The 288,358-nt window shown below is 37.7% G+C and overlaps 1 protein-coding gene, 1 long non-coding RNA gene, 1 other non-coding gene and 2 pseudogenes across 6 annotated transcripts; 2 read left to right on the top strand and 3 right to left on the bottom strand.

Moving 5' to 3' along the window:
* Positions 1-16,594: 16,594 nt before the first annotated feature.
* On the bottom strand, positions 16,595-155,189 carry PIK3C3 (phosphatidylinositol 3-kinase catalytic subunit type 3). 2 transcript variants are annotated; one of them, XM_059139217.1, is made up of 25 exons: positions 155,029-155,189; positions 151,675-151,863; positions 150,698-150,841; positions 142,181-142,310; positions 115,710-115,796; positions 114,025-114,120; positions 111,448-111,519; positions 109,473-109,577; positions 108,711-108,803; positions 100,874-101,059; positions 94,570-94,724; positions 92,681-92,771; positions 86,393-86,460; positions 78,666-78,771; positions 77,058-77,174; positions 72,474-72,605; positions 70,188-70,316; positions 69,386-69,455; positions 67,055-67,119; positions 61,166-61,250; positions 54,438-54,512; positions 42,504-42,672; positions 34,803-34,893; positions 27,122-27,247; positions 16,595-16,944 (listed from the first exon to the last, which is right to left on the bottom strand). In XM_059139217.1, the coding sequence occupies exons 1-25, from the start codon at positions 155,094-155,096 to the stop codon at positions 16,930-16,932; spliced, it is 2,664 nt and encodes an 887-aa protein (XP_058995200.1). In that variant the 5' UTR covers positions 155,097-155,189; the 3' UTR covers positions 16,595-16,929. The 2 variants fall into 2 exon arrangements, with proteins under 2 accessions (XP_058995200.1, XP_058995201.1); XM_059139218.1 differs by lacking the exon at positions 114,025-114,120.
* Positions 32,925-48,878, top strand: LOC131811093 (uncharacterized). Of its 3 annotated transcripts, XR_009345796.1 has the most exons (4): positions 32,925-33,023; positions 36,625-36,698; positions 44,075-44,216; positions 47,353-48,878. It is a non-coding gene; the product is annotated as an uncharacterized LOC131811093 (long non-coding RNA). The 3 variants fall into 3 exon arrangements; XR_009345798.1 differs by lacking the exons at positions 44,075-44,216; positions 47,353-48,878 and adding an exon at positions 38,629-38,964; XR_009345797.1 differs by lacking the exons at positions 44,075-44,216; positions 47,353-48,878 and adding an exon at positions 38,633-38,964.
* On the bottom strand, positions 36,623-36,785 carry LOC131812005 (U1 spliceosomal RNA). Its single transcript, XR_009346236.1, has one exon. It is a non-coding gene; the product is annotated as a U1 spliceosomal RNA (small nuclear RNA).
* A 94,611-nt stretch (positions 155,190-249,800) lies between the features above and the next one.
* On the bottom strand, positions 249,801-250,562 carry LOC131810941 (cleavage and polyadenylation specificity factor subunit 5-like; annotated as a pseudogene).
* A 15,290-nt stretch (positions 250,563-265,852) lies between these two features.
* On the top strand, positions 265,853-266,536 carry LOC131810942 (pyridoxal phosphate phosphatase PHOSPHO2-like; annotated as a pseudogene).
* The last annotated feature ends 21,822 nt before the right edge of the window (positions 266,537-288,358 follow it).

Below are 288,358 nucleotides of genomic sequence, written 5' to 3' on the forward strand. Positions count from 1 at the left end.
CAATGCACTGCCTCTATCATTTCCACAATCTACTCCCTCTCCGTCTTCACATCTCTGTGTGGAGCATGGACATCAGGCCTCACCAACTCAAGCATCCCCTGAAAAAGTTGTAACATCTTCACATTTGTGGAGCCAAACCCAAGCTCTGGATACTTCCAATAATCTCACTTTTCCAAGCCTGAAAATGAAGACTGTCAGGAAAAAGAAATCACCCAACGCTTTTCACTTCATTTCATGATCACAATCTTGAAATGGGCCAACCATGCTGTCAATTATTTACTGGGGTAATCATCCTAGCCAGAGCGATCAAGCGAGAAAAAGAAATTAAAAGGATCTGAAATAGAAAGGAAAACGGTCTCTGTTTACAGATGACATAATCTTATATATAAACAAATCTTAAAAACTCCACCAAAAAGCCATTAGAGCTAGTAGGCAAATTCAGGGAAGCTGCAGGATATAAATGCAACATACCAAAATCAACTCTTTATACTCTTTATACTAACTCTTTATACTAACAACAAATTATCTGGAAAAAAAGAAAACACAATCTAATTTACAATAGCACCAAAATTACATTACAGAATTACAAATACAAAATTCACTAGCACCAAAAACAATAAAATACTGAAAAATAAATTCATCCAAAGAGGTAAAAAAAATCTATACACTGAGAACTATAAGAGATTCATAAGAAAAATTAAAGTAGACACAAATAAATAGAAAGACATTCTGTTTTCAAGAATTGGAAGAGTTAATATTGTTAAACTATCCATACTCTCCAAATCTACAGATTCAATGTAATCATGATCAAAAGTTGAAAGGCACTTTTTCTCAAAAATAGAAAAAAATACTAAAATTCATATGGAGGCCACAAAAGACCCTGAATAGCTAATAGCTTTTGATCTTGAGAAAGAACAAAGCTGGAGGCATTTTACTTCTTGATTTCACACTACAGTACAAAATTATGATGATCAAAATAGTACGGTACTTGAGTAAGAACACATGGAACAGAATCAGGGGCCCCGAAATAAACCCACAGAGATACGCTCAACAAATATTTGCCAAGCAATTAAGGAACACTCAATGGAGAAAAGGCAGTCTGTTCAATCAATGGTGCTGGGGAAACGAGACATTCACATGCAAAAGAATGAAACTGGACCCCTACCTATACCACTCCTACAAATTAACTTGGAATGGATTAAAGAATTAAATATAAAACCTGAAGCCATAAAACTCCAAGAAGAAAACACAGGGAAAAAGCTCCTTGACATTGGTCTTGGCACTGATTTTTTTGGATATGACCAAAAGTGTAAGCAAGCACAAATAAACAAATAAGCACAAATAAACAAAACGGACTAAAACAAACTGAAAACCTGCATAGAAAAAGAAATGATCAAAAAACTAAAAAGGCAACCTACAGAGTGGGAGAAAATATTGCAAATCAGATATCTGGTTAATCAGATCAATTAATAAAATTCTTAATGTATAAACTTATTAATTATTATATTTGTTATTATATTTGTTAATTATGGGATTAATATGCAAAATATATTAAAAGTTCACACATTAGCAAAATAACAAATAATCTGATTTTAAAAAGGACAAAAGACCTGAACATTTTCCCAAAAACATCCAGATGGCCAGGAGACACATGAAAAGATGCTCAACATCACTAATCATCAGGGAAATGCAAATCAAAGCCACAATGAGATATCTCCTCACATCTGTTACAAAGTCTATTCTCCAAAAGACAAGAGATAGTGTTGCTAAGGATGTGGAGAAAAGGAAATTCTTGTGTACACAGAAACCCTTATGTTGAGATTGTAAATTGGTGCCATCACTATGGAAAACAGTATGGAGGTTCCTCAGAAAGTTAAAAATAGAACTAATAATATAATCCAGCAAATTCCACTTCTTACAGTATACAGCCAAACCAAATGAGATCACTACCTTGTAGAGGTATCTTCACCTCCATGTTTACTGCAGCATTATTTACAACAGCCAAGACATGGAAAAATTTACATGACTGTGGATGGGTAAATGTATAAAGAGAACCCCTCTCTCTCTCTCTCTCTCTCTCTCTCTCACACACACACACACACACACACACACACACACACACATTGGAATGTAATTCAGCCATAGAAAGGAAATATTACCATTTGCAACAGCATGGATGGACCCTGACAGACATTATGCTAAGTAAAATAAGTCAGAAAAAGACAAATACCGTATGGTCTCATTTATATGTGGAATCTAAAAAAAAATAATAAAGAATTAAAAAAAAAAAAAGAACTAGAAATAGGGAGTAGATTTGTTATTGGCAGAGGTGAGGGAACCCATGAAGTTAGTCAAAAGATACAAACTTTCAGCTATAACATGACGAAGTTCTAGGAATGCAACATGAAGACTATAGTTAACAATATTGTATATTTGAAAGTTGCTAGGAGAGCATATGTTAAATGTTCTCAACACACACACATACAACACCATAATTAATTGAGGTGATGAATATATTAAGTAATCTATTGTAGTATTCATTTCTCAATATAATCTCTCCCACCCAACCTCCTACACTTTCCTCTTCTATCACTCTCAACTAATAACGTTTCCTACCGTTGCACTGTACAGTTGAAAACTCAAATTAAAACTCCCTCATATTTATCAACTTTCTTATATCTCCCCAGGTCCCACCACTGCCTCCCACCCTTTACAATGGGAAAATCACTCTCCTGCCATCTAAAACCAATTTCTCCACCTGCCTGTGGGATGACATGCCTCCTCACTTTCCTGGGAACGTCACTCTTTTACTTACAGCCCCCTTTCCATAATCAGCTTCCTTCCTCCGACTCATCACCATCTTCTTATGGCTCTATTATCTAGTTCTGTGCTTTTTTTTTTTTTTCTTTTTAAATCATCCCTTCCCCAATATCCTCTTCTATCTCTCTCCTCACCTACCTGCTCCGTCAGTAGTCTGGAAAGAAGAGTCTACAATTATTGCTTCCTGTCCTTCACCTGCCGTCCCTCTACATCCCACTCCAGCTGGCCCTGGCTCTGCTGTCCCATACAAATTGATGGTCTTATCAGCTTGCCTTCAAGGGACTTACAGTCTAATGAGACAAAGATGATGTTGCTTGGTCAAACATAATGGCCATTTCCTCATACTCAATTTGCTCGCCTCTCAGTAACATTCTAAGACACTCTTCTAACTGGCCTGTGTCACGCCACACACGCATTTCTCTTACTTCTTGGGCCATTCCGTCTCAGTTCCTCCTCCCCTCCCCAATCTCTGAACATGGAAGTTCCTCCCAAGTCAGGCTGTGTACGTTCTGTTACCCTTTTATATTTTTTTCAACATTTTCTCCCTAGGTAATCTCACCAAATTTTACAGCAGTTTTATTGAAATATAACTCACAGACTATAATACAGAGTTGTACAATCTTGACCACTTGTGAGTAGTTTCATCATCCACAAACGAAATGACATACCCACTAGCACTCACTCCCCATCCCCCTCCTCCACCCACCCCTTGTCAACCAGTAATCCGTTTTCTGTTTCTATAGATTTGCCTACGCTGAAGATTTCTCTTTTTTTTCCAATTTTTTTATTTACTTATTTGTCAGACAGAGATCACAAGTAGGCAGAGAGAGGGGGAAGCAGGCTCCCTACTGAGCAGAGAGCCTGATGTGGGGCTTGATCCCACGACCCTGGGATCATGACCTGAGCCGAACACAGAGGCTTTAACCCACTGAGCCACCCAGGTGCCCTGAATATTTCATATAAATGGAACCATACAATATGTGGTGTTTGTGGCTGGCATCTTTCATCTAGCACATTCTCAGGGTTTATCCATGTTGTAGCATGTATCAGAATTTCAATGTTTTTGATTGATAGATAATTTCCACTGTACTATATACCACAATGTTTTATCCATTTGTCAGTTCATGGGTTTTGGGGGTGCTCCTACTTTTTGGCTATCATCAATAATGCTGTTATGAACATGTGTGTACTAGCTTTTGTGTGGACGTATGTTTTCGTTTATCTTAGATATATCTAGGAGCAAAACTGCTAGGTCATATGGTACCTCTGTGCAACATTTTGAGGAAATGCTAAACTGCTTTCCAAAGTTGCCTGAACTATTTTACAATCCTACCACCAGTGCATGAGGGTTCCGCTCTTCCTACATCCTTATCCACAATTATTGTTATTATTACGCCTACCCTAGTGGGTTTGAAGTCTCCTGAGTGACTAATAAGGTTGAGCATCTTTTCATGTGCTTAGTGGCCATTTGTGTACATTCTCTGGAGAAATGTCTATTCAGATCCTTTCCCATTTTTCAATGGAGTTATCTGTCTTTTTATTGCTGAACTCTAAGTGTTCTTTATATTTATATTTATTTATATTCTAGATACAAGGCCATCATCAAATACATGATTTGCAAATATTTTCTACCATTAAGGGAGCTATGTTTTCACTTTTTCAATGGTATATTTATAAGCGCAAAAGTTTTTTCATTTTTATTTAGTCCAATTTATTTTTTTCGTTTGTTTATGGTTTTGGTGTCAGCTAAAAAGCCTTGGGCTACCCCAAGGTCACAAAGATTACCTCCTATGTCTTTTTCTAAGCATTTTAAATAGGTTTAGCTCTTCCATCAAGGTCTATATCTATTTTGAGTTGATTTTTGTGTGTAATGTGAGGGGACAGCTACAACTTCATCCTTTTACATAAGACTATCCAACTGTCACAGCAACATCTGTTGAAATGACTCTTCTCCCCAGTCCCCACTGCCAATTGGATTTTCTTGTCAAAAATCAATTGACCATACATTAATGATTAATTCCGTATCCTGAATTATATTCCATTGACCTGTATGTCTTTATGGCAATACTATATTGTCTTGATTACTAGAGCTTTGTGGTAAGTTTTGAAACCAGAAGCTTGAGTCCTCTAAATTTGCTCTTTTCCAAGACTGTTCTGGGCATCTTTGGTCACTTACACTTCATCAATTCTTATCCCTTAAATATCGTTTACTAATAGAAAACCCATGAGATTATACCCCTCCAAATCCTTCACTGCAGCTGTGGCTCGTAATGAAGCTGAGCCTTTGATGGGGAGCCCCAGCTGACTGTCTCACAGCTATCTCCAAGTGTGCAAACTACACTGAAAATTCACCCTCGTAACTCCCCCCCCCCCAATCCCACTTCTTCTTCTGTTCCCTATACTTAATCACTGCAGGTGTCCACATGATTCATCCCATGCTCAGGCCAGAAACAGTTCTTCATCCCTACCCCCTTCCCAGGCACTCTATCAGTAAGTCTCATCTGTTCTTCCTCCAAACCAAACTTCAAATCCATTCATTTGTCTCTCTATTCACTTTCAAAACCTTAATCCGAACCACAATAATTATCTCCTAGATGACCAACTGCTCTCTCTGATTTTTCCCCAAAGGTCCATTTTTTATACCAGAAACTAAGTATTAATTTAATAACTTCAAAGAGACCACTTTGGTCCCCTTCCTAAAAGTTTTAACTGATAGGCTTTACACTTCAAAGGAAATCTCCAATCCTCCCCATGGCTTATAAGGCACCGCAGGACTGGATTCCCACCTGCCTCATCTTTTGCTGTCTCCCCTTGCTTAAAGGTCCTAGACAAACCAACTTTCAGAATCTTGCACAAAGCAACTTTTTCTCCTGGCTTGAGGTCTTTGCACATGCTGTTCCCTCTGACTATAATGCTCCTCCTGCCACGCTGACACAACACTCTTCCACAGAGAGTTCCTTTGGTCCACCTTTTCTTGGCTTAAGTATCATCTGCTCAAAGAAACACTTCTTTGGTGCCTTTATCTAAATTAGGTCTTTCTCCTGTGTCCTCTTTCACTGCACACAGTTGTTCCTTTAAAAATATTTATTCCATTTTGGACATTCATTTAATAGCCTGTATGCTTGCTTATGGTTTGTCTCGAAGATCCATGCAGTAGGAACCCAATCTGCTCCGTCTAATACAGCATCTTCAGTGCTAAGCATACAATAAGTACTGGTCAAATAAATGGTCACTTGAGTAAATATCTCCTTTTTAGCCATTTTGGAGAAATTAAGAATACAGAAGAATTTTATAATGCTTAGTTTAAGCCAAGCAGTATTACACAAGCTTCACATAGAGAATTTATTTAAACCTAACAACGATTTAATGAGGTAATTCCATTCTTTTTTTTTAAGATTTTTTTTTTTTTTAATTTCACAGAGATCACAAGCAGGCAGGGAGGCAGGCAGAAAGAGGAAGAAGCAAGCTCCCCGCTGATCAGAGAGCCCTAAGCAGGTCTCAACCCCAGGACCCTGGGATCATGACCTAAGCTGAAGGCAGAGGCTTTAACACACTGAGCCACCCAGGTGCCCCGAGGTAATTCTATTCTTACCCCATTTTTTTTTCTTTTGGAAAAGGCAATTGTGGCACAGAGAAGATGAGCAACTTCCTCGGTGTCACACAGGAACACATAAGCAACTGTGGAATTAGAACCCAGGCACTCGGGCTCTGGCGCCTATGTTTGTAACTGCCGTGCTACGCTGATGTACATCGAGAAGGCACAAGACCTACAGAAAAGGGGGAAGTGGGCTTTTGGTTCGACTTAGGGAAGGTAGTGTCTTGTCCCTAGCCCTCACTGTGTGCAGACTTTGGAGACAGGATAGAACAGCTTGCTCGACAATCCCAAAGGCCTGTGAGGTAGGAAAAAAAAGCACCTGTTGCAACTCTGAAATTCTGAGATCATGGGAGCATCACAGGATGAAAGTAGGTGCCTCCTAAAAGCCGCATGGCAGGGAGGGTAGCAAGGACCTCAGAGTAAAGCAGACTTGAAGGAATCAGAAATCTAGGCTGGTAACCTAGGGTCAGTGCACAATACAGGACAGGTGGCTGAAACAGTGAGCTCTTTCAGGGGAAGCTGTTGGTCTTAGGAGAAAATGACTGAGCCCACCCATAAGTACGGGAAATTAAGAGTTGCAGGTGAATCAACACCACAATTAGCTATCACCTCACACTTGTTGGATGGCTTTTATCAAAAACACAAGATAACAAATGTTGATGTGGAGAAACAGGAACCATGGGAAAGTAAGTTCGTACAGCCATTATGGAAAACAGTACAACAGTTCCTCAAACAATTAAAAACTGAACTACCATATGATTCAATGATTCCATTTCTGGGTAAATGTCCAACGGAACTGAAATGAAGTATCACGAAGGGATACCTATACATTCATGTTCATCACAGCCAAGATACTGACAGAATCTAGAAACACATTATTCACGATAGCGCAGATAGGGAAACAATTTAAGTGTCCATCAGCTGATGAGTAGATAAAGAAAACATGGTATGTCTATATATTTATATATAATGGAACACTATTCAGCCTTAAAAAGAAGGAAATCCTGTCATTTGCAACAACATGAATCAACCTGGAGGGTATTAAGCTAAGTAAGGTAAGTCAAACAAAGAAGGATAAATACATCACTTTTTTGTGGAATCTTAAAAAAAAAGAAAGAATTTATACAAAACAGAGCAGAATGGTGATGACCAGAGGCTTGGGTATGGAGGAATTGGGAAGATGTTGTTTACTGATACAAATTGGTAACTGATAGACCCCTAAGATCTGGAGAGCTAATGCACAACAGAGTGATTAAGGTCAACAATACTATATTATAAATTTCAAAGTTACTAAGAGACTAACTGTTCTCAACAAAAAAAGATTGATGGAGACATGAAAAGAATGTTAGCTAATGTCACTGTGGTACTCACATTGCAAATAGATGAATGTACCAAACCAACACATTGTACACCTTAAGTTTACACAGTGTCATATGTCACTTTTATCTTAATTTAAAAATATTTTGGGGGCACCTGGGTGGCTCAGTGGTTTAAAGCCTCTGCCTTCTCAGGCCTTCCCAGGGTCCTGAGATCAAGCCCCACATTGGGCTCTCTGCTCCATGGGGAACCTGCTTCCTCCTCTCTCTCTGCCTGCCTCTCTGCCTACTTGTAATCTCTGTCTGTCAAATAGATAAAATATTTAAAAAATATATTTTTTCAAAAGAGTTGCAGATAGGGGTGCCTGGATGGTTTAGTCAGTTAAGCCTCTGACTCAGTTTTGGCTCAGGTCATGATCTCAGGGTCGTAAGACCAAGCCCCACGCTGGGCTCTGCACTAGGCATGGAGCTGCTTAAGACTGTCTCTCCCTCTCCCTCTGCCCTTCCACCCCCTCCCCAACATGCGCTCTCCCTTTTCCTCCAAAACAAAAAAGGGGGTGGGGTTGGAGAGGGAAGCCTCCTAACAGGTGCTGCTCTGCTGAGCCTTCACCTTCCCACTATCATCCTCACGTCCCACAGGGGGCACACACAGAGTTCCCTGACCTTTCAGGATGTGCATAGGGTTTCTTGGTTATTTGCATTCTTAGAACACCGCTGTTTTCTTTCTGCTTCCAAAGTAGGTTCTGGTTCAAATGAAAGAGTGGTCTCTTAAAGCTGTCAGTGTCCCCACTTTCAGTCACAGATGCCAACACAATGATCTTGTTCTCTCTTTGAGCTTCCCTGGACCCCCACCCACCCCCGTGGCCTGTGGGCCTCCCGGCGTTCTGTGCTCACCCCGCACTGTAAATGCTGATGGAGCAGCAAGGGCATGGGACAGTGACAGATGCACAGGTAACCCATCTCCTCTGCTCCTGCGCAGGCGCCCCTGTCTCAACTGACTTCAGTTAAACAACACCAGCTCCAAGACGAAAGTACTAAGGTTCTTACCACAGCAACAGCAGAGCATTCAACTAGCCCGGGGCCCTTCTGAATGTGGAATTTTGTGCAGCTGCAGAGCTGACCCACCCACCAAGCTGGCCCCAGGCATCAGCACATCACTCGTGTCTAACTCCACGGAACTGGATGGGAAGTGGAAGTGCGGACAGAAAGCACAAAGGGTCCCAGACATAAGCACTGTGGTGCTTCAACATCTAAAGGTTGTTCAGAGGAGAAAGTACCCACAATGGGTGCTGAGAAAGAGCAGACAGGAAGGTAAGGACATGACAGTTAGAAATATCTGGACTTGGTGCTGTTAAGTGTGTTTTCTGGGCCTTTTGTTCTGTGACAGACTAAATAGGATGACACTGATGTCTGAGGGGCTCACTACTGAGTTTCTGGTGTAAGGACCAGTACTGTGGGTGGGTGTGGCGGAAGTGAGTCATTGCCTTGCAGTGGGGCTGGCGTACAAATGCTCTCGCAGGAAAGTGCAGTGACATTGGAAAACAAGTTCTAAGCAGTTTTTGGATTCAGAGAGAGGCTCATAAGGAAATTTGAGTTAGGTGCCTGTACACATGCACCAGATATTTGAGGATTAATTTTGCTGACTCAGTGGCAGCAAGGTATATGTGGGGGGCTTTTTCCTAAGGAAAGACAAGCCAAACCCCTACCTGTCAGTGGATGTAGCTACTGCAGCAGCAACTCTAGGAAATGGATTCGGATGGCTGAAAATTCCCAGCATGTATTTTGGGAAGGGAGAGAAAATACCTCAGCTCCAGAATACCAACTTGGGGTTCTTGTCTCATTACTTAAGCATCAGTTTGTGGGGGTGCCCGGGGGGCTCAGTCTGTTAAGCATCTGACTCTTGGTTTTGGCTTAGGTCATGATTTCAGGGTTATGAGATTGAGCCCAATCATGAGATTGACCACGTCGCACACTCAGCAAGGAGTCGGCTTGAGATTATTTCCCTCTCCCTCTTCCCCTCCTCTCTCTCTCTCTCAAAAAAGATAAATTTATTAAAGAAGCAGCAGCCCCAATTTACAGAACTGAAGTTGCCACTCACCAGGAACTCACCACCCACACTTGCCCTCTATAAAAGGACTACCAGTGGGCACCTGGGTGGCTCAGTGGGTTAAGCCGCTGCCTTCAGCTCCGGTTGTGATCTCAGGGTCAAGGGCTTGAGTCCCGCATCGGGCTCTCTGCTCAGCGAGAAGCCTGCTTCCCTCTCTCTCTCTCTGCCTGCCTCTCAGTCTACTTGTGATTTCTGTCAAATAAATAAATAAAATCTTTAAAAAAAAAAAAAAAAAGGACTAACAGGGGTTACCTTTTATGAAGGGAGGGCAGTGCTCAAAGACAGGTTATTCTCCTCGTTGTGGCAAAAGAGGTGGTGCTTCCTCGCTCCAGACCAAGGCAGCAAGGCCCCCAGAGAACTGCGTGGACGTTTGGAGGTGTCTGCTTACATGGCGTGCTTGGCCTCTCAATTTGATGGTCTCCTACCCTATTCTCCAGTCTCCAGGGTTTTCTGAACCGAAGATTCTCCATATCAAATAACGTATAGACTTCAAGCACCCCACTGTGTTTCAAGATCTCAGTCTCCTTAGCAAAGCGAATGTGTCATCTTGCACGGGGTTGGGCCAGCTGGTCGGGATCCGGCGCCTGTGGGTGCCCGCGACCTCGGCGACCTCGCACCCAGGCCTCGGTTTCCTCCATCGCTTCCCCCGAGGCAGCCTGGGCTGCTGCTTCCCACCGGCCGTGCTGGAAAGCTGGAAATATGCAACCTGCCTGTTTCCGGGCCTCAGAGAGCGGAGCTGGAAGAGCTGGCGTCCGCCAGGGTCTTGGAGGCTTACGACCTGGAACGACAGCCTGGGCGAAATCAGAGACCCAGGCGAGGCGCGGGTAGACGCTTGCTGGGAACCACGGGCTGGGGAGGAGTCGCTGCGGAACAGCCTTCTCCCGACGCCCAGCGGGTGCGGAGGCGGAGCTTCCTACCCCACCCCACCCCCACTGCCGCCTCCTGGGAACTGGAAAGCCCGTGTCACCTTACCTTAGACCTTGAGTTGCCTTGGATCTCTTAAGGCAGGTTTCATTGAGGTGCCACTCAGCGTAATTCTGTGGTTTTTAGTAAACATAGTTGTGCAACCGTCACCGAAATGGTTTTAGAACATCGTTATTGCAGCAAGTTTCCCTCACTCTCCCTTTGTAGTTCATTCCCGTTTTTACCCCCAGTGCCTGGAAACCTCTGATCTGCGGCCTCTGAAGACTTATTGTTGGTGAAAATGGAAGCTTATACTAGGTAGTATTTCGTGTCTGGCTTCTTGCATTTAATGGAACATTTCTGAGGTTTGTCCATATTGTTGCCCTGGGAGTAGGGTTTTTGTTTGTTGCTTAATAGTATTCCCGCCCTTGTATGAATGTATCATGTTCTGTTTAGATAGTCATCAGTGGATGGACCTTTGAGTAGTTCTACTTTGGGAGTTATTATGAATCATACTAGGGACATGTATTTACTTGTATGTAAAAACAAGTCCTTGGGTGGACATGTTTTCAATTCTCTTGCATGTGTCTAAGGGTGGGATTACAGTTTTGTAAGCTAAGTTTATGTCCAGCTTTTTTTTTTTTTTTAATGCTAAGCTCCCATCTCTTTGTATTAGATTTAAATGAGAGATCAAGAATCTAAAAGTAATTAAAGTTGGTGTTGGAAGTTCTACTATCTTGTTAACTGAGAACCATTATTTTACTCACTTTTGAAACACAGAGCTAGATAGACATTGTACTAACCATTCAGTACTCAGTATAGTTAACTAAACACGACTGTTTTCTTTGATGACTTGTAATCTTATGAAAGATCATGATTATGAACGTAGCAGTCATGGTTCAGCGTCATTGAAGAGAGTGAAGCTGAAGGTACAGACACACTTGGATATGCTCAGATTTTTTTTACTTCTTACTGAATTCCTGAAATTTGGTTTTACTTTTTTTTTCTTCTAAAAAAAGAAAAAATATATACATCAGCAGTATCTAGTTATACAGCACATAGGTAAACTTTGAGCTCATAGATTAATTTTGTTGACGACGGACCAAGGAAGCCCAAAGGTCTGGGAGATGGGATTGTCTAAAGCTATATGGGAACGACAGACTCTGGTAGAAGGAAATGACTTTAGGGAGGTCTGAGTGTCTTGTGGTGACTAACATCATCAGAGATAAAGAGCATAATAATAAGACTAGTCCTCATGGTCTCAAGGCAGATGGTGATGATCTAAAGCTGAGAACTGAAAATACAGCTAAATTCAAGTTAAATTCTGTGGTTCATTCATATATGGATTACACTGTTCTGAGCTTATTTATATCCATATCACCCTATTCAAACTCGAGTTTTAGAATGGCAATACTGGGCTGCTAAATTAACTTCTATTTTAGAAAAAAATCAGATCTTTTATTTGGGGAGTTATCTGCTAAAATCAGACCAGGAAAGAACCAGGGCTCCTTGGAGAAGTGGCTGACTTCAGGGCTGAGGCAGAGAAGCTAGATGATGAGCCTGGAACATCTTGTGCAAAAAGTAAAAAGGGACTCAGAGAATATTGGGGCTATGTCAGGAGACACAGGCACCAGCTTGAAGACAAGTCAGTTCTGGGGGAACTTTACCATCAAAATAAATAATATAGGAATGCACTGTATAATAGATAAAAATCCATTTTAATATAAGCAAATGAATGCTTATTTTTTCTAATGCAGAAAGGAGAATTCTATCTTACAGCAGAACACTAACAAGTATAGAAGCACAAGAGAGTTTAAAAAAAAAACTATTTAGTTTTCACCATAATAATAATTAATTCAGGCAGGGATCATCAATCCATGCTAAACTTGGTGGGTAAAAGTGTGGTAAAGAACAGGATATTTACATAGTTTCAAAATGCTTCCTCATAGAATTTACAAATTACTTATTTTATGTGTCAAATACAAGTTAACTTCAGGATGGAGAAAGCTGGAAACTATCTTAACCAAGGGATAACAATTACCACCACCAGGAACCTCTTGTGCCTGCTGGTAAGATCCCTTGAGAACGTGGCACTAAAGTATCCTTACCAAAAATGAGTCAACCTTGAGGAAAATTAATATCACAAGTATCTGCTTTGTACTTTTAAAAAATGTCAAGGTCAGAAAAGATGAGAGGGCTGAGGAATCATTTCAGGTGGAAGATCACCTTCTGATGCAGTTCACTTTCTCTGGTGGTCACCCAGGTGGGACATTCACTACCCTCTGAGGCTACTCATTCCTTTTTTTTTAACTACTACTTTATTTATATTCTTTTAGTTTTTAGCTAATGTCCTTTCTCTTTTCCAGGATCCCATCCCAGTCCAGTGGTATGTATTTTTTTATGGTGAAATGTTAATAAATCAGATTATTCATTTTGGCAAACCAATATACTTTCTGTATTTAATTAAAGATAGTCCATGCTGTTTCTGCAATTTATTTTTTTAAAAAATCCTTTTAAGTCTCAATCTGGCTTTTTTTTTTAAATTGCAATGTTAGGTCTATGTGCAAAGATATAAAGTACATCATGATGGTAGGTTAACAGTTGCATGGTTAAGATTTATATAACCTTATGTTTTTACTGAATGATATATGCCAAGGCAAGTATGAATATGTGGTATGATGATACAACTCCATTTTTATAAATTTGAAATTCACTTCAATTTATTTTCTCAGGAATTTTTAATTTATTTTATTGATTACTGCCTATATCTTTGGCAACCCTGTTCATGAAAGTAAACAAAATCAATAAATGAATGAACAAACAAATAAATGGAATTTTGTTTGGGGGATCCCAGTCTAATGGGCCACATTCACACACGTGTACATACTAGAAGACAGGGCTGTCACTACTGACTCAGTGAGAAATGAAGGCCAAGAGAATTTGATGGTCAAAATGTGGTCACTGGAATCTAAGTAATTCAACTTCAGATCCCAATTCAGCTCTCAAGTACAGCCTAACTTTGGGTCGATGGTTCAGTTGTCTTAAAATTCTGGAAAACGGGGACACAATTCTATCTCATAGGACTGTTATATAGAATAATGGGATAAACACATGAAGCAATTGGCAGAGTCCTAATATGTAACCGTAAGGCCTTATAATGTCCACTTTTGTTAGTACATTACACACTCAACTGAAAACTCTGTAATATAAGTGAGCTGGGGAACATCAAACCCTGGTGTATAGAGACTGGCAGAAATCGGGTGCTATCAACACTTTAGCTTTAGGAATGTGAATCACACTTTACTTCCTTCTTCACCTTTGCAGCCCTACTCTCAGCAGCTGCCATTAACATTTTTTCTCCCCCATTCAGAACTGTCACTCTGAATACTTGAAGTACATGACTAGGGTACCCACAGTTTTGGATTAAAACACCATGTCCTCACACAGTTCTCAAAAGTCAAACACTGACAGAATGTGAAAGGCAATGACAATCAAGAGACCTAAAGACCACACGGTAAAGATCCCTGAACAAGAAAAACAATGGAGTTTGGGGAAAACAGTAGGAGCAAAGAGGTTGCTTTGAGCAATAGAAACTGGGACTGATAAATCACTTTTGTTTCTGATGTAGGCTCACCACCCACAGCCAAAATGCTCTCAGCAAAACGATGGCCACTGTCTGTCTTCAAAGATGGTCTTTCCTTACCCAATACTCATCTTCCTCCTTAGAAAACATTGTCTCCCATATAATTCTTATCTAGTTTGCACTGAATACAAGGTTATTCATGATCAACTCTCCTTAACAACTGTGTTGGCCCTTATAGAATTTTGTATTGGTCCAAAATAATTCATAGAGGCATACTATAAACATACTACTATCTATGCAAAGTGCAGTGGGGTTTATAAAGGGTAAGATGGTAAGTTTTTGCCTTATACTTAGTTCAAATGGATCAACAGATTAAGGCCCAAGTGTCAGATCTGACCAGGCCCATTTGCTTATAGGTTGTCTCTGGCTGCTTTTTCTTCTCTAACAGCAGAGTTGAATTGTTGTGATGAAGATTATATGCTTTCCAAAAGCTAACATATTTACTACCTTGTCCCTTTATAGAAGAAGTTTGCCAAACCTCTGAAATGGAAGATGCAAGTATAATAAAAACACACACCTTTACTAAATGCCAATTAAAAAACTGTAAACAATTATAAGACGGACGCCAGGCTGGCACAGTCAGTTGATCATTGGAGTCTTGGTTTTAGCTCAAGTTGTGATCTCAAGGTGCTGAAATCGAGCCCCAAGTCAGGCTCCACATTCAGCCGGAGCCTGCCTGGGACTCTCCCTCTCCCTCCACACGTCCCTCCTCGCAGCCATGTGTGCGTTGTTTCTCTCTTTCAAATAAAAAAATACATCTTAAAGAAAAAAAGGAATTTTAAGAGTTCAGAAGGTTGGCCACTTTCAACAGGGCCATTTCAGGAAAAGTTTTCAAAGCCAACAGAAATAGAGAAATAGAACTCAAAGAATGAGAATGCAGATGGGTTCAGAACTTCTTGGCAACAGAAAGTGATATAAACATGTCAAGCACAGAAAAATCAAGATAGAGAATGGAGCGTCCAGCTCATGTGGGCATCACTCTCTTATGATGCTTTGCAGAGATCTTTTCATCTTTTCTGGTTTTCAAATCAGCATGTATGTTTCCCACAAACCATACTCCATGAGCCTCTAGGTTGTCTCCTAATTATGTGCTTCCTATCCAGCTGGGAACCCCACTCTAAAAAGGGCCAAACTGGGCGCCTGGGTGGCTCAGTGGGTTAAGCCGCTTGCCTTCGGCTCAGGTCATGATCTCAGAGTCCTGGGATCGAGTCCCACATCGGGCTCCCTGCTCAGCAGGGAGCCTGCTTCCCTCTCTCTCTCTCTCTCTGCCTGCCTCTCCATCTACTTGTGATTTCTCTCTGTCAAATAAATAAATAAAATCTTTAAAAAAAAAAATAAAAAATAAATAAATTAAAAAAAAAATAAATAAAAAGGGCCAAACTCCCAGATACAAGGATGTGGTAACAAACAAACACTGTAATTAAGGGCATTCTTTGAAACCGTGCCTCCATTTAACTTTCTAATCTTTTCTGTTATTGGATATTAATATTCAGCACCAAAAGAATGAGATACTGTTTTTCTTCCAAAACAAAATCACATGACTATGCCACACATTAATATGCAAGGATTAGGATAGTGTTACTCTTCTATTTTTGTATGTGCTCTTTTCCTGAAGTTCCATGAGGCAAGGAGGCTAGATGAATTAGCAGGACTTTTAGTCTTAAAAGATAAGAAATCATATTGCTTAAATCAGAAAGGATGTATTACATTAAGGTCTAGTAAAGCTATTTCAAAAACCTTTTGAAAAGTAAGTTTGCATCAAAAATGTATTTATTGCAGAAAGACAATTTATGCTTACATGTATATGTAAAAATATCTTGGGCTCAACACTAAAAGCTGCTGTCATTATGACCTTTTGGCAAGTAATTCAGATTGCTACATTTACATATCCTGCTTGATGTACTTACAAGGTAGGAGAACTGTAAACTAACCATAGTTTTCAAATAAGATTTATATTTAAAAGTGAGAGAAAATGACTGTCTTATTTGACGTATATGTAGTAATTGTTGAACTGTAAAAGAATGAGCCACAATATGTAAAGCTTCAAGTATTACAACTTAAGCAAAAACAAACATGAGTGGGGAGAGAGAGGGAAATGGCGGAGGGAAAGACAAACCAAAAAAGTTTTCTTGACTGAGATAATCCAAACTCATAACTACTGTTCTGATGTGAAGAGATTATTTTTTTTTTAAAAAAAGGACATTCCAAACTCAAAGACTAAAATATTTTACTATTTCAACATAAAATTCTTCCAGAACTCTTATAATATGTACATGATCCTGGAATACATTTCTCACTTCTTAGCTTATTAACAATGTGTATATTTGAAAATAAATATATACAATATTTCAAAACAAACCCTTCAAGACCATATTTAAGCAATGACATCCAAAGAAATTGAATTCAGGCACCATGTAACATTTAGGATATATGGTATCTTGAATATCAAATGTTCTCTTGTTACTCAGAAGTCTTCCTTATACAGAGGTTGCTTCTAAAGTAGTTTTCTTACAGAGCCAAACATCCTGATGTGCCAAGTCCAATTTCATTTTCTCCAGTACTATAAAAAAAAGATAAACAAGTAGAAAGTAATTAGCTTCAATTTCACAAAGAAAGACAAACAACAGAGTCTATAGTTCTAAAAAATGCTTAGTTCTTGGCATGACATTTTTAGCTACTGAAAAGCTGTTAACTTATTCCACAGAGTGCACCCACTTCATCCCAGAACCGATCTGGAATCAAATCAAAGACAGCAGTCCTGAAAGAACAAGGAGGCCCAGTCATGGACTGTGTGGTGGCCAACACAATAACAGTGTTTGATATTAAAATATCAATTGGAAATGAAAGAAACCAATGTTTGTAGTACCTATTTTATGCTAGGCACCCCCACAGTTACCTCAGATATTGCTTATAAAGAGATGTGGAACACTGTACCTCTCTTCATTATTTCTCAAAATTAGCATTCAGTGAAATTCAGAGAATGCTACCCATTACTTCTGAGAACTGGCTAATATAAATTTAATCTGCAAGGGTTAATGGTTGTCTTTAACATGTACGGATGCTGCCAGTCACCACTCCCAGTACGGACAACTCTTTTTTTTTTTTTTTTTAAAGATTTTATTTGACAGATCATAAGTAGGCAGAGAGGCAGGCAGAGAGAGAAAGGCTCCCTGCTGAGCAGAGAGCCTAACGTGGGGCTCGATCCCAGGACCCTGAGATCACAACCTGAGCCGAAGGCAGAGGCTTTAACCCACTGAGCCACCCAGGCGCCCCAGTACGGACAACTCTTAATTGTTTGTGTGAACATAACTGAGTCATCCGTAACTCATGCGCCACCTTGTTCAGTAAAATATATGCTGGCAACATCTTGGAGGAAATAAGAATGCTGGACATGGGCAACATAATTTTGTTTCCATTAACTTTACCTCACTATTACTCTAAGAAAAAACAATGAAGGGGGAAAAAAAACCCTCACTGACAAATATTTGTGGGTATGTGTGCATATTCATGTATATGTGTAAAAATGTGACAGATGTTGACTGATTTTAATCTGATACAATTTAAAGTGATTCTAGCAATAATATGGTAAGATTCAGCTTTAATGCTTTTAAAAGGAATATAATTTCTGATTTAAGAAGTTGTTTAAATATCTTCTAGAAGACAATATCAGAGAAAATAAAAATAAACTTCTCAAATGGTTGTTGGCACGTATATAAAATCACATACATTTATTTGTTGCCTACTATGTGACAGGAACAGCTCAGGTTTTGTGAGAGTCCCTGTGATATTCAAGACAAAAAAAGCCTGAAGACCTATACGGCTCATACACAGGTCACCACTCATACACACACAACTATATCCAAACGTTGGGCAATGGGTGGGAAACTCATTCCAGGCAACAAGCAGAGGTGGATTGTTTGTGGGGGGTTGAGGGAATTATTGGGTATGAGAAAGAGCCATGGGGGTAAATCATCAGAGCTACAAAGAAGACTCTTTCTTTTTGAAGGGTGGTGGAAGATTACTGAAGTTGAAAATGCGGGTTAGAGCCACACTGTGGAGGGTTCTCACAGACATGCTACGAAGTCTAAATATCCTGGAAACAAGGAAATCCACACATGTGGATACGTATGTTTGTATGTGTGGGAGAAACACTACTACTGAACACTCTAACAGGTCACCTAAATACTTGTGAGCGTCTGTCTGCGGGGGGAAAAAAATTCAGTAATACTATGTAGCAGAGTCAGTCCCAAAACATTCAACTCCCTGATGAATTTATATAAAAGGGTTTGATACAACAGAGGGGCAGGGAAACAACAGCATGACAACTAACTTTCCTAAAAGCAGTTAATGAAGCAAACAGACAAATCTTACCATGGATTATACTCAAGTGTTTGAAAACTTGCCCCCCAGAAGACAAGGAAATTAAATCTCTACAGATAAAAAATAAACTGTAGGGCATTTTAGCCAAAAATTATGGGGCACTCTGCTGACTGCTGCTATTACAGTAATTATTCTTAAGACTTTAAAACATTTGTAATGTCACAAGTGCCTGTATGCTGTTTTTAAACATGGTGGGTTCTGATGACTACTCATGCAGCAGGGCTGATTACACAGCCATCCAAGAGCATGTGGGGGGCAATAAAATTCAGGACTGGCTTATGGTCAATGTGCAAAATAAATGTTACCCCACATTTATCATATTTATCTGGGATTAACTGGTTCCAATGACTCCTTTTTATAGCACACTCTCTTAGCTGTTTGCATAGCTGTTTTGTTTTGTTTTTTTTCCTTTTAAGGGGCAGATGAAACATTAAGGAGAGAAAAGTTAAAGATCATTTTCTTAAATTTACAAGTATATTTTTTAAAACTCACAACTCACAACAAAATCCACTCATCTCTAATAATTTAAAGCTTAAACATATGTATCAAGAAAAACATGATATAGAAACTACTATTTCTACAACCTATGGTCTGGGTTTGAATCTGTACTTTTGTCCCACATTAACCCTAAGACCATGAGTTACTTAATCTCAGCCTTGGTTTTTCTCTTCTGTAAAAAAGGCCCGGTAATTCACGCACAGGCGTGAGGATTAAAAAGGTGATACAGAGAAAGTTCTTTATGTAATTTCTCATACTTCTAAGTGTACAATAGGCTGTAATTATTACTATTACTATTGTTTCTTTGTTGTTAATTTTTATTCCTCCCAGGATAATTCAGATAAATGAGGAATAGATCTGGGACACAAAATGATACAAAATACTTTCATATGATATAATGGTATTGTGATAGTTATTTATTTAAGCCACTGGCCTGGGAATCATCTATGTCTTTAGAAAGTTATTAACTAAATTAAAAAGAAAAGTTTGGTTTTTGAGAAAAATTTCTCTTTGGCTAAAGAATTCAATACTTTTTGTTTTGTTCAATTAAATATTTTATACTTTTTTTTTATTCCTAATGATAAAATAAGGTACATAACATAAACTCAGAAAAATGCTCTATTCTCTTCTCGTAGGTTATTTTTTGCATCTATGCGCTCTCAAAGTAGATCAGAGAGGACAGCAGTTACAGACCAAACATCCTACATGGGGCTGAGGTGTTAGGGTCAGCACATAAAGGTAAAACAGGAACATAAACAAACAAAATTACTCAAATAAAACAAAACCAAAAAAACTCCTCAGAAGGCAACACATTACATATAGTCATCTCTCCAAAAGTTCAGAACAGGAAGCTTTTCCCTTAATACTAATGCAAAAAAAAAAAAACCCTAGGGTTTCTTTGAGCAGCAGAAGGGGCAGATGGATGGCCTGCACTTAGAAGCCCCCTTGTACAAAAAAAACGAGAATCCCCAGTAATTGGAGTCACACTCAGCATGGCAAGGTGTCATGTCATAGGAGACACCTGGGATCTGAAACATTCCTGAAGAAGCTCTTCTCACCTTTATTAGGACATATGCTGTTTAAAAAAAAACATGAGGCAGAATAACCACACTGTCTGTCTCCTTTCTCTGTTTGTTTGTCTTTGAAATCACCACAAATATATAAAGTTGAATTCTCTTCAGTTAAAGGCACATAATATATGACTGCATGTTCATGTGCCCCTCTGCTTGGATCTGAGCTTTTCTCCCCTTGAACACCACGGGGGTTAATTAAGGATTCTTACCAAATGTAAAGCAGTGCTCCCAGTAACTTGAGCTGGAACTTCGGTAAACTTTCTGAATGCCATCTGTTCTTACTGCTTTACTCTGTCTACAAAAAATACATCTCTAACCCTGGTTAATCTACCAAGATTCAATTAATTAGATCAGTATGTACTAAGATGAAAGGAAACCACACCTCGCTCTTCAGCCTTCTCTCATCAATCAGTGGAGAGACAGAGACAGGAGAAAGCAGAAACAGAGAAGAAACGGGCTGTCATGTGAGAGATTACCAACCAAAGGCTAGTTTTAGAGCAGTAAATGACACAAACTAAGTGACCTCTACCTTTCTGTGCGGACAAGAGTAGAAAGCCCTTTAAAGATCATTTCAGTGGGGACAAGAGTTCTGATGATGCAATCTCAAAGACAATGACCTAAATAAAAGTGTTTTTCAGTGGAAAATTTGTATCACTAATAGGTGGGTGTTGCTAGGCAACAAATATTGCAGTGTTTAATCTCTACCCTTCCTTCGGAATGGTGCGATGGAAGAAAATAAGTCTTTTCAGCATGCAATATAATAGTTGTATGTGGCAATTTTATAGTCTTCTTTTAGACTATAATTTCTTTTATGCTGAAACAACTATAATTTTTGTTAACATGTATCAATTACTTTACCTCCATTTTTAGAAAATTGTCCTAGAATCCACAGTGATTAACAGAAATGCAGTAAAATTAGCCTAAATCAATTAGCAGTATACATCCTTATTATAAATGTTATGAGTGACCAAAAAAATAGATGTTGATCATCCAGATTTGCACGTGCATGTCATTTATTCTAAGTATTACTTAGAAAATATATAGTCACTACTTAGAAAATATACAGCATCTAGAAGTGTCAGTTCAAAGAAAAAATAAACTGCAGAGATTAATTAAGAAATAGCTAAGGGGCGCCTGGGTGGCTCAGTGGGTTGATACCTCTGCCTTTGGCTCGGGTCATGGTCCCAGGGTCCTGGGATCGAGCCCCACGTCGGGCTCTCTGTTCAGCAGGGAGCCTGCTTCCCTTCCTCTCTCTCTGCCTGCCTCTCTGCCTACTTGTGATCTCTGTCTGTCAAATAAATAAGTAAAATCTTTAAGAAAAAAAAAAAAAGAAAGAAAGAAATAGCTAAGCTTCAGGGTGCCTGGAAGGCTCAGTCAGGTAATCAATTCTTGATTTTGACTCAGGTCATGATCACAGGATCCTGGGGGTCTCACTGGGCTCTGTGCTCTGGACAGAGTCTGCTTTTCCCTCTACCTCTGCCCTTCCCCTCATGCTCACTTGCTTGTTCACTATTTTTAAAATAAAATAATAAATAAAATCTTTAAAAAGAAATAGCTATGCTTCGTAATTTCTTAATTTGAAAAGATTTACATGAGGTTAAAATTGTATTTAGCACCTCTTGTAATCTTCAATGCCTAAGCAAATTCCAGTGAAATTAAACATCCTTGGGTTACTCTGATTTTGATATTGTTTCAGCTGCACAAGAATATAGGCACAGGTATTGAGTACAGGCAGTGGTGACTTATTTAACGAAACCCAAGCATTGTCAAGTTCATTTCTTAGGATGTAGAATATTATGGATATTCTGGTAAAGACTTGAATTTGGTAAGCTAGGAAACAACGTTTTATGTGGGTCAGCCCACCCATCTTTAAGTGGGGAAAATGTTAAAACTCACTTTTGTGGTTACAGTAGAGCTTATATAATGTTAAAAAATAGTGAAGTACTGTATGAAACACAGCTCAAATAAATAAAGGTATTGTCCCAGATATGATTATCTCTCACTGTAAAATGGAGCACTGAGATATGATGATGTAAAAAATTTTGTCTATATAAATACTCATGCTGTATTAAGTCTCCACTATTACCTATCTAGGATGACACTGGTGGTCTCTACATTGCTGGAATCATCTAGATAGTTGCTCTTAATTCATATTCATGCTGCTACGGCCTTGATTTTTTTTCTTTTTTTAAAGATTTTATTTATTTATTTGACAGAGAGAGAGAGAGCACAAGAGAGAGAGAGCACAAGGCAAGGGGAGAGGCAGAAGCAGGCTGCCTGTTGGGCAAGAAGCCCGATGCAGGACTCAACCCCAGGACCCTGGGATCATGACCTGAGCCAAAGGCAGATGCTTAACTAACTGAGCCACCCAGGCACCCCCTTATGGTCTTGATTTTAGATAAAAAGTACTATTTTGGGGGCGCCTGGGTGGCTCAGTGGGTTGGGCCGCTGCCTTCGGCTCGGGTCATGGTCTCAGGGTCCTGGGATCGAGTCCTGCATCGGGCTCTCTGCTCGGCGGGGAGCCTGCTTCCCTCTCTCTCTCTCTCTGCCTGCCTATCCATCTGCTTGTGATTTCTCTCTGTCAAATAAATAAATAAAATCTTTAAAAAAAAAAAAAAAGTACTATTTTGTTATTAAGAATCTAACCTAGTTTGAGAGAATTTGTAATGACGAAGGCCAAAGTAATTTAAAATAACTATTTATCCAGGATTACTACATCTTATCTACCATTTTAATGAAGAACTAAAAAATAGAAACCTAAGAAAGACTTAATATTTCTTTCCAGTAAATATAATCCTCTGTTAGTTCATGCTTATAAAATTATCTTTCCCAAGTCTAAGTTAAGAGTACATCCACCTCTATTACCAATTTATTAGCCATATTCTTATTTTCTCTATGAATAGAAAAGGTATATGCATTAACTCTTGGTTCTGAACAATCTTCGTAATTTAACCATCGGTGCTGAGGGTTTCATTTACTTTCAGTCTCGGCAATAGTTAAGATCAGGTTTATATGCGGAAAGCAATTAACCTTTGTGTCTATCTCTGACAAGAGATCAAATTTAGTTTCTATCTCAATGCCAATCACTTTACAGATGTGGAAACTGAGGCCCAGAGACATTGGTAAAGAAAGGTCCTTCTGTTACTACCTCCTTCAAATAAGAATGTGGTCCCTTTTTAATCTAGCTTTTTCTCTCCTGTATTTTTAATATAAGGAATTTTAAAAAGTAGTCCTTCTGGGGCACCTGGGTGGCTCCGTCAGTTAATCCATCGGACTCTTGATTATGGCTCAGGTCATGGTCTCAGGTCATGAGATCAAGCTCCACATCAGGCTCCCTTCTCAGCAGGGAGTCTGCTTTAGATTCTTTCTCTCCCTCTCCCCCTGGCCATCCCATCTCAGTCCCAGGCTCGCTCGCTCGCTCGCTCTCTCTCTCATAAATTGACAAAACAATTTCAAAACTAAACTAAAGTATACCACTAATTCAGGGGCACCTGGGTGTCTCAGTCAGTTAACCATCTGCCTTCAGCCTGGGTCATGACTTCAGGGTCCTGGCCTCAAGCTCCACGTCAGGCTCCCTACTCAGTGGTGAGTCTCCTCCTCCCATTCCTTCTCCCCCTACTCACACTCACTCTCTCTCTCGCTCGCTCGCTCACTTTCTCTCTCTGATTAGTAAATAAAATCTTAAAATAAATAAATAAATAAAGTATACCACAAGTTCATTCACAGACCTTGCATGAAAGCTCAAACTTTAAGCTAGAATGTATTAGATGAGTGGCAGTTGAGTTTTCAAGGATGCCATACTTAATCCCTCTCCAGAGTACACACTTCTCTTGTCCCTGAGAGCCAGGGCTGGCCTCCTGACTTGCTCTAAGAGGCCTGCTGCCCCGCTTTCACATTCCTTGGGGGGACAGCCATCATCATGCAGAATAGCAGCCCTGGCTAGAGTAGGGAACAGTGAGAGAAGCAGAGACAGACCATCTAGAGCAGCTCCAAAGTGAAGGTGTGTGAAACCTATTGGATCCTTCAGAAAAACCCAATCACCAGCTGAAAACCACTGAATGAGAGAACCTACCTGACGTAACAGGAAACAAAAGAGCCATATAGGTGGGATATGGCTGAAATCCTGACTGAAAAATCATAAATAATAAATCATTATTGTTTTTTGAGCTAGTGAGTCCAGGTTTGTTATACAGCTACAGATAATCTGAAATGAGGTGTCAGGCAGTAGTGTTAATTTTAAGTGTGGAGTTTTAGCTCTATTATACAGTAAATGCTGAGGAACTAAAGAAGAAAACTGAGAAACTTGAAGTATGCAAGAATAAAAACTCTTGAAGGAGAGAAATTTGTTCAGCTGTAATAAGGACAGAGCAAAAATGAAATATAAATGACCAACTCTAAAGGAAAAGGGAAGACAGAGAAATTAACTAACCTCAAGCATATTAAAACTATCTGAGTTTTAAAAAAGAAAAAAAAAAAGAGTGTACACACAAAAAGGGAGAGGGAAAGTAAGTGGATTATGAGGGCTATGCCTGGGAAAGTTTCAGTAACTCCTAACATAATATAGCAGTAAGCAAGACACTGACAAGAAAACAAGTTTCAAAAATACTAGATATGGGAGTCAAAAGATTTGGGTTCAAGTCTTGATTCTGTTCCTTGTTAGTCACATGACGTTAGCGAAGTCATTGTCCCATTCTTGGTTTCTATCCCTGATTGCTCCAAAATACCCTGCTGTGCTATATGGAGACTCAGATCTACCATTAGCTAGACAAATCACTGACCATCTGAATCAGCTTATTCCTTTGAGAGGTGACCGGTTAGGAGTAATAACCTGGGAAGCAATCCCTGACTGGTCCCTGTAATATGACAGGACCCAACTGGTGTTCTGGGAGAAGAAACTTTTGTTAAGACAGAAAAAGAGAATAAGCTAACATTTACAGGAAGAAACTCCTTTACATTCCTTGGATATTTTTTAAGTAGATAAAGCACTGTGCTAATATGTGAGTAACAGAGCCCCGTCTTCAAGAAGTTTGTATTTTAGGAGTTATAAAAAAAAGTATCCAAGTATCTATAATAGAAAGCAAAATATAAGTGCAACTCATAATAAAGATAAAAGTCCTATAAATATCCAGAGGAAGATCAAAGTGGCATTAAGAATAGATCTTAGACAACAGCTTAGATTTGGGAGGCAGAAGTTTACCAAAGATTCACTGAAGAAGATGGATATTCTATGCTGAATAAATGGCAGCTGCAAAGTAATCACAGAGACAGAAAAGAACAAAATATTCAGAGAGGTTATTAGGGAAACACCTTGGAGAGTAGCTTGGAATACAATATCCTAGAAAGCCTTGAGCTGCCAGAGAATGGACTTCACTGTTTTTTTTTTTTTTTTTTAAAGATTTTATTTATTTATTTATTTATTTGTCAGAGAGAAATCACAAGTAGATGGAGAGGCAGGCAGAAAGAGAGAGAGGGGGAAGCAGGTTCCCCGCTGAGCAGCGAGCCCGATGCAGGACTCGATCCCAGGACCCTGAGACCACGACCTGAGCCGAAGGCAGCGGCCCAACCCACTGAGCCACCCAGGCGCCCTGGACTTCACTGTTAAGCAATGAGGAAACACTGTACACCCTGAAATTTAAAAAGAAAAGAAAAAAAAAAAAGACATTATTTTGTGAAAATATATCTGACTGGGATATTTAGAAGGATAAAAAATGCTTGGAGAAAAAACTACTACAGAAGAATTATAAAGGGTTTTAGTTATCCAAGATATCTTAAAGAACAAAAAATGGATTAAGATGTTAGTTGGAGGGCTCCTGGGTGGCTCAGTGGGTTAAGCCTTTGCCTTCAGCTCAGGTCATAATCTCAGGGTCCTGGGATCAAGCCCTGCATTGGGCTCTCTGCTCAGCAGGGAGCCTGCTTCCTCCTGTCTCTCTGCCTGCTTCTCTGCCTACCTGTGATCTCTCTCTGTCAAATAAGTAAATAAAATCTTGAACAAAAAATTTTAGTAGTCAGAAAATGATAGAAAAGGATAATTAAAGAAATGGTTAAACTAAAAAGGAAATGGTTAAACTGAAAAGGCTTAGTGACTCAGTAGTACTGGGTGAGGAAGAAGGCAAAGTAGACAGGCAATTAGTAAAATTAGATGATTAGTAAAATTATAATAGAATAAGCAAAGTCAGGAAGGAGTGTGCAAGAAGAAGAGTGTGAGTGTGTAGAAGGGAAAGGAGCCTAATTTTTCTGTTTGCTTACCATTTTCATAATCATCCTCATTAGGAAACTCATAATAAAACCAGGTTTTAAACCTGGGGTTTACCATCACAGGCTAGTGTGAAAAGGTCTCCCTCAGACATCTGCATGCAAGATTCTACTAACAGTAAGTCTACAGATAGACTTTTTCAGTGTGTGGTATGCACTGCTTTTCTCAGCTTCTATACTCCTTTCCTAGCACTTCTCTGTTTGTCAAAACCCAACAAGAGTTCAAGTCTCACTTGCCAAGGCCTCTGCTAGACTCAAGATCATTCTCAAGAAAGATTTACAATCACCACTGACTACAAAAAACAAATACCTATGCTGATACTCCGCAGTCTGGTTAACAACCATAAAAATTTAAGTGGGATGATTCAGAGTTAATAATGTATGCAACACATTCATATCAGCTGGCTGATGTCAAAAAGTCTTGACAAAATGCAGAGAAGACATCACTAGCAGGAGAAAAGCATGACTCCCTGAGGACTCTGGGGTAGGACACAGAGAAGCTGAGATCAATTGCACTACCTTCAGAGAACTTACCTGGGCAAACTTGTGAATCTGCTCCACCACTGCAGCAAAGAGAGCATGGACACTTTCGTCGATCAAACTCTGCATGTAATGGACCGCCTCTTCATCAGACAGGTCCAGCCGGAATTTATCCTGAACCTATGAGGTCACAGTAGGTTAGTCTTTTGAATGAAAAATAAGGACTCAATTTAAAGAGACAGCATCAGATTGATATAGATGTTGTTACAATCTATTATGACCTATTTCCATGACAAAGAAGTAATCCATAAAGTACAAGAAGTTCTGAATATTATTATTCTTTTGAGTGAAGTTTATTGTTTTTGCTATATGCTCTTTAATCACCCTTTCTTTGTTGGTTGTTAGATATTTATTTAAGAAAAAATAAACAGTAAACATGATTCTGCCAGGTGCTGCAGATATAAGACAATAAACATAAATTGTTCTTTTAATTCAAAAGTGTGCTTTACTTTTTTGCATTTCTTTTTTTCTCAAGTTTTATTTATTTAAATAATCTCTATACCCCACATGGGGCTTGAAAATACCAAGGTGAGATTATAGTAATATTCTCTCACACCGTTTCAATTCCTCTACAAGAACAGGAATCACGTCAATCACTGGCAAAATTAAGATATTCCAGAATGTCTCCTTTCCTACAGCAATTCCTTATACTTCTGCCAAGAACTACTTCAATTGGTCTGCAATTTCCAGAGAAGAATTTTCCTTTATTTCATATTTAAAGTTACAGATGACTCCCAATAACAATAACTAGAATTTTTATAAGAATAACTAGAAAAATTAGTAGAGACATACATGAGAATGGTTCCTAAAAAATAAAAACCAATGTAATTGAATGACTTTTCTGTGCAAAAAACACTTCACATGCAGTATTTCACCTGACTCTCAGGTAGACAGAACCTCTACCTCTAAGATGCAGAAACAAAGGCAGAGCGAGTTTATGAAGCCAACCAACCCAGAGTCCCTTCACTGATGGCAAGGGTCTCATGCTGCCAGATAATCTCATGCCACTGCACATAACCATTATAACTCTACTCCTTTCTCCTCTTGTAAGTGACCCAAATATACTTTTGAAAAAGCAGGCAAGGAGAAAATGTCTCTATGCAATTAAAAAGTAGTCACATTTAGTACTTCCTTTTAAGTACAGAATTTAACTACTAGGAAACTAAGAAGGACACAGTAGAACAACCCACGGCCCTGATTTGCACTTACTTCTTCACTAGATTGGGAGTATGCCAGATGATCCAACAGCTCTGCAGCTTCAGGATGGGGAAGTAAAAAAGATGTGGATAAAAAAGATGTGTCCTTCACTAAAAAGTGAAGGACAGTTCAATGGAGGGATGTCTTAAGGAATATCTTGAATGAACTAGCTCTCCCACTTCTGAATCCCAATGGTGCATCAGTTCCTTGAGTTTAACCCTTTATTTTCTTTGATTTAAGATGTCTGACAATGGGGTGCCTGGGTGGCTCAGCAGCTTAAAGCCTCTGCCTTTGGCTCAGGTCATGATCCCAGGGTCCTGGGTTCGAGCCCCACATTGGGCTCTCTGCTCACCAGGGAGCCTGCTTCCTCCTCTCTCTCTGCCTGCCTCTCTGCCTACTTGAGATCTCTGTCTGTCAAATAAATAAATAAAATCTTAAAAAAAAAATAAAAAAAGATGTCTGATAAGTCTGGAACTAGTTTTAAGGACATGAAAAAACTATAGGGCAGGAAAATCAAAACTTTAGCTTAATTTATCAAAACTTACATGCTTCTATAAGTGCTACAACACAGACTATATGTATTTTGCATAGAATATTTATATTTATATTTCATATTTACCAAATATGAAAAAGCCACCCTTAACTGCATATAAATGGCTGATTTGGCATCATATATACTGACCAGGCTACTTGTTACTGTTCCATAGATCCTTAAGGTTCTAATCCTTTTCTTCAAGATACCTTCTCTCTGCTCTTCAGGTTATAGTTTAGGTCTATTCATGTGTGTGTGCACACATGCATACACACACATACACACAGTCTAACATTCCAATTAGTACTAAATATTAAATTTTGTCTTTAATAGCATTTTGATGTATATTCTTCTTGCATCCACACTCTCAGATGTGTATATGCCCCATACAAAAACCCTGCAACACATTTCTAGACTAAACTATACTGTCTTTCCTAAGGAACACAGAGATTTCATTTATATGTAATCTTTACCCTTTGTCTTTCAAAGCTCAAAATACATCATTACAAGACTAATTTAACATTCATTAATAAAAAAGACTCTTGCTTAAAATAATTTAGTATTTAGCATCTCTGAAATAAGAGTAACTTTTGTTAAAATAATAAAGCAGACATTCCTTATTAAATATTTTTAATTCCAATTAGAATTTTAAATTTTTTCCTTGTACTCATTTCCTAATAATTTAATCACAGAAGTGATTACAACAAAGGAAAAATTTTCACTCATCAGAGTAAAAGGAAGAGTTTTAATGTAAACATTATTTCCTTGCTGAGTTCATTTGATTATCTGAGCTGCAACAGAACAAAAAAATTCCATTACATGAATAAAAACCAGAATTTAAAATAAAGAATAAGGGGTGCCTGGGTGGCTCAGTTGGTTAAGGATCTGCCTTTGGCTCAGGTCACAATCCCCGGGTCCTGGGATCAAGCCTGGCATTGGGCTCCCTGCTCAGCAGGAAGCCTGCTTCTCCCTCTCCCACTCTACTTGCTCGTGTTGTCTCTCTCTGTCAAATAAATAAATTGAAATCTTTAAAAAAAAAAAAGAAAAGAAAAATTATAAAAATTGAACCCCTATCCAACTACTGCTAAAAGAGAATTAATGCTATAATTATTTGTAATAAGACACAGGACTAGTAGAGAAAAATAAAAGCTACGTTACAAAAATTCAATGTGCATGGATGTTACAGCTTGTATTTTTTTTAATTTTTAATTTAATTTTTTTAGAGTTTCTTAAAATTAACATATAATGTATTATTTGTTTCAGAGGCACAGGTCTGTGACTCATCAGTCTTACACAACACACAGTGCTCACAACAACATACACACTATCCAATGTCCATCTCCCAGCCACCCCTTCCCTCCAATGGATTGTATGTTTTAATAAACAAACTTTGTATGCACCAAAGGTAATTTAATTTTATAGTTCATTTGAAAGAGATCTTCACACAATTTGTAGCTGCTTGTAATATATATGTTTGTTTTAAAGTTTAGTCAAAAATCAATTAGAGAGGGGTGTTTGGGTGGCTCAGTCAGTTAAGCATCAGTCTTTGGATCAGGTCATGGTCCCAGGACATGGGGATCAAGCCCAGCATCTGGCTCCCTGCTCAGTGGGAAGTCTGCTTCTCTCACCCTCTTCCTCTGCCTCTTCCCGTGCTCATGCTCTCTCACTCTCAAATAAATAAATAAAATTTAAAAAAAAAAATCAGAGAAAGAACACATCCATTTATTCTTCAACACAAAATAGTATTACTCATTAAATTACTATGAATAAATTTATTACCAAAGTTTAAAAGATTTCCTTATTACTGATTTAAAGAAAACACAAATGAAAAAGCACTATCAAGTAGTTATGTTTATCCATTAAACTATTCTATTTCTCTCCCTCACCCCATTTTTTTAATAGAGATTCACCTATATCAGAAGCTAAGCAAATTTAAAACTCTCTGAATATAGGCAATTGTCTTATCAATACACTCTCCCTAGTAACAAAGTTAATAATATGCTAGAAAATACAAGTTTTCTTTTCTTTTTTTAACTGAAGTATAGTCAACATACAACGTTACATTAGTTTCTGAATATGTAGGTTTCTTATCTCAAATATTTTAACTTCCCTTTATTCACTAGGACAATCTACAGGAGTTGACTAAAATGTTTTATCCATACCACATGTTCATAAGATATCTCCTTTTCATTTATTCAGAAAAAACTGACACACCCTACTTCATGAGCCTTTCCTGGCCACAAATTTTAAAATTTCCAAAATCAATGTCAACTCAACATTTAATTTTCCTCTCTCATTTATTTTTTCTCTAAACACTAATCATGATTATTATGTTATATATTTTATTCATTTTACCTTGTTTCTTTTCTGTTTCCCTTATTAGAAGGTAAGCTCCATGAAGGCAGAAAATTTTGTTTTATTATTACTATAACTCAAGCACTAAGACAGTGCTTGACACTTAGTAAATAGCTAAATAAATACTAGTAAGTATTTATCAAAGTAAGTAAGTAAATCTTTAAAAAAAGAAAAAAACTAGTATGATCTATTTGCTCATTTTTGGAAATTAGTCTTCCACCTTGCTTTAATTATACTTGTACATACCACTTTGCTTTATATCAATATGCATTATTTTTATTAGACTACTTGGGGTAACTTTGTACTAAATTATTAAAAGGATTCAAGCAACTTTTGTGGAAGCTTCCTATGGCACAAAGCACAGAGCAGCACACTAACCTACTACTCCCAGGTACTTGATGTTTGTGATTCATGATCATATGTTTTAAATTGTGATTCCACCTCATATTTTTGGGCAATTGTGTTTTCTAAGAAATAAATAAATCTGATTTTAAAATATCATGTATTTCATATGTAAGTATGCAATTTTCAAAAAATTAAAACAAAACTGATATATACTAAATTAAGTTATGGAGACAAGAAAATATTGTTTTACTTCGTTATGATGACTCAAGTAATTTAAATAATCTGCACTTCTCTCAGCTTCAAATATGCTACCCTATTTCCGTAGTTAGTCTTCATTCATGAGGTCAACACAAAAATTTTCCAAGTGGTTAAGACTTTGAAGTAATGTTAGCAACTATGATTTCAACAAGGTATAAAAATCTGTACCTTATTTTTAAAGATTTTATTTATTTATTTGACAGACAGAGATCACAAGTAGGCAGAGAGGCAGGCAGAGAAAGTGGGGGAAGCAGGCTCCCTGTTGAGCAGAGAGCCCGATGCAGGGCTCAATCCCAGGACCCTAAGATCATGACCTGAACCGAAAGCAAAGGCTTTAACCCACTGAGCCACCCAGGTGCCCCTAAAATCAGTAATTTTCTAAAGAGAAACAGAAATAGAACAAAAGATCTAATAAGAACAACATAACTAGCAGAAGAAATTGGAAGTCTCAATTTAACAAATACCACTAGAGAACTTTCATAATTGACCTCTGAACTTGAGTGGAATCAGGAAAAAGTGACTATATGACCAAAGATAAATGGATTTAAAGTACACATCAAAAAACAAGTCCTGAATAAATCAATGCAAAAAAAAGGAGGGCCCAACAATATTTGGAAGCTAGTACACCTATTAATTAGTCCATCTGGGCTGCTATAACAAGGGAAATTTTCATCAACCAATTAGATTTCTCGATGAATGAGCTTTAGCCAATTATGACAAAAGGAAGTCATGCTAAAAACCAGTGTGATAACTAGTCTATTTCCTGTGGGGAGAAGAGAGTTTACTGAAACAGTGCTTGCTGGATAAAATAATTAGTGAAGTCTTAAAAAGAGCATAATTTTCTTAAATGGCTCAATAATGAAGTATTTCCATTAAAACCCCCTCTCAAAAAAAAAAAAAAAAACAACCCTCTCAATATTTGTGATAAACTTATAAAACTAGGTAAAAGAGTTTCTTATTTGTTGGCAATGGTATGAATACTTGTGCTCCTTTCCCCCAAAATACATGTTGAAATACTAATGCCCAATGTGAAAGATACTGGGGTAGAGCCTTGGGAGATGCTTAGGTCATAGAGTGGAACCCTTAAAGAAGAGATCCCATAGAGCTCCCTAGGACTTCTGCCAGCTGAAGATACAAGAAGTCTTCAACCCAAAGAGGGCTCTCATCTGACCACACTGGCACCCTGATCTTGAACTCCTAGAAATAACTGTAAGAAATAAATTTCTGTTTTTTATAGGTCATTCATTCTCTGGTACTTTCTTATAGCAGCCCAAACGGACTAAGACAATGTTCAATCTCCAGAGAAATCTTTTTTCTTTTTAAAAGATTTTATTTATTTATTTGACAGAGAGAGGGAGATCACAAGCAGGCAGTGAGGCAGGCAGAGAGAGAGGGAAAAGCAGGCTCCCCACTGAGCAGACAGCCCTATGCGGGGCTCGACCCTAGGATCTCAAGACCATGAACCAAGCTGAAGGCAGAGGCTTAACCCACTGAGCCACCCAGGCGCCCCAGATGAATTTTTAAAAAAATGTTCAGAGTCTACTATATCAGAAGTTAGAGCTTTTTGGTCCCAATTATTACTTTCATCCCCCATAGAGACTCTATCTCTGAGACTGCTACTGTCCTTTAGTAATTATATATTTCTGCAAGGCAAAAATCTATACTATCTTTCAAGTTCAATACTGATAATCACACCAATACTGAAGATCATCTTATGTTATCTTTGAATTTTAAAAAAGTCCTTACAGAGGGCAAGTACTATGATGAACACTGGGTGTGATATTCAATAATGAATAATAAACATCATATCAAAAACTAATGATGTAGTATACCTTGGTTAATTGACTTTAAATTAATAAATTAAAAAAATAAAATTTTTTTTTTTTTTAAAGATTTTATTTATTTATTTGCCATAGAGAGAGAAGCGAGAGCAAGCACAGGCAGACAGAGTGGCAGGCAGAGGCAGAGGGAGAAGGAGAAGCAGGCTCCCTGCCAAGCAAGGAGCCCGATGTGGGACTCGATCCCAGGACGCTGGGATCATGACCTGAGCCGAAGGCAGCCGCTTAACCAACTGAGCCACCCAGGCGTCCCAAAAAAATAAAAAATTTAAGAAGTACTTTCTACTTACCACCTCCTACCCCACCTCCCCCACCAAATCAGAGAATCAGAAGCTAATTCAGACAAAAATCTTCAAATCCGCTGCCCTTTCTCCCATCTCTTGTTAGAATTCATGATACAACAACTCTGAATCACTGTTCATCTACACGAAGACTACCCTTTTTTCTCTTCCTTGTAGGCCGAATTAAAACGCAGGTCTCTACTCTGCTGACACAGTAAGAAACCCCTGTAACCAAAGATATGGATGGGAAAGATAAAGAAAGGGATTTTTCTTCCTAGTTAGAACTATAATAGTTTGTCTTTGATCTTTAGCATGCATAGCGTAGGAGTGCCAGGAATCAAATATCCTATCAGGAGTATTAAAGAAGAGCTAGAAAAAAAGAGCAAGGGCAGTAGTAGTAAGCTTTCTTGTAGATACAATGACCTAGTCATGTGACTGTGGGTATGAACAGAACTGGCTTGACTGCCGGGACAGGAGAGGCTGGTACATTCTGAAAGGTGAAAAAATTATATAAAATGTTTCTTTCTTGGGCGCCTGGGTGGCTCAGTGGTTAAGCCGCTGCCTTCGGCTCAGGTCATGATCTCAGGGTCCTGGGATCGAGTCCTGCATCGGGCTCTCTGCTCAGCAGGGAGCCTGCTTCCTCCTCTCTCTCTATCTCTCTGCCTGCCTCTCTGCCTACTTGTGATTTCTCTCTGTCAAATAAATAAATAAAATCTTTAAAAAAAAATTAAAAAAAATGTTTCTTTCTTAATTTAATGTTACTTAAGAGTCTAGAGTCAGGGACATCAAGGGGAAATCTGTTATTAAAACCTTAACATCCTTTATATATGAAAAGAAGACTATGATACCTAACATTGTATAAAAATTACCTTTTTCACAGTTTTATCTGGTTCAAGAGCAATATCTGGAATGTTTGCATCCACCATCAGGGAAAACAAGTTCAAAATCAGGTTAGAATACCTATAGGAGAATGAGAAAGAAAAAAAAATAGTAATGCGTTAGTTCTGCAGTTCTTTCTTCTGCCAAGCATACTCCTAGAAGTAGTTGTACTTGGATCTTTATGATGACTCCTATAGATGTGCCATTGTCAGCTGTCTCACTGAAAAGCAAGCCTTAAAGAAATATCTTATTCTGGGATGTTGATATAATGTCCTTTCTAGGTTCTACACTATGGGATAAACTTTTGGAGTAGCCATCTAATGGCATTCTTTTCATTTTTACATTAAGGATATTCTTTTTAGGAGAAATCTAAGGAGAATCCACTTTATATCTAATTAGCATTTACTAAACACTGGAGATCTGTCTTTGCTAGATGATGTTAAGAATCTGCTACCTTAAGACTACCTCAGCGTGTCATGGCTAAAGGAAAGAAAGAGCTAAACAGTCATCCCACTAATCATTCAGGAATATTTCCCCAGGGATATTAATCACCATTTTGAACCACAGTGGCTTGTCTGGATATAAGCAATCCTAAATGAAGGAGAAAATAGCTAGTACTCTACTATACTAAGGATAGGCTAAGTATATAAATAATATCATCTCTGGACTATGCTGTTTCCTATAGAAACTAAAGTTTTATCCTCACCAGTCCTCAAACTCTTCCACTTCCTCTCCCTCTAGAAAGAATGGTGTTATTCCAAATGCTCATTTCCAGAAGTGAAGCCTTGTGAGGAAACGTTTAAGTGTATACTGGGGACAATTCACCTCCTCCTTCAAAATCCTCTCTCCTTAGAGAGTTATAATTTCTCTGGATGGCCCTTTCTTAGCACTGTAGTGATAAAAGACATTTAAGTTTGACTTTGGGGATGGAGGTGAGCAAACGAAACTTTGTTTTTAATGTAATAAAGCCTTTTCGCTGATCTCAGTAAAAGTTTCAACAAGTACCTTGCATGTCTCCTTTAGGGATGGAGGTTGGGCATTAGGTGATACAGCACCTTTACTCTAGCCATCTACTTATGCACTATATAAAAAGGTACAACTTTTTACCTGAAAACTGGTTACTACTGAACTATAATGATAATGGAACCTGAAGACAAAAATGATTATTCATATAAACTTCAAATTACCTATTTTATCAATATTTTTGAATTTTATATTGTCCATAAAAATCAAGAGGGACTGTAAGTGGGGGAAAAAAAAAAGAGGGACTATAATGAAAACTTATACCTTGAAGTCATCTTCTAATCAAATTAGGATAACTCATTTAGACTCATACAGTAATAGCTAAACAGCCTTAACTTAGCTTTAAGTTATTCATTTCCTTAAGGGAATTTATTTTTAAAAAGCATTATCCCAGATGTCATTCCATTTCTACTCATACAATAACTGTGTTTATTCAACCAACAAATATTTACTGAGTATTCATTCACTCTATACATTGTTTTAGGCACAAGGGATATAGTGGTGAACTGAACCAACAAGGTCCCTACATTCATGAAGTTTACGTTCTGGAAGAGAATGGGGACTCACAAAATAAAATGATAAACAACATAATTTCATATCTGACTGACTGATAAAAAGATTTTTTTAAAAAGGAAAACTGAGGGAAATAGGTCACAGATTGATAGGTTAGGGAGAAGAGCCATCTCAAGCTACCAGGTATGATTTTATTCTAAATGAGCTGGGAAGCAGCAAATGAAGGTAAAGTTCGGAGTGACATACTCATATACATTTTTGTTTTCTCTTTTTTAGGGGAAATATGAACACACTCCCCCACTACCACAAATTATGCGGTCAAGTTTCCCACATTTGGGGGAACTGCAGAGGTAAGCATATCCAGAGTGCAACTGAATAAGGCTTGCTGTAGGAAAATCATCTCCGTGATCATGGTATCTCCCCTGCCAGGTAAGTAGGAGGTGTATCAAAAGCTTGCACTGTCCATCTTGTGGGAATGGAGAATGGAGGTAGGGAAACTATTACACTGATATCTAGGTAGAAAAGAAACAATATAGATGTTCCCAGGCTGTACTTTGGAAATGGATTGGAAGACAGTTGTTGATGGTTTCAATGGAGCAGGGGAGAGAAGGCAGAGGAAATGAATATCACCAAGGATTCAGCCTAAGCAATGGGAAACTACTGTTGATCATCACAGTAAGAAAGAGAATGAAGAAAGAGCAGAATTTGGGACAGGGAATCAGTAATATTCTGTTTTAGACATACTGAGTTTGAAGTGCCTACCAGATTCTTAGTCAGGATGTCAAGTAGACAGAGAACTCAGAGGAGTTATGGGCTGATGGCATCAGTTCAAAACATTGGCATCTGGATCCTAATTAAAGTCACAGGTCTGGATGAAAATGCTCAAAGAGAGTTTGGGGGGAAAATGATCTAGAACAAAAAGGTTTATACTGACAATGGAACTTCTAGACAGTTGAATATGTAAAGGTCAGAGAGAAGAGGGAAGAAATCAGTAAAGCAGAAGTAGCCAGCAAGGCAAAAAAAAAAAAAAAAAAAAAAAAAAAAAAAGGAGAGGTTACACCAAATCTAAGAAAGGTTTTCAGGAACAAAGGAGTGCTCAACTGTGTCAAAGATGCTAGGAAGCAAAGTGGCCACTAGATTTGGTTTAGGTAACTGTTTACTTTGATAAAATTAGTTTTAATAGCAGAGTAAGGCTAGAAGTCTTCCTGGAGAAGGCTGAAGGAAGAAAAGGAGCCAAATCAGTGGAGACAGTGAGAACAGGTCTTTTTAAAGCAGATGGGCTGTGAACGAGAATAAAGAATTGGGCAGGAGTACAATGTCTAGTAATACTCCTGACTTACCCCACTAGACGCCAGTGGCGCTTACCTAGCTGTGACAACCAGAACTGTCTCCAGACATTGCAAAATGTGCTTTGGGGGGAAAGGAAGTGTAAATAAAAGAGCTCCGGTTGAGAACCACTATTTAAAACCAATGGTGATGGAGCGCCTGGGTGGCTCAGTCATTAAGCATCTGCCTTCTGCTCAGGTCATGGTCCCAGGGTACCAGGATGGAGCCCCACATTGGGCCACCTGCTCCATAGGGAAGCCTATTCTCCCTCTCCCACTCCCCCCACTTGTGTTCCCTCTTTCACTGTCTCTCTCTCTGTCAAATAAATAAGTGAAATCTTTTTAAAAAATGGTGAAAACACCATGAATGCTGACTTTTCTTTAGTGACATACAGCTGATGCACTGCAGGAAAAAGAAGACACACAGTTCTGATTAGAGATAAAGTATCAGCAGGTGAGGTTACAGGACTGGATAAAAATTGTGCAAGAAAGTTCAGAGAAGGGCAGTGATCATAGTTTGAGGCCATAAAATTCAATGGGGAAAGGAGAAAAATGAGACTGTAAGGCAGATTTTATATGGTGGAAGGGTGGCAAGACTTGGATGTAAGAGGCTGCAGAATTCCAGGAATGAGTATAATGCAAAAATAAGCTGTAAGAATAGAAGATGTTGGTAAAAGAGTGGAAAGCTTGTGACTGAAATTTTGGAGGGTTACGTTAATGGTACTGATGAGAAGGAGTTGACAAGTTTGGCTCTACATGAGGAGAAGGCCCCCAGAGGTCAGGTCGTGGCTGGAGCACACAACATATGAATGGTGAAGTCACAGCAGCAGTCACGAAGAAGATAATACAAGTTTTCAAGGAACACTGGGTGATGGGGAGATACATGATAGGTAGCAGTGGGGAGGATATCTATTGGTGTGAACTCACGGTGTATGTGCTATCGCTTTTCTTTAAGCAAGCAAGGAAAGACAAGGTTTGGAAGTTGCAAGAGGGAGCATGGAAGGCACCAAGCTTTGGGACATGTAGGATACGGAAACCAAGAAGAACCACTTGAAAGGACTGCAAGGACCATGGCATCAGCAAAGTACAGCCAGCTGCTATGTATTACATCAGGGAAAAAAATGTGTTTTCAATGAACCTTCAATTACTTGCATTCTACTCTGTTGACTATACAGGTTTTCCCAGTCTTGCCATAAGGGAATCCCAGAATATATCACAGGGTAGATTCACACAGTAACACAGGGAGGGGAAAACAAGGCTCAGTTTTGAAAGAGACATTTCAGACGTTCTAAAAACGGGTTGCCCATTAGACTTACCTGGGAGCTTCTTAAGAATATCAGTGCCATGGTGCCTGGGTGGCTCAGTGGGTTAAGCCACTGTCTGCACCTCAGGTCATGATCTCAGGGTCCTGGGATCAATCCCTGCATCCAGCTCTCTGCTCAGCAGGAAGCCTGCTTCCCTCCCCACTCTCTCTGCCTGCCTCTCTGCCTACTTGTTATCTCTATCTGTCAAATAAATAAATAAAATCTTTGGAAAGAAAAATATATCAATGCCCTAGCCCAATCCCAGACCAAGTAAATCTGACGGGTCTCGAAACTATTTTTCCCCCTAAAGTTCCCCCAGGTAATTCTAACGGGCAGCCAGGATCCATGATAAAATGTTTGCCTTCATGGAAGCATATGTGTGTTTCTTTTTTAAAAGGCAAACATTAATGTTTTCTGGAGTATCTGTTGGTTTTAATTAAGCCACCCACGCTGCTATTATTGTAGCAAAAGAAAACAAAATGTAAACAAATATAAAATGGATATTCCATAAGAAGTTTAAACATCCAATTATTTTGTAGAAAATCTGTCACTACCTTAACTGAATTAATCTTTTACATCTGTTGCTATGAAGCTGAATTTTCCATTTAAGATAGGAACATGACCCCCCTCAAAAGAAAGTATATGTATTAAATAGTACAGTAATTCAATATTCTACACAGAAAAATAGATTTAAAAGTTTACTAGACATCTTTAAAACCATTACCAAAAGAAAATATAAGGTCATCCAAAAATGGTCTAAATTGTTCACTGAAAACATTCAATACTAGAAAGAGAGATGCATTTAAGCACATCAAGTGAGGTTTCCTATAGTGTAGACCCTATAGGGTCTATTTCCCCTACAATATATCCACTTTGCATGCAACAAATATCAAGAATCCTACAACAAAGATGTTTACCGGAAAACTTGGGCTGTCTTTGTATCCTAAGTGTATTAAGGTTTGGTATATATGTGGGTTAAGAGAAGGAATTATGTTTTCCTTGGACACTTAAAATGTTTTAGCATTACTCTTGCCACAAAACAGTACTCAAAAACCAAATTTACCAATAATTGGTGTGTTAGGTATTGATTAACAAGAGATGACAATGTATTCTGTTACATGAAAATCAGACCACCATAAAATGTATTCTGACATCTATACAATTGTAATCATTCATAAGTTAGTTCAAAAGGAACTGCTCTGGTTACAAGGTCCAATGTTAGTGAACGATTTCCTGCTGCAGAAAATGATCAACCATCCACAAGAACCATGAAAAGAAGGTGGTTTGTCATACCTACAAATCCTAATTTTAAAAAATGCCAACTAACTTTAGCTCTAAACACACTTTTAAGTATCAGGTTAACTCTTATGGTATAAAGGCAAGTCTTTACTAACAGAACCATGTTCTAAAAAACAGTATTAAAAAATTAATGTTGGGGTGGGGCGCCTGGATGGCTCAGTGGGTTGAGGCTTCTGCCTTTGGCTCAGGTCATGATTCTAGGGTCCTGGGATCGAGCCCCGCACAGGGCTCTCTGCTCAGCATGAAGCCTGCTTCCTCTTCTCTCTGCCTGCTTGTGATCTCTGTTAAATAAATAAAATCTTAAAAAAAAAAAAAGTTGTTGGGGGCATAAGTGTACAACTCTTGATTTCTGCTTAGGTAGTGATCTCAGGGTCCTGAGATCTAAGCCCCACATCAGGCTCTGTGCTCAGCATGGAGTCTGCTTGAGATTCTCTCTCTCTCTCTCTCCTTTTGCCCCTCCCCACCACACTCTCTCCTTCTAAAATAAATAAGATCTTGTAAAAAATTCAAAGTACGAAAAATAAATGTAGATTAAAAAATTAGGGTCCCTTGATCTTAACAGAAGTACAGGGAAATCTAAAAAAAATTAAAAAGCAGTTTTCATGAAGATTTAACATAAAACTATTTAGATTAATCTCTGTGATTTTTCTTAGTAGTGATGAAAGTTAACTTTGGCTCCACATTAATAACCTGCCTGTTTTTTCATTCTACTGAATTGCTACTAATCCATTATCAATGACAGTTTATAAAGCACATTGTTTTCCTTCTGCTTTTAGTAAGATAGAGCATCTCTGACATTTCTCTAGTTTTCATATCATTCTGTCTGTCTTGTCATTGAGAATGCCATGGTCCCATCTAGTTTTCAGTAGGCTTTGACTATTTTATATTAAAAAATCCAGATATTAAAGTGGAACTCTGATCTCATTTCTCTGAAAGTGCTTCTGCATCAACAGACAAATCAAAGAGCACTGATCTCATTATTCTTTCAGCTTCTGTGGTAAGTAAAACTGAGTCACTCTGCCACCTAAAGGATAAATAGTGCGGCTGTTTGTAACATGCACGTCAGAGTTCTTGACACATGGTACAGACTGAGTTAACAATGAAGGCCTAATGAGTCACTGCGGAGATGAAATCTGATTATTTAATAGAGGACAGCCATTCTCCTAGGACAAGCAGCATCAATATCACCCAGGAACATAACCTCACCCCAGGTATGAGGCAGATATTCTGGGGGTTCTCATTTAATAAACTCACAGAGTGTCTATGTTCTAACCACTGCATGAGTAAGTGAGGTTACAAAGACAGAGCCGATGTGCACAGGCAACTTCCTGTCTACTAGCTATATATTTTCACTGGGAAGAAGTGAAAGAAGGTGTGCGTCCTGGGCTGGGAGTTTCCACATAGTTAAGTTGGGTAAAGTGATCCTGCCATTTTTGACTAATGACCAGAGCCATGTCCTAAATTTAACAAACATGACTTACTTTTTTTTTCCTGATGGTATATGTTAAGTGCTAAGTAAACTAGGATGAAGAAAGCAGAGATGGAGTGGCACTGGAGAAAGAAGAAAGGATAGAGAAAAATAAACTTTTTTCCTTTAGCAGGATGACTGATGAGGTGCTAAAAGACACAAAATCATATGTAACATTTATTCTTCCATCATTTAACAAACTTCTAAATGTTCCTTTAGAGCAACTGAAACTAAGGCTGATAAAGTTACTACAGAACAAAAATGAAATGATACTTTTATTTAAAGTATCACTTTAAATAAGCTTAATGCTTCATTCTGTGATAAAGAAGTAGGGAGAGAGCTTGGGAGAAGGAAAAGAACTCAACCTCGTGATTATAATCCTTCAAGACTGGCTTCAGGGAGATGTGAATGGTTATGAAGCTTCTTAATCTTTTCTCCATCCCAACAATGTCAAAGTATACAGAGTGTATTTTACTAAAATGATTTTAGCCCACTGATTTTGAAGCCTCCATGTGTGCCTAATCTTATGTAATGTTAGCTTCCTATTTGGTGGCATTTAGCAATCAAATAATTCGTGGGAAAGCAAGAAATTCTTTTTTCTTTTGCTATCAGTTTATCAAAATAGATACCATGCATTAAGAAATACTCTGCCTGTGTCATTCTGGAAAAGAGTGATGCTAAAGAATGTATGCATTTGAACAACTCCTTTTCTTGCTCTATGAAATGAATTTATTCTTTACGTCAAGCAAATCAACTTACCTTCGAAGGTGGAGAAAAGCTGTGTAACACTGTTTACGGAACTCTTGGTACTGCTCACTCTGGGTGCCCCCCATTCCTTCTACCATTTCTTTATTCAGCTTCATGGGAGGAGGAAGAGGCTTCGGATCCCGACCCAAAATATATCCGAAGTCTATGTGGAAGAGTTTGCCTGGATGTTGATAAGAAACTCATTTGTTTCCAGAAATATCTTTAAAAACTGAGAAGGGGATATGTCATATAACTGGTATAAACAGTATCTTTTGATAAAGAATATTAATTCATGATGAAGTCTATTAAATTGTTTAATCCTCTAAACCCAGGCTTAGGAGTGGTCTTCAGAACATTTTGCAGTTCATTTTAACTTACATTTATTTAGATGAAACTACAGTTAAAATAATCTCAGGGTAATATTAATTTATATTCCACTTTTAAATCTTCAGAACCAAAGACAGCCAAAGGCTAGATAACTTTTAAAGGTATTAGCAGAAATCAGTCTCCTGTAACAAATTTCTCATGCTGAAGTTTTACACAAATTCCATTCATAAGCAGAAGATCTCTTCTTTTAAATATTACTGAAATGAATCCTTTAACTTATTACTATTCCCCTTACCAAAACAAAACAAAATCCCCCAAATTTCAAAATTATATTCTTAGCTTCATCTGAACCATTTTTAACTAATCCATGTCACTTGGTAGCTGCAGACTAGGAAGCCACAGTATTTATGTCTGCCGAGAGCTGACAGATGCAGTGCCCATGATGACAAACCCTAGGACAGTTACCTAAACCCACAGACAAGATATATAATAAGAATGTGACCGATCATTCACTTTAGAGAATGACTCATCATTTGAATTCATAAAGCATCCTGTGACTTACAAGTAGGTAAAAAAGAGGCATATATTTTAACGCAAAAAGTAGCTCCCTGGATCCTATAACCCACGCTCTATCAAGGAAGGGATTTAGGCCTGTTTTGTGTATCCCCAGCCTCAGAATAGTTTCTGGCACACAGTAGGCACTCACTGTTGAATGAAGGAATGAATTCATTTAAAAAGCCAGCCAGGGGTGCCTGGGTGGCTCAGCCATTAGGCATCTGCCGGCCTGGGTCCTGCTCCCAGGGTCCTGGGATTGAGCCCCCAAGTCGGGCTCCCTGATCCATAGAGAGCCTGCTTCTCCCTCTCCCACTCCCCCTGCTTGTGTTCCCTCTCTTGGCATCTCTCTCTGTGTCAAATAAATAAATAAAATCTTAAAAAAATAAAAGCCAGACAAAAAATTTCCCTCATGCAATCTGCCCACTCTTATTTGTCTTGTAATACATTATATGACCTATTTTATGTGAAAACCTATCCTCCATCATGTATTTGGGAAGCTCAGGTATCCGCCTCCTGCCTCTTCAAGGGTAGCAGCCAAAAACTTTTCTTCTTCAAGTACATGTACTAAGTTTGGGTATACTTCTGGCATCTTGCAAAATATTTTTATATATCAATTCTACCATTAATATGTTAGCTAAACTCTCTACCTCTTGCTCTGAGCATTATTACTATTATCTGTGAATGTTACACTCCACCTTTAGGTCACTGTTGGAAACAGAAAACGATGAGGTGCACAAAATGACCTCAGGTGTGGCCACGAAGTCCCAGGTGAACAGTGATGCACTGAGATGTTGTGTAACTCCTCTTTAGTACAATGGACACTTTCATGTTTCACTTAATCAGGTATGTGACCCTGACAAAGCACCTTAATGTTTCCAAGCCTCACTTTCTAAACTGCAAAATAGGTGATTACTGTTAATTACCTTATAAGACAGAAGTAAGAGATAATACATTTAATATTTAGCACAGTACCAGGTACACAGTCTGGTACACAATGTCTGCTGTCATTGTAACTATTTCCAAATAAGCTATAGATGAGTGTGTCAAGCAAAATAACTAAAAAACCTCAATTAAATCAAGAATGATTACATCCATAGCCTTGTCCCATTTTGGAAGCTATGACCCCTGAGGAAAAAAATCATTTTAGTCTGAATGTAAAGCCAAAGCTATCTAATATCTATTTAATAAGATAAATTAAGCTACTTAATATTTAATAGCCAGGTCTTTTAAAGGTGTTTACAAATGTTTATCTTAAATACTTCAAATACCACTTAAAAAAAATTGTTAAATACTAAACTCTGTTCAAAAATAAATATTAACTGCCATCTTAAAGATGTTTAAAATATACTGAATTGGTATTTATATCCCTTATACCTGAGACCACAACTGCCAGGAATTAGTAAAATTAAATATTAAAGGGATAAGCAATCTTATTATTTGCAACTCTTCCCAAGCACTGTTCTTACAATGAAAAACTAAATAATACATTAAGTTGGAAATTCTATACAACTTTGAAAATGAGAAAGAACTTCAGGTCTGCCAAGGCCAAGTAATTAAAAAAAAGTCCAAATGTAAGGCAATACTGATACCAAATTTAAGTAAAATTCATAGACACTGGTGCTATTTTCACACAACGGTAAAGAAAACTAGGCTGAAAATGATCGGCAGTAGAGAGCAGACATTGTACTACATCTAGGACATGGAGTTCATAGATAAAGAAAAAGAACAGTTTATACATGAATATGCATATTAACAAGTTTCCCAAGTTTTAAATACTATCATCACCCAGTTATGGAATAAATGGCCATTATCAGTGCAACCACTGCACTGAAAACCAGTTTTCCATTTATCCATGTCATCTCCTTGTCTTTTTTTTTTTTTTTTTAAACTCATACCAGGTTTAAAATGTTCTGTTCAAATTGGGGGAACTGATGGAAGTCTCATAAGAACTTTTTAAACAAATGTTTATCTATCTAGTATAGTAAATGACAGCTAGGAGGTGAGGGGAGAAAATATTACAATTAGATATAGAGAGCAAGGGACCTGCAGAGAATTGAAAAAGGGTGTTGTTTCCCCAAAAATAACAAGTAGAAGCTAAATGAAATGGTTCCTCTAGCTCACACCGGGGCTACCTACAAGGCATCCATCTGGTACGCATCAGGTAAGAAGTTACTAGTGAGGCTCTTACCCCACCTATTCACATCAAAAGAGCTCAGCGAAGTGTGTAATGAAATTATTTGTTCACTTAGCTTTCTGCCCCAAACTAAACTCTTCCTGAACCTTTAAGAGTCTTACAATCAAGAACCTTGCTTTATTTATTTTTGCAGAGCACTGAAACCTAGGATAATGCTTACCAAGGAAAAGCACCCAGTGTGACTAGTTTGCATGTATTTAACCGATGATCTCTCAATTTCACATTTACAGCTTAGACAACTTTTATAAACATTGTTAATACAAGAAATTTCCTTCTAGAAACCAGAGAGTTCTTGCAGGAAGTTCTTTTGTTTTAAAATTTTTGTATCTTTGTTTCCATGAACACCTACAAAAATTAACAGAGGCTGAATCTGGATCACCTAGATCCTTGCTACTTAGTACTATACTGTAATTTCACTGTTTTTGATTGGGTTGGTATTAAACAGCAAGGCTACTTCAATTGTTTCAGGCTAATAGTAATAAAAGCAGAAGTGGTTGGTTATATCCTGAAAGTACATGACACCATCCTGAACAAAGGTTATAAAGTAGTTCACGGAGAGAAAAGCTGTATAAGCATATTCACATGGGACACAATATTAATAGCACCCTGACCTCAAACTCACACTATACTATCTGCACCATATTCACCCTCCAAATGACAATTTAGTTTCAGCATTACTTCATCCATCACAATAATGTTGCTGGATTACATCTTGCTAGTCTGTAACATGATTTAATTTATAAATCTGTTTTTACCTTATAGTTATAGAAGAATAGATGCATAAGAAGTTAATATCAGGTTTTATGTTGTATATAGTTTAAATTATAAAATGTAATTATCAACACAATGGGTTTTACTTCTATTTAAAACAGTTCTGTGTCTTACTCACGACTGAAAAACACCCTTTCTGAATTCCAAAATGTGCTTCAGAGGTTCCCAACCACAAATAAAATTGATTTTTGGAGAAATCCATAGACTTCACCAAATTCCCAAGGGAAGTCCATGATTCCAAAAAGATAAGAAACTACTTTTAGAGTAAGGAGTTTGATAATTGTAGGACTTACTGGGAAAGCTTCATCTCCTAATCCTTTAAAGTTCAAGGGAGTATGCTATCATTGAATTTTCCGTGATTTGGTAAAAAGTCCCTGATCAACTTCTGTTAAGGATTTCACTGCCTTCAACTACACATGTATCCTCTGTTCCGCTAATCTAAACTCTTCATTTTGTGCTTTACTGAGTTCCCATTTGTCTTCTACAATTTGTTGGACAAATACCATTCTACCCTTCAAGACTTAAAGAGATGAGAAGCTTATGATATTATAGGTACAGATAAAGTTTCCTTGGTTTTATTTAATTATTTAAATAATGTTTTGTTTTGGGGTAACTGAGTAGCTCAGTCAGTTAAGAGGCTGACTGCTGGTGTGGTCTCAGGTCTCAGGTCATGATCTCAGGGTCATGGGATCCGGCCCCCTGCTGGGCTCCTTGCTTAGAGGGGAGTCTGCTTGAGGGATTTCTCTGCCTCTGCCCCTCCCCCAATCTGCACATGCTCTCTCTCTGAAATAAATGAATCTTTAAAAAAAAAATGTTTTGTTACCAATATAATTTCTAATGATACTCAGCACTTGAGCAGATAACTTATCTGACCTAACTTTGATTCAAAACTGATTTTTTTAAAATAAATCATGCTATCCTAATATCAAACTGTATTAGCCATCACACAAGGCTTACTTAGTGGGATCCATCTCTTAATAGGAAACCTAACCACTTTTCTCCATTTCACTACAGGCATTACTGGAACGCCAATGTCAGCTCTGCGTCACTGCTTGCAAATGGAGAGTATCCTTCTTAGAAGAAAACTCTCAAAGAACAGGATTACTGCTTAATTATATAGCATAAAAGATTCAGTATCTAACAATGAAACCATTATTATGCTTTGCAAGTTCAAAGAGTCATGTATTCTGAGAAGAGGCTATTAATGTTTTAAGGAAATTCATCCTCGTTGGTACCAAAGGGAATGGCTCTTTCAAACTTAATGTCTAAAGTGAAACTTGTAATGATTTTAAAAACGCACTTCATGAAATTAAAAAAAAATGTTTAATTAAGAAGTTCAGAAAGTATGGATTTACTCAAATCTATTAACAGATCTATTAATCTTAAACAGTCAAGAGATAAAGTGTACATAAAACAAACTGAATGTTGATTGTAATTACCTCCTTTTGTCCCTGACTTGCAATACAAAGGGAGTAAGAGGTGCTAATTAAGTTTCCTTGTTATCTGAATAAGTGACATTAACTTATTTCTAAAATTGTGGTTCAAAGCGTTTGTAGTTCTTGGATTAAAGAGAACAGATGCTGCTGAAATGAACAGTATTTCATAGGAGAGCTTTTTTTAAATTTCCCTTTTGTCTATCCAATAATTACAAACAACCAATCTCAAAATTGTACTTATTTCATTTTTTTACACCTCTGCTTAATCCTTCTACCTGACTCTCTTCTTCTGTTCCCCATAATTCAAACTCTATTTTTGAAAACCCTACACAATACTCAAATTGAAATATTCTTCCCTGCCACTCTACTTTATATTAAGTTTCCCACTCTTCAGTTTCTTTGCATACGACCTGACATTTTACTATTTTTCCACAAAATGCCTTTATTTCTTACATGAATGTTGTATTTTTCTTATGTTAATGTCTTAGCATGAAACCCAGGAAAAAAAGAAGGTGGTAAACCACCAACCACTTACTGATGCAATGGAAGCTATATTTTTGGAATTAAAAATACTCCCTAAGCTACACTCCCAATACTCCTAATTAATAGTTAGTTAAGCCCTTATAATATTAGTTAGAGCTATTTTCACTTACAGTTAAAAGCACAGTAGTAATGAAATATTTTTCAGTTTTTCAGTTTTTGAATAATGAAGAACAATAAGACATACCTAAGTACAGATCAGTATAGACACTCCAATTATCTGCTAAGTATTTCCTATCATTTTTTTTGCATTCAACTGTTAAGATCTTAGGTTTCTTATGAATAGGGATGAAATTAAGCTAACTAATGAAAAGGGGGCAAACTATTCAAGAAAAAACAATTTTTAAATGTTATGTATTTTCATTTTCCCTGTAGTCATTAAAGTATTAAAGTCAATAAAGGTTTCTCAGACCCTACCATATGTACTGAATGAGAAACTGAGCCTAAGGCCCCAGCAATCTGTAATTTAACTTGCTCTCTAGCTCTCTAGGTGATACTGATACAAGCCAAAACTTGAGGACTTCTGACCTACTTTATACTGACTAATGCAACTCTCAACTGCAGGTAAGTCACTATAGAGGGGACACTGGCTAGGAGAATTACCTCAGTGAATTAAAATTCATATTCAATACTAATGGTTACAGTTTCCCTGTGTTGTATAACCCCATTACTTTAAAAATTGACACATTTTTATGTTCAAGGGGTTACTAAAAAATGTACTAACTTTTAATCTAGTTTATGGTTGCTAGTCTATGGTAGAATTTGAATGCTTTAAAGTACAATTTAACCCTGTCCAAAATCATTCATTACTTTGAACTACTGTGTTATGCCCCATGGTGAAGAAAGAAAAACAAAACACAGAATCAAACATGTTTCTTTTCAAAATCTCAAGGTTTACCTTAAAACACAGAAAGAATAAGATAAAATTAATGATCAAATTGGCTATTTCTCTTTTATAAACCTTCCAATACTGGGGCACCCAGGTTGTTCAGTCTCTTAAGTGTCCAACTCTTAATTTCGACTCAAGTCATAAACTCAGGGTCCCGAGATCAAGCCCCACATCAGGCTCCATGCTGGGCATGGAGTCTGCTTTCAAAGATTCTCTGTCCCTCCCTCCCTTTGCCCACACCCCTCTCAAAAGTAAACAAATAAAACAAGCAAATAAACTAATAAATAATAAACAAGTAAATAAACAAATAAACCTTCCTATACTACCAAAATAAAAAGCCAGTCAAAACATAATTTAAAAGGCAGTAACCTTAAAAGAGTTTGGATTTTATGATGGGGAAAAAGGAATTTTTGAAGTTTTTTTTTTTATGTCTAAATTTATGACTCCAAATAAAAGCTTCATAAGCCAAAAAGGAAAATATTCTTTTTTCCTGGTAGTGAAACAAACAAAACCATAACAGTTAGCCAGCCATGAAGGAATGTTTACTATAAGCTCCAGACACATAAAAACTCTACCACATTATCTTACTCAACCCTCACACTACCACCAAAGAGAGGTTATGTTATCTGCACATTGAGAAAAGTGACAGATGTAAGTAACTTACCCAAAGTAACCCAATGGTGGGTTTAAACCCGAAGACTTTTACTTTAGAGCCTGAATATTAACTCCTATGTGAGAATGTTCCTCAGAATTAAAAAAGAAAGTAAGTCAATTGCATATAAAATTAAAGAATGATAAAGAAGAAAAGTGCCCAATTAGGCTAACAACGACTTTCTTAACTTCAAGCTTTCCGACAAAAGATTCATAGTATTTATTACTCTGAAGTGCTGAGACAGACAAAAAGCCACCAACTCCTCTCACTACATAAAACGACAACTCCAGATTGGATGAGCCATCCTTGGGACCTACAAAGAACTTTTCCATTTACTACAGACACCAAGTTCCTTGTTCCACTTGTGAATGTTTTTCAGTTACTTAAATACTAATATTAAAAGTTAATCCTATTATAAAGTCTGTATATCATAAAGAACAAAGTTTTTCAGTTATACTGGTCTTGTTTTTTCCCCTCAAATTTTAGAAAATTAAAAAGCAAAAAACAAAACAAAACAAAACAAAACTTTCCCAAGAGTTGAGATAAACTCATATTATGTTCATTTGAGCCCTGCCACAATTGAATTACCCCGGATAAACTTCTGAAAGCTTCCTCAAAGGACACCAACTCTGAAAAAAACTTTTTAAATTCCATTGTAGAGCCTAAATTTTTAATTTCTTGCCCAGAAAATGCTATATCACTGGATTAATAAGTGAAACACCATTCACTCCAAATTTGCTTCAGGAAAACAATGTTGTAAGGGACCACAGGGCAATACACTGACAAAGGAATTTCCAGACTTTCACTTCTAGGATGGACACACATCGCCCTCTGCTGGACAAGCTAAGGATACTTCAACTATGCAAAAGTATCCACAGCCAATAAATACAGTAAAAACAAAACAAAACAAAAAAAACTTCTGGGAAATCTGGAATCGAGACTCACATTTTGCATTTTTGCACATATAAATTTTACAATTATTTCTATGTTGTGAAACACTTTCCTCCACACACTTCTAAAGTTACCAGTCTGACCTTTTTGTGTCTCATCTAAATTTATAGGTAGAACAGTGTGTTGGAGGTAAATCCCTAAGAGATCCCCAGTAAAATGAAATTTAGCAGTCTTCTTCCTCTCTGTTCCATCTCTCTTATTGGGGAACTAGAAATAGATCAATCAGTGGAACTGTGATTACCATTTCAAACCACTTTCATCCCGAAGAAGAGACATAGACACTGTATTTATTCAGGCTGGTAAATCAGAGGACAGAAGGTATTTTATTTTGAAGAATGAGAGAAATGTTATTTTTCATTAAAAAAAAATTTTTTTTCTCCTCCAAGACTGAGATTGGAGGGTTATAGAAGAGAATCTCAAATTTTAACATGTCATAGTCGGTGTTGAAGGCATAAGGGATCTAAAGCAAATGAGGGAAAGGCTTCATGATATTTGAGGCATTTTAAATACAAGTACTGAAGTGTATTTCCTGCAATGAACCACATTCAAAATTCATTTTCAACATATAATAGTTGTCTAAACTATACAAAGTCTAATTACAACATATATGTAATTAATACAACTTAATATCTCTTTGAAATACGGACTTTCAGTAAAAAAATGCATATAAACACCAAAAAAACTCAAAATAAATCATAAATTCTTAGAAGTCACAGAATGCATTTTATTTTCATTTGTCTTAACATATTTGGTGTTTCCTTACATATATCATTCAAACTGAACTTGAAAATTAAAAACATTTATGCTAGTAAGACTTAACATGATAACTGTATGATATAAATGGATGAAATAACTAAAGATGAGTTATGAAAAAATAACTGAAAAAACGCTATTTCTTAAGAGTGTGTGTCTCTCATCTAGCACGAGGTAAGGTTTGGATTTTTAAAGTCAAAGTTAGAGCACCCTCTAGTGGAAAACTGGTGACAAGATGCTTAAAAGCTGATTCTGAAATTTTTATACTTCTAATTCCATTAAAACAAGTAACCGTGATAAGTAACTGACCACAGAAGTATATTAAATGGACTCCGCTTTCCAAATCTTATTCCTAAAATATCCCTATCAAAATATACACACACACAACAGAAGAGTTCTCAAAGTTCAAAAGAAAGAGGTCTATTATTTAACAATTTCCAAATGAAGAGACAACATATGTGAAAATAACATTATAAACGTAATGCTACTCTATACAGCAGATAATTCCAACGTAATTACCAAATGATTACAACACAAAAACAAATGGAACCACTCTGGCACTCTGATTCTTTTTTTTTTTTTTTTTTTTTTTTTTTTATTTTTTTTTTTTAAAGATTTTATTTATTATTTATTTGACAGAGAGAGAGAAATCACAAGTAGGCAGAGAGTCAGGCAGAGAGAGAGAGAAGCAGGCTCCCGCTGAGCAAAGAGCCCGATGCGGGGCTCGATCCCAGGACACTGAGATCATGACCTGAGCCGAAGGCAGTGGCTTAATCCACTGAGCCACCCAGGCGCCCCTGGCACTCTGATTCTTATGATTAAAAGATTTAACTGAAAAAGGCAGTTAAGGGACAACACGACAACTTTTTCCAACTTACAGTTCTCTCCAAACACACTGCAATATCTTATAAATATCGTTTGCTAAATTGGCAAATTTGGCAAGAACCTCTATGGCATTCCTTAGTCCTGGTTAGTAAAACTGCCTGGCCTTGACAGAGACATGGTTTCCACATGCAATTTCTTTTTTCTTCTTTTTCTTTGTTTAAAATAATTTATTTGAGAGAGAGAGGATGAGAGAGACAGAGCATGAGGGGCAGAGGGGCAGAGGGAGAAGCAGACTCCCTGGTGAGCAGGGAGCCCGATGAGGAACTCAATCCTGGGGCTTAACCCACTGAGCCACCCAGATGCCCCCCCACATGCAGTCTCTACCATAGATAATTTTTCACACTAAGCAAAACGAAATATATGAAATTCCAGATGATGAAAATTAATAGGGTTAGTCGCATATAATAATTAGACTAATTTGATGTATGAAGATACATTTGATGTGTTAAATTCTTGGTATCACATTTTGAAGGAATACTAACAAAACGGAAAATGTTCTTACCTAAGAGACCATTTTAAGAGTAATTTAAAATCTATTTTCTGTGGAAGGTTTGAGGAACTTGAATTATTTAGCCCAGGAAGAAAAGACTACACAGAGAGTGCAATATTTACTCATTCATTAAGTCAACAGTGATTTATCAACCACTTTAGCTAGGTGTTGTTCAAGGCTCTGCAGGTACAGGAGCAAACCAGATGGACAAGGTCCCTGCGTCCTGAATAGGAGATGATGATAAGAAGTCAACAAGGCCCACAAAGACCTTGATTTATGCCTACTCCGTTCTTTTTGGTATCCCCAATACCTAGAACAATATCCGACACACAGGAGGTGCTCAGTAAATATTTGCTGAATTATACAAAAAGAAGGGCTTTGGCTAGTGGTTAAGTGCTTCAAAGAAAACAAAACTATAATAGAGTAATGGAGAAGGGCAGTGTGCAGGTATCCACCTTTTCAGATAAGACAGTTAAAATGGCTCTTCTTAGGAGATGCCCCAAGAATTTAGGCTTACTAACCAAAGATGGACTTGAAATGATTTGAGAGAAGAGCTTTCCAGAGAGAAAAACAACGGGGGCATTTGCCTGAGGCAGGAATAGTCTGACATTCACTCATTCAACCTGGTCAGTATGGGGAAGCCACAAATTTACCACAGTGAAGAGCTCAGATTCTATTCAGATAGTTTGGGCAAAAGGCATTGCTGTCTTCAACTGGGGTCAAGGCAGTGGAAATGAAGAGAGCGGGTAACTTAATGATCCATTTTGGAGAAAAGTAGACACGATCTGCTAATACGTTTAATAATGAGATGATGCCAAGAGTAAAATTAAAAATGATTCTCAAGCCTGGGGCTTAAACAACTGGGTGGATGATGCTACAATTTCCTGAGACAGAAAAAATGAAGTGAGGAGCAGGTATTATTATGCAGGTAATGGGAGGAAGGGAACAACTTTTACAACTGGCCACCTAACTGGGATGTCAAGTAAGTGGTTGTATATTTCAGGCTGAAGCTTCACGAAATGGACTAAAGTACAGAGCTGTAAGTTTGGAAGTTGTGTGCTTAGAGATGGTGTTAAAGCCATGGGCTCAAGAGTTAACAGAAAGAGAGGGATTAGAATGATTATTCCATGGAACTCCAAGGGGAAAAGCAAAAAATTAAAGATAAGGGTTAATGTGAGTTAAGTACAGTTTGTAAGTAAGAGAAAGAACATTTTGACACTCTAACTAGAGCTTTACAGTAAGAGACTCAACTGCATGCATACATTATGGGCCTTCTACCCAAGGAGGCATTTTTAGAAGTAAGGGTTAGATGACCACCTGTTATTACTAAGTGATTCTTAAAAGGGATGAGAGTTTCCTTCAAACGTTATCATATAAAGGAACTTTTAAGACATATATGATTTATTTCCACTTATGTAACTTGTTTTGTTACTAAGCAGATTCCACAGTAAAAATCACTGGCATATAAAATGTATGTATGTGCTAGTAGCCACTAGTTATTACCTGTTTTTGTTAGCAAAAGGTTATCCAGATGTCTGTCTCCAACTCCAAGTATGTATGTAATCACACAATATCCAGCTGCAAAGTAACAGTTCAAAACAAAAAATAGTGAAAAACACATGCAAACCAGGTTAAAACACACAAATGAATATAAAAGCAGTCTGTGTTACTTTAATTTCAATTTGAGGACTACTTTTAGATACCTCACCTAAATTCACAAATATGGCATCTTCTTTGATTCTATGAAGAGTTTATCACTTGAAACTCAATATAAATTACTATTTGCATGAGAAATAACATCCTGTAGAATTTTGTCAAATTACAAAAGTCACTTGTATCAAAAGTTAATTCAGGCTTCAGCAGCCTTAATTATAACATGATTCTCCCACTTCTCATTTCAAATTGGACACATGTTACAGTTGACAGCAAAAAAGAAGTATCTACAGAAATACACATAATGAAATCAATCATCCCACTACCCTATTATCTATAAGATAACAAAAGTAAATGCAGGGTTTAAAAGGAAAATCTTTAGAGAAACAATTGTGAAGTGTCAGCAGATAGAAAAACAACAGAATTCATGTGAGTGGTAACAGCACTTAAGAAGTTCAAAGCATAATCCTCTTAAGTACTCAGAAAAATTACATGAGCAGAGCCAGGGGCAAAGTCACTCACTGACTCTAGCTTTATTCTTTTATCTTTCTCTTCTAAAAAGTCTGGAAACCTGTCATGTGTTGAAAATGCTCAAACAAAATAAAGCAAATAACACCTTTTTGAAGGTTATTTTCTTCCATTCTATTGCCTGAGAAGATATACAACTGGCAAACATACAGATGACTATACCAGTATTTACAAAAACATATTTATCTCAGTTAGTATGTAGAAAAAAAGACTGGACCACCTGTTAAATGACTAAATTAATTTCACTGGGTTAATCTTTAATTATTAATTAACTAATCACAGTTACAACTTATGGAAGGTTACTTAGGTATGCACATTACATCCATTATCTCTAACCCTTATAATGATGCCAATGAAGTACTACACTACCATCCAAATGAAAACACCTGAGGCTCCAGAAGTTAACAAGACTGCGCAAGGTCACTGGGCTGGAATTTATTCTAAAGTTCTTGCTCAGGCCACTTCCACACTATAAAGCCCATGTTCCCCAAAATGGCTATTTAGATAGGTGTAATACTGCCCAAGATATTTAAACTCAAGTTTATTTGTTCAGAATAACTAAGCATGTTCTACAGATAAAATTCTATAGTATATGTATTTGAAACTATATCTATATGTACAGAATGTAGGAAAGCATACTATCATTCAAAAAAATGCTTCTACTAATACTTTTCACTTAACTGTAACAAAATCAGTTACTCTCAAAATAGAGCCTGCGGTGTGACAGGACCTAGTCATTCGCCCATGCACTGTCCTCTCTATGCTTCTTCCTTAACACAAAACCAGGATGTGGGGGGTGAGACTGTGCCTAGGTAACAGAATGTGTTTCCCAGCCTCGCCTGCACTTAGGCATGCCCAGGGAACTAAGTAAATGTAGCTCTGTGATGAGTGTTTTCAAAGACAAAGCAGACTGAGTCAAGGAGTGGGCCTTTTAGGCTTTTTCTCCAGGCTAGCTAGACCGCAAACCTGATGACTGTGTTGGCAAAAGTCATTTAGGACATAGGGAAAAGGCCAAGAGAATCACAAAAACCTTGGCTGGCCCTAACATCTATAAGCAGCTGAAACAACTACAGTGGCTGACATCTGGGATTCCTACAAAAGATAATGACCTGTGTGTATAAACCACTACAGGTTATGTGAACTTCAGCTGAATTCAACCACTGACACACTGAGTGATCCACTGAGGAACTTGAGGGTCACTGACTTAAAGGATGAGCAAATATAGCTTGATGGCCAAAGTTGGACCCCTTTTTTTATAGTTTGTAAATAAAGTTTACTGGAAGTCAGCCACACCCAGTCACATATTTCTTTCTTTCTTCCTTTTTTTTTTTCTAAGATTTTATTTATTTGACAGAAAGAGATCACAAGTGGACAGAGAGGCAAGCAGAAAGAGAGAGAAGGAAGCAGGCTCCTTGCGGAGCAGAGAGCCCGATGTGGGACTCAATCCCAGGACCCTGAGATCATGACCTCAGCTAAAGGCAGAAGCTTAACCCATTGGGCCACCCAGGTGCCCCGCATATTTCATGCACGTGGCCTGAATCTGGGCTACAGTATTTTCTACATGGAGGGCTTGTGAGAAAAAGTGGTCTGACTCTTGATCTGCAGAGCAGCTTATCAAAACATGAGACACAGACTGGAAGCATCACCCTCACCTAGAAGCTTGATAAAAACACAGATGCTTAGGACACACTTCAGTCTTGCTGCATCAGAATTTCTAGAAGCAGTGGCCATACACAAGAGAAGGTTGTTATACACAAGAGAAGGTTGGAAAGTCCTCTCTAGTGCTTTAATGTACATAAGAATCCCCTGGGAATCCTATTAAAATGAAGATTCCAATCAGAACATGAGGGGCCAAGCACTGGGATTCACCAACACGAACACGCTTCCAGACGAAGCCGAAGCTGCCGGTCTGTGGCTTGGACGTGCAGCAGCGGCACGCTCTAACACTGCTGCCAAATGTGCAATTCTGCAAGTGACTACTGGCTCCCCACAGAACACCCAGTAAGTGACTTACCCAGGGATGCTGAGTCTGATATTCACAAAGAGAACTTATAAGCACTGAGTACACTGAGCTCTCTAAGATGTGAGCCACTTGGAAATCTGGTTTGTCACTCAATACTTGTGAAGGATACAAACTCCTACTGATAATGTGCTTACAAGGACAACTGAACCGCAATTTTCAAAAAATACATCACTATGTACCAATGCACTTGAGCTACTGTTTGGTACAATGTCCTTTTTTGTTAATTATAAATTAGCTTTGCCACTACTTTGTTTCAAATTGTTTAGCTGTCCCTACAGAGTAGTAATGATTCATATGTGCAGCAACAGTACTTTTGACCTAATAAAAGTTTTTACGTAACTTCACATGCCATAAATTTTGCCTGTCTCTATTGATAGGGCAAGATGTTTTGATAAACTACTATCACTTCATTTGCTTTCACAATAACATTTCGTTGTTATTACTGGATTATTTTCTAGTGGAAACAGGAAATGTATGGAAAAGCACCTTATACCCTGCCTCAGTGGGCTGGGGCCATAAATGTTTTCAATGGATATTTTTTTAGGTCAAATGAGATACCATATGATCTTCCCTCTTTCACATTTATATACATGGTGGGGGTGTGAATTCAGAGTGTTCCAATAATTCAAACTGTCAATGCTTAAGAGAAAGAATACATACTGAAAAAGACATTTGAATTAAGAGTGGGATGATCTCCAGAAATTTTTAGGACACAGATAATAGATTCAGAACACCTAGGATGGCACAGTGTAGATCAAGGGATTTTTAGAGGAACTGAAGCTATTCTTTAACTTCAGTGGAAATACTATACCTGTCCAAGAGAATCTTGTCCAAAGGATGCTGTCCATTAATATTACGACCCCATGTGAAATGTATTCAAATTAGTTTTTAATACAACTTTGATTTAAAGTAAAATACAGAGAAATATTAGACAACTAAGCAATAATTTCCCTTTACTTAGTAAAGATATGTGTGTGAGAGTAAGTAGCATTCTCACATTTACTAGCATGATATAGACTTGACACCTTGCATAATCCGGAAATGTCACCCTAACTATTATTACTTTCTTCTTACACTCTGCCCACGACCCAAAACTTTACTTTCTAAAATGAAAGTTACACATACATCTATATGATAGTGTCCAATAACCAGATTCTAGTACAAAGTAGCTAACAACTTATTAATCACTAACTCCTCTAATGAAAAATTAAAGTAATGACTTTCAACCTCTGATATAACCCAGAATGCTACCAAACTCACTGAAACACAAATGATGATTTTGTAACACAGCAAGATATATATGAAACAGAAGGCTAATCAAAATAAGATGAAGAGAAGACCTACCATCAATCAATTATCAGGGAAGGAATAAATGTGTAACACTAGGGAAAAAAGAGAGGAACAAGATCCAATTTGAATTTAAGTGTCCAAGAGGTATAATTTAAATCACTATTTTTTTTTTTTTAATGAAAAAGCCAGTCATATTTTTATTAGGTCTTGGGAAAAAATAGAACACTATATAAAAGGTACAACACTCTGACATGTATCCGCAATATACTGTTCTAGTAATTTTATTAAAATTTTCAAATTTTAGTCAATATTTATAGATGACATGTGTGTATATATATTTCAACTAGAAAAAGTTAGCATTCTTTATCAAACAGATTTATGATGTAAAAAAGCTTACAGTAACTATCTAAAAGTTCAGTAAGAAGACACAAGGTAATTGTTGGAAAGCATGTGAAATATCTCATGTAACAAGATACTGAGAACTGGATAAAGATAAAGAGAGAGGGGCACCTGGATGGCTCAGTGGGTTAAAGCCTCTGCCTTTGGCTCAGGTCATGGTCTCAGGGTCCTGGGGTCGAGCCCTGCATCAGGCTCTCTGCTCAGCAGGAAGCCTCCTTACCACTCCCCCTCTGCCTGCCTCTCTGCCTGCTTGTTCTCTGCCAACTAAATAAATAAATAAAATCTTTCAAAAAAAAAAAAAAAGAGAGACACACATTCTTTTTTTTTTTTTTTTTTAAAGATTTTATTTATTCATTTGACAGACAGAGATCACAAGCAGGCAGAGAGGGAGGCAGAGAGAGAGGAAAGGAAGCAGGCTCCCCACCAAGCAGAGAGCCAGACATGGGGCTCGATCCCAGGACCCTGGGATCATGACCTGAGCCAAAGGCAGAGGCTTCAACCCACTGAGCCACCCAGGCGCCCCAAGCCACATATTCTTTAACATACTTTTCATTCAAGGTAGGAACTACAGCCCCTCCCTTTGGGTCCAGGCAGGCTCTGTGACTTTTCAGTCCAGGCCTTCAGAAACCAACAATTTCTACTTCCTGTCTCTTAGAGTTCCTCTTGGAACCCAGTTCTGAGAAGCCCAAGCCACAGAGAGGCCATGTACAGGAGATCTGATTGGCAAGCCTTGTTATAAAAGACAGTATGATCTGTCATGTGAGTAATCTTAGATGTCCAGCCTGTCTTTAAATAATATGTAATTTTTTCAGAAAACAGAAAACAGAACTGAAGGTCTGAAAAAACAGGAAAGAAAAGAAAGAGGAAAAGTAAAGAAAAGAATGAAAGCAGGGAAGGTAGGAGAGAAAGATAAGAAAAATCCAGAGTGGGAGAGCAAAGGTAAATAAAAAAGAAAGAATACATTTTCTCTGGAATGTTTTGATTTTTTTTAGTTCTTAAATCTATACTATATGTGGTCATTTTTACGGGTAAACACAGTTACATGTAACATGTTATATTCCTTCAGTAAAAGTAAGATCAAAACCGTAAAGGATTTTAATATACATACATATTTTATTTTGGTGCTTCTAAAGTTCCCAGGAATATTACATTTTCTTTATACTTCTAAGCCAAACCTACAACATCAAGTATAAATTTGGGGAGAAATTATGTTGTCTAAAATAATCTAGAGTACTACTTCACAGGAACATTGTGAAAAATATTTTTAAAATGCCATGTATAAGAAGCAGTTTACAAGACATAAAATGACATGAAAATTTAAATGTAATTGTTGCATGTCTAGTAAACCCCTTACTTGCTTCCCCCTAACTTAAGGATAGGTATAAACAGGAACATAACCATAAAATTTTAATAAAATAAGAATGACTTATTATATACCATATCCCGTCCAGGGCTCAAATCTAGTATCAACTCCTTTATTAACCCTCCCTTAAACAATCCAGTTACTAAAAACAAACAAAAAACAAAAAAAACTCTTCAGAAAATCTTGAAAAAATCCTCTAGAATATAAACTTCATGAGGATAGGTAGGCATAAATGATCAAAACATATGAATTAATCTCTATGGCATTCTACCACTTACTTATTTCCAGGAAGGCACCATAAAATAAAATATCTTGAGAGGCATCCTTCTAACACAGCTCTTGAGATTTATCTAAACCATAATTATTGCTGAGATTTTTCCCACAGTCTACTAACTGCAGTTAAGCAAACACAGGGAAAATCTAGGGGAAAATTAACAGCTTCCAGGAAGAGATAACTTGTAATTTTAGCACAGTTAACCCATTAAAGACTAAATAGACTTTACACCTTGTTACTACTATTATGTCAAAACATTAATGACTTCTTTTATCAGGATTTTGTATCTTTTAATCATCTTCTTATAGAGAATTTTAATCTGCCATGATCGAAATGTCTACATCCTCCCAAAATTCACACAATGAAATCCTAATGCCTCGTGTGATGGTATTAGGAGGTGCTGACCATCCTAAAAACTCAAAAACGAGAGCCCACAGAGCTCCCTATCCCATTCTGCCAGATGAAAATACAACAAAAAGTCTTCCATCCCAAAAAGGCCCTCTCCTGACCATGCTGGTATACCCTATCCTGGACTTCCAGCCTATAAGCCAACCTCTGGTATTTTGTTATAGCAGCCCACAAGGACTAAGATAAAATCCTACAAAGTGCTAAATGTAAATGTGTATGAAAACGGCAACATTGGGATAGCCTACTTCCTTGACTCCACCGTACCAATGGAAAGCAGAGTTTGAAAAACTTACCACAGCTTTTAACATATGTGTCCATAACTTCAGCACTAATGCCATTTGGCCCATTCTCACTTGGTGCATACTTTCTAAAGAAGTTCTGAAAAGATAAAATTTACATGTTTACAAATTCAGTATAATCCTTAAGCAAATCAGACATTTTGAAATTATAAGAAATGACTAAATGTGTAATCTAAAGCTTAGTCAGTAATTATAAAATGTGGACTTTAAAAAGTATACTCCAAGAATAAGTCTTATTAATATGCTTACAGACAGTTAAGATAAAAAAAAAGTATGCTGCTACTTTCATATCTTAGGGAAAACATTACATAAAATTAAATAAATTTACTGCTATTTCTTTATAGTCAATTTATCATTTTCTTTTACCTTTCTTCCGAATGTAAAAAATGAGGGTTTTCTGGTACCATATATTCCCCTTAAAATGAACATGAGTTATTAAAATTATCTTTTAAGTATAACTTCTGTTAGCATTAAAAAACCTCCAGTTTTAAAACAAATAAGGGGATGTAAAGTATATCACAGGAAATATGGTCAATAATATTGTTAATAACTTGGTGACAGATGGTGATTAGTCACATGGTGACCATTTCATAATTATATATTGCTAATCACTGTGCTGTACACCTCAAAGCAAGATGATATTGTTAATGTCAACTATATGCCAATAAAAAAAGCTCAGTAAAATTATACCCAAATTTGTTAATTAATTAGAATGCAAGTGCTAATTTGTAAATTAATTAGAATGCAAGTGCTAATTCTTACAGAAAATTAATGGAAAGATAAATATAAGAGAGATGTGAACTGAACAAAAGAATTTCGACACTGCACTAGAGTGTCGAAAGAGTCTGGAATCAATGTGGAAAACAGTGTTTTGCTTTGTTTCTGACTACCAACTGGAACTATTCCCTTACTTATTAAATGTTGAAGAAAAACAGTATATATTATTCAAAAATACAAGTAACATACTGCTAAAAAAAATTTATCCTATGTTTCAGCTTTTCTGAAAGTCCTTTCACAAAGGACTATGTTTTGAATATATAAAGAATTCCTATACATCAATAAAAACACAAATAACTGAACAGTAAAATGAACAAAAGATGTAAATAAGCATGTCACAGAAGAAATAAATGACCTATACATATATATATTAAGTGCTCAACCTTGTGAGTAATTAGGGAAATGCAAATGAAAACAAAAATAAAATACTAAAATTCAGAAGTCTGACAATACAAAAAAATTTACAAATTAAAAAAAATAATAAAAGTTTAACAATACCAAGATTAGGCAAAGATGTATAGCAACGAGAAATGGAACATTTTTTTCCAAAAACAACCATTTTGGAAAATAGCTTTTAATTATCTACTGAAGTTGAACATGAGAATAACCCATGACTTGGCAAAACTATTTACAGAGATCAGATATGAAAACCAAGAATCAATATGCAAACTACCACTGGCCTTATTTTATTAAATAATAATTGCACAAGGCAACATAATAACTGACAATTTTGTTAAACAATTACTTCAGTTAGAAACTATATTAAAGATCTACCTATACTTCACATCATCTTCAAAACAATCCTAGAGGTAGGTACTATTAATTATAACCCAAATTTTACAGATGAAGAAACTGAGACCTGAAGGGTATGTTAGGGGTTCAAGGCCTCCTACATGTGTTACATGGAGTCACAGACTCAACATATGGTTGGTACCACAACTGACATTTAGCACACACAGTAGATCCATCACAGGACAAGTACACATGCAAAGTCTGGAGAAACCCACGTGTAAGCCTCCTGACTCTCTTCTGTGAGGGGATACACTGATCATATTTATTACTTTTCTTCAACAATTAAAAAAAAGGCAGTAATATGGGTGCAATATTTCTCTCCAGGAAAGCCTACTGGAGATATTATTCAAGGTTTTTATTGGGAGCTGGTCATATAGGTACCCTCTGTCTAGCAACTGCCGAAATTCTAGAAGGAAAGCAAGTTGTTTGCTATAAATCACATATCACAAACAGTCTAGGCACACTGAACTACTCTTATCAGTTAGGGAACAGAGGAACAACACACTGAAACCAAGTTCACAGATACCAGGCAAAGGCTACCCTAGCAAGTGGGCTTTTCCAATGATAAGACCCTCAAATCGGTTATATTAACTCTTCTTTGCACAAAGGCTTAAGAAGCCACTCAAGGTTTACAGTTGAAAAGCTGCATGGCCAAACTCCAACCCCAGGCAGTTCCATGTTTTGAGCACAAACTTTTTTCCTTTTTTTTTTTTTTTTTTTTTTTCCCATTTCCTCCCCACCCTACCTCCTCTCCAGTAACCATCTATTTGTTCTCTATAGTTAGGAATATTTTTTTTGTCTTTTTTTTCCTTTGTTCATTTGTTTTGTCTCTTGAGTTTTACATATGAATGATATCATATGGTATTTGTCTTTATCTGACTGGCTTATTTTACCTATCATTATACCTTTTTTTTTCCATTATACTTTTCTAGATCCATCTATGTTGTTACAAATGGCAAGATGTCATTCTTTTTTACGGTGGAATAATATTCCATTGTGTATGGTGTGTGTGTGTGTGTGTCCCACCTCTTTTTTACCCATTCATCTATTGATAGACACTTGGGCTACTGCCATAAATTTAGCTACTGTAAATAAAGCTGCAATAAACAAAGGTGTATATATACCCCTTCCCTTCAATTTAGTGTTTTCATTTTTCAGTTAAACACCCAGTAGTGGGATTACTGGATCGTAGGATAGTTCTACTTTAAATTTTTTGAGTAACCTCCATACTGTCTGCCACAATAGCTCTACCACTCTGCAATCTCACCAACAGTGTTCCAGGGTTCTGTTTTCTCTAACTCCTTGCCAAGACTTGTTACTTGAGTCTGATTTTAGTCATTCTGATGGTGTGCAGTGGTATCTCACTGTGGTTTTGGTTTGTATTTTTCTGATGATGAATGATGTTGAGCATCTTTTCATGTGTCTATTGGCCATTTGGATGTTGTCTTTGGAGAAATGTCTGTTCATGTCTTCTTCCCATGTTTTAATTGCATTGTTTGATTTTGGGGGTATTGAGTTGTGTAAGTTCTTTATATATTTTGGATATTAATCCTTTATCAGATATGTCATTTGCAAAAATCTTCTGGTTGTCACTTAGTTTTGTTACTTCATAGCTGTTACTATGAAAAAGCTTTTTGTTTTGATGTAATCCCAACAGTTTATTTTTGCTTTTGTTTCCCTTGCCTCAGGAGATGGCTCTTAAAGAATGCTGCTATAGCTGATGTCAGAGAAATTAGTGCCTGTGCTTTCCTGTAGGATTTTTATGGTTTCAGGTCTCACATTTAAGTCCTTAAGCCATTTTGAGTTTATTTTTGTATGTGGTGTAAGGAGTGGCCCATTTTCATTCTTTTGCATGTAGCTGTCCAGTTCTCCCAACACCATTTGTTAAAGAGACTTTTCCCATTGCAAATTCTTGCCTCTTTTGTCAAAGATTAATTGACCACATAATCGTGGGTTTATTTCTTTGGTTTCTATTCTGTTCTATTAATCAATGTCTGTTTTTGTGCCAGTACCATACTGTTTTGATTACTACAGCTTTGTAAAATATAATCTAAGGTCTGGAATTAGGATACCTCTAGTTCTGTTTTTCTTCTTCAAGACTGCTTTGTCTATTTAAGATCTTTTTTGGTGCCACAGAAATTTTAGAATTGTTTGTTCTTGTTCTGTGAAAAATGCTGTTGGTATTTTGGTAGGGATTGCATTAAGTGTGCATACTGCTTGGATAGTAGACATGTTTACAATATTTGTTCTTTCAATCTGAACATGGATTATTGTCTTTCCATTCCTTGTGTCATCTTCAATTTACCAGTGTTTTATAGCTTCTAGGGTACAGGTCTTTTTTAACTCTTTTATTCCTAGGTCTTTTATTTTATTATTTCTGGTGCAATTTTAAGTGGAATTGTTTTCCTAATTTCTCTTTCTGCTGCTTCATTATCAGTGTATAGGAATGCAACAGATTTCTGCATATTGATTTTGCATCCTGTAACTTTACTGAATTCATTTATCAGTTCTAGGAAACTAGTATCTCTCATGAACATAGATGCAAAAATCCTCAAAAAATATTAGCAAACTGAATTCAAGAATACATTAGAGGGCACCTGGGTGGTTCAGTTGGTTAAGCAACTGCCTCCAGCTCAGGTCATGGTCCTGGAGTCCCGGGATCGAGTCCCACATCGGGCTCCCTGCTTTGCAGGGGTCTGCTTCTCCCTCTGACCCTCTCCCCTCCTATGCTCTCTCTCTCACTCTCTCTCTCTCAAATAAATAAATAAAATCTTAAACACACACACACACACACACACACACACACACACACACACACATTAGAAAAATCATGCGCCACAATCAAGTGGATTTATTCCTGGGATGTAAGGGTGGTTCAATATTCACAAACTGATCAACATGATATGTCACATCAGTAAGGGAAAGGATGAAAATCCTATGATCATTTCTGAAGATACACAAAAAGATTTGACAAAGTACAACATTCATTCATGATAAAAACCCTCAACAATGTGGGTTTAGAAGGAACAAATCTCAACATATAAAGACCATATGTGAAAAAAAACATAGCTCACATCATACTCAGTGGGGAAAAACTGACAGTCTTTTTCCTAAGGTCAGGAGTAAGACAAGGATGTCCACTCTCACCACCCTCGTTCAAATAGTACTGGGAGTCCTAGCCACGGCAGTTATACAACAAAAATAAATAAAAGGCATCTGAATTGGTAACAAAGAAGTAAAACTTTCACTATTTACTATATATTTGGGAGACCTTAAGGACTTCAGTAAGCCTGAGCTTTTAACCACTGCATGTGACTGTTCCCTAAACCAAAGAACAGAATAACTACTTGCTTTGCCAAGAAATCAGAGTAATGCTTTTCTGCAAATCTAAACTCCATACTGAATTACTGTGACATGTTAAACTAAGAAAGACAAAAACACACTGTAGCAAATATCCTGTCAAGTCCTTCTCATATTATCTTTCATCTCAGGTATATTGGGTTTTCTGTGCAAATTACATACTTTTTTCCCACTGGAAAAAAGAAAAATCGTATTTAAAAAACAACCAAAATAAACTATTGAGATGTGATAAGAAGTAATCCGTGTATTTAAAGTGTAAAAAATTTCAAAGACACACGTGTCATGATTCTAGAAACTGCTTACCTTTTCTTACATTAAAGGACAGCAATGAGGCTGGAGGGTCATTTTTTTTTAATTAATTATTTTTATTAACATATAATGTATTACTTGCCCCAGGGGTATATGTCCATGAATTGTCAGGCTTACACATTTCACAGCACTCACCATATCACATACCCTCCCCAATGTCCAGAACTCAACTCAACCCCTCTCCCCTCAGCAACCCTCAGTTTGTTTTGTAAGATTAAGAGTCTCTTATGGTTGAAGTCAGGGTCTTACAAACAAATGTTCGAACCATGTAGGAGCAATACTATGTAGTACTGTTCTGAATGACAACAAAAATTGGAAATAATCAAATGTTCAATTAGGATTAAAAAATTATAGAATTTTCCTAATTTGGAATATAACCATAAACTAATATATTTTTAATTTAATTAATTCCTGCTTCCCTATTACATGCCAGGCACCACTGAAGGAATTGAGTACCTGTATGTACTAACAAGAAAGAATTTCCACCTGTTAGCACTGTTTACGTCCAAGGAAAGGAAAACAATGTGAGGGGGAAATGGTGATAAAAGGAGACATTTAACTGTATTTATTTTTTATAAAGATTGCAATTTTTAGAAAAGTAATATATTCAAGAATTATATAACTCATTTAAAATTAGTTCTGTACCTGAATGCTTCCTTCTGTATCAAGAACTTCAGCAACAGGAACTGACTGGATAAACTGCATGAAGCCTGCACAGAAATATATGCACTGAATTAAGCACAACTATTGATTAAGCAATAAAAATAATGGTTCTACTAAGAATAACCCTCATTTTCAAATGCATACACTACATACCTGAACAACTTAAAGAGGTCTCTAAACAATATACTTAGACTGGCATTTAAGTCACAGGAACTGTAAGAAAACTTTTATTTCAATAAAGCTGATTTATCTGTATGTTTCTCCAGGACAGTTTCCATTACTGTATACAAGGAAGAGAAAATAATAGCTAAGCTTCCTAAATTGGGCACAAAAATTTCTTCTTTCTGTACTTTTGTAACATACACCAATTAAAAATATTCCTAATTTAAAATCACTTTAAGAAATCTTAAGTTATGTAATATCAATTGCCTAAGCCTAAAACTGAATTATGTAGTTTGGCTTTTTTAATCTAATATTCCATTTTCTAACATTTCCTAGAAATGATAGAAGAAGAAAGTATAAAACCCTTATAGTACCAAAAAGAAAGAGAAGAGGACATTACATGGGAGAACAAGAAGGAGAAAAGGTAAGTGTAGTAAGTCTAGAGACCACAACAGTAGTATAAAACAACAAATCTATGAAAATATCAAAGTTGAATGAAGGAAACTACTGTATACTCCTTTAGAGTAAGGAAAGTCTCATTCATTGCTGAATTACAAACAGGGAATAGTCTGCATTAATTCACTTGAAAGATATTTATTGTCTTTCTCCCATGTAGTAAATACTTGGCCACATAAAAAGCATAGCTTTGACCCTGCCTTTACAGACTGTATCAGCCTGCAAGTGTTACTGGGATAAATACTAGGAAGAAGAGGGTTCTATGAAAGAGAAAAGTATAGGGAGACATAAACCACCACAGAGATCAGAGGGCATCAGACATTTGGGCCATGTTTTGAAGGATAATGAAAGTTAATAGGTAAAGCTGTGGAGGAATGGATGCTAAAGATGATGACCAAATCATACATGAAAACCGTAGCCTGAAAAGAGCATGGTGTGTTTGAGAAAATGGAAGGTGGCCCGTGTGGCTAACGCCTGGGAAGCAAGGGGGAGACTGGCCAAAAGAGAGGCTTGAGAAACGGGCACATGAGCATGTCACAGCAAGCCAGAACTTGTGAACCAAGCTAAGGCTTTTGTGTTTGTCCAAAGAGCCAAAGGAAGTAAATAAATCAATTTATGCAGGATAGTCAAAGAATATAAGTACACTTTAAACAAGATTATTATATTTTTTTAATTTTTTCAAAATTTATTTGAGAGAGAGAGAAAAAATGAGAGGGAGAGAGGTCAGCAGGAGAAGCAGACTCCCTACTGAGCAGGGAGCCCGATGTGGGATTCGATCCTGGAACTCCATGATCATGACCTGAGCCAAAGGTAGATGCTTAACCACTCAGCCACCCAGACACCCAACAAGATCATTCTGAGAGAAAAATGAGAAGAGGAATTATCCCACCAAAAAGATTTGAGGGTGGCCCCGGGAAGACCAGGAAAACTAAAACAGATACTTTTGTTGTTCCCAGTTACCTAAGGTGGAAGCTCTGAGAGGAACAAGACTAGGGAATTTACAATGGGTTTTAGGTAAGCATTCCTAAGGTATCATCTATCAAAGTTCCAGAGGTTATTCCATCCTAGAAAGACTTAGATGCCATAAATCTATATTAAAAAAAAATTAGTTAGTAAGGCATCATCATTTGCTGAGTGGCTTTTTTTTTTTTTTTTAAAGATTTTATTTATTTATTTGTCAGAGACAGAGGGAGAGAGAGTGAGTGAGCACAGGTAGACAGAGAGGCAGGCAGAGGCAGAGGGAGAAGCAGGCTCCCTGCCGAGCAAGGAGCCCGATGCGGGACTCGATCCCAGAACCCTGGGATCATGACCTGAGCCGAAGGCAACTGCTTAACCAACTGAGCCACCCAGGCATCCCTGCTGAGTGGCTTTTTTAAGCAGAGCACAATACAAAGCCACTTTGCATCATAGTAACTCTCAAATGATGATTCAGGACAAAAATTACTATGTAAGAAACTACTGTGAACTCTAAGTGGCTTTGAAGGCAAATAAATACAGTACAAAAGGTGTTAATTTTTCCTTACAGATACGCTGTTTAATGTTTTTAAGAGGAAGCAAGGGAGAAAAGAAGAGGCACAATCAGTCTTCAGTGCTACAAATTAATTCAATCTCTAATGTTCTTCACTTTCAATTAAAAGAGGAAAAGCAGCCTCGTTGGATGTTGAAATAAAAAACCATGGTGTAACGTAAACTTACCATGTTTTGTACTGGTGGCTAATACCTTGTAGGGTGTTAACTTCAAATCCAGATTTTCTTTCCGTAGCAGCTTTTGATGAAAAGATAAAATATGTTAACCAAATATAAAGACTGTTCTAAAAAGTTTTGTAGGCAAGTATTGTAATAGCTTAACGTAAGAGATTTAGGCAATAAATCTAAATTGAAATTTAACTAAATTCATCAGTTAATTTTACTTAGATCATTGAAATAAACTTATTAAGTACTTACTTGATGGTATGCCAAATTTTTTTATCTTATTCTAAATCACTGCTGATAGATTTCAATGAACAGTAGGTTTCCTCCAACTCATTTAAGCAGTTCTCTCTAGTCACTAAGTATTTCAGAACTCACAAAAAGCATGCTCCAGTAGTGCAATCGGTTAGCGCGCGGTACTTATACAGAACTCACAAAAAGGAAAATGAGGGCAAGGATTTAAAGACGGGCAGGGATGCAATTTAAAGAATAAAAAGAAAAAAATAAAGAACAAAAATATCTAGCAAGAGAAAGGGAATTACTAAACATGACATCAAAAGAACTTAGCTGAGAAGAAAGTTTTAATAAAAAGAAATGCATGCAGTTTCATTTAATACTCATCATAAGAGTCACTCTGCAGTGTACAAAAACAACTACACTTGGTCAAGGTCAAGTAGAAACTGCTGAGCTTCCTAGGATTGTAACTGAATGTTAAAAATACTTCTGAGTCCATACACAGTGTATACACTAAACCACAGTTTTCCAAAATTAAAAAATGTTTCCTGCCAACATAAGGTTATATAGTCACCTTGTCCATGAGTGAAATGATTTGAAGAATAAGTTGATCTTGCCGTAAATCATCCCCATGCTTAAATATAACTGGGTATTTGCCTCCATCTTCCGTCTTAAAGAATAACTGTGCAGGCATAAGAGCACTCTGGAAATAAAAATATTGTTTTCAAATTTGGATATAAATCAATGCACAAGGATTTACTATACACAGGAGGAAATGGTGACCTGTAAGGTAAACAAGTAAGTTACCAGAACCTAAAGAAACCAGATGGGCTGGCAACAAGATGTAATCAGATACTTTGGAGAAAACAATCAGGGAGCTACCAGACAGAAGATTACATGGCTTAAAGAACAAGAGCTCTAGGGTCAGTGACAGAAATTCAAGTTCCACCAGATACTAGCTGGGTGACCTCTCACGTGTTCTTTAACCTGTCTCCTCACTTGTAAAATAAAGATAACTTTTCCTTTGCACAGTTCCTAAGACATGTGACAGAGCAAATACAGTAAAATGTTAAGAAAAGTCAAAACAATAGGTATCTATCTAGTTGTTCACCATGTAATTCTTTACTCTTTGCTGTATGCTTTAAAACTTTCCTATAAAATGGTGGGGTAAAGGTGTCAAAAAAATGCTTCAGTGAATTTATGTTCAGAACTTACAACCTCTTTTGAATTAAAACTCTGAATTTTAAATTATCTTCAATTTAGAGTATCCTTTTATCACCTCAAGCAAAAAATGTATTTTGTAAATTACCTCAAAAGCATTTGTGACCCCAAAATGATTAAGAATTACTATGACAAGAGTTATGTAGTAAATGACCTGGAACCATTAATCCTAAACTCTAACCCAGAATTTTTAAGAATGCTTACATACTTTAAGGATTGTATGAAAAACAAACAAAAAGACTGGCAATCAGGATCAAAAATATGTCTCATGATAGCTTACTGACCATCCACTTTGTGCATTTAAGACGTAATTATAATACTACATATTTAAGAAGAAAATGGGTCCAGAATCCACCTAACAATAGTGGCAGATGTACACTCCTATACCACACTCTTACAACTCCTATTCTGTCTTAAATATTTTTTCCCATCTTGTTTCCAAAAAATGGTATAAAACTACCTTTTTGATATACTGCTCTTGATTAGTCTTCAGGGAATGAGAATATTAGAAGATGGTCTTGTTTGAGACTTCCAGCCCAAAGGAATACCAGTTGTACACATGTATACCAGTTGTTACATGTCTGTGTGTACCTTTTAAAATCTCAGCTTCTGGTGGGTTTTAAGCACAAGCTAAGAAATATTTGCGTTTTATCTCCTGCTCCAGTGCTTTTCAAATTGCAGGTTATAATCTATGAATGAGTTTTAAAACCAAGTAAACAAGTTGCAAGTTATATTTAAAATGTAATACACCAGAATAATTCTTAAAAGAATAGAAACTATCAGAGTCTATAACATGCAGAAAGGTTCAGTGTTACTTTAAAAACTTATGTTTCAGTTGTGTGATCTGGGATGCCACAGGTTGCCTTTAAACACACCCTTGAAAAAAAATCCAAACTACTTCTTACTATAGTCACATCCCTTTTTATTAAAAAGTGTAAGTAGTTGTCCTATGAGCTCTTTCATTTCTGGTACAAAGTAGTATTACAGTGCAACATATGCCCTTCCCCTACTAGAATCACAAAACGTAAAACACCATGTCTCAGAGACCTTTCTTTATGATGCCCAACAGAAAACGATGCTTCACAGATAATGATGCCCACCAAGTACTTTGGCCCAACTGGAGAGAGTGGCTACCATCAGGTTTTTCTAAATATCCAAGCTGTGGCCAACCAAAAAAAGTCTGGCATGCTATCAAGAACTAAAGAGAATTACTACTTGAAAGCACAAGAAAAAAATTTAAGTCACAGTAATAAATATCAGAGCAAGAAATGTGAAAAGGCTAACCAAGACTATAACCATATGAACTTATGAACAGAATAGGTAATACAAGTTTTGCAAGTAAAAAATTTTTGTTAAAAGCTTACATTGAAAAAGTAGGTGTGGGTCTAATAAAACATTCAAAGAATTAAAGATTAAAAACAACCCACAGATAAAAAAAATATTTGACACATTTCATATAAAAGTATCTACAGGGAAATCAAAACACAATGATTAGAAAACGGTAATTTTTTATCTAGCACTACTATATCAAACAAAATTATAGATACTATCTGCACTGTAATCATTTTGGAAGGGAGTACCTCTGTTTTTGCTTTACAGAATTAGGTTCCAATCATATACATTAGAGATCCACAATTACCTTAAATAGTGTAGCTGTTTCTGGGATTATTCCTCTAATTTTCACCTGAGGTTCTAATGGCAATGGGATAAGTTCCACATCTGACAAGTTCATCTTTTCATTGTCTCCAAGCAATGCCTGTAGTCTCTCATTCTAAGAGAACAAATCAGAAAGAACTGATTACATTAAAATGAAAAAGGAGTTTATAAACACATGATAAAGACATAAAGACTACTCCTATTAACTTAAAATGTCTCCAAAGCACCATAAAAGTAACACAAAGCAGACAGTGCACCCCTAAGAGACAAGCACTCACACTCGGAATCTGCATGACGAGAGAGAGCAGTGGCCCACTTCAAGAGGAGCGACTTGACTGTGAAGAACCAGATTTACACAAGGTTAGGCAATACATTTCTCTTGCTGCAACTGAGAATAAGGAATACACTCATGCCAGATTTTAAAACTCCATTTCTGTTTTCAAAGGATGTGTGAAGCCACAAAGAGAAACTCGTTTCATTTGAAGCTTAATTTTATATGATGAAATATTAAGCAAAAATTTCAGTATGTTGCTCCAGGGCATATTTCAGGTTTAAAAAGTAAACAATTCACTTGGAGGAACTTGAACCCTACATTTTACTGTTCATTGGATCTGTCTGATCAACTTTTCCTAAGAATATCATCATTTATTTTCTTCAGCTCACATGCATACTGCCACTGAGTCAAGAATTCAGAAACTGAAAATTTCAAGTCACATGGCTTTGTCATGTAGCAGCATCTATACTGCATAGATCAAGTCCTTCCAGTCAATTTCAAAAGAACAATCCACTTGAAAGCTTCAAGAGTCTTGCATTCTTTTAACAGGTGTGTTTGTTCTTTAAAGGGGAAAACCTGACCTGCAGATCCTAGCAACATAAAGCATTTCAACTATAAAGCTACTGAGAGGATGCAGTGTCACAGGAGCAAACTCTGCAATCAGTAAGGTGGAAGTTCAGAAATATGCTCCCGGGACTACTAAGACAGAAAGATTCTTCACCTCCAGTAATATTCCAATTCTTCCTCTGAATTGCAGAAAGTCCAAGTTAAGGTCAACTGAAAACCGGTACAAACTTCTACAAAGCCCTTAAAAAAATCAGTAAATCTATTCCCTAACCCAATGTATGATCAGATATACAAATAAGAAGTAACGTCGATTAACCTGAATTTCAAGTTATCCTATTATGACCAATTTCTAATTGTTGTACTAATAAACAATAAAATAACCAGAAAACAGATCAAAGAAAGGTGAGAAATCCAGCCACTTCTTACCACGTCCACTGCTCTAAGCCCTGGGCTCCAAGCTGCCCTCACTTCTCAGCTTGACCACTGCAGTAGCCTCCTGACAGCTCTTCTTCAACTTTGCCTCTTACAATCTCTTATCAAAAACAACTAGAGTCGGGTTTTTTGCTGCTAAAACCAAAGTCTGGTCATGTCAACTCTCTTCTTCCAAAACCCCCAAAGCTTCTATGTGAACTCAATGTTTAAGGTAAAGTCCTCGTGATGGCTTACAAGGATATATTCTCCAATTCCCTCTTATCTCTGTCCTCAGTCCTCTTCTCCTACTTCTCACCCTGCCCATCCTTCCTCCACTCCACATACACTGGGCTTCCTCTAGTTCACAAATATGTCATGCACACAACACACATACGCTCTCACATCAGGCTTCTGTCCTTGCTATTCTTCTGGCTGGAATAGTCTTCTCTAGATATGCCCATGGCTTGTTCCCTCACCTACTTCAGGTCTTTGTCCAAATGTCAACTTCCCAGTGAGGCCTTCCTGACCACGCTACTGAGAGGTAAAACACTACCTTACTACCCAAACCCAGCACTTCCTGCTTCCTGTTTCTGCTTTATTTTTCTCCATAGTATACAACAGTATCTATTCTATATTTCACTAACTTATTCCATTTAATGTCTCCTCAAAAGCTCTGTTAAGAACAGAATTTTTTTTTTAAAGATTTTATTTATTTATTTGACAGAGAGAAATCACAAGTAGAGAGGCAGGCAGAGAGAGAGAGAGGGAAGCAGGCTCCCTGCTGAGCAGAGAGCCCAATGCAGGACTCGATCCCAAGACCCTGAGATCATAATCTGAGCCAAAGGCAGACACTTAACTTACTGAGCCACCTAGGTACCATAATTAAATTGTTAGAAAGTACTGACGGAAATGCATTTTTATTTAACTCCAATATCTAGACTCAGAGACCTCTTTCAACAGAATTCTTCTAAACTAGAGATCAACAAAGAAAAACAATACTGCAAAAACTTTATCATTTGTTTTACCCATGTTACTAATAACTCACAGATAACGTTCCTATGTATCTAATGCTGCTGCATTCAGCATGACATATTTCTCCCAAACTCATTATGGAAATGGGGGGATGGAAAAGTGCTACATGTAATTTCAAATTCTTAGCAGTAGTGAATTCATCATTACTAGTAATAACACAAATAATAGTAGTAGACAGCCATCTTGGCATTTCTGCATGGTGCCAGGGCTTGTTTCTAGTAAATCTACATTAACAAAATTGTCCTTTAACACATCATTTAAAAAAAAAAACAAGTCTGAAAAGATCTTTAGCCCAAAGATTAAGACTATATTTAGGACTGTCTGGTTTAAAACAGGATGTGTGGCAGAAACAAAATTTATTTTGGGAAGCTTTAAGTGATACCTTAAATGGGTATACAGCCAAAACTGAGGTGCAGCCAGATTCATGTGAGTGACAAATAGAAGAGCATGCCACACTAACACAAACTGGTTTAAACACGTGCCCACACTGACAGTTGTGGGGACCGCACTGCTGCTGGTGGGTGTGTGGGATCACTCTGCTTCCTCACATAGGCACCTAATGGGGAGAGGGGCTCCAGAATGAATAGCAATAGGGATTTAGTTATTTAACCATGGTTTCTGATTTTTTTCACAGCAATGACAAGAAAAGTCATCTCAATAAAAATGTGTTTCTCTTCAGCCTATTTTCTCCTTCTTAACTTTGTGAACATTATTTTTTGCACATTCATCTAGTAGTATTTCTCTTTAGACCTGATCCCTTGCCTTTGAGCTCCTGACTCCATTTTTCACTTTTTTTTCTCTCCACTTTCCTCTCACAAGTCTGGATAACAGTAAAATGTGTTGTGCTCTTTCACAAAGGTCACCAAGAAAGATCTGCCTATGGCGGGATTAGTTAAAGAGAAGGTATCAAGTGAATTCTTTATACCATTTGGGCTAATGATGAGGGAGAATGACATATGAAGAACAGATACTCGGCAAGCAGAAGCCTTATTTGAGAGAAAGATCCATGTCCTCGCCATTAGAACAGAAGCAAAACCAGTGCTGTTACTAACAATTAATTGTGCCACCCTGGGCAAGTCACATTGGACCTTTATTCTCTCAGAGTAGTTCCAGTCTCCATGATCTGCAGAGGTCTTTCCACATCAAACACATTATATACTAAGACGCTAAAATTTTAAAATGAGACCCAATAAAGCATTATAGATTAATAATACGGATTTAGAATGCCTGGGACCAAATCTCAACTGTAATACTTTCTAGCTGAGGACACTGAACAAATTACTTAAACCCTCGAACCCTCATACACTGTTGGTGAGAATGCAAAATGGTGCAGCCACTCTGGAAAACAGTATGGAAGTTCCTCAAAACCTTAAAAGTAGAACTACCTTATAACCCAATGACTGCCCTACTAGGTATTTATCTAAAGGATACAAATATAGTGATTCAGAGGTGCACAAGCATCCCAACGTTTATAGCAGCAATGTCCACAATAGCCAAAATATGGAAAGAGCCAGATGTCCATCAACAGATGAATGGATAAAGAAGATATGGTATATGTGTGTACACACACACACACACACACACACACACATTAAGTCATCAAAAAGAATGAAATCTTGCCATCTGCAACATGGATGAAACTAGAGGTTATTAGGCTCAGCAAAATAAGTCATTCAGAGAAAGACAAATACTGTATGATTTCACTCACATGTGGAATTTAAGAATCAAAACAGACGAACACAGGGAAGGGAAGGAAAAATAAGATGGAAATAGAGAGCGAGGCAAACCATAAAAGACTCTGAACTCTAGGAAACAAACTGAGGGTTGCTGGAGAGAAGGTGGGTCAAGGGATAGAGTAACTGGGTGATTGGCATTAAGGAGGGCACCTGATGTAATAAGCATTGGGTGTTACATGCAGCTGGTGAATTACTAAATTCTACCTCTGAAACTAATAATACAGTATATGTTCACTAAACTGAATTTAAATAAAGAATTTTCAAAACATTACTTAACCTCTTTCCCACTTTTTTTTTTTATAATTTATATAATAGCATCTAACTTACAGAGTTGTTGTGAGGATTAAATCAATATACATATATGTACATACACAAATTCATAAAACAGGATCCTGTATGTAATCAGTGCTTGTAAGTCTTCCTACTGCTATAATTACATAAGAATTTCATAAAATATATCAACCCAGAGAGACAGTACCAAAATTCAGTATTTTATGATACTGAAACATCATTAGTAATAAACAAAAAGCAAAGCCCATAGGTTTACCTTTTTCTTACGATTTCCGCTTTCACGCTGCACTGCCTTCATTAGATGCACCAACCGATCTACAAACGTCTGCTGTGCAGCCAGCAAAGAACGCATAACTCTGACAGACTTATCACCCTGAAGGGATTCAAAGGAAAGGAAAATTAGTTCTGTGTAGCATAATGATCAGGGTTTCTTTAATAGCATGGGTGATCTTTATTTATTCTTCTAATAGCTTACAAACTTCAGTACAAAGTGAAATTGAAAAAGATTAATTATCTTGATTCAGAGATAATGAGAAAGCTGCTGGCTTATTTAAACACTGCCAACTCTTCCACAGTTGAAAACTATCTGAGCCTTCAGCAAATACTGATCTATCAAAAACAGCACTTTTTTTCACATACAACCATGTGAGAAGAGAATTTGTTCACCCAAAATGCATTCAGTCATTCACTCAATAAATATCTGGAAGCCTGTGATGTCTTCAGAAATGCACTAGGCCTATGGCAGAAACAATATCATCTTCAAGGACTAAAAAATCTACTGGAAAAAAAAAAGAAAAGCATTCTCAAATAGTACCATAATGCATGCTTGCTTAGTAAAATATAAGTCATAAAAATTAAATGCCATAAAGTCTTATGCAGTGAATTCCCAGTTCATAAAATATTATAAAATACATTTTTTCACTTAATCTTCCCAATTACACTGATAAGGGTGGCTAGGCAACTGTTATTATCCTCATTTCAAAGGTGAGGAAATTTAAGCTCAGAGAAAATAAAATTTCTTCACAGTATAACAAAAACTGTAAATGCAGAATTGAAGTTAGAAGAGAAAACCAACTACTTTATCTGCCAATAGGTGAATGCAGAGAAACTCTGAGCTCTGAGAACTATAGAAAAGTTTAGTCTCCAAGATTTCAATAAAATGAGATTTAAAGTAGTAAAAACATGAAACATGTTTATCTGCAATTGCAGATAAAAGATGCTATGAAGTTAATTATTTCTGTAGCAAATCACAGATCAGTGCTGTGAGGGTCATCACTACCCATGCACCCTCTGCTGGCTGAACTGTGCCACAGCACTTTAAGAATCACAACACCAAAGAGGAAAAAATGGTTTTACATAGATTCTAAAAACTGTTTAAGAAGCAAAATATGTTACGTAGTAAGTACCTGCAATATGAGCATTGTCAGATTTCTGAAAATGTACCTAGTCTTGATAACAAATGAGAGGGAAGAAATAAAAGAGCAAATCTTTGGAATTTGTTCCATATATAGGTTTATTTCATTAAATAAGAGGTCAACAAACTTCCTATAAAGGGCCAAGGAACAAATACTTTAGGTCTTGTTGGCCATGCAGTTTCCATTTCAATTATTCAACCACTACCGCAGTACATAAGTGGCCATAAATATATGAAAACAAATGAATATAAAATTTTATGTAGGAATACTGATATTTGACTTTCATATAACTTTCATATGTCACAAGATATTCTTCTTCTTCTTTTTTTTTTTTTTAACCATTTAAAACATAAAAACCACTCTTAGCTCATGGGACATAACAAAACATGCAACAGACCAGATCTGGCCCATGCCTGGTGTTTTTGCCAACCACCATACGAAATGGTTACCTTCAACAATGCTTGGCTAAATCGTCTCATTACATTCAAGTACATCTCATGGGTCTTCGGGTCTCTTTGCTGAGTGTCTTGATCTTCACATTCCACAATCACGTACCTTAAAAATATGTTAAGTCATTCATAAGAGGTGAAATAAGAGTCGGATTCATTTTGTAAATATTTCTACTTTTCCACTCAATCAGGCTAGTTCACATTTGCAAAAATAAATAAATGGAAGTAATAAAACATATTTTTCATCACTCTTTTAAAAGTAAAAAATTAGGGCACACACACAATCATTTATAAAAGGTAAATTAATAATAATAATGCCTTAATTTGTATGATATCCTAGAGTCTCTAAAAAGTTTGGGATCAAAAGAAGCATTTTCTCCTAATCCGTTATAAGGTACATACAGCATTACCATATTCAGAAATCATCTAAGCTCACATATCTACCAAGTAACTCACAAATAATATTTTCAAAATCTATGTAGTCCTTCTGTACAGCTCTCTTATTATGAGAACTTCACTGAGCTACTTCTCATTAATATACCTCTGCAAAATGAATACAATTTTAAATTTAGTTTTTCCCATCCAATCTCCCCATTTCTCAAAAATCCATATATAATCCCCCATTTGTGTATTACAAAATTGTGGTTTTAGAGGGTTAAAGAAATTTTAAATATATTCTTAAACTTGGACTGCTTCTATAAGTACCAAATCTTATAGCCAAGGATTTGAATTAGATCATAGAGGCCAATGTTCTCTAACTGTTCTGATAGCATCAAGCCATACTAACAAACATATTTTATATTACAACTCAGGACACACAGCCCCATGTGCGACACAGATGCCCCAAAACAAAAAAGCTTCACAAGACAATATTCTATGTTAATATTTACTACTCTCTTCTATTTCATTTTTCTTTAAATAACAAATAGTAGATCATGAGCCTGTAAATTGATTTCAGTGGATCACGACACGTAGTTTGAAAAACACAGATCTATCTAGACCAACTTGCTTATTTCATCAATAGTGAAACTTAAGAGGGGTTGTGTCTTGGCCACAGCACAATGGCTGTGCTGAAATCAGAGCCCAGGACTTTGGGGCTCCTGTGCCAGAACTCTTTCTGTCTTGCTAAGCTTAACTTCACCCTGTTTTATCTTTAAAAATCACATGAAACTTTTCAACTACCTAATCTGATAATGCTTTTCAAATCTCAAGTCACAGCCACTTAATTATTTTCTTTTCTATTATTTCTGGGAAAAAGTATAGTGCGCCAGTAGAAGGTGATGTTTATAAGAGCAGAAAGCTTACCTGCCTTGTTTACACTATACCCTCAGCACCTCCAGGCCTGGCTCCTAACACTGAATAGGCTATTGCTGAATGAATGAATGACTCAAATCTCATAGATCTAGCCATTATCTCAACACTGATAATTCTCAAATATGAATATATATCCCTTTAATCATACCAAAAATCTGACTTTGCATTTCTTCACATGTCCTCTTACATTCAGCCATCCTAATTTTCAAGCAGCATAGTCCTTTTCCAAGACACTGTCATTTTAACCTGAACCTGTGTAATACTGAACTTAACACATTATATGAGTTACTTTTCAATCTCTATTGAATCTACCAATATTCCAGTCATTTGGACTGGGAATCCCACTGTTGCAGGGTTTGCAAACTCAAGTTTTCTCAGAAATCAGGTAGAAAACATAAATGTTTAAATCACCTGAATACACAAAAAAGAGGCGAGGCAGTAGCCAGACCAGAGAACATAAGCTCTACCCAAAATCAACACTAGCACTTTGTGTTTCATTTGCGGTCCATGCATGTAGAGCCAAGCCTAGCTCCCATTCCCTTGCTTCAAACATCTATACTCAATTAGTCACCAGACTGTGTTGACTTTTTCTTCCCTATAAAATGCCTCTTACCATGGTTCTATACTACTAGCCAGTCCCATCTAGAATCAAGCAGCAGATAACCTATTACCTGGCCTCTCCAACTATAAGAAACCTGTTATTGCTCAATAAAATCATCCTAAATTTTTTTTTCTTTAAACCATCTTCATAATGTCCCACCTCTATTAACACCAATGATTCTCTTATCTACCAGTTTAACATAGATTTCGTGGCCCCAGCATCGGATTCAATTTATGCACACACACTGCAGTCAGGTCAGGCCCCTAACCACTCCTAGTATATGCATCCACTTGGAACTTTTGCTCAGGTTGCAATGATGTTCAGAAATACCTCCCCATCTCCTATTCACTCTTCAAGTACAGGAGACATTTTATCTCTTCTAGGAAGTCCCTCCTTCTCTGACTTCTCATCTAGTCCTTCTCTGACTAGTCTCTACTAGGAAGTCCCTCCTTCTGTGACTTCCTAGAATAAGCCTAGCAGACAACTTGTGTTGAAGTTACCAAACTGTTTCACGTGTTTAACTCTTAGTTCCCCTCATATGTTATAAAGAAACTGAAGCCACAGGCCACATCTTAAAATTTTTCAATAGCCCCTGACATACCCATAACAGTCTTACACACAGAAATATTTTAAGGGCTCATAAAACTAAAACCCTTCTTCTTTTGACTTCCCACAACAAAGGTTTACCATGATACTAGCTGCTGTTTAAAGCCCTAGAGTTGTATAGCTTATAATTCTCTGTAAAGTAGAATGAAGAACTGAACCATGACACTATTTCTACCATATCATGTTCCCAACAGAAGTTCTAAGTCAAAATTTCAAGAAGGCATTCTTGAATCTTGAATCAAGAAAGTGTTCTAGAGGGGCACTTGGGTGACTCAGCTAGTTAAGCATCCAGCTCTTGATTTCGGCTCAGATCATGATCTCAGGGTTGTGAGATCAAGCCCTGTATCAGGCTCCACACAGGGCATGGAAACTGCTTAAGATTCTCTCTCTCCATTTTTCCCCACTCTCTGAAGGGAAGGAAAGGAGGAAGTATGGATTAAAGGAAGGAAGGAAAGAACATATGACTATTTAAAATAAAGTTAAGGGGTGCCTAGGTGGCTCAGTGGGTTAAGTCTCTGCCTTCAGTTCAGGTCATGATCCCAGGGTCCTGGGATCGAGCCCCATATCAGGCTCCCTGCTCAGTGGGGAACCTGCTTCCCCCTCTCTCTCTGCCTGTCTCTCTGCCTACTTGTGATCTCTTTCTCTCTGTCAAATAAATAGATAAAATCTTTAAAAATAAATAAATAAATAAATAAATAAATAAAATAAAGTTAATTAGGGGCGCCTGAGTGGCTCAGTGGGTTCAAGCCTCTGCCTTTGGCTCAGGTCATGATCCCAGGGTCCTGGGATCAAGCCGTGCATGGGGCTCTCTGCTCAGAGGGGAGCCTGCTTCTCCACCTCTCTCTGTACCTGCCTCTCTGCCTACTTGTGATCTCCATCTGTCAAATAAATAAATAAACACTTAAAAAAAAAAAAGGAAATAGAGGCACCTGGCTGGCTCAGTAGGTTAAAGCCTCTGCCTTTGGATCCGGTCATGGTCTCAGGGTCCTGGGATCGAGCCCCACATCGGGCTCTCTGCTCAGGGGGGAGCCTGCTTTCCTTCCTCTCTCTCTGCCTGCCTCTGCCTACTTGTGATCTCTGTCTGTCAAATAAATAAATAAAAATCTAAAAATAATAGTAATAATAATTTAATTAGTTAAAATTAAATAAAAATAAAAAAATTCAGTTTTTCAATCATACACTTTATATTTCAGGCACTTAGTAGCCATATGTGCAGCATTATGGATAATTTCCATCACTGCAGAAAGTTTCATCAGACAACTCTATTCTAGATGAATAAGCTAAGAACAGTTAAGAGAAACTCTTATTTCCTAGTTGCGGTATTCCAGAATATTTGGTCATTTCAGGATACCACCTAGGAATGTTAAATAGACAGTGATTCCAAACAATGAAACTGTCAATATACAGTCCTATTCAAATCCTATTCAGACCTTTCCATCCTTTAAAGTCCTTGACTATCTCCATTACCTTAGTATATTGTCCTTTTCTGTGTTTACACAGAAATTCAGTTCTAAATGGGTAATAGAGATGACCAGAACATACAGGCTCTACTGCTTTTGTTCAGGTCTCCCTGAATGACCATGAAGTTAACACAATGGTCACAGCTATTTCCTATGACTGAGGGTCTATACTGATGCTCATGGTAAAGGTCAAAAAATCTTCCAAGCCAAAGTTCTGCTGCATAAAGATAAGTCCATCTAAAAATACAAATGACAATGTCATCTCCAAATATGAAGGACAAATTTAGAACAAGACTAAAAGACCTAGATTTGAATCATTTCTGAATTCTCAGTTCACAGCAGTAAGTAGATTCTACAAAGCACTCTAAGATATTCCCTTGAAACCTATCATCTTCAAGTAGAAATGAGACAGAACTGTCCAGGTACCCATTGTAATATGACTGCAGTGGGCTACCTGCTTCCTGGCAATTCCATTTTGTGGGGTAAATAACCTTTATTACCTTGAAAGGTCTTAAAAGTTATAGAAAAACATGTCAAAGCACCCAAAGTTTACTTTCAATTTCAACATACTGGAACAGCTATAAAAATAAAAAACTGGAACGATTTATAGATCCTGATGCCCAACACTTTACAGATTGGAGACTATAACTCCCCTCTGTGGCTTAAAAGGTTGACACTCTTCATTTTAAAAGGATTGTCTGCACAACTATAGGCCCCTAAGGATTCAGCTATAGCAGGAATCCCATTTAAATCAATGGAAAGGGAACAAATGAAAAGGGAAATTCAAAGGTTCAGAAAGAAACAGCACAATCAATTAAAATGTTTATTTTAATGCATTTGTTATAATAAGAACACTCTTAGAATGAGAGCCCTTTAAATTGTTACACTTAATTAATATTTTTATACTACTCTGTCCATGTTCAAAGGAAGTGAATGATCATTTTAAGCCAACTACTGAAATTGTTTTCCATATTTTCACCGGATACTCACAAAAGCAATGTCTACCAATGTCAGAAGCCCATGCCAATAGCTTTTTTCTCCCCATGAGTATTTCTGAATATGTAATATGCAGACTGTAAATACAGGAAAAGCAATTATTCCTCAGAGAAGGAGCAGACATAGCACATGCTATTGCTTCAATGAATCAGAGATATAGTGGGAAAACACAAATCAAATCTAAGTTTGATGGAATGCTTATTAAGACTGGGAGTTGGAGCTGCTCTTTGTTTACTGTCTATGGAGAAAACAAAGCACTCTTTCTGAATGGAAACCTTTGCCTTGCTGGAAATTGCTCATCTAATAGGTTTCCTACTGTTTAGCTGCTTTCAAAATGGTTTTAAAACTCTTACCTACTTGAAATAAGAGATCAAAGGTTCTATCACAATTTCAGATTTTACAATGAAATCTCTTCTACAGTCAAATCTGGAAAATACATAATTTTTTTTTAAAGATTTTTTAATTTATTTATTTGACAGACAGATCACAAGAAGGCAGAGAGGCAGGCAAAGAGAGAGAGAGGAGGAAGCAGGCTCTCTGCGGAGCAGAGAGCCCGATGTGGGGCTCGATCCCAGGACCCTGGGATCATGACCTGAGCCGAAGGCAGAGGCTTTAACCCACTGAGCCACCCAGGTGCCCCTGGAAAATACATAATTTTAAAACACCACATAATCAGTATATGCACACAGAACTCCTATAGTAGTGACTACTCTAGACTATAAATTCTGAGCCAGAGAAAACTTTTCATGAATATTGCAAGAAAATAAAAATACCTATAAAGGAATTCTCAGAAAATGATTTTTAAAAATATAAAATCTTAATTTTAAAATACTAAGAAGCTCACCCCAAAACTTGGCAACATGCTTAGTGCTATATTTTTTTTAATTTCCTTTTAAATATTTACTTAAATGTTCATGAGTAAATATTCCATAACACCAGTGAATAGACACATACTTACGAATTCAGACTGGAATATGGAGAACATTAGGAAGCAAGAAATTACATTAAAAGGAAATAGTAGCTATGTGGTGCTATGAGAATTGCCAAGTAAACTTTTCAAAGTAAAAAGAGTGATTAACAACTAATCAAAACACTCTGTGGGTCTTTTTCAAGGATAGACTGACATTTACTGTGAGGGTAATGTAGTTTTATGAATATTATATTAAACTGCTAAAATAAAGAGATATTTTTCTTGCCATTACCAGGACCAATAGGAAAAAAAAAATTACAGATTCCAAAATGACAGATTTAGTTAAGACTGTTGATAGCAGTTTTCTTCACTATAGAGGGAACCATAAAGGTTGAAATGAAACAATTATTTATTGTGTATGTACAAAATAGACAGCTGTGTTTGTTAAAAGAACCCTCTGATTTAGTTACATATTTCTTGGCTACATGGGCAGTATTCAGAAAAATGTTGTTTGGAGAGTGGGAGAATGAAATTAATACCTGATTTGACCTGTAGGACAGTTTTCTAAAACTCAGTCTAAAACAAGATAGTTCTTTGATTAATTTCTTCATGAAAAGCAAAATGCCTCAAATGAGCTTTCAGAATGGGTATCTATCTATTCATTTCTATTGTTAAGTAAATCCAATAAATCAGGCAGTATTTTAGATCAGAAACAGTTTCCACAGTTAAACACTATCAAGTATGTTGTAAGTTTAAAAATGTTTCCAAATGTACAGAGGCTTCAGGTAGCGAATGACCAGCTGGCTCAGCTCTTCGCTTGCTCTACAAAACTAGAGGAGGCTCTCTTGTCTAGTGTTTAATCCTAGTACTTTCTCTTATTGAACCAAAAATATTGCTCATTGTGGCTTAAGCTAACTTGTCCTTTACCCTTAAATATTCTGTGACAGATAAAGGGAGCTGAGCCAGGCTTCGTACTACTTGTGTCTCAGGAAGTCAGTCAGCCTTTCTATGGTCTTAGTTGCTTTTCCCTTCGCCTCACTCAGGAAATCTTCTCATGTAAAACAGAGGCACTTCTACATGCCCCATTTAACTTCATGAGGACAAGGGAGAAGAGGTCACTGAAGTACTCTGAAAATAGCAAAGTAATAAACCATCTAATTCTTTTTTTTTTTAATTTTTTTTTCTTAAGATTTTATTTATTTATTTGACAGAGATCACAGGTAGGCAGAGAGGCAGCCAGAGAGAGAGGAAGGGAAGCAGGCTCCCTGCTGAGCAGAGAGCCCGATGTGGGGCTTGATCCCAGGACCCTGGGATCATGACCTGAGCCGAAGGCAGAGGCTTTAACACACTGAGCCACCCAGGTGCCCCAAAAGACCTAATTTTAATTGAGATTTCAAGCCCACCTACATTATGCCTCTGCCTCAGTTTCCTCATCCATGAGAGAAGGACCTTCAAATTCCAGTTTCCTGCTTTTGCATGATTCCAATACCATGGTAAACAATGTAAAACCACACACTGCTAAAGGATTGTGAGGAATCATACTTAAACTACTTAAATAGCATAAGAGGCAAATAGATATCAAACTGTAAAACCTATTACCTTACTCAGTTTTATCTTGGATCCTGGGAAGTCAGTGAAGGGAAGAGAAACCACAGTGCTAACAAGCATTTCCATGAACACAGTGGTAAAGAAATACAGCCAGATAGATGTAAATACTACATTCTGAGTTCTGATGACTTCTCATACCTTATTTTAAATTACCTTTATGTTTATAGTATGGGAAAAAATAGTCCTAACCAGTACAGAAAATTAAATACATACCAGTATAAATTTCACATACCAGTATAAATAATTAGCCAGTGTTGAGTTTTTGCAGGCCCTTGATATCAAGAAGGTGCAGAGATCTTGCTGAAAGAATTAAAAGAAAAGTGTATTTATTACCATCTGCTATTCACAAGGGGAAAAGAGTCTACATTTGTCTATCAGTTTTCATCTATATATCTCGTCACAGAGCAGATTTTTACACATCCATCTATCCCTCCATACTTACATCCAATATTTATTCTAAATTAGGCACTATATGAGAGGCTAACGACACCATGGTTCAAAGAGATACTTGCCCTACTGAAGTTTAACATTTAATGGGGAAGAGAGACATCAAAGAAATTCATGGAAATAATTTAGATCGGGAGGTCACAAAAGGCAGCGATGGGAATGTGATATTAGGCAAGACCAAAATGACACTATGGACAGAGGCCCTAAACTTGACAGTTCAAGAAATTTTAAAAAGGCCCACTGTAGCTAAAATGAGGTGAACATGAAAGTAAAGGAGGCTAAAAAGGTAGGCAAAGCCCAATTGTACAAGACCTTTAAGGTCACACTATTGAGTATGGATTTTGTTTGCAAAGCAATGGATACTGAACAAAAGACCTTAAGCAGGAGAGTGAAATGATCTGATTTCCATTTTATGAAAACGACTCCAGCAGCTCTGAGAAGTAGAGGCCGGAGATCAGTTAGAGGGCTATTACAGGAGTCTACAAAAGTGAACCCGGGGAACAGAGAAGGAGAGAAATAGACAGATTTTTAAAACATCTGGGAAGTGTAATTAGTAAGACTTGCTGATGTTAAAGGAGGGAGGAAGGAAAGAAAGGAATGGAGAGCAACTCCTAAATTTATGGCTTTAGCAAATGGGCTGATTTGCTATGTCATGGATGGAAAATTCCAACTGAGGAACAGGCTGGAGTGTGGGGAGAGAGTTGTATTTTGAAATATTAACTTCGAAATGCCTGTCAGTTATACAATGGAGATCAAGTAAGGGTTTTGGATATATGAATTTAGAACTCAGATGAGAGAAATTGCAAGACATATAAATTTGAGTTTATCAGTGCAGCCTTGGGCAAGAGTATAAATTGAGAATAGAAGAGGACCTTGAGGAACATTAAGATGTCAGGCCACAAAGAAAGTGCTGACAAAGGAAACTGAGAAGGCACAGCCAGAGAACTGGGGAGGAAGACACAGGCCTTACGGTAACTTCTTAACCATGAGAAGAGTCCTTCTAGAAGGGAGCCATTTACTTTGCTGAATACTGCAAAGAGGAACTGAGTATACATAATTGCAAACATTAAAGTCATTTCCTACTTTAGCAAAGTAAGTTTTCAGTTAACAATGGGAGGCAAAGACCCAAATGATGTGGCTTAAAGACTGGGGGGAAAAAAAAAGGAAGACAAATCAGTATGTACAAACAACTCCTTTTAGAAGATTGATCTTATTTAAAGGAAGTAAGAAAATAAGGTGCTATTTCAAAGGATGTGGTGTCAAGGGGGAATTTTTGTTTTGTTTTGTATGTTTCTGAATTTTATTTGAATATTTCTACCAGGAGAAGAGAGCATATCTTTGAGGACAGTTATATTTCTTCTGTATAAGAAAACGGATAGAAAGAATGAAAAAGGATTAGGTTCCCATCTGGTGATGGGAAACAGACCATTCTTACCTAGTGACTTCTATTTGTTTCCATTAGTATGAAGCAGGGCATGAAGGACAGAACAGAAAAAGGACGAGAGAGTCACTACAGAGCAGGGAGAGCAACCCACCCAGAGAAATGTAAGATGGCACACAGTGTTGAGTATCCCCCTGATGTCTACGATCATGAATTTACAGTGATGCCAACATGCTAGGCTATGTGCTTCCTGCAGCAATAGTCAGGCATAGAGCAATTAGGTAATTCATTAGGCTTATCAAGGGCTGAGATTTCACCAGGGGAACTGAAAGTGCTTATAAAAGAATGATAATAAAGCTGAGCTGTGGGATTAAAGCTATATTCAGAGGAAAGCAAATACTGAAGGGGGCTGATGAACAAAGAAAGGGGTAGAGATCAATGGATTAGAACTTTCTATGTGGTGGGGGTATTTCAGAAGTAAGCTAAAGTAATAAAAGGTTATTATCACAAAGCATATTTGCCAGTGCTTTCAGAAGTGGCAAGAATCTTATCTCTAATTTTAGAGCTAAAACCTTAGCACTAGATTTTAAATGTGAAACATTTAAAAGCCCAGTAGGGAGATGCCTCAATCAGAAAGCCATAGTAATGAATCCATGAATTTAACAGGTAGAATCTAAGCCTAAAGTTTATCTTTGACTTTATGAGAAGGATATTACACTTTTATATAATTGTATATATATTATATATATTTAAATAGAAAACACAGATAGCATTTGATACTATTTTTTATTAAATAACTATTTATAGAGCATAGACAGGGAAGAATTAAATGTAAAAACACTGGGACACCTGGGTGGCTCAGTCATTACGTCTGAGCATCTGCCTTCAGCACAGATCATGATCCCAGCGTTCTGGGATCAAGCCCCACGTCAGCAGGGAGTCTGCTTCTCCCTCTCCTACTCTCCCTGTTTATGGTCCCTCTCTCACTGTCAAATAAATAAAATCTTTAAAAATAGTAATAAAAAAAAAATGTAAAAACAACTGTGAAGGAAGCCTGGGTGGTTCAGTCGATTGAACATCTGACTTTACTTAGGGTCACGATCTCAGGGTCCTGGGACTTAATCCCATGTCAGGCTCCCCACACAGCAGGAAGTCTGTTTCTCCCTCTCCCTTTGCCTCTCCCCCTACTCATGCTCTCTCTTTCTCTCTAATAAATATATAAAATCTTAAAAAAATAAAAATAAAAACATATGTGAAACAAGAAACTTATAATATAAATTTTTAGATTCAATTTGTGTGAGCAATTTTTAAAACTTTAAAACAACCAGAAGAAAAAAAATATGTTATAGGAAAAAAGAAAATGATCTCATATTGAAGGTCAGAGATATAAAAAGAAATGGTAAAACCTCTAAATAGTTACTGATGGTATACAATAATATTATCTAATTAGGGAGTTAAATAAGCTAGAACTAAGTCACTGGGTAAAAGTGACATACAAGTAGAGAGGTATACTGTTTTGGTAAAGGGTAATACTTCTTACACCAAATTTAAAGGATGGATGTGAAAATATCTAGCACGGCCAATAAAAGAATTGATAGAGACAATATAACCTCCAAGCTGAGGAGAGAGACAAAGCATAGGGAGGGGATCCAGGCAAATATAGGCAGGAGAAAAATAGATAAGACTAGAAAGTACCACCATTTATGATGATGAAATCAATCCAAGTATAGCTCTAATCACAATAAAAATGGGGAAGAAGTTTGGTTAAAAGAGAACAGTGCTGGGGCACCTGGGTGATTCAGTTAGTAAGGGTCAGCCTTTGGCTCAGATCATGATCCAGGGTCCTGGGATGAGCCCCACATCAGGCTTCCTGCTCAGTAGGGAGACTGCTTCTCCTCTTCCCTCTGCCCCTTCCCCTTTCTGTGCCCACACTCTCATGCTGTCTCAAATAAATAAAATCTTAAAAAAAAAAAAAAAGACAACAGTGTTACACTGTATTAAAGATAAACCCAATATATAAGATTTTATATATATATATATATATATATATATATATATATATAGTAAGAGATAACCTACATATAAGGCCCTAGAAATATTGAAATGAAAGGACTAAAAAGTTGGGGCACCCAGATGGCTCAGTGGGTTAAGCCTCTGCCTTCAGCTCAGGTCAGGATCTCAGGATCCGGAGACTGAGCCCCACATCAGGCTCTCTGCTCAGCATGGAGTCCGCTTCTCCCTCTCTCTCTGCCTGCCTCTCTGCCTACTTGTGATAGCTCTGTCAAATAAATAAACAAAATCTTCAAAAAAATTTAAAAAGGACTAAAAAGTATATCAATGTATACTAACCAAGACAAAATTCTATTACTATCAGACAAAAGACTTTAATGCAAAAAAAAGAGTCAATATATTATACTAATAAACAGTGATAAAAGATTCAATTTACTTGAATGCACCTAATAAAATAGTTTCAAAATATTTAAAGCAAACATCAACAGAAAAAGGAGGAGAAACCGACAATTCCACCATCATACAGGGGGAATTTTACCCTAATTCTTAAGAGATCAAGCACAGAAAAACATCAGGAAAGGGTTCATTAACACAACGAATGAGCTTGCCCTAGTGACATATGTACAATGTTTTACCCAACAACTGGGGAATATATCTTCTGTTCAAGAATCCAAGGAATTTATGGAAAACGACCATATCTGAGCAATGAGACTTGAGTGTCTATCTTCTTTCTAATATTTGGCCACACATGAACAGTAGTTTCTTAAAACTCCAAGAACAGGGAAAGGAAAGGAGAAAGCAAGACAATCCTCAGATGTCAGAGAGGAGACAAGAATGTTGGTATTTGCAGTGATAAGCAGGGGAATTTCAGCTTGGTCAGATGCCACCTGATTATCTCCAGACACTGAATTGTTTACAGGTCTCTTAAAGGTGATGACTGCTTATACAATATTATTATTACTCTGCTGGGGGCAGTGGGGGAAAAAGTACTCAAAATGAATCCCAGTGCTTTCTCCAATAGCTTGAATTACTTAAACCCTTTATAGAACTATTCAGCTGAGAAAAGGCAAAATGGCTTAATCATTGAGTAATAACAGGTTCAACAGTCACAAGAGAAAAGTAAGAAATAAATAAAAACTTTTTATTTTTAGTCTAAAAGTTCTGAGTCACACTGTGTAAAACTGTATTCTAAATATAACACTCAGAATCCAATCACTTCAAACAATCTTCAATGTAAACTACCCTAGTTGAAGCCACCAATAAGTCTCACATAGATTATTTCAACAGCTTCCAAGTAAAAGCCATTTGATAACATGACCTCCAAGACTCTGCTTAACTCCTACTCTCTCTGACTCATTCTGTCACCATGCTCCCTTCTGCCACTCCCCAGAGCCAGGCATCCTCTGCTGTTTCTCACACTTAAGCTCTGGTCCTCAGTCCTCTATATTTGCTGTTCCCTCTACCTAATATACTCCGTTCCCCAGACCACTCACATGGTTATTCTCTCACCTGTATCACCTTTACAAAAGATGTCACTTTTCCAGGGAGGCCTTCCCTCACCACTTTTCAAAAATGCAACTGTCTAACTCCACCCAATACCCCCATCATCCTCTGGTTTATTTTTCTCCTTAGAAAGAAGATATCATTATGTCTCCTACTATATATAAATATTATTGACTACTATCAGCACAAACACTAGAATGTAAGCTCCAGAAGACAAAGATTCTGACCATTTTGTTCTCTACCTCCAGCACCTTGAATATTTCTGGCAAATAATAAGACCTCAAAACATATGTGCCAAAGAATGAATTACTGAATCAGTATATTCATACCTTAGACTTGAAAAGGTTAAACAATTAAACTTGAGCTGAATGTCTTAAAGAGTTCATTTAAGGATTCTATGACCCTGTAATTTAAAATTCTTTTTTCATTATTTTCTCCTGTATCAAGAGGTAGGCAGATATTAAACTCTGGTTAACAGTTAGTGATAAAAGCAAGAGTCATTCAGTCATTAACATTAACTTCTAAAATTTGACTAAAAGCAATACATATATATATTTTTTTTTAATCCACTTTACCTTCTAGTATCAAAGCATATATTATTTGTTTTCAACATCAGAGGTGAGAAAAGTTCTCAAATTAGAAGTCTTAGGGAGAAATTCAAGAACATACTCTATCAGCTTCTGCAAATGTACTTTCAAATGTATCTCTCAGAGTAGTAATAGCCTATTTGACCTGTACCCTCAAAAATCAGTCTAATTATTTAGAAAGCTTTCACTTAATTTTTCTCTATGAGTTAAAAACAGCTACTTAGTATATAATCCCTAGTATGAAAGTCATACATTTTCTACAGTGTAATCACAAACACCAACAATTACAGTAATGTTCATAAATTTGCTAACAATAAATATTCTGAGTTTCTTTAATAAAATATTTAAGCCCAGTTTATTTTCATATTGCATTTTAATCCATTTATATGCCCAAAGCACAAATAAAACGCTTTGAATGAAGATCATGGCACTTTTTGCTGAGAGGAGAAGTCATAAACATGTATCATAAAACAAGTTATTTAATAAAGTTGTAATATTTAGTTTATTAATCAAAATCAATTTTTAAAGACCAAGATAAAATGTTTATCTGTTAAGACAGCTCCCAAAGGAAACTTGAGAACTTTGTACTCACCTCTAGATTTTCGCCATCTGAACTGTCCTTTGTTTTAGCTGCAGGAGGAGGAGAAGACACTGGAGGAAGAGGGCTGGTTATAATTTGGGAGCTGAAAAGATAAAGGAGATATCATTGATATGTCAAAAATTCTGTGTGTAAGAGAAGATACACTTTTTTTTTTTTTTTTTAGCACAGTTCACCTCAGTTGTGTCTGATTAAAGCATCACTTCTAAAGCATGTTCTGTGCAACACTAGAGTCACATTATGTCCTAGAAAAAGCCTACAATCAAAATATACAGATAACAGCCTCTTGGAAGATTTTTGTGCAGCCTGGTATATTATAGGTTTTTGATAAGTACTGCAGTTTTTTAATTTAAACCAGCATCTCCCAAACATATCTGGCCACAAGACCATCCCATCTCTTTTATTTTTTTAAAAAACATAAACTAGTGACCAGCAGACCATAATTTGTGAAATACTGGGTTACATTTTACATGTTATCATAAAATCTTAAAAGACTTCTAGTAAAATATTCTTGATGGCATAAGGGAGGAGGAAGGTAAATAAGCAAGTATGACTAGAGAATGAAGACTTCCAATGTATGGTGGGAGACAAAGTAATGGGGTATCTTCTCTTAAAAACAGAAAAATATAGGGGAGCCTGGGTGGCTTAGTGGGTTAAGCCTCTGCCTTCGGCTCAGGTCATGATCTCAGGGTCCTGGAATCGAGCCCCGCATCAGGCTCTCTGCTCAACGGGGAGCCTGCTTCCCCCTCTGTCTCTCTGCCTGCCTCTCTGCCTCCTTGTGATCTCTGTCAAATAAATAAATAAATAATCTTTAAAAACAAAAAACAAAAAACAAAAAAAAAACAGAAAAATATAAAGCAACCTAGAGAAGAAAAAAATGGTATTTCCCATTTTTCAGTTCTTCATCAAATGAAATACAGATGATAAAAAACAGCAGCATCATAATAATAATGAAAAATTCAGAAATACAATCGAGCTCATGTGATAATTATAACAGTTGGAGTAATTTAGGAAACCTGAATTCTAGACCTCATCTGTCATTAACAAATCTCATGACCTTCACAACATAATTTATTATTGAGCCTCAGGTTTCTCACCTAAAGGTTCCTATTTATCTCTAATTTTAAGACTTCATGAAAAATAAAATGGCAATACATAAACAACATGAGCTTTGGAGTCAACTCTACCATTTGCAGGATAGAAGACTCTGGACAATTAACCTCTTGTTCAGTCCATCTCTAAATTAGGGATATGAACACCTACTTGAGAGGATTAGTAAAATGAGTTAATGTATGTGTACCACCTCACAGTGTTTGCTACAGAGGTGTGAGTTAATTGTTGTTATTATTGTTAACAGCTTTTAATCCACGTATCACGATATTTTTTCATTGTAACTACTAAAAGGTGAAAAGTAGCCAATAAAACATACAATAAAATATTTGAGCCCACTAACGTGCCCCATCCTCTTTATTTCTGCTTGAACAATAATAGTATCTAACCCTGAGCAGTATCCTAAAGGCTTCATGTATGTTAACTCATTTAATCTTCCAACAGTCCTCAAAGATCAATTACTGTTATTATATACCTATTTTTAAGATGAAACTGGGGCCACCCAGAAAATATGCACCTTCCACAAGTTTACACAGCTAGTAAGTGGCAGAGTGAAGATTTTCACTTAGGTATTCTGACTCCACAGCCTGCAAAACACTGCTGTGCAATATAGTAATCTGTGTTCTCTAAGTGCACACACTACACTCATTGGTAAAACTTTAAACTTAGTACCAACGAGGGTTTGGTACATCTGGGGAAAAAGGAAAGGAGAAGAAATCTGAAAAGGGGGGAGACTATTAGATTTTAAAATAAGTCCTCTTGGATATCCATACCTATCTATTTCTGCAGAATTTATTCCAGAATTTGACACACTCTCTGACACTGTACCCTGACTATCCTTCTTGGTAGGTTCTAATCCATTCTTTATGTCATCAAAATTTTCATATTTGAGAGCTTGGACCAGCTGTAATAGGTACATCAACAAATCCTGGAAAACAAACACAAAAAATAAGCTAATATTAGAAAAACAAATGCAATAGGATTATAGACATCATTTATTCCTAAATATCAAGAGAACAGTTTAGTTTCATCTACCACTTCTCAGCTGTGTTACCTTTGGCAAGTTATAGGTTATTTAAGCTCTTGGTGCCTCACTGGGTCCTCAACTATAAAATGGAAATAATTATATATACCTTAGAGGTCAGTTGTTAGTTCACAAAACTCAAAACATGTCTTATAAGTATCATTACTGTTACGTTTACGTTGTCACTCACTGAGTTAGTACCTCAAAACTCATAATTAGGGGCGCCTAGGTGGCTCAGTAGGTTAAAGCCTCTGCCTTCGGCTCAGGTCATGATCTCAGGGTCCTGGGGTTGTGCCCCACATCGGGCTCTCTGCTCAGTGGGAAGCCTGCTTCCCCCTCTGTCTCTCTGCCTGCCTCTCTGCCTACTTGTGATCTCTCTCTGTCAAATAAATAAAATCTTTAAAAACAAAACAAAACAAAAACCCCTCATAATTAGATAATTTTTGAGACTTGGTGACCACACCTCAATCTCAGTCTCCTCTTTAAGCCCACAAACCAAATAAAATCCCCTGTCAAAACTTGAGGGCCTACACTTTCCTTCACTATTTGTAACAAATACAGAATTTGTATTTATTTGCTATATTATTTACTCTTGGTCTTCTCCAGTTTATTAAAAATGTCATGAGGACAAAGACTACTTCCAACAACCCGTTTCCTTTACTTAATATCATATTATAAACTTTTAATAACTTTTTTCTTACATTAATATAGTCAACATTTTTATCACTTTCTAAACACTGACAAAGAATAACATGCAAGATTTCAGCATTAAATATGATTTTGTCACATGAAAGGTTAACAGATTTATTCATCCATATTCAAATATACTGATGTCGGTGGCCAGAAAAAACAAAATTACTCTGTATCAAAGCACCTCTATAGTGTTCTGCTTCTAAAAACCATTTTTTAATTGAAGCATAAACATCTGATTTCTTACAATTCCTCTGAGACTTATGACATCTAATAGCAATAGGCATGCTTTTTCTAAGAAAAAAAAATGAATTAAGTAACAGAAAATTGATTAATATATTTAATAACAAGTATCCTTCTCAGGAGATATAAGTAACTAAGTTTCACTGCTAGCCTTCCTTACCAAGGCATGCTTCCAAAATGCTGCTGAATATATTACCTGTTATGTTTTCTCCAGTGTAGAAGACTTAACCATATGAAATAAAAAGGTTGTATCATTATTAAATTCCCTAGGAAGGGGGAATTCAAAAGAAAACCTTCCTCTTTTTAAGTCACTCATTACTATCTGATTTGTTGGCATGGTATTCTATAGTCAAACTGCTCTTCGCTTCATTTGTATAAAGTCTGTTTGCTCATTATACAGTCACATCTTGAAAAACATCAAATTCTTCTGAGCATGAAGGACATAAGCATCCGAGTAAAACAAAAGAAAAAAAATCAGGTTTCCGACTGAGGCAATTCAGTAAAAATTTCCCAAGATATCTAGATAGTGATCACCATTCTTCTTGATAACATGTTAATTCTAATGCTTCAGAGTGCACAGGCAAAGTTCCATGTCAAAAATCGCTCACTTACTTCTCATTTCTTATTGAATTAAGAGTAATTCTTCATATAGGCATTTACAGTTAGAAGGACATGGGTTCTGATCTTACTTCCTGAACAGCTAGCTACATACAACCCACATTCCTGTTAAAGTAAAATACTTTCTATTTTTCTTCTACTTTTCATTCTCTTTGCCTTTGCTCATGCAGGTCTCTCCGCTTAAAATGTAAATTCATGTCCAATGGTGAAAATTTATTCTTCCTTCAATATCTATCTTAAATGCCACTTCCTCCTCAAATTCTATGGGGTATCTCTCTTTTTGAGCCACAAAGCAGTAAGAAATATGGCTTTTTAAAAATTCCTAAATAGAGTATCAGCAAATTAAATTCAGAAAAGTATTCAAATATTGGGTAAAATTTATTTTACAAACGTGTGGCTGTACAACATTAGGAAATTCACCAGCAGATTCCATATTTAGCATATATTGTATGCTGATGTTTTCCAGATAGCACAATGCCATACCCACAAAATATATTAAAACATCCAACATCTATAAAAACTAACAACAGAAATCAGTGAAGTGATTAGATAAAACATAAATATGAACACACAGTTTGGGGGTGCCTGGGTAGCTCAGTTGCTAAGTGTCTGCCTTTATCTCAGGTCATGGTCCTAGGGTTCTGGGATCAAGCCCCGAATTGGGCTCCCTTGCTCAGTGGGGAGCCTGCTTATCCCTCTCCCTCTGCCTGCTTTTCCCTCTCCTTGAACTCTCTCAGTCAAATAAATAAATAAAATATTTTTTTTAAAAAGCCCACAGTTTTTCATTTAACTAGGAAATAAAAGGGGTGAGGTAGTTCCTAACAGTAACAATAATTGTCAAGGAATAAACCTATTTTTTAAAATGTGTAAAATTTGAAAATTTCAAGACTTAAATGAATACAAAAATCATGTCTCCAAGAAGGAAGATTTAACATCATAAATTTGTCAATTTTTTGTAACATAATATATAAGTTAAATATAATCCCACCAAAGATTCTGGTGGAGTTTTGGGGCACCTGGGTGGCTCAGTCGTTAAGTGTCTGTCTTCAGCTCAGGTCATGATCCCAGGACCATGATCCCAGAGTCCTGGGATCAAGCTCTGCATCGGGCTTCCCTGCTTCTCCTTCTCCCACTTCCCCTGCTTTTATTCCCTCTCTTACTCTCTCTCAGTCAAATAAATAAATAAAACCTAAAAAAAAAAAAAAAAAAAAAAAAAGATTCTGGTGGAGTTTTAAGAAAATGAAAAAATTATTCTTAAATTCTTGAAAAGAATAAATGTATAAAAATTATAAAGAAAATTATAAAAAAGAAAAAAACAGGAAAAGGATTTGTCCAATCATACTTAATGTTATTATGAAAAACTGTAATTTTTTTAAAGTATGATACAAGTCCCAAAATAAAAGATTTATAGAGGATTATCAGGAAAACGTAAAAGGAATGTGTCTCTTGGCCTAATAACTCCAATATAAGCTACTTCTTCAACAATACAGAGAAATATATACATAAATCTGTTCACTAAAATACAGTAGAGCAAAAGAATACAAATAACATACAAATCAAAAGAAGCTGACTGGTTAAATAAATTATAAATTAAATTTGCAATAAAATACTATGTTGCTGTTTAAAAAAATAAGGTGAATCTTTAGGTGTCCATAAAATCTAGAAACATAGTGGTTTCGTTTTGTTTTTTTGCAGATTAAACAAGCCCTTGACATCATTTGCCTTGATATTTATTTGCCTATGTTTCCAGACTTCACGGAACCAAATACATTGTTGATAATGAAAAATGTCCAAGATTATACGGCTCAGTTAAGAAGGTGAGTTTTTAACAATATAAATGATTTTAGTATAAAATTTACATAATATCAATATCATGCAATCTTTCTGCATATGTGTATGAGTACAGTTTTCAAAACTATGACCCACATAATCTTTCCTCATAGCTGTCAAGTGACATAAGCAGCAATTATGATTATTTTCCTGGATAGGAAACAGAATAATATAAGATGTTCCCAAGGACATATATTTAGGTACACAGAGTCAGAGAAAAGACAAAATTCATCTTAATATACATCAGTAGTAACAGAATTAAAAGACCTTTATACAATTTATTACTGAACTAAGTTCAGAGAAAAGAAAATCAAGAGATAACTTAACCATCATACTATTTATGCTATCTAGATCTCTAAAACCTCAAAGGGCACCTGGGTGGCTCAGTCAGTTAAGCATCTGAGTCTTGATTTCAACTCAGGTCATGATCTTAGGGTCATGATGGCGAGGCTCTGGCCTAGTCCCTCAACCTGCTCCATTCAGCCAGGAGTCTGCTTCTCTCCTTCTCCTCCTCCCTCGCCCACGCCCCCGCCCCCGCCATGCTCTCGCATGCAAGCTCGCTCTCTCTCTCAAATAAATTAATAAATCTTAAAAAAAAAAAAAAAAAGACTTCAAAAAACTACCATATTCTGCAATTTAAAATGTACACAATGCTTCTACCATTATCCTCTATCTCATAACAAAAATTATAAAATGGTCTAGAAATAGTTCAGTACCTACAGGAATATGGCTATCACTAAAGACAATCAAATACTTAGTTTATAATCCTGTGAGGGAACTTAAGACAGACAATAAAAAATGAGGACTTAAATTTTTCTATTTAAATTCTGAAACCACATTGAGAAGCTGTCTTGACTATAGCCCAAAGGCTTTTAGCTAAACTCTATGACTCATGTCAAACATAGAGAATTAATGATTTTAGTTAAATTTTGAATGAATTTAAAAATAAATATTTCAGTATTTCCACATTTCAATTTTTACTTGTGATACGGTAAAGACAATGAGGAAGAAAGATAATATACTGAATCACAATGCTTAGGATTGCTCTTTAACAGGAAAGTGAAAAATATCCTATTCCAATAAAATTATACAATATCTGAGATTTGCCTCCAAATAATCCAGGGGAGGGTAGGGAATGGAGAAGAGAAAATAAGTGGTGTTAGAGTTGAAACAAGACCAGCTGTGAGTTGGCAAATGCTGAAGATGGGTAAATTATATGTGAACATTTACTGCACTATTAATTGTTTACATTTTACAATAATTAAATACAGACATACATCAACCTTACCGACCTTCATAAATGCTGTGTTTGCCACTATGAATTCAAAATAATTTTTTTAAAAAAAGATCTTTGATGGGGGCACCTAGGTGGCTCAGTGGGCTAAAGCCTCTGCCTTTAGCTCAGGTCATGATCCCAGGGTCCTGGGATTGAGCCCTACATTAGGCTCTCTGCTCTTTGGGGAGCCTGCTTTCTCTTCTCTCTCTCTGCCTGGCTCTCTGCCTACTTGTGATCTCTGTCTGTCAAATAAATAAATAAAAATCTTTAAAAAAAAAAAAGATCTTTGATGTTACTTGTTGTATGGGGTCAACATTCACATATTTTATATTATATATCATATAAATATATATATATAACATATGAGATATACATATAATATAACTTATGAGATATACACACACACATACACACATATATATCTTGAGGCTTGAAAAGAGTTATCTCATATCCATAAGTCCTGCAGCTAGCATAAACTATTAGGTTATGTTTGGAAAAGACATCCACCATATAAAAATTAATAAGTAAAAACAAAACTGCTGGATTACTCTATCTTATTAGCAATTACTAAAATTCAAAATCTAGCAATGCTTTGTGTCGACATAGTGTTCCTCCTTCCCTGGTGGCTTTATATATATATAAATAGCCAGCATAAAGTTTGCAGTCTTTGCTTTCCAGAGGATTCAAAAACCACCTTCAGGAAATCTACATATACATGTAATTGTCAGCAGCTGAAAGTTTAAAGGAGAAGTTTGAAGGAGAATAAGATGACCATGCATCTTTATGCTTTAAAGGCCCCAAGGGCTTTTCAAGGCTGCAATTAAATGTGGCTTGTTGTATACTGACTGATAGAGGGGATCTGAATTATTCCCTAGCTGATGCTGCATTAAACCATTTTTCATTAGAATTCTTTTTTCCAGACAGAGCAATACAAGCTCTGCTGCCAGGTAAATGTCCTGGGAGAGATTGTCCTATCATGTAACAGATCAGGAAGTAAATTTTCATTTCACAGAAGAGTCCTTGGAGGAATATTTTAATTTTACTTCTGAAAACACACCTAGTATATCCTCTTCCCTTCTAAAAATCTCTCTCCCTCCCTCCCCACACACCCCCACTCCTTCCTTACACACACACACACACACACATACACACACACACACACACACACAGAGGTGGCAGGGATATGCTATAAGAGTCTAAAATCAGGGTCTAGTTTAAAATGTACCCAGTCTGGGCCACCTGAGTGGCTCAGTTGGTGAATCGATCTTGACTCAGGTCTTGATCTCAGGGTCATGAATCAAGCCCTGCACTGGACTCCAACCTGGGCATAGAGCCTACTTTAAAAAAAAAAAAAAAAAAGTATCCAGTCAAAGAGGAGTAATGAATAATAATGTACCTCATCATCTGCTTGTCGCAACCGGGCAACAGCGTAACGCCTCACTGTTGGATTGGTGTAATGGGAGGATAACAGCTCCAAGGAGTCCTCTACATCCATTGGCTTCCATTTCCCTAGAAGTTCTAATGCCTGTTTGGCCTCCTGAGGTAGATCCCAATTAACACATTTCAAGAACTTTGTCAAAGCCTGAAATCAGAGAAGATTTCAAAATTAGAAACAACAGCTTATCACTTGGGGTAAGGAAGGTTAAGGGTGACTAGGCAGAGTTTCACTTAGTGCTGATGGCAGAGCCACGGAGTCGATGACAGACTACACATGGTTATACATATCCTAGAAAATGCTACAGGACAGAGAAAAAAAAGAAATACATTCCCTGTAAACTTTACATTTTTCAGGTTAAACCCCTTATAGAGCACTAAGAATTTTTAAATTTCTTTGGCTTTTCATTTTCCTTTTTTATTTTAAAATAGTGCAGGCCTTAAGACATGAAATAAAGAGATGAGGCACATTCTCGTGAAATGCCTTAAAGACAATCTTCATTTTAAAACATCAACATGTGACATAAAACACTGCAGCCAACAAATGAAGAGTCCAAAGTCAAGTGAGGGTAGAATCCCCAACATTAACCTTACTCTCAAACAACTCCCCAGATCACTGGTTTCCTAAACACTCACACATGAGGGCTCAAACAAAGTATGTATAGCTCTTACACAGAGAGCTAACTATTTGAAAAGACAGTCAATCAAAAAGCTCCACAGAAAGAAGCATATAGATAAATACAGAAGCAGCAGCAAGTATTCTATGATTCAGCTGCCCGTTCATAGTGCCTTTCTGGAACCTCACTTCTTTAGACAGGCAGCATATTTATCTAAAGTTTTCACAAGATCGTCCAGGTAAGTAAATGACCTTGGAGCATAACACTCATGGTTGCATACATAATAAATGCTCTTTTAAAAAGGCTGAATACTTGTTTTCCATAAGGAAAAAGAAAAAAAAAAAAGATTTCTATTGTCACATCTTCCTACTGAGAACACTTTTCAGGCTGATCCCATTTTCTTCTTTCCCATGACTTCATCTTTTGAACAAAGATAACTTTAAAATTTTAAATTCCTACTCTGCCCAACTAAATCCTTTCATTAGTAAACTATCAAGTTCTCAAAAAAATGTCTTTTTGGACAATAAAACACAATTACTGGTTAGTATGACATAAATGAACCTTGATGCCCATCACCTAATTTACTCTTAATTTAACTAAATTAAGCAAAAAAGCACAATGGAGATTATCTAGTTCACAGCTCAAAGTGTATATCATCTCAGTTAAGTGGCTTACCTATCACCTCAAAATGGTGGACCATCTACATGCAAAATCCACATTATCTTGAGTATGGCATAGCCTTCTAGCTAAGAGCCTTAATACCAGTTTCACTTCTAATCATTTCATACAAACTCTCAGACGCTCAAGTTAGAAGTGATGTTAGAATGACTCTTCAACTATCAACAGAAATTCATCTTCTAACATCCCTAACAAAAAGAGACTTAATATTTAAGTAATTTCAGTGACTAATTTCCAAAGCACTTTTTATGGACAGTGAAGCCATTTTTATTTTTTAACTGTAATGTACCAAAAGACAAATGTGTTTTCATATAACTTCTTCCCACTAATCAGTTTATTTTTTTTCCCACTAATCAGTTTAAATGGGAAGAATGAGAGTAAATTTAACCCCACCAAATGGACATCTTTTCTAACAGTTGATGATGACTGCCATATGGCTACAGTGTGGTGTCCTATTTATAAAAACAAATAAACAAAACCAATATACAAACATAACAACAAAACCTTGGCTTCTTTCCCAAAACCAATACTTTGCACCACAATCCTTTAACTCTCATTAAGCGACCTTTAATTCTCCTTCTATGTTTCAACCAAGCTAACCTATTTTTTACATGACTTTGTCTAACTCCCATCTATAAGCTCTTCACCCAAATAGTAATGTCATCTTCAAGGCCAGCTTGTCAAAACTCAATTTTTCCAGTAAGTTTTCAGCAACTCTGAGCTCTTCCTTTAGTAGCTGCCTTAATTTTACTCTCTTCATTCAAATGATGCTCTTCTAATTTGGCAGGCATTCTTATCTCTACAATTGGAGCCTGCATTGTGCAAGACTGGCTATCCATTTCTTCTGTACCTTCCGCGTGCCATTTAGCACAGTGCTCCCTTCTCCATGTAAGAACACAGACCACCCTTCTAACTTATTCCATGCATTTTTCACTTTTAAAATGTATTTCTATGTTGAATGTTAAAACAAAGCAATATTTCTTAAATAACTACAACGAAAAATTTTCCATTTCACAGCACATCAGCAGTCTTAATAGAAATGTGTGGACATGTACTTATAAGCAAATCTCATAGCATGCTGATGTACTCAATTCAATAATTGAAACAATCTCACCCCCATATTCTCAGATTTACAGATTTACTAGTAAGATTTATAGATCATGCTACTGCCAAGGAACTTAAGGCACTGTACAGAAAAATTCACAACTTTATAATGCTTAATGTCACAAATGTAAACAAAGAGGTAGTAGAATAAAGAAGGAAACAAGGAGAAGAGAAAAGAGAAAGGCAGGAAGTGCAAGAATTTGAGGCAATAATGATGATACTTAATCTCTGGCCCTTTAAAGATGCTGTACTGATGTAAAGGTGTAGGATTCAAATGATGCAATTTTATCCTTAGAGTTTCCACAGATAACTGGAGGGTACAGGCTTTAGAGCAGAGTGTTTGGGGTCAAATCCTAATTCCCAACTCCATCAATTAACTAAGTCATTAGAAGTACATTATTTAACTTTAAATAACATATCTTATAAGGCTGTGGCAATGATTAAATAAAGTTACTGAGTGTAAATGTTTAGAACAGTACTTTTTAATATAATAAATATAATTAATATTTGATGTTATTTTATCATCTGATATTACTGTTATTCTATTTGACATTGAGTCAACATCAAATGTTAATATTTACACATTTATTGCCATGTTTCATATTAATAGGAATATTATATTAACCTCCCTTCTGATCTTAGAACCTCCCCACTATTATCTCCAACTCTTAGAATCATGTTCACAATCACTTCAAAGATGAAAAAACTATGTTCACCATATATATATGTCTAGTTTTAACGTCTACTGAGTAAGTTATTGGAAATTTCTAATTTGTTGCTAAAGAGAAACCCATTCCTCTACTCAGAACACTTCTGACAACAAACGTGGTTTTCCACACCCAACAATTCCTTAATTTTCTGAGGACAGGAACTAGGTGTCCCACATTCTAACTCAGTTTGAAACTACCTGGAATTTCTGAAGATTCCAGAGATTAAAGATTTGGTCTCACAAAACTGCTTCCCATTTCGGATGTTAATTGCAAATTTGGGGTCCCCACGTTGCCCACACTGCTGTCTGACTTGGGTACAAATCAAAAGTTACCAACACATTCCTCAAGTTCAGGAATTTGCTCTAACAGCTCACAAAACTCAGAGAAATATTCTACTTATTATTGCCAATGCACTGTAAAGGATATAAAATGAATAACCAGATGAAAAGGTACATTGGGCAAGGTGTGGAAGGATCCCAAGCAAAGGAGCTTCTGTCCCTACAAAAGTCTTGGGTATGCCACTCTCCTGTCACATGCATGCATTCACCGACCCGGATGCTCTACAAACCCTGCCATTATAGGTTTTAATGAAGGTTCCATTATGTAGGTATAATTTCTCAAATTTCTGGCCAGTTGTGATTAAAGCAATTCCTAGTCCCTCTCCTAGAGGTAAAGGGGTAAGGGTGATAATTCCAACTCTCTAATCACTTGGTTGGTTCCTCTAGCAACCAGCCCCCTCAAGCAAGAGTCACCTTATTAGGAAAAACTCCAGTATGGTTGAAAGGGGCTTATCATGAGTAACAAAAGACACTCCACTCCTCTCATCCCTACCACTCAGGAAATTCTCAGGACTTTAGAAACTCTGTGCTAAAGACAAAAACCAAATATGTATTTCTTATAATATGACAATATCATACTGGTACTTCTAAAACTGAAAATATCTCCTCACCCTGCTCCTTCCATTTGCCCTATTTCCATATTTTAGGCACTCAAGCCAAACTCCTGGGAGGTGTCACCAAGTTATTTTATCCATTCTCCTCTCCTTCCTTTGCCCTCCAATATCACTCTTAAAATCATAAATGAGCCTCCTAATTAGGTCTCTTGTTTCATTCCCAGATCTCCTCCAATCCACTTTGGCTTGACTTCCTTAAAACAATTACTTCTTAAGACACATTCTGTTGCTGTAGTGGTTTGTTTCCTACGGCCAGTGAAATCCAACTCCCAGGTGTAGAATTCAAGGCTCAAATGGACTCCATCTTTTCTGTTTCTAAACCATTCATACAATTTTTTGTCTCTGAACCTAACACATTGCCTTACTCATGCTTTTCTTCCCCATGAAAAATTATCATCAAATAAAAATATCATCGAAGCTTATTCAAACTTCAAGACCAATCTTTGTGAAATTTCCTTCATACCACAGCGCACTGTTTGTTCTACTCCACATTTCTACTCTAGCAATTACCTAAATGTTTATTAAGAGTAACCTTTAATCAATTAAACGCTTATGCTTCTCCATTTTAACTGTGTAGAAATATTATTTCCCTAAAACAGTTTCAATTTATATGGAGACAGAGAAATGGTTTTTTGAAGCCCGAGTCTTGAACAATACTAGGCCAAGAGAGGTAAAAAACACTTTCTGAACTGAATTCATTACTGCTATGGTTCGTCATCAATTTCTTGACAGAAAGCACAAATATGATTATTGTCCTGATGCTACTGTCTCAGTAGCTACTTCAGAAACCGCTTCACAGAACAGTCAGTGCATCACTATTATCTTTACCACATGTGACTCTTCTTACTGCTTTTTCCCCCCAAAGATAATAAAAAGCCATTAAGAAAGTTATTTTCAATTAATATTTTTATAATCAGAAGACATTTACCACTGACTCGGTTCAAAAGTTACAATATTCACATTTTGAATTTCATAAAAATAGGTCACTTCCTACATAGTATGGACCACAAATTTAAAAATTCTTCCTAAATGTCATTGGTTTTGCTAGACAAAGTGGTTATTGTGAACTTTTTAGGCGCAATATCAAATCCAGACTAGATGGTTTTCATCTGAAGTACTTAAGACAGGTCACTTAGAAAAAAGTAGGTGGGAAGACGGAATTTAATTAAAAAGTAATAAGAAACGTAACTTTGTAAGAACTAATTTCTATCAATTTGTCTTCTGAGTACTGTTTTCTCTCCACTAAATCTTTTCAGCCCTGGGGCCCAAATGCCAAATAGCCTAAATCAGTTTCTGAGAAACTGACACTGAAAGAATTTCTTAGTATAAATAAATTAAGGGACAGGGATATCAGAGTATTTGTTTTCTACAAAACCCATTTTAAATTATTACAAAGATACAAATGCAGCTGTGTGAATAATTCCTCTGGTCACTTCAAGGCTAATATATATATTTGGTTTACTGAAAAGTGCTTCCCAAACATTAAAAAATATTGTTTGCTCTACTCTAGTGATCATAAGAATCCTATAATATGTCCTGAGAATTGAAGTTTCATCACCCACCTTTCGAAAACTTGAAATCAACTAGTTAAATGAAACTTGTCACACACTTTATATCACTTGAGCATTTTATTTCTTTTGCACATATCTAGAAGTAATTGAATTTCAGTGAGAAGTGACTACTTGTTTAAACAAACAATTTTTCTTGCAAGCCTTTCTATCTAAGGCAGTTCTGCTCTGTAAATCTTTTCTATGCTTCTTGAACCCATACATTCTAACAGGTTTAATTCAATATCTCACTGTGTATTTTAGAAAACACTGTGCTAAATTCAAGATGCAATTTCTGGGACCAAGGTTATTCTTCATTTAACTGAATATCATGTACTAACCCAAACTTTTTTATAAAACACAGAATCATTCCCTGAGTTTCTATTGATGAATATTTCCCTTTTTGCAGTGATGACGAAAATAACACTCAAAGTTATACTAAATTTAAAATTCTTCTCTCACTCTTGTTAAAGACGTAAAGAAGAGTTAATATGACTTATCTACAAAGAATTTCCCAAGGCATCAATAAAAGATAAAGAAGAAAAGCTGAAGAGTTAAGATGAACTGCAAATGAATTTTTATCTTTACTTCAGAAACTAAAAGAGATGCAAGTGTTTCAGAAAAGCAAGTTCAACAAAGTAGCTAAAGACTGTCTCATGAGATTGTAGAACATATTCATTCATTCTCATAGAATTATATAATAGCTTTCTGACAGATATTAATTTTCCTAACACTTCCATGTTTTGTCCCCAAAAAGTTGCAGAATACCTGCTCAGGCACATGCATGACGTTGCAAATATTTCCCGTACAATCCACTTTTCTACAGCTTCACTGACTGAGTTCGCTTCTAACTCAGAGATATGATCACATCAAGAGTTAGCATCTGTAAGTTCTGTGCTGGTGCACAGGTCTCCTCATTTGTAGAAGACTAACATTAAGACTGATATTCTGGGGTTGTTGTGGGACTGAAAAGATCCCTGGCACACCGTGGATGGTGAATCGATACTGGTTACTACTATCTTATCTTTAGAGTTAATCCTAGAACCTATGTTCTAAGAATTGACAGTTCTAAAAATTGACATACTTTAAGTATGAAAAGAGACCTAGAAGTTCCCAATTATTTAATAAACTCATATTAAATATGAAAACCACAACTCAGACAGGTGAAATGATTGACCAGCTGTCAAAAAGTTTCTTAGTAGCAATAGTAACACAAGGAACCAAGTCCCCAGACCCAAATCTAGTGCTAATTTATCATAATTCTCTCTCCAGAAACTTCATCAACTCCTTGGTTTCATTAAGAAAAGCAAATGTCTAGGGGCCCCTAAATGCCACAGTCAGTTAAGTGGCCAACTCCTGATATTCAACTCCTGATTTCGGCATAGGTCATGATCTCAGAGTTGTGAGATTGAGACCTGCATCAGGCTCCATACTCAATGCTGAGTCTGCCTGAGATTATCTCTCTCCCTCTCCCTCTCCCCCTGCCCCTCCTCTCTATTTACACACGCTCTCTCTCTCAAATAAATGAATATATCTTAAAAAAAAAAAAAAAAGGAAAGAAAAGAAAAGCAAATGTCTCATTCTAACCTTGCCTCCTGCATGCCAAGATGGATGCCACTCCACAAACTCAATTTACACATTTCAAATTATACTTCTCATATTCTTTCTCTAGCTACATCTCCTCCAAAATTCTATAGTCCCTTGAATAACATAAATAGTTGGCTAGTCATCTAGGCTGAAAGAGGTGAGAACAATGAAGACAGAAGTGAATCAACATTCACTGAGCATCTACTAAGTGCCAGGTACTTGGCCAGTTTATTCACCAGTATTACCTCACCTGTGAAGAAGGGCCGGCATCATTAGAAAATTGAGGAAACCAAGCTTCCAAAGAAATTCTCCTAATCTTACATAGTTAAGAATAAGTAGAAGTGCCAGAAACTGAACCCAAGTCTCTCTGACTTAACCCATTCAAACTATGCATGTATGCATAAACTATGCACCACATAACTGGTACCTGTGTCTCTGTGCATATACCCTTTGTAATATTTAAAAAATAATGTATCATACATATTCACCTATATCATATTTTTAATTTGACAGTAACACTCTATTTCCACGGGAATTTAACTTCATCTTATTAGCAAAAATCTTACAGATAAATCAGATATATGAAAATATTCAAGATACTTACCTTTTCTTGATTAGTAAGATAGTATCTAAACTTCCAAACAAGATCTTGTTCTTCATACGTAAGTTGCTTGGTTGGTGGATAACTCACAATAATCTACAACAAAGGAAAAAAACTACTTTTGTCAAATATATTCTTCCTATTTACTTCCATTTCATTAAAAATTTTTCATTTATTTAAATATTTCTATAGTAGAACTTGTATAGAAGTAGGGAGAATATAAATGCAACAGAGTAAAACTTAAACCTGCTGTACTTATTAGTCTAAAAAGATTATTGGAGTGTAGGGGGAGAAAAAGACGAAATTTAAAAATTAACACTCCATATAAAAATCTGTAACTACAGAGCTCATTTCATTCAACCAAAAATAAAAATAAACCAAATCAAAATAGCAAAAGTCCCCTTTTAGATAAGTGAGTTTGTAAACAATAAACATTTCCCCTATGAAGTTAACATACACAATGCATTTGTGCACACCAAGGTTTCTCTGAACCTTAGGGCCATTTTCTAAGACCACTATATCAAGAAAGTATATACTATTTGTAGATCTGCCTCCAGGGTTAATATATTTTCTTAAAGCCCCAAAATGATTTAAAACAAATACAAAAACTACAGAAAAAACAAATCTGTTGAAATTACACAGATTTTATTACCCTGGGGAAAAAATATGCATCTGAACCACTTTCAAATGAGTGGCTAACATATCAGCTGCAACAAAATTACACATTTCATTATTTTCATATTAATACTTTAAAAATTCTCTTACATTTAGTTGATCTCTTGTGGCAGCATTAGGTTTGAGATCATGGTCAGACGGTCCACTTCTTAAACTCCGGGCAAGCTTGTGGTGTTTGCTCTCAACTAAATTCTCCTATAAATTATTTATAAATACTTATCAATAATGTAAGTTTCATCAAAAGGAAGTTTTAACAGCCAATTAGAAATGCAAAAATAAGTAGTTGCTTACTCAAGACCACTTTATAACACTTAACATCTTATTCTTGTTACAACTTTTGTCCCCTATGTATTTTTTTTTTTTTTTTAAATACCTCATCTCAGGGTCATGATTTCATAGGTCCTGAGACTGAGCCTCAAATCAGGCTCCACCCCTCTCAGGAGTCTGCTTCAAGATTCTTTCCCTCTGTCCCTCCCCCTATTCTCTCTCTAAAATAAATAAATAAATCTTAAAAAAAAGAATGAAAATTAATTTGAAAAAAAAAATCACCATTTTGTGATAGGGAAACTAAACATGTCTTATGCTTCTCTAGTGCCATAATAAGCATTTGCTGTTCCAGCTTCTTAAAACATTTCATAACACCCCCTATTCTCCATACAGTCAAGGTTTTCACATCCTCTACACACACAGATAAAACCTTTACTCTATAATCTTCCCTGACAACCCAGGCTAAAGCATTCCCTCTTCCTATGAGCTACTAGTGACCTTGTAATATCACTGTACTATCATCTTAGCAGTTTAACTTGCCAGTAGTGACTGAGGGCAGGGAACTACACTGAAAGTAAAGTACTCATAAGGCCTTGTTTTTTTAATACTTAAATCCGATCCCTGATCTATTTGGAGTTTTTCTTTATGTATGATGTGAGGTATGGGTCTAATTTAATTTTTTTAAAGATTTTATTTATTTATTTGACAGGCAGAGATCACAAGCAGGCAAAGAGGCAGGCAGAGAGAAAGAGGGAGGAAGCAGGCTCCCCACTGAGCAGAGAGACTGATGCGGGGCTGGTTCCCAGGACCCTGAGATCATGACCCGAGCGGAAGGCAGAGGCTTTAACCCACTGAGCCACTCAGGTGTCCCGGGTCTAATTTAATTTTATCTTTTTCCAAATGGCTCATCATTAGTTCCCCAGCACTATTTTCCAGTGATGAAATGTCACCTTTATGATATTTAGGATGTTTGTTTCCAAAAGATTCCCAGGTTGCCTTTTTTTCTAGTTTTTTATACTCTTTCTCCCTATCTCTTCCTTTGATGTTGGAACATCAGTCATTACTTCTTGCTTTAATGACCTGTATTTACCTCCATCATCATACTTCTATCTTCTAATATACTACTTTAAATTCACTTTGGTCTGATTAAGAAGGTAACTAATCCAATCAGAAACATAAAAAATAAGAATAAAATGGTTCAGGGTGATGTCATGAGTTGTAAGTGTGAATACCATGGTATTATGCTACTAAAAGGATTTTTTGCTGAAACTTTCTAAATTTAAAGTCATCAAATTAAACCACTATTGCAAAGAATTCTTCCTGCTTCACATCCCCAAACTATCACCTCAAAAATTCCATAGATGGGTATCTCAAAATCATCCAAGTCACCAAGATCCAAATTAAACAGTTCTAGCAGCTACAATGATCTTCCAGATTTTTCAACAAAATTAATCTCCCTAAAATTCTCATCCATTGAACCTAGTGTTACATCCTGGAATAAAAAACTTTCAAATACCTGCTTCCCAAGTTCTCACTTCAAGACTACATCCCTTACTCTTCCAATAATTCAAATAAATGTTTCCCCAACAATATAATATTCTAACCGTATTTTTAGATGTTGATATTGTAAAGTTCCACCTGAACCTACTTCCAGTTAGCTAAAATGGACTTATAAGTCACTTTTGGAGAACTGACTTAGTTACAGATATACTTTTTTAAAAGAAAATGTATGCTGTAGATCCAAGTCATAATCACTCTGGAAAAAAGCACTTTTGGAAGAAATTTGGCAATAACTCACCATAGACATCTGAGGGTCAGGAACTTTTACTATCTCAAAGCTTGTTAAAATTGGAGATGACTCATCACCATCCTGGATTATAGTGTAGTAAGTTAAAAAAAAAAATAAACAAAATTTAACCAAATGGTAAGAAATAATACATGATAATGTACACTCCAAAGTATTTTTATTCTATTTAATGAGCACTATTCCTCCCTTTTAAAAACGCATCTTCTTTCAACTGCAATTTAAAATACATATCCAATTTTTACCTGTTATTGCTAATGAATATTTGGGGAAAAATAAAATCTAACAATAAAAAACTTGTTACAGTTTTTAGATATATGAGGTCTAAAAATCAGTAGATTGTTTTTGTCAGTTATTTTTAACTCTGCTTATAACCCTAGTGGGCCAAAGTAATAATATCCTAATTTTCAAACTTACAACTAGAAACCACAAAGTATGATTAAATTATGGCACAGGGATGTGTTGCATCATTTGCAAAAAATACTAAGTAGATGTTGGTAACTTTCAAATTAGCACAACTGAGTTCCATTCAAAGAAGTTGGATTTTAAGCAAGGTGTTAATGTTAGCTGAAATTTATACATAGCTAGAGACTCAGCAGCGTTGCTTCTACTCAATACAGTGGAAACTTGAATAAGAAGAATTAATCCATCAATTCTTAAGACACAAAGCTGCTTTACTTTCTTGGTATTATCATTTTTGGTAATTCAGCATAGTAAATGTCACTGCATACATACCAGAAAATGGTAAACTAATTAAGATCAAAATTCATTTCCTCACAACTGTATACCTCGCATCAAGCTTTTCTGTCAATTTCCAAATGCTAGCATTTCCAATGTAAGATATGTGCAGGCAAATCAGGAAAGAGTGAAAGAAGGGAAGTATTGGGACTTGACTTTAGTTCAGTAATTGAGTCTTACAGAAAACCACAAATTCCCACAGCCGTTGTTTAACAGGCTGGTTCTCAGTCACAACACCAGAAAACACATTTATCAGCCCAACTATGACAAGTAATCTTCACTAAGGCTATCTGTCACAAAAGACAGGTGACAAGAAAGTCTATTTCCATTAGATTCAATACACTAGCCCAGCAATCTTTACACTAAGTGGAAATATGACAGGGTAGGTAGACAGGCATTAATTTATGAGCAATTTTCAAGAAGCAGCAGAAAGGGGCCAAGAACCTTTTCAAAAACACTTGAAATTCTTCTAATTTTTATTGTTATTATTTCATCTATTATCAAAGCTGTCTTTCAAAGATTCTTCAAATCTCTTCTGCTTCAAAGCACCATTTCCATTAGCATGTTTTTGCAATACAAACCCTATATGGAGGAGAAATAATACTTTTTCATTACATAGTATAAGATGTAAAATGTTAGTTTATTAAAGTGACAAAACAATTTCACTCACCTATATTTCCCCTTTTTAATGTAGCTTTTCTAATGAATTAATAAGCTATGTTAGTTTATCTTCCTAACTTCTTTTTACCAAAGACTATCATTTATCAACTAAAAGTTAACTTTTTCTAACATTTTACTAAAGGGAAGGGATACAAGCTAAAGAGAAAAAAAATGTGTTAACTTGAAAGTTACCAGAAAAATGATCATAAATTAACTACACAAACTCAAAACTCCATTACAAAAACTTCTTTCAAGTAGTAACTTACATTTATGAAAAAATTTATATTTTAAAAAATCACTATGACAGCTTTAGTAAATAACACTAAAGCATAAATATAATTTAGAAGTGTTGCTTCTAATACACAAATATATTGCATATAAGCTTAGCTATATACTAGAAGAAATATTATTCCATTATGCCATGTATCAAAAGTCTGCCCTCACTCATACTGATTTAAGCACCTGTCTAAGGTTATTTCCACAATAATACCTGGTTTATGTGATTCTGAACTACGTGTGCAATTATTTCTATAGTGCTTAAATTAAGACCCTTCAACAAGCATTTAAGGCACAGATATTTTTCAAGTAGCAACATATCAAACACAAAACTACTTTATTTTGGATAATGAGCAGACCAGAGCCAATCCATTAAATGCATATTTGTTATCACTCAGCCTACTGAAAACATGTTTTTTTAAAAATTCTGCCTTTATTACATAAATACACATTTAGCAAGTCTTTGATAAGCATACATATGTTAGGCTCACACATTATATATACAAACTCAAATAGTAAATATACCCTTAATTTTCAACAGCTTATCACTTAAAAACTGACTCCCTTTTTATTTTTCAAATGAATACTAATTGTTAATAAAGTTATTACTTTAATGTCCGACTTGCCAATTTGCAGAACGATTAATCAAAAAGTTTTTAATCTGTTGCATATTTATTGAATTCTGGAACCCAGAACTGCATTACATGAATGATAGGCTTTTGTAATCTTGTTGTAGCTATATGATCTGATTTGTGTATATACAAACAGCTGCAGCTGACAGCTGTCTGCTGCTTTCCTGCAACCAAATAACTCATCTCAGCAGGTACAACAGTAATTTTTTTTAATGTTTCCCCTCCCCTCTACTTCAGAGACCATAAACAGTTCCAAGGCAAATACCTTTTCATAATAAACAATACCATATTCCTTATCATCACACTTGACACATCGAAACTCAACCATCAAGTACATGAAATTAGAACTTCGTTTCTCACTCTAAAAAAAAAAAAAAAAAAAAAAGATTTTTATGAAAAATCTTGATCTTCAACATTGTCTTAAAGGAGTATGTATCATTATTTCCAATTCACTAATACATGATCTCTCAAGTACAACTTAAAATATAACAAATATTTATTCCATTATTATAAACAACCTTCACAAGTTTTTCACAATTTACGAGTGGTCTTAAGATAACTCGCAATCATTTGTAAATTTTTCTCAATATACTTTAAACATATTGGGAAATAGTTCCTTTCTCTCCAACATAACAATGTGTCCCCTTTATTAAAGAAAAAAAAGGAAACATGTAACAAAGTGAAAATAAAATGAAGTCTAAAAGGGTGATAAAGGGTGATAAGTCTTAAACCAGTTTTTAAAATGGCTTTAAATCATTACGTGTAAAATCATAAAGGTCTAAAGAAATCACTTAAATTGTTCAGCTTTATGATACATATTACAGTCTAATTATGGTAATGGCAATGCTTTCCTACCTCTCAACGAGTGGGGGTAGAAAAGTTAAGTACGACTGGACAAAGTAAGCCCTAACACTGCCTTTTCTACACCATAGGCTATCTAAGTTAAAGAACAGAAAAACATAAGTAAACATTTTGATTTAACTAATTTAGGAATGTGACTATTATAAACATTTAAAAAAGTGAATTTTTCTTCTAATTTCAGTAAATGAGAGTGTATTATGAATAAATTTAGAAAAAACGCCCAGTTTATTCATTCTGAATATAAACAGCTAAACCAACTAATTTCTTTTTTTAAAAATGAACAATAGTGGAATTTAACTTTTATTAAGCGTTCATTATAAAATTAAAATTTTCTCTTTCAACCCAGTAAAAATCATTCAGAGAATATAAAATAAGTCAGTTATGCCCTGTGGTGATCACAATAAATTAGGCATATCACGAAAGTTGACATTCTTCTCTGCTAATGTGATTAAAATAATTGTTCTTTCTACTCTCTAGACACAGAATGTTAAGCCACACATCTAGTATTTCAGTGTAAATATATAAAAAAGAAAATTTTGTTCTAACTTTTTTTGGAAAGTTTCATGGAAGCCATCTTTTAATGAAACATATTCTAGACCAATAAACAAAATCAAGAAACAAATTACTTTGAACCATGTAAGTTGCAGAGTCCTATATGTAGTATAGCACATACTACACACAGTACCTTAACTGGGGACAGGGATTACTAAGAATGACTTAGGGTAAGTGAAGTAAACGGGCAGCACTGTTTCGGAAGAATCCAATACTGAACTGAACCTAAACATAAGCTGCCAAATGGAGAGAGAACATACAAGTGAGGCATCAAGCTTAACAGTGGCTTCACTTGTATAATACAAGTACACTTATGATGTCCACTGCCTTCTTCATGGTTCAATATAACATTAAAACAAGAAAAACAGATATTCTAAGTTTTCCACTTATTAACACAAAACTCACAATTACAGACTATCCTCAATGCTCTCACATTTGTGAGATAACCTGGCAACAAAAGTGCTTCTCAAAAAATCCTGACTTAGACATCCTGACAAGATATTTAGGGGAAGCAGGGGAAAGAGGGATACAACCCACCTCATTTATCATTTCTATTTCTCTAAATGTCAATCTGTCCAGCCAATCCACTTTCACCATGTGTCCTTGTCGATGAGCTTTGGTGAGCTGTGAATAAATTAAGAAAATTTTAACACAGATTTCATAGAAAGGAGGATAAAAATGGTAATGATCATCAACAGGATACTGCAAGTACTAACTAATGCAATAAGACAATATATTAAGAGAAAATTAATGATATACAAATGGTGAAGAAAGAAAACCGTATTTGCAGATGACATGATCATATATGTAGATTAAACAAAGAAAAGTCAAAAACTCCAGGAACTAATAAGCAATTACAGCAAAGTTGTATGATATAAGGTTAACACAGAAAGTCAATCTCTTTTCTATATAGCAACAATAAACAAGTCAAATTTGAAATTAAAATCCAACATCATTTACATTAGCAACCCCCCAAAATGAAACTGGCATGAATCTAACAAAACATGGTCTCTATGAAGAAAACTATAGGCACGCCTGGGTAGCTCAGTTGGTTAAGCAACTGCCTTCAGCTCAGGTCACAATCTGGAGTCTGGAGATCAAGTCCCACAATGGACTCCTTGCTCGGTGGGGAGCCTGCTTCTCTCTCTGCCTGCCATTCTGCCTGAGTGCGCTCTTTCTCTCTCTGACAAATAAATGATAAAATCTTTTAAAAAACGAAAACTAAAAATCTGTGGAATAAAATCAAAGAACTAAATAAATGGACAGATTTTCTGTTCATGGATAGAAAGACTCAAAACTGTCAAGATGTCAGTACTTCCCAGCTTCATCTATAGAGTCAGTACAATCTCAGTCAAAATCCCAGCAATACATTTTATAGAGATCAATAAGCTGATTCTAAAGCTAATATGGAGACACAAAAGACCAAGAATTGCCAACACAATACCAAAGAAGAACAAAATTGGAGGACTGACACTACCCAACTTCAAGACTTAATATAGAGCTACAATAATCAAAACAGTTTGGTTTTGGCAAAAGAATAAACAAATAGATCAATGGAGTAGAATATAAAATCCAGAAACAGATCCCATAAAAAGAGTCACCTGATCTTTGGCAAAGAAGCAGGGGCAATATAATGGGGCAAAGACTTTTCAACTAATGGTTTTGGAACAACTGGAGTTCCCATACAAAAAAATGCATCTAGACACAGAACTTATACACAAAAATTAAGTCAAATGGATCATCTAAATGTAAAATGCAAAATTATTAAACTAGAAGATAACAAAGGAGAAAATCTAGATGAACTTGGGTACAGGGATGACTTTTTAAATGCAACACAAAGGCATAATCCATGAAATAAATCACTGATGAGCTGGACTTCATCAGTATTAAAAACCTCTGCTCTGTGAAAGACACTATCAAGACACTAAACCACAGATTAGGAAAAAATATTTGCAAAAGACACACCTGATAAAAGACTGTTATCCAAAATACACAAGAACTCTTAAAATTCAATAAGAAAATAAGCAGTTTAAAAAAGAATGCCAAAGAATCTTAATGGATAGCTCATCAAAGACACATAGAGGGGTGCCTGGGTGGCTCAGTGGGTTAAGCCTCTGCCTTTGGATCGGGTCATGATCTCAGGGTCCTGGAATTGAGCCCTGCATCAGGCTCTCTGCTCAGCGAGGAGCCTGCTTCTCCCTCTCTCTCTGCCTGCCTCTCTGTGTACTTGTAATCTCTCTCTCTCTCTGTCAAATAAATAAATAAAATCTTAAAAAAAAAAAAAAGAAGAAGAAGAAGACACATAGATTGCATACGAACAATATGTCAAGGAAATGCAAATTAAAGATATAAATAAAATGGCCAAAATCTATAGATACCTACAACACCAAAGGCAGATGAGGATGTGGAGCAAAGGAAGTTTCGTGGATTGCTAGGAATTCATTGCTACACTGGGAATGCAAAATAGTACAGCCCCTTTGAAAGTCAGTGTAGCAGTTCCTTACAAATTAAATATGTTCTTTTACCATACAATCCAGGAACTGCATTCTTTGGTATTCACCCAAATGAGCTAAAAACATGTCCACACAAAAGCCTGCACGTGGATATTTATAGCAAATTTATTTAGAACTATAAATATTTGCAAGAATTAAGATGTCCTTCACAGGTGAATAGATAAATATGGTACATTTAGACAATGGACTATTATTCAGTGCTGAAAAGAAAGGTGCTATCAAACCATAAAACGACATGGAGGAACTTAAAGTGCGTATGACTAGGTAAGAGAAGCCAACCTGGAAAAACCATGTACTATATGATTCCACCTATATGACATTACGGAAAAGGTAAAACTATGGAGACAATAAAAACATAATCAGTTGCCTGGGATTAGGAGAAGAAGAAGAAGAAATAGGTAGAACAGAAAATTTTCAGGGCAGTGGAGCTACTCTGTATAATACTATAATGATGGCTAAGTGTCATTATATGTTTGTCCAAATCCAAAGAATGTACAACACCAAGAGCGAACCCTGGGGAAAACTGCAAACTTTGGGTGATTATGATGTGTCAATGAAGATTCATCTTTTACAACAAACGTACCACTCTGGTGGGTATTGCTGATAATGGGGTACACTATGCAGGTATGAGGACAGAGAACATATGAGAACTCTCTATGCCTTTCCCTTAATATTGCTGTGAACCTAAAACTGCTCTGTAAAAATAAAATCTTTACAAGTCTAAAAAAAAAAAAAATGGTAATGTCACCTTCACATTTGATATATTTTTATATGTAACAAACCACATACAACTATCAGTATAAGAAACAGAGTTGGCTAGAGACTAATCATTATATTTTTTAGGAAAAAACAACTTAAAAATTTTTGTTTAAAGGTCCACAATCAGTCATTTAAACATGTTAAAAAATAATCAAGGCCTTCCTAAAAGTATCTCCATTTCTCCATTTCTTATATTTTGATTATAAAGAGAGAGATTTATAATAAGAACAGTTTCCCAAATGGGAAATAAACTACTTTGTCTATTTCCTTCCTAGCTCTGAATCTTAAAAAAATTATAAAAAATAAGTTATATACAGTAAGGCATTTCTCTGAGGCCTATAATTTAATACTCTAAGATTTAAGGGCATAGGTGTACAAGTGTGTTTTATTTTTAAGAAGCAGTGATTAAAGGATTAACAATAAAAAAGAATTAGTAGTAAGGAAGTAATTTCTGGAGTTGCAGTTGGTACAGCTCTCCAAAGATCTTACATACCAATCTACCCTTGGTTTCAGAAATCAAGTAATATATTCGCTTCAAACCCACAGAGAATTCAAGACAATTTCCAAGGTGCTCAAACTGGAACAAGATTTTTGTCTTTGAAAGTGTAATTTAAACACAGCATTATTCTTTTTCAAGACCTCTTTTTCTTTTTAAATAAGCTCACAGAATAAAACAAAACTGGGCGACAAAGCCTACCATAATAGTTTGTATTTATCTGATGTCTTCCTTTCCATTATATATGTTATGATGGTATTCCTACAAAGATGTTAAACATTTCTATCAATTATTATCTCTCAAAGAACTAAAAATCTTCACCAGCAATATTCTTTATCTTCTTCAACTAAGGAACTCTCATCACAACTATGTGGTCATGCTATTTCAGAGGTGAAAACAGTAACTTCATACAAAAAAGTTTGATGATTACTATAATATAAAAATATCAGCTTAAATTTCTTCCAAATAACTAATTCCTTTTCACCTGAGGTAATTTCTTTTTTTTAATATTTTTAAAATATTTTATTTTATTTTTTTGACAGAGATCACAAGTAGGAAGAGAGTCAGGCAGAGAGAGAGGAGGAAGCAGGCTCCTGGCGGAGCAGAGAGCCCAACATGGGGCTTGATCCCAGGACCATGGGATCATGACCCAAGCCAAGAAGGCAGAGGCTTTAACCCACTGAGCCATCCAGGCACCCCAATAAATAAAATCTTTAAAAAAAATTATCCTGGGGGCGCCTGAGGGGCTCAGTGGGTTAAAGCCTCTGCCTTCGGCTCAGGTCATGATCCCGGGGTCCTGGGATCGAGCCCCACATCGGGCTCTCTGCTCAGCGGGGAGCCTGCTTCCTCCTCTCTCTCTGCCTGCCTCTCTGCCTACCTGTAATCTCTCCCTGTCAAATAAATAAATAAAATATTTAAAAAAAAATCCTGGATAAATGCACATTTGTGCTTCATTATTTGCATACAGAAAATTTAGTCATAAAGAAATGTATGGTACACATACACTATGGAATACCGTATACCTGTATAGGGGAAAAAAAAATCAAGGTTTCTGTTGAAAGCACAAGTGACTGCAAAAGAGGTACCACTTATACTACGACTGTTTGTCTCCTGAAAACCTGACCCTGAGATTGAGAGAATTTCTAGATAATTCTGCTTGAATTAGTTTTATAATTTCTGCAGAATTGGGAAGTTGTCACTCAAAATGTCCACTAGCCACCTGTACTATTTATCTATCATTATGTAACAAAGCACTCCAAAACTGAGTGCCTTAAAACAATAATCAGTTTCTTATTTCTCATGATTCCTGGAGAAGTCAAGAAGCCATCTTCTTGTGGGTATCTAGATTTTTTTTTCCTATTGGCCTAACGGTTTCTAATGAGACCCCTGTCATTTTGGTGGCTAGAGCTAGAATGTCCAAGATAGCTTCACTCACATTTCTAATACTTTTGTGGGAAAAGGTGGGTTTATCTGGGAAGCCAGGATGGTTGGACTCCTCTCTTTCTGCATGTATGTTCAGTACTGCTCCCTCTCCAGGTCGCCTTTCAACATAGGCAGTCTAACAGGATACCCAGACTTCTTACATATGGCTCACTGTTCCTACAAGTGCAAAACAGAAGCAATCAAACTGTCTTAAGGTTTAAGCCTGCAACAAGCACAGCATCACTTTAGATGGGCTGTATTAGTTAAAAAAAAGAAAAAGTCACAGAGCCCCTACGACCCAACAATTGCACTACTGGGTATTTACCCCAAAGACACAAATGCAGTGATCTGAAGGGGCACAGGCATCTCAATGTTTATAGCAGGAATGCCCACAATAGCCGAACTATAGAAAGAGCCCAGATGTTCATCAACAGATGACTGGATAAAGATGTGGTATATATATATATTTTTTATATGTATGGATAATAATATATATATACACATACATACAGATATACCTACAATGGAATATTAATCAGACATCAAAAAATGAAATCCTGCCATTTGTAACAATGTGGATGGAACTAGAGGTATTATGCTAAGCTAAATAAGCTAATCAGAGAAAGACAATTATCATATGATTTCACTCAATGTGTGGAATTTAACAAACAAATCTGTAAAACCCAAATAACAGCATGTCCAAGATACTGCTTCAAGTACCAACCATGTACTGACAGACTTAATGGGAAGACAGAAACAATGTATTGGCGTCTTGGATGTTCAATACAAGTGCTGTACTGTATATCGACTAACCATAACTGGGAAAACAAATGTCAAACCTGACAGTTATCTATGGGAATACAGACTTCCATGATCAATGCAACTCACAGATCATCTCTCCTTATCCGTCTTACTAGATAGAGTCATATTTGCCCTATTAGACTATTAGCTTCTTAAGCACTAGAGCTATAATGGATGACAGAACCCAGCACACATTCACTCAATGAGTATATTTACTAATGTAAAAGGGTGACAGATGGAAATCAAATGTTCCTATACTTCAGAATTTTGCTTAAGCTTTGGAGAAAGGATGGGAAACATGGGGAGAGGTGATACTCAGAAGGAAGCTGGAGAAAATGATTTATGCCCTTGGGTCACTTATCTTAGAATTTATAAACCTTCAATGTAATTACATATTACTTTATTGCTACTGTAAGCTGCAAACTTCCATTAGGCCCTCTGTGCTGGAAGTAAGCACAGAAATGTTGAAAAAGAGATGCAAGTTTCCTCCCCTCACAGAACTTAAAGGTAAGACCATAAATGACCATATGTATACCTATAAATTGAAGCCATAATATGAAAGCACTGAACAGAATGCTGTGACACAAAAGAATGGGGGATCTTGAGAAGGCCTCTCAAGAAGATAACATTTAAGCAGAGACCAGAAAGATAAAAGAATCAGGGAAACCAATAGAATATATCCCAGGCAAAGGAAAGAGTTTGTCTATAGGCACAACAGTGACATTCATGTGCCAAGGGATTAAAGACAGACCAGATGGTAGTCCTCAGTAAATATTTCATTAAATAAACCAAGTTCTCTTGAAAGTGGAGGATAGAAAGATCATATATATATGCTTACTTGGAATCACCATTCTTGAAGTTAATCATCATTTAGATTTTTCCTTATAATAGACACTACACTTAAAGCCTAAAGAAGAAAAGGGAGGAGTAATAAGAAGGACTGAAAAATAATGTTTATTTATTACAAGTCTGCACAGAAATCTGTAGTGAGGTAAATGGGGAGAGGAGGAGGGGAGGGGGAGGAAGAGACTCACTGACTCAAACAGAAACTGCAGAGAAATGATTTCTGCTTTACAAATATTCCTTGGCCGATTTCTTCCACATTTACATAGCTATTCTATCTTTACAAAAGACATCAATCAACATGTATTTATCAAACAATACCAGACACATGGCCCAAGTTCACAGATGCTATGAAAAGGGGTTACTCTTGTTTGTTAAGAGATGATATGATTGCACAAAAAGCTTAGTGTCTAGGTGTGAAAATGAGATGAACAAATGAGACAGAATATAACTGATAAAACAAAAGAACTCAAAGATGTGTACTGAACTTTAAATCCTGATTTTAAGCCCTTATGACTACATCTGATAACCTGGAAATAGAGTATATGAACAAATTAAATAAACCATTTAAAAACAACTTAAAAGAACAATGCTCCTCTTTTATTTTTAAGCCAATAGAAAATTTAAATTGAATAATGGCTTTACAATAGCACAGAATTGCAAACATTTTGAATATTCAACCATAGAGGATTGCTGAAATTCATTACAGCACAGCCATCGACACCATGCAAATTCCTGCAGTCTTTACAAATCATGTTGTAGAAGTATCTTAAATGACCTGGAACAATTTTTAAATGCCATTAAGTGTAAAATCACAATTCAATTAAACACATATACAATATGATTCCAATTTAAAAATAGATACATATACATTTATATGCCACATATACTAATTTGAATACTGAATACATTATCAACTAAAATAATAATGATGGCTATTTCTGGGAAGAGGGTTAGAAGAGATTTTTATAGTCTTTGTGCTTTACCAATCTTCTTTTTAAAATCTTCTACTTCAAAAATGTTATTTAAAAGTCATTTTAAAAACAATTAATTGTGAGATCTCAATGTTGAGAGAACCACTAAAGACTGGCATTTATCAAGATGATACAGAGGGAGGAGTCAAGATGGCAGGGGAGTAGCAGGCTGAGGTGACATCAGGTCACAGGAATTTAGCTCGATATTTATCAAACCATTCCAAACACCTACAAACCCAACAGGAGATTGAAGAGAAGAGGAGCAGCAATTCTAGAAACAGAAAATCAACCACTTTCTGAAAGGTAGGACATGTGGAGAAGTGAATCCAAAGCGAGGTGAAGATAAACCGCGGGGGGAGGGGCTGGCTCCTGACAAGTGGTGGAGCAACGGAGCACAAAATTTGAACTTTTAAAGTCTGCTCCACTGAGGGACATCGCTCCAGAGGCTAAGTAGAGCCCTCACGGGGACAGTGTGGTCTCAAGTCCCGTAGGGTCACAGAAGGATCAAGGGTGTCTGAGTGTAGCAGACCTCGCAAATATCAGAGTGGGGAAGCAGACTGCAGAGACAGAGCTGAGGAGTGAGCTCTCAGCTTGGAGTTACCTTAAACTGTGATCCACAGCACAGTGAGACCACTGCACTTTGAGCAGGGACCCCACAAGTGTCAGATCCGGGGAGACCCACCTTCATCTGCCGAAAAGGCAGAGCAGCAGCAATCTGCTGGGTTTGGAGAATCCAAATGGAACTGTCTGCCAGAGACAGAAACAATAGGTCACAGGCCAGGTGAGCCCAAGTGCAGCCAGAAACCAGGGAGACAGGAGTGACTGAGCACTTTTCTCCGAAGGTGCTCTGAGGAGTGGGGTCCAGAGCTCTTGGCTCCTCCAGGTTGGAGACTGGGAGGCCACCATTTTCGTTCCCACCTTCCAGAGCTCTACGGAAAGCGTGCAGGAAACAAAAGTTCCCAAGAGCGGAACCCGAGATTACTTGGCATTGCCCCTGGCAAGGGTGGCACAATTCTGCCTCAGGCAAAGACGTTTGAGAAACACTACAACAGATCCCTCCCCAAGAAGATCAGCAAGAACATCTAGCTAAGAACATCTAGCTAAGACTAAGCTCACTGATCAAGGAGAACAGTGGAATTCCAGAGGAGGGGAAAGCAAAACATGGAATTCATGGCTTTCTTCCCAAGATTCTTTAGTCTTGCAAAGTTAATTAAATTTTTTTACTTTTATACTTTTTATTGTAATTTTTTTAAAGTTTTCCTCTTTCCTCTTTTAACATTTTTAACTACTTTATCTTAACAACACCTTTCTAAAAAAAAAATCTTTTTAAACCATTATTACAGTCATACTTGATCCTTCATTGTATCTAACTTTATTTTTTGTATATATACAGGGGTTTTTCCTCTAAAACATTTTTGAATAGAATTTCTTGTGATATCCAAATATACCCTAAGTCTAGCACAGTCTCCAGCCTGGGCAAATTCTCTCCACTTTCTTATTCTTTCTTTTTCCAACCAATTTATCTCATCAATTCCTTTTTCAGAACTTTTTTTTACATTTTCATCTTTACAGTCATATTCTATCCCTTCATGTTTACCCTTAATTATGATTATATATGTTTTTCTTTCTTTAAAATCTTGGGACTTGATATCTTCTAAGAGACCAAAATACACCCAAAATCAAGTGGGTGGCTCTGTTCTATTCACCAGTCTAATATATATATATATGTGTGTGTGTGTGTGTGTGTGTGTGTGTATATTTTTTTAATTTAAAAAAATTTTTTTTAAACTTCTTTTTACTCCCTTTCTTCTCCCCCCGATTTGGGGTCTCTTCTGATTTGGTTAGCATACATTTTTCTGGGGTTTTTGCCACCCTGATAGTATTTTATTTTCTCATTCATATATTCTTATCTGGATGAAATGACATGGCAGAAAAACTCACCACAGAAAAAAGAACAAGAGGCAGTACCAAAGGCTAGGGGCATAATCAATATGGACATTAGTAAAATGTCAGATTCAGAGTTCAGAATGATGATTCTCAGGGTGCTAGCTGGGCTCGAAAAAGGCAAGGAAGATATGAGAGAAATTCTGTCTGGATAAATAAAAGCCCTTTCTGGAGAAATAGAAGAACTAAAATCTAACCAAGCTGAAATCAAAAAAGCTATTAACGAGGTGCAATAAAAAATGGAGGCTCTTACTGCTAGGATAAACGAGGCAGAAGAGAGAATTAGTGACATAGAAGACCAAATGATGAAGAATAAAGAAGCTGAAAAAAGAGAGACAAACAACTACTGGACCACGAGGAGAGAATTCAAAAGAAAAGTGATACCGTAAGATGAAACAATATTAGAATATACAGGATTCCAGAAGAAGAAAGAGAAGAGGGCAGAAGGTATATTGGAGAGAATTATTGTAGATAATCTCCCTAATATGGCAAAGGGAACAAGCATCAAAATCCAAGAGGCAGACAGAACTCCCCTCAAAAGAAATAAAAATAGGTCCACTCCCTATCATCAAATAGTAGAACTTATAAGTCTTAGTAATGAAGAGAAAATCCTAAAAGCAGGCCAGAACATGAAGTCTCTAACATACAATGGTAAAAATATTAGATTGGCAGCAGATTTATCAACAGAGACCTGGCAGGCCAGAGCACTAAATAAAAAAACATGCAGCCAAAAATACTATATCCAGCTAAGCTATCATTGAAAATAAAAGGAGAGATAAAAAGCTTCCAGGACAATCAAAAACTAAAAGAGGTTGTAAACCTCAAGCTAGCCCTACAAGAAATATTGAAAGGGGTCCTCTAAGAAAAGAGAGCATCTAAAACTAGTAGACCAGAAAGAAACAGAGACAATAAAAAGTAACAGTCACCTTACAGGCAATATAATGGCATTAAATTCATATCTTTCGATAGTTACCCTGAATGAAAAATGGGCTAAATGCCCCAATCAGAAGACAAAGGGTATCAGAATGGATAAAAAAACAAAATCCATCAATATGCTATCTACAAGGAACTCATTTTAGTCCCAAAGACACCTCCAGATTTGAAGTGAGGGAGTGGAAAACAATTTACCATGCTAATGGACATCAAAAGAAAGCTGGGGTGACAATCCTCATATCAGATAAATTAGATTTTAAGCCAAAGACTATAATAAGAGATAAGGAAGGACACTATATCATACTTAAAGGGTCGGTCCAACAAGAAGATCTGTTTTAAATATCTATGCAACATGGGAGCAGGCAACTATATAAACCAATTAATAACAAAATCAAAGAAACACATAGTCAATAATACAATAATAGTAGGAGACTTTAACACCCCCCTTACTGAAATGCACAGAAAATCCAAGCAAAAGATAACAAGGAAATAAAGACCTTAAATGACACACTGGACTAAACAGACATCAAAGAAATATTCAGAACATCCATCCCAAAGCAACAGAATACACATTCTCTAGTGCACATGGAACATTCTACAGGAGAGATCACATCCTGGGTCACAAATCAGGTCTCAAGCTGTATCAAAAGATTGGGATCGGGGTGCCTGGGTGGCTCAGTGGGTTAAGCCGCTGCCTTCAGCTCAGGTCATGATCTCAGGGTCCTGGGATCGAGTCCTGCATTGGGCTCTCTGCTCAGCAGGGAGTCTGCTTCCTCCTCTCTCTCTCTGCCTGCCTGTCTGCCTGCTTGTGATCTCTGTCTGTCAAATAAATAAATAAAATCTTTAAAAAAAAAAAAAAAAAAAGATTGGGATCATTACCTGCATATTTTCAGACCACAATGCTCTGAAGCTAGAACTCAATCACAAGAGGAAAGTTGGAAAGAACCCAAATACATGGAGGCCAAAGAGCGTCCTATTAAAGAATGAATGGGTCAACCAGGAAATTTGAGAAGAATTGAAAAAAATCATGTGAACAAATGACAATGAAAACACAATGGTTCAAAATCTTTGTGGCACAGCAAATGTAGTCCTGAGAGGAAAGTATATAGCAATACAAGCCTTTCTCAAGAAATAAGAAAGGTCTCAAGCACAGAACCTAACCCTATACCTAAAGGAGTTGGAGAAAGAACAGCAAAGAAAGCCTAAACCCAGCAGGAGAAGAGAAATAAGAAATAGCAGAGCAGAAATCAATGAAATAGAAACAAAAAAACAGTAGAACAAATCAACAAAAGTAGGAGATGGTTCTTTTGAAAGAATTAATAAGATCGATAAACCCCTGGCCAGACTTATCAAAAAGAAAATGGAAAGGACCCATATAAATAAATCCATGAATGAAAGAAGAGAGATCACAACCAACACAAAATACAAACAATTATAAGAACATATTATGAGCAACTACATGCCAGCAAATTTGACAATCTGGAAGAAACAGATGCATTCCTAGAGACTATAAACTACCAAAACTAAACTAGGAAGAAATAGAAATCCTGAACAGACCCATAACCAGTAAGGAGATTGAAGCAGTCATCAAAAATCTCCCAACAATCAAGAGCCCAAGGCCAGACAGCTTTCCAGGGGAATTCTACTAAGCATTTAAAGAAGAATTAATTCCCATTCTCCTGAAACTGTTCCAAAAATAAAAATAGAAGGAACACTTCCAAACTCATTTTATAAGGCCAACATGACCGTGATCCCAAAACCAGAAAAAGACACCATCAAAAAAGAGAATTACAGACCAATATCTCTAATGAACACAGATGCGAAAATTCTCACCAAAATACTAGCCAATAGGATTCAACAGTTCATTAAAAGGATTATTCACCATGACCAAAGGGATTATTCCAGAGCTGCAAGATTGATTTGACATCCACAAATAAATCAATGTGATACAATACTTCAATAAAAGAAAGAACAAGAACCATATGATACTCTCAACAGATGCTGAAAAAGCATTTGACAAAGTACAGCATCCTTTCCTGATCAAAACTCTTCAAAGTGTAGGGATAAAGGGTACATACCTCAATATCATCAAAGCCATCTATGAAAAACCCACCGCAAATATCATTCTCAACGGAGAAAAACTGAGAGCTTTTCCACTAAGGTAAGGAACATGGCAGGGATGTCCATTATCACCACTGCTATTCAATATAGTACTAGAAGTCATAGCCTCAGCAGTCAGACAGCAAAAAGAAATTAAAGGCATCCAAACAGGCACAGAAGTCAAACTATCACTCTTTGTAGACGATATAATAATTTATGTGGAAAACCCAAAAGACTCCACTCCAAATCTGCTAGAACTTATACAGGAATTCAGTAAAGTGTCAGGATATAAAATCAATGCACAGAAATCAGTTGCATTTCTATACACTAATAACAAGAGATAAAAAAGAGAAATTAAGTATCCCATTTATAATTACACCCAAAACTATAGGATACCTAGGAATAAACCTAACTAAAGAGGCAAAGTATCTGTACTCAGAAAGCTATAAAATACTCATGGAAGAAACTGAGGAGGACACAAAGAAATGGAAAACTGCTCATGGATTGGAAGAACAAATATTGTGAAAAGGTCTATGCTACCTAAAGCAATATACATGTTTAATGCAATCCCTATCAAAATCAGATCAATTTTTTTTTTCAAAGAAATGGAACAAATAATCCTAAAATTTATACTAAACCAGAAAAGACCTCGAATAGCCAGAGGAATCTTGAAAAAGAAAGCCAATGTTGGGGGCACCTGGGTGGCTCAGTGGGTTAAAGCCTCTGCCTTCAGCTCAGGTCATGATCTCAGGGTCCTGGGATGGAGCCCCGCATCGGGCTCTCTGCTCAGCAGAGAGCCTGCTTCCTCCTCTCTCTCTGCCTGCCTCTCTGCCTACTTGTGATCTCTGTCTGTCAAATAAATAAATAAAATCTCTAAAAAAAAAAAAAAAAGAAAGAAAAAGAAAAGAAAAGAAAGCCAAAGTTGGTGGCATCGCAATTCCAGACTTCAGGCTCTATTACAAAGCTGTCATCATCAAGACAGTATGGTACTGGCACAAAAACCATACACATGCATCAGTGGAACAGAACAGAGAGCCCAGAATTAGACCCTCAACTCTATGGTTGACAAAGCAGGAAAGAATATCCAATGGAAAAAAGACAGTCTCTCCAACCAATGGTGTTGGGAAAACTGGACAGGCACATGCAGAAAAATGAAACTGGACCATTTCCTTACACTGCACACAAAAATAGACTCAAAATAGATGAAAGACCTCAATGTGAGAAAGGAATCCATCAAAATCCTGGAGAACACAGGCAGCAACATCTTCGACCTCAGCCACAGCAATTTCTTCCTAAAAACATCGCCAAAGGTAAGACAAGCAAGGGCAAAATGAACTATTGGGACTTCATCAAAATAAAAAGCTTTTGCACAGCAAAGGAAAGAGCCAACAAAAACAAGAGACAACTGACAGAATGGGAGAAGGTATTTGCAAAGGATGCATCAGATAAAGAACTAGTATCCCGAATCTATAAAGAACTTATCAAACTCAACACCCAAAGTAGAAATAATCCAATCAAAAAACGGGCAGAGAACATGAACAGACATTTCTGCAAAGAAGACATCTAAATGGCCAAGACACATGAAAAAGTGCTCCACATCATTCGGCATCAGGGAAATACAAATCAAAACCACAATGAGATACCACCTCACACCAATCAGAATGGCTAAAATTAACAAGTCAGGAAATGACAGATGCTGGTGAGGATGCGGAGAAAGGGGAACCCTCCTACACTATTGGTGGGAATGCAAGCTGGTGCAGCCACTCTGGAAAACAGCATGAAGTTCCTCAAAAAGTTGAAAATAGAGCTACCCTAGGACCCAGCAATCGCACTACTGGATATTTACCCTAAAGATACAAATGCAGGGATCCAAAGGGGCACATGCACCCAAATGTTTATAGCAACAATGTCCACAATAGCCAAACTATGGAAGGAACCAAGATGTCCATCAACAGATGAATGGATAAAGAAGATGTGGTATAGGGGCGCCTGGGTGGCTCAGTGGATTAAGCCGCTGCCTTCGGCTCAGGTCATGATCTCAGGGTCCTGGGATCGAGTCCCGCATCGGGCTCTCTGCTCAGCAGGGAGCCTGCTTCCCTCTCTCTCTCTCTGCCTGCCTCTCCATCTACTTGTGATTTCTCTCTGTCAAATAAATAAATAAAATCTTTAAAAAAAAAAAAAAAAAAAAAAAAAAAAAAAAAAAGAAGATGTGGTATATATATACAATGGAATACTATGCAGCCATCAAAAGAAATGAAATCTTGCCATTTGCAACAACATGGATGGAACTAGAGGGTATTACACTGAGCAAAATAAGCCAATCAGAGAAAGAAAATTATCATATGATCTCTCTGATATAAGGAATTTGAGAAGCAGGGAGGGGGGTCATTGGGAGTAGGAAAGGAAAAAAAAATGAAACAAGATGGGATCAAGAGGGAGAAAAACCATAAGAGACTCGTAATCTCACAAAACAAATTGAGGGTTGCCGGGGGGAGGGGGGGAGGGAGAGGGTTTTGGGGTTATGGACATTGGGGAGGGTATGTGCTGTTGAGTGCTATGAAATGTGTAAGCCTGATGATTCACAGACCTGCACCCCTGGGGCTAATACATTATATGTTAATAAAAATAAAAATTAGGAAAAAAAAGATGCTATATGAAGTTATTTCACCTCATAATAAAAACTCAAAAAATACCTATCTGATTAATTTGAGCTACTAAAATGGAAACCAGGCACCAATATAATTTTCTCTCTCAAATTGTTTCTTCCAAAAGCCTTTCAACTAGGGCCAACTAAAAAACTGTATAAATTTAAAACTACCATTTTTTAATATGTGGTTACTAAAAGCTCTTATATAGAGGGATTTATAGGCTTTATGTATCAAACCTTACTCATGTCAAGAAACCTTAAGAGGAGAGTTACATGATAAATGGATTTTCCTTTCAAAAAAGTAGCTATAGAATACATGATGCTTGGGCCAGATATATATATACTCTCTTAGGGAAACTAAGGGGGGAAAAAATGGCAAAGTTGTATTTTTTTTTCCAGCTGCTGGAATATTAAATGAAAAAAACCAAGTCCACCTGTCACCAGAAAGAGAACTTTCAGATTCACAAAGCCTATGTGAAAGTCCAAAATTTCTCTCTTGAAACGTATGTGAGAATATTGACCAATAAAAGTACTTGCTACTACCACACACAAGACTATTTTTCTCCAGCATGACTATGTAAGTGCTGTTTAATTCAACTATTTCATTATCTTCTTCCTCTAAATTCCCTCAAGTTAAAGGCCAAAACATAACTCTTTCAAATATAACACTTCCCTGAGCCTAGACAGGAATTGAGCAAAATTAATAAATATTCATTGAACAGAATAGCATTATAGGTCAGCTAATGCATTCACATGATGCACTATGGCTCATAAATTTCTATTGTTAAAATGTATAATTCTTCAATAAATGTAAGACAATGAGTCCTATTTGTATCAAATTAAATACAAGCTATACAGTAATTTATAATTCAAGACCAAATATAGTTGTATTTAAAAATTCACTTAAACTACTAAGAAGAAAAAAGGAGCTGTGTGTGTGTGTGTGTTAGAGTCTTTGTTACATACGCATATGTATTTAATTCTTAGGAAGCACAGGAGTGTCTATCCTCCTGATTAATGAAGTCTTAGCTACAAATCTTCAATTTCACTTTGAAACTTTACATGTAAATCTTACTCAGGAAGAGTGGCTTTTGTATCATAAAAGTTTCATTCAGTTAAACTTCTCAGAGATTAATCCAGTCTTAAAAGCATGTTACTTCCTATTTTTCTGGAAGAAACTATAGCTGTAAAGACAGACAACAGATTTATAGAACATCAATCAATATTCTTTTAGGGCTCAATCTTAACACTGACAAAAACTAATTTAGTCTATTTGCTACCAATGCTTTCAAGACAAATCTAAAAGCTTTGACAGTATTAGACAACAGTAAGCAAACCAAAGTGATTGATAAAGAAGATTCTACCATGTATCATTAGGAATAAATGTATAAGAGATTCCCAAATCCTTCTTTTATGACAAAAAAGAATTGCAAGAGAGAATCAAATCAAATAAGCTATGTTTATAAAAGTTACACCTATTATTTATATAAAAACCTATAGCTAAGAGGAATTTTTGATGATGTCAGTGGTGCCACTGAACAAGTTTCATAGCCTTGAATAATTTCAGCAGCTGTCATCATAATTCTATTTATTACTGTCATTTACAAAAGATCTGAGGAAGGAATAAACCAAAGTGAGATGCTTCTGCCTAACTCAAATTTTATAGCAGGATTCTGTTCTTTCATTTTTTTTTTTTTTAAAGATTTTATTTATTTACTTGAGAGAGAGACAGTGAGAGAGAGCATGAACGAGGAGAAGGTCAGAGAGAGAAGCAGACTCCCCATGGAGCTGGGAGTCCGATGCGGGACTCGATCCCGGGACTCCAGGATCATGACCTGAGCCGAAGGCAGTCGTCCAACCAACTGAGCCACCCAGGCATCCCTGTTCTTTCATTTTTAAAGTAACAAATCTCTCCATTAACACTTTTGACCACTGTTTTCCTTCCCCAAAATGTAGATATTTAAAAAACAGGAGTTTTTTTTTTTGTTGTTGTTGTTCCTGGTTTCTTGTCACTAAAATGCATTATTACGGCAAACAAAAAATGTAAGTGGGTGTCTTATTTTTTGAGAGCATGACATCACTTCTACTATACTCATTAATTTGTTTTTCATTGTGATGATAATAATAATAGTAACAATAATTTCATTTTTATGATTCCTATAACAGAGTCCAACTAATCACTTTACCAATGAAAAATATCCACAAATACAGAAATAGCTGGTTATGCAATGAGCCACTGTGACAGCTATAATCTGGAGTTTTGATGGCCAGTCTTTCTACCCAGTTATAATATATCTCATTACTATTTAAATCTTCCACCAGTTTTGATAGTTCTATTAATTTTAAAAGTATAAAATAAAAGATAATGCCTTCATTTTTCAAAATACCTCTTTGGATAATTTCATGTTTCTCAGATGTCTAAAACCTAACCAGAAAATACCATTATGCAAAGTTCACATTTAAGTCACCAGTTTGATAACGGGTCCTAGAATTTATAACCAGAAATGATGTCCAGCGTATAATAAAACTCATTTCTTTAATCATATTTCTAAAAACCAAAACACTTGCCAATCTTAGTTTTCCAATATAGGTTCTCTATAGCTAACATCAAGAGCAGATAAGCAAGTAACACTGGGTTTGAGTTCCAATTTCAATAATGTGAAAGACTAAGATAAAGTGAAAATCCTCAATTTCACTCCTAAATTTCTACCCTAAAGAAATCACTTGTGGGCATAAGGTAGAATATGAAATAGCATTCACTTCAGCCCTGTAAGTAATACAAAAAACTGAAATTGCTGGGAGAACAAATAAACTAATCTACTTATCCAATGGAATACTATACAGTAGTTTAAATGAAAGCACTCAAGCAAAGCACTGCATATACTGACATGGATAAATCTCAAGAAAAACATTAAGTTTAAAATGTAAATTACAAAACAAAAAAAATGAGGGAAGTTTTAACAAATATCTATATTTTTTTAAATTTTTTAAGATTTTATTTGTTTATTTGAGAGAGAGCACAAGCTAGATGGGGAGAGGTGGAGGGAGAAGCAGACTCCGCACTGAGCAGGGACCCTGCCCCTAACGCAGGGCTCGACTCCAGGACCCTGGGTTCATGACCTGAGCTGAAGGCAGACACTTAACCAACTGAGCCATCCAGGTGCCCCTTAAATCTTTTCTAAAATAATGTGAAACAAGGCAAAATGTTAAATGTTCAATCTTAACAATGAATACATAGATGTCTATTACATTATTTTATGTGTTGAATTTATAAAAAAATTTAAAACTTGGAGCACCAAGTTTTCCCTGGTCAGTGGAAAGGCTGCTTTTCCCTCTCCCACTCCACCTGCTTGTGTTCCCTCTCTCGCTCTCTGTCAAATAAACAAATAAAATCTTTTTAAAAATGTAAAAACTTAACAGTACACATAATTTTAAAACCCAGGCATTTAACTTGCAAGGACTGGAAAAACTGAATGAGGCTACAGTCTGTGTGTACCTTCTCACTATCTCCTCTCACCAGTCTTGAGGTTCAACTACCGCTTAACTTATTTAGTTAACTCCCTTGGGCTGAAGAACACTCTGATGAGGAAGATAGAACAAATTCAATTGGGTTATCTCACATAGACCCCCTTCTTCCATATGATTTTAATGCTTCCAAAATCAAATAAAATTTATACTTAAAATATAAATATTCTGGGGCACCTGAGTGGCTTGCCTTTCTCCACTCTTGTTGAAACTGTTTTCTCAGAGTCCAAGACTAACCCCAAATTCAATCCATTATTCCATTCCTTGGCTATAACTGCAATCTTGATGTATAATGTGATATCCTTAGTTTTTTTCCCGAAGTTCCTATTTTCTCCCTTTCACCAACTGGTTCCTTCATACTGGCTATAATTTAGTGCTAGAGTAGCCATACTTTGTTTCCTTAACCTTCTAAAAAATTACCCTGTGATCAAGCAATTTGACAAAAGCCTGGGCTGAACAAATGAGACTTCATTGCCACTAATTTTCTAGCTGCATCATTTTTTGTGATCACACAAAGAAACTACCAACACCTTCCCTTCCACAGCTCTAAAATATTTCCACAATTTTATCAGCATCTGTTTTCCTCTTTTATCTTTAGCAAAGGATTCTCACATCCAGTTGTACCATGAAGTTCCTACCATATTGTTTCTTTGAATAACACATACCCTCTTTCACTGTTACATTTCTTTTCCTCCTAAACCCTAGTCATTTGACGTCTGTGGGTGAAAGAAATCTTAAGAGTGACTGTTATTTATTGCTTTTAACCTATGCATTGGTGACAACTAAAGCCACAAGTATTGTTTATAACTCGGGGTGCCCGGGTGGCTCAGTCAGTTAAGAATCAGACTCTTGATTTTGGCTCAGGTCACGATCTTGGGGACACAGGATTAAGCTCTACATGGGGCTCTGCACTCAGTGAAGTCTGCTTACCACCCTCCCTCTGCTCCTCCCCTCACTTACTCTTTCGAGTTCCAAAATAAATTTGTTTCTAACTTCATTCATAGCACATGTTTGCAAAGGTACTCACTGGCCATGGGCAAATCCTTATTTACTAAGTTGCCAGGCACCATTTATTATGCCCTACATGTGGACCTCAGGTATATACGTGTGGTTTCAAGCTCCCTCTGCCTTTTCCCCTACTTTCAATTTTTATCTCCCTGATAAGAAAACATATTCCCCATACAAACAAATCCTTCACAAGCCTTAAATCTTAAAAAAAAAAAAAAAAAGTCAGATACTTATCTTCAGAAAAACATTTACATGAAGAATTTAAAGACCTGAATTTAGGTCCTGGTTCAATTTACCAAGCATGATACCTTAAATGAATCATTTAGCTTCTCTAAGCTTCCATTTTCTCAGGAGTTTAAAAGCAATGTATGTTACAAGTCCAATCATTACACTCATAAAATCAAATGAAAGCACATAAGTAATAACAACAGCTAACATTTGTTAGTGCTCAGTGATGTCTAGCAATATCAAATCCTTTAAATAGTTTATCTCATTTATATTTAGTCTTCACAATAACTCAAAAAAGTAGATGTTAGCTATTCTTACTATTGTACAGATGAAAATTTCATGGCTTAGAAAAAGTTAAGTAGCTAATCTAAGATCACAACAAGAGACAACTGAAATCTAAATGAAAATCCATATTCAAAGTCATGATTTTAATTACTGCTCCATTTTAGTCCTCAATCTACACTAAAAGGCTTTATAGGTATTAAAACACTTTATACATGCAAGGTGATTATCATTATTAGTATTATTATTACTCATAATGGCATTAATAGTAACAACAGCATCGACTTAGTAATACCTTTTTTTTGTCTCCAACTTACAGAAGTATGCCTTCAATAGAGCAGGTGATGGTGGTGGAGACAAAGAGGGATAATAAACAGTGTTGGGTGACTACACTTATCACGGTGAGCATTTCATAAAGCATATAAATGTCAAATCACAATGTTGCACACCTGAAACCAATATAATATTGCATGTCAACTAAAATTTTTACTTATGAATGTTCCCGAATTTTATTTTGCCAAGTAAAGTCATTTTTTTAAGTGCTACTATCAAACGAGACATTTTAATACTCAAAAACACCAAAAGAACACAATCTTAGAATAAAGTCCTTTATATTGAATAAATTTTTATGAAAACATTAAAAAGAGGACTTTTGCACATATTTAACATAAAAACCCCCTCTAATTAATGTCTCTAGACTAGTACCCGTTCAATGTAATCCATTCAATGTAAAATATTTTCTTTCAAGGACAAATGTTTCAGCAGGTCAAAGAGTACTATAAATAGCCTCAATCCCACTTCACAAAATTATGTCATGAGAAAATTTCCTGTTACCTTAATCTCAATTTTAAAGGATCATTTTGTAACCATGATAGTATGTCAGTGTTTATTCATTCCATAGATAGAGTGTAGGCAGCATATTCAAGTAATCCTGTAACTAAAAAGATTCAAGAGAGAAGGTCCTTTTAAGATTCCCCCAAACTGAAATTACTCACGGCAGTTTCTAGTTCCTTTAGGCTAGCTCCTTCATGGCTCACTAAGAAATAACAATCTCCTGAAGACTAATTTAATTTTCAAGGTGCCTTAAAAAAACACATCCTGGGTAGCAGACACAAGTAATATAGTTACCAGAAAGATAATAATATGGTTACTAACCCATTACTAATTAGTAAATTGGCATTCTAGACCAGTGCTGTCCAACAGACCATTTGGCAATAATGGAAATACTCTGTATCTGTACTGACCAATAGCTGCTGGCCACATGTGGCAAAGGAGCATTTGAAATGTGATTACAGTAACAAAGCAACTGAATTTTTAACCTTATTTAATTCTAATTAACTTAAATTGCCACATGCGAATTATGGCTATTATTTTGGTCAGTACAGCTCTAGATTATAAATAACCCTTCAAATCGATTGGCATAAGCCTATTCTCAAGACACTAATTATTCCTCAATGAACTAAAAACACCCAGTTTCTATTGCTATAAACCTTAAGTCTGGACCCTGGACCCAGAGACCCAGATTGATCCCATGCAGACAATATGAGGGTCAGCCTGAAACTTCACCTCATCTTACCACAACTTCACTATCGCAGTGCTCACCTACATACTCAACTTGCCCCAACCTATCTGTGTCACACAGACCACAAAGCATTTTTCATCTAGTCGTTATTTTCTCTTTGCCTCCTCTTAATCAAATTGACAGAAACTAAAGCACATTCCAAAGGCATCAGGCAGAGCTGCTAAAATGAAAAGGAGACAGTGGAGAAGCATGCTTTTGCACTAACCTTTCATGTCTAAAGACATGGATTCAAATATAAATCAAACACTGAAGCTTGGTAGTCACATCCAAAACCCCAGGTGGATATGCATCCTAGTCATAAAACTCTTACAATATGACAAGCTGAAAAACGGAACAGATGGGAACAATGGGCAAATTTGCTCAAGTAAGGCCCACAATCATTAAAAGGCTGGGTCATGGACAATGAAAGGAGAGTAAATGCTCCAGAGGTCTGGCCTTTGATTATTGTCACAAATCAATTCAAACAGAAAGATACTATACTTGTAAATATTAATTAGGAAAATTTAGAGCTGGGTTAAAAAAAAGATAATGAGGAAGAACTGGGTGGGGGGGTGAGTCTATTTTAATGCACTCATTTCTTCCTATCCCCTACTAGTCTAAGAAATCTAACCTAGAAAAAATGAGAACCAAACTGAAGACTGCCCCATTTTGTTTCCTTTTCTCACATTCCTTTACTCGAATGAAAACTAGGTATAATGTAAAATCATCACAGAGGTTAATTCCACTAAAATCCTGCTGAAAGGATTTGACTTTTAAAAATATTCAATGTAGAAATCAGGCTTTTAAACTTCAGTTATTCATACTGCAGTTGTAATTCAAGCTTCATAGCTGAACAAGCAATAAGTCAGAGGAAGAACAGTTAGTCCAGCTTGAGTTTGAAGTTCTTTGCTTAATAATTATCTAACGCCATCTTTCCACAAGCCATTTAAATAGTTCATCTTCATTTCACAGTCCTCTTGTCCCATTATCCCCAGGCAGCCAAGACTAAAGCACTTCTGTAACTGAATAAACTTTCTTACACAGCAGTTTGAAAATTGTCACTATGCTATTTATTTTGGCTCATGGGTACAATGCATGGTAACTACGCTTTGCTATTATTAAGATTTATGTATACCTTTCCACTCTGAGTCCAACTGCCTTCTCAACAATTAGAAACAAGCATAGTAAATTCACTGGCTGGAAAATCAAAGTACAAGAAATAAACTATTCAGTTCTAACCACTTCAGCCTCTTCTCATTTATTTCCTTAAAATGGTAGTGTTAGAAATAAGAATATTGTTAATCTAAAATCTGTTCCTTGGGGCATCTGGGTGGCTTGGTCTTTAAGCGTCTGCCTTTGGCTCAGGTCATGATCCCATGATCCCAGAGTCCTGCATCAGGCTCCCTTCTCAGCGGGAAGCCTGCTTTTCCCTCTTACACTCCCACTGCTTGTGTTCCCTCTCTCACTGTGTCACTGTCAAATAAATAAATAAAATCTTTTTAAAAATATATAAATAGGGACGCCTGGATGGCTCAGTTGGTTAAGCAGTAGCCTTTGGCTCAGGTCATGATCCCAGCATCCTGGGATCGAGTCCCCCATCGGGCTCCTTGCTCAGCAGGGAGCCTGCTTCTCCCTCTGCCTCTGCCTGCCACTCTGTCTGCCTGTGCGCTCACGCGCTCTCTCTCTCTGACAAATAAATAAATAAATAATATTTTAAAAAATAAATAAATAAAATAGATAGAAAAAAATCTGTTTCTTTTGTATAAAAATGGAAACAAAAGGACACACATTCTTTCCTGGTTTTTTAAAAATGTATTGTACCAGAGACAATTTCAAAGTGTTTTGAGGAAAAGAATCACAATCTAACTGAACAAACTTTTTAATGTGGAACCAGAAAAATGAGAGTGGAAGGAAAATGAGAGGAAAAGAGAGCTACTATGGCACAATCTAGGAACAAAGCAAATATGGAGTATAATTTTAAGTTCAGACATAACAAGTATCAAAGTATACTTTTCCTGGTATAAGGCAAGGGAAACAGACTCAGGAAGCTAGTCTGAAAACCTAAACTAAAGAAGCAGGTACTAATCAAACAACAACAACAAAATCAGATTTAAGAGCAGAGCCACATCATTCACACTAGGTAGGTCCTGAGTAATGCTTTACTCTAAGCATACAGATTGCAGGAAAAAAGGAATGACGTGAATACAGCACATTCACAACTGCAAATATATAATTACATGTTTATTCTCTACTAAGGTGATTACTATAAAATCCTGGTAGATATATAAAACTGCTATTCCAGTACCTTTCTTTTCTTTAAGATTTATTTTTTTTAAAGATTTTATTCATTTATTTGACAGACAGAGATCACAAGTAGGCAGAAAGGCAGGCAGAGAGAGAGGAGGAAGCAGGCTCCCTGAGGAGCAGAGAGCCCAACGTGGGGCTCGATCCCAGGACCCTGGAATTATGACCTGAGCCAAAGGCAGAGGCTTTAACCCACTGAGCCACCCAGGCGCCTCAAGACTTATTTATTTGAGAGAGAAAAAAGAGAAAAGGTGTGCACATGAGCAGGGGGAGGACAGAGGGAGAGAAAGAAGCCTCAAGCAGACTCCCCAGTCAGTGCAAAGCCCAACACAGGGCTCCATCCCAGGACCCCAAGATCAAGACCTGACCAGAAATCGAGAGGCAGATGCCTAACCAACTGAGCCACCCTGCTGCCCACCATTTCAGTACTTTGAAAATAACTGAATATGAATAGCTACACAGGACCCAGAAATCATCCATTCTAAACTTCTGACTTTACAGGCTCAGAAATTATTTTCTGCGATTCAACAAGATGGCCAAGTCTCTGACTCATACTACAGTGCTCTTCTCACTGAAAAGTGCTTCCAAGTACCCAAACTTCCAATATCATTTTTTAAAACACATTCTTCCTCTACAGCAGCAGGGATAGAACAGGTTTTGAAACCTCACACAGCATGACCAACTGCTATACAGAAAAGAATGAGGCACATAGCCTCAAAAAAGCTGTTAAGATGCTCATTCTCATTAATTTTTATTCCCATTTCAAAGGCTTATAAACCAATGAATAAAGACTTATTTGAAAACTGTTAACATACTCTGAGAAATACAGACAACATATATATGTTAGTATCTCTTAAAAAATTAGGACCCAACTTGCCATATTCTTTAATATAAAGAACTGAGACTGCAGACGATTCCTACCAATTGACAAATATGTTAAGAAAGCTTCTTCCTGATACCTCATTTAGCTCTGCATATGCAGAGACATCATTCCTAGAGCTGCAAATGTGCACTAATGACTAATGACCAAATGTGCACTAATGAACCTTGATGAACACATGAAAAGCTTGAGAACTTTCCTATATCCCATGTAAGAACGTAAACAAAATCTCAGGAGTAACTATACTGAAAATAGATTTTATTTATGTAATTATGAAGGGGAAGTTGACAACAGTAATTTGTTTAGAAAGCTTATGAGGAAACTATGGCATCATTTTTCCATAAAAGAGCAATACGAAAAGACTGAGAATGAACTTGACAATAAAAAATTTGTGTTGAAAAAAAAAAGCCAAGCTAATGCAAGTAATTATTCTTTATAATTAAGATTTCTCCTATATGTAGGTTGAGGCAACAAGCTATAAAATACTTAGCATCAAAACTTTCTCCAGGGGCGCCTGGGTGGCTCAGTGGGTTAAGCCGCTGCCTTCGGCTCAGGTTATGATCTCAGGGTCCTGGGATCGAGCCCCGCGTCGGGCTCTTTGCTCAGCAGGGAGCCTGCTTCCCTATCTCTCTCTCTCTGCCTGCCTCTCCAACTACTTGTAATTTCTCTCTGTCAAATTAATAAATAAAATCTTTAAAAAAAAAAAAAAAAAAAAACTTTCTCCAGGCATTAAAGAGTCATCCATACAAATAAGACTGCAAAGGAAATTTACATCAAGAATTAAAAGAGTCTCTTAAAAGAATCATAAAAGGATCTTTACACAGTATCTGACATAGTGTTTTGTGAACAAATATTCACAAAATAAGTTATAGTGTTGTGATTTAAGCACAGAATTGAATCTAGTTTTTCTTTTCTCCTAAATGAAAACACTACAATAAAACAATTTTTAAATAAAAAGGTAACAATTCAGTCTGCTTAAAAAAAAAAAAAGTGAGGGAAGTATGAGAACAATTGAGATTGAAGAATAACATAAGCTGGTGATATATTGCTACTTCCAAGCAACATAAGAATGTCTAGCATGTAACACTTGCATCTTTAAGACTATGTCACCAAAAAAAGGAGGCAGTCATCTTGAAAGTATCACCAAAAACTCTATGTTCTCAAATCTGGCAGAATTATAAACACAAAAGGCCACATATTGTATAATTCCATCTGTATGAAATGTCCAGAATAGGAACATCCACAGAGACAGAAAGTAGATTAATAGTTGCCAGGCCAGGGGCCGGAGAGCAGAGGGAAAGGGGACTGACCACTAATAGGTAGAGTGTACAGTGACATTTTTGATGAAAATGTTCTAAAATTCAATAGCGGCATGACTACACAATTCAACATTTAGTGAATTTACTAAAAAACCACCGAACTGTACACTTTCCAAGAGTGAATTTTACGGTATGTGAATTATCATTCCAATTAAATTATTATTAAAAAATTAAATTTAGGATGGCTGGGTGGCTCAGATGGTTAAGCCTTCAGCTCAGGTCATGATCCCAGAGTTCCAGGATCGAGACCCGCATCAGGCCCCCAGCTCCATGAGGAGTCTGCTTCTCCCTCTGACCTTCTCCCCCCTCATGGTCACTCTCTCTCTCTCTCTCTCTCATAGAGAAATAAAATCTTAGAAAAAAATAAAAATTTAAGTCAAAAGAATGGTCTGACAATTCATAATGTCAATTTCTATTACAGCAGGCATCACTCAGAGCTTTCCACCTGTTTCAATAGTTTCTTTTTTACCTTGGCAAGGCGACTCATCTGATCTTCAGAAAGAGTACTGCTTGTTCTGCCAGGAGTTTTTGTGGGTTCTGATCCATCTGCTTCTACATTAGGCCAGACTTTCAAGTCATGCATCCCTTGGCGAAACATGCTAGGTGAAAAGAGAATGTTCAGGGTAGAAGTAAATTAATGCAGTTCATTATAGGACATTTCAGTTCCCAAACAGAGAGAATTCCACAAAGGAAAATACATATCTCTCTTGCCAACCTTGAAGCCTCCAGTGGGTTGTAAAGCAATTAATTAAGTAACTAAAATCCATGTAACACTTTTTTACAAGGTATTCTTTGCTCCTCCACATAGAACTGTTACAGAAATTCTAAAGGTAGAGTAGAAACAGAAAAAGTTCAGTGATGGACCACACTTCATTACTTCAGTGGAGATCCTAGAAAAAATGAGAGACTAAATTCCTACCCAATGAAAGAATGTCACATTTACAATGACTGAAACCAAAATTTAAGTAATTTCATAACTCTCTACTTTAAATGACAATTCAGCATCATAGATTGTAAAGTAAAAATGCTGAGATCTGAATCCCACCTGTGCCATCTATCATCTATTACCTATGCGACCTTGGGTAAACTATCTAATCTATGTGCCTCAGTTTTCTCATCTATAAAGTAAGATTATAAAGTGTATACCTTCATCTTGTTAGAAAAGTTAAACAGATGGGTAGAAGTAAAAGAACTTAGAATAGTGCCGGCATTAAATGTTAGCTAAATGTTAAAATGTTAGCTACTATTTTCTGTTCACTAAGTAGCTGATGTCTCTCCTATCTTCTCTTGCCCAGGAGGTACATCTTAAACAGAATACGATTACAGATTCACATGAGAAAAAGCTTCCATGTCTACAAATTAGAGATTTAACATAGTCAAAATTCAGTCTGAACATGGAGATCCTATTTTATTTTATTTTTTGTAAGATTTTATTTATTTATTTGAAATAGAGAGAGAGAGATCACAAGTAGGCAGAGAGGCAGGCAGAGAGAGTGAGAAGCAGACTCCCTGCTGAGCAGAGAGCCCGATGCGGGCCTCGATCCCAGGACCCTGAGATCATGACCTGAGCCGAAGGCAGAGGCTTAACCCACTGAGCCACCCAGGCGCCCTGGAGATCCTATTTTAAAGTGAAAAATTCTATGACTGTTGATTGTCAAATTTCCTTCAAAAAGCTACCCAGAAGATCTAGAGTAAAGGTTGAGCAAACCTGTAAAGGAGCTTTACATGAACTTTTGAAATACGCTACTGGTTAGTATCTGAGTGTTTTTTTAATTGGGGGGGGGGGGGTTACAGACGTTCTTCTGTTACTGTGTTCCTTTTTTTTTTTTTTTAAGTGCTTCTTCTTTTAAACAAGACCTTCCAAACAGTATAAATTCTATTCATATCCTCCCAAAATCAAAGAACAAGCTGCTGACTGCAATTGTAAGAATAAGACTTCAGATGTGCACAGGTAAGGAGGTAAGTCCATTTTGCACACTCTTGCATTTAATAATTTTTAAAATAAGGTATATGGTAGATATAGTAACCTATAAGTTTTAACTGTAAAAGGTTTACATAAAGTTTATAAACCATTACTATCATGTTCTAATGGAAAATTTCTTTAAAATTTTCCAAAGGTAATAAAGAGAATTTTCATTGATTGTGTAACGTATATAAGCTATGACGCCATGAACAATTAGAATGGGAGTGATGAAGTGATCGCTATAAGCTCACGAGCACAATAAGGTTAAGGTATAGCCGTACTTGTTGTAAGATCTCTAAGGCTGGCAATAATAGGTGCTACCCAGCAACTATATCTGCAGAAGCTTCCAATGGAGGCTCAATAAAAAATGCACTGACTAGCTGTAAAGAATCAAAATTCTTAATATTTATTTATCATATGAAAGATCAAAAAAAGTTACATTACAAAAAGCCATATGCAAGCCTTTTATAAAATCTTTCAACTCAGGGACAGATTCAACATCAAGTAGACCCACTTAGTATCCAGGAAACTCGGTACAGTGAAACAGTAATGCCACTTTTAGATGAATATCCTTAAATGTACCTGGAGAAGCAGAAGGCCTGCCTTCCTTCTCTCTACCTCTGTGTCCCCCAGTGGACACTGTGACTAACTGAATGTAACTAAATCAAAAATAAGTACATTTGGCAGGAAGTCAGTTTACTAAATGATTTAGGTGCCTTGGGATGGATCTGGAGAGAAGATTTAAGGATATGGGATGTGGAGGGTAGGGGTGATGCCAAGTGACTCAAATAATCAAGTGAACATATTACTTTCTTTTGACACTAATGGAACCTTTGCAGAGTTACACAGCCTCCAGGTGGCAAGCCAGAGGATACTCAGACCATCATGTCCACTTGGGAAATTAAGCCAAACAGGCAAGACAAAAGAAACAGCATAGGAGGATATCCTTCAGACTCCAGCAGAAGCCCCAGCAACAGCTGTGGCTGCTGCTCCCACTCCCGGTGCCAAGCCACAACAGCAGCCACTACCCTGACTTCCAAACTCATATTTGGAAAAACACCTGCAGGAGAAATCTGCGGCTTGCCTTTGGTTCTTTGCCAATTCAACCTACTGATCAATCCATTCTTTAGCTACTTAGAAATCTCACAAGCTAAACTTCCAAAATGAAGACAATTAGTTATTCTAGCTGTATCTTAAGAGATCAGTCTTTCAATTATTAATTATACTATAGTCCAAAAAGCACTGTTTCACACAGACTAAAGTATATCAAATAGACATTAGCAAATACAAAACTTGGTAGTAACAAGGTTCCCGGTATTATACTACAACTACTACACACTCTGAAGACCAGTTTTTTAAAAGCTACTAAGTCCATACCAGGACTATTTAGGGAAAAATAGACCCACCCGGGTGACATCATTGTTCAAGAAACATCTGAAGAAACTATAGTCTAAAGCACTATTTCCCTAAGTCACAAAAAAAACTGTGGTGGCCCATGACGTGATTTTTAACAACTGGCGGAAGAAAATTTGCACAGGCTTCCTGCTCCGGATACCGAGAAGACGTGTGCACCCTGCCGCAGTGCCGGGAACATCCTGACCAGGGGCACAGAGCACCAGTACCAGCAGCTGCACACAGAGTCCTGTTTCGTGTTAGGGAATTCCTGGGCTCGTAGCCACTGCAACCCACTTTGCACATTCAAGGAAAAGCCCCAGGATACACAGAGAAAAAGGAGTTCTTTCAAGATTTTACTTATTTGACAGAGAGAGAGAGAAATCACAAGTAGGCAGAGAGGCAGGCAGAGAGAGAGGGGGAAGAAGGCTCCCTACTAAGTAGAGTCCCATGCGGGACTCAGTCCCAGGACCCTGAGATCATTACCTGAGCCGAAGACAGAGACTTAACCCGCTGAGCCACCCAGGTGCCCCAAAAAGGAGTTATTTTAATTTCATCCAGTTTCTTATGCTTTTTGCTGAGGTGAAGGTCAGTATAAACATCAGGCTGAAGGGAAGAGGGGTAGGTGATGAAGCTTTTCTGCATTCCTTCGACACCGTTCAAAGTATCCAGAAATCTCTACTAAAATCTGATGTCATCATTCGGCTAACTGATGACATACAACCACACACAAGTTGGACTGATTAAAAAAGAAAATGTTGGTGCAAAAACCTTATCTTTACCTTCAATTAAGCGACAGTGAGCTAAATATCTGACTAGGCACAAAAAGAACCATTCTAATTAAAGAAAGACTTTCTCTGCAGATATTGCTTATGTATTTTGCAAATCAATACATTTACTATCAATTATATTTCACTGCAGTTTTCTTCCTTCAATTTCTAAAACCTATAACAGTTATTCTCATTGTATTTATTTTATTCTTACCCACCAATGTCAAATAATATTTGCTTCCCATGTGTATTAAGGATATTAAGCTTTTGCTTCAAACTAAATTAAAGTTAAAAAAAGAAGTGAGCTGGTTCAAATAAAAAACCAAGTATGTAAGAGTACACTTAGTACAGAAATAAGGCAGGAATTCTGAAAGTAGTAAGTCAACAACTCCTATCTGAGAAACCCTGCTCTAAGTGAAGGAATGTCACAGAATCAGTACTACTCTCCAAAATATTTCATGTTCATCTGACATCTCAGGTTTTCAAGACATGGAGGGACAACGTGACCTACTGTCCAGTTAAGAGGAAACAGATGACTCTCTAAGATTCAAAGTCTTAATTTACTTAATATCGGAAGAGAGAATTGAAATTTAAGTCCCACTTACTGTTACTACTACATTCATGGAAATATCTGGGGTTTAATTACTTCATAAAGTAGAACAAATACTACTGATTTATCTCCCAGGCACGTTTCCAGCATGGTTTGGGTGGGAGGTAAAGGAATTTGTCTTTTACTGGGATTCATACAGAAATACAAATAAAGCAAGCAATGGGATAAAGTCAAGAAAGAAACTGAAAACAACTGCAAGCCTACGTCCAACAAATACACTACTAAGAAAAGGTTAATGCAGTTTTTTGCAAACTGTGATCCACAGGTCTGCAGAACCACTCAGGATGCTTACTAAAAATGCTGAATCTCAGGCCCCATCACTTAACAAATTTAAAGAGAATGCAGGAAGACGCTTATCTAGTTAGCTTACCTGGTTTTTCCTAGTCATAGGTTGATTACTACTGACTTCATGTACTTTTCAAAACCTTGCCAAAAGTCAAGTCAAACTGCATCACAAATGTTAACCTAAGAGTTTGTTTGGCTCTAGGTAGTTCATTTCACTGCACTTCTGTGGAAATTCCGGCTGTCTCACACTTACCGGCTAGTCAAGGTGTCCTGAAACTATATCCTAAGGTCATCTAAAATGCTCAAGTGTCCTGAAGAGGTGCTTTTATGAGGGAACCTCTGGCTGATTATTCCAGAAGGTAAATCACTTATAAAAAAGCCAAGAGGAAAAACCAAGAGGTCTAGCTGGTAACTTCTCAAGAACATTTAACTACTAACTATATAGTAAGAGTAATAAACTGTTGCCCACTTTTCATCTTGTCCCAGGAGTCCTGACCGACTGACCCCAAGCCCGTCCGCAGCTGGGTGTCCAGCCCACTGCCCTTCTGTCCACAGACGATCCTGCCGGCAGGCATGTTGGGTCCCTGGCAGGCTTTCCTGTCCCGTTTCCTGCCATCTGTGTGGCAAGCAAAACCCACCCGAGTAAAGTAAAAAGGAACAGACACACTGGAAAAGGAACAATACCGGATTTAATATCATCTCCAATTTATTGTAACATGGTATTTTACTCAAATTCTATCTATTGTGTCAGACTATGTCTAAATTTGTTCTTCCATGTATCTCAATAATAAATATGTAATAGTTAAAACATTAAACAAAAATACCTTCATATACTAAGCAACCAAGGGATTCTAAAAGAAATTACACCTAGGTTTTATTCATGAGTTGAAGCCTTTCTGACACACCCTATTTCTGGATGGAAAAATTCAATATTACAAAGGTATCAATTTTCTCCTTAATTAACATATATATTTCAATATGATTTCCTAACAAAATAACAATGAGCTTTTCTATTTGAGTAAATAATAAAACTTATCTAACAAAACAGAATATCCAAGGAAATTATAAAAGGCAGGTAAATAAGGAAGATCATTGCCATCTAGTATTAAAACATTCTATAGTATAATAGTATTCAAAACTAACAGAATAGCACAGAAATAATAATAGCTAATATTTACTAAACATTCATTAAGTTAACTATGTGTCTTCAGTAATTTATCATCATAAACTACTCTATAAGGTAAATACTATTCTTACATCGTTTTACTGGAGGAAACTGAGGCATAAGGAGATTAAATAACCTGCCTAAAAATACAGACATTAAAGGAGTCAGGAGGTGAAGCCAGATAACCTAGTTAGACATCCTGTGTGCCTAACCACCACCATCTGATAGACTATGCTGTTTCTCTCAGACTTCAGTACTTGATGAATTGAACATATAAGGGTACCATTTCAAAATATTTGGAAACAATGGTGAATTTAATGGTGTTAAGACAAATAACTAGCCATTTGTTGGTTTTTTTTTTTTTAAGTTGATTCCCAATACATCACTCCTTTGACAGGGAGTGTCTTTCAGAAGATTTATTTATTTATTTATTTATCTGAGAGAGAGAGAGAGAGAGAACATGAGTGGGAGGGGTGGAGGGGGAATCTCAGCAGAAGCACAGAGCAAGATGCAGGGTTCTATCTCAGGACCCCAAGATCATGACCTGAGACAAAACCAAGAGTCGGATGCTTAATTGATTGCGCCACCCAAGCAGTCACAAAAGTGATTTTACATGAATCAAATATTTAAAGGTAGAAGACTGAAATCATAAAATCATACAAAGAAATATTTTTTTTAAATAGAAAAGGACTTTCTAAAACATGAAATTCACAGGCCATAAAAATAAAAGCTGATCAATTCAACATAATTGAAGATACATGAATAGCAAAGAAATATATACTAATTCAAAAAAAAGCCACAGGAAACAGTATTTGTAACATGTAACATGCAAAAGGTTAATTTCATTAATGTACAAAGACCCCCTACATATTGATGAGAGAAAATAACAACTCAAAAAAACAAAATAAAACAAAAATCAGAATTTTATGGTATGTGAATTATATTCCAATTTTTGAAAAAAATGGGAAAGAACATCAAAAAGCAATTCACAGAAATATATACACAAATAGTAAATGAACATATCAAAATATGGTCACATTCATTTACATTTAATAATGTGAAAATTAATTCAGGAGATAAAATTTTCCAACTTCAACATCGACAAACACTAATTAAGTTCAGTAATACCAGATTTAGTTCTCTACCATTTCACCCTGAAAAGAATTAGGGCTCCTTGGGCACAGTCATTAAGCATCTGCCCTTGGCTACAGGTCACGATCCCAGGGTCCTGGGATAGAGCCCCACATCATGCTCCCTGCTCCGCGGGAAGCCTGCTTCTCCCTCGCCTACTCCCCCTGCTTGTATTCCCCCTCTCACTGTCTCTCTCTCTCAAATAAATAAATAAAATCTTTAAAAAAAAAAAAAAGAAAGAAAAGAAAAAAAGAATTAGGACTTCTTTCAGAGATTCCAGTTCTGGGGTGGAAAATTGACAAATGAGCCTGAAATAGCTTGCCCACCAAAAAGCAAAGAAACTATGAATGTTTCTAGAGTACTATCAAAAAAACATGGAATCAGCTTGAAGGGACTCTTACCAACCAAAAATGGGAGTTTTTGAGCATTATAAAGACTAAAGACAGCAATTAATTGAAACATTCCAGAAATGTTTAAGACTAAAAGTTCATGACAAAATTTAAAAACAAAAAGAAAAAAAAAATCAAATATCCAAGTTACCAGGACACCAACTCATTCTTAAAACTGGTAAAGGGGAAAAAAATTAAACAGTCATTCGTCTTTCTTCCATGAACTGTATACCAAAGTAACTCGATACTTGATGAATGACCATGTTCTTTAGTGGAAAATTCGAGTTAATAAACACAGAAAAGAGTAATAGAATATCACCAATTCTCAGGGCTCCGGGGTGGCTCAGTCAGTTGGGTGTCTGCCTTTGTCTTGGGTCATGACCTGAGGGTCCTGGGTTCAAGCCCCAAGTCAGATTCCCTGCTCAGCAGGAAGTCTGCTTCTCCCTCTCCCTTTGCCCTTCTCCCACTTGTGCTCTCTCTCTCTTTTTCAAATAAATAAATAAAATCTTAAAAAAAAAAATAAAGGAAATCACCAACTCTCTTAAGGTAGTGATCCTTCTGTTCCAAGAGAAAAAAATACCCTCCAAGATTACACCTTTTTCCTTTCTTTTTTCTTACGATTAGCTCCTATTATCTGTAATTTTCTTTTTTAGATTTTATTTACTTATTTGACAGAGAGAGAGACAGTGAGAGAGGGAACACAAGCAGGGGGAGTGGGAGAGGGAGAGAGTGTTCCCTCTCTCACTGTGTCTCCCTCTGAGCAGGGAGCCCGACATGGGGCTTGATCCTAAGTCCCTTAGATCATGACTTGAGCTGAAGGCAGAAGCCTAATGACTGAGCCACCCAGGTGCCCCTATTACCTGTAAATTTTTAAAAACCGAGTTGACAACTCTTCTATTACAATCACTATTAGCAAATTTGTGCTTTTTAACACTGCTCATTGTCCTGTCACTATTTTGAGAAAGCAAAAACCTTCTATTAACAATGAAGGTACAGTATACACCAAATAGCCTCTTTTTCCTAGCAAGATTCTAGTTTCTAATGACTATATTCAAACGCAAATCACAATACCAAACACTAACAGGAGGTTTCTTAACTAATCTATCTGCGTATCCCACAGGAAAATGTGTCAAATTCAGTCTTGAGAACGAAGGAATCATATGTATCAAACAGGTTTTCATTTCCTACAACATAGAGAATCAGATTGGGTATAAACTATTCAAGCACTTGCAAAAAGAAAAGCTCTCCCAACACTCCTAAAGAGAAGACAAAAATGCTTACCCATATTTTCCAAAGAGTGAAACCGTTGTTCCTCCCACAGGCACTGCCTTCCCTGGTCCATACACATCCCATATTGTGAGGGCCACCTGGGCATTCCTGGGCAGGTCAGGGTACTTTACAGGCAGTTTCAGCCATTCATTCCAGCTATGGGAATAAAGTCAACGTAAATATAACACTAAGAAAATAAAATATAAATATGTGTGTGTGTGTGTGTGTGTGTGTGTGTGTGTGTATAAACTTCCTTTTAAATTAACAAACCAGGTCATGTATCCTGCATTAAGCCTCCCAAGGTACTGAATAACACACACTGAAGGAACAACAAAACTGTACCACATAATCTACCAAATAAGAAGAGACAAGACTTTAAATTCAGGACCCACAAGAGTGTTCTGGAAAAACGGGACCTTCATGTTCATTATTTATGTTGCATCTCAACAGGAGTTTGCTAACGTACCATGCTCAAAAAACCATGAACTTTAAAAAAGTTAGTTTCATATTTAAAATAATAATAAAAATCTGATCCGAATAGATGACAACAGGTGTGTTTTTCTTGTCTGAGAGATTTCATCAAATCTGAGCACCAAATATCAGGTTGGACAATTCATACTATCTATATAGAAATGTGCACATGTTTGGGCCATAGGGTGGCAGAAAATGTAAAGATGTTATATCTGTTTTTTGGTTTGGGTCATTTTGTGAATCAGTCTAGCTCCTACAAAAATATGTCAATATACTAAATACAAACATAATTCAAATATAAATCCACTTCTACTTAAACAGCATAATACTAGTATATATAAGACCTTATTCTATCTGAGTAGGTTACTGCTTTAAACTACTGGATCAATGCTTATAGGTCTTAAATCCAATTTTTTTTTTTAAATTTTCCTCTTGAATCCCTTTCAAATCATACTTGCAACATCTATAAAGAAATGGGAGAATAGTCTGGAACCCACCATATGCAAGACACAACTTACTTCCACCTTGTACTAAATGCTTTGTAGGATGTTCTCACTGGCAAGGCCAGAGGCTTCCCTTCTGCAAAAACTTGACAGGTAACATAAAGGTCAGAGCATGTCTCTTGATACAGTCCTGAAAACTTCAACATTGGGTCTTCTAGAACAGCTTTATAACTCTTCTGTTCTCTCTTCCCTTCCAAACTTCCTCTGGAGGCATAAGAACAATAATGATTAGATGTATTTTTTAAGCATTTTCACAACAAATACTAAGAACAGTTTATGGCTGTATCACAGTAACCATTGATACCTCAACATTTTCTTGCATATAAAATTAAAATAAACTTTACATAAAGGTAAAAATAAGTCCCAACATATCTAAGATCATTCCAATCTTCACCAACATATTTCTCTATTTTAGGCTTTTACTTTATTTTAAATCCTCTCACCAACTCTTGATCTACCTTCTAGACATCATCAGCTTTCCAGACCTTAGTTTCCCTTTATTAATTTCAAGCTGAGCACTTACTCATGTATTCATCCAACAAACACTCACTGTACTAGGCACAGAAGACCAAAAATGAAAGATGAGATAAATCAAGATAAAATATTAAAACTTCATTTCCACTTCTTTTTAACTGAATATTTTTCAATACCCTTTTAATTTTGTTACTGTGTAAGTATATTATCTGGTAAGTTCTTTAAATTAAAAAAATACAATGTTATAGATCATAAAAGATATGTACAAGACATTAAAAAAGAGGTAGGAACATTGCTTGGCTATCAAGATTATGTCAAATATTGTGCCAGAGATTTTATATATTCTCTCTTTTCACCCTTTTCTCATTTTATAAATAATGAAGCAGACACTCAGTGATCAAACTCATTATTCAAGTTAACAAAATAAGTAAGAGAGCTGGCAAAAGAGGCCTAAGTGGGGTGCCTGGGTGGCTCAGTCAGTTAGGAGTCTGCTTTTGGCTCAGGTCATGATCTGAGGGTCCTGGGATCAAGCCCCATGTCAGGCTCCCTGCTCAGTGGGGAGCCTGCTTCTCTCTCTGCCCCTTCCCCTGCTAGTGCTCTCTCTCTAAAATAAATAAATAAAATCTACTTAAAAAAAAAAAAAAAAAAAGAGGCCAAAGCCAATGTCCTTTCTACTACAGAAAGGCATACCAAAAAGTCTCAGGAGCAAGTCTCTTGCTTGGGAGCAAGAGCTTAGTATCCCAGATTGATGACTGAAATGAGCCCAAACAATTTATGAGAAATGAGAGCCAAAAAGACAGGGAGTCGTCCTAGAAGGAAAAAACACCATATACTGATGCAAAGAAGCAAGAAGGTATGTTTGGGAAACTACAAGTTGTTTGGCATAGCTAAAGCATAAAGCTCCCAGGGTAAAGATAAGAATGAAAAGTAGGTAGAAAATAAAGCGAGTAGCCACCATATTCCCTACAGTGCCTGACACAAAGTGAACATTCAAAAATATGATTAAAAAATTATTTGAACTGAGAGTAATGTAATCAGAGTTGTACTTTTGGCAGGAGTGTAAGAACATAATGGAGAGGAGGGACTGAAAGCGAGGAAATCAGTTAGAAGAATCTCAGCCGCATTAAAAGGAAAAAGGTAGACTAAGGCCAGGGTTGTGGGGTTAAAAAAAAAAAAAAAAAGGTGGCATCGATCAACGATATGAAGGTAGATTCAAGACAATTTGTGAATGATTAAACAGAGAAGGTAAGAGAGGGATGTATGCAGAACTCAAGTTTCCAGTCTTAACCAACTCAATTAATTATGCCAACAATTGCCAAAATAAATGAGACAATACAGGAAAAGCAGAATCAGAAGAGTAGGCTAATGATATGCTAGTCTCAGACAAGTTGCTTTCAAAGTGCTTTGGCACATCCTAAGTGACCATGTCTTGCAGGCAGTTTGATATCCAGTTACGGGGATAGGGAAAGAGACTTGCAACTTGTTAATTGCAACTAGTTAATTAAAACTGTCACAATAAACTAAAACCCTGGGGAGAATAAACTGAATTAAAGAATTCATTATTCTTTCATTATATGATTCTAAGTTGATACTCCTTGCCCCCAATGATCAACAACGGCAGTCTTAGAAGCTAAAAGATAGTATTAAATTTTGCCAAACTTCTAATTTATGCTTTAACTTTGCCTCAAAATACTGAATGTGTGTCTGTTTATGACAGACCAGTGTTTCTTACTTTTCTTCTTTCCTTCTAGGGTTCAAAAGTGTAAAAAAAAAAAAAAATCATTCCTATGTCCAAAAAAATACTGAGAGGAATGAGACTGAAGGAAAGGAAAGCCCTTTATCAAATGAGAGCAATGCAGTCCTGTATAAGCATGTAGTGCCACATGCTGCAGAAATTTCCTGAAATGGGTGTGTAAATTATTTTACAAAACTATAGTTTGGTTCTGGAAATATTATTTTTACTATCACCACAACATGGACAGTAAAAGATCTGTCAGAGTCTGAAGTAAGTAACTTCTGAAAATAAAAACAATCCTTAAAAGGTGCACCTGACAGCTGAAAAAAAATGTATTCACTGCATGTATGAACGTAAGATGAATACTGACTAAACATATAATGAATGATGATAGGATTAATAATTTGTGACAGATTTTACATAGGAAAACTCTTTTTCAAGACTGCCTTAAAATGACCTAATTTCCAACTCAGTCCTACCCACCCCCTATCTCGGTTTCATTAATCTCATCTCAAAAGATCATGCCCTTGGCCTTTACTTCAACTGTAATGCTCCAAGATCTTCCTGCAAAGCCTTTTCTCCTATCTTCTGGTCCCTCCGCAACTGACACTCTCTTCTTCGACTGACTCCTAACTTCCCTGGCTAAACAATGCCACCATGTCCCAAGATTCAACCTAAGTCTCTATCACCCCCCGTGATTCTAATACTGTATCCATGTACTCATGCTATTCTCAACTACCAGATCTGCCCGTGTCTAATTTCTGCACCCTCCATTCCACCTGCCAGCCCGGTTCTAAAGATCTTCCAACTATTAACGGCAGGAGGACGACTCTACTGAAACTTGATGTCTTAATCTGTAAAACGTAAAAACCCTCAAAAGGTTGCTGTCAGCAGCAAAATGCTTTGAAGAAAGTAAAACAGCGTGGAACTTGAGGGCATCTTCCGACGGCTACCCTTGTCCCACAGACCCAGGGCTCAATCCCTTCACAAGGCTCCCCTCTCTGCCTCCGGTTTTCCTCCGCCTCCCGGGCTACAGCCCTCCCAGCCGCCCCCAGGACGGTCTTCAGGCTAATAACCACCTTCTCCCCGCCAAACCCACAGGCCCCCATCTCAGCGTCCCGAAGCCCCAGCAATCCCAGTCACTGTCCCGATTCTCTTACATCTTAAGCTGCACGTTGATGTCCAGATCACAACTGTAAATGTAGTGAAACTTCTCCGCTTCCCCCATGGCACTCCCTGCAAAAGCAGAACCAACTGCTGGAAGCGAGGCGCTGGAAAGACGCCGGGAGACAACAGGCTAAGCCCCACAACACAGGCGCTTCCGGTTCCGCCTCTTCGCACCAGGCGCCACCAATCCCTGCCTGGAGCGCGACCCGGCGCAACGGAACTCCCGCCCAACTTTTCCTTCTGCGCATGTGCAAAAGGAGCCAAACTAATGCTTAAGGGTAAAATTCCGGAAATACTGCCTATCTAGTTACATTCCAGGCTTCCTGTGTTTTTCCTGTCTTAACAGAACTTTTTTTTTTTTTTTTTTTTTTTTTTTTTTTTAAAGTAGCGCTGTCGTTTGAGCTTTAACTGTTTCTAAAATCAAAAGAAAATTCGACCCCAAAAGAATGTTAACAGCCTTCACTGGCTGCGGGTTAAACAGAGAGCAATCACTAGAATTAGAATTTTGCCAAGTTTTCTTTCCAGTGGCCTTTCCAAAATTTGCAGATTTAATCACTTATTTGCTATCTCAAGCTAAGATTTCCTCTTTGTGCTGTAAAGAGTGGAGAAAGAACTAGACAAAGAGCAGTTTGGCACTACCGATATTTATGCACTTTGGGCAAAGCATTTGGTACTTGTTTACACTGGTAATATTCAGACCCAATGTAGTTTTCAAGCCAGCCCTAGTTAGAACTAGAAATATCCAATAAGATCTAGAACTCAGTTTTCTGAATCATCTGAACTCCTAAAATGCTTGTTTTTAATAATATTTAATATTATTTAAACTCATAATCTCCATTTCCAACTAGATTCAATATTCTTGGAAGGCAAGAATAGTGTGTCATTTATTCTATCCCCGTTAGTGCTTAATACATTTTTGAGTTTAATAATTCCTATTTTTATTTTTGGTGATACTGAATAAAATTCTCCATTCTGTATATGTTTCTTTTGAGGTGCACACTGTGACAAGGACGTGGCTAGAGTTTGTATAAATTATAGTAATTAAGGGGAAAACCTTTCAAGGAAAGGTTAGAAGGAGTGTAGCTGTTGAAGCTGGAAAGGCAAAACATAGCTCATGCCCAATGTTTTGGCCAAAGTAAGTTCTCAAAAATATTTGTGAAAGTTAAGACTATGGAAAAAACATGATAGTTATCCTCCTGTAACTTTAAAGTTCCCACAAAAAGAGAAGAGAATTGATAGGTTCTTAAGCATAACTACTACCAATGGTTGGAAATTATAGGAAAGGTAGTATCATCAAACAATAAAAATTAAACTTTCTAGTCATCAGAGGTGTCAACAGTAAAACAAATAGTTACAAATGCCCTGTCTATGGGATAATTCCAGCAATGAGTGTGAGGTTTGATGTGAAACGGATTTATCAAAATTGAATAAAATAGTGACAGTTATGAGAAATTAAACCAGGGTCTCTTATCTAAAAAAAAATTAAAATAAAATAAAATAGTGACAGTTTGTGAAGGACAAATTCTCTGAACCGGGTGTTAACTTAAATTACTTTTATTATTAGACCTAAGGAAAACTTAGTAAGAAGTAAAACTTAGGTAGGCACCTAGTGGCTCCATTGGTTAAACACCTGCCTTCGGCTCTCGCCATGATCTTGGGGTCCTGGGATTGAGCCCCATGTCAGGCTCCCTGTCCAGCAGGGAGTCTGCTTCTCCCTCCCTTCCTGCCCCTCCCCACTGTTCCTGCTCTCTCTTGCTCTATTTCTTTCAAATAGATACATAAAACCTTTAAAAAATAAAAATAAAATGATCATTAAAAAGAAGAAAGAAATGATTATATCATGAGGTTAAATTGACATAATTTATTCCTTTTCTTCAGTTTAAAAAAATGCTTTTACAAGTTTTCTATTTACTCAAGTGTTTTAGAACTTAATTATATGATAGAACAAATAATATCAGGAAACTTGAAAACTCCTACCTCATAAACCAAGACTCTTAGCCTCTTACCAAGTTACAATGTGGGAAATGATGGACTTCGAGAAAGCCTGCCCATGTCGAGCTCTGGATGAGGAGTCTGCTTGAGATTTTCTCTCTCCTTTCCTCTTCTTCTCCCCCCACTCATGCTCACTCATGGGGTCTCTCTCTCAAATAAGTAAATAAAATCTTTTTTAAAAACTTAGAGATTTATTTATTTGAGAGAGAGAGCATGCGCAAGCATGGCAGAAGCAGAGGGAGAAGCAGGCTTAGCAGGGAGCCTGAGGTGGGGCTGGATCGTGATGTGAGCCGAAGCCAGATGCTTAAGCAACTGAGCCACCCAGACGCCCTAAAAAGATTTTAACTCTGGGCTTTAATAAAATCATACTAGATCCTGGAAGAGTCTCTAACCCCCTCCCCCACCTCTGCCAGAGGAACTTCTGTTACATCTTTTCCCTGCAAGCCTAAGCTGGTTTCCTCAGAGAGAGACCTCCTCTGACATCACCTTTCTTCCCAGCACTGATTAAGTCATCTCACTCAAAAATTCATCCCTCTTCACATTCTTCACAAATTTTCAAGAGTTTCTGTCACAATAATTTGGTTAGTGGCTGTGTCCCCCAGTAGGCTACGAGCTCTGTAAGAGAAGAGTTATGTAGACTTTATTCAGCACGGCATCCTACTTCAGTTCCTAGCACAGGGCAGATGTTGTATAAACAAAGTAGGGAAGAAACTAGCATTTGAAAAACTACTATATGTCAGATAACAGGTTGGGCAATTTTACGCGTATTATTTAATTAGTTCAACAAATTAATGAAGTAGGTGTTCCCTATTTTACAGAAAAGTAACAATAAGGTAGATTAAGTGATTTGTATATCATGAATGACTTAATACATTGCAGAGCTAAGTGGGTCTGACTCCAAAAGTCATGACATTTTTACTGAACTACACAGGAAGATTCCAGAACAATTTCTGAACTTATTTTTTGCAACAGAAAATAAATTATTAATGGCAGTATCTTTAGCATCCTCCGTGTTCTTTAGCACTGCTGTTAATCCCTCTGCCTCTCTGTAGATTACCTTCTCAGGTAAGCATCTTGATTTATTACAGATTAACTCCAAGGAGGGGGTTCACTTAGCATCCTTGCAGATCATCCTTTTATGTAGCAAATATTTACTGAGTACTTAAAAGGTGCCATGAACCACACCAAGCATTATACTAGACCCCTCCAGTATCACCAGAGAGAAAATGGTATTCCCCATCTGTTTGTGATGCCACACTGGCATCCCTCAGTATGCAATGTTCCCTATGTAACCATACAGCATGTCCTGTCAGATATTAGGGCACAGTGAGCTTTAATTTGTTTTGTGGATATTGTGGGAAGACAATGACTTTAGATATTCCTGAGTATTCATTCTTGTTAGGAAACCCATTGCAATGAGTACATTGTCAGCTTGCATTATGTTTGATCTGCAATTTTGATCTGCGTTCATTCTTTACATGTGCTTCTACAAGCTCCACAGGACAGAGATGCTGCTCTTATTTTTGGCCCTTCTTATTGCCTTGCCTGTGTGCATTTGTGTTTGTGCATGAATATTTAATCACAGAGAGGTTGCTGACCCGACACTCAGACTTGCTTCTCTGAGACGGAAGAGGCACAATCAGGGTCGGAGTCCGTAGACAATAATTGGTGACACAAGTAATTCCTTGTGATCTCTTGAGTCATTTTAAGTCACTTTGCCACCTACCCAGATGCTGTAAATGCACAGGGAAAGAGTAACAGAAACTCTAAAAGAAAAAGACCCTCACTGTGTTGTAGGAATTTATCTTTTAATAAGAAACAAAACAAAAAGCTAATGTAAACACTAAAAGAAATCCTGGAATGAAAAAGAAACGGGGGGGGGGGGGGGTAGAAGGAGAATCGTTCACTTGAGAGTCTGCCTGGATTTAAGCCATGCATTAGTGTGAGAGCTCCAAAAGTTAATACTCTTTCCAGAACGAGAGGGATACTTGTCAGGCTGGAGGGGGTATTTAATAAGTGAAAAGGCTTAAGGCTCAAAGGGGAGAATGTGAGAAATAAAACACTGGGATTTCCTCTTCTCAGAGAAACCAAGTCTAGCCAAGGTGCAGAGGCAAAACATTTTCTCTTTTTCTATCTTAAAAACTGTAGGAGGATGTCATGGAGAGTACGTGACCACTGGCTGACCCTGGAGCTGGCTCTAGGCAGTCACAGGCTCCTTACCCCCCATCCCTTGTCCCATATTATACGTTGTACTCACCATTCCCATAGTGAGAACTGTTTGGAAGGATTCAGCCTTGTTGAGCAATGTGGTGTTGAGACCCTCTGGACAGTACATGTGACTGAGCCCTGTTAAGGCCTCAATATAAACCGTCAAGATTCTAACAGGCTGGTACAGAGATCCACTCATCTTGAGAGAGTCAGTTACCTGTTCATAATTCCTTTGCTTATGAGACCACAACTTCCCAAAACTGGAGGGGCCAGCCTCTTTCTTCCCATCTCTCCTGGGTCTCTGTTTTGGAAAGGGATGAAGTTTCAGATTTTCCCTGGGGACTCCCTGTTTGGGGAACCAACAAAGACAAAACAGCACAAAAGTGCTGTTCAATACTGGGGTTCTTCATGGCAGTTAAGAGGAAGCAGAGGCTTTCCAGACCTCAGAGACTATTTAGAATTGGAGCTAAGTTTTTGTTGTTTTGTGTAATGGTAATTTTTCTCTTTGTCTCTTATGTTCACTTAAAGACATCAGTCTCAAATAATATCTTTCCTATTATTCTATATTCAGATTGTACCTTTATCTTCACCCAGCAGGGGAACACCGATTCCTGTTATTTACAGTGGTTATGTTCTAGAAGGTCACAGAGCAGTTAGTGAATATTGAAATATTGCTCTTAGGGGAAATAAACGGTTGTGTTCCTACAAGCCGCCGACCATAGCATTTTCATCAAACAATGAATATATAAGCTGCTTTGGTGTATAGGTCTGCTTAAAGACACCTTATTTTATTTATTTATATAAGTGTGTGTGTGTGTGTGTATACATATATACATGTATGTATGTATGTATATGTGTATATATATGTATATGTATATATACACACATATACACGTGTGTGTGTATGTGTGTGTGTGTGTGTGTGTATCTCGTTGGTTTGTTAACATTGAACTCATGGCCAAAGCACTATAACTCACACCAGAATGAAGCTTACTACCACATGTATTTTCTCTAGGAGGCCCATTACATTCTTCTCGTGTTAGAAACACCAGAGGGCACTTCAACACTGCACTTGGGGGGCCATTTTAAACAAGGAAATCACCACCACAAAACACACAAACAAACAAACCACAGCATGGCACTAAAAGACTGCAAAAAAGACCATTTGTTCAAATTATGAGGAGTTAAGAAGACCCAGCATTGCCTTGTTTGATCTCAGTTAGGAATGTGTACATCAGGGGACTCAGACATTCCACTGCTCTTTGCCCGTCTGTAATGGCTGTGAATATTCATTTGGGGGTTACAGATAAGTCTTAATGAGCAAACAAATTCATAAATATGGAATCCATGAATAATGAGAATTGGCTGTATTTGTTCCCCCAAAGACAAGGAAAAGCCTCTCTAGATCAATGTGCATATGAAGTGCCAGGGTATCCTACTAATATGAGGATTCTGATTCAATGAGTGTGAGCTGCGGGGTCTGAGAGTCTTCACATACAATGAGTGATGTTCAATGAGTGATGTCTTGAGTAATACTAATCTGCACTGTCCATTTCTCTTCAGTTAGTGACACAGAAATTGAGTTCTGAAGGGATTAAAGCTAATTGCTGGGGTCAAAATTATAGAGTTGGAACTGGAGTAAAGTGTGCCTCTGTGCCCCTGGAGTACAGTAGACCCCTGGTGATGTTAACAGACACAAAATTAAATTTATGGTTCGGACTTCCTCTGGCTGCTCTCTACTTCTCCCCTCTCCATTCCCTTCCCAAATCTTTTTTGCATTTCCTGGAAGCCAACTCTATCTTATGGAGGGTCTTTTTGATACTTCTTAGGAAGAACTAAAGGTTTAGGGTACCTGGGTTGCTCAGTCAGTTAAACATCTGCCTCCAGCTCAGGTCATGATCACCAGACCCTGGGATGGAGCCCTGGGCTTCCCACTGAACAGAGAGTCTGCTTCACCCGCTCCCTTTGCCCTTCTCACCACTCGTGCTCTCTCTCATTTTCTCTCACTCTCAAACAAACAAATAAATTAATAATATCTTTTTAAAAGAAAAACAAAAGCTTTCTAATAGGATTTCCATAAGCCCAGCTAAGGGTCCTTCCATTTTCTTCTACCATGCCTACATTTTATTATATATCAAATTATTATATATCAAAAACCAAAAAGACCTACTCTTTGTGATCAAGGAAAATGGCTTACTACAAAGAACCACACTTCTCCCTATGACTTAGATAAAATTTGCTAATTAATCTTTGTATTACGGGACCAGACACAGACCCTCCAAATTTCCATTCTTTGTCTCATAATTAATTAAAATGTCTATTGTCCAAAAATTACCTAACACAGAGAGAAATATTATTTCCCATTTAAGTGCTAAGAATCCTTCTGATTATAGAAACAATCCCTACTGTAAAATCATCCTACCTATAACTTGTCTCCTTCTCCCTATGAAAGCCTAAGATGAAACCATCCTGCTAAGAAACTCTGATCTACTCATCTGGGGTGTTCTCCCTGTGGTAATTGCCTAAGTAAAAGTAATAACCCTCCTTGTTTGGTTTTTGTCTTTGACAGGGACCAATCTCAGATTCCAAGTGCCACCAAACCGCCTTGAAGTTGGAATTAAATCCAGAATTTAATAGACAACTTGTAGGTTCATTGAAATCATTATTTTCTCTTCAACCGGAGTTCCAATGTCAAGTCTATTCACCTTCCCTTCTCCCATTCCACAGCTGGAGTCACCTCCTGCAGTTTTTGCATCTATTGTTTGAACATCTTTCTATTGAGACCCTCTGTGAGAGGGCTGACTTTTCTCTACAAAATAACCCCTTAATAAAAATTAGAAAAATTTCTTATTGGATTTAATTACTTATAATTACACTAAAACAATTAAAATGTATACAAAGAAAGAGAAAGAAAAATTCTGAAGGTAAATTATACAATATGCTATTTTGTCTTTACTGATACTTAAAGCATTAAGTTATTTAGTACCACGCAAATTTGCTGATACACTTTTTTTTTTTTAAAGACTTTATTTACTTGAGAGAGAGACAGTGAGAGAGAGCATGAATGAGGAGAAGGTCAGAGAGAGAAGCAGACTCCCCACGGAGCTGGGAGCCCGATGCGGGACTCGATCCCGGGACTCCAGGATCATGACCTGAGCCGAAGGCAGTCTTCCAACCAACTGAGCCACCCAGGCGTCCCGCTGATACACTTTTTAGTGCTCACATTCCCAGCTGACTTGAGGATTATTTAAAGTGTTTTTCAGTGTAAGGCACAGAAGCTATGGACTCCCTTTTTCTTTAGAAGGCACCCTGTTAAAACATAAGTTTTTCTTATACTGAGTGTAAAAGTTCAGCCATGGGGCACTTGGGTGACTAAATCAGCTGAGTATCTGCCTTTGGCTCAGGTCATGATCTCAAGGTCCTGGGATTAAGCCCAGCGTTGGGCTCCCTGCTCAGCCAGGAGTCTGCTTCCTCCTCTCTCTCTCTGCCCCTCCCCAGGCCCCCCGTGCTCATGCTCTCTCTCTCTCTTAAATAAATGAAATCTTTAAAAAAAAAATTTAAAAATAAAATAAAAGTTCTGCTGTGACTTAGAATCTGTCAAGGAGTTGTGTTTTTTTATTGTTGTGATTAGCTTCACAAATGATCTGTGCTATAAAGGAAAAAGACCTCATCTTTTAAAATTTCATTTGAACCAGATGATTTGCATATTATGTGGCTGAGGTGGCCAGCATTACGAAATAGCATAGTGTATTTACAGGTCAGTATTACTATGGAGAAGATATAAGCTTTATTTCTACCTGTATGGAAAACCTAGAATGTGTAAGGTATATGCTACTGCCTGCTGGTACTTGTTTACTTAGTATGCTTTTTTTTTCCTGCTATTTTTTCACATGTTTGCTTTTTCACCCCACACTGACCAACATGGCATATGATCTTTTTTATCTTACACTCACAAAAGACCCCAGAACAGAGCCAGTCAGATATTGGCACTCAAAGAAAAAAAAAATTGATGTTAAATTGATTATCTTTTGAGTAATTGCTTCCAGGTGAGTGACAGTAAGCATTTGCAAATCCCTTTTCTATTAATACACTAAGCTTTTAAATACTGAGACAAATAGTAGACAGACAAATAGTAAACAAAGTAACCTTGGGGCATCCCCACTGGAAGTAACTTAAATAAAACTTTCTTTCAATGTGAACCAGTATGTTCAGTTTTCCTAAAGTCCCCAGAGAAGAGTAGCGATTAAAACAAGGACTCTCCATTTCTGTTTTGCTTTATAGAAGAAGAAGGAGGAGTGAGACTCTATTGTGCAAGTTCACTAGGTTGTTAAGTGAATAAATGCAGATGTAGAGAAAAGGGGGAGCAAGCGAGACATCAACACAGTTTGCTGATCTCTGCCTTGCCTGGTTTTCCGCCTAAGGAGACTGGCAGGGCCCCTGACGTGATTTGAATCTGAGAGTGAATTCATGAACTCTCTTTGGTCTTTTTCCTTCCCTCCCCACACCCCATCAATCAGAGAATATATCTGCACAGAGGCAGTCTCCATCATTAGGAAGCTAGGCTGTTTCCCAATGTAAATTTGTATTTTAACAAAGACAGAAAGAGAGAAAAAGGGAAGGAGAGAAAGATGCCCGGGGCAGGTTCATTCTCTGACCCTAGGCGATCGTCCTTCCAAACTGAGCAGTCCCCAGACCCAGCCCAGGCTAAAACAAACATACCTGCCCCATCAAATGCTTCCTTGCCTCCTGCCTTTTGAAGAGGAGGCTTCTCCCCATGCCTGCCTAATGAGTGCTGCCTGCCACTCTCAGGCTGGCTTTTACAGCATGAAGAGCCCTCTGCACACCCATTGAGACCTTCTCTCTACTTTGCACTTCAAGAACTTAGCAAGCTTCAGGGGATATAAGGATTCAGGATTTTTTTCTCCCTCCATTGTGATGAGCATTTGCTTTCCCTACAGGATGCACTGAAGGACCTTGAAAACTCAGCTGCGTTTTCAGGACAGGGGTACTCAGAGGCTGAATGTCATGTGGTCTGCAGAGTTAGGACTGGAGCAGCGCAGGGGATTCTTCACAACACTGGGCCATGAGCATCCCCACCTGGCATCCCACCCTTGGCTCACCCAGCCCTGCTGCATAAATGAGAGTGGCTGAGGCTACAAAAAGGGAAAGAATAATGGCTGAAAGACCTGAAATGGTTGTACCCTCTTCGGTCTCCATTAATTGCTAGTCCTCTCTCTGCCTTCCCCAGCTCTTTCCACCAAAACTGCCAAGGCGTTCTGCTTACAGATTCAATCACTTCCCAGTGTCTGAAATTATCTGGACCAAACAGGAAATATACACAGTGTTCCAGCCCTTAGCCCTGTCCTTTTCCTTAGTCTCCACCCCCAGGTACCCACCAAAATACACAGCTACTTTCCCCAGTCTATTGGGGAGGTCTGATCTAAAAGGGTGGCCTCTTGCATTAACGCCTCAGTATGTACTTTTTTTTTTTTTAAAGATTTTTTATTTATTTATTTGACAGAGAGAAATCACACATAGATGGAGAGGCAGGCAGAGAGAGAGAGAGAGAGGGAAGCAGGCTCCCTGCTGAGCAGAGAGCCCGATGCGGGACTCGATCCCAGGACTCTGAGATCATGACCTGAGCCGAAGGCAGTGGCTTAACCCACTGAGCCACCCAGGCACCCACACCTCAGTATGTACTTAAGCCAACTCTGGATATTAGAGTTTGGGTGGAGAGGAAAGTGGTCAGCTGGAGCTCAGGTCCTCAGTATGTAAGGACAGAACCCTGGTCCTTAGATGGATCGCAGTGGAGTAGAGGTGATGGACATTGACAGCAGGAGCTAGGGAAGAGCTAGGGGTTTAAAGCAGGCCCACATTATGACTTATCTGGGCCCTAGGCATATTAGCCCCTTCCTTCATAAAAAAACTAAAAAGTATATTCACAATTGTTTGAGTAAAAGATGAATACAATTCAGGTTGGATTATAGTCATTTTCTGCTTCAAATTTTAAAAGAAATGGAAATATTTTCCTAGTCCCCTAAAAGCAACACAGGCACTATGTCTACTGTATCCAGTATGCCAAATGGGTAAGTTAACCTTCGTGTAAAGGATGATGAAGGAGAAATGGCTAGAAGCAGCTGTGGGGATCAGGTGAGTATCTAATCTACTTCCTGGCCCTAAGGAGTTGGGCAGGAGAAGGAAAAAGAAACAACAGCCTTCATTTGAAAGGAGGCATGGAGTCCTCAAGAGACAGACACACTTCGCAAAAGCATGGAGGTGAAGGAGTTTTTCAGAAATGGAGCTGAGGCTGATCGCAAAAAGTTGTTCCAGAAGGTCCAGGGAAAGAATTCAGGGAGAAGAGATGGCATTGAGTCAGATTAGGAGTGGTATGTCCAAATAGGAATGATATTTCAGGTGATGATGGACGCCCTGGATGCTGGTGGAGAGGGTCAGCACACACGCAAGGCTTGATGTGGTCATAGTGGTCCTGAGTAGTTCAGAAGTGGGTGGACAGTTGGTCCATGAGAGCTCTGCTCAGGCAACTCAGCTCACTGACATGCATGCCAACTTTGACCTCAGAAGGATAGTTCCTCTGCTGTGATCATCTACAAAATGACTGACAGGCTGCAGACTCAAAGCACATTTTATGCTCTATCCAATTTAACCCTTATACCAACCCATTTTACAGAAGAGAGAATAGAGAAATAAAGAGGTAGATTCTTGCCTACGGATACTCCTCAATAATGATTCTCTGTGCCGTGTGTGTGTGTTATATGTACAAGTGTATTTGTATATGCTTATGTGTATATATGTATATCAGAGGTATATGTACAATTATAGAAGAATATATATATAGAAGTATGTATATAAATATATATGCAGAAGTATACATGTATATACATATACACACACAAATATATATATATACTGATATATATATCGCATGTTCCTGCTGTAGTTTTAAGTGTAAATTGAAAAGGGAGGCCCCTAAGCAATATCTTATGATCCATTAATGTATAGGATAATGTTTTTGTTCTGTAGGCTGTATGTCTTTTATGTATCTGTGCTCCCCATAATGTGATTGCCCTAGATTCTAACTTCCAAAAGGCAGGAACCATTTCTAAGGCAATCTCGGTATTCATAAGTGTATACATAAGTGCTAAATAGTGTTCTGATGATACTGAAAAGATAGATTTTTAAGTTTCTTATATTAAAATATTGGCTCGGGGCGCCTGGGTGGCTCAGTGGGTTAAGCCGCTGCCTTCGGCTCAGGTCATGATCCCAGGGACCTGGGATCGAGTCCCGCATCGGGCTCTCTGCTCAGCAGGGAGCCTGCTTCCTCCTCTCTCTCTGCCTGCCTCTCTGCCTACTTGTGATCTCTGTCTGTTAAATAAATAAATAAAATCTTAAAAAAAAAAAAATAAAATAAAATAAAATATTGGCTAAGTCACAGTTAGTTATCACAATGAGGTGAGAGAAAGAGAGATTCCTGTATTCATTTAACAAATGAGTGAGGCATTACTGCTTGTCAGAGGCCTAAATAATGGGGCTAGACTTGCCCCCACTAGCCGGTAACCCTGGACACTTACTTTAATTCCTTTTAATTTCTGTTTATCATCCATGTAAAATTACTTAGCATAATTCCTGGGAATCAGTACTTGCTCAATAAATAAAAATTATTACCATCAAATTACTACTACATGCTAGGTACTTTGTAAGGCTTTAGGGATTCAAAGGTACTCTCAAGGAACTCATAAACAAGTGGTGAGACTTTAACATTAAAACATTAACCCTCGCCTGGCACACACACATGAACACACAACACACACAAGGAGTTGTGCATGTTTATTAATAGAGATAGGCACAATGGATATTGAAATTAGAGTGGAACTAACTAATTACCAAAAAGAGCCAGAGAACTCAGGACAAAATGGTAGCATTTGGTTTCATTTGTGTGTTGGGTGGGGGACTGTCATAGTTATTGAGGGCATCTGCTTTTTTAACTTGAGCTGTTTAAGATTCCCTGCTCAGTCCCACACTGACAGGAAGACTTAGTGGAAAACTGATGTCTACCATGGGGCGCCTGGGTGGTTCGGTCAGTTGAGTAATGTGCCTTCAGCTCAGGTCCTGATCTCAGCATCCTGATCTCAGGGTCCTGGAATCAGCCCAGGATAGGGTTCCTTCTGCCCCTTTCGCCACTCATGAGAGTATCTGGCTCATTTTCTCTCAAATAAATAAATAAGGTCTTATTTAAAAAAATAAAATTGGTGCCTGCCATTTATATTCTTCTCTGGATGAGCAAAGCAGCATGGAGGAGGAAGGAAGCAATACCCCAGAAGCTTGAAGCTCCTGTCCCATACTTGCTTCTATCGGTGCCCTCCACACCCCAAACTTCTACCAGCATTCATCCTATGAGCCAGGTGCATAAACAGGCTCCTTGGTCATGCGATACCCAGGTAAACACAAGGAAGTTTTCTCTCTGTGGCTCCTTTTTCTCTTTTCTCTTTCTTTCTTCTTACTTTTGGTCACTTTATTTTTGCTAAATGAGCAGCAAGAATTCCAAACTTACTGTTTCTCAGAATCAACAGTCAAGAGCCCTGCACTGCTGATAATGTTTGGAGTTTTTCTCTCTCTGGGATTATAGGCCTTTTCACAATGCTGATGCACGGTTTTTAGCTATGTTAGTTCTGTAATGTTAGTTCTGAATGTTTTCATAATATTCCCCTGGTAGTTAGAAGCAGGGAAAGATTTATTTTAAAGGGAAAAAAAGAGATCATTATTTCAGCCCCAGAGTCACAAGTTAAGAAAGGAAACTTGGAATGTATGAATGCGGTACTCCCAGCTCAAACTCCAAACCACCTCGGGTTTTGCCCAGCTCCATTTTTTATCATGTCAATTACAGAAGCGATCTGTTGCTACAAAGAGCCAGCTTGTGTCTATTTTCTAAAGGAAGAAAAAGCAGTTTAAGGCAATTTAATCTTTAAACTCTTTATGTGAATATTTTTTCTCCTGTCAAGCATTTTAGGAAATGAAGAACTTTACCTATAACTAGTTTCCTTTCATCCTCAAATCATCTGAAGTCAATCTGGTTTTCATCTTTGGTGATACTCCTCATATTCCTTTCTACTGAAGGTTAATTACATGCTTTACAGTGATAAACAGATTTCATTTTTTTTTTTAAAAATCATATGATTCTTATAAGCCAAAGTTCTTTAATTAATTTAAAGAATTAATTTACATGCTACCTATGGTCATCCTCAAACTGTGTGTTCAACAATGTTTTTCCTAAAGAACATTCAAGAAAAATTAATACATTATATTTTTTCTCATGATACCATAAAGACCTTGTGTTCAGGTATATTTTAAAGATATTTTTACTATTTCAGAGTAAAATACGATCTTCACACTTCAGTGGGAAAATAAATGTCACGTAAAAACCACTCATCATTAACTCAGCGTAGTTAAGGAGACCATTGAAAATATCAAAAACTCTATTAAAGTATCTAATAACAAAGATGTAAATATGTGCTAGAAACATGGAGCTCTCATTTTCCATAGACATATATATATATGTATGTATATATATACTGTGTACATTTATACAAATGTAAGTACAGTTAGCATACAATGTTGCATTAGCTTTAAGTGTACAACATAGTGATTCAACAGCACTATGCATTATGCTGTGCTCACCACAAGTATAGTTACTCTCTGTCACTATACAACGATACTACAATACCATAGACTATATTCTTTATGTTCTGACTATCCTCCTTGTGACTTGCTCATTCCATAACTGGAAGACTGTACCTCCCACTATTGTTCACCCATTTTGCCCATCTCCCCACTCCCCCGCCTTCTGGCAAACACCAGTTTGTTCTCTGTATTTAAAGTTCTGTTTCTGCTTTTTTTGTTTGTTTGTTCACTTGTTTTTTTAGGTACCACATATAAGTAAAATCATATCGTATTTGTATTTTCTCTATCTGACTTATTTCACTTAGCAGAATACTCTCAAGGCCCATCCGGGTTGTCACAAATGTCAAGATCTCATCCTTTTTTTAAGGCTGAGCAATATTCTATCTTCCTTATCCTTTAATCTTTTGGGGGACACTTGGATTGCTTCCACATCTTGGCCATTGTAAATAATGCTGCAATTAACATAGGGGTGTATATGTCCTTTTGAATCACTGTTTTCATATTCTTTGGATAAATAGCCAGTAGTGGAGTTACTGGATCATATGGTATTTCTACTTTTAATGTTTTGAGGAACCTCCATACTGTTTTTCACAGTGGCTGCACCACTTTGCATTCCCACCAACAGTGTACAAGGGTTCCTTTTTTCTCTGTGCCCTAGCCACTTGTTGTAATATTCGTTATTTCTTGTCTTTTTGATACTGGCCATTTTGACTGGTATAAGGTGAGATCTTGTGTTTTTGGTTTGCATTTCCCTGACAATTAGTGATATTGAGCATTTTTAAAAAAGATTTTATTTGTTTATTTGAGAGAGAGCGAGAGAGCGTGCATAAGCAGGGAGGGGCAGAGGGAGAGGGAGAAGCAAACTCCCCACTGAGCAGGGAACACTACAAGGGCCTCAATCCCAGAACCCTGGGATCATGACTGGAGCTGAAGGCAGATGCTTAACCAACTGAGCCACCCAGATCCCCCTGTTGAGCATATTTTTAGGTTTCTATTGCCACCTTTACGTCTTCTTTGGAAAAATGTCTATTCAGATTCTCTATCCATTTTTTTTTTAAATGAGATCAGTTTTTTGGTGTTGAGTACTATGCATATTTTTATAGCATATCAAAAAGTCCAAAACTGGGATCTCAACTATTTCTCTACATTTATTAAACAGATCAAAATACTATTTTTAACCTTATGGGATGAATTTGCTCTTCAAAATAAAGATTGAAGGTAACAAATCTGTCTTAAGGAAATAATCACAATTATATAAAAATGGACATTTATTTAAAAAATGATTCTTTGCAGCATGATTTATAGTAGCAAAATATAAACCATTTTAATATTCAGCAAAAGGGGATTATCCAAATAAATTCAGATTTATCTCTAAGATGGTAAACTATGTTGCCATAAAAATAACCTTTCCCAATATTTTTAGTCTCATAGGAAAATGGTCAAGACAGTGTTAGATGAACAAAGGAGAATTTATGAATCTGGTTAATGCATCTCAATAAACACACAAAAAGACTGGAAAGAAATATTCCAAAATATTAAAAGTAGTAAGATTAAAAGTATTTTTAGCTTTTTCTTTAAACTTTTCTATACTTTGAGGTTTTCTGTAATAACCGTGTATTGCTTTTCTAATAAAAATAAAAATGAGCTTTTCAAAAGTTGAAGTAAAAAGACTTAAAAATCAGATTTGGAGACAAGCTCAGTATTAGATTAAAAATGCAGTATTTATTCTTTAAAAGCTTGAAATATAAACATTATAATTAGAGTGTTTTTATGTTAATTTGTCTAATTGTCTTAGTAAAATGTCTTTTTTGTGTATTAGAGTGAAAATAAAGGGTGGTTATATTAAATCACATGAAAACGGATGACAGCTGGACCTTCTTTTGAAACTACATAGCAATGGCTAAAATCTTAGAATATATGATATTCATCCATTCATTCATTGATTCCTCTAAAGTATTTTTGCTTAGGAAGATTTTTGGTTGGGCTGGCTCCTGCCTGAGATTCAAGAGACTGTCTCAATTGTCTGAACCAAAGTATCACATCCCAGATTTTTGTCCTGACCAAATTAGAGGTCAACTAAAAAACCCTGGACATAAGAGAACAAATAAACATAAGAAGACTCTGAAAGGTGGAAAGAAATTGACTGCTTAGGGACTTCAGGGCTTGAGAAGTCAGGGGAGTGTGTCCCCTAGGTTTCTTTATTATCTCTCATATAGTCCCAGATTGGATCCAGGGGGTAAAAGCTTCCAAACTGGAACTACTAATAGACATAGACTAAAAACCTCCAAGAAAGTCTTTTCTCCTAGCCAAAGAATACAGAAAAGGTGACCCAATGGGAAAACTAGCCCAGACCCCCAGTGTGGTTTCAGCAGCGCTGAATGGGGAACTGCTTTTCCATCCCCTCCTCGCCCAGTGCAGTGAGCTCCCTGGACAGGGCAGTGGCAGCAGGGCCCTATATGGAGCTGAGCCTCCACCCTCAGCAGGCAACAACAGACTTAAAGAGATGGTGCAAGGTAGGCTAGTGTAGGGGACTTCTGGGGGTTAGGGTGTCTCGGTGCCAGTATATTTCAGTCCTCTCCAGTCTAACCCACATCGAGGAGGTTTAATGGGGAGCTGAACCACTACGTACACCTGGCTGCAATGAGACTGAATGAGGCAATGCAAAGCAGGGCTAGTCTACACTCCAGTCCCCCTTTTCCCCTTAAGCTCTCCTCCACATCCCACCCTCTCTCTCCTCTCAAAAAGCAAGACCAGGCAGGGAACCAGTCTCTACCCACAACTGGCATCTAACAGGGCAGAGTGAGTTGCTAGGAGGCAGAGCTGGTTAACATGTTCTCTCCTCCCCTCTTCTGGTATCAGTGGAAAGCCCAGCTTGGAGCTGAGTTTATACTCCCACTAGAGGCAAGGATGAGATGTTAGTGTTATCTCACTTTCTTGGGAATGTGTCAGCCAGGCCAAAGCAGGAGATGAACTTCCACTGCATACATCTGCAAAGAGGCAATAGGAATCAGGCTCCACTTTTGCAAGACAGTATGGGAAGCAGAACATACACACCCAGTTGGCCTCTCACTATACTAATAGGTGTGCTGTCTAAAAAAAATAAATAAATAAGATTAAATAGGATCTAGAGGGTCCTTGTAGAATATCCGAAATATCCAGGATATATTTTTTAAAATCACTCACTATACAAGAACCAGGAAAAGCACAACCTGAATGAGAAAAGATTAACACATGCCAACACCAAGATGAATGATAGATTACAATTATATGGGATAAAGATTTTAGGGCACCTGGGTGGCTCAGTGGGTTAAAGCCTCTGTCTTCCACTCAGGTCATGATCCCAGGACTGGGGTAGAGCCCCACATCGAGCCCCGCATCAGGCTTTCTGCTCAGCGGGGAGCCTGCTTCCTCCTCCTTCTCTGACTGCCTCTCTGCCTACTTGTGATCTCTGTCTGTCAAATAAATAAATAAAAATTTTTTTAAAAGATTTTAAAGCAGCCCTCCCTGAATGCTTCAAAAAAAAATTAAAAATTCTCTTGAAACAAATGAAAAGCAGAAAATCTTGTCCAAAAAACAGAAGTATTTAAAAAAAAAAACCCACCTGATAGAGATTAGTAGTACAGGAAAAAACTAGCGTGATGGGCACAGTAGTAGAACAGAAATTACTTGAATGAGGTGAACTTGAATAAAGATTAATAGAATTTACCTCACCTGAACAATAAAGACAAAATGAACAGGAAAAATAAATAAATAAATGGTGTCTCAGGGAACTCAACTAATATTTGTGTCGTTAAAGTCCCCCAACAGGGAAGAGAATGGAACTTGAAACTTATTAAAAGAAATAACAGCCAAAATATTCCCAAATGTGGAGAAAGACATAAGCCTATAGATTAAAGAGCTGTGTAAATATCACAATAAATCCAAAGTATCACATATAAATGTCATCATTTATGACATGTTATCATTTATGACAAGGTCATTATCACATATAAATAAATCCAAAATATCACAATAAATCCGAAGTATCACATCCCCTCTGATCATAGGTATTAGTTAGGAAGGGCAAAAAACATTTGGGTTACAGAGAAAGGGCACATCTTATTGCTTAATGATTCCTACTGTTCTTTTTGAAAATGAAACAAAACAAAACAAAACAAAAAACCCCACTCCCTAGAGCAGGTGGAATTCTACTTGGAACTTTATTAAGGTCTCATTACTCATCTGCATCTTACTTTTCAAATTTTTACTTTTCTTCCTCCCTCCATTCCTTTTTTTTTTTTTTGATGGTATGTTCATTTTATAAAGAAACATTTGTGTTTTCTTTGTCCAAAATATTTATTGAACATCTACTGTGTTCTCTTCTATTCTGATCCTACAGACCGTTAAAGGTCCAGGTAACATGAAAGGTGAAAAGGCAAATTTTCTTCACCTTAGGGTTTAAGAGTTTGATGCAGGACACTAACATTGATACGACCATGTGGTAAGAGGGGCCAGTGGAAGTGCCAGTTGGAGTAATGCTTACACTAATGTAGGTTTAGATTTTATAGAATAATATATATTTATTTGAAAACATTAGTGCTAAACCTATTATCAAGTGATGGCAGCAAAGACTACTTAGATCACGTATGCCTTCTTATTTGCTGGCAGGTAGTAACATATGCTACTGGGAATAGGAAACTTAGATCAGTAAATAATTAAGGGTTGGCTTTATGAAAAGATCAACTTCCCACAAAGTGGCTTTGTGTAGAACTGCTAGTATTCAGCATTCCAGCTCTATCCAAGTTCAGGGTCTGATGTCTATGCTCAGACTCTGCCCCAACTTCCACAGTGCAAAGCATCACAGGAAGGGAACAGCAGCAGAAGGCAAGTCCTTATCCAGCCTCCTGGTGGGATCGGTGCTACTCAGCCCATTACCATTGCTCCACAGGATGGCATGAGAGCTGGGGAGACATATTTGTGCCAACCCCATCTTTGGTGTCCAGCTCGAACAAAATGATGCTTTCTAGTGTTGCTCAAAATGCTCTTTGTTAAATATGTTTAAAAATCAATACCCATATGAAGAAACAAAGACTCAGACTGCCTCAATTCCTTGTTCAAGGACTCCAATCCAAGAGAAGTGGAATTATGATTTCAGAGCAGGTATTCTAACAATCAGGCCCTTTCTACCTCATCAAACTGTCATTTCTTGTAGGATTGAATCAAAAGAGGGTATAAATTCTGAATGAAAAAATATATGAGAAAATATATTATTCATAGCTTGAAAAGTTAAACAGAAAACTCTTCTGACTTAAGTGTTTAAAGATAGGGGAGATGCCCATTATTGACCAGAAAGAAGGCATCAATGTTTCATTTATTAATGTTATGAGGTCTATGTATATTTATCTTTAAAATTTGAGGAACTGATTTGATTGGCTCCATTAAAAAACTTTTTTCATGTTACATATGCCTCTAACTGAATAAGAAATAGATTGTCCACACAGTATTCAAGTCCTATAATTTCAAACAAGAAGCAATCATTATTGTTGATATGATAGAATTAAATTTTCCTGCATATTTACTTTTATTTTAAAATGACAATAAATTTTACTAGGATACATGTTTACCTGCATGTTTCTTGATCTATTCTATCCCTGATCTATGCTGATCTTGATCTAGTCTGCTTAATATTACCAAGGCAATTTTTCTAAAATGGCTTTTATCCTATTATTTACATGTTTTTGTTGCATAATGTATCATATGTCAATTCATCTACGTTCTGTAACAAATAGGTGGGAGCCGAGTCCAGCCGCAAGGCCATGACCCTTCTGGAGACCCTTGATTCAGAGACTGAGCTTCCAGCATCCCTGAATGTATGATGTGACCCTCCTTCCTGGCTACAGTTGATTGGGTCCGTGGGGGACATCTGACTTGTACAGCACCCAAAGGTCATGTTTCCTGGGATGTGATATTGCAATCCCGACATGACCAGTCTGTGCCTGAAATTATAACATGTAAATAGAAGCTGACAAAGCCAGTCTGCAGAGTGAGTGAGAGAGGAGAATGAAAAAGACATGCTAAAAGAAAAAGTAGAGGGGAGATGGTCAGAGAAAGGATTTCTACCAGCTTTCCCGGATCTGGTTCTCAACCTTTTCTGAGCCTTGGAGCATTTGTCCATGTGGATTCCTTTCATCTCCACATCATTTTAGTGATTTCCTCTATTTGACTTAGGCTAGCTCAAATCAGTTTGTTTCTTGCAGTTAAAGTATCTCACGTAATGCTTTGGGTTCAAGGACTGTGATATCTTGTCTAATACCATATAGCTAACCATACTGTCTAATGTTTTCTAGACATTTGTCATTCTCCTCTTTTACTCAATTGGATTTCACACCTCTCCTTCTGCTCAAATTGCATATACTAGCCTAGATTTTTTTTTCCAAGTAACAACCTTTCTTGACAAAGAAGCTGAACACCCTTTTCATACAGATTTGCTCCATCAAAGCCTATATTACTCAGGATTGGTAGGTTATGTTGTGACAATGAATATTAGACTTGAAATATGTCATTTAAGAAAGCTTCATTTCTTGTTCATGCTGCATTTCTAATAAAGGTTATCAAGGATTTTTCTTCCACACAATCACTTAGAGAGCAATACCTGAAAAAAAAAGAAATAGCTGTAGCATCTGGAACACACAGTAATCTTAATTACCAAAATTAGATTTGTTCCTTCCAAATAATTTCTGGAATATAATATCCCATTTACTTAGAAATAAGACTTCAGATATACTCAACCCTGTAGCATTATCTGTGAACCAATAAGTAAATGAACAGGGACCCTGAGATTCCAAAATATCTCTTGTAATATTTTAGCATTCAACAATCTGATTATTTTCTATCCATGCAAATGCAAAGGCTATTAAAGTTTTGTTTGCAATTATGTAACACTGAAGTGTTGGGAAGACAAAAGAGGGAAAACAGGTGGCAGCCAGTTTGGGAGAAATTTTCTCCTGCAGATACTTTTTCCTTTCTCTAAGGGAAAAAAAAAAAAAAAAAAAAAACCAAAACCACAAAACAAAACAAAACCCAGAAGCCAAGACTATGTCAATACTCAGGGTTCAGTGATGAAAGATGGTACATAATAAAAAATAATCCTGTTTGGCTAACATCATGCAGCCAGAGAAATGCATTAATTTATTTAAGTTGTATCTTTAAGTAAGATTAAGAAGCTAATACTATGGCAATTAATTCCTATTCTTCTGCTTATGTCTTAGAAGAAAATAAGTCAATGTAAGAACCATGCTCTTGCTTCCTTTGTGCCCCCTCATCTTCTAAAATCTCCCCACATTCTCCTATCTTAACATCTTTAAGGAGGGAACATTAGTGAGAAGGGAAAGGAGATAGGAGTAGGGTTCCTTGTGACAAAATGGGGCTGCTGGGAGTGACATCATATCTATTTTATGGGGATGAAGGCCTGGTGCCCACTCTAACTCCTCTGGCTCTCCTTGGAACTGAAAGGTGGGGATCCATCCATCCTTTAACAGAGTTTACCATAACCCATCACTGCTTGAAGGAAGAAAGGCCGAACGCAAGAGCCTTCAAGTCTATCAGTTGAGCTGGGATCCGATTGAGTTATGAGAGTGCAGGCCAAGTGTCCTTCATTTTCATTTTCATTTTCTCTTTATAAAAAGGTCCCATTTTCCCCTTCAAAAGTGACCGATGTCGAAGACTTTGTTCAGTTGAAACATGAGGGAGGGTTTGGGAGAAATGAAATAATCCCTCTGTATGCCTATAAAAAAGCCTTCATGGAAGGCATTCTGCGATGACAGCAGAAGTGACTGTTGACAATCTGGGAGGGGAGGATACTCAAAATCAACGAAGAGCCAGGTGGTGTATAATAGTGTATTACAGGGAATGGACATTAATAATGCTGACCCTGATTCATGAAAGAAAGGTGGGTATAGTTGCTATTCTTTGCTTTAGAAGTCAGGGAAACAAAGCATTTTTTAGATATTTCTATCAAGTGTGATTAAGGAGAGCACAATATGGGACTTGGCTGTGGATAAATTTCAGTTATTGTGTTATATTTACCTATATGGAATCTTTTTTCCTTAATAATGACAGGTGAATATTATATCACTGAATTTTGATTTCCACAAAGGGTTTTCCTCAGATCTGATGAGAAAGAGAATACATTTTGTATTTAGAAATAAAACCTAAGAGAGAAACAGAAGAAAAATCAATATTTGGTAACAGGAGTCTTAGATTCATTATTGAATAATACTGAATGAAATCTCATAAAATTCTCTGAACCAACCTCATGTATTCAGATTAAAAAACGTCTAAAAACATCAAGATAGTTTATAACACATTATCTTCTGGGACCCCTCTCCAACAATGCCCACATATTATCTGGAAGATTTCTGAACAATTCTAATAGGTTTAATAACTATGATAAGACGTTCTTTAAAAATGTAACCCCAAATTTTCCCCCTTTTTACTATTTTTATTTCTCTCCTTAAACTTTTTAATAACAGCTTTACTGAGATGTAAATCACATACCGTGACATTTACCCTTTTAGAGTATATGTATAATTCAGTGGGTTTCAGTATATTCTGAGTTGTGCATCCTTCACCACTAATTTTAACACATTTTTATCACCTCAAAAAGAAACCTTGTACCCATCAGCTATCATTCCCCATTTTCCTTTCCCTTATCCTTTGGCAGTCACTAATCTACTCTCTGTTTCTATGAGTTTGCCTATTCTGGGCATTTTATAGAAATGGAATCATATAATATGTGACTTTTTAAGTTTGGCTCCTTTTACTCAACATAATGTTTTCAAGGTTTATCTGTGTTATAGCGTATATTATTACTTTATTCCTTCTTAGGGCCAAATAATATTCTACTGTGTGACTATACCACATTTGTTTATTCATTCATTAGTTTATAGACATGTGGATTAATTCTACTCTTGCACTATTATGGCTAATACTACTATGAATATTTGTGTCCAACTTTTTGTATGAACATATCCTTTAAATTCTTTTGTGTATAAATTTAGGAGAGGAATTATTAGATAATATGGATAATTCAATCTTTAACCCTTTCTATTAAAAATATTTATTTATTGGCGCCTAGGTGGTTCAGTGGGCTAAAGCCTCTGCCTTCGGCTCAGGTCATGTTCCCAGGGTCCTGGGCTCAAGCTCCACATCAGGCTTTCTGCTCAGCAGGGAGCCTGCTTTCTCCTCTCTCTCTGCCTGCCTCTCTGCCTACTTGTGATCTCTATCTGTCAAATAAATAAATAAATAAATAAATCTTTAAAAAATATATTTATTTATTTGAGAGAGAGCATGCATGCATGTGAGTGAGGAGAGGGGCAGAGGGAGAGAATCTTCAACCAGACTCCTTACTGAGCATAGAGCCCGAGGTGGGGCTTGATCTCACAACCCAATGAGATCATGACCTGAGCTGAAACAAGAGTCAGATGCTCAACTATCTGAGCCACCCAGGTGCCCCCCTATCTATAACTCTTTGGGGGAACTTTCACACTGTTTTCCAAAGTGGTTGTACCAATTTACATCCCCACTAGCAAAGAATGAGGGTTCCAGTTTCTCCACATTCTTGCCAGCACTTGGTATCATCTCTTTTTTAGATCATAGGTATCCTAGTGGGTATGAAGGGGTATGTCATTGTGGTTTTATTTTAATTTCTCTAATGGTGTTGAACATCTTTTCATATGTTTATTACTCCTTTGAATATTATTTGTATATTTGTGTCTGTTCAAATCCTTTGCTTATTTAAAAAAGAGGAACTGTCTTTTTATTGTTCATTTGTAAGAGTTCTTTATATATTCTTGACATAAATCTCTTATATATATAATTTGAGGATATTTTCTCTTTTTACTTTCTTGATGGTAGCCTTTGAAACACAAAAGTTATTAATTTTGATGAAATCCAATTTACCTATATTTCTTTCATCTCTTGTTCTTTTACAGTCATATCTAGGAAAGCATTGCCTAATTCAAAGTCACACAGATTCCTATTTTTTTTCTAAGAATTTTATAGTTTTCAGTGTCAATGAAATATTTTGAGTTAATTTTTGTGTATGGTGTGATGGTCCACTTGATTCTTTTCCATGCAAATATCTAATTGTTTTAGTACTATTTGTTGAAAAGACCATTCTTGCCTCATTGAATGGTCTTAGCACCCTTGTTCAAAACTGATGGACTATGAATATAAGGGTTTACTTCTGTTCTCTCAATTCTCTTCCATCGATCTATATATTTGGACTTACGCCAGAACCACTATGTTTTGATTACTCTAGTTTTCTAGTGTTTTTTCTTAAATTTAACACAATTTCCTTTTCCTATGCTAGAAAGAACTTGACTAGCCCACCCCATCATGATAGGTTCTTTTCAGTTATTAAATATTTTAGCTAGAAAGGAACTTGATGATTAGCTGGCCCAGCTATTTCATTTTATACTTGATAACTATAAGCCCCAAAGGTTTGTTTGCAGAAAGTTATTATGTGGGCCTTTCTGCATACATAGTACCAAGTTTAAGAAATCTCATCTATTTGTGTATTTGCTTCAGACTTTTTTTTTATAGACTTTGTTTATTTGTTTATAAATAAATGTGCGTGCACAGGAGAAGCAGAGGAAGAGGGACAAGCAGACTCCAAGCCCAGTATGGAGACCCTTGTGGGGCTCCATCTCACAACCCTAAGTTCATGAACTGAGTGGAAATTAAGAGTTGGATGCTTGGGGCGCCTGGGTGGCTCAGTGGGTTAAAGCCCCTGCCTTCGGCTCAGGTCATCGAGCCCACATCGGGCTCTCTGCTCCGTAGGGAGCCTGCTTCCTCCTCTCTGCCTGCCTCTCTGCCTACTTGTGATCTCTATCTGTCAAATAAATAAATAAAATCTTTAAAAAAAAAAAAAAAAGAGTTGGATGCTTAACCAACTGCACTAGCCAGGCACCCTTTGCTTCAGACTCTTTAAAAAGAAAAATCAAACATCACAGACTCCATTTCTGCCTGATTGTATTCTTCCAAATCTCATCCTTGGAAAAACCTCCACCCTAAATCCAGTGTGTATCATTTCATGATTCTGCACTTTTCCAGGACCAATACAGGTAGTATAATATTTTTTAACCATTCAACAACATTCTTTTCTCATTTAACCATTGTTTTGTTAGGTTTATCCAGGTTGATAGATGTAACTTTGACTCAGTCATCTTAAATGGTCTATCATATTCCATTTAACAAATAACTTTCATATATTCATTGTTCTGTTGAGAGACATTTATATTTTCTCTTTTCCCCCACTGAAAGCAATATTTGTGCATGTGGCTTCATGTTCAGACACATGGAGAGTGTCTCCAGTGGAGAAATCCCACAGGAGAGCAGTAGAGGACCTGCAGCTTTTTAACTGGATATTGCAAATTGCTTTCCCAAGTGCTTCTCATAGCTCCTGTTTCTCACATCCTCACTTGTGTTTGATATAGTCACACTTTTTAATTTTTGCCAATCTGATGTGTGCATAATAGTATCACATTATTTAATTTGCATTTCCCTGATCACTAGTAAAACTGAACTTTTTTTTATATGTTTATTGGCCATTTGTTTTTTCCCCTTCCATTAAATGCTTAAAAAATACATTTCAGGACATTGTTTTTTTTCCTTTCCAGTATGAAATTGCTGCTTTGTATTTAGCCTGTCGTTACATATGACTCCCCAAAGCCTAGTCTACTGCTCCTGTTCCTGCTGTCTTACTTCTGCTGCTGCCGCCGCTCCCGCCACTGCCATCACCAATACCTCACTACTGCTCTTCGCTGAGTGGCTATGCTGAGCCTGGAATATTTATTATTCTAATTCTCACATGACATTTGTAGACACATATTGTAATTTCCATTTTGAAGATAAGAAAACTGAGGTTTAAAAAGGCGAAGTATTGTCTATAAAGTTATCTAGCTAAGAAGTGGAGTTTTATTCACATTCAAATTCATTTTCTTGAAAGTCCCTTTTCTCCCCCAAAGATGTTTCTTCCAATCTAGTTCTTTCTTTTTATTTTCTTTACATATGCCTCCTTGTCCCATTGATTTTTGTCCTACTTAAAGACGATTTGCCCAATTTCTTGGGAATGCTTCAAATTTTCTTTGTCTTCCAACACTTACTTCATGATATGTTGAAATTTCTTAACTACTGTGTTAGATTTCTGAAAAGAACTAGTCATTGTTTTCCACAAATAGACTGAATGGAATGGGTGCTAAAGATGTGTCTTTTGGGCCACTGTCTGAAATTGCCAGATAAAAAGTGAGTCATTTCTTTAAAAAAAATTTTTTTTTTAAAGATTTATTTATTTGACACAGAGAAAGAGAAAGAGATCATAAGCAGGCAGAGGCAGGCAGAGAGAGAGGGGGAAGCAGGCTCCCCATTGAGCCAAGAGCCTGTGTGGGACTCGATCCCAGGACCTAAGATCATGACCCGAGCCAAAGGCAAACGTTTAACTCACTGAGCCCCCCAGGTGCCTCATGAGAGTGAGTCATTTCTAATTCCATGAAACATGTATCTTTTATTTGTGTGATCTATGCTTTATCATAGGAGGAAGCGAAACTAGTCCAAAATGTTATGTTCTTCTGGAGAACAAGTTGATGTTTGCATATTTTATGCACAAAATATCTGCTACATGATTGATGACTTGTTCTGATATTTCAGGCCTAATATGGCCTAATCTGTCTTTATTCATTCATTCCATTCAACAAACACATATCTAGTTCCAATTATGCGGCAGGTACTGCGCTTGGTTGTGGGGATAATAATCCTCTATCTAATACTATTAAGGCATAGGCGTAGGTGTTTTATATGAGCTCACCTCATTTAATTTCCCCCAGACCCTTACAGGGTTATTGACCCAATTTTACAAATGAGAAAACTGAGGCTTAAGATATGAAATGACATACCCACCAAACATGTAAATGGTGAACCCTCAATCAATCACACATAGTACTTAGTTGACTTATATGTTAGGCAATTGCCAATCAGGCCAAATCCTTGTGTCTGCTGACCTATGTCTCGAGAGAAAAAAATGAGACAAGTAAGTACTGACAGGGAGGAAGAAGGCAAATGCTAAGGTATAACTTGAAGCACCTGAGTGTGGGCTCCTGGGAAAGCCAAACATCATGAGGATGCTGGGAATTGGCAGTTAGGGAAGTAAAAGGTAAGCTCGTTTAAAATTTTGCTTGTGACAAGAGCTGCTATTACCTTTAGTTGTTGGAGGCAGGTGAAGTAGAGGACAAAGACCTGTCTCCTGGAATGAAATTGAGTAATATATACCTCTCTCTTTAGATATTTGTTTTTTTGTGGGGTTTTTTTGGCTATTAATTAACCAGAGGCTTTATTTACAATAACTGATTTTTCACAAAGAGCAGCGTCGTGGTCCATAAACAATTATTTTCAGACTCACTTGTTGGAAGCCATCCTCTGACCTACATTGCTCTGCAGTGTGCTCTGAATGTGGTACAAATGGATTTAATCATTATTAGCATCACTATTTTTATTAAAGGTGAAATATGACAAAGAAGATTCATGCTTGTCAACAAGGCTACTTAGCATTTCATGGTTTTCCTTTTCAAATGTGCTTTTGCAAATATTAAACAGACAAATGATTTTACTGTGATGTGAATAGAAGCCACACAGCTGTAACTCCACGGACCCTGTGAATATGTTCCCTGCAATGTCAATTAATTTTGCTTCCTGAAGCATATTCTTTCATGTATAGTTTCATCCATGCTGTGTGTTCTGCCTGGAATGATTAGAGGCCTGCTAAAGTGGATAAAAATAACAAATTAAAAACAGAAAAAAACAACAAAACATAATAGCTTTTCAGGAGTGAGGCCAGAACTCAGAGACTGTTTTCTTTCCATTTTCTATGTTTTAATTTATAGTGTAAATTAATCGCCTTTCTCCTACCCCTTGATAAGAATGGTCTTTTGCACTCTATTAACCCCAGGTTCTAGAGAGAGGCAATTTCCTAACAGGTGAATTAACACTAGATAACATTACCTCAAATGCCAAGTCATTTAATGTGTAATTGAAAAAAAAAATTTTTAGGAGGAAGTAAAGCAGTGTCTTAACTTAAAAAAAAAAAAAAGTTATAAAGAGTCTTTACAAACTAACTATAGATTCCCTACCTCCTGCGAGTGATTTGCCTATTAACAAAGCACAAGAACAACTCCCACTACCCGTACACGAAGAAATAGCCCCAATTTCCAATTACTTTTGCCGCTGACAGTTCACTGGACTGTTAAGGCGCATTCGGCACCATTGTGTGGATGTGGTGAAGCCAGGCAGCCGTGTGCGCCTCTCTTTTTGATTATGCAGTAATTAGACTGTTCCACTAATGGAAGGAGGGGAAAAAAAAGTTTCTAGAGAAAATGACATCTAGTGAAGCTCGCTTTGAAAAAATCACGGGCACAAAAGAATAAAGAGTAACCTTTTTGTCATAAACACTGTGAAAGGTTTTATGCGTTAACTAAGCTGCATTAAAAATGAAAAGTTGGAATCTCAAATTAGCTCAGGCATAATTGTATGTTTGCTTGCAAATAATAAAGCAAATAGGTGATTCAGACAAGCTCATTAGTCAATAATAAGGCCTTTCAGCGATGTACACAAGAGACTTTCTGGACGCAGACAAGCATCTCTAAGAATTCCGGATTCTGTGTCTCTGCTCCGTGAATTCATTGAAGATCCCTTGACACTGTTGGGAGAGTGGGAGCTTGCCCTTTTGTCCTTGAACTAGCTTCACCTGAGAACTCAGCTCTTCCTGTAGGTTATTAATGTATTAGTCACCCTATAAAAGTTCCCTTGATTTATTTTTCTAGTGAAGAATTTAATTCCTTCTCCTCTTGAAATTAAAAACTCAATTCAGTCCCTGCGTTTTCAGTCTGGCCCAACACCCACAGCCTTCTTCGCCTTTTCTCCTTTTCTTCCCACTCCCCCCCCCCCCACACTCAACTTTGTATTTTTAGTATTTGTGTGAATGTGACATTTTCCTTTTTACCTATAGAATTTCCCCCATTCTCTCTCCCCAGTGTGAATTGAAAACGGCAATTCTTTATTCAGTGCACTGCAAATGACTGGCAATCTCTTGCAGGTACGAATATAACCAAATGTCTCCCTTTTTGGTCTTATAAATTCTTAGAAGCTTGGATGCCCTTTGCAGTTTCTTCTCTCTCTTTTTCTTGTTAACAAACGTAGTAAAAAGAGTTTAGAGATGAAAAACGTTGAAATTATCAGTTAAATGCATTGCTCTGATGAAAGAGAATTTTTATTTATGTGGGTTTTCATGTATTACTGGTTTATACCTAATTAAATGTCTGTACAACAGTTTTCTGGTTCTGTTTCTCATTTATATGGCAATTAACAAACATTATATTTTTAGCTATTGCCATGGTGACCATATTTTTTAGACAAAAATTCAGGATTCAGAATTTGACAAAAGATTTTTGTGCCAATTCTGCCATCGAGAATCACATTGTTAGATTTAGATTGTGAGATTGCGACAGACTTGAACGCTGGGATATTTCCTTGTTTATGGGATGACAGGGCATTTAAAATGAGGATCTATGAAGGTTTTCAGCATGGGGCTTGGTATGGACAAAATAGAAGGGCTTTCGGTACAATTTTTAATGTACTCATTATATCATCATTTTTTCCTCTCTCAGGAGAGCATATTTGAAAGAAAATGTGTGAAAGTGACATCGTTCATGGAAGAACCTCAAAGATACTCTATTTTCTCAAAAACCACATTTTAAAGTATTTTGCCTATTAATATCTCATTACTTACATCATACACTAAGATTGATTTTGAAGTATTCTATCGTTGTTATGAACAAATGAGTATGTCATGACACCTTGGTTGAGAACTGGTGATTTAAGTTATGGTTCCCTGTGTCAAGGAATAGAATGTAGTTTGAAGTTATTTGTGATTCTCTACCTATTATTGCCAATGGAGAAAAGGGAAAAAATAAAAGGAAGAAATGACAATTTAAAAGGGCGCATTTCAAAGATGAGATTTTTCATTTTGGCAGTCTTGACTACCTTTCCCATCAACATTATTACTGTCACTAACATCATTAGTGTGATCACCGCCATCATCAGACCCTGCATATCTGGGAATAACAAAAAAGACACCCTGGGTCTCTGCTCTTGAACGCCTTTGTTGTTGCCCAGCATTAAAAAAATACCCCAAAGTTAAAAAAAAAAAATCTTTCAACTAGTACTTGGAAAATGAACTTTTAGATTAGTTAAATTACCTTGAAATAAATGTTCTCGGACTTCTCTAGTATGTATTTGATATTGCATGCTTCATTCATTATTAAGATATATAACATGTAAACTGAAGTCAGAAAAGCAGAGTTTCAACAACAACAACAAAAACAGAGCTGCTTCTCTTTATGAAATATTGGTGTGAGTTAAATTTTTATAAGTAGAAGAACATTTTAATTGAAACATGCTTTTACATGAACTGGACTGCTCACTTTTAAATTAACCTTGGAGCAAGCTATCTATTAAATAGGACACGTTTTTTTGGCAATAGAAATAATTGCTTCGGGGCGCCTGGGTGGCTCAGTGGGTTAAGCCGCTGCCTTCAGCTCAGGTCATGATCTCAGGGTCCTGGGATCGAGTCCCACATCAGGCTCTCTGCTCAGCAGGGAGCCTGTTTCCTCCTCTCTCTCTCTCTGCCTGCCTCTCTGCCTACTTGTGATCTCTCTCTGTCAAATAAATAAATAAAATATTAAAAAAAAACATTAAAAAAAAGAAATAATTGCTTCCCCATCTTTTTAATATATGTTTTAGAATTTTTTATCCATATTTCCTTATATTGGATTTTCTTAAAGTTTGATATCCACTTAATGTGCAATCTTTTTGCTTTATTGTATAAGCAAAGCATATGTAAGAAAATATATACATGGGTAGGGTTATGATATTAATTCCCAGAACTGTTAAAGGATATTATAATAATTGTTACCTAGAATATAAGTATATATTTATGAATATATTTAAGACCCCAGCTGAGGAAGGTTGACTTTTAAAATCTTCTTTAGTTTACCTCATACCATCTCTACTACTTCATGCAAAGCCTTTTCCAGGGGCGCCTGGGTGGCTCGGTGAATTAAGCCTCTGCCTTCGGCTTGGGTCATGATCCCAGGGTCCTGGGATCAAGGGGTCCTGGGATCAAGCCCCGCATTGGGCTCTCTGCTCAGCAGGGAGCCTGCTTCCACCCCCCCCCCACCCCCCACCCGCCTGCTGCTCTGCCTACTTGTGATCTCTGTCTGTCAAATAAAACAAACAAACAAACAAAGCCTTTTCCATCACTGTACCCTACTCCTATAATTATGTCCTTCTTCCACAGCTACTTTATTGAGTTTAATACATATCTTTTTGTTTATATAGATTTTTATAAGATGCATGTTTATTTGTCTCTGAGTATGTTTAATGTCCACAAATGGTGTTGGCATAACACTGTGTTTTTTTACTTTTCCACTAAGCACTCTCTATTAAAGACCCATTCATTTTGCTGTGAAAATGGATTGGGTTTAAAAGTTAGGAAGGAGCTAGAAAGCAAGCAGCCTTCACTCTGCTGTAGAGTAAGAGAAATGTGGCGACTGAAATATGGAAGCAGGTGCAAATTAGAAACCTAGATTGATACACAAAACATACAAAAGTCATTATATCATTAAGTACCCAAATATTAAATACATGGTAATATTTGGTAAAATTTCAGAGCAGGAAATCAGTAAGGGATGGAGAAGTATAAGAAATCGAGAAATGGAAGGATCCAAGATTTGAAAATGCATCAGGAAAAGAGATCCAAGGGTTGCAAGTGGTCTGAGGGGAGAGGACTGACAAAAGAACAATGCAAGTGAAGGCATGAACTTGGAAGGTGAGGGATACAGGGGAGTGAGAAATAACTAAAATGATGTACTATAGATTTATAGCAAGATTGGAAAATTGGTTTTCCTATGGACTTGCTCTGCCTTCTTTGTGCATATTTGCTTCTTTCTACTGATTGTCTTTTCTCTCTATTATAGACAGCTTTCCTTATATGGTTGGGGAAGATGGGGTCTATAGTCCCAGCCCAAATCCTACATACAAATGGTGATCCAAGAAGAGGCTGTTTTCTTAACTAAGAGTCTGTTCTTTTTTTTTTTTTAAGATTTTATTTATTTATTTGAGAGAGAGAGAGACAGTGAGAGAGAACATGAGCGAGGAGAAGGTCAGAGGGAGAAGCAGACTCCCCGCGGAGCTGGGAGCCCGATGTGGGACTCGATCCCGGGACTCCAGGATCATGACCTGAGCCGAAGGCAGTCGTCCAACCAACTTAGCCACCCAGGCGCCCCTAAGAGTCTGTTCTTATCTAAATTCATGGATAGGGGCGCCTGGGTGGCTCAGTGGGTTAAAGCCTCTGCCTTCGGCTCAGGTCATGATCCCTGGGTCCTGGGATCAAGCCCCATATCGGACTCTCTGCTCAGCAGGGAGCCTGCTTCCCTTCCTCTCTCTCTGCCTGCTTGTGATCTGTGTCTGTCAAATAAATAAATCAAATCTTTAAAATAAATAAATAAATTCATGGATAGACTACTCCTAGTTCTTGGATCCATTGCTGAAAAGCATGAGAATGGAATACCGAAATTGATCTGGCATCTACCACATGCCCAGGTTTGAGACAAGAAGAAAGCAGATCCCTATGATGGACAGTCCCCCAGGAGACACGCAGTTGGAGAAAAGGCACAGTTCCTCCAAGGGAAGAAGGAATTAGGCAGACAAGAGCGGCAGATATAAATTTTCCCACCTGATCCTCTCAACAGTTCCCAATGGCAGATAGGACAAGAATTCCCATGATCATTAATAGATGAAGACACGATGGCTGACCTAAAGTCAAATAATTTGGAAGTGGTTGAGCAAGAGCTTGATCAAAATCCACTGAAGATTTTAAAGCAGGGAAGTGAAATGATCAAAATGATATTTAAGAAAGATGAACAATATAGAGAAAAGCTCTAAGAGCTACATTTTATTTCCTACCATTCTATATGTCTGCTTTCTTTCTATAACCTACAACCTATGAGTCCTATAATAGTTCTTTGAAGATAAAATTCAGAAAATCAATGCCAAAACCTTTTCATTATTTAGAAAAAAAATCTAGTTCTTCAGCACACACATGCACACATGTTCACACACTCTGTTTCACACAGATTTAGTCCTACTATGTTTATTGAGAGTCTGTTCTATACCAGGCACCTCTCACGTGTCTTACCCATATTGTTTTACTTAACCCTCCCACAGTGACCTTATGATGCAGGCTCTTCCATAATTCACATTTTATAGAGTCACAGAGAGATTAAAAATTTGCCCAAGTTCATGTAGATAGGTGATAAAGCCAATATTCATACACAGTCTGGTTGCCAAAATAGATGTTCTTATCCACCAAACCATACAGGTAATAATGTATGCATATGCAGAAAATATTGTGTATATATTTTACTCTATAGATATATTTTAAATAATTTATGATTATTAATGCCAAGTAATCTATAATTAATGTAAACCACATTTTTATTCCTTCAGAACTCAAAAAATTCCTTGATTTAGTTTTCCACTGTTCACTAGAATAAGTGGACACATAATTCTGGACAAATGTAAGTTTAATTGCCAATAGATGACCAATTCCAATTCTTCCTACATACAAAAAGCCCAAATTGGTCACGAGGGGAAATTTCAGATGTCAAATAGTATGATATTCACAAGTACATTACCCTATATACCATTTTGTGACTTTATCTGTTATACAAATACCTCTGCCAGGACTGAAATCTTACTAAATGTATTTTTCATGTTTCATTTTGAATATACTTATTCTTGAGCTACAGTATAAAAGACCAGCACCTAGCAGCTGGAAAATAACATTTTGATGGTAGCTGAGACCTGGGGGGGAAAAAAAACTACTACAGATCCTGTCAATATTCAGCTGACAGAGGCTACTCCTGTGTGTTTCAGGGGAAGATTTTCAATCTGTCTGCAACTAGCTGCCAAAACTTTTGGATGAATAGGGAGGAATATAGTCAATCACCCAGATGTTCCACCTGCAGGAGGCCATGCACCTAGCTATTTAGAAACAATCAGGTGTCTGGAACATGAAGACAACACATCTGGAGGGTGTGTGTGTGTGTGTGTGTGTGTGCGCGCGCACACTCACGCACATGCACACACACACTTATGGTTGTATGAACTTTTTAAGGAGATATATTGATCTCATGTAGAAACAATTATTAACCCCTCTTGCACCCAACTTCAAGAGAGAGCATGTAAGATACAGTTTAGAGGAATGTTTAAGTATAGTCCATATTATATGCTGGTCTTATTGACAGGATGTGAATAATTCTATCTCCACATATGTCTGAATGCTGGTTTCTAATGCCTAACCCTATTTTGATATTGCATATAGTATACTTCATCTAAGCAATGGTTAATTAAACAATATACCACTTCTAGTTTTTCTTGGCTTCCCCCATCTCCATCTAACTTCTAACGCTTTATCAAGATCATCTGGTTCTAAACAAATTCAAATGACTAATAAATATAAGAAAATATTCCCAATCTCTTTAACAACTCAGGAAATGTGAATTTAAATAAGAGGATACATTATAGGGATTTTAAATAGGGGGAGGATATGTTCAGAATGGTTTTTAAAGGTTTAGCTCAGGACATAAATCATACAGATCAGAGACTTTGAAAAACACACACAAAATGTAGTAATTTTGTACATGGAAATATCACAATATTCTGGAATAGTGAAGTACTGAAAGCTGGTGGTGTAGCTCTAAGATGCATTGGGATATCAGAGTCCCAATCTTAGATGGATACAGATAATTAATGGGCAGGTGGTGAAGACAGGAACATTGGATAAGAAAACAAGAAAAGTGGGACGCCTGGGTGGCTCAGTTGGTTGGACGACTGCCTTCGGCTCAGGTCATGATCCTGGAGTCCCGGGATCGAGTCCCGCATCGGGCTGCCAGCTCCATGGGGAGTCTGCTTCTCCCTCTGACCTTCTCCTCGCTCATGCTCTCTCTCACTGTCTCTCTCTCTCAAATAAATAAATAAAATCTAAAAAAATAAATAAATAAATAAATAAAAATAAAAAAAGAAAAGTGTACTATTACTAAAGTTGGGCATGAAGGGAGGAGGTCGGAGGGTACTGACTGGGCTAAGGGTCTATGCTGACGCATAGTGCAGAGGCGGGTGTTATGACTTGAGGTAAGGAGTCAACTGGGAGCTAAGGGTTCCAGAGAGAGTGCCGTATTCTGCAGACCCTTGGACAAGTCTCTATACAAAATGTCTGAGGTCCAGATATCAGCAGTCTCTCCCCCTCACTCAGAATGAATTTATAATGGCTTTAAAGTTGTGCTTTACAGTTGGAGACAGAATTCTACTTAGAAAAAAATAATCGTTTAGGAAAGTACCTTGGTAAGATTCAAAGAGAAAAGTGAAATCCTCACCTGAGACTGGGTCTGCAGGAACCCAACACACAAATGAAATAACTACATGTCTTAAAATTAGAAATAGATAGAAATTGTGATGGGAGAGAGAAGGTAGAAGAGTCAGAAGAAGGAGAGAAGAACCATTGAGAACACACAGGACTGACACATTGTAGGTGAAGTAGCCTGTTTTTAAAAACAACAGCAACAACAACAACAACCTGGTGTGGGATAAAAGTAATTGAGAGAGCAAGGCTAACATTCATTTTGAAGTTGTTTACAGTTCTATAATGCGAGCTTCCCTTTTCCTCAAACCATTGACAACATTTGGTGGGATTTTTAGTGGTAACTGAGGAAGGGGTTTATCTTCATGCTTGGGTTGATGTGGTGTAAAATACAGTGTGTACCCTGACAAGGTGAGACGAACCCCAAGCAGGAGATCGTCATTAAGACATATCCCATCCACCTCCATAGCCACAAGAATATGGAGAAAATCTGCTAATTGCTTTGGATTTCCATAAGACATTGAATGGAGTTTGAGCCAATCAAAGAAGTTCTAAATAAAGATTCTAAAGAGCAAGAAGCCATAAGCTGATCTAGGCTACTTTGTAGGTCTGGAGCCCTATTCTCTTCTTGTTAAAATAATAAATGATTTTTCTCCTTTAAGAAATAGATTTAATGCAACAGCTGAGCACTGTGATAAATTGTCTGATACTAGTGTGGACCATCTGGCTGTCATGAATAGTCTTAAATAAATCGAATCCAAAGTAAGAAATCTAAGGAGACAGTAGATTCCATCTTAAGAGAATATGCAAGGTTTGAAAAACATGCTCTGGTTTTCAGAGGCTTGTTCCACAAGGGCTAGTCATAGGTGATAATGATACCATGTCTAGTTCTCGATAGTTGAAGCAGAAATCAGATTATCAAAGGACTCACAGATCTCAGAATACCAGAGAGACTCTTCAGATGACTAATTACTCTGTCCCTATAAATTTGTACCAGACACTCAGTGCTTATTTGGCATTAATGAAAACAGTGATGTTAGAACCACTGATGGTTTTGATGATTTCTTTTTCTTATAGGCCCAAATTTTAGGTATTCATTAATTTATTTATTCATCCATTCTTAAGCATTTACTGAGTATTCCTTTTGTGTCAAACACTGTAACACAGTACTGAGAATATAGAGATCAATAAAATATGGTCCCTCTTCTTAGGAGCACAGAGCCTAATGAAAGGACAGCAGGTAAACAATTTTAATGGAATTCCAAGTCATGAAACCTAGACGAGGTTTCAGTGGGAGCACAGTAGAGAGACTTACTGACTGGCTGAGGAAGATGGAAATAACTTCAAAGAGGTACACAATAAAGCACAATATGAGCAAAATCAGGGGCTTCTGGCATCTCCTAGAAAATAAAATATGCTTCTTGAGGCCAACTCTCCTAGGAAATAAAATAGATTTCTTCAGTCCAAATGAAGCACAGGCATATGGAAAGCTTAATTTTATCAGTGGCCATTTTATTTCTCTTTACTACTCTAACCACAGAAAAATAATCAATTTGGATGAAGACACAAACCTTAAAATCACATCTACCATCAGTATGTAGCAATTATATTAGTTAATGTAGGCTAAGCTGTTGTAATAGATAGACCCTGCATTCAGTGGCTTAAGGAATATTTTATTTCTTGCTCATGTAATTCCGAGGCAGGTATTCTAAGATCAGAAGATCAGATTCTAAGATCTCTGCACAGAGATTCAGGGAACCAGGATCGTTCTGCTATGCCTCTGTCATACCCAAAGATCTTTTGTCAACAGTATAGTTAAGTACGGTCAACAGTTAATATGAGTAATGATGTTCATGTTCAAGAGTAGGAGGGAATGCAGTAGTCATGCTGCTGCCTTAAAGTCCCCTAAAGTAATATAAACTCTCTTTACTCACATTGAGTTGGCTGGAAATCCATCTCAGAGATGCACCTAACTACACATGGGGCTGGGAAATGTAATCCAGTCATGTTCCCAGGAAGAAGATACTAGGTTTTGGTGACCTGCAAGTATTCTCTACCAAAGATGTAAAATAAAAGTTGATAAAAATTTAAACAATGGGATCATTCTAAAATGGTATAAACCAATAAGATAATTTTTTTCAGTATAGTAAGTTCCTTCCTTTAGCCTAAAAAATTAATTGCACAAGTACAGAATAGGAAACTAAAGTAACAATGCTCATACAGGAAAAAGTTGGGGATGTTTCTTGAAGACTAATTCAGTATAAGCCTGCAGTATGTGATTCTGAAAAACAAGCAAACATAATTGCAAACAAAAAAGAGGATACAATTGTAGGCTGCATCAAAACAAAACAGTGTACAGGAAAGAAATGAATTCTGATCCAGAAAGATTTAAATCAGAATCCTTTAATAGCATTCTGGTGCTATTTTTAAGAGGCACAGATAGTGAACAGAAAGAGTCTAGGATGATAAGGTGACATGGACCTAAAAACTCTGTTATTTGAGGATGAGTAGTGAAAATGTCAGGTTCTGTCCTAGAGAAGAAACAGCATGATGAGCGAAGAGTGTGTGTGTGTGTTTGTGTGTGTGTGTGTAAGTAGTTATGGGTATGGCTTAAAGCAGTCTTTTAAACTCAACAAATTTAAAGATTTTGAAGATTTAATTCTTGGGAGTTAGCCATATAGAAGAGAAAGTAGATTCTTTCTCTTTTGCATCATAAAATCAAGGAAGGAACATTATGGCTCAATACGATGAACATCTAATAAGCTGTCTAAAAATGGTAGAATGGGCTTCTTCAAGAACTACTGAGATTCATGTCACTGGAAGCACTTGGTCAGAATATGAATGATCTCATATTAAGCCTGCTGTAGAGAAAATTTTCTCATAGAGTAGACTACATGACATCTAAAATATTTTCTAGTTCTGTGATTCCCTTAATATGGCATTATTACTATGGCTCTTCTGCATGATTCAAGCCAAAATAAAATTCCTGTTGAGATACATGAGTGAAGGCTACCACTGTTAACTTGGCCAAGAAACACAAACAATGTAGCCAATATTATAGATATTCTCTTTCCTATTTGAAAAACACTTTTGAAATCATGTAACTAGCAGCTTTTTTCATGAGACCCATTTTGCTTGAAATCAAACACTGACAGACAAATTATGGTTATTCAGACTTGAGAATTTGGCAGACATTTTTTGAAAATGAACAATATGAATCTGTCACTTCAAGAAAACAATGAAAAATATTGATTGCCAATGAAAACATTTGAGCTTTTAAGCAAAAATTGGCAGTATGGACCTCTTGTATTTGCCATATGACCATGATAGTTGTCTAATACTCAGGAATTTTCTGATGAAGTCAGTGGTGATATTATTAATAAATGTGGGGGGTTTATATAATGAAATTATTATCATATAATGGTATTATATAATAAAATATATAAACATTTAGACGATCCATATAGCTCAATGAGCCAGTATTTTCCAAATAATGAATACAGAATGTTAAAAAATCATGCATGGATGAAAGATCTACTCAAAGTATACAACACACCAGTAGATTTTTATGTAATAGAGTATGAATATCATTGATATGGTTTCAGAGTTCACGTGGTAACTAACTTTAAGGAATACCACTTGCTGAGTTTTGGTGTAGTATTAAAGAAGAGTAACCACAATGATCTGAAATTGCTAGTAAAATACTCCTCCCCTGGGGCACCTGGGTGGCTCAGTGGGTTAAAGCCTCTGCCTTCAGCTCAGGTCATGATCTCAGGGTCCTGGGATGGAGCCCCGCATCGGGCTCTCTTCTCAGCGGAGAGCCTGCTTCTTCCTCTCTCTTTCTGCCTGCCTCTCTGCCTACTTGTAATCTCTGCCTGTCCAAAAAAAAAAAAAAAAAACTCCTCCCCTTATTAACTACATATCTATTTGAGGCCAGATTTTCTTCATGTAATAGAAACTAGACCACAGATTGCAGTATTGAGTGCAAAAATAGATATAAGAATCTAGCTATCTTCTATTAGGGCAGACATGAAAAGAATTCATTAAAAATGAAAAACGGTGCCACCTATCTCCCTGAATTATTTTGCTTTGGAAAATACAGTTATTTTTCATGCAAATATATTACTTATGTAAACATGTAATGGGTTTTTATTATTATAAGTGAATTAATGTTTTAAATATTTTAATTTCTAAAACAATAAATATTAATTTTTTTTCACTTGCAGTATCTCATTAACACTTTCAGTAACCATGGACCTACATATTATTATCATATTTTACTTTTGGTGAAAGGAATAGAGGGCCAGAGAGCTTATGGGACATGCTCAATGTTATATAGTAAGTTATAATTCCAATTCATATATTTTAGCTTTAGGTAGACTTTATGATTTATTTTAAGAAAAATCCTAACAATCCAGAGAAGGAAAAGAGGGCAGTGACTGAAAAGGCACCAGGGACAGCTTCCCTAAGCAGAAAATTTGAGGAAATCATTACACTGAACTTGCAACACTCAAGAGGCATAATTACAAAACAACTTGATTTATTTCTCCACCACCCATTCAAACATGTGCTGTACACATGACTAATATTTATTTACCTTACCTTTTGAGTGAAGACTAAAGCATGGTCCAATACTCTTAGTAAAGCTGAGGTTATAAAAGTGGTTCCAACCCAGGAATTAGTATGTCCAGTGTAACAATAAAAAAAGCGGAACTTCTCTTAAAATTACAGCTTCTCTGCCTCCCTAACTCAAGATTAGGTCTGGTGGAGGGGAAAAAAAAAAAAAAAGGAACTATAGATCTTTTTCCTTCACATAGTCCTTCTTCTCTTTGTTCATCTTTCTGAACATAAATTATCTTGGTGGATTGAGGGTTGGAGAGGAGACAAAGGGAGTCAGTGGCAGCAGGAAAGTTCTTACTTGACTTGTGGTATCTCTATGATCTGGGTTTCTTCTACCAAAGACTGATTCTTTTCCTCATGAGGGGTGTATCTATGTCTCTTTGGAACCCTGCCTCCAACCTCCTCCTAATCTGAGCATCTTTGATCATCAGGTGCCTCACAATGGGTATTTGTACTCCTTTTCCAACTGGTCACTTGACTTCCAGGCATTCCATGGTACACATTATGCTTCCTTTTGCTTGAGTCCTTCTCAAGGCTGTCTAGATGGGGATCCAAGACAACCTTATATCATCTCTTTAAAACTCTTAGCTCACATCTCTTCCACAGGAAGCCTTGCACTTGTGACCCATCATTGGTGGGAGTTCAGTGATTTCACAAACTACAGTACTTTATCCAGCTGTCCTTACTTCATATTTATTCTGATTGAGTCAGACAGCAGTTCACAGCAACCTCCAGATTTTAGGAGACACATTTCAAGCTCTTTAAGAAGTCTCACTGAATTACCTCTTTGTACACTTAGGTTAAGGAAGGCACTTGTTACCCTTTATCTTGGGGTGTGTGTAGGAGGGAATGTTAATTATATTCAAAGCATGGTACCCTATCTCTCTGATCCCTAATTCTTGATGAGAGCAAGGATTTAGGAACTGCAAACCTAGTTTCAGATAGTTCCTTTTGAGTTCTACAGAGGGACTCTCATGTTGTTTTGAAATAAAGATCTATGGAAGACTTGAGACAGGCTGACTGCTAAAATGACCATTTTTCTTAATTTCTCTGGTATTTATATTCTGTACAAGGTGACTGTAATTCATCCTATCAGAAGGTGGAGTCTATTTTTTTTTTAAGATTTATTTATTTGTAAGAGAGATTGACAGAGCACATGAGCCTGGGGAGCAGCCAGAGGGAGATGGAAGGAATCTCAAGCTATCTTCTGGCTGAGCATGCCAAGGGGTGGGGCGGGGTGGAGGCCTGAGGTGGGGCACAATCCCATTACTGAGATCATGACCTGAGTCAAAATCAAGAGTCAGATGCTCAACTGACTGAGCCACCTAGGCACTCCTAGAGGTAGAGTCTATTTCTTTGTAATTTGAACTGATCTTGTGATTTTTCCTGGGCCAACTGATTGTAGTAGAAGTGACAGAGCCCCAGTTCCAAGCCTGGAACTCAAGAAGCCATGATGGTTCTGCTCTTTCTGGGTACCTTGTTCCACTATGTGAGCAAACCCAGGCTAACCTACTATATAGGAAAGCATGGAGAGAACAGTCTAGTTGTCACAGCTGTGACCATCTTATCTAATTAAACAGGAAATTATTCTTCTGTAGTTGTCTCAGAACATTTTTGACATCAAAACACATGGGATTTTTTTTCCTTCAATCAATCAATTCTCCAAATCTCTGGATACCAGCTGAATATCCTACAATTTAACTATAACCTTAAGGTTAGTGGTTTGGTCCCACAAGACTGCTCTCCACTTCAGACATCAGTTCCAAGTCCCATGTTGTGGGACATGTTGTTCTCTGTACTTCTGACCAAGTGGCTATAAATTGGTGTTCCCAAATCCTCTTCTCAGGTTTGATCATTTACTTTAAGGGCTCACAGAATGCAGGGAAACACTTACTTACATTCGCTGGTTTATCATAAAGGACAGAGATGAATAGCCACATGAAGTGATACATAGGGCAAGGTTGGGAGTGTCTTGAGACAGAAGTTTCTGTCCCTGTGGAGTAGAGGTGTGCCACTCTCCCAGCACACGGATGTGTTCATCAACACAGAAGCTCTCCAAACCTGGTAGTTCAGGGATTTTTATAGAGGTTTCATCACATAGGCATGACTGATTATTAATTCAATCTCCAGACTGAAAGTTCTAAGCATCTAATCATAGCTTGGTCTTTCTGGTGACTAGTGCTCATCCTGAGGCTATCTGGAGCCCACCAAGAGTTGTCTCCTGAAAATAAAAGACTTTCCTATCACCCAGGAAATTCCAATGGGTTTAGGAGTTTTCTATCATGAACAAAGACCAAGACAAAATATTAGAACAAATGACACTCCTAGGACTCCTATCACTCACTTAATTCCAAGGGTTTTAGGAGCTCTGTGTCAAGAGTCAGGAACAATAACCAAATATATATTTCTTATTATGTCACACCAACAGACATGTAAAAGAGCTGGACCAGGAATAGGACAGCTGCCCACATGACCCACCACTGAGCACAGATGCATGAGTAAGCCTAGTCGAGGCTGCAACTACCCAGATAACTCATAGGGTTGTGAACAATAATTAATGTTCTAGTTTAAAGCCACTAAGGTTTGGGGTTATTTGTTATACAGCAATAACTAGTTAAATATAGATTTCAATGTGATACAAGACTATTTTTTAGTCTTGATATCCATTCTGATATCCTATTACAGTAATATATAACTTGAAGAATGAATAGGATTGAATAAGCAGGGAGAGGAGAGAAAGAATATCGCAGACTAGGGGAGGGGACAATAGTAAGAAAATGGAGAGAGGCTAAAATATATATTTATTCAGGAGTCAACGGATAGGATAAAGTGGGGATCAAACTTTGTACCAGGGCACAGAGGACAAAGAGGCCAGAAAAGTGAGTCTGTCTCAGACTTTAGAGATTTTGATTTGGGTGTGGTAGCTTCTGTTGTTATCCTATATGCAATGGGGAAACGCTAAAGGTGATGACTGTCCTTGGTTCCTCCCAATTTCTTGCTTATCTTTCACTCTAGTCACCATTCATTCCTAACATGTTTGCTAAAGTTGAGGACAATGTTAATATAGAAACACCTCGATTTTATTCCACAGAGTAGTGACTGGTGATAAAGGAGACATTCTCAATGTGTTTCCTTGTGAATAAGCCCCAGCCTACATTTTACGGCTCGAAGCACATTGTGACAGAAAATGAGCCAAGATGCTTCTATCACAACCAAAGAGAAACAGATGGAAGAAATAATTCCTTTAAGAACGAAGGCGAATACAGAAAACTCGTCCCGTTTAAGTAAAAAAAGAAGAAAAAAACCACTTCTGGTTATTCATGAAAGGATTGAAGTCTTTCTTTTCTGAAGAGCCATGTTAATTTACTGACGACCACTAGATGGCACTTGTGTACAGCATTTGAAATCGAGTCCAGTCAAAACAAGAGTACCTGTGGGGCTGTCAGAATAGAATCTGAGGTTTTCCTCCTAGGCAGCCTGTTTCCTCCCCTCACCCCCCTACAACCCTGAGTCAAGAGGGGGTGTAGAAGAGAGGGCCTAAATCTCTTCTTCGCTTTTTTGACTTATAAAGAAAAATGAACATGGCAGAAGCGTTCCTGATTAGATTGGGAGAAAAAGGATGATGCATTCTTGCCGGATGAATCAGGAGAGATGATACTCTGTCATTCTTTAGATATAGACCTGAAATACTAACTTTAAATTTATGGTTGCTGGTAGGACCTTCAGTTTTCTGTTTATCCAGTCAGTGCATTTGGGTGAAGCATGAATAGTGTGTCTTCTAGTTGGTTACTTTATCACATTGATGATTTCAGAAGATATAATAACTCTTACCCTTTTGAGTGAAAAACATGGATCTCACAAGTCTTCTTATCAGATCACCATTTTTTGATTCATCTTTATGAGAACTGGCTGCCTGGTTGTTCATTACTGCCTCCAACTCATCCGCACATTTTCAGATGATACAAAGTGCGATAACAACTGTGAATGCCATCCATGACTGTATTGAGACCAGTGTAAGACACATCTTCAAGAAAAAAAAAATAAAGACAAGCATAGATGCAGGCAAGCAAAACCCCAGTAATACAAGACATCCCAGTGAAGGGCCAGAGAAACTGACAGTCTTGTCTAATCTGTGCCCCCCATTTCTCTGGGCCTGGAACTACGATCAACATTTAGAACCACCAAGCAAACGGGACTCCATTTCTGCAAGGTAAAATGCTGGCAATCTGCCAGTTACAGCTCTGCCAGCCCGGTTAACTTGTCACCACGGTGCTGATGCTGATCTCTTCTGGGTCTCATCTAATCTGGTCTTTCAGGAGCCTCCGTTTCCTACTTTTGAGCCTACACTGGTGTTAGTACATGTTTTGAAGCATCAAATCACCCAGATCTGACACAAAAGAGACATCTGTCCTAACGAAGATTAGGGTGGGGTCAGGTGTCCCAATATGGCAAGAAGAAAACAGCAGATTGTGTCATATGAGTAGAGGAAAATCAGAAACAGAGACAGGAGCCCTTAATGTCTGCAGTCCTGTGGTTTTGACCTCTTGGATGGTGTCTCTTAGTCCTCATTTTGGTTACTTGCAGGTTTTATGTCCTTTTATTCTCCTGGGAATAGGATTGATAAACCAATTCCAACTGAAGATTGCCATTTTGACTGTAGATAAGAATCTGATAAAGCCACAGAATCAGATCCTAATGGTAGAAATGCAAGTTTTGGCAAGCAATGTCAGAGATACCTCCTTCTCGTTTGTGAAGCCACCATTAAGGCTTATTACTTGTGTTTTTTACAAAACTATCCCTGGCCTCATACATTCATGCATGACTGGGAGCCTGTTTAGCTCCTTGGTTTTGACAGCACCAAATATGGCCAATTTGATTAGGAAATAAATAAGGGCTGAATTATTGGTGAAGTGCCAGAGTTGTAATTTGGGGAGGGACACATATAAGAACGTGAAAAAGCATATACAAAAAACATTATGCATGAGAAGGTCAAGAATCACGTGGAGGTAGAGACAGCAAAGGCCCTTGGGGGCTGGGTGAGTTGACGGAATATGAAAGGTGCCAAAACTCCATGAAGGAAAGAGATAGAGCTCGTAGAGGGTTAAGGCGGGAAGTCACAGGTCCAGAAGGCATTCAGGTTCCAGAGCTGACAAAGTTCCCAGTAAGGTAACCCCAGTGATGGCAGGCACTGTCAGGCATGATGAACTGGCGCAAGAACAGAGGCTTGTTTCCTTGCTGCTCTGTTAGTCTTTCTTGTTTTCATGGTGCCCTGAACCTGTAGGCATTAATCACTGTCAGAACAAAGTTTGAGGATTTGGGTGATGCCTACTACTGTTGCCAGGGGCAAACAATGAGATGACCACAAAGTTCTTAAGTAGACTGAAGTGGGTTTTTATGATCCAAAGGAAGTGGTCATAGGCAGGACTTCTTGTGCTGGACATTAAAAAAAAAAAAAAAAAATCTGCTCAGCATACCTTTCCTCTTTCTTCTAGTATAAATATGTCCCTTCCTTTGCACAACTGACCATGTGGTACTTTTGAATCTGCCAAACAGTATCTCAATCTTCTGCTTAAGCATGTTATCAGGCCTCATTAATCATAGTAATACCTAGCTTGTGATCCAATCCCGGCCAATCAGACTTCTTCTTTGGGATTTTGTATATGAAAAAAATGTTGTCTCTTGAAGAGCAATGCTGGGATGATGCAACTGGAACTTTTGGTGGAGCAAGACTGTCTGAAGTCACAGAGAATGAGGCTCATGTGCAGAGAGAAGCAAAGGTGTGAGCTGAGCAAATAGAGAAATGATGAAATAGCTGTTTTGAATATCCTCCCAGTTTGATGGCCCAATGCAGTCCCTTTTTAGCTTAAACTGTTTGAGATGGGTATCTTTCCTAGCTACCATGAGAATCTTGACTAATATATTCCACCAACCAATCCAACTAAGTTTTCTAGTGTAGCATATACTAGGAATTTAATTCAATAATTAATTTAATAATATGAGGAATTTAATTCAATTATTTTATATCTGTAGCTCAGCTTACCATCTGTCTTTAAGAGAGACAACAAACAATATCTTTAGAAAATATAACTGTAATTCAAATTTTGGTCATCTTGACTCAGGATCATTTTATGACCTGACGCCTTAGCTATCCCCACAAGAGGTATTATTTAGGACCAAACAAATAATATTTACAACAATTTACCAAATTTTCATAGGTGAACTTAGAATAATGTATTTTTCATCAACTCCTGGGCTTAAAAAAAAACAAAACTTTGATGACTGGCAGTGTGCTGAGCTGACCAACATTTTTCTTTTATGTTTTCTCCTAATAAGGGCCAAAAGTAGAATGTTAAGAAAGATTTGTTGAGTTTTTGAGGCAGTTTAAGCCTAATAGCAACAAGATTAGAGGAAGGAAATGCACACATCAGCAGGAACTCGAATGTAACCTATTGCTTTGGTCCCATGGGCTATTCTCCTTACCCCCCACCCCTCCACAGTAGACATGCAGGGACCTCAGTCCAACTCCTTTATTTTGTAGAAAGGAAGACCTAAGAGATTAATGGAGTCATCTAGGCAATGTCACAAAGCATGTTCATGAGGAACCAAGACTCTTCATTCTCTTAATATACTAAACTGCATGTATATACTTGCTTTCAGAGAAATTATTTGCTATCATTTATGGTGGTTATTTCCTCTAACTAATGAGTCCCACAGAGCAGATAAAGAGAAAAGGTAGGTGACCTCTATACAAACATAAAAACAAAAATGGTGCATTTATAGCCTGTCTTTTTTCCAGAGTACCATCACTCTTTTTTTCCCCCTTGTACCCTGGACATGCCTTAGTTTTGGAACCTGTGCCACTATTTTTGTTGTTTGCTTGTCTTGGAATTGCCTTCCTATCTCTTAGTCTGGTTCTACACACACAAAGAAGGTGGTGAGCACCTTCTTTATGTCAGACACTCTCAACATTGGTGCTGTCTGACAGAAACAGAGTACAAGCCACATATGGGAGTTTAAATTTTCTAGTAGCCACCTTAAAAAGATGGAACAATAGAAATTAGTTTAATAATATATCCTATTTAACCCAATATATCCAAAATATTGTCATTTCAACCTATAACTGATATCAAAAATTGTTAATGGGATGTTTTAAATTATTTTCTTTGTACTAAGGCATCTACTTCTGGCACACATTTAACACTTATTGTACATCTCAGTTTTGACTAGCCACATCTTAAGTGCTTAATTGCCACTGACTATCACATAGAACAGTGTTGATGAAGAGTCTTGGAATAGACTCATGGTACAGCTTAAGATTAACATCAAGATTAACATCAAGATTAACATCAAGCTTCATTTCCCAACTGTAATTTTTCCTCTCTTTTGCAGGGCAAAAGAATTTCCTACTCTGAATTACTATTTCTATAAGTGTGGAACTTCCCTTTTGCCATGAGTACAAAGAGCCAGCATCATGCTAGATCTTAGGAAAGTCTCTCATTATTCCTTGAGTCACTGGAACACTTTGCCTTTATCTCTTGGGACACTAATATACTATTATACTTTATCCTATGTATTTTCTTCATGCATGCACTTTACTAGAGTGGAGGCAATCTGCCTGCAGGAGCTATCTCTGACTTATGCCTGTATATTCCATCCTGTTTCACCTGTGGTGGACCATTAATACAACATTGTTGAATTATAGGAGTGCCTGGCTGACTCACTTGGAAGAGCATGGGATTCTTGATCTCCGAGTTGTGCGTTCAAAAAAAGATTGGGAGGGGTTAAATTGTATAGATGGGTTGGAATCAAGTCCTGTATGTTATGTCTTCCTACTCTTGAAGGAAGGGTCCATATCTTTTTTCTGTGTGCACTCAGAAACTCATAAGAAAAATATTTATCCAAAAATATGCTTGCAAAATATTTACCGATTGGTTTTGTTTTAAAGATTTATTTGTTTGGAAGGGAGGAGGGAGAAGGAGCTGAGGGAGACAGAAAGGGTGTCCCAAGGAGACTGCATGCTGAGCATGAGCCCCACATTTAGCTTTACCTTGTGACCTGGACATCAGGACCAGAGCTGAAATGAAGCGTCAGATGCTCCACCAACTGCACCACCCAGGTGCCCCTACTGATTGGTTTTGATTTCCACCTACAGTAAAGGCAGGTGTTTTCCTGTCCTGAAGCATGGTGTAGGAGAAAGGAGAGGAAGGGCCGGTTTTCACCAGATGTTTACCAAATGGGCTTACTACCAACCACACCCTGTATCTGTGTAAGATGATTCATTTCCCAGCAAACTTTTTTTTAAAGCCAGAATTTATTTCTATTTCAAATGTCCAAAAGGCTGCAAAAAGGCCCAAAGGCCCAAAGATGTCTGTATATAATAGAAGACTATACTGAGGTGGCGACTGTTGGTTCCTCCGTTGCTGAGTTTTAAAAATTTTCTGTCTTATAAAATTAGATTTGTATGGAATACAGATTTAATGAAAGGGGCAAGAGCTTCAAATTGAGAAACACCTGGATTCTAATGTGGGCTGTGCTGCCTTCAACTTACATAGTTGGGTTCATTTATTTAATCTTTTAAACCTTCATTTTCACATCTGTAAAATGGGATTCATGATATTAATGTTAGTTGTTCTAATGATGACAAGAACCCATGGGTTCAATCAAGGCTATGTTCTTTCCTTATTTGTTGCCAGAAGAAACGCAATTACTAAATGATAAGCTGGGGTAACAAAAGAGGTCTAAGCTCTGATGCTATATTATTTCTCTTTCTTAAGACCCCCCCCCCCATGTGGCCTCAGGCAATAGTGCAGCTACAAGATAAATGACCAGTAAGCTGGAGGTGAATCTTTTGGAGCAAGTCTTGGGGCTCTGTCCAGGATTTCGTCTAGTGACTTATTGAAGACCTAGTGAGGATAGTGAGAGAATGCTGATAAAATTTGTAAGTGGCACAAAGCTAGGCTGAATATCTAATATGTCAGAGGTCAGAATCAAGGCTCAAAGCGGTCTTTAGATGCTGGTATTATGGCCTAAATCCAGTAAGACAACATTTACAGGGAATAATGTGAGGTCTTGCACTTCAGTCTGAAAACTCAATTGGGGGAGATGTAACTTAACAATAGATCTGTGAAAAAAAATCTCAGGGGGGTCTTAGCTGACTATAAACTTGATATGAATCCATAGTAACAGGATTGTTCAAAAAGAGAAGTCAGTCTTGTGTTGCATTTCTGGATGTTTAGCATCTAGGATGGAAGTAGTGATCACTCTGGTTCTCTGTTCTTGCTGGACAATCCCCAGGTTTTACACTATTTCGGGTGCAACGATTGAAGAGGAAAGGAGATAATTGAGGATATGCTCCTTATAAGTCAGAAGCTTTTGGAACTATTTGTTCATTCACATACTCATTCAGTCCATCTTTACTAAGCGCCCACTGTGTTCTAGGCACCTCCCTTGGCTTTTGGGATATAAGAGGAATTAAAGACAAGTAATTCATGAGAGAACTCTGGAAATTTAGTCTGTAAAAGGGAAAACTTAGCAAATATGTGCCATCTCTTTTCTAGTATTTGATGAGCACAGCATCCTTCTGGATAATCACAGAGCTAGTACTAATGTATGTATATTACAAGAGAGTAGTGTTTGGGCCATGACTTTCCACCAATTAAAAGCATCTGCTGGTGGAATTGGTTGCTTTGCAACTGAGGTATACAGCTTAAGTTGATTGACCACTTATAGGCCATAAGAGGGAGTCAAATATAGTAAAATCCTGTGACAACGAGCCTATCCTAACAGGAATTCTAATATAATGTACTTAACAACTGGCCCCTTTATCCATTCTCTTCTTCTAGAGAAGTTGGCTAAATTTTTTTAATTTCTTAGGGGCGAAGGGAATGGAGAAGTCATTGAGACATGAACAAGGAGGGATTTTAAGTAGGGAAATAGCAGGCAACCCCATCTAGGGAAGCAGGTCTCTGTTCTCCTAACCCAATCTCTTCTGACCAGGCCTACAGAATGGTGGCATTTCATTAAATGATTCTTGTAATCGCTATAGGAATCTTAGAAGTCCCAGCCAGCCCCAAAACACTGAATGGTCCTCATTAATATTAATATGGAAGAGATAACTACCATCAGGTGGCCCCAAACCATATCTGGGATCTGAATAGATCCAGATTATACCACCAAGTAAAATGCCACACTTGTCATTTTATTAACTTCATAATAATCAACCTAGACATTTTATGTGATTAAAAATTTTGAGCCCACTTTTCAAATGATGGAGGGATTTTACAATATCAAATGCACTGTTGGACTGCATCACCAATAAACTTCCATCCAACTTTCTGTTTATCTAACTGCCCTAATTTTGTAGTGACCCACTCATCATTCAGGGCTCAGTTCGAATGCTATGTTGCAATGTGTGATTCCTCCAGTCAGAAATGATTTTTCTTTATTTGTATTTCTTTTGAATTCTTTCGTGTTTACCCTCAAACAGTTATTAAATTGCATTACAATTCTCCAGCCCCAATACATTCATCAGTAAATATTTGCCAAGCACCTGCTCTTGCATAAGCACAAGGAGAAAAACTGCTTCTGATTTAAAGGGCTTTCAGGACTTTTGGGCAGATCGGATCTGAACAACATGGGCCCTCAGACAGCTTTGCTGAATCAGACTCCATGAAAGGGCACTGAGATTGTGCATTGCTCAGAGATGGGAGAGGCTTATGGGGACAGAGGAGATGGGAGGACCCCCCCATGATGCCAGGCAGGATTCATCATTGTTCAGATTACTGTACTTGGGGATGCCCAGGTCTTTCACAGCATTATTCTACCATGTGACCTGATTTCTCCCAAGTTAACAGTGGACTAAAATGGTGTTAGATGAGAATATATGTATTTCAACATTTCAGTGTAGGAGGTCAGGTTTTCAGGGCGATGTCACAAAGATATCATATGTTATATCCTAGCAACTATAGTTCCATTCCAAAACAAAACTCACCTGCAGTCTACAAGTAGTATTATCTTGATAGTTAGAGAAAAGTGCCAGAAAATCATTGTCAACATAGCTGCCTTTAAACACAGATATTTGGAACAGGATCATTTCCCCACACACTTGGTCCTTTAAAAACAAAAACAAAAACAAAACAAAAAAATCAAGACATTGGCTTTATCTTTTTGTATTAATTTATTAACCGTGTACCTCTAAGCCATTTTCTCTCTTTGAGTCTCAGAGTTATCTTATACAAAAATATTACCCTACGTTTCAGGGCTACCAAGAGCATCAAATGTGATGTTTAATATAAAATTACAGAATAAATGATCTTCTGTGGGTATTTTCTATACCAGGCAATTTTTGCCTCAGTTCCCCATTTTCTTAGTGCTTATTTCCTTACTTTTGGCCTGCCGTTGACTTTGCTTGATGAAGTTTAATTGCTGTTTTTCACGATCAATTGCTGTTGGCAAATCTCTCCAAATACCTCATTTTTTTCCCATCAATAAATAAGGGATTAAAATTATTTCATTGAGTGCAGAGCAGCGTATTGGTCTTTGGGAGGGTTTTAGATGATCTAAAGAAGACTCTCAGTCCTTGCCCTCCAGAAGTCAATAGTCTTAAGGATGTATTAACCAAGACCTAAAATTTTCTATAAACACATATATTAAACTCTGTGTTCCATCCACCTAAAATTTATTCTAGCAAGGCATTAAAGAAGAGGTTGTGGGAGCCTCCAGCTCTTCTTGGAGCTAAGGAGTTAGGAACATTTTTCCAAATACTCTGATTCTTTTTAAGAATACCTTTAGATCTATTATCTATGAATTCATATCAACCACTTTTGAGCTATTTGTAAATTTCTAGCTCATGTTACAACTTGTGAGATACCAATGACAATTGTGAAAATGTATTATTTATTATGTTTTACTAGACTATATGCTTCACAGACATTGTCTTGTTTTATCCTTATAGCAACCTTGAGAGGGATGATACTCTGATAACCCCCATTTTACAGACTATCACACTGAGATTTTTTGGAAGATTATTTGCCTTAGAACATACTTAGAATAAAAGTGAAAGAGCCAGAATTCTAATTCATGCTTCTGATTGCAGAATTTTGTCTGCATGATGGGTTTGCTAAACGGACTTAACAACTTTATTCATCTTTAAACTGCTTCTTTCAATTTTTAAATGTTTCTCCACTCTGCCTTACCCAGTTCTGACATTCTGCAATGTCAAAAATCCTCTCTCTTCCACCCTTCCAACCCTTCCATGAGCAAGGAGCCGCAGTGCAATGGAAGCACATTGGGTTAAAGATTAGAAGACCCTCTAATTTTGGCTCCACCTACATCTGTCTGGATAAATATGAGAAATACACAACTCCTCTGATTTTACTTCTGCCTCTGAGAAATAAAGATGAATAATATCTTCAGTATAGGCTGTGAGAAGCAATAACTTGACACACATGAAACTATATTGTAAACTGTAATAGATAAAACTAATATAACATGTAATTAAAACCATAATTGATTTCAACTCTATATTGTCAGATTTTTTAAAAAAATTATGTATTTATTTTGAAAGAGAGGGAGAAAGAGTGAGAGAAAGAGGGAATGAGAGGGGGGTACGTCAGAAGAAGCAGACTCCATACTGTGCAGGGAGCTCCTGGGAGTCCCATGAGGGGCTCAATCCTGGGACTCTGATCCTGGGACTCTTGAATCATGAGCTGAGCCAAAGGCAGATACTTAACCAACGGAGCCACCTAGGCATTCTCTACCTTGTCAGTTCTTACCCTTCCTTTGAATCCTTGTAGTTTGATATTACAGAGGAACTCTCCATTTCCTTAGATATCTTCAATGTCTTTTCTGGATCTTTCAGAACAACATGAAGCACTTCAGAAGTACATGTACTAAGGGAAAAGATATTGTCTTGTTTTTTCATTTCCTGTCTTATAGATGTGCTTCTTTTTCATTCCTTCAGAAGATTCTGAGATGGGCTGAGTAAGTGCTAAAACACAGAAGGGTCATTTTGCATAGCAGTGAAAGATGGGAGTCATTTGGTTGCCTTATAAATGGCTGGTGAGTGTTTCATAGTCAGTGCTAGAAGCAAGAATCAACTGGCTTTTTGTGAGATGTGGGTCAGCGATGACCAAATAAAACCATTTCTTCCTTTCATGTGTAAAATTATTGTGCTATCCAGGGAGAATTCCAAAGGGTATTATGGTTTAACAGTATGGACTCCCGTTGCTGCCTGCACCTTCAGGTCTACTTTTGTATGAGGAATAAATGGATCTTCCGGAAACAGTGGCACTCATAATCTAGCCCTAATGCTGAAATTCTTAAGCAAGCAATGTGTAAATGACCATTCTTAAATGGGGAGATGGAGGTTCACTGATTTTTTTTGTTCACTGATTTTGGGCCAGGATGATGATTCAGTTGGGTGACAAAGAATGGTTTTTAACAATGTATCATTTTAAACTTATGTATATTGCTGTCTCCCTAAGAATCTTAGTCCTGCAGCCATTCTTTGCTAACTATGCATAGGACCTATGAAATAACCAGTGAAGAGAGAAAGAAGGATGTGGGAGTGAGAGTTAGGAGAGTTTTTACAATCCTTTTGTTAACAGGGATTCTAAATCAGAGATTTTATGATGGCATTCGCCATGGGTTTATGACATCTGGGAAACTTTAACTTAACGTTCTTGAGTTCTCTGTTTGGTAGGAAAAACAGACTTAGATCATGGGATACTATGTTACTGTTCTTACTTCATGCACCCCCACCACCATACATACTTTTTACTACCTACAGCATCATCTTGGAGAGTACTGGAAACGTTATTTATGAGAATTAATTGCTGTGAGTGAAAATTATAAAGTAGGAGGTTATTTGTATTAGATCAATGTAACATAAAGCATAAGTTTCCCTATTTACTGTAAGCTTATGAAGATTATGACAGAGGAGGGCATTAGCAAAAATGTTAAAAGAGTAGTTGAGGGCTGATGTAATAACCCAGAGAAAAATCATCCATAACATGGAGGAACCATTTGCCAAGGCAGAGGGTCACCTTTTGAATATAGGCAGGGAGGCTGACTGATGAGGAGAAAACACCTCCACTCTCTGCTGACTTATTGTAATATACCCAATTGAAAAGACAGGACTATGAACAAAACTTCTCAAAGATGGAGAAGCTTCCATGTCAAAATTCTGAGAGGAGCACTTCTGCTATTTGAGCATCTGCCAAAGGGCACAGTGGCCTTTCCTGTCACCTCTGGCAGTGACAGAGTACCTTATTTTATCAGCAGAATAGAGCCTAAGAGCTAGTGGAGGAACTATATACATCAACATACCATTCTTCTCTGTATAGTCTTGTCTTTCCTTTTCTCTTTATTTTTTTAAATGTCTTTCTGTCTTTCCTTTCTCTCTTTCATGTTAACTTCTTTTTTCTGTATGGAGAACAAGCCTTTATAAAGTTAAGGAATCTTATTTAATAAGTTTTGAAATTCAAATCCAAGATAAGGGATCTGTTCTAAGTCCTGTGTTTTGGGAAAATACAAGAGGTAGCTTGGAAAGTTGAGATAGGACAGGGGATTCTCGAAGCGTAGATCATACTAGAGTAGGTTCCAGAAAGATGAGCACTGTGTTTAGTGACATCATATTAACAGCTTAAAATTAACTATGGTGGGTGTATTTTCACCATGGAAATCAGTAGACTCTACAGATCAGGTTTTGATTTATTATTATTTTTTATTTTTTTGATTGTATGGACTCCAAAAGATTAAACCCAAAATTGTGTTGTCTCCATAGTTATTACATTGTGAATGTGATAAAATTTGAGGAAATGTTCTTCTACTATTCAAAATATTATTGAGCAAAGAATTCTCTTATGAGTGAAGTTCCAACATCTTCATTTTTTCAGTATCATCTTACTCATTGACATTTAATTATTTTTTTCCCTAGAGAACCAGATGGTTAACCTTTATCATAACGTCACTGCTCTCAGGCTAGCATTCACTAAGAAAGGCACTATCAGAGAACCTAGAGGTTGGGGGGATGAGGAACGTTGGGGACGTAGTTTTATACCTTCCAGCATAAGAAGTAGGTAGTAAGAAATGAGCACATGACATGATAAGTTTAATAAGGGAGATAGAAAATGCAGGGGAGGCCATTGTTAACTGAAGAAAATAGGGCAAAGTTTATGGACATTTTCATTGAAACACACAAAAAAGGATGGCCTTTTGATGGAGATGGTAGGAAAAGACAGTTCAGATTGAAAGAGTGGTGAAAGTAAAGATACTGAGTTAGAAGAATGTAAGATGATTTTAGGACACAGTTAAAAGTCAAATTGGCCTAGAAATTAGGGTAGATATAATAGGTAAATTTGGAAGATCTTATTAGAAAGGTAGACTAGGATAATAATAGAGGGCGTATTGATCACCAGTATGAGGTGCCTACTGAAGAAATATGAGATGAGATGAGATAAATCACAAGGAAGGTATTTTTCTGTAAAATGGACAGTGTGGGGGGGGGTTTCAATAGATTTCTAAATTTATAATTTTAGCGCTGGAAGAAAAATTATTCATTCAGTCCTGTTCCCTATTTTTATATGAAAAATAAAAATATACACAGATTTTCAAAAGTCAGATTCAAATTCAGAACCTCAGCACCCTGGTTTAGACCGCCCCCAACCGAAGCTTGCAGGTTTCTAAACTCTGCCTCTGTGTTGAATTATTTGTTTACATAGAATGCCTACAGTCCTACTGGCATCCAGCACAGTTCCTGGCACATAGTAGCAGCTCTATAAATATATTAGCTGAATAAATGCATGAATATCATGGGAATGAGTGAAGACATATTATATGTATATGAGAGCCAGGGAAACCACAACCAAAATAATAATAACAAGAAGAAGAAGAAATGAGAAATTTTGGTGAAATGGTAAGAGTAAATCAAAAGCTTATTCCTCTAGCCTGATAACTGGTTAAAAGTGAAAGAAGCACAAGAAAGAAAAAAAAAAAACAATAAGGAAGGAAGAAATGATTTTGCCAGCAGTAAAAATGGTGGTTTGGATACCAGGAAGAAGCCACCAAAATAAATAATATGTCTATCTATATGTACATACATGCATACATACATGGCTTGATACAAATTTATTGTTAGCTAGGTGAGATTGCTCCCCTGGATATGCCTGTGAGATGTCAAGAGATATTCAAGAAACCCTTGAGGGGTGGGAGTGTATTCAGGGGTGGGAGTGTATTCAGTCATGGTGGCATGTCCTGACTCCTCATAGTACTGGCTGTCAAATAAAACCAGTATACAGAAGACTTGGCAGCCTGATTCAAACGCCAACCAGAAGACACTTCATGAATTTAATTTAGGGTGAGCACAGAAATGGTGATTTAGTGTCAAATACTCTATAAAAAGCTTTCCAAATAGAAATTAGAATTTGCCTCTAGATTACTAGAAAAGATTTGGTAGAATAATTTGGTTCATAATTAGACAGTAATAGAAGCATAGATGGGACCTCTCAGAGGATAAATATATGCACATATTATGTTAATATGTAAATATATATACATTTTTTCAGTGGAATTTTTCCAGTTGCTGACACAGGCATATGAATAGAGGGACAGAACTCCTCTTGAAAGATTTTCCATGAGTCATAATTCTTGATATTCAGGAGGTATTTCAATACATTTTGGTTAAATTTCATTAAATAAAAGACTTCTCTACCTATAACAAGCTGGCCTTCCATGTTACACTATTTCATTATTTCTTTCCTAATACATTTTAAAAGTATCTGCTTACTGTATGTTAGAAGTTGTGTTTAGGTGCTGGGGAACTGAAGATTAATACTACTTTCTTTATGATGTTGGCTGAAGTTTCTTTCTTTCACTTGTTGAGTTGAGTAGTGAGTGGAAGGTAGGATTTGAAAATCAGATACAGGGTTTTGGAATCAGGTATGGTATGGCCTTGGGAAAGTCATTTCATTTACCTGTCACTACTCTGCCTCCCTCTTCCCTTGCCTCTAAAAGTTGGGCTGTTTACTGGGGGTACAGATGTTCCACCTCCATGCCTTTGCTCACACTGTTTTTCTTCCTTCCATAGGCACAAGTGATGTCCTCCAAAACTAGGGGAGTTGAGGAAAATTGGAAAGGGAGATGAACCATGAGAGACTATGGACTCTGAAAAACAATCTGAGGGTTTTGAAGCGGCAGGGGGTGGGACATTGGAGGAGCCAGGTGGTGGGTATTATGGAGGGCACATATGGCAGTGGAGCACTGGGTGTGGTGCATAAACAATGAATTCTGTTTTATGCTGAAAAGAAATTAATTTTAAAAAAAAAGAAAAAAAAAACAACCCTAGGCTCCATGCCACGTGATTTTCCTATAGGAAACAATCTCTTTCTTCTCCCTGAATTTCCACAACAAAGTACTTGAAATTCTTTTAGGGCACTTACATGTTTGTTTACAGGGAATTGGATTAGTTTGTTTACCTGTAAGCTGATCTTCCAGAGAGTCGTCAACTGAGGGGTCCGATGTAGAGGGGTGGGGCTTAAGATAGTTAATGGATTATTAGGATAATATTATATTAACCTGTTCATTTTTTTATCCGTGTTCTATTTCTTCACATTTCTAGGCACTTATCTGGTTTTACATTTCAAGACAGGACAGACAGAAAAATAATAGGACCAACAAATAATATAGAAGCAGTCAACAGTTTTTGAGCACTTAGCATATAGTCAGGCACTATCTAAATGCTTTTCTTTTATCTCATTTAATCCTCTAGACAACTTTGTGAGGTAGGTGCTATTATTGTCTTTATTTTACACTTGATGTTACTAATTTAAGTAATAAGGATCCAAGTTTCCTTCTGCTTCTGCCACTTTTGAAACATTGATTTTGAGAATAAAACAAACTTCTTACCATCCCCCCTCCCCAATTTCTTATCCTTATAATTACATCACACATGTGACCTGTCTCCCTAGCTGGTTCTCTGGTCAATAGTTCTTGCTTCAAGTGCTTTGTGAAATGTCTTGATCTTTTGTCTTTGTATGCATTTTATAATCCTGAATCCAGTGAATAATATCATTGTTGCTTTCTCTGGTTAGTGAGTCACTCAATCATTAAGTATTTATTGGATTAGTACATACCTTTTGACCTTGGTCTCTGCTGGAGATATTTTAGGTTTGGTTTTGTTTTTGTTTGTTTGAGGAAAGAAGTTACTTTTAATTTCTATAGAGAAATTTCTCTATTCTATAGAAATTTCTCTATTTCTATAGAGAAATAGAACCAGTGGAATATGTGTGTGTGTGTGTGTGTGTGTGTGCGCATTTACGCACACATGCATATGTATGAAGAGATCTAATATAAGGGATTGGCTCATGCAATTACAGAGGTTGGCAAGTCCCAAGATTTGCAAGGTGGGCCAGCAAGTTGAAGACCCGGGAGAGACAGTGTTCCAGTTTGAGTCTGAAGGCCATCTGCTGTAGAACCAAGAAGAGCCAATGTTGCAGATGAAGTTCAAAGGCAGTCTGCTGGAGAACTGTTTCTTACTCAAGGGATGCTGGTCTTTTTGTTCTATTCAGGCATTCAACTGATGGATGAAGCCTATTCATATCATAGATGGCAATCTGCTTTACTTGAAGTCCACTGATTTAAAAGTAAATCTCATCCAAACACACCCTCACAGAAATAGAATGATGTTTGACTAAATGTCTGGGCACCCTGTAGCTCAGCCAAGTTGCCACATTAAATTAACTACCATGGGAGTATTCTAAATATTTTGAACTAACGTTTGTAGAATGTTGGGGGTTCCTAGCAGAAAGAAATGAAGGAGACTGTCTAGTAGTTTTGGAGGGCATGTTGATTATAGTAGCTGCATTGGCTCCTATCCCTCTGGGGGAGCCAGAAATAGAAAATATCAGGTATAAAAGGCAGAGCTAACTCAAGTTCAATTCAAGCTGATGTCAGTACACAAACAAGATCATTTAATACCAGCTGAAAAATGACATTACTTCTTTGTGTATTTATTTATTATCTGCCTCCTCTATTGTGCATATTAAATTTTGTTTGTGTGAATATTACAGTATCATCAGTAACTGGTACACAGTAGTGCTCGATACTTTTTACTGTTGTTGAAAACTGGAGGTATGGTGGAAAGTACAGGCTTCTTTGTGGCAGCAGATTGCAGTTTCTGGCCCAGGGCTGTAGTTCAAAGAGGACTGTCCAAATTAGGACAAGGGATACCAGACACAGGGGCTAGTCCTGGAAGAAAGGGCCAGGCGGAGTGGAGTAGAGACACTCAGGACCCCAACTGTCCACTTGGGAGTCTATAGGAAAGGCTTCATTCTTGGTGTAGGTAGAAGCAAGAAACCAGGCTAGAACTAGACTAGAAGCCCAATGAGATGGGTTAAGAATTGGTTGTATACAGTCAGTGTTAACTAAGAGAAACTATAATGTGATAATCTAGGCATTGCTAGTTCCTTAACAACAGAACCCAAGACCTAGGGCAATAATCTATGTCCTGACTGATTATTTGGACATGTTTACCTATTGGGCACTATACAACTTCTCAAGCTTTGGAATCAGATTGAACACCTCCACCCTTATTTCCCCTTCCACTTTATTTCCATGTAATAATGTAATTAGTATTGCCTTTCTTATCACAGCAATCACTGAAAAGAGCATCACAAAGATATGATGTCATTGAAATAAATGTCGAGTGATTTAATGTTGAAATTGCAGTGTCTGATGTGGAGTATTGTTGCTTCCCTCAAAAATTAAAAAAAATGTTGGGCACCTGGGTGGCTCAGTCAGTTAAGTGTCTGCCTTTGGCTCAGGTCATGATCCTGGGGTCCTAGGATGCAGTACCATGTTGGACTCCCTGCTCAGCAGGGAGTCTGCTTTTCCCTTTCTCTCTGCCCCTCCCCCTGACTTGTGCTCTCTTGCTCATTCTCTCTCTCAAATAAATAAATAAAATCTTTTTTTAAAAATTAAAAAATGTACCAGAACATTCTTTTGAGTTTTTAATGGAGCACATTTTGAGAATTGTGAAAAAAAAAAAGGGCTTCAAGCAGGGCATTCACATGATGAGTCTATGTTCTGAAGAAACCAACCAGCCAGTCGATTGGTCAGAATAAAAGTAGAATTGGGGAAGATGAGTTTGGAAGCTCTTGGAGTAGAGAAGGTAAAATGATAGAGGCTTAGTCTTGCATAGTGTTACTAGAAATGAAGAGGTATATGTGAATATTATTTAAAAGCTGTCAAAAGCCAACAAGTTCTGGAACTAAAGTAAGGGCAAGGAAAATAAAGGATTTGGATCCAGGATTATTTACTTGGGATACAAAATTTTTGAAACATGCTCTGTTTTAATGAATTCTGCCTGACCTGGGTACAGAGAGATATTCTCTAGGTGTCTCATGTTTCAGACAAATAATTTGTTAGTCTTTTGTGCATAAAAATTGTCTGTAAATTTTGGTTTCCCCAGACCTCTGCAACAGGATAAGTCAGGATTCTTGGGTTATGTTGAGAGGCCTCTGGGTAGTGTCCAGCTCCAAGATGGCTACATGTGTGATGTCCTTTGCTAGAAGAATGGGCTATATTTTCCACTTGCCTTTCTTCCTAGCATCTCTAAGAACTCCATGAAGGTTGTAGAACAGGCCAGAGTCTCAAGGCTGCAGGACCTTTCATCTTGACTACCTGGACTCAATTTTCTGAACCTCAAATCTGTATCGGTCTTCTCCTTTACTTCCTTGCTGACCTGGAGCTCTTGCCAAAACATCTCAACTTCAGTAACGGGGCTGTATATCACTGTCAGTGTGACAGTTCTTTCAGCCAGCGGTGGTCAATGAGGGTTCTCATTCCAGCTCTTTGACCCCCGAAAGTTGGTTTTGATCTTCTGGGTTATTGCTTCCTCTCAAGGCATGTGGGGGAGAAAGGGGTCCTCATTGGGAACCTGTCCTCATGCCCTGGGGTAACTAAGAGAGATGTCACCTTAAGCATTCTGACCATGACTGAGGCTCAGGCAGGGCCATGCTCTATAACATCTTCCTTTGAGCCATGTGGCTGCCTGCCTGGGCATTCATGCCTGTGGCTGGAGACTTTTAGTCTCTCTTTTCATGCAAATGTCTTAGTCCTGTGGTCCAGTGACTTAATTATAAGATCCTGAGTGTTCCTCATGGCTTTCTTAGAGGGTCTGAGGATCTATCTCAGTGTTTCACAATCCCCAGTAGGAAGATAGGGATTATGCTGCTCTACTATGACTCAGTTTGAGAAAAGTACAAATTAATTTTTTCTCTCCCAGAAGACAGATTTTCCAAGCCCTGTGCCAAATACACTCCCTGGTGCTTCTATTTCTTTCTTTATTCATGCTTAGAGACTTATTTTCTCGGAATATTTGGGGCTAGAAGTTGGAATGTCACAAACACAGCTATCTTCTAAATGTAATAAAATATTTAGGGATGGATAGTAACTATACCCAAACACCAAACCACCCTTAATGCGAAAAGCCCCTGAATCTACCCTAAATCCATAGTGCTTACAAGAACTGGACCTATACTCCAATTTATGGGGTTATGTTTATAGGAGAAAGTTACACAATAGATACCTACACATGCATATGACGATTCCCTACAAATGTGCGGCTCTATGTGACCTTTTAACTGTGATACCTTTTTTTTCTTTGTTCAGCATTAGAGTAGGGATGGCAATCTCATTGTGTGGTGTGGCTTTGTAAAAGTCTGCTTGTGGCCAAACAGAGCTCCTTTGAGAGAGCCTTGGCTCTGAAGCATAAGGAATCTGAAATGGTATTTGCAAGATGGAAGCAACCAACATATCAGCGTTTGTGAGGTGCAGGAAAGATGACTTCAAGCTACAAAGCTGGGCCTAGACAGACGGATTTAGCACCATTAGCAGTGGCTTGTTGAAAAACAAAAATGACTTCAAAACTCTTCCCTCTGAACCAGAATGTTACATTCATCTCTTCATTAAAACATCCGTTATTTGCTGACTTGTTTTCTGTCACCCCCCCCCCACCCCCCAGCATCTTACTCTTTTGTGTCGGAGCTAATGTTCCCAGCGTCTACACTGCGTAGGCCCTGATTATTTGTGAGACAGAGTGAGTTAATGCAGATTTGCAAGCTGTTCCCATTTGTTAAATGTCAGAAAAACACATGCAAGTCACTGGCTTTAGCACTTAGCTGCCAGCTGGCTCTTCTGGAGGCAGGGGACAAATGACAGTCTATCACACAGCATGCTTTCAAAGAAAGAGGGGACGGATTCCAGAACCGCAGCATCGGAGCGGCTTTTAACAACATAAGCAAAATAAGAAGCCAACATCAGTTTTTTCCTCCCTTATTTCTCCCCCTGTTGTTGAATGAATGGCAGCACAACATTTGGGAGCTTTTTAAAGCCTTGGGAATATCGATTCCACTGCCCACCATCTGAGAGAGTGATGGGATAATGGGAGCTTGCCAGAAGTGCTGCACGCTCTCTGATGAGTGACGGCAGAGATACCCTTCATGCCTTGAGGGAGAGGGTGCACCCCACCTCACTCTGTCCTTCAGGTGGTGGTAGCCCCCGCCTTCCCACTGCCAAACTCTCTGCAGGTGTCTGGATTAAAGTTGAATTTCTGCCCCTGTCTTCTTATTGGCATTGTGCTGCAGTCCTTGTCTGGTCCTAGATTCTGTCACTCAGAGTCCCCCACTCCTTAAGAAGGCGAAAGTTATAGGATGGGAGTAATGTAGGAATTTTTCTGTAATTCATTCACTCATTTTTCTATCAGGTGTTCACGAAGTCGCTAGTAGGTGTCAGGTATTGTGGGGTTGAAAAGAAGTAGGAGACATGGGTTGTTCTTGTATGCAAGAATCTAATAGGGGTGTTGGGGATTAAGAAAAAAAAATCACTCCAGAAAGTACAAATGGGTGCAAGTGATTACAGAGGAAGATGAAATCATAATTTTCTGGTATCCAAGGAAGAACTCATGGAATGAACAGGTAATGCACTGGGCTCGGAAAGACATGAGAGATTCTAACAGCCTGAAAGAAACAAAGGGGCATCTGAGCTGGGGACAATGCTGGAAAGAGGAATGAGAATGAGAAAGTGGGAATAAGTGTTGGCTGTGAGCGTATTATTCTGTTTAGGGTAGAAAGTTAGTGGGGGTGTGGTGGGAGAAAATGAAAAACCAAATTGAAACCAAGCTAAGGAATATGGGCTTTCAAGAGAAGGTTCTGAATTTGAGAGTGTCATTTTGGCAGTGGGGTTTCAGATTTTTTAACCACTTTTAACCACTTTACCCACATGAGATCAAATTCAGTGCTCTAATATACCTCCTTGATTTATGCACAAAACCAAACCAGGTTTTCTCCATGGTGAGCCCCAAAACAGCATGTTATAGAGGACAATTCCATGGTTTGGATAGAAAAATTTGGGGGGGCATCAATGTCCTTGGTTAAAATCTGATTTCACCTTAAAGCCACCACCGCCCTTCTTCTAGCTGAACTGCTTATCTTCTGATAGTTTGTCAGCGTTCTGTTAATTCTTCGGTGTTGTTTCTAGGTCATTACTCTTAAACTATTGTGGAAAACAATTCCTCCCTTTTTAGGTTCATGCAACTGGATGGCTACCCTTTGCCACCTCTTTTCATTTAGGACTTTGATTCCTGCCTTAACTTACTTGTTCTTCTCTCTAAAGCCCTAGGTGACTTTAATATCTACGTAGACAGCCTAGGCAAGAGGTGGCAAAAAATTGTCATCAGTTTCTGCTTTTATTGTTTCAGGGCGGCTATTACTTATTGTCTATGTCACCCTTTTCTATTAAGCCTAGGTGAACCCCTAGAATCCTTATCAACACAGCACTTCATGAAACAAAACATTTTTGACCTTCTTGCTTCCGCCTTAATACTTGAAATAATATTTATCCTTCTACCTCAGGCTCATAATTCCAAGATCATACCTTGGGTTTTCATTTCTCTTAAGCAACTAAAATCTTATGCTGTCTCAATGGCCTCTCATCTTTCTTCCATCCTTCCTAATGTGATAGATTTCCAATTCCTCCCCCCGCCCTTTTTTTATTTCCAGCCCGCTACCTGGCATGATTTCACCTCCTTCCCTGGCCAGCCTACCCCTATGGTAAGGGTTGGCATCCCTACAAAGGGAAAACCTAGCCCTGCGTTCCCAAAGCTCTAGTGTCCTGAAGAGTCACTCCATCATGTCCCCGAAGTTCCCAGCTTTAAATCTGCCACTGTCATATCAAGTGACCTTGCCTTTCATTTTCAGAGAAATGTCTACATTTATCCAGGCTCCCCACCTTTCCTGAGGGACAGGTAAATCCCACCAGAGCTGCTCATGACGCATCCTACACTTCTCCCCTCAGACCTTGTTATTTTCTGCCTCTCTTCTCATTTCCAACCTTTCTTTCATTATTGGTTATTTTTCTTTATCCTATAAATATGTCCAAGCCTCTTCTATTAAAAAAAAAAAAAAAAAAAAAGTCCTCTAAACGGTCTCTGTATTCCACACTCCCCTCTGTTTTCCACATTCCCCTCTCCTCTGGATGAAAGTCAAGCTTCTTGACCTCACATTCAGTCGTCACCCCACTGCCTTCTGATTTCCATCCCTGCACTTCTCTTCAGCATTTCTGGGAGAGAGTGTAAAGGAACATCTGAGACTCAATCCATAAGACTTTTCTGGTCCCTCTTACATGACCTCTGAGGAATGTTTAACCTTATTGAATATGCCTGAGGACAAATGACCAGATTTCATCAATTTCCTTCTAATGCTGATGATTATGGGCTTGGGCTGGTAATAGGAATGATTTGCAAAAGCTGCCTCAACGGGGCACCTGGGTGGCTCAGTGGGTTGAGCCTCTGTCTTCGGCTCAGGTCATGATCTCAGGGTCCTGGGATCGAGCCCCGCATTGGGCTCTTTGCTCAGCAGCGAGCCTGCTTCCTCCTCTCTCTCTGCCTGCCTCTCTGCCTCCTTGTGATCTCTGTCTGTCAAATACATAAATAAAATCTTAAAAAAAAAAAAAAAGCTGCCTCAGTGTGAAGACTGGCTTACTTCATATAGCTTTTAGAAAAGCCTACTCTTTGGGCTGGGCTTGAGATGTGGTCTTATTTACTTCCTTGATGTTTGTGTACATCACAAAGTAGGTGCTCAGTAAATACAGGCCCCATAAATGAATGAGATCAGCAGAGAATTTACATAATGGATAAACTTGTCAGACTCATTCTGCCTTCACGATCTTAACTCTAGTGATTTCCAGAGGCTACAAATACTGAATATAGGGCTGGAGGGTGTGGAATCTGGCACGACTAGAAAACAAGAACAGGGGACCCAGAATGGCAGTGTACCTAACACTGAAACTTGAGTTTTGTAGGACAAGTAGAAATAAGCCAGGGAAAAGGGCATTTCACAGAAGAAAAATATGTGTAGAAGGCATGGTTTATGCCTTCTTATTTCATTCTTCTCAGTCTCTGCAGATTCTTCTCTTCTACCTGCTCTTTTTTTTTTTTCCATTTTATTTCTTTTCAGTGTTTCAAAATTCATTGTTTATGCACCAGACCCAGTGCTCCATGCAATATGTGCCCTCCTTAATACCCACTACCAGGCTCACCCAACCCCCCACCCTCCTCCTCTCCAAAACCCTCTGTTTCTCAGAGTCCACAGTCTTTCATGGTTTTTCTTCCCATCCTGTTTCCCCCATCTCACTTCTCTCCATCTCTCTTACACTGTTGGTGGGAATGCAAGTTGGTGCAGCCACTTTGGAAAACAGTGTGGAGATTCCTCAAAAAATTAAAAATAGAGCTACCCTATAACCCTACAATTGCATGACTGAGTATTTAGCCTAAAGATACAGATGTAGTGGGAAGAAGGGCCATATATGCCCCAATGTTCATAGTAGCCATGGCCACAGTTGCCAAACTATGGAAAGAACCAAGATGCCCTTCAACAGACAAATAGATAAAGAAGATATGGTCCATATATAAAATGGGGTATTATGCCTCCATCAGAAAGGATGAATACCCAACTTTTATAACAACATGAATGGAACTAGAAGAGATTATGTTGAGTAAAATAAGTCAAGCAGAGAGAGTCAAGTGTCAGATGGTTTCTTCTACTTGCTCTTTAAATGTTGTAATAATGAAAACAGCAACATTGATGAAATCCTTATTCTACAATTTGCATGCATTATATAATTTAATCATTAAACCATTAATCCTTTGAACAAATATTGACTATCCAGCACATATCTGACATTGACTTTGGTTCTACAATATGAAAATGGAAAGACTAGACTAGACCATTAAGCAAACTCATGGTCTAGAACTTAGACACATACACATATGTGCCATATGATGCTGCTAATTTATGCCTAGAACATAGTAAGTACTCAATCAATGTTTATTAACTAAATTATTAATACAGTTCAGTTATTTAGAAATTGTCAAACTGGCTTCCATTTTTCATCCTCCCACTGCAGATTCATTTCTCTCTGGACATTAGACACGTGTAATAAGTATGGACTTTAAATGAATAAATGAAAATGAAACTTGATGAAAGAGGTTTTGCCTAACCTCTCTTTCTTAGATATAGCTGAACTTTTAGTTGGTCCAGCCAACATTCTGACGGTGGTGCAAATGACTACTTTTTTTTTTTTTTTTTTTTTTTTTACCAAATTTACCTCTTTACCAATTGCTGTCCAACATACAGAAAATATACCACCTCCTTGAGTAAGCTCTTTCTAATGAAAGGCACGGGTTATTTACTCAACCTTATCAAACTGAAAGGAGTATATATTTTGACTAGAAGTTATTAGGAAAGGTAAGATCAGTATAAGAGAGTATAAATGGTCTTGATAATCTCAGATTGCAGACATTCTGTCTCTATCTCTACTTCTCTACCCCTACGTACACCTATATCCACATCTACATCTGTTTATATATATCTATGTATCTAAATCCATATCCACATATATCTAACTACATATTCCTATTAATGTGGTTTACACATTTGCCTTCATAAATTATTCCAAATGCCTCATCTTGACTACCAAAGAATCAGAATGGCTTGATAATTCTTTTAACATATGACATATATTTCCTATTCTCTACATAAGTACAAAAGAACTTTACAGATGCAGCTGAAGAAAACATAATATGGTTTTCTCTTCTGCATCATGCACGTAACAGCACATTAGGCCAAGACAAAGTTAAGGTATAAAATGTAAGAAATGGACAAACAAAAGCTCAGGATGGTGTGAGGGAGAAGAAAGAGTATCTAATTGAATTATTTTCCAGAGATAAGAGACCAGGAGAAGAGAAAAATTGCAATCTATACATACAGTCGATACTATTGGTCTTTCTAAAAGGATTATGTCATCATGACAAATGCTGGGTAGATGGCCATGGATGCTCAAGTCTGGAGATGAGTCAGAGTACATGGGCAATTCTGGTTGCCACTGGGCCACTTTCTCTGTGTTTGTAACCAGTGTACTCTCCAGGGGAAGAGAATCTTTGGAGCAGCTTCATGAGGGAAGCTAATTTGTGGTGGTATTTAATAATGATGATAAGGATATTTGGGCATCATTTTATTCTTTTCAAAGCTTATATTAAAAGATACTCCTTTTAAAGAATAAATTATATTCCAATATAAGAATATTCTTATTTTTGTACTTTGCCTCCTACTTCTTATTCTATAAATAGCTTCCATTTCACCCCAAATTATTCTTTTCTGACCCTTAAAGCTGGTTTATACTTTTCAGCCTTTTTATATACCACCTTATGTGCAATGCTTCTTTTCTCCTTTCCTATCTTCCCAAATTCTTATAAGCGTGGCTCAAGCTCCATCTTCTCGGGAAATTCTTACCTTGACCTTCTACCCTGAGTTCCCATAACTCTTGTTATCTGTATATCTCACTTGGCAGGTGTCTCTACATATTAGTTAACTCTCTTTCAGTTATAAGTGTTAGAAACCCAACTCAAACTATCTTAACTAAAAGAAGGAGATCTTTTTTGGGAGGTCACAGAACAGATAAATTAAAAATGTGGATGTAGCTTTAGGAGCAGCTGAATTTAGAGGTTCAGTGACATTGTGGGACCCCTGCAGTTTCTGTTTCTCTCATCCTGGCTTCTTTCTCAGACAGGCTCTCTCCATGTGTTGGGTAAATTGCCATTGGCAGCCACTCGCCCTCATTCTCCAAGTTTAGGAAGTTTAGGACTTCCCGGTGATAGACGGGGATTTTCTTTCTTTCTTTTTTTTTTTTTCATTTTATTTTATTTTATTTCTTTTCAGTGTTCCAAAATTCATTGTTTATGCACCACACCCAGTGCTCCATGCAATACATGCCCTCCATAATACCCACCACCAGGGAGATTTTCTTAGGGAGCTCTCCAGCATAAAATTCCTGGAAAGGTCCCTAATTTGCAAACTTAGATCACAGATCTCTTCTACATTAATTGCTGCAGCTGCTGGTATGAGTTTTTGTGGGGTCATTTCTATCTGAACCACAGTGAGAATGTTCATTATTAGAACAGAAAAATGAAGGAAGAGAGGCAAAACCAAAGGACATCCCCAGCATCTAGTAAGATAATGTTTTCATGCATTTAAAGGTTTTTGCTCTAACCAAGAATTGAAGACTTTAAGGCTTGAGACAGTGCCTCAAAGTCCTTTGTTTCCCTAACTTTTTTTCCCATACACGTTTCCTATACATGTTGTTCAAATGTATATGAAAATGATTTTGAAGTAATCATGCAATATGTCTGCAGCTTGTCATTTTAATTGGTTATAGAGTGGTTTAAAGAGACCAAACTGTGTAGTATTACCCACACAAAGGCTAGTTTTCCTGTACATTTTTTCTGGGCCATGGAGTATACTCCTAAGACCTCAGAAAGCTGTCTTACAAATACAGCCATTGGATAGGGGTGGGGGTAGGGTGCAGATGAGAGCCTGGAAATGGATCACTGCAAATCTAATCCCTTTGTTGGAAAAGCAATTCCGTGTGCACATTCTGATGGTGTATTATCTTCACAAGAGAAAAACATGATTAATAGTAGAACATAATATATGACGCTAGGGTGGCTGGGAAAAAAAAGCCAATTTTCTGTTCAGCACTTGGACCCCCTTGGAAGTAAGTTGTATTGTAAATTCAAAAGAGTCTTGTATAAATCTGGTAAAATTTCTATTGGAATAGATGACCTATTTAGTCTATTACATCTCTAGTTTCTACAATTCTGAGATTCCTTGGGGCGTGTGCAGAATGGAGCAATCGAAGAACAGCAAATTTCACAGTATGGTCCACCATCTGTATAGGAACAGCAAGAAAACTGATGGGATTTCTCTCCCTGGCAGATATTTATTTCTCAAGTGCCTTTAAAACAGGAGGTCTGCAAAATTCTTCATGAGCGGTTAAAACATGAAGATTGATTTACAAATGTATATTTACTAGGAAGAAATATTTCACAATGTGCCTGAAATTTCCATTAAAAAATCTAACCAAATATTTCTAGCTTCTCCCCAGACTCCTTAGCTCCCACAATTTTAATAAATCAAGGAACATTTGTAAGTGCTAAATGTTAAATGGTTATTCACAGTTAATTTTTAATCAACTAACAACAGTTATGTGTTAATTGAATGCCATTAACAAACCATAACTTGATGCATTAGCTCTTTTGTTATGCAAAGAAACTTTTCCCTACAGCTTTTATATATTGTCTGACTTCCTTCTAAACAGAACATCAATATCTGCAGACCGAATTTAACAGGCGTGTTTCTTGACAGTTAGGTGTGTGTAAGTGTGTATGTGTGTCCCTGTACCCATTTAAAACAAATCAGAATGTGACAAAGGACTGAAAATGAAAGAGAAATCCAAATTTAGTCCCGTGGAAGGAATTAGATAAGTAGCAGAAAATTTGACATTTTGGAATTTTAATCTTAACTCATTGTTGCTTAACACTTCTTTGGCTTTTTTTTCTTTTCTTTTTTTTTTTTTTTTTGGCTTCTATTTTTAAGAACTACTTTTGAAAACAGATACATTGATTTTGATTTTGATAGGGCATATTTCCTCATAATAGACTGAAACAGAAAATTAACAGATTCTTACAAATGATAGGACTAATACAATATCCTCACTATCTTCATATATTTCTTAAAAGGTAGAGGAGCTTTGTGATCAAAAGAAGGTATAGCCAAGGTCACAGCAGGGCAAATTATCATGGCTCTAGTGGAATAGACTGGAGTCCTACCAGGGCCTTAAGAACAAGGTCCAGTGGGAATGAGGAAACAGCTCAGTCCTCATGCATCTTGTCTAAAGAGCTTGACCATGAGTATAGCCATGGTCAACTCTAGCCAAAACACACACCATTGAAAAGTCTAAATTGTGAAACTTTTTTTCCCCTCAGTTTATTCTTTCTGCTCATACTTATGCTCCATTGTCCCATCAGACTAACTTATAAAACACAAAATTCAAAGACAAGATTATTAAGAATAATAACAAGGGCATTAACCTACTTGTGAGGCTTTTCTGAATGTGGGACCCTGTGTGACTGCCTGCAAAGGATGACTACAACCCTGGCCTCTCATTGGTTCTAAAGACGTATGAGAAGTCTTCAGATAATGGTAATCCCTAGGAAGAGTTGGAATGGGGTCAATTAAGGGAACGGGAAGCATTACATTGAAACTGAACATATTGTTAGCTTGATCCTTTGTAATATCCTCATAATAAGTTTAAAGTCTGCAGTTATTACCAGTCAATCTGTTATTTAACTGACCAGCCTTAAGATTCTCCAAGACTCTTCACAGCTGCATTTGAGGTTTTTCAAGCATGTGCAAAGGAGAATCAAATGTATTGTGCATTGTATTTATGTTGTAATTAGGAAATACATTGGTTTTATTTACATATAAAGGAATTCTAGCCTATCAGAAGTATAGAGAAATATTTCTTGGTTGTTCTTTCTGAAAGCATTTGCAGTATTGTGTCCATCTAAACACTTCTTGAAGGATCAGGGTGACCTCCCACCCCTACCTCACATTGTGCCCTAATTTTCATACTGGTTGAAAGGTGTTCACAGTGTCCCAGAGGCCAGATGCACCTCACAAATGTACTAGCTCTTGATTTCCAATTTTAGGTAAATATTTATTTTCCTAGACTAAGGTCTTTTTAGGACACACTAATTTGATTATGTGTCTTGCCCTAGTGCTAGATGACTTCCACCAAGCATGCTGGGCACACTTCCATAATAATGATAATAATGAATATTTGTATAGCTCTGTCTAGGACTTTATAAAAACTTACCTAATTTGGTTCTCATAACCCTTTCAAAGCAGTAGTAAAAATTTCCTCATTTTGTAGATGAGGAAACAAGCTAAGGGATGTTATATGATTTACCCAAGTCGCTCACATGTTAAACAATGAACTCAGTTCCTGGAGTTGAGTCTAATTCTCTCTACTACTTTGGAGCACTAGGTTGGGGATTCAAGGGCGCTTCAAGGTTTCCTCTTATTTTTGTGCCTAAAAAGTGGAAAAAGGACAAAATCTCCAAGGCCAAGTAAGATCCACCTCGTAAATTCTCACTTGTTTTCTTCATCCCAGTCAACAAGGCTCTTCACAGTCCTGTAAAAGTACATTGTATATCTGCTTCTGTGGCCACCTTTAATGCACCATCCCTCATCTGCAACTCCTGAGGTCTACCTTGCCCTCAAGTTTAGGTTCAGATTTGGTGACACATTCACGATGAAGACTTTCTGCAGTAGAAATCATGTCCCCCTCCCTACTCCAAACACATATTCAGGGCTTAGCTTCGGCTTAGATCCCTGCCTGGACCTTCTCTCTCATCCTAGTAGGGTTATCTGTGTACAAAGGCCATGTTCTCTACTAAGCTAAAAGTGCAGCAACAAGACTTCCCTCATACCTGTGCTGCCTTGGGTTTATCAGGTTCAATGACTGTTGGTTGGCCACACTTCTAAACCATAGCCATTGTGTTTCTTCTGTTGTTAAGGTTTCTGTCAAACTTGTCTCTATTCATTTGCTGTCCCTTGAAGGAAAGAAACACACTGAGTGGCTGCATGGCTCAGTCCATTAAGCATCAGACTCTTGATTTTGCTTCAGGTCACGTCTCATCGCTATGGGATGAACCCTGTATTAGGCTCCATGCTTAGTAGGCAGTCTGCCTGAGATTCTCTTTCTACTTCTCCCTCTGCCCCTCTCCCCCAAATAAATAAATAGATCTTCAGGAAAAAAAAAAAAAAAGAATAAACATATACCTTAAGTTCCCTTCTACACTTCATAGCAGAATTTAACACAGAATAGGTATATAATTAATACTTGCTGAAAGAGTTATTAAGCTTATATTAGCCTATGTTTTTCTTGGGGACCATCCAAAGTCAACTGTCGCTCAAATAAGGAAATAAGGCAGCTTATGTTTTGTGTCCTTTTTTACCTTTTTCCCTTCAGTAATTCAACTACTTGCTCTCCTCTAGTTGTAATCTGACTTTAATAGAACTCACCCTTATGTCACCTTTGTTTGCCTGCCCTAGGCAGCACCCATGGCTTCAGATTCTACTCTTCCAAGCATGGGTTGTATGTTCGATTTCTTCAGGGACCTACTATGCCCATGCATTAATAACTGCTACCTGATTCACGTGTTAGACTTTCCTGGAAGTAGCGTTATACTAAGTAGCATTAGTTTTCTGAAGACAAAATACTTTACATAGTGTTAGACTTTCCTGGAAGTAGCGTTATACTAAGTAGCATTAGTTTTCTGAAGACAAAATACTTTACATTTTAGTGTTTTGGGGAACAATTTTCTAATGGTAAGAACCTTAGACACCATGATAGGCAAATGATAGAGAGGTTTCAACACACAAAAGTACTTTAGTTCTCATAAACTGCACATCACAGGCATTTGCCAAAGTATGAATGTGGCACGGCCATCATTCCTGCCTTTTAAAGAAAAATAGGAGGATGTAGGAGAGATTCCCTGTAGCCAAGTTTACCATGGGAAATGGGGTTTTTATATCTAGATGAAATCCTTTATGGAGACAGACTGCTTCTTTTTCTAAGTTGGCTGGAACGTGGGAGTCTTTCCCAGGAGGCAGTAGGGGGAGTAGGAGGATACAAGCCTGGGAGACTGGGGTCTGGCTGTGTGACTCTGATGATTATTTTGCCCAATTTCTCTCAGTTATAAAGTACACTTTCTGTTTTAGGCTTCTAACAGTCCAGGCCATTAACATTTTACCTAATCCATGCAACAAAATCTTGCCTTGGCTTTGTCCCAGGAGGGGGTTGGACTGCTGATCTTTAAGACTTCCTCCAGCGGGGCTCCTGGGTGGCTCAGTGGGTTAAGCCGCTGCCTTCGGCTCAGGTCATGATCTCAGGGTCCTGGGATTGAGTCCTGCATCAGGCTCTCTGCTCAGCAGGAAGCCTGCTTCCTCCTCTCTCTCTCTCTCTGCCTGCCTCTCTGCCTACTTGTGATCTCTCTCTGTCAAATAAAAAAATAAAATCTTAAAAAAAAAAAAAGACTTCCTCCAGCGATAAACTTATACTTATTGGAAGACAATTATTAATTGCCCTTTACCTTTCTCTGGCTTTATCATTTGGGGATTAATTCTAGGGATTAAAAAAACTCTTTGTTTCTCTCTTTGAAATATTTATGAAAATATTTCTAATTGGATACATTTCAAGCTACTAATTACGAAATTAAAGATGAAATATTTAGGCCTCTCTAACTTGACAATGTCTCTTTAAATTGCTTTTTCCTCCTGCACAGCTAGATCCACATCTGTAAATGTCTGAGTCGTGCTGCCAGCCAATCTTGCCTACAGCTACTTGATTCTGGGAGAGACTTCCATAAAACTGATTATAACATTTCCCTGCCACACAGTGAAAAAACAATGTAGTGTGATATGATAAAGCAAGGACTGAATATGGGGGATATGAAAGTGTCTCTCATCAGATCGGAAGGGGCAACAAGAATGGCTTTCTTCTTTCTCTAGGGTGAGGTGGGAAGAGAATTGCATAGATATTCAGTGGGATAAACTCCCTGGTCTCTCCTGAGAAATCACTTTGTTATCAGAGCTTTGCCCCCTTTCACCTATTAGTGAATACTGTCAGCTTCCTAGAAGTGTGTGTGTGTGTGTGTGTGTGTGTGTGGTGATAGGGAAGACAAAAAATGACAGAGGATTAGTATTTGCTAAATATTAACTTACTGATTATTTCTATATATGTTAATTGAAAGCCTACAGTCTTGGTAAGGGTCTGGCATCTAGTAGGTGCTCGATTAAATTACTGAATTTATAAGAACATAGGTTTTTAATTCAAGGAAATAAAATTTAAAACAAGATGAATATTTTATTTTGGGGTGAAATGACAATGCATTGACTGGGATTAAGGTTCTGTGAATGGAAGTAGCAGGGTCCTAGTCATTTTCCTCAGGGAGCTTATAGTCCCATTGAATAAAAGGATCTGTATAAGGTCTAGTAACAGTTTGAGAAAGTAATTCAAATGACAATAAAAAAGCTGTTCTAAGACAATGAATTGTACCTGTTGACTGGGTAGGTGTGGCAGTAAAGTGGGGATTCAGAGTAGAGAGCTGTTCCTGGAAAGGCAGCAGTGGGTGGATACAGGACAAGATGCAAAGGGGAGATATATTTCAATTAAAAACATTTATTGTGTAGCTACCATAGGACAAGCACTCTGTTAGGTCCTGGGCATTCAACAGTGATATTTAGCTCATGAAAAGATTCAGAATTTAAATTAGTGGTTCTGAAACTGTCAGAGACTTAAAATTCATTGGGGATACCTGTGACAATGCAGGTTCCCACAACCTATCCAAAGAGAAGTCTATATAGTAAATTCAGAGTGGGACTTTAGAAACTGCATTTTGATGATCCCTTAAGATGATTGGGTACCAATTGTCTGGGGACTATGTTTTGGGAAACAATGATATAGGGCAGTACTCAAGGCATGATCTCCAGACCAAAAGCAAACTGAGAATTTGTTAGAAATGCAAATTCTTACGATTCACCTTAGACCTACTGAGTCAGAATCTATGAGATGGGCCCAGCAATTTGTGATCTGATATTTACTGAAGTATGGTAAACAGGTCTAAGTGCTGTAGTAGGACTGGAGATAAATTCTGCCTCTGACCTAAGTCCTCTAGGCACATCAGTGAATAATGTTTATACCTTGAATACATGTTTGTATTATTCAGTTCAATCCAAAAGCACAGCATGGTGTCAAAAATCCAAGTCTGCATAAGATTAAAATATAGAAAACTGGCCTAGATTAAAAAAAAATAAGCTTAACTGGAAAGAACTTCATAATACCAAGTATATGTTCATCTGCTAGTAAATAACAGATCAGATGTCAATTAAAGTGAAGAAGAGCTCAGCCAGCAAGGACAGTCTTTTTTTTTTTTTTCAACTGCCTTCCACGTTTGTACTTTTCCCTATGTTGATAAATTTTTTTTCTCTCACCCCTACTGTCAGAGGGACAGTGTGATAGGGGGCAAGCACGGGACTTGAGAGAGAATGCTTGAAGTACATGGCCTTTACTAGCTGTCACCCTTTGCAACTAATCTAATTTTTCTCCACCCCAGTTTTTCTCTTTAATGTATAAATAATGTGTGCCTTATCTACCTCACAGGGTGGTTGTAAAGATGATAATAGAAATAGCTAACATTTACTGAGGGCTTACTCTGTGCCAGATACTGTGCTAAGTGCTTTACATGAATTATCTCTTTTAATCTTCCCAAGAACCCTATTATCACTGCTGTACAAATGAGGAAATTGAGGCTTGGCAAGATTAAGCAAATTGCCTGAGGTCACACAGCTGGAAAGTGGTAGAGCCGGGATTTGAATTTAGGTTGTGGCTCCGAGCTCAAGTATATAACAGCCATACTGGACTATAAAGTTCCAAATGAGATAGCATATATAAACTGTAAAGTGTAGTTCACATAGTGGAAAAAGAAAGTGTCCATGTATTTTACTCTGTTTATTCATAGTATCATCCAAAACATTGTGCACATAATAGGATTTCAATAAAAACAAGTTGATAGATGACAATTCTGTGTTCTTTAACTTTTTTTTCCTAACCAGAAGGTCTTACCTGATTACATTCTCAATGTTATATAACAGGTTATAATTGGGAATGAAACCGAGAAGCTTAGAACAGTAACATAGGCATGGAGGATATTCTCTGAAGTTTCTGCCCAGCTATTGGCTTTACCATCTTCAATACATGTGTGGGGCAGATTGGGACATATGTGGTATGGTTCTGTCTCCTTAACATAATTAGAACTCTGTGGGTTAACCTTTCATATCTAGGCTTTTATACCTATTGAATAATCATCAGTAAATCTGTTAAGCAACACTGATTGTTTTCTTATACAAAGAACTGTGCTAAGCCCCATGGGGTATGAAAAGTTTATGTCTTGGAACTATGGAAATATCCTTCTATTGGGAAGATGAGGTAGAGGATAAGGCATGCAAAATGGAAACACAGTTACGAAAAGCACTGAAAATAATTCTAGAAAAGAATCTATTTAGTAGGAGCTTAACAAATGTTCATTGAATGAATTAATAGACGGACAGCTAAGAATTAGACTTAAACTCTTATTATAGTTTTTATTGTTATTGGTATGATTTAGAAGGAGTTACTGCCTCCTTTGAGGCATCATTTTCTCATTTGCAAAATGGTAAAATGATGCCAAACCTAGCACCTTACAAAGTATATGATGATAAATAATATGCAACAGTACTTTGTAACTGGAAAATGAAATACAATTTTAAATTGTTTGCAATTTTAAATGTTTACATAAATATTCAAAAATATTTTAGATCACTGTTTTAAAATGTGTTACACAGGGGCACCTGGGTGCCTCAGTCAGTTAGGCATCTGACTTCAGCTCAGATCATGATCCCAGGATCCTGGGATCGAGTTCCACATTGAGCTCTCTGCTCCGTGGGGAGCCTACTTCTCCCTCTGCTTCTGTCTCTCTCTGCCTCTTATGAATAACTAAATAAATCTTTTAAAAATGGGCTACATATGCAATAATGGTAAAATGCATAAATGTTTAAAGTGTATAAAAATAAAAGGAAGTAGAGCTCTTCAATAAATTCAAGCCAATGGGTTTCTCGACTGAGGGTCGAGGTTAAGAGGTTTAAGAAGTAGTAATGGTTCCTTTCACAGAGCCTGAGTTCTGCTGCCTCACTGCATGACTAAGGGAACCAAGCTCATACCTGTGTCTATATCAGAACTTAGGAAGCATTTCAATGTAATTTCAGGAGTCCAGTATCTTTTGTCTAAGAACTGTTCTTAAAAAGTCATCTTCCAATGCAAAGCAGATAGAAACAATAACCATCTGATAGCAACTCCTTGTTTGAACTTTAGGAATTTAAATAATACAGAATACTATACTGATTTTTTTCTCTATAAATAATTATACAAGTGGTTTATGAATTTTAATTCTTTTCAAAGAGAAAAATTAGAATGGCAAAATAAAGTTTCTTTGCCCACCTGGTCCTTTTTAATTTTCAGTTCTGGTCCTTTGTCCTCCTTACCATGTGGAACCACTATTGTGAATTTGATGTGTGCGTCCTCAGCTCATTTTAAAAAGAATTTGTTTGTACGTCTTTAACATCCACATAAATAGCAAACAGTATATATTGTTCTATGATTTTTTTTCATTTGTTGATACATCTTTGATTTCTAGTCAGTGGAAATAAAAATAGCTAATTTTCTTTAACTAGATAATAACCTAATAAAAATGTTTTTTAAAACTGTGTCTGATTTTTGACTCCCCCCCACACCACCAATGGGCTCATTGCATTTAAGAAAAGAACACTTTTAGTAGAGCTCCAGGACGTATTGTATCCTATTTCCAATAGGACAGGCAGAGCCTGACCAAAAAGGTGAAGAACTACTAAGGATGACTCGTGATCAATATCATGAAACGGAATTCAAACAATGGCCTGCTTCTGAGAGCCACTGTTCAGTTGACCTGAAAATAATCTCTCTGCCACTCCAAGCCTGGCTCTGTTCTTTGCCCATCCATCCCCTCCCCAGAGACTTTGTGTGCTGAATCCAAATGAGCTGAGTTTGAGCTCTAACTGCCCTCTCAAGAGTATTATTATTTTTCCCCCTTTAAACTTAAGGGTGTTAATTAATGTTGGAGAAGTAATATGCCAAGTTTGCTTTGCCTGTGGTTTCCTTAGATTAAAGGCTACTGGCAACTCCAGCTCTGTCAGAAGGGCCGGTGCTGTATTCTTATCCCCTGAAGGAGGCTTCAGCTCTGCTGACTCAAGAAGACTTCAGCTTTTGATTTGGAGTTATTGGATATTGACCCATCACTCACAGCAGAGTTATGGGCCTACTGCCCTGGATCCAGGGAACTGGGTAGCCTACAGCATCCTCCACCCCTCCCTTTTCGGTTTCTGTTGAACCTAAGCCTGCAAATGTCAATTTCATTTTGTAAAGGCCAGGCAGTTGTCAGTTCTTCCAGGGGATTCAGGGAGAAGGAACGCAGGACGATGTCCTCAGCAACATTTTACAGCAGCTTCCAACTACTGCCTCTCTCTCCTCTCTCTCCTTCCTTCCTTGCCATAGCCTCACCCAACCCACCATCATATTCCCTCACTTGGAGACCATCGGTGAACCAGCTTTTCATTTGACCTGACTACGGATATAACCAGTTTCCAACTACTCTAATGTCTGGCAGATCTATTGTCATACAATTTCAACACAAAGCAAGTTTTAATACAAAGAATGTGAAGCTTAGAAACAACTTCCTCCTTATAAGAGACTGCTCTTGATTTATTAAAAAAAAAAAAAAAATCCTAGTTGACCAAACAATGAGATTCATCAAGGATGGTAATTCTACTCATCTCAAATAAAAGAAGATCCTTTTAAGTTAAATTTTAGCTTCACAACTAATCCACAGACATTTCTTTTTAATTATGATCCTGGTAAGATCCCAGTTCAAGATGAGATTTCTACATGTCTATGCCTATTAAACAACTGGATTTGAGGATATGTCAGCATGAATTTTGTGAAAGCTAAGCAGTCTCTTAGCAGAAAACTCGTGTTAAGGGATGAAGAAACTAGGCATATTGGCAAAGCCTTGTGTTTGGAATGATGCTAAAGGTCATAAAGGAAAGGGTGGTTCCATCTAAATCTCTGTAACACAGGTGGTATGAAAACCCACTAACAGACTTTGATACAAGAATGAAATAGAAGTCTAGAAGCCTTTCTTTTTCTAGTCCCCTTCTCTCTATCAACCTCCCACCACCCACCCCCATCCCACACAGTGTTTTGGCTCTTTAAAAAATCCCTGTACCAGTAAAGGTACCTGGTGGGAAGTGCAGGTAATAGAAGGGGAACTGTAGAGACAATGGCCTCTGAACAATGGCCCAGCCTTGTGGAAAGTACTTCTTAGACTTGTCCACAATGTACAACAAATGTGGGCACTATAGTTGGAGCAATGGAACCCAGCCAAAGCTGCCTCAGTGCCTACTGGATGTGATGAGACCTTGCAGAAGGGCTATGCCTTCTAGTGGGGCTAGGGTGGCATAGCAGAAGTAGCAGCATTGCCCAGTGTAGGCAGATACCAGAGGGAACTCAGTATCAAACACCACATGCAACTGTCTTCTATGGCAAGCAAAGCCATGGGAAGAGGCCATACCATTGGCATGGGCAGGTGGTGGGGTTTAGGCTCTGGAGGGCTCAGTGGAAGGTATCACTTAATGGGGCTGGAATAGGAGGAGAGGCCAATGCTGAAGACCACCATTCCATGTGAAGTGGACACTTTTGGAGTATCCAGCTCACAGTGACTTGCTATTCCCTAAATTTTGATCAACAAATGACTCCCCCCTTTTTTATTGTTGTTTAAATCAGTGGTGAGCCCATGACCTAGGTCAGACTAATTAGTCTTCATTATCTCTCAATTTGCAGTTGGGCTCCAGGAGTGATTTATTCTTTCCTGGTAGCTTGATTTGTGTATTACACTCTCCAAGGCTGTCAGTTCTCACATGGACTGAGGAAACAAAGAGCCCAGTGCGGAGAAACCAAGCAATGAGGAAGAGGCATGGGTGGAGAGGAGCCCAGCATGATTCAAGCCCTGGGTTCTGTGGTCCTTCTGTGTTCTCCCAGAGTATTCCACAAATGTTATTTCACAAGGTAGACTGAGATGGTTTTTGTTATTTGCAAACAGAAGAGTCTTAAATCATGGAAGATCTGAGGTCAAGTAGGGAGTAGTGAGGAGTCTTGAGAATGGAGAAGAAAACTCTGTGGACACAAGTGAAAAAGGGCTAGAGAACGAACAAAGCAGAATCTCCCACAACCTTAGCTAGGAGCCTGGGAACTTATGCCTGGGGAAGATTAGCAGCAAGGATTGAAGGCACAACTGGAAGTGCTTGGTTATTGCCTTTCTCAAGTCCAGATAGCCCTGGGAACAGAGGGGGAGGAGGGGCAGAATGTATGGGAAGGAAGGGTGGAGAGGGTCAAGGCGCCAGCAGTGGGAGTGAGGAGAAAGGCCAACACTGACTGGCATACCATGAACTGCTGAAATCTGATAGTTAGTGAATGTCTGTTATGTGCTTCATGGGTTTACATGTAAGGCTTTCACCTAATTATGAGACAATAAAATGGCCCAGTTCTTATTCATTTTATGTAGAGACCAAGCCACCAGGAATCTCTTGTCCCAGCTCTGAGAGCAAACCTATTCTCAAGACACAAGATTATGTCAGCTCTTCCACCATCAGAGCATTGTGGCTTTTATCTATATGTGATTAAAAGATATCATTCTATTTTTAGATGGGTCTATTTAATTGTGGATGATATTTTAAAACATACAATTTCTAGAACTTGAAGATAATAAAAGTAAGCCTGAGTATAATACTAACACCTTATTTCTTGGCCACATTTCTTTTTACATTGTAGAAATTTCTGTTTTAATGAATATTTCATTTAATCCTTATAATAATCCTGCAGGGAAGGCAGTATGGAGGTTTTTCTCTTCCTCATTTTGAAGATGAACTCACAGAGAATTTGAATGACTTGCCAGAAGTTACTTAGCAAGTTAGTGTTAGAGGCAGACTAGATTGCAGTCCCCTGAGAGAAGGGAGACGTGATCCAACTTCTGTCCTCTGTCGATCACGTATCTACATGTGACTTTACCTGGTCCCTGCAACAGTGCTGCAAGGCAAGATTTATTATTCCTTTTTTCAGGTGAGGAAACTGACTGTCAATGAGATAAAGCAATTTATGATTACCCAGTTACTTAAGGTGCGAAGAGGAGTTAAACCTGGATTGATCTTTCTAGCTTAAAAGCTGCCCTCTTTCTCCTGTCCTCTTGGTTTTCAGCTGTCCCCAAAGCTGACGGAGGAAACACTCATGTATTATAGCTCTAACACTGTAGAGGATTCCCTTCAAGGGTCTGGGATGCTGGTGAAGCAGAACTGGAATTCAGTGGAGCAGAGCTGTCTATAAAAAATACCAACAGGTTTAAGTTTGTAGGAGAAGCTGGCAGAAGCAGGGATGTAAAGCATGGTTTGTGAACAAATTTAGGAGCTGAGGGAATGTGGGGGCACCCCTGAGATGGTGACCTCAGACCATGCCTGGATGGGGACAGAAGGGTTGTTAGCACTAAGCACTTACCCAGTTGTACAATTCGGAGCCTGGAAAAGTTCCCTACTGATCGAGGATCGGCTTAAGCCCCGAAGCATGAAATGTGAATACCTTTTGCTCAGCATCCATTAAATAAATGTTATTCTTCTTCCTGGCAGAAAACACAAATTTCTCTGTTCAGAGCCACCGTGTAGCAGAAGGAACAGAATTTACAATATCCCTCTTTACGATAATGGCTCTCACCTTCCAAGGAAATGAGCTTGGAGGAAAGGAGCACTATTGAGTGCCCAGTGACAAGTTGGCTGGGCTCGCTGCTGCTGCTAATTATCTGGCAGGGAGGAAAGGCTGTGTCCCTGGAATACGGAGAAGGGTCTGTGAACTTTGGAGAATGGGCAAGGTACTTTGGTGTCTGTGTCATGCAAACTGGAGAATGGCCCCCACTGGGTTGTGTCTGACCTTTACCTCTGTTTCACTACTGAGCAGACATTTTTGCCAATTATGATCCCAAACAGACTGAAAAGTACCCTTGGCCACTGACAGTTTGCAAGGGAGAAGCAATGCCTCTAGAATAATACCATGCCCAGGACAAAGAGGAAGGGTAAACAAAGCGTTACTTTGAGTTGCAAATAGTTGGCTTTGTTAAATACTGGAGAAATTCCCTCGGTGTCCACCTTATACAGCTCTGATAAAAATGCATTTGCAATACGCTCAGTGTCAAGAAATCGCATCTTACTGGGCCAGGGAGGTTAAGAGCATCTCCCCATCTACAGAATAAAACTCATTAAAAGAGTCTTTCCAGCAGGAGAGGACCCAGTTTGCTGCCTTCTCTACACCCTCCCCTTTTTTCTTTTCAACTAATGTATTGCAGAAATCGAGACATGGTCAAAATAGCACAAACCACATTTGTATTAAAAAAAAAAAAAAAGTTTGATAACAATGGGAAAAAATAATGGTAAACAGCATCAGAAAACACAGGAGAGGCAGAAGTTAACTTAACAGAACATACTCGACCGGTAGGTAACACATTAAAATGCTATTTCAGCAGATGAACTGATAGCAGACTTGGTGAAAGAAAATCCGCTTGGAAAAGTCGACAAATACAATCCTAATCCCCCTTTTTCCTGCCACATGCTGCAGATGAGTGAAGCCCAGGGGGGAAATTCTTATTACAGCAAATAGGTGTGAGTCCGGAGGAAAAATTAAGTCAAGTTGACAATTTACAAATTTCCTTTTGAGCATGAAGGGGAACTGAAAAACAGGTTTTTATTTATTTATTTTTAAATCCCAACCCTGGAGTATAGTACCTGTTAATATGGCTAACTGAGATTTAGGGGTATAAGAAAAGGGTCATTACCAACCCAGGAGTCATCTCCCAGAAATAAAGCCAGAGTGAAATAACCTTTGTTAGACAAGCGATATTAGAAAATCTAATATTGGAAAGAGACATTTTTCCTGCTGCCTGGTGGGTATTGACAGATTGACTGCTTGGGTTCAGTTAAGGCACCGCTGACGGGAATCAGAGGGACAAAGCACAAAGTCTCTGGGCAGTTAATACACAACTGTCAAAGTGATGCAACCACCTCAAGAACATTTGTCTTCAGATGGGGATATTTCTCAGGATCTGGGTAGAGTCCCAATATTCACAGGTGCTTCTGCCGATCTTGAGTAGCAGGAATCTTTGCTTATCTAAAGGAGAGCACCTTCGACTCTTAGCGAATTCTCTGTCAATGGAATGTCACAGATGTGATGGAGTCCAAGCCCCAAAATGGGCCAACTGGAATACAGAGATAGGAAAGAAGTAGAAGAGAAAGGTATGTATTCTTAGCTTGTTTCTGAGAAATAAGTGTGAACATGGACCCAAAGTGAAATAAATTTGAATCACATAGGTTGTGACATGGGTCAGTGAAGAAGTCTGGAGGCTGAAGTTCTAGTCCCATTTTTTAGTATTTGTAGTCTCTCTCTCTCAAATGTTAATCTTCTTTGTTATGTAGACAATCCCTTCCTTAACTACAGGGAACAAATATTTGTGTATGCCCTGGTTTATGTCTAATGTGACTATCAGTAATCCTCCTTTTACTCTCATTTTGGATGAAAATTATATGATCATTCTACTTATAAGCTCTCTGGGGCTCAGTTGCCATATTTGAAAATAAAGACATTTAGAAAATTCCACCATCACACACAGAGAGGCATTTGTTATATTCCACTATGTTAAGTATGCTCTTAATCGGTTAGTATAGTTGACAAGGGTCAACAAATAAACTGCCTGAATTAGGATATTGCCTCTAGCAAGAATATTTACCTTTTAATAAGGGACTTTTGAAAATAAGGTTTTTATAACTCAAAAAACAGAATCTTTAATGGTGAAATTATAGGCAATTTTAGCTCCCATCAGCTGGTTTTTTTGTTTGTTTGTTTTTTAAAGATTTTATTTATTTATTTTTCAGAGAGAGAGGGAGCGAGAACATGCAGACAGAGTGGCAGAAAGAGACAGAGAGAAGCAGGCTCCCTGCTGAGCAAGGAGCCCGATGTGGGACTCGATCCCAGAACGCTGGGATCATGACCTGAGCTGAAGGCAGCCGCCTAACCAGCTGAGCCACTCAGGCATCCCCCCCCCCTTTTTTTTTTAAAGCTCTATTTATTTGAGAGGGACAGAGATAGTGAGAGAGAACATGAGTGGAGAGGAGAGAAGCAGGTTCTCTGCTGAGCTGAGAGCCCTACAGGGGCTCAATCCCAGGACCCTAAGATCAGGATCTGAGCCAAAGGCAGGTGGTTAACCAACTAAGCCAACCAGGTGCCCTTGTTTTGTCTTGAGAATCACAAAACACTGAGCTAGTGGCCTTCATTAGATAGTCCAGGAGATCCAAAAACCAGTTCTGGGCAGGTTGCATTCAAATAACCTGGTGAATTAAAACAAAAGCATATTCTTGGGCTCTAATGCTCAAGATTTTAGTGAGGCCCCCAAATAAGATTTTTTTTTAAAAATACTCCCTAGGTATTTCAGATATGCAGTTGGCTTGGGGGGACATAGTTCTATTTTCATTTTAAAGATTGAGGGATTGAGACCTGGAAGGCAGAGCAAAAGCAATGGCTATTGGTTTGGCTTCTTGTTTATCAATTTTCAGTGAACAATATTTCATTTAATCCTCATGGGGTTTGAAATATTAGCCCCATTTTATAAGGACAAAATAAAAGAATGTGCTCGAAGTTACACAGCTAGTTAGTGGCAGAATCAGAATTAGTGTTCATGTCTCCCAATTCCCATTCTGGGTCTATTTCTGTTACCCCATAACAACTCAGGTTGTTTGGGAGAAGTTTGTCTTTCCTTAACTAAACTGTTCAGTTCATTTTCTTTCCTTATTTTGTAGAGAGATACACATTTAGGAGGTTGTTGTTTTGTTCCTGTCTTTTTTCCTCTTTTTTTGATGAACATTTAATTCTGCTCCCCTGTCCCTGTGTGTGTACTGGGCTGCCTGGCAGAGATGGCAGGAGATGTTTTCGTGGGCAATCAAGGGCGTAGATGCATTGGCTGTCAGCCTCAGGCAGGGACACAGACTTGTCTCCCACCAGCAGAGCGATGATGCGTTTCCCCAAAATGTTCCAAGAATGGCCTGGAATGTGACTAGACAAGGTCCATGCGGTCCCATGAATGGCTTCACACTGCACCAGCTAGAAAACAAACACAACAGTAATTCTTGGATTAGCATGAAAACACTTCCAAAGGGGGCTCAAAGACAGCCTTTTGTCCCTTTCATAAAAGAGAAGAGATGAGGTGTGACAAATGGCCTGTTGGATGGCTTTCTGTGCCAGGCAGAGGTCATCTTCGAAGGGCACCACAGACACAATCAGTTTAATAGGGAAGAAAGGGAAGCAAAGATAAAAGACAAAGAACATTTCAGAAGAGACAAGGTGGTGTCTGCAGAAGACAATTTAAATTAAAATAGGAAAAGGAGATTTAAAAAACAACAACAATAACCCACTGTCTTTTGTGTTGAGACACAGTACGAGTGTCCTGTTAACAATGTGGGAATTTGGAGTCAGGAGAGGTAGGTATTCCAACCTTAGTCTAGATAGCTAAGATAATCTGAACTTCTGGGCTTTAGTTTTGCATCTATATAATAAGGTTAATATTATCTACTTTGCCTGATTGCTGTGAGGATGAAATGAGATTAGAGGTAGGAAGTCAGGAGGATGTGGATTCCTGACAAGAACAGTGCTGGGACATGGGCTGGGATGCTTATTTTGCTGGGACTATGTAATATGGGCCAAGTCATTTTGTCTGAATGGCTCTCAAATTCTTCAAAGCTTTTTTGGTGTGTCTTTGGAACCAGAGATTAGCATAATAATTCTTAACCAAAATCCCAACATATACAACAGACGGGGAGCTGGCCCATTTGAAGCACGGGTGGGTTGGGAAGAGATGTCTAGTCCTCACACCCCAATCTCCTCCTATCTCTTCCCATGACCATGCCTAAAACAGCTCTTCCATTTCCCTGCTCCAGGAATTGGCTGCTGCTAGCCTCTGCTGCCTTTCTGGATCTTTCCAGCATGAATTGGGAAGTAATTCAAAACCTTTCACTAAGTCTTCTGAAACTTCAATGGAGTGGCCAAATTTCCTCATCACTAATGATTGTAAAAATAAATGAAAAAAGCAGATCCAGGTAAATGAATATCTGGATGACAGAATAAAACACCTCTGGATGGACTCAGCGCTGCTTCTCAGATCATGGGATTTAAAAAGTGTCTCCAGATTCACAGACAAAAGATCATTGTTATTGTTCAAAATGCTTATTCATTTTTAGTAGAAAGAGGAGTAAGAGGCAGTGTAAATATCCTAGCTTAGAAATCACTTCGAACGTCAGCTGACCTAAGTGGCTATGTAAATGATGAATCCCAATCTGAAGTCAATAGTACCATTAAAAAATAAGTGCAGTTTTCAGCCTTTCATTTTCATAGCATGGTCTATCACATGTTGCCTTTCTGTTATTTTACATTTTTATTTACATTACATGTGTGTTTTTAAAAATTTACATTACATGCATTTGCATGCACGCACATGCACATACACACAGGTTGCCGCAGCAAACCCTCTAGCAGGATCAGGAACACCAAGCCAGAGTTTCATGAAATTTGAATGAATCTGTCAGAAGTTCTCAACAACATCATGCTACTTCAAAAGCATTTCTTTGTGCCTGCTTTAGGATCTATGTCTTTATGAAGATTAGATAAACTTTCAAAGCTTTGAAGACAGAGAAGGAGAATTACATATTTCGAGCCATTGCAAGAAAAATAAAGGACACTTACTCTTTGCATCGTATTCAGTAAATGCGTGTTTTTCTTTTTTAGAGATTAACTTACTTATCGAAAGTCTAGTAACTTAAATGTTAATTTAATCCTATGTCATGAGTCCTGGTTCTACCATTCTTTTACTGGTTAATCACTTTGAGCCAATGTGGTTCAGTTATCCTCATCTATAAAATGTGAATAAATTATACCTATGAGGATCAAATGAGATGACATATAATAGGGTTTTTTTTTTTTTAAACGGAAGTGTAGTAGGCATATATTAGTTTTAGGTGTACAACATAGTGATTCAATATTTAGATACATTAGGAAGTGATCACATTATAAATCTAGCTGCCATGTGCCACCATACAAACTTGTTATGATATTATTGACTATATTCCCCATGCTGTACATTGCATCCCTGTGCTTTATTTATTTCATAACTGGAAGCTTGTACCTTTTAATCCCTTTCCCCACTTTTACCCATTTCCTCATGCCCCACCCCCCCACCCCCTTCTTGCAACCATCATATTGTTTTCTGTTATCTAGGAGTCTATTTGTTTTTGTTGTTGTTGTTGTTTTTTAAGATTTTATTTATTCGACAGAGGTCACAAGTAGGCAGAGATCATTTTATTATAGGTGAAAAGATGAGGCAGAGAGAGAGAGGAAGCAGGCTCCCCACTGAGCACAGAGCCTGATGCGGGGCTCTATCCCAGGACTCTGGGATCATGACCTGAGCCGAAGGCAGAGGCTTTAACCCACTGAGCCACCCAGGCACCCCTAGGAGTCTATTTGTTTTGTTTTGCTTTGTTTGTTCATGTGTTTTGCTTTTCAGATTCCACATATAAGTGAAATCATATGGTATTGGTCTTTTTCAGTTATGTTAGGTTCTAGAAAGTATAAAAATGCTAGTCAAATATGATCCTTAGGTTAAAAAATATAAAATATAATTGTTCTTATTACTTGGATAATATTTTTTAAAAATAAAGATATAAAGGGAGGCCTGATCCTCCTCCTGGCAATAACCTGAGCAGCATAAACTCCTAACTAGTAATAAACGGAGTCATTGATTTTCAGCACAAGTGGGATTTCATTTAAGATTAGAGTGTTTACCTGAAGTGGCTTGGAATATAAGCACAATGTTCTGTTGTTTGGTAGAGTAGTCCGAGACCTCTCTTGTTAATTCCTGGTTGGATCCAGGGGACTTTGACTTGGTCAGTTGGAGTTATATTCCACAGCAGTTACCCGTGATATCTGGTGGAAAGTCTTGGGCTTTTCTAGTTGTAAACTCTCATAAGCCTCTTGGGTGATATAATAGTAAAACTTCTTAGCATCAGCTTCAAAAACAAAAGAAAGGTTTATATTTGGGGCCCCCAGTTCCAATCCTACCTTCAATGTGCCTGCTTTCCTGATGGTCCTATTTCTCTTTATTGGAAGGAAAGCAATCTGATAAATTCATCTACTGCGCAGGGTTTATAGCTAAATGTGAATCTAAAAGGAGGATGCATGGGGCTGAGAGTGAGGCCAAATCCACCCAAGCCACATGGCTGAGAATAGGAGACATACAGATGACTCAAAGGGAATTGGGGTGGTACTAGGAAGCAGAATGGCTGCTGGACAGTTTCATAAAACCAAACACTATCTCTGATTTGTTTAGTTATGAGAACTCACAGTTTTTTTTTTTTTTTCCCCCTTCTGGTACCTTTGTGAGTTGGGTTTTCTGTTACTGCTCCTGAGAAGGAGCAGTAATGTCAGAGCATTCCAGAGTCAGAAAACAGGAGCTCTGGTTCTCACAGGTCACTGATGAGCCGAATGGCCTTGGGCAGTGTCATTTTACCTTTCTAGCTCTGGCTTTCCCTTTCTGTTAAACGAGTTTGGAAATAGAGATGTTTCAAGGTGCCTTCCAGCTCTAAATACTGTAATTACTTCATTTTCTATCTATTGAGTTGCTTGGATGGTGTGCAGCTTAATTGTGATATGTAGGTTACTACTCAAAATAATGGGGAGAGAAGCGCTGCAAGGGAAGTTGACCACTGTGTGAGTAAGTGTCCTTCCTCTGGTTTCTTTTCACCCCCAACGTGGGAGGGCAGGAGTGATATATTCTGTGTGTTGCACAGATGAGTATCTAATATCTGATTTTTGATCATTTTAAGTGATGTTCAGATCAGAAGCACTGAAGGGAGCACAGGATATCACTGGGAGAGGAATGTTATTGCTCTGGGATCTGTCTCCACTCTTTTAATTGCGTGAAATGTGAAAACAACTCCACTCTGGAAATGCAAATTGAGGGAGTTGACTGCAGCCTCAACCAGAGGCTGGAAGGGTTGACCTCTGGGCGTCCTGTTTTAGTCCCGCCGTTCTCCAAAATGCTGGCCTTGAAGGAAAAGTGTCACATATCCTCTCACATGTCCTGTCTCACACTGAGTAATGTTGCCCCTCTGCCCCCAGCGGAGCGTTTTAATGATAACGGCTGTCTTCAGGGACAGATTGTGACTTGTCTTTTAAAGGAAGATGAAATCTATTAAGACAGTGAGGACAGAAAGGAAAAGCGATGTCCCTGAGAGGGAGGGCTCTAAAGGAGAGCATGGTTAGTTCCTTTCCCGCCCCCTCCCCCCATCTCTTTCTCTCTTTGTTCGAGTGTACCCTTCAACTGCTCTGTTTTGTGTCTGGATTATTGTGGTTGTTGGTGTATAAAATTGTTGCTGGTGTGTATAATTTATAAGCTCTAAAAAATGATAAATAGTCTCAAGTAAGAAGAGTGATTTGTGTTAAAGTCCTCAGGGTACTTTTGTAAAGGAATTTAATTTCTTAGGGGAAATTGTCTATAACTTCGTGTGGAATGTTAGTTAACTGGTTCATAGCTGGGATTTATTTTCTGTCATCTTTTTTCTTTTTTTTTCCTTCTCATGATTGGTTTGGATAGGTTTACCTGGGCAAATGAGATTATATAGCAAAGTCTTGATGCACTGGGAAGCTTAGGGAAATAGAGAGGCTAGTTTATTTATTTTCTTTGGTTTTTTTCCCCCCCCCCCCAACCTATTGTTAAGATACTTCTGAGATTCTGCAGTGTAGTCCAGTTCTTCTCAATGAGGGGGGATTTTGCCATCCAGAGGATATTTTGCACTATTGGAGACATTTTTGGATTTCACAACTAGGGGGTTAACAGTGGCATCTTAGTGGGTAGAGGCCATGGATGCTGTTCTACGTCCTCTATGCACAGAAAAGCATCCACCCCAGCCCTAACAAAGAATTATTAGGCCCACAGTGCTAATAGTGTCAAGGTTGAGAAATTCTAATGTTGTCAGTAGGTTCCAGGGAACATAATTCAGTATTCTTTTTACCAAGAAATTTCTACAGAATCCCACTATTACTTTTCTCAACTGGACTTCTCATCACCAAGAATGGAGGTAGGCAACAAGAAGATGTTGTATCTGGGCTAAAAGTAATGAGTCCCATAGTACATAGAGTCCATGTGCTTTTTCTTTTCTTTTCTTTTCTTTTTTTCTATTGTTTATCATCAAACTTGAACTCACGACCCTGTCATCAAGACCTGAACTGAGCTCAAGAGTCGGATGCCTAACTGTCTGAGCCACCCAGGCATCCCTATTTTTCTTTTTTTAAAAGACATATATGATCACATAAAGTATCCTATTATTGTTTTATTTCTCCTTAATATTTAAGTTCAATTGCTTGATTGTAATAAAAAAAATTATGGCTAATTGATATAACTGGTAAAATGGATTTCAGTTATTTATTACCATGATAGACTTCTTACAAATACTTCTCAACACAGAATGGTCAAGCTTTGAGATTTGTGGCCTTACCCTTGCATTGTATGTATACAAATATGGTAATTCAGATCAAAGGTTGAGCAAGTGTTTAGAAGTGGGGGCAGGACCTCAGGTGGAAAGATCACAAGGCCAAGTACCCTTTGTATTTGCCTAGCATTAAGCCTGGTGGTTATTGTTGAGATAATGGACTGACTCAAAAAGTAATATGCACCATCTATATGTCAGTATTCAAGTATGCAAATATGAACAATCTTACACTACTTAGGCTGGTATTCCAGATTCTCTACCATCTGATATCCACTTACTTCTAACTTTCTTCTTAAGTTTCCTGCTCTAGTCATAGTTTTGTACCCAATGCCTCATAAACCCAACTTATATATTCATAGATGGTCATATACCCACACTGTTGTTTATACCAATTCCTCTTCCTACTGGTCATTAACATTTCAGCTATCCTTCAAGAGTGAGAGAAAATTTTATCTCCTTTGTGAACCAGCCAGCCAGAAATACTATTCCCTCCTTCCAATCTCCTTCTTCCTTCCATGACAAAATGATAACATTTATTAAGGGTTGGTGGTTGGCACAAATTTTGTTTTGTTTTGCATTTTTCTATATTGAAAAAAAAAAGTGTACAGCGAGTTAAGGAACTCCCAACTCTAAGCTCACACTGACAAAACTTGTTGTCTAACCCAGAACAAGTCACTTAACCTCTATGACACTCAAGATTTATTTTTTTTTACTTATAAAATAGAGAGAATAATATTTATTCTACTTCTCTTGCAAGGTAGTTTTGGATTAAATGAGGTAACACAAAAAAGCCCTTTGAAAAATATAAAGAACTACATGAATGTAAGACATATTATTGTCATCAGTATACAAAACCACAAAGAATCCCACAAAGTGCTAATGCTGTATATATTCTGCAAAGCACTTAGCTGTAGTCTGCATTTAATAAATGAGAGCTCACATACGCGAATTGTTCCACAGTTAAGACAGACTGGCAGGAATAGCAGTTAGAGACGGGAGGCTGGTTAAGAGGTTACTACCTGTATTGATAGAGAAGCTATTAAAAGCAGAATATGATTTTTAACATCTCCAGGACCATGATAGAAATGAATAAAATTTTGTGCGCTTTATCATTTGTGACCCAGAAAAGAGAACCCTGAAGGCATGAAAAGTCTTAAAATAAATTATTTGTGCGCAAAAGGAGGCAACATATCCCACGGATTTGACAATTTCAGTTTCTCCATTAAGGGTACAAATAGGAGATGAGGTCACTTAAGCAAAATGCTCCCTGATTTGTTAAAGCCCTTCCTGACTAGAAATTAATAAGTCTGAATTCATTTTTGTGACTCACAAACTAGCTTAGGGTCTAATCTTTCCTTCTTGGTTGGTGGAAGAAGGTAGAATTTACCTGGATGGGTCTGGGGGTATGGTCTGGGAAGTGGCCAGAGGTGGCCTTTAGTCACCCATCATGGAGCCAAGGGAACAGTTTCAAAGCCAGTGGAAGCTGCAGGTGGCAGGAGTGGGGGAAACAAGAAGAGGCGATGACTCATGGCTAGGTGGTAGTGAGTTACCTAGAGGTCTGGTAATTTAACTAGCAGACATTTCCTGAGGCAAAGTAGAGAGTTTTTATTTTTATTTTTATTTATTTATTTATTTAGACAGACAGAGAGCACTAGTACGCAGAGAGGCAGGCAAAGAGAGAGGAAGGGAAGCAGGCTCCCCGCCAAAGCAGAGAGCCCGATGCGGGGCTCAATCCCAGGACCCTGAGATCACGACCTGAGCTGAAGGCAGGGGATTAATCCACTGAGCCACCAGACGCCCAATACGGAGTATTTTTATAAATTGCCTGTATCTCACGCTTTGCCAGTGGTTGGGAAAGAGCTTTTAAGTTTTTCTAGTTATAAGGACATTGAATGAACAAGAGAATGATCTATTTATTGCCTTAGAACCAAATGTTGTTATATTTTGGCTCAGTAAATACCATATGAAAGAGAGAGGATAGTGAGTGTGAAGAGTTTAGACCCTAGGCCAGACTGCTTATGTTCAATTCCTGTCTCTGCCATGGATCAACTAATTAATGTGACCTTGAACAAGTTATTCAGCCTCTCTAGGCCTCAGTTTTCCCATCTGTAAAACAGAAGTAACAATTCTGGGGTGCCGGTGGGGGGGTGGCGCTCAGGCAGTTAAACTTTTCACTCTTGGTTTCTGCTCAGGTCATAATCTCAGGATCCTGGGATGAAGCCCCTTCTGGGGCTCCCTGCTCAGTAGGAGTATAATTCTCCCTCTCCCTCTGCCTCTCCCTCTGCTTACATGCATGCACACACTCTCCAATCTCTCTCTCTAAAATAAATAAATACATCTTTTAAAAAAATAAATAATAATTCCTACTGCACAGGGTAAAGACTAAAGGAAATAATAAAAGCCATCACTGCACCTTGCACAATGCATGGTAGAAAGAGAGTCTTCAGGAATTGTTAACCATTATTACTGGATAGTTAATAGATTATAGTAGCAGAATAACAGAAGCAGGCAAAGTCTTTTCTTGTATTTCTTGTCTAGCTATGTCTAGCTGTTTAAAGAAATGCTAAGGACTGAAGCATCCTAAGGGTTTCTTTTCTAGTTTTATTGAGCTAAAACTGACGTATAATATAACGTTGTATAAGTTTAACATGCACAATGTAATGACTTGATACATGTGTATATTGAGAAATGTTTACCAAAATAAGGTTAGTTAACATACCCTTTATCTTGCATAATTACCATTTTGTTGTTATAGTGAGAACATTAAAACTTTACTCTCACATCATTTTTCAAGTATACAATGTAATATATATTTTTTAAGATTTTATTTATTTATTTGACAGAGAGAGTTCACAGTAGACAGATAGGCAGGCAGAGAGAGAGAGAGAGAGGGAAGCAGGCTCCCTGCTGAGCAGAGATCCCAATGCGGGACTCCATCCCAGGATCCTGAGATCATGACCTGAGCCGAAGGCAGTGGCTTAACCCACTGAGCCACCCAGGCGCCCCAATGTAATATTTTTAACTGTAGTCACAGTGCTGTAAGGGATTTTGAGAACTAGTGCCTTGCTACTCCAAGTATGCTCCACAGACCAGTAGCTTTGGCACCTCCTGTGAGCTTATTAGAAATGCAGAATTTTTAGCCTCACCAGCCAGACCTACTGAAATCAGAATCTGCATTTTAACAAGGGCCCTGGTGATTCTTGTCTTGATTGAACCTTGTAAAGTACCACCTAGAACAATGACACAAATGGGGCTTTTTGGAAGGAAGTCAGGGGGTGGGGGAGGGAGATAGAAAGGAAGAAAAGAAGAGGAAGGAAGGAAGGGGGGTAGGGGGAAAGGGAAAAGGAAAGGAAAGAGAAGTCATACGCTGGTGAGCGCTTTGAGACTCCTGATTGGTCCCAATATATTAGAACAAAACATCAGAGTAAAAGACTAGAATAAGGATGAGATGTAAACAGGCACAGTCAAGACTGCGGTGAGGTTATGATAAGATTTGGTTAAGGTCGATATGAAGCATTGAGACCTAAAGAGGATATAGCTTGCTAGAAAAATTTTTTGGGGGGACGCCTGGGTGGCTCATTTGGTTGGGCGGCTGCCTTCGGCTCGGGTCATGATCCCAGCGTCCTGGGATCGAGGCCCACATCAGGCTCCTTGCTCGGCGGGGAGCCTGCTTCTCCCTCTGCCTCTGCCTGCCATTGTCTGCCTGTGCTGGCTCGCTCTCCCTCTCTCTCTGACAAATAAATAAATAAAATCTTAAAAAAAAATTTTTTTTTTGAAGCCCACTTTCTTTATTGTATTTAAAAAATGTATAAATAGCACAAAAAGTAAATTAAATATTTTCATATTTGGTTACACCACTATCTACTTTTTAAAAATCAACTTTACTATTCAAACAATGGACAGTCGCTAACATTTCAGGGATTGGGAACAAGATAAAACCAAAAATACCTCCAAACTTTTCTTGTACCATATTTACTGTACACTGTGTATAGCTGTGCTCATAGAGACAGCTTCTTTTATTTCTCTACTGCTGAGGAATTCACTTGTATATAAAATTGAACCTGCCCAAAAGCTGAGGGAGACTAGAAGTGATGAGTCCTTACCCTGGGGCATCATCATACAATTCACACAATAGAGCAGCTACCAGCTTATAATATTTAGGGTCTGCGAACAAGGTTTCTTCCGGAAGTTGAACTAAAAACAACTTATTATGTTCTTTAGGTTGTGTAATATGTGCAGAAATGCATGGATATTGAGGAGGTTCAAAATTTGGGCTCTGCCATCTACCAATGTAATCATCAATGATCTTGACAGCCTGGTGTCGCCCCGTGAAGCCCTTTAGTCTTTCAACTTCTTTGCCCAGGTGAAGTTCACCACTTAACTTGGTAAAATAAAGTTGTTCTCATCTGTAGCAGTAATGCTTCATCCAGCAGTCGTCATGCACAATCAGAACTCCTTCTATGACCCTCCTCTTTCCAATTTTATAAAATTCCTCACTCGTGCAATGAAATCTAGCTGCAACAGCTCTATCCTTATAAAGGGAATTTTTTATACCAAAAGTATAATTAGTAAGAAAATGCAAATTGATGATGCAACCCAGGGTGAGGTGTTTGATCAGCTGGATATACTTGTTGCCAAAATTATTGACACCCTCACCTCCTCTGGACCTTTCTCTCTGCTTGGGGCCAGGGAGTCTACAATTGGGAAGCACCATGAACATGCTGGTAATTGCAGTCATTGGTGGTGAGCTAAAAGGGGTAGGCCCAGAAACTTTCCCTGTGCTGGGAGTGTTATTCTGCATTCTGCTCAGCAATAGCCACCTTCATTAATATAAGGGCATCAGTAATGTTTGATTATAGTGGATGCTCATCAAATATTTATTGATTTATTGAAGGACTTTTGCCTGACCCAGTAACCGAGGTCAAAATGTTGAATCAAAAAGCTACTAAATGGGCATAAGCAATACATTTTTTTCGGCTAATCTGAAAGTATTTTTTTTTCCTGATAATCCTTTTTTTTTTTTTTTTTTCAGAGAAACAGTGAAATCTCCATAGTATAGTACATGCTGTTTACTCCTTTTGGCACTTAATGACATTCGTTCGCATTTTTAAAAAATACTTTATTTTTGAATAAGAGAGAGAGTGAACACAAGCAGGGGGATGGTGGACAGAGGGAGAAGCAGGTGGCAGGCAGAAGCAGCAGACATCCTGCTAAGCAAGGAGCTCAACATGGGACTCTATCTTAGGACCCTACCATCATGACCTGAGCCAAAGGCAGCCACTTAACCAACTGAGCCACCCAGGTGTCCCTTGTTTTCATTTTTTTTTTTAAGATTTTATTTATTTATTTGAGAGAGAGAGAGAGACAGAATGAGAGAGCATGAGAGGGGAGGTCAGAGGGAGAAGCAGACTCCCCATGGAGTTGGGAGCCTGACGCGGGACTCCATCCCAGGACTCCAGGATCATGACCCGAGCCAAAGGCAGTTGCCCAACCAACTGAGCCACCCAGATGCCCTTGTTTTCATTTTTTTAAAAATTATTTTTTGTGGTTGTATTTATCTTGTGTCTCCAGGTGGATAGCAAACTCTTAGAAGGTGGGAAAGTTATATTCTTGGTAGTTCCTCAACATCTAGCAAAATACTATAAACATGTATTAAGTTCAGATATTTGTAGAATTAAATAAATATACATCTAAAAGAAAATAATTTTACATTGGTGTGGCTTATGATAGGAGTTTGTATTGATAGGAATAAGGATTTCACTTTACTGAATATTTACTTTTAGGTATTCTGCTAAGTGCTTTCCTTATGAGGTCTTTTAATTCTCTTAACATTATGAAGTAGCTGCCTTCATCCCTTACTTTACAGAGTGGAGCTCAGAAGAGTCAAATGACTTTCTCACGGTCACATTGATAGGCATGTTAAAAGTGAGATTCAGGGCGCCTGGGTGGCTCAGTGGGTTAAGCCGCTGCCTTCAGCTCAGGTCATGATCTCAGAGTCCTGGGATCGAGTCCCACATCGGGCTCTCTGCTCGGCGGGGAGCCTGCTTCCCTCTCTCTCTCTCTGCCAGCCTCTCTACCTACCTGTGATCTCTCTCTGTCAAATAAATAAATAAAATCTTTAAAAAAAAAAAAAAAAAAGTGAGATTCAAAGATATTGGGCACATATACTATTCCTCTTCTTAAATAAGAAGTAGGTGGGATTCTGGGCGCCTGGGTGGCTCAGTGGGTTAAGCCGATGCCTTCAGCTCAGGTCATGATCTCAGGGTCCTGGGATCGAGTCCTGCATCGGGTTCTCTGCTCAGCAGGGAGCCTGCTTCCCTCTCTCTCTCTCTGTCTGCCTCTCTGCCTCCTTGTGATCTCTGCCTGTCAAATAAATAAATAAATAAAATCTTAAAAAAAAAAAAAAGAAGTAGGTGGGATTCTAAGTTTACATTCTCTATTTCCCATGTGGGGAACTCATAGGAAAGACACCACTAGCATTAGACCCTAGCTGAAAAGATCAGAGAAAACTAGAACTCTCTTGGGAGAGCCTGTGAAGACATTTTATTTTCCTCAGGTTTTTTTTTTGTTTTGTTTTTTTGTTTTTTTAATTTGGGTTACATATGACCAGTCCCTATGGGCTTTGGGTGTTTACAAAGCCTTTGAAGCCAAGACACAGCTTCCAAATGACATTACATTAACGTTATAACAAAATGGCCCTATTTCACATTAGCTAGTGAGATCAGGTTGAGGCTCATGCTTTGAACTCTACTTTTTAAAAAATCCTTTCCTGACTCTCTCCCAACTTTGATCTCTTACTCTCTCTCTAGCATGTTCTGGCATTTATTACAGATTTGATATAGACATATACTAGACTTATATCACTAGATACATGGAGAACCCAGATGTCAGCTTTGGTCTAGGTTGGCCTATATTCCTGTTCCACGCCCTACATAAAATACATTGCCCTCCACCAAGATTTTCAAGAGATTAAGGGTAGGTTATGTTATCAAGTCAGTGTCTAGCTCTAGCTTCTTATCTTCTCTGAATTCCAGATTTTCCATCTTGTGTTTTCTCCTGGTTTATTTCCACTATGGCCTCTATCCAAGCCTGGATCTTAGTCTATTTTTCTAATTTTCACAAAAATAGCAGTTTTTTGTTTGTCTTCTGCATTTTGTAGACTTTATGGAAAGTTTAGGGAGAAGAAGGGAGTTGTGTATCCTAGCAAATCAAAATCTTAGAATCAAATATTAGGCTGCTTCTCATCAAAGGTCCTTCTCACACTTCTGTAAGTTGCTGAGCCATTCTCTCTCTTCTTCCTTCTAACTTCTCTCTGCCCCTATCCCAACAAAATCTAGTATCCACCCCTCCCCGCACTTTCTTATGTAAAAAACAAAAAACAAAAAATCCACTCTTATGAATCCATATTTCCAAATTCAGGTCTTGGCCCTTCTTTGCAAAGCTGAACACTCTCTACAGAGCTTTTTAATTACTAGATTCTTTTGGAGAAAGCAGGTACTTCTATTTTCAGTTATTTATTTATTTTTAGTTACTTATTAATACAAACACAAGTTTTCACTCCTTATTTACAGGCAAATTTCCTTAAGTTTAAGGACAGAATTTTTCCTCTTTGCTACTACTAGAGAAAATTTAGAAGTTCGTTTGTTCATACTTGTTTGGCTGAATAGACAGATAAGAAAGACAAGTAGGATTAGATGTGAAGTGGGGAAGGAAACAGAAAGAGAAACTGGATGGTCTCATCCTTTGTTACATGGCTGAGCCTGGAGGCCCTATCTATAAGTGTCCTTCATGTTTGGGTGAGGGTTACCTGTAGCTTAACTCCCTTTCTGCTCAAAATGCTTCTTGCTACCTCTCTTGTTGGATTCCTATCTTTTCAGGTTAGTTTCTGTCATCCTTCCTGTTAAATGTTTCACATTTTAGATATGATTTTCTCTTTTTCTATGAGAAAGTGGAAATCTGAAGATCCAGAATTGGAGGCCAGAGAGTCAGCTGAATCAAAGTGGACTAGAAATTAAGTTTTGAAGTCAGGGGATATAGCTGAGAATTTAAAAATGAAATAAACAAGGAAATGCAAAGTGATAACCTGTGTGGAAAGAAGAGATCAACATTATGGGCTCCAATCCATTTTTAGAGCTATTGTTTTTCATAGGTTTGTTTTGCTTTGTTTTTGGTTATGAGCTGGACAAAAGGTATTTATGTTCTAGCTGAGAGAGTACAGGGTAGGATAAGTATTGGTCACCCTTTATTTTGAAGAATATAGATGAAAAAATGTTTATTAAAAGCAAACTATGGGGGTGCCTGGATGGCTCAGTCATTTAAGCCACTGCCTTCAACTCGGTTCCTATTCTCAGGGTCCTGGGATTGAGCCCCGAATCTGGCTCTCTGCTTAGCGGGAAGCCTGCTTCCCTGACTCTCTCTCTGCCTGCCTCTCTGCCTACTTGTGTTCTATCTCTCTGTCAAATAAATAAATAAAATCTTAAAAAAAAAAAAAAGCAAAGAAAAAAGCAAACCGTGTCCTAGAAGTTATGTCAGATTTTTACTCTTTTTAACACAAAAAATATACATACTTATTTAAAAAGTTTAAACAGATCATATAAATTATATGTGCATGCACATGCACACACACATACACAACAGAAATATGAAGCAAAAAGTTCTTCATCTAAGTACCCTTCTTCTATCCCAATCAGTTTCCCTTATGCAGAGCCTCCACTGTGAACAACAATGTTACTATTTCTAAGACTCAGGATATTCCATTTGTTTGATGCTAGAAGGGATACATTTTTCTTTTCTGATGACTGGAGGGGGACTTGTCTTGTTCTTTCATGAAATAATCTTCTCAAAGTTTCCTTTACTCATGACTTGTGTTTTCAGACAACAAATGTACTCAAATTCACATCTTTGGGCAGTCCTTAATATATGAAAATTGTGCATGGTCTTCTGTGCTATTTTGTTTGTTGTGACATTGCAGGTTCTATATGGGTGGAACCAGGCTATTTCATGCCGTGCTGTTTACAAAGGGAAATACTGGGATCATGGGAAGCTGTTTTACAGGTCAACCAAGCCATAGCATATAAGCGCTACTCTACTGATGTCTTATTATGAGCTACTGACATAGAATAAAAGAAGTGATTCTTTTAATGAAGATGAAATGCATGGTTCATTGAAGGAAGCAGAAATGTCACTTGCTACTTTCAAAACTGGACCATTTGGTTGAACATTTGTGTTGCTTTATTTGCTGCTTATAAAAAGATTTAGATAGGTCTTGCAAAGTCCTTACTGAATTTGGGGGTGTCACTATAGAAGAAGAAAGTTAAACAAGCAAACAAAAAGCAAAATAAAACTTAAGAGACAAATTTATATCTAGAAGTCTTTGTGATTTCAAGAATGGTCAAGCAGGTAACATAGTTGGTGGGGGAAGCAAGTAAACCTGGACTAAGAGACAAAGAAGAGCTAATTGTGCAGAACCCCAAGCCATAAAACTGTTATTCAATCTCTACAGTCTTCATGTACTACTCCCTGCTTTCCGCCAAGTGGTTTGTTAATGCCTAATTGGAAGCTTTGGATTTCAGTATTTCTTATAAGCAATCAAGAAACTGTGGATAACATAATAAAAGAAATTAATTTATATCATATGAGTGAATTAAGTTTACTAGATGCTAAGCTTCTTTTTTTTTTTTTTTTAAGATTTTATTTTATTTATCTGACAGGGAGAGATAGATCACAAGTAGGCAGAGCAGCAGGCAGAGAGAGAGGGGGAAACAGTCTCCCCACTGAGCAGATAGCCCAATGTGGAGCTCAGTCCCAGGACCCTGAGATCATGACCTGAGCTGAAGGCAGAGGCTTTAACTCACTGAGCCACACAGGCACCCCTAGATGCTAAGCTTCTTGAGTAAGGACTTTGGGCTTTATTTATTCTTTTTTTTTTTTTTTTTTTTTTTTAATTCACGTCACACTTAGCACAGTGATCGGCCCCAGATAGACAATAACATAAAGAAGACTGACTGACCATTTGATTAATATGGATTGAGAACTACTCAAAAGTAAGCAAATTCACATTAATCTGAGATTGTTTAGGTGGGTGCTATATGAAGTCTGTGGAAAGAGCCAAATGACCATTCAAACACTTCTTTCATCTAAAGAGTATACTAGTCAATCTAAATATTATGAGAAACTGTGTAATAGGAGGAAACAATCATAAAATGACCCTTTTCCAATTGCTTCAGAGACAAGCAAATTAACACTTTGTCACAGAGCCATTTATTTTAATTGTTCTCTCCTAGGTAATATCAAAAAGTCAACATGGGTAGAGGAAACAGAAAAAAACAAAACAAAACAATTTGTTCCTCATTAAATGTTAGAAAAGTCCAAGATAAACCTATTTAAAATTGATCTGATAAGCCCTGAGAACCGTGATGCACTGATGTGTTTTCCTCGGCTAATGGTCTTCAGCTAATATTTATCCATTGCTTTGAGTAACCATTAATCTCTTGTGTTGAGAAACTCCACAAATGCAATTTCTAGGGCATTTAACCTTTCCATGTCTGCTGTCTCTTGAGTTTGGGTGACTCAGTTGTGGTGTATACTCAATTTCATTTAGTTTTCTTGGGTCCCAAGATAATAGCACCAATTTCATTTAAAATGAGTCTTTCTTCTTCTACAACACAGCGATATGTTCCTGAGGTGTAGTGAGGCTAAATTTATTTTGCCTTCCCATACTTACATTCTTATCCATTACTACCTTTTCTTCCCTGCAATGCATTCCCTGCTATTTTCTCCTCTGTAATTTGACATCAGGAATGGCCATACAGGAAACAGCTGAGCAGTGTAAATGCCTTTCTAGTGATCTCAAAGCTTCACCACAAGCTTAATAATATTAATGTCCTTGGTTCAATCTTTAGTTGTTGTATTTTTACTTTTAATTTTTTTAGTTTATTGCTGTTGAAGAATTCTCATCAGCTTAAATGTGCAGCCAACTTAAGTTCACTTTTTCACCTGAGGATGTCCGTGCCGCCCTTTCCCTCCTCCCTCTCCTCTTCCCTTCCTCCAGTTACCCTAGTCTGGGTCTGACAAGGAAAGCTCCTGAAAAAATGACCACGGCTCTGAACAAAGCCTGTTGTTGCAGGTAATTGTTGAAATATCAAGGGTATTGCGTCCTCCATTACTTAAGCTCTCATTTGTGGTTTTCATGGTTTTGAGGAATGTTTATGGCTGACAGTCCCTTCTTTACAGCTCTATCCTTCAAGCTCCGGCTGATACTGCTGAGAATGACCGCTTGAGTGACTGATAAAATGTCAAGATGCCATTATTTCCAAGAGAGTGTTTGGGAGCAATAAGATCTGTTTCAATTTATCTCATCCACCTGAATTTAAGTCTTCAGGTTTAACTTTGTTGGCGGCTACAACCAAATTGTCTCTGGGTTTTTGAGAGAACAGCCATCATGGAATGCAGAGAGGGTTATAATGATGGTCACGCCATGACATTTGTGTTGTATTTCACTGTGCACATTGGTGCAATATTTTGGACTTAATTAATACTCTCCAGGAACCTCAGTTTATGGATAGCAATAACCATATTTTAGATCATGTGAAATACTGCAACAAAAATTCAATTCATAAGGCAGATGGCAAAGCCTGGTTTGAAGAACAACAAAACAGGAAGATTTACAGTGAGTTTCAGAACTCTTCAACTGGAATCCAGCCGCTGCCAAAGCTCTGTTATTTCACTGGAGGGTAACAATCTGTGAGGGTCATTAGTGTCCTCATAAAAACTGAGATTAAAAAGTAGTCAAATGAAATGAATAAATAGTTCAGGCTTTTTCTCTGCAATAGAAGTGGAGTTGTTTAAAAAGCAAGGTTTACAAATGTTTAAAAAAATCATTCTGTAGTCATTTGTTTTCAACCTGGAATTTACTGAAGTAATAATTTTTAATGGAATGAGAAGGATCTTGTTATAGTCTTAAGTAAGCAGCATATAAGAAAACATTTCAGAAGCAGGCATCTTTTCTCTCTGTCTCTTTCCTTCAGACCTAAGAACTCAATGTGGAAGCAGTTACGATGGAGAAGAAATGCTAATGAACAGAATGTCAATAACCCAACTGCCTAGTTGCCTTGGTGTTTCTGATTTTGGCACTGCCACAAGCACCATAAAAAATAAAGTATGGTTCATATAGGTTTTAATCAGATGAAGCACAAAGTTCATAAATAGTTTAGATTCCTTTTAAGTTTTCTGAGACAAGCTAAGGAAGACTACTGAGGTAGAGATTTGACCACCCACAGACTCAGCAAGCACTTTGCCACTGCCTAAGGGCTAAAGAACATGGTACAGTGAAATACATTTTTAGAAATTATTGCAGTAAGTGAAAGCCAGGAAACACCATAGGATTTTAATTATTTCAGGATGGACTTCTATGATTGCTTTTGTGTGTGTGTGTGTGTGTGTGTGTGCGTGCGCACATGGAATTTGGAGCAGTTATTCACATTAATATTTTTTCTATTCTAAAAATCACAATTCTGTTTAGTTGTAATAAAATTTAGTGGAAGGGGAGGTGAAAGTGGGATAGAGCAATGATTTAAATTTCTACTTTCGGAGGCCAGAGATTTTGGATGAATCTGAAAAGTATAGTTATTAAGTAGTTATACATAAGACAACCAGAAATTTCTTAGGCAAGCACCTGTTGCATCTCATCAACTCTATTGTGGACCATTATACTTTTAACCACTACCCCTGACCAACTGGCCAAGGCAATACAAGTACCTTTTGGAGAGTCAGATATTCAGATGTTATTCCTATAAAACTGCCATTTGAATGTGTGTACCCTAGACCAGAGCGCCCCCTTGATGTGTACCTTGCCAACACTGAAATACCGTGAATGTGATATAGGTGTGCCAAGATATTGATCCCACAGCCTTCTTGGTGGTCAGCTAGCCTGAGGTGCCCCCAGATGATTGCCTTTAGCTATGATTGGCCTTTACAGATAATCCCATTGTTTCATAAAAATGTGTTCACTTTTGATGTCATCACATATACATAGTTGGCAAGTGCTACTCTAGACCTCAGTTTCTTATGAAATGAGAGGGATTGGACAAATTCATTCCCATGGTCCATTCCATCCCTATAATTCTGTGAGCATATATCAGCCTGCAGTTAAAATACCCAGAACTCCCTGTTCCTTTAGCCGTAGTTCCCTCAGCCACAGAGGCTCATAAAAATTGAATTAAAAAACATGGAAAAATGTGGTAGAGTATATTTCATGTGCTGGAAATCTGCTACCTGATTTTTATTATACTCTGTGCACAAGAGGCAATCCTTGTTTTTGTGGTTGCAAAGGAGCCCAAGGAACTATAACATGAGCTATTATTTAAAAGTACTGTTATATTAAAAGACCTGTGACATACCTCTGTGATCCATCCAGTCCTCTGCCTCTTCTATCTGATTTGTTGTTTTTGGCCATCCCGAGTGGTTAGCTAGATGAGCTCCCAAATTCTATGCAGAGAAGGACCTGGAAGGAGAAAAAATAAGTATTTGCCCATTTCATTTGTCACTCTGGTGAGCACATGAGGAAAAAGAGGAAGACAATGGAACTGGCTGACCCCTACATGGTCAATAGCAGTCTCTTTCTAAGATATCAAATTTAATTATTTGTTGAAACAATGTAATAATTTTCTTCTAGATTCAGTCCAATGGAGAAAAGCATTTCTCAATTACTGTGTTCCTGAGTGTATCTTTTTCTAGGGTAAATGACATAATACTTATGAAAGGCCTTTACAAACCATATAACACATTACAGACATAAGACTTCATGATTATTATCATTTAGTTAATTAGAACATAAATATAATAAAATACTATATTAATTTGTTCAATATTTTTCCTCATTTTGCCATCATGCCAAATTCCTTTACACGTTATTTTGTAATTATGTTTTTAAACTTTTTAAAAAAGATTTTGTTTATCTATTTGAGAGAGAGAAAGGGAGAGAGAGAGGGCTTGCACACACAAGCAGCAGGAGGGGCAAGGGGTCAAGCAGACTCCCTGCTGAGCACGGAGCCTGACTGCCTTAGGGATTGATTCCAGGACCCTGAGATCATGACCTAAGTGGAAATCAAGAGTAGGCTGCTTAACCTGAGCCACCCAGGCGCCACATTGTTTTTTAATTATTTCATGTGTCTTTGTTTATAAATATAGTAAAGGCAAGGGCAAATTCAGACTCTTACAGACTGCCTGGTCAAGTATTTCTGACTATGTTCTTCTTGCATGCATAAGACTTCTCTTATAAGTGTGTTCACTGCCCTTCTAACTCACAATGATACATTTAACTGAGAAAACAAGATCAATGTATATGAAATCACATTAGAAAACATGAGAAATAATTGATAAAGTTCTAAAGTATCCTGAACATTTCATGTCATGGAAACCTGAGAAGACATGATGACTTAGAAAGAGCTGTGAACTTGGGGGATGGATCAAGGGAGATCATTCTTCAGTTGGTGCTTTAGCATGGCACAGAAGGCTCCCTAAAATCTATGCCCATCTTCAGTCTTCTAGCCTTCTAAAATTTCTGGTTTACATCTGGTAATACTGAAATACCTATAGTTTCCCAGAAGGGCCATTTCGCCTTTCACTTCTGGGAAATTTGTTTATGCATGTGATCCCTTTTACAGGGAACATCCTTCCTTTTCTCTCCATGCGGAGCTCACTTATTTCCTAACTCCTTCCCCTCCTGCCACCCTTTCTTACTGTTTCCATGAAGTTCCACAACTACTGAGCCTCATCTTGTCTATATCGGTCACCCCCTTCAGTCAGTAATTTCTTTCAGGTTGGGCACTGTATTGTACTCATTTTTTCTTGGTAGAGAGAAAGCACTCAATAAATATTTTGGAATGAATGAATCCGTGAATGAAGAATATGTATTCTATATGCTATAATAGTGGAAACTCACAGAATATAGATATGGAAAAATTATTATGAGACTAGAATGAAGATAGTGGTTAGTGTTGGCTAGAGGACTTGAGTCAGTTAAATTCTGATGAATGAGTGAGATTTTAAAAGGCAAAAATAGGGAGGAATAGAAATCTAAGCAGTTGAAACAGAAATGAAAGCAAGCATATTTAGGGAATTTGATTTATTCTGAATCATCCCCAAACTCAGTGGTTTAAAAAATAGTTTATTGTTTTCTATCATGGTTCTGTGGGTTAACCAGGCTCTCTCAAGGAGTTTTGGTGGGGTATCTAAGTCAGTTCTCTTTAGAGAATAGCTGGGGCCAGATCATCTGAAGGCTCAACTGAATTGGCGATTCAAATGGGTGGCATTTCACTCACATGTCTGGAGCCTCAATACCTTTCAAGTGCCTATCAGAGTAGAACAGACTTCTTATACAGGCTGCGAAAGGCAAGCGTTGGAAGATGCCATTCCAGTTAAGGATTATGCCAGGAGGGGTCACATCACTTTGCCCTATTCAATCAACCTAAATTGCCATAGGGTCCCTCCAGATTCAAGGGGGTGGAGAAATAGACACCCCCTCTCATTGGGGAGGGGCAAGATCATGCTACAGGAGAAAATAGGGATAGGAGATACTGCTGCACCCTCTTGGAAAATACTCAACCAGAGGCATTTTTTTTCTGAGAATAGTAAGGGGTACGTGTAGGTCACAGAAAGGGGAATATAGGCTCTTACATAGGAAGGAAAGTTAGCCGGAGCCCAGAGAGCTTTGCATGCACAATCTCATTAAAGTTTTAATAAAAGGTGTGCCATTCTACAGTAGGCAGTTCATGCGGTTTTTCATTCTGCTGGAGTAGTTGCTCTCTTTCAACCTCTTGAAACTTTTTGTTTTAATATGGGTTTGTTCTACATTGACCTATTTTGCTGAAATTGTGTACCTTATGATAGGATATCAATATGTCTCTTTATTTTTTATTTTTAACACAGTCATTCATCTTGAGACAAAATGGAAGCTGAGCAAACTTATCAAATAGTGATATCTTCTGTATATTTGATATTTTTCAGTGAAATTTAGTACACATATAGGGGTTGTAGAAATAACAGATTGCATTGGGGGATGGCTACAGTTCATGGAACTGCTAGGGTAGCTGACTCTGAAAACCTTCCAAAAAATTGTTTGCGGTAATTGATGCCCTGGGAGAAGCTAATGTACTGGCAGAGGGAATAGAAATTTAAGAAAACTATGTAGTGATTTGGTTGATGACATAGCCAGACTATATAAATTTAGACACAACTGCCGTTTTAGTAAAAACAGGTTTTGGGTTTGTTTCCCCCCCCCCCCCCCGCCAAAGTTTCTAAATAATTTTATCTCTACTTCAGGGTACATAGATAGGTATAGCTTCTGGGTCCAAGAAATCTTAGGAAGGGTTTCAAAAAGCCCGAGCACTGTAAGTAACAGCCCATCTGTCCCCTAATTTTAGAGGATTTTTTAAAAAAAAGAAACATCTCTTTGATTTTTATGCCCACCTCTAAACTGTAATACCAATGATTCAGCAGGCTATCCTGGTAGATGATAAACAAATGTTACCTGCCCATTTCCTGTTCTATTGTCTCGTGTATCCACACAAGTAATGGTAGAACCACAGAAAATGCTATCCCTATGTTGAACTTTAGTGCTGTGTCAATGAGCACAATGACTTTCTAGGAAATAGTCCTATGAAAATCATTAATGCTTCCATAATGTGAAAAAAATTTTTTTAAAGATGTTCACTGCTTGAGAGTGTTTTTCTGTGAGGACTCTGCTCTTAGAAGAATCAATTTCTCCTGTGCACATGGCTTAGGTTTTATCTTCCAAACATTAAGTGATGTGACTGCTAGCTTCCCTTTTTCATTGTAGTTCTCTTGGAAGCTTGGAGACAAATTTGTGTTCATTTCCAGTAAGTGCATTGTATTAACTATGTGTACTTTTTGAATTCTACTTTAAATCCATCTAGGAACAACCAGGTACAAAACAAATAATCAATCACATTGTGAATTTATCTCAAGTTGATTGAACCAGGATTCATTTGCCATAATAGTTTTTAACCCTACATGTGGATGTCAAACTCACAGTCTTGGAAATTAGGAAGTTGCAATCCCCCTCCTTGATTCATGTAAGTTCATTCAACTTACAAGTGAAACAAAATAGAAATGTTTGGTTAGCCTTCACCCTAATAATGTGTGATGATGGTGATGGTTTAGGAAAATAGCCATTGTTTGAATAATTGTATGGGAATGTAATTAGAGTTTCTGGCTTCTCCACATGGGTACTTTACTGCCAAACTGACTTCAGTTTGGTAAATATTATAGAAAGCTGAATTCTAGCAGGGGCTCTGAATTACTTTTCTGTTCATTGACAGAATGTCTACACTAACCGCATGTTTTTTATGGATTGTCTCACATATCTCCCCTGCTGAGGCTGTCAGGGAAATCTGTGAGATGCAAGACCAAGAATGGGATCTTCTGCTAAATATGTGCCAAAAGAAGCAGGGGGAGTTTTGATGGCACATATATTTAATTTTTGCTCCATTAACAGAGGTAAGTGAGGAAAAAGTCTAGATTAAAGAGAACAGACCCTCTAAATAAAATAGCCAAACATGGATACCAAAATATAGTACTCATTCCCGAGTTGTTTAACCTATGGTTTTATGCACATTGTAAAAACAACAAATAACAATTTATGATGGAAATAAAGCACATTTGTGGTTCACTACCACCCAAACAGTGATGACACTGACTCTCAATCTCTTTGACTTTGGATTCAGAATATAGTGACAAATGCTACCCCGCTGTCTGTCAGAAATAAATTTCTGGATTAAATCAACCGGGCTTCAACTCAATCTAGATAAAATTGCGGCAATGTTGACAGCATAAGGGCATGACTCTGAGGAACTCATCTGAAATGCATCCTTATCAAAGACGCAGGCAGTAACCTCTCAGAGAACCCAGAAAATCCAAGAGAGTCTGGGTTAGTTTTCTGGATGAGCAAGTGAATACATCCCCCTCTCCATCTTAATCCTGTGTTCCATAATAGGGAACATGCACTGTTTCTCTGTGGAAATCCCTTGTGTGTGGGACATGAGTAAAACTTAGACTCGATTAATTACTCAAACAATGACTAAGCTGTAAGTGTCTATCAGGACATAATAGACATCTCAGTGGCCAATACAAACACATTTAAGACACTGTTCTTCCCTTTGATCTGCTTAACATCTACTTGGGAAGATGAGCTATAGACATAAGATAGAAGCAAATTAAAATAGTATTGGGAGGAAGTCTTATGGAAATTTAAAAACAGGAGAGGAAAAACCTGGCAAGGCAATTTGAGTTATGCCTCACAAAAGAGAAAGTGGGTTTTTCTACACCCCTGCCATCTTGCCCTTGGTTCACTGATGCTGAGGGATTACTTACCTCCACACTTCTTGCGAAATAAGCACTAAATTGTACCCTTAAAATCTGAGCCACTTTTAGTTGGGCATTCTGTTATTTGCAGATGAAAGTGTCCTCCCTTGAATACCAGCTATTCTAGATTTAATCTCATGAGAGTTTTGATGTATTCTGGCTTATGTAGAGTCATCTAAACATTCCCTTGGGATGTTGCCATTTTTTAAATACTTTGTTCTTTGACTCAGAGTGTATATTTACTAATTCATAAAATACTCTTTTATTGAATTATCTTCTGTGAGATAAGCCCCATGCTGGGCACTGGAAATTTAAAGATTAATGAGATGTCCTTCCCTTCACAGAGCTCACAAGCTACTGGGTGCGGGGAGGGGTGAGAGGAGACACAGAAGAAACTTATTTTAATGAATTGTGCTAAGTCCTGACATAAATATAAGGTGCTCTGAGGATTAAAAGAGAAAGAAATGGAATGGAAGGGAAATAGTGAGAATGGTTTCCCGAGAGAAAGTTTCTCCAGCGTATATTAGGAAGTCTTTTTAATGATGAGAATTGTAGACACCATGGCAGAATGGAGCCATGATTTGACAGCATCCTTTCCTCTGTTCTACAAATAATGTTTTGTGCAGGGCATATGGAAATATTATCCTTCAACAAAGAGAGAAAGAACCTTCGGAGATGAGGAGAACCTTGAATACAAAGTTATGAGGTATAAGGATTTGGTCCCATCTCTTCCATTCACTTACTCTGTGATGGTGGTGGTTACTTCTGTTCTTAGGCTCTTCTTCTCTCACTTTTTTTTTTTTTAAAGATTTTATTTATTTATGTGGAAGAGAGAGAGAGAGAGAAAGAGAGAGCGTGAGCAGGAGGAGTGGTAGAGGAAGAAGCAGATTCCCTGTTGATCAGGGAGCCAGATGTGGGGCTCAATCCCAGAACCCTGGGATCATGACCTGAGCTGAAGGCAGATGCTTAACCCACTGAGCCACCCAGGTGCCCCTTCTTCCCTCACTTCTAAAGAGAAAACCATTAAGACAGCACTCAGGTGCAGGTGGGAAACTGGCCTGAAGGAAAGGAGGGGATGCCAAAAAGGTGTTCCTAGTGACAGAAAGAGGTTCAACTGGGTATGAGTATGAGCATGAAAACTGCAAGGAGAATAAGCCAATTAAAATAATAAGAGAAAAGGCGAACAGAGTTTGCCACATGCTGTGTATTTACCTAGACTCTTGACTTATATTAACAAATTTTGGCTTCACAATAATCTTTTGTGGTAGATGCCATTCATATCTCAGATGGGAAACTGAGACCCAGGGATATTAAATATCTTACCCCAAGTCACACAGTAAGTATTTTAACCTAAGCATATGGGCTGCATTGTAACCTAAGTATTTGTAACACTTTTATGCACTATGAGCTCTGGTTCACTAATACCATGAAGGAAGTAAGACTGTGAATGAGACAAAGATAAATCTCCATTACAAAATTAAAGATAGCAGAGTGAGGCAGACACTGTTTTGATGTTCTTGAACATCTAGCTTCATTTGTAATCTGTAAGCAACCTGAAGATCAAGGTAAAGTAAATACATACAAAAGTAACATGTTTAGGCTGATGAATATAATTTGGTTACATGAAGGAAAGCAATGACTTCATTTTGGATCTCATTCTACTCTATCTTCTAAGGGTAAGGAAATAGTCCAGGTGATGAAGGAAGAAACTGGCTGGTGTTTAAAACTGAAGATTGTCATGACTGTTTAACTTAAACCCTATTCTGAAGTAAAAATAATTGTCTTGGAAATACTAAGTTGAGGTAACCCACATTTGCTTATGGAACCATGAAAATTTTGCTCGTTTTTGACTTTGACAATACAATCATAGATGATAATAGTGACACCTGGATTGTATAGTGTGCTCCAGAGAAAAAGCTTCCTATTGAACTATAAGATTCTTATGAAAAAGGATTTTGGACAGAATTTATGGGCAGAGTCTTTAAGTATTTGGGAGATGAAGGTGTAAGAGAAGATGAAATGAAAAGAGCAGTGACATCAATGCCTTTCACTCTAGGGATGGTGGAGCTTTTGAACTTTATAAGAAAGAACAAGGATAAATTTGACTGCATCATTATTTCAGATTCAAATTCAGTCTTCATAGATTGGGTTTTAGAAGCTACCAGTTTTCATGATGTGTTTGATAAAGTGTTTACAAATCCAGCAGCTTTTGATAGCGATGGTCATCTCACTGTGGAAAGTTACCATGCCCATTCTTGCAACGGGTGCCCCCAAAATCTTTGCAAAAATGTAGCTTTGGTAGAGTTTGTAGATAAACAGCTACAACAAGGAGTGAATTATACACAAATTGTTTATATAGGTGACGGTGGAAACGATGTCTGTCCTGAATGGTAACCTGAATTAAGGTATCAGCAGGGGGATAGAGAGAAGTGGATGGGTTTGAGTTACAGAGGAAGGAAAAGCAATAGCAGTTACAGAGGAAGGATTTGGTGGCTGGTGAGGTGGGAGGAGGAGAAAAGGAGAAAAAGAAGAAAAATTAGGGATCACTATCAGGTTTCTGATTCCGGTAAGTGGACACATGGTCTTATGTTTCACAGAGATAAAGAACACAAAAGAGGTATGCGTTTGGGGAAGTGGAATAATGAGTTCATTTTCATACTGAATTTGAGGTACCTCTAAGATGTTCAAATGGAGGTGTTCACTATTTGATTCTGGAGCTCAGGACAGCTGAGCGAAGCTGGAGATGGCGAAAATCATCAGCACACAGGAACTTCTGGAATCATGGAAATAGATTAATTTTCTCAGGTAGACAAAGTAAAATGAGAAGGGAAATGAAAACAGAGCCCAAATATTTAAGTAAAAGAATTTAAGCCCTTGAGGAAATGGCCAGAGATGTAGAAGAAAAGCCAAAGAATGAGATTTCCAAGAAGCCAAGAAAAGTGAGCAGTGTTTCAGTGGAGGAGTGAGAACAATGTTTGTGGCTGCAGAGAGGACAGGTACTATCACTGAGTAAAATGTGCACTGAATTTAGCCACAGAGACCACTGCTGACCTTTGGGCTAAGAGATTCACTGGAGCACTGGTGTAAGGAGAAGCTGGAAGTCGAAAGGAAGTGAAGACGATGGTTGTGGACAACATTCAAGGTACTGTGTGGTGAAGTAAGAGACAGGGAGGTATCTTGATGGAACAGACTTGGGCATATTTAATGCTGATTAGAAGAGTCAGTAGCAAGGGAATTTTTAAGGGTAGAAAACATAGAGGAGTATTCTGAATAACGAGAAAACAGCTGTGAAATAAATAACACTGACAAGTAAAAAAACAACTTATTTTTATATATGCCTCTGAATCCAGACATAACAAAAAAGGGAGACTTCTGTCCTGGGACTGCTTCCCTGAGTGCCCCAGAAGGACTTGTAGGAATGGTACATTACCATGCTTTAGGGAACACAGTTCCTTTCTCTGAAGAATATCAGAAAACTATTCCCCACCCACCACTCACCATATTCATGGTCTTCTCTATAGGAGTTAAGGAGGTTGAGAGAAACCTTCCAGCATCTACAAAGTTGAGTGCAGGTAAGAAAGAAATCAATATGAGCAGGGGTGCTTGGGTGATTCAGTCAGCTAAGCCTCTGACTTCGGCTCAGGCTGTGATCTAGGGGTCCTGGGATCCAGCCCCATGTTGGTCTCCCTGCTCAGTGGGGAGTCTGCTTCTCCCTCTCCTTGTGCCCCTCCCCACAGCTTGTGCTTTCTCTCTCTCTCTCTCAAATGGATAAATAAAGATCTTAAAAAAAATCAATATGAGCAAAGCTGGTTTATTAGCAAAGCTGACTAAAACAATAAACAAGGAAAGGGGATGTGTAAAACTATCAATTTTAATGAGTCTGGTCAGGCAAACCTTGGGTCTGTGAGGTAAAGCATAAATTGTGTTTCTTTGGCAACCAGAAGATATTCCAGTGGGCTGTGTAAAGATGTGTATGTAAAGATGGCTTGGGGGGAAAACAAATAAAAGAAAAACAAACAAAAACAACCCCCAGGTCCCTGGGATGGAACACTAACTCCTGAGCAGCTGTAATATCTCTATTTTTAAGAGAAGAGTGCTAATCTCCTCCTTTTCCTTCACTTACTCATTCAAACCAACATTTAATCTGGCCCCCTACTGCACTGTGTTGGGTTCTGAGGACTCAAAAATTAATAAAGCCCCATCCTTATTTTTATGGGGTCACAGTTTCTGGGGAAAGTCAGACATAAAGACAGTCCCTTTGCAACTTGGTAACTGCTGTATGTAAAAAAGATATGCAGAAAGAAGCATCGGAAGGGTGCCTAATTAGGAAGGGTGCCTAATTGTTCCTGGGCTAAGGAAAAAATTCAATGGGAGGCAAAAGATCTTCCCCCTTATTCCCCTTCCCCTTATTTTGAAACTATAGAACAAATGAGTCTATTTGAGACATGCTTTTTCATAAAGGTGCTTTTTCCATACTTAAAAATACATATATATATATTTTTTTTCCATACTTAAAAATACATATATATATATATATTTTTTTTTTTTTAAGATTTTATTTACTTATTTGTCAGACAGAGATCACAAGTAGGCAGAGAAGCAGGCAGAGAGAGAGGAGGAAGCACGCCCCTTGCTGAGCAGAGGGCCCGATGTGGGGCTCAATGCCAGAACCCTGGGATCATGACCTGAGCTGAAGGCAGAGGATTTAACCCACTGAGCCACCTAGGCGCCCCAATTTTTTATCTCCATGAGGAACTCCTTACCCCATTTATACTTCTAAGCATGTTGGCATGAATGTGTTTATCAAAGGACCACAGGAATCCATTGCTAGATGAAACCTGAGCAGTCATTCTAACCTCTGTACTGTTAACTGAAAAGAGTCTGTCATTATTCAAAGTGTTACCATCCATATAAATCAGCCATTACGAAACTACTCCAAAATGGTTACTTCACTTATTGTGTAGTGTTTTCTTAGAGACACATGTATTTGTATGGTTACTGAAATAAAAATACAATAAAATATTTTTCTATGTCTGTTTAACATTGATTTAGATTTTTTCCATATTATTATGGTTTGTATAATTTCCACTAGAAAGGCTGCATGGTAGTCTATTGTCTAGATCTACCTTAAGTTACTAAAAAATTCCTGTAATTTTGGATTTGTACAACCACTTCACTTTATAGATAGAGAAACTGAGGCTGGTTAAGGTGCTTCATGCTTTAGGTCTCTATGAGTACTTTCTTTATACCATGTTGTCACTTTCATATACAAGATGAAAGTTGTAGCTGGTTCAAAATTATTGGCAAAAAGTCCTGTGAGGTTGGTTTCCTTAATGCTGGGGTATCATTTGGTATTCGTAAAAGATCAAGTCATAATGAAACGTAGGTATCTGCTGAAAATTGAGGAGACTGGTCAACAGACCAGGGAATATGGGTCACTTTTTCCTCTGATCCGACAGTAGCTTCTTTTGCCATATTGGACAGATGCCACAGAGATCCTGTATTCTCATATATGCATGTTAATGGACAACATGAGCTTGCCTCATGCCTCAAGTACTTAAAGCAGTAGCAGATTTCTAAAAAGCTGGGATAAATAGGGATAAGACTGAAAGATGTGGAAGTTAGTAGAATAGGTCACCCATGGGAAGCTGTTTTAGGAGGACATGTCATGGAGGAAAAGAACACTACTATGGGGGGAATGGAGGGTGCTGGAAACTTAGATATGGAGTTACTTAAGGGAGGCCCCAATCAGACCCCAGCTACTAGAATGTTGGTATTGGAAGGGACATTAGAGATAATTTTCAATTCATCAAATTCCTAATTTGATGACAGGGGTTGAGCTAAAACTCAGATACCATAATGTCAAGTTGAGCGCAGTGTACCTCAAAGGATGAATAATACCAGTGACAAACTTTTCCTCCTTTAATTACTAAGGACTTTCATATATAATTTTAATTTCTTTAAATTTAAGTTGCTGTCCTTTTAATTCCAGATGCTGGAAAAATGCTTATGGTCTTCTTCCATTTACTGGAGACAGAGAATCCAAACTGAAGAGTCCATGATTATTATCTTCAGCTTTGCTTCAATATGTTTCAAAATACATGTTTTGAAGTGCTGATCAGTTAAATAGTCCTGTGGTATTCTCATTCAGTAACACCTCTCTAAATCCTACTTCTGAAAATGCTGAGCTAACTGGGTCAGATTTGAAGGAACGTGCAGATAAAAGTTAGAAGTAGGAGGAAAAGGAGTAGGAAAAGTTCCCCTTCTACTATCCCAAAGGATGTGTGCAAGTAAACAAGAGAATCATAAAATTGTACTTTTAGAATTACTATCAGAAAGCACATTATTTAATATATTTATTTTATAGATTGAAAAACGGAATCTTAGACTTGTTCGGGTTTCAAGAGCTTATCAACAGCAACATAAATCCACGCTTTCTTTTTGACTCCAATCTAGTGCTTTTTGTCAACTAATGAAATAATTATTGTCACTACTATTGCCATGTGAAGTAGGATGAATATCACTGGGTCCCAAAGCAGGAAACATTACTATCCTTATGACTTCACCAATTTGGATTGCATCGGGAGAAATACAAAACAGGGCTTGATCCTGCATTCAGCTGGTGAGTCTGAGAGAAGCTAATAGAAGGCTGATTTGGAAGAAGTGGACCTTGAGGAGGTAGGACCTGCGTTAATCCCTCAAAGGACAGGATTTGAACTGGCAGGTGGTAGTTGAGGGAGAGTGCATTTCAGGCAATATATATTAGCATTGCCACAGGAAGAACCGGTGACTACAGAGAACATTCACTGCATTCTTTACAATGGTTTTAATATTCTCATTTTAATCCATGTGAATAACTTTGGGCAAGTTACTTAGCCACTCTTGTCCTCTTTTTCTTTAGCAGCAAGGAGGGAATAACAAAGCAAGGCTGCATTACAGGGAAACCAGGAGGCATCGTGAATATGAAGCATTATAAAGGGCTTTATTCACATAAAGGGGAAGGAGAATATGCTCCACAAAATTCTACAGCCAGAATTTCAAAGCATCATTGTTGCCTAATGATGGTTTTAGCTTTGCCCTCAGTGAATATATAGTTGGAGTTTTGCAACTGAAAAATATCTTTGTTATGTTTTGCCTGGATCAAAGCACACATAAAGCCTGATCGAATGGAAAAAAAGGCACAAGATACAGGCGAGTACCTCAGCATGACAAAGAGCGGCCCTCAGGTTTTTGCTAATGCCCTACCCAGTTAAAATGTTCTGAAACCTCTGTAAGCAAAGACTGAAAATCCAACAAAATTACCATATATGTATCTTATCCAAAACAGTTGCTCATGTATTACTGGAGATCAGTTACCACAGATAGAAAGACCTGAACTGTTCTCTCCAACAGGGTGTGAGGCCATGCCCCCAAAGAAGAAATATCTGTTAGAAGAAAAGTCAAACTAGAAAAACTCGGAAGACTGTATGAGAGGGTGAAGATAAGGAAATTGGTTTAAATAAAAATGTATCAGTGTAACAAAATCCAGATTTTTCAGTCTTAGGTACACAGTGGACTCCTTAAGATAAGAAAGTTTTATAAAGAGAAGTATTTTATGAGTAATTTATCAATTGTTTGCCTATAAATGAGATTTTAAAATGAGAACCAGAGAAACTTTTCTTAGAATGAGTGAAATTGGTGTTTATGTTAACACTGGGTCCAGGGACAGCTTGTTTTCCTAAGCTATAGTTTCTAATGGCACCCATACACACTGAAGTTATTTTTTATCATGATTTGAGACAGAAGTGAAAGTAGGAGTTGTTACCATTCGTTGTGTAAATTCCAACTAAACCGGGCAGAATGCTAGCATTACTAGCATCTTATCTTCTTTAAAAAACTAATTAATGTCTGGTTCTTATCTTTGTCTTCCTGAAGCTTCTCTTTACCTTTCTCAACAATTCTATTAAGATCTTCTGGTGTCATCACATTTCTTTTTTCCTGCTTAAAGGACAATGCTTTGGGGTCCTGAGGTCTCCTTGCTACTTATGGGCTATGTATAATAGGACAGATGGAAAAGTAAGAAATTCAGTTTAGAAAAGATACATGGTTCTTGAGCTTAACACAAAAAACAAAACGAAACCCACCTAATTTGATTGTCTATTTCTTTGCTCACTGCAATGACTATTTATATAATAAAATTCAACTGTACTATAAGTTTTTGAGGAAAATTTCCTTATGCTTTCATTTTATTTCTATCCCACACCTCAATATTTAGGATAAAGTCTTATCCTTAGGAAAATCTCAATAAATATAGATTGAATGATTACTTACTAATTGACTGTTTTGTCAATATGCGATTGATAATGTTTGACTTCTCGGAATATTTAGGGGTTTTCAATGGAGACACTGGGAGGGAGACCTTCACGGGCCATGCCGTATCTGTCTTCATCTCTCTTATACTGATTAACTTCATTTCTGCTCAGGGCTTCCTGTAGGTAGATGCTTCATTTCTGTTTATTGAATAAAAAATAGTGTCTGTTGTTGAACTATAGCTCCTCAATTAAGTTCTGAGAATTTGTATCACCAGATTAAATTTAAAAACAACACCAAAGTGTTGCTATATGACCTGGCCTTTCAGTATTGATAATCTAATATAATAATAGAAGGTTATTTCCTTCAGGGTGTATTATCTCTCTGACCAGATGCTCATTGTTAACATGTGTGACAAGCTCCTTAGAGCAAAAAGGTTCTCTCTTATGTGGATGGAGGAAAAAAATGAAAACCACTTACCTGGTCAACATTATTTCATAGGGTGCTGAGGAATAAATCAGCTTGGCATGACCTTCATTGAAATTTCAGATTTATTTACAGAGGTTTGTGCTGATCGCTTTATCTACTGGAGGCTCGGTTTCCTCTTGGTGACTCATAAGTAATGTGGTCCACGCAAACCCGTGTAAATAGAGCTAATATTTCAAGGGAGATCATGCTATATACTCTTCCCCTGAGAATAGATGACGGCTGACTGTTGGGCTGATGTGAAATTTATCTTTGTGAAGAAGAGGGAATGTGTGGCCTAGAGGGCAGTATCCAGGGTTTGTGAATCCTAAGAGGGGCTGAGATATACTGGGTCCAAGTGTTTGTGTTGTGTGCTTCTACTTATGGACAAAGATTAACAAAGGAATACAAAATAACTCACTCAACTCAAATCTTCAATAGTCTACAAAGTCACCATTGATTTTTCTCACTTTATTTGTATACATTTTTCCCTTTGAACCACTAAATCCAGTAGCCGCCAAAGAAGAGTCTGGACCCCCTAGTAAAGAGATCTGTGAGCTGGTTGCCTCTATCAGTTGCATTTCTTTTACTTCATATTTCTTTCAATCTCTCACCATATCTCTTTCTCTGCCTTCTAATGTATTTTGCTGGGGTTTGTTGAACACAGTAGCTCATTTTCCCCACTTGTACTTAGGTCTCTACAATCTCCAGCCCTCCTAATTTACCACTCAGACACTTAGCCAAACATATGGAGAGATAGCCACCCATCTATTTGTACCTACAAGGTGAATGTAAGGCTTTTGGAAAATGAAGGCAAGCTTCTCTTCATAAAAGGTTTATGTAAAATATAAAATTCCATGCTCTAGGATTTCTTGCTTTATGTGATTGTATTAAGCTTTATAAATGTTATCGATTAAGTTGTCTAGGAGGAAGTCAGATAATTGTATTAGAATTAATCAAGAAATATATATATTAAGGGCATTCTATGACCTGAGTATGTTGCTGCTTGCTATGAGAGATAAGGATCTCATGTAGCTTACAATGTGTTTGGGTAAACAAGACTAACACTCAGCAAAGAAAAATACTGAAAGACACAAGACTGTATAGAATTTCCTGTGTGGTATGGACTTAAGTGACATTCTAAATTCATATGTGGTCATGCCACTCTCCTTAAAATAATCTCGAGGGATAAAGTCCCGACCCCTTTACAGTTCTTGGATCCCTAAGAGCTTTGCAACCTGGCCCCAACTCACCCAGCCATGTCTCCATGCCAAGAAACTCTGTGTTCCAGTTTCACTAAACACACCTAAACCACTATTATATTTATTCAGGGATGAAGAAGCTAAAGATAAATAACTTATATAAGATCATAAGGCATATTAATTACAGTTACTTGACATGTATGGTCCTTTCCAAATGTATTACCTTATTGCCTTTATCTTCCTTCGGTTTGGAATATCTTCCACCATTATCTCCAACTAGCAAGTATCAGTGTCTCAAATCATCCCAGAGCTGAATGAGTTATTTCTTCTCCTTAGCTCATATAGCAGTTGCTTCTACTTCACTGCATTTTAAGTTTCCTTTTTAACATTCTCCCCCACTAGACCATGAGCTTTTTGAGGGCAAATACTGTGTTTCATTCACTCTGGATTCCCCAGTGCCTAGCAACAGAATGTTTTATGGGTGTTTTAAGGGTGAGTAAATTTTCAGAAAGTGGCAGCATGTTCTCCTAAATGAGTAGGGAATGCAGCCACCTCATGAGATCTGAGAGCTACTAAGTAGAACCTTCACATTAAAATATTAAAATATCCCCCCTCATCCTGTCTCTGTAACAAGAGAATCCATGTATAACCCTTGGGGTTAAGGTTGCTGTGGTCCTGATCCAGTGACCTAGGGCAAATTACTTGCCTTTACTTTTATCATAGTATCTTGTATTGCCATTCTCTGCATCATTTTCGGCAACTGCAGCAACAAGGCACATGTCTATGGGTCCCTGTGCCAGGTATATATAATATAAGGATATTGTAGGTGCCACATGAGTGAATGATTCATACAGCGCTTGCTATAGGAATTGAGATGAAAACTCATTTAGGAATTGTATGAATTGCGACAGCCTCCCAGTGGTTAAGAGCCAAACTTCAGCAGGATCTTCCCTATGACAGGATGGACAAAGATTTAACAATGGCCATGCATGTATTGTATTAGAAGAGCCACAAGGAGAATAAAGCTCTGGGGATAATGCTGCAATTCACACACCCTAGATCCTGCTCCCCAGCCCTGAGGGTGCTCTGTCACCTGGAGAGGGAGGCACTGTCGGGGGACCTGGGTAAGTCTGGCTCCCTGCAGGGTCTTACCAGAGGGGTTTCCTTAGCAGGACTGATGTTACCGTAACCTCCTCTTAGGGACTGAGCTCTCACCTTGGATTTGAGTTGTTGTTGTTGTTGTTTTTTTTTTTTTTCCTCACGCTCAGGGATAATATACAGCTATTGCTGCAAGAGCCTGTGAAAGAATGGGACAGCCGACTTACACCGGAGCTGGACCCGGCAGGTAAGGAGGCTCCTCACCAGCTCGGGGACCTCAGAGGGCACAGTCCGCCACCCTGCCCTCAGTGGGAGCCATCTTCCAATGCGCAGGCGCCCTGAGAGGGCACATTGGCCTGAAACCCTCTGGGCGCATGCGTCTTGGTGCCCACTTCCTGCTTCCTGGGCGCCCTCCAGTTGTCGCGAGAAGTGGCTGTGTTTTTCCGTGGGTCCTCCACAAGCGAGCGTCTTGGGTGAGTTCCCCGCTCCTGAAACCACTATCTCCAGATCAGCAGAGACTGCCTCTCTCCAGTCCCTCTTCGACCTCCGTGTACTCCAGTTTTGAACTGCACCCTGTAATCGCAGAGGTGGTGAACCAACGGATGTCAAAAAATTTTCATGTCCGTTGCCCTTTCACCTAATTTTATATAGGGACAGAAGCTGTTCCCAGCTTGTGCTTAAAAATTATCATAGAGGGGCGCCTGGGTGGCTCAGTGGGTTAAGCCTCTGCCTTCGGCTCAGGTCATGATGTCAGGGTCCTGGGATCGAGCCCCGCATCGGGCTCTCTGCTCAGCAGGGAGCCTGCTTCATCCTCTCTCTCTGCCTGCGTCTCTGCCTGCTTGTGATCTCTGCCTGTCAAATAAATAAATAAAATCTTTAAAAAAAAAAATTTATCATAGAGGAAATGTTTGTAGAGATTTCTTGTTTCTTGGAAATCTTAGGAGTACCGATTTTCCCTGGGCGGTTTCTTTTCAGACCACTGCCTTCACTAGACACAGGGCTGCCCTCCCAGGGGTGTGCTTATCTCCCAGCCCTAGGCTGCCCCCTTGCACAGACCTCCTTAGTCCTTCAGAGGAGAGAGATGTCAGGTGGGGTAAAGAACAGTGGACTGAGAAAATGCACGTCTCCACTGGTAGCTTTCTTGGCCCCTAAGGCCTGCTTCCCAGGGAATTCCTTCCCAGACCGGTAGGTGGGATTTTTGGTAAGTAATTTATCCCGTGGGATCACATCATTTATGCTGACTCAATCACTGACTCTAACAATTTTTGGACAGGGCCTTACATTTGTTTTCTGTTACTAAAACTAGTAGTGAGAAAAACAGAAGAGAAACATAGGGACACCACAATGTGGTCAACATTGCATGAACGAGGTGCCCGTGTTAAATAACAGGAAAGAGGAAAATGGATACAATGTCGAGTTAGTTTTTAATAGAATAAAAATTAGTTGCATTTTAGGCAATTTTCTGCCTTCCACAACCGCCCCATCCACCCTAGCCTTCGTACCTTTTTATTACCTTCCAAAGTAGTCTCCATCCACACTGCCCCATCCTGTGATGAGAGCAGCGAGAGAAGACTGAGGAGATAGGATGGGTGATCCTTTTAGATGAGGTTCGTGTTCCATCCTTTATTCATCTATTTATCATAGACATAAATATACATGAAATCATAGAATATTAGAAACTTTCCATATTATATATCCTTTTCTTTAAAAAGATTTTATTTATTTATTTGACAGAGAGACAGCAAGAGAGGGAACACAAGCAGGGGGAGTGGGAGAGGGAGAAGCAGGCTTCCTGCTGAGCAGGGAGCCTGATGCAACCTGGATCCCAATGACCTGAGCCAAAGATAGATGCTTAATGACTGAGCCACCCATTAAATATCCTTTTTAAAAACATGTTTTATTTATTAGTGAGAGAGAGAGACATCATGTGTGAGTGGGGGGAACGTGTGAGGGGAAGGGCAGACAAACAGAGAAGCAGACTTACCACTGAACAGGGAAACCCATGCAGGCTCCATCCCAGAACCCCAGAATCATGACCTGAGCCAAAGGCAGACTCTTAATGGACTGAACCACACAGGTGCCCCCATATTATGTGTCCTTCTACCTTCATTTCACAGACAAGGAAACAGGCATTTTAAAAAATAAAATGCCTTAAAAGGGCATTTTCATAGTGAGTTAACTGTAGGACCAGAGCTAGCATTCAGCTTCCTGGCTTCTTTATAGCCCATTACCCTATACCCTGGTGACTCATGAGATAGAGAGGCAGTGGCCTGTATGCATGGTCTTCTCCCAGGAGAACAGATTATTCTTTCCCTGTGGAATGCCATCCCCCAACTTCTACCTAGCAGAATGTCTTCCTCATTTCCTGTGTTTAAGGTGAAGTATGACTTCATTGTAGAAAGTACTCCTTTAGCTCCAGGTTGCCTTCACACTTCTTTTAGAAGGAACTTGGCTTTCTTTGCCACATGTTATACTTTTCATTACCTGTTATCTGTCCACCCTTCCTGCTCTACTGTGAGCTGCATGTGGGTACAGTGCCTGATGCATAGTTTATGTTCAGTGGTTGAATGAATGGATATGGATTGAGCCCTTAGGTAGGCCTATATGTTTCAGACATTTTCACAAAAACATACTACATATAGTTTATGGGCATATTATTGTTCTTTTTAAAAAATTTTTTAAACATTTTTTAATTTAATTATTGGTTTTTTTTTTTTTGTTGCTCAGGCAACTTGGCTAACTAAAGCAAGAATGAAATTTAATGGAAGGATACAGCTGACTCACAGAGAAGGCCAAGAACCAGTCTTGGAAGAAGACAGGAACTAAGCCAGTTCTGGAGGAGCAGAAACGGTAATGACTGATACAGTCTCCTAGCAGGGAGAGCTATAATCAGTGAATTCCTACTATTTAAAATCTCTTCAATCATCATGAACAAGTTTCTGTCTCAGGGAAGGAGCACCCAGTTAGCATAAGGTTGAGTCTGCTTCTTGGCCCATTGTGGAAAGAGTAGATTTTTTAAAAGGAGATCCTATTGGGAAAAAGGAATGAATGCTGAGCGAGTTAAGATGGAAAAACAAAATAAGACATGTGTCTACTCCTTATATACATAGAAGAGCTGCCTCAAGTCTTTCTGTGCTTTCAGAGACTGGAAGAGGTGTTTCCCAGCATGTTGGGCACCCCTCACACAGGGGTCAGTTCTGCCAAGATCTCTGCCTTCTCCTTGAGTGTGTGAGCTCTTAGGCCTGGCATATAGTTGGTATATCATAAATGTATGCTGGATGAATGAAAGGATAAATTTTAAATAGGTGAGATGGTGATCATCAGAGACACCTCTCAGAAAGGATGCCAGAGACAGTGATATAAGGTAGATATGGGCAATAATAAACATTCAGCTTCAGATGTATATTCAGTTCTTAGTTTTTTCCCACAACAGTCTTGTAAAATAGGAAGGACAGTTATATTCCTTATGTCACTGATAAAGAAATTAGACTTAGTGAGAGTAAATGATTTATTCAGGGTCACAAAACTAATTATTTGCAAAGCTGGGATCAGAATATGGGTCACCTATCTCCCGCCCCAGTGCTTGATATAATGGTTGAGTAATTTTTTTCATGTTTTTATTCAAATGTTTGGTGATGGATGATAAGTTAGAGATGAATATGGGGTTTTGTAAAGGAACAAAAGAAGCCTGAGGACATTTGAAAATAATGAGCAATCTTTGGAAGTAAAGCTAATGAGAAGTACCATGTTTATGTGTACATAAGGTATGAGAGCAGAGAGGGTATTATGTGTGTTTGTGTGTAAGGAAGAAGTACAGGTAGAGATTCTCTTGGAAATAGGACTCTGCGAAACGGAGTAAAGATATAAGAATGTGGAATCTTTTTCTTTTTTTTTAAAGTGTTGTGGAGTTTTTAAAAGTTCCATGTCATTGCTTCTATTTCTGAACATTAAGGGGTTTTTTTGTTGTTGCTATTGTCATTGCTGTTAAATTATTATATCTCAAGGAATTATTATTGAAATGGATGTCTTTGGTTTTAGTTTATGTAACCCCAGCATCAACAGAAAATGAGCAGCAGTTATTGAAAAGAGAAACTTGTGTTCTTGGAGAAATTTTTTTTTAAGGATTTTATTTATATGAGAGAGAGTGCAAGAGCTGGGGGAGGAGCAAAGGGAAAGGGACAAACAGACTCTATACTGAGTGCAGAGCCTGACGTGGGGCTTGATCTCACGACCCTGAGATCATGACCTGAACCGAAATCAAGAATTGGGCTCTCAACCAGCTGAGCCACCCAGCACCCCTTGGAGAAACACATTATGAGAAGAGTGGACTCATAAAACACACATTCAAGATATTTTAGATAGAATATTCCTGTGATACACAGGCATTGCCATCTAATGAAAAGCTCCTTACAGAATACTTGTGAATACCCTGAATATGGACAGAAGACTTGCAGGGGGACCAGGAAAGTTTCTAATATGCCCACAGCACAGTTTAGGATCCTACAACTCTCCTGGATTGGGGCAAAGTGGATTTTTGCCTTAGAAGCTCATGTGGGTGGGTTATCTCCCCTCCTTTTGTTGTTAGTTGCTGTTGTGAAGATACCATGTTATGTAGAGCTCTCACATCTGCCAGTTTTGGCAGGAAAAACAGAAAGCATTTCAGTTTAAAAGTTTATTTTCTAGCCAACTCATTCTCAACTCCTTGTTCTATGTTAGACTTGTCATCTTCAAACATTATTCAAAAATCTAAATTCTTAGGCTACCTGTGATGATTAATGTAAAATGAAGAAGCAACAGTTGACACTTGCTTGCTTTTTCCTCATCTTTTTCAGTAACTCCAACATGCATATCCGTTTTGGTGCATTGACTTTTGTATGTAAAAGAGAAAGGGGGAGTACTAGAGGAAAACAAGGACAGTGAGTAAGGTTAGCCCTAATTCTCCAAGATCACAGGACAAGAATATGGAGGTTTTTCAAAAAATTAAAAATGGAGCTACAAAAAAAAATAAAAATAAAAATGATTTCCTAATTTACTATATGATCCCATAGTCCCACTTCTTGGTATATAAATGAAGGAGATGAAGGTAGTATCTTGAAGAGACAGCTGTATTCCCATGTTCATTGCAGCATTATTTACAATGGCCATGATACACAAACAGCCTAAGTGTCTATTGAGGATGAATGGATAAAGGAAATGTGACACACACACACACACATAAATATTCAATCTTAAAAAAAAAAAGAAGGAAATCCTGCTCTTTATGAAAATATTGATGAACATGGAGGACATTATGCTCAGTCAATTAAACTGGCACAGAAAGGCAGCTATTGCGGGTCTGGCTTATTGTGGAATCTAAAAAAGTCAGACATAAAAACGGAGTCAAATGGGCTGGGAGATGGGGGAGTTGGGGAGATGTAGGTCAAAGGATATAAAGGTTCAGTTATGTAAGATGAATAAGTTCTGGATATCTAATGTATAGCATGATGACTGTAGTTAATACTGCATTATATATTTGAAATTTGCTAAGACAGTTGATATGAAATACTCTCACCAGGGACTTACAAAAATCATAACTGTCAGATGATGGGTATGTTAATTAGCTTGATCATGGTGCTTACCTTACAATGTATGCATATATTAAAACATCACCTTGTACACCTGTATAATATATATAACTTTTATTTATAAGTATACTTCAATAAAGCTAGAAAGAAAAAAAATTGGAGCAAACCAATTCTCAGTTAAGATATTCCTAGAAGCAAAAAGGTCAAGGAAAAGGCAAGAAAGAAAACCAGAGGCATATGGGGACCTCAGCATGAGGTGAACATGACCCGTAGGCAATAACCCTTGTTGGAGAAGGGACCCCAAAGAAATCTTCTGCCAGAACAGGAAAAGAAAATCACCATGTTCCATTGGATCCCTGAGAAACTCACCTTCTGATGACTCTGCTAGTTAAGGAAGGGGGTGTGGGAAGGAAAAAGAGGAGGAGAGAAAATGTTAGAATTCATTGCTGGCAGCATTTTGATAATGAGAGCAAAGATTCTATTCAGAGGTTCAACTTAAAAAAAGGGGGGGGTTCTGTCATTGGCAGTACGGAAGTTTGGTAACTAGTGTAAAGAAGGAAAAATCAACACCTGAAAGTGTTCTTCTCCCCTTGGTTCTTTTAGCCCTAGTTTTTCTGAGGCAGAAGAGGAAACTCCCATTTCCCCTAAAATTCTTGCAGACTGTAAATGTAAAGAGGAAAGGATTCCTGAAATGTATGTTTTGCCTTTCTGTAGGGAACAAAAATTAGCATTCAACCTCCTTGTTACAAGTCCCATTTTGATCTTCTTTTAATTGCCAGGGAAAAAAGTAATGAAGAGCAATTTTAATTTAGCCACAAAAATCCTACAAATGATAAAAAAAAAAAGGCCAAGCTGACAGGTACACTGAAAATGGTCATGTCATTCCTCTTACTTTGAGGCTAACTACATCTAATAATGGTCTGGAGTCATCCTTTGAACTGCTCATGGTGTCTTTCATCTGGAGAGTTCAAAGCCCTTTACAAACAGTAAATAATGAGATCTCACAAAAGTCCTCAAAGTAGGAACACGGGAATTACACTGTACCCATTTTACAGTTGAACAGTATGGATCACCCCAGGCCCAGAGCTGGCCACGAAACCCAATAGTCTCTGAGTCCTTTGCCCTGACTTCTCTCTCACATTGAGGGCCTCCTCAGCTCCCCAAGAAAAGCCCATCTCGACATTCTCATCTTTACCCTGTGCCAAGCCCACTGATGTAAGCACCTTACCTCCGTCTCCTGTTTCTGATCGTCCCTCTCTTGTTTGCTCCTCAAATATTCATTGTCTCTGCTGCTTTGTGAGGAATATTATATCTCTGATGTACCCTGTACTTATGAATTAGAATAGGGCTTCTACTCCTTTTTAGGAAACAGTTAATGAGTAAGTCTTTTTTGGTTATCTCCTGTGTCTGTAGAATTGGCCTGAGCACTGCAGGTGCTACCAAAGGAGCATAAAACATAGATCTGAGGGCGCCTGGGTGGCTCAGTGGGTTAAGCCTCTGCCTTAGGCTCAGGTCATGATCTCAGGGTCCTGGGATCGACCCTGCATCGGGCTCTCTGCTCAGCAGGGAGCCTGCTTTCCCCCCCTCTCTCTGCCTGCCTTTCTGCCTACTTGTGATATCTCTCTCTCTCTCTCTCTGTCAAATAAATAAATAAAATCTTAAAAAAACAAACAAACAAACAAACAAACAAAAAAACATAGATCTGACCTTCTGGCTGCTTTAGGCCGGTGAAGAGAGAGGCCTGAGACTCTGGGTACAGCAAGGTAGCAGGCCCTCCATCAAAGGCTTTACTGTGTGTTACTGAATCCTAGGGATCTAGGAATTCAGAAGGAAGGTCTGGGGAGTCAGATAGGCTTCTTAGAGGAGCTTAGGTTTGGTGGAAATTTTGGAGACTGGGTAAGTAGATTTAGGGGAGCTTTCAAGGTGCAGGGCCAAAAGGTGCCCTGATCAGCCAGGGAGATGGGTTGTTAGGGGATGATAACAGAAAAAATTAAGTTTTTCTATAGCATGCAGCATAGGCCCTTGAACATGTTAGCTACTCAAGGAAATGGGGTACATGACTGATAAGTGTAATAGTGACTATAGAGCTCAGCACAGCCCTGTTCACAGTGATTGGAAACTTAATCTAGTAACCTGCAAAGAGGAGATTTGCTTCCTATCAGACAAACTAAAGGTAACCTTCTTTTAATGAAATGGTTGATTCTCATTTTATTTTAATTTCAGTCTGATGCTTGGGATTTTGAAGCTTGCTTCATGTATGTCAAAACAGAGGGAGGGCTCTGCTCTATAGCAGCATCTCTAAATATAAAGCAGTCTAGGCCAGGGTTCATATATAAATGAAGTATCTAATATATATACTCATATATAAATGAGTATCTAAGCAAGAGAATGTTTCTTTTTAAGGGTAAGTGGGGCTTCTGGGAGGAGTTAAAGTATAGGCTGAGCTTGGGTAAGGACTGATAGAGAGCAGCAGGGCATGGGTCCTGGGAAGAATGTAATAAGGATGTTCACTGGGGCAATAGGGGGTAGTTATCTGGAGGAATATGCAGTATTTGTAGTTTTCAGAAGCTTTTTTTTTTTTTGTCCTTTGATCCTTTTGACATCTTTGAGAAGTAGGCATGAGAAGTTTTATTATCCCATTTTATAGATGAAGAATGTAAGAATGGAGAGTTTAGGTTTTCCTTAAAGATGATATAACAGTCTAACAACAGTGTAGATCTGGAATCTGACTTTTGTCTCTTAATCCAGGGTTCTTCCTGCTAGTGACCTGTGGCAGGCTTGGAGCAGAGTGGGGCAGTGCAAGGATCTTGCACTAATCAGGTGTCAGATGATGTTTCTCTTCCTGTCTCTGGAAAAGGAGAGGTAACCAGAGAATCCAGGAGGCAAAGCTGGTCCAGGATCTGTTGGCTGAGACCTCTGCCTGAACTAGTATTTTAACAATATTTTCCTGTTAGACAGCGAACTTAGTGCAGGGCCACGCACACAGTAGGTGTTCCATAAATATTTGTTGATGCTGTGGACTCAGTACAACTGGCTCACAGCAGGCCCACCATACCTAATCGCCTCAGAAAGAACTGGAAGAGATTGAAAATAAAAATCTCATCAATAATAGAATCTGTTGTTTTCCCTTCTCTGCCCAGGGAGACTTTTGTTCCTCAGTTGCATTTCCAGTATTTTAAGATGGGAATAATTTTCACAGTGGCAGGTTCAGCTGGTGAGATGCTGTTTTAATACGAAGGAAAATGCTAGAATAGAATTTAAGAATATTAAGAAGGGATTTGGTTTCTGACAGAAATATTAGCTGTAAAGGCCGGTATGAAGATTTTAGAGAAATTTAATTAAAATTTAATCTTCTTTCTAATTAAAGTTTCCTTTAATTAAACTTAAAACTAAATTTGCTTTAATTGGAGGAATTTAAAGGGTATTACCTTTTGAGTGTCAATCATTTTGAAAGAAAAAAAATTATGCTGCTTTGTCTAGTTTAAAATGAGGATTGGTGTCAAATATCTAGAAAAAGTAATAAAAATATTGTGTTTAAATATAAATCAGCCTTCCTTAGTGTTTGGTTCCCCATTTCCCTAGTTCAAAAAAATTTGGCTTTATGTTTTGGCTTCCCTCTATGTGGGATATCTCTGGAGAAGGTCAGGTTTAGACTCTCAGGGGTCCCAACATGACAGTTCTACATTTCTTTTTCCATTCAGTCTCCCTGAGGAGCTACCTCCCTTCTGGCTGCATTGTTGTAAGCCTCCTTCGTGGCTTTTTTGGCAAACCTGGTCAGTTGATAAGTCTGGGGGAATGGTTACCTCCTGTTTTTCTCTGGGGCTCTAAATCCCTTTCATCCTCATTCCCTTCTCAAAGCGTTTTCTATATGATATTGTGATTAATAGTAGAGTATTTTCAAGCCCCAAATGTCATTCCTTCAAAAACTGAAGCTAAAATGAGTTAATTTCTTCTAGGATGGCTCCCATTTATGACTTCACCATTTCCAACGATAGCATTCTCATAATTTGCTAAGTCTTTCATGGTAGCCAATGGCCATAGCTTCAGTAGACTCTTTTCTCATTTCTGGATGGCTGAGAGCCCTAGCTTCTAATAGATTTTCTCTGCTCTCTATTCTCTCTCCCATCTATCCTGCATGCTTTCGTCATATCATTAGCTAAAAGTATCTCTCCTTGTCTCCTAAGTAAACTCCAAACTTCTAACCCTGGCATTCAAGGACTCGAACAGCTTGGCTTCAGTTTACCTTTTCCACATTCATCTCCCTCAACTTTGCTAACACATTTCTTTTTTTTAGAGAGAGGCAGAGGGGGCAGAGGGAGAGGGAGATAGAGAATCCCAAACAGACTCCATTCCCAGCATGGAACTCAACTGGACTCAGGGCTCCATCTCACAACCCTGAGATCATGACCTGAGCCAAAATCAAGAGTTGGACACTCAACCAACTGAGCTACCCAGGTGCCCCTTTTACTTTTTTTTTTTTTTTTTTTTAAGAGAATGAAAGAGAGAGGACTTTGCTAACATACTTCATCTGCTCCAGCCATGCTCGTTACTCACTGTTCCTTAAACATACCTCAGGCATTTTGGCTTCTGTGCTTTTTTCCACTCTTCCAGCCTGAAATATTTTCTCTTTCTTTAAGATTCTGATGAAATTCTAAATTGTTCACAAAGCAACCTCTTACCAATTTGGCTTGGCATGATGGCTTATTGTTCTGTAGCCCTATAATGTTTATTCTGCATACTAATGTTTATATTCTTCATTCCTATGTATCCTATATTTGACAATTTCTGAAGCTTGAAATGTGTTATCTTCCCATTTGATCTCTTGAGCCAGCTGTGACATATATCTCAAAAGTAATATTATTTATATTTCATATCTGACCAATATGAGGCTCCAAAGAGTTTTGGTTTTCTTGAGATCTCCTAGCTAGTGGTGATAGAGTGAAGATTAGAACTCAGGTTTTCTCTATCGATGCAGTTTCTCAGCAAAATGGTTTTGGCCATTCTGTTCAAATAGTTTAAATGCTTCAAAAGAGAGAACAAAAGCCTTTTGAGAACTCAGATTTGAAAACTGTTAGGATTTGCTGAGCTAGTTATACAGATAATCTTTTGCTATTTTATTCAAACTAAGTATGACACAAAGATCTTTAAAAGAGGATAAATGACTGACTTGTCATCACTGATGGAGAGAGAATACTATTAAGGGCATTTCTCTCTCATTTCCTTTCCTCCTTCCCCCCCCTCCTCCCTCCTTCCCTTCCTCCACTTTCCTCCCTCTCCCCCCACTTCTTCCTTCTCTCCTTCTTTCCAAAAAAAAACAAATGCAATTGCAGTAAAAGGCACAGAGTGCTACAGGAAAGATAAGTGGTTAAAGCAGTAGATAAAATGAACCAGGCTTTTAGGACAGTTCTTGTGTAGTAGTTGGAGTTTCTGCTTTGAGTGTTGAGCACCTCAGAAACTGCTTTCCTGCTTTTGTCTGGGTCAAGGAGTAGTCTCAGTCAAGGGCAGCCATGGAAAGGCAAAACATACAGGAAGCTAGCCACTGCACCTTGTAGAATAAGGCATCAATCCAACCAGATAGTTTCTCTTGGGGGAATGAATGCTGTGAGTGCACAGGGCTGGTGGCTTGTCTGAGGTCATGGAAAGTCCAGGAGTAGATGAACTGTTTTCTTTGGAAGTTGGAAGCCCTAGGATCCAGAATGACTATACTGCTCCTGAGGCAGTTGCCTTTCTGCCCTGCTTCCCTTTGTGACCTTATAATAAATGATCATCACAGAAGACATCTGAAAATGTCTTAAATCGTAAACACCTGGGGACCCTGATTATGTCACTTTATGTCTCAAAATCCTTTAGAGTTTTGGATCCAGTACCTTTCAAATTATGATTGATCAGCCATTTTGAAAACTGCCTGTCACTTACATACATTCCTCTATTAGTTTTCTAGATCAGGAATCAGTAAGCCTTTTCTAAAAAAGACAAGTCAGTAAACAGTTTAGGCTTTTCACAGTCGGTATTGTAACTACTCAGTTCTGAAAGTATCTACAGACAATACAAAATCTACGAGCATGACTGTGTTCCAATAAAACCTTATTAATGAACACTGAAATTTTATTCAAAGTTTGTGTATTTCATATCATTTTCACTTATCCTGATATTCTTTTAGAAGTATTTTTCAATCACTTACAAATGTAAAAACCATTCTTCAGTCACTGGCTGTACAAAATATGTGGTAGGTCAGATTTGGTCCCCCTCTTCCCCTCTCCCTGGGGAACGTTACCATCCCCACTGTCTCCATAGATACTGTGCTCTTATCTCCCTGGGTCTCCTGGGGATACCTCTTATTTTCTGACCTCTGCATCTTTGTTGATGTTGGACTCTCAAACTGAAAAATCTTACCCTTAGCCTGGGTTTGTTGAAAGTCTGGCTATGTTCTAAATCTAGCCCAGAGACAAAATTCAGATTATACTCTGGACTTCCTATTCTCATACTATACTAGGACTAGGAAGTGGTTAAGATTTTGAAATCACACTTCCCTGGGTCTGAATCCTGGTCTCACTGCTTACTAACTCCATCATCTTGGGCAGCCTAATCTTATTAAACCTCATCTGAAAAATGGAGATAATAACAGCACTCAATTCACAGTTCAGAGGGCTATTGTAAGGATAAAATATTATAAGCTAGTAAAGAGCTTAGCACAGTACCTGACCAGGATGAAGTAATCTGTTCATGTTAGCAGTTGTCAGCTCTTTGTCCTGGGTCCTGCGCTTAATGGTATATTGTCCTTCTTCAGTTTCTCCAGAAGAAACTGTTTTGCCACGAGAGCAAACTCTATGTAATATTCTCTGTTTTAGCAAATGTCTTCAGTCTTACACGTACATTCTAATTTCTTCAACTTGGTTTAGAAATAACTTAAAGAAACAAATGTATTTTTTTCTTCCCTTGTCTGTACTCACTTCTACAAAGGAAATGTAATTTTCTCCTTTCTATTTTTTTTAAATTTTAGCTTTGTTATATGTGGTGATAGAATTAATGTACTTTCTCCCTTTAACAAAAATTTATGCTCTCACAGTCTTATCCTACCACCACATCTTGGTTTGGGTACTAGAACCATCAATTTATATCAACCCAGTTCCAGGAATAATGTTGGTTTATTAATTCTTTCTGTAGAGTATAGAAGCAGGGCCAGGAAACTGCAGAAAGAATTTATTTCCTTTCACTTGCCTTTTGATAAAGTGTAAAGAACATCAGGTAATCAGGAGTAGGAGGGTAAGATTTTTTAAAAATTTAAACTCATGTTAATCCATGTCAGATACAAGTTGGAAACAAGTTTAAACTTTTTGAATTCAAGTGTAGTTTTTCATAATCAAGGATATTTGCCTTCTGTGGTTACTTCATCTATCATTTCATTCATTCAGGGCATTTAATGAGCACTTAGAGATCACCTTAGCTAGGCTGTCTAGGGGAAAGAAGATAAATGAGGAATAATCATGATTAACTCAAGTAGCTTCCAGGCCATGAGAGTGCAGAGCCATACAAACAATGAACTATAACATCAGGCAGAGTAAAAGGCCTGGGATAGGCACACAACCACTGTATGGTAG

The sequence above is a fragment of the Mustela lutreola genome, chromosome 11, assembly GCF_030435805.1.
Source record: "Mustela lutreola isolate mMusLut2 chromosome 11, mMusLut2.pri, whole genome shotgun sequence".
In the NCBI taxonomy this organism is placed as follows: domain Eukaryota; kingdom Metazoa; phylum Chordata; class Mammalia; order Carnivora; family Mustelidae; genus Mustela; species Mustela lutreola.

Bases quoted from the DNA above. Each gene is read 5' to 3' on its own strand.
- PIK3C3 (XM_059139217.1), bottom strand. From the start codon at position 155,096: ATGGGGGAAGCGGAGAAGTTTCACTACATTTACAGTTGTGATCTGGAC. The intron at 109,578-111,447 runs GTGAGTTATTGC...AATAATTTATAG, and splicing joins CTGACCCTCAGATGTCTATG to GAGAATTTAGTTGAGAGCAA. The intron at 67,120-69,385 runs GTAAGTTTACGT...ATTTCTGTGCAG, and splicing joins AGCCACCAGTACAAAACATG to GCTTCATGCAGTTTATCCAG.